The 240,115-nt window shown below is 46.7% G+C and overlaps 3 protein-coding genes and 3 long non-coding RNA genes across 12 annotated transcripts; 2 read left to right on the top strand and 4 right to left on the bottom strand.

The window, feature by feature from the left end:
- Positions 1–28,786: 28,786 nt before the first annotated feature.
- On the bottom strand, positions 28,787–75,585 carry LOC119869619. Its single transcript, XR_005371712.1, has 3 exons — positions 75,565–75,585; positions 74,819–74,888; positions 28,787–29,093 (listed from the first exon to the last, which is right to left on the bottom strand). It is a non-coding gene; the product is annotated as an uncharacterized LOC119869619 (long non-coding RNA).
- A 12,035-nt stretch (positions 75,586–87,620) lies between these two features.
- On the top strand, positions 87,621–145,474 carry AGPAT5 (1-acylglycerol-3-phosphate O-acyltransferase 5). 4 transcript variants are annotated; one of them, XM_038560542.1, is made up of 8 exons: positions 87,621–87,880; positions 103,345–103,414; positions 108,318–108,433; positions 110,580–110,669; positions 120,592–120,682; positions 134,220–134,381; positions 140,628–140,751; positions 142,903–145,474. In XM_038560542.1, the coding sequence occupies exons 1-8, from the start codon at positions 87,662–87,664 to the stop codon at positions 143,126–143,128; spliced, it is 1,098 nt and encodes a 365-aa protein (XP_038416470.1). In that variant the 5' UTR covers positions 87,621–87,661; the 3' UTR covers positions 143,129–145,474. The 4 variants fall into 4 exon arrangements, with proteins under 4 accessions (XP_038416470.1, XP_038416471.1, XP_038416473.1 ...); XM_038560543.1 differs by lacking the exon at positions 110,580–110,669; XM_038560545.1 differs by lacking the exon at positions 140,628–140,751 and having other exon boundaries at positions 142,903–143,041.
- Positions 99,305–107,683, bottom strand: LOC111090367. 4 transcript variants are annotated; one of them, XR_005371709.1, is made up of 4 exons: positions 106,959–107,683; positions 102,667–106,430; positions 101,845–101,967; positions 99,305–99,889 (listed from the first exon to the last, which is right to left on the bottom strand). It is a non-coding gene; the product is annotated as an uncharacterized LOC111090367 (long non-coding RNA). The 4 variants fall into 4 exon arrangements; XR_005371711.1 differs by having other exon boundaries at positions 99,305–99,859; XR_005371710.1 differs by lacking the exon at positions 99,305–99,889 and adding an exon at positions 101,062–101,627.
- Positions 145,475–188,288: 42,814 nt separating the features above from the next.
- On the bottom strand, positions 188,289–211,622 carry XKR5 (XK related 5). The gene is given in 9 exon segments (XM_038559210.1): positions 188,289–189,490; positions 189,492–189,928; positions 192,128–192,239; positions 197,046–197,215; positions 199,065–199,274; positions 200,150–200,334; positions 208,735–209,060; positions 210,884–211,157; positions 211,615–211,622. Coding segments are annotated over 9 exon segments (2,427 nt in total). The 3' UTR covers positions 188,289–188,785.
- Positions 211,623–212,082: 460 nt separating this feature from the next.
- LOC119869618 lies at positions 212,083–213,077 on the top strand. Its single transcript, XR_005371141.1, has 2 exons — positions 212,083–212,506; positions 212,820–213,077. It is a non-coding gene; the product is annotated as an uncharacterized LOC119869618 (long non-coding RNA).
- A 6,384-nt stretch (positions 213,078–219,461) lies between these two features.
- DEFB1 (defensin beta 1) lies at positions 219,462–230,064 on the bottom strand. The gene is given in 2 exon segments (NM_001113713.1): positions 219,462–219,763; positions 229,852–230,064. Coding segments are annotated over 2 exon segments (210 nt in total). The 5' UTR covers positions 229,913–230,064; the 3' UTR covers positions 219,462–219,614.
- Positions 230,065–240,115: the final 10,051 nt, after the last annotated feature.

The following is a 240,115-nucleotide window of genomic DNA, read 5'->3' as shown; positions in this document are numbered from 1 at the left end:
CATGTACAAAAAGACATCCTGGATAGCAAAATGAAACCAAGATATTCTGATGAGCTCCAAAATACAGACGTGCGGAGACAAATCACTGTCAACCATAAGATCCATGCAGTGTCAATGTCTATACAGGATGAAGATGCAGGAGGCTATGGGACAGTGGTGATGACCTAAGAACAGTAGAATCTCCAATTAGCTAGGTTGTTAGTAGAAAGCACAGTGGGGCCAATCTGAGAACAGTTTTGCCCAATCCAGTAGTGTGACACTCTATGACTTTCCAAAACTGGCCCACTTCTATACCTTGAGTGTTATTCTAGCCAAGGGTCCTACAGTGAAGAGAAATTGCTAGGAATAGAATCAAAATTTATCAAGATGAACATGACAGAGACAAAAGAAAGAGAAGGTTAAGCTTAGAGGGTTAAGGTCAGAGGTGGACGCAATTTCTTTTGTGAAGGATCAAATAGTATTTTAGTCTTTGAGGACCAGAGTCAGGTGCAACTATGTAGCTCTGCAACTATGAAAGCAGCCTTAGGCAGTATGAAAATGAATGGATGTGGCTTTACTTACAGAACTTCACATAATTTTCATGTGTCACAAAATAATATTCTTTTTGTTTCACTGCTGTTGTTTGAAAGTATGAACCATTCTTAACTTAAAAGACATACCAAAACTCATGTGAGCTGGATTTAGTTTTCCAAGCCCTGGGATCAAAGTAGGGAAGAAGACAAAACAAGAAAGTTCAGATGCTGAACATCACTAGTCATCAGGGAAACACAAATTGAACCACAAAGAGGTATCAACTCCCATCTTTAGGATGGCTTTTATCAAAGAGAGATAACAAATGTTAGCAAGGATGTGGAGAAAAGGGAACCATTGTCCATTATTGGTGGGAATGTAAAATGATACAGTCACTATGGAAAACAGTAGCTTATGAAATTAAAAATTGAACTATCATATGATCCAGCAATCCTACTTCTGGTTATATACCTGAAGGAATTGAATCAGTATCTGAAAGGGATAGCTACACTCATGTTTATTGCAGGAGTATTCACAATAGCCAAGATAAGGGGGAAAAAACAACCCTAAGTGTATATCAAAAGATGAATGGGTAAGGAAATTGTAGTGTAAAAGAATGTGAAGAGGAGAAAAGCTTCCAAATTCATTTGACGAGGCAGCATTACATTCATACCAAAACCAGATAAAGATGCTACAAAAGAAGAACTATTGGCCAAGATCTCTGATGATTACAGATAAAAATTATCCTCAACAAAACAGTAGTAAACTGTATCCAGTAATACATAAAAAAAAATCATTGACCATGATCAGGTGTGATTTATTCTTGCGGTGCAAGGGGTTTCAATATTTGCAAGTCAATCAGTTGGAGACACCACATCAATAAGAGAAAGAATAAAAACCATATGATCATTTCAGTAGAGAAAATGTTTGACAAAGTACAACACTCATTCATGACTTTTTAAAAAAAAAAGCCCTTAGAGTGCCTGGTTGGCTCACTCAGTTAAGCATCTGACTCTTGATTAGGCTCAGATCATGATCTCAGGGTTATGAGATCAAGACCCATGTTAGGCTCTACATCAGGCATAGAGCATGCTTAAGATTTTCTCTCTCCAAGCAAAAAAGATGTTTCTCTCTCCTTCTGTCCTTGCCTCCATATCCTTCTATGGAAAAAAAAAAGCCCTCAGCAAAGTGGTTTTAGAATATATCTCAACACAGTAAAGTCCACATATGAAAAACCCACAGTTAACCTAATAGTCAATGATGAAAAACAGAGGTTTTCCACTATGGCCAGGAATAATACAAGGATATCCACACTTACCACTTTGATTCTTAGAACTGGAAGTCCTAGCCATAACAATCAGGTAAGAGAAAGTAATAAAAGGCATCCAAATTGGTAGAGAAGAAGTAAAACTTTTGTATTTGCAGATGACCTACTATACATAGAAAACCCTAATGTCTCTACTAAGAAACTACTAGACCTGATAAATTTAATAAGGTGGCAGGATACAATGATTAGCACAAAAACCTGTTGCATTTCCATACAATAATGAAGCAGAATAGAAAAATTAAGAAAAACAATTCCATTTAAAATTGCATCAAAAATAATAATTTTAACCAAGGAGCTGAAAGACCTGTACTCTGTAAATTATAAAACATTGATGAAAGAACTTAAAGATGATGCAATGAAATGGAAAGATATTCCATGCTCATGAATTGGAAGAACGAATGCAATCCCTATCAAAATACAACAGCATTTTTCACAGAAATAATCCTAAAATTTATATGGAACCACAAAAGACCTTGAATAGCCAAAGCATCTTGAACAAAGCTAGAGGTATAACAATCCCAGATTTCATGCTATACTGCAAAACTGTAGGAATCAAAACAGTGTGGTACTGGCACAAAAGCAGACACAAATAAATGGAACAGAATTGAAAGCCCAGAAAAGCCTACAATTATATATGGTCAATTAATCTTTGACAAAGGAGTTCAGATTACATAGTGGGGAAAAGATGGGCTCTTCAATAAATAGTGCTGGCAAAACGGGACAGCTACATGCAAAAAATGAAACCGGATGACTTTTACCATACACAAAAATAAACTCAAAATGTATTAAAGACCTAAATGTGAGACCTGAAACCATAAAAATCTTAGAACATGGGCTGTAATTTCTCTGACATCAGCCATAAGAACTAGATAGATCTCCTGAAAGGAAACAAAGCAAAAATAAACTTTTGTGACTTTATCAAAATAAAAAGATTCTGCATAGAAAGGGAAATAATCAATAAAACTAAAAGGCAACCTACAGAATAGTAGAAAATATTTGCAAATGACACATGTGATAAAGGGTTGGTATCCAAAAGACAAAGAACTTATACAACTGAATACCAAAAGAAAATAATAATCCAGTTAAAAACTGGAGAGAAGACATGAATAGACATGTCTCCAAAGAAAACATCCAGATGCCCAACAGACACATGAAAAGATGCTCCATATCACTCATCATCAGGGAAATGGACATCAAAACTATGGTGATATATCACCTCACACCTGTTCAGAATGTCTAAAATAAAAAAAAAACTAAAGAAACGACAAATGTTGACAAGGATGTGAAAAAAGAGGAACCCATCTGTGCACTGTTGGTGAGAAGGTTCAGCCACTGTGGAAACTAATATGGAGGTTTCTCAAAAAATTAAAACTTGAATTACCATATGATCCAGTAATTTCACTACTGGCTATTTACTCAAAGAATATGGAAATGCTAATTCAATAAAATATATGCACCCCTATATTTATTGTAGCACTATGTACAATAGCCAAATTAGAGAAGCAGCCAAAGTGTTCATCAATAGATGAATGAATAAAGAAGAAATGGTATATGTATACAATGGAATATTATTCAGCCCTAAAAATAATGAAATCTTGTCATTTGCAACAACATAGATGGATCTAGAAAGTATAATGTAAGCAAAATAAGTCAGAGAAAGGAAAATGCCATAATATTTCACTGATATGTGGAATTTAAGAAAAACTAAGAAAAAAGAGACACCTCTCCTCCCCCCAAAAAACCCAAATTCTTAACCAGATCTTAACTGCAGAAAACGAATGTTTACCAGTACAGACTTGCAACTAGTAAATACGGTCTGGAAATTTAATGTACAACATAATGATTATAGGTAACAATGTTGTATTATAAACTGCAAAGTTCCTAACAGACTAGATTTTAATTCTTTCTACCACACACACACAAAATAAGTGATAAAACATGTGACATGATAGAGGTGTTAGCAAACACTAGACTGATAACTATATTGAAATATATAAATGTATCAAACACATGTACACATTAAACTTACACAATGTTACAGCAATTATATCTCAAATTTAAAAGAAAAAAAATCTCAGGAAGTAAGATACTTTATTTTTTAATATTATCAAAAAAGATCAGAAGAGGGAGTTTTGTGGCATTAGAATAGCCACCTTCAACCATGCTTTATCCTAAAAGTTCAGGCAAACAAATTTCACACACACACACACACACACACACACACACACACAGCAACAGAAAGGGGCACCTGGATGGCTCAGTCTGTTAAACACCCAACTGTTGGTCTTGGCTCAGGTGGTGATTTCATGGGTTGTAGGATGGAGCCCTGTATCAGGCTCCACGCTCAAATGAGGATCTGCTTAAAAGATTCTCTCCCTCTGCCCTCCCTCAATTAAAGAAATAAATCTTAAAACAACAGAAGACTATCAAGGTCAATCCCAAACAAATTTATTGTAAGAAAAGAGTGAGGAGTAGGCTAATATTGTACAAATACTGAAAGCATGACCGCAAAACAGATCACAACCTATTTCAAAAACAAGCTAGATGACTTTAAGAAAATTAGATAAGTTTTTCTAATTGGCATTCCTGTTATTTCATATCTTAACAATAGGCAACATAATTCAGGCAAAAATTAGAAGTGAAAGAAAAAAGAAAAGGCCAAAGTAGAAGAAATACAACAATAAACATGTAATCCTTAAACAATGCAGAAAGTAAAAATGAGCACGATTTTAAAAATAGAAATGAAAAAAGACTTGAAAAAATGTCAGAGAAAGTGGCAAATATTAAAGGTAGTAAAGGAGATTGGAATAGGAATTCCTGAAAAAGAAACCAAGTCAAAGAAGAAAAAGCCCTAAATACTAAAAACTACATTCAAGAACTTTTTCTGCATAACAGTAAAAAAGATTGACGTTATATACTGAAGAAATTCCTGAGAATATCAACCCAGAATGATAAAAATACTAAAAAAAAAAAAAAAAAAAAAGGAAAAAATCCTTTGGACATCCAAAAAGAAAGAAAAAAAGAGCATAGGACTGTAAAGGGAAAAGAATAATTAAGTTCTCGAAAGGAAAAAAACAGTTATCTGAGTTCTTGACAGCAATGTACTATGAAAAAATAATGAAGTAGCATATTTAAGATACTCAAGGAAGAAATTTATGAGATGAGAATTTTGTGTCCAGCAAAACTGAACTGACTTTTTTTTTTTTGAACTGACTTTTAAGTATAAAAGGCACACACTGTTATCAACATGCTAGAACTTAGAAAATATTATTCCCATGAGCCTATTCTGAGAACTCTACCAGAGATCGAGCTTCAGATAACCAAGATGACTAAAGAGCTGGGGACATCCGTCCTGCAGTTGAGGTCTCTCTAGAATACACACAACATGAAGACATGAGTACTTAATGGCTATACGCTCTGACAATTTAGATATAGTATAGCGTTTTTTTAAATGGTGGGGGGTAAAAAATTAAAGGGAGAAGGAGAGAAAAAAATATCCCCCCAAATGTAATGTTTTCAGGAATCCTAAGGGTAGTAGTATTGGTATTATTACTGTGAGACTGCTGTGTATGTAATATGGCATAAAACCAATGAGTTTTTTTTCCTTTTTTAATTTATTTTTATTTTTTTTAATTTATTTTTTATTGGTGTTCAATTTACCAACATACAGAATAACCCCCAGTGCCCGTCACCCAATCATTCCCACCCCCCGCCCTCCTCCCCTTAAAATTCTAATGTCTCCTTGTGTCTTTAAGAACTAGGTCCTTAAAAAAAAAAATAAAAATAAATAAAAATAAAAAAATAAAAGAACTAGGTCCTTGGGTATGGAAGGTACAAGATGCAGATGTAATTGTGACTAGGTTAAGCTCTACAGACTCTAATTTGAATTGAATTCATGGGGCATTTTTCTTTTAATATACATTTATATTTACATATATTCAGATATATTTGCATGCCCACTAAGCATCCCTTAATGATAAGCTTGTGATGCCTTTTCTTACTGAATGGAATCAAGGCTTTTTGGAGAAATGGCTGATTTTACATCTGCAAAAAAACAAAAGAATGAGAGGGTTATGGGGCCTCTTGCCATACCAAATAGCAAGTAAGCCATCAAAGACCATTAAGGTGGTCAAGAGGACCTAGAAGCCAACTAGAAGAGGCTCCTACTGGCCACAAGGAGAAACTTGAGCTTTAGCAGTAATATTTGCAATGGATTAAAACCCCTCTAAGAGGAGTTCTTAATGCCGTGGAGAATGGCAGGAGTAAAAAGAAACCAGTTCATTACCTTGAAAACATACTAATAAAGGGAACGATCAAGCATTCATCCTGCCTCTCCTTTATAAACTGTAAGGTTTATGAGCAAGTAGTAGATGAGGGCAAGTGTATCTTTATAAAAGTACTTCAACCAGTAAATGAAAAAATGACAGGGGGCTGTCCCTTGCAACCTTCCATGAATGGAAGTTGACATTAAGTATCAGTGACTCCTAAGGTAACAAAGACAACCTGGCATTACATCCTTCCAGTAGACTTGACAAGGCATTGACTAAGAGTGTCATCCAATCGGTGGTTTCAGCCATCAATTAGCAGAAAATACAGAGGACAGAAGAACATGCTGAACTGTACCATGAGCATGCAATCACCAAAATCTACATGTTAGGAAGCTGTATATATCCAATAAGTTAAGCTCTTCAGTAAAATTTCAGCAAAGATATCTCTACAGGATATGCTTCAAGAGATAAATAGAATAAATTGTAAGGAAGTGAAGGGGTAGAGGAGGAACACAGATTTTTTTTTTTTTTTTTTTTTTTTTTTTTTAGGAACACAGATTTTTAAGAGATTTAAAAGCACATCCCAAAACAATTAAATGCCCAAGGGTAAGAAAATATTTAATGAAAATATACAAATTAAACACAACTGAGGGAATCAGTAAACTGGAAAATATATCCAAAGAAATTGCTCAGAATATATTATAACTTTTAAATCCACTCAGCTATCAATGGACACTGAGGTTGTTTCCATACCCTGTCTAGTATAAATAGTGCTACAATGAAGTTAGGGGTTGCATATATCTCTTCAGATTAAGATTTTTGTTTTCTTTGAATAAATACCCAGAAGTGGAATTGCTGGATCGAGTGGTAGTTCTTTTTTTGATTTTTTGAGGAAACTCCATACCATTTTCCATAACAGCTGCGCCAATTTACATTTCCACCAACATCGTCATGAATACTTGTTATTTCCTGTCTTCCTGATACTACCCCCTTCTGACTGGTGTGGAGTGATATCTTATTGGGGTTTTAATTTGCACTTCCCTGATGATTAGTGATGTTGAACATCTTTTCATGTGTCTTTTGGTCATCAGAACGTATCACAAAAGGACAAGTAGAAAATAGGAAAGTGAAATAAATGAGGTAGTCCAATATATGTCCATTTCAAATTTCAGAATAAAGTTGTAGAATAACGGGGAGACAAAAATATTTAAAGAATATTTAAAAGATTACAGGCCTTCCTTGACTTACAGTGGGGTCATATCCCAATAAACTCTTAAGTTAATATCATTAGTTGAAAATGTATTTAATATACTTAACCTACCAAACATCACAGCTTAGCCTAGCCCAGCTTAAGCATTCTCAGGACACTTATATTAGCCTTCAATTGGGTGATGTCATCTAACACAAAGCCTGTTTTATAATAAAGTGTTAAATATCTCATGTAATTTATTGAATTCTACATTGAAAATGAAGAATAGAATGGTTGTACAGATACAGAATGGTTGTCAATGTCAGTTATTTATCATTGTGATTACATGGCTGGTTGGAAGCTGTGACTTGGGCACCCCAGGTGGCTCAGCAGTTTAGCACCACCTTGGGCCCACGGTGTGATCCTGGGGTCCCAGGATCGAGTCCCAGTCGGGCTCCCTGCATGGAGCCTGCTTCTCCCTCTGTCTCTGTCTCTGCCTCTCTCTCTCTGTGTGTGTCTCTCATGAATAAATAAAATCTTTAAAAACAAAAAAGGAAGCTGTGACTTGCTCCCATTGCCCAGCAGCAAGAAAGAATACTATACTGCATATTGTGAGTCTGTGAGAAGATCTATATTCAAAGCATGGTTTCTACTCATTGCGTATTACTTTCATACCATCGTAAAGTAAAAAAATTGTAAGTCAACCATTGTAAGTCAGGGATGGTCTGTACTTCAAAGACAATGACCAAGAATTTTCCAGAACTGAGAAAATACTATAATATACAAAGCAAATAAATATAAACTTATTTAGATCTGGAATTACAAATCCAGTGAAATCAACTTCCAAAAATGAGATGAAATAAAGACACTTTATGTAGATAGAAATCAAGACCATTTAACTACCAAAAATCTCAGTAAAGATGCCTCTACAGGTTATGCTTCAGGAAGAATGAGACAATTCCAAAAAGCTTGAAATATTGGGTAAGTAAACTAAATGGTAAACATATGGATAAACTTAAATACACATTAAGTTAATAATAACAGTAACAATTTGTGAGGTTAAAAATGGAAATATGAAAAAAATTCAAAATACATCATCTCAGTAGTTTGTAAGCTAGAAGTAGGGCTCAGTGGAGTCAAAAGCATCCTAACATCTTTGTATTATCCAGGAGAATGGTAAATGGTCCCTAACCTTAGATCATGACATGTATAAATGATCAAAGGTAACCACTAAAAGAAGAGAAATATACATATATCTACTAAATCTGCAAAAAGGAATAAATGGAAAGCAAAAATCAAATGGAAAGCTAAAGCTGAAAACCGCTTTAAACAGAGGTTAGAATTAGTAAATCAACAAGCCTCTTGAGTTCCCCCAGGGGAGCTTAGGATAGTATCAGACAATCCAGAGGGGGGGGAAAAAAAAAAAAGGTGGCCACCTTTTTGAGGAAGGCTAAGATGAAAATGAAGGAAGGATCCTTTATGCTTTTCTACTTGGCTAGATACATCCCCTACTTATTGCAAGGTTTTAAGTTGATTTGAAAATCTGCACCCAGTGTGAAAGCTCCAGGGGTAGCTGCAGCCGGGAAAATGGGCTCCATTCACAGGGCGACATCTTCCTCTACTGCAGTCTTCCCAGAAGAGCAGCTGGACGTCCCTCCTCCATACCCACCGCCCCCTTTGCTACCTGAGCAGAGCCACTGCGAGGACCTGGTGGCTACTGAGGACACTGCCCTATGCTGGGGAACAGGTTCTCCTCACGTGGCCCAGCTCGGGCATTCACTCCAGATTCTGCAGGGAGATTGCTTAGGCCTTGTAACACCGAGGGAAGATCTTTCGTGACTGGAATTCGATGAAGGTGATGCCAGAAAAATCCTTCCTTTCTTCAGTTCCTAGCCGCTGTGGTCACCATCAACCTGCTATTCCAATGGGAAACTTGCACTATTTTCTTCCAATCCGTTACGCTGATCCCTTTGTATTTTTTTACTTCAGCCAAATTAGCTATTGTTTTCTTCAGCATTACATTGTAATTTTGGCAGACAATTTGTTTTTAACTCCTGGACCAGTGGGTTTTACCAAGGGGGGGTTCTTATTTCTTGAGCTTCTAGAGAACCACCATAAAACATTACAAATTGTTGACTCTTTCTCACCAGTGGGATGCTACAGCCGATAGTACCCTAGGTGCCTTCTACGAGTAAAAGAAAGAAATCACTTGTGTCTGCATCTTATTGGTTAACATCAACCATCCCCAAATTATAGTGTACAGATCAGTTTGTTAGCAAGGTGTTTGGAACTCCACTGAAATACTGTCTTCGCTGGCACTTGTTTCCTGGGTCTGACCCTTATATAACCATTATCCATGTAACTATTACTGAGTTATTATACATTTGAAGTAAATAGAAAATAATGCTATAGATTAACTATTTTTCTCAAACATCTTTAATACAGACATAGTCCTCATTGCCCCAGACTACTAACCTAGTCTCAGTCTCCTCCATTTTTCTTGCCAGCCCATTTGGACTTTGTCCTAAGCTGACCACTGGCCCAAGAGAAGGGTGTGGGAATGGTAGGACCTGCTCCAAAGGAGGCGGACACTGCCTGCAGTGGGGAGGAGGCCTGTGGTCTCCACCCAAGGAAGGGGAGCTTATCTCTGGAGCTGTGCCCCACCATTTAAATGGGGTGGGTGGGAAAAGGAGGAGGACAAGGGCAAGGGGAGCCCCATTGGCCTGCTGGGCAGCCAGCCAGCGGGCAGACAAAGGGAGCTGCAGTGGGCCAGGGCCCTCACTTCCTGAATCAGGAAGGAGCAAAGTCAATTCCCACAGGACAACTTCTAGAACTCCAGGGATCTAAAGATTGGGAGTAACCAAACATTTCAACCAGTCCAATCACTCTTGCCTCCCTATCTAGGGTTCAAACTCTTTGTATTCAGTTTTAGCTTAAGCACTTCCTAGGTCGGGGGACTCCTTTTTGTGGCACCACCAAGGTGACAGGGCTTAAGGGGATTAAGACTTAAGGGGGGGGGGAATTAAGAAATTGAGTCAGATCATGATGGGTATGGGAAAAGGAGAGGACAGGGGAAAAACACACATGGAAGAATCAGAACTCCTACAGCCATATAAGTAGGAAAGCATTTCATACTTGGGGTGTCCCTGGTGCTTGGGTGACCATGGGCAGGCTGTGGACAAGGAGGTTGATGTTGGCTGGGGAGAGGTGTGGGACTCAGGATCCCAGGCTTACTTTATAGATTTCAGGACACTTTCACAGTATTTTCCAGGCTAGACTGTAGGTACCTCAGAGTCTCTCCATGGCCTCCACAGATCAAGTGAGGTGCACACACCAACTGACTTGTGATGGGGGATGACAAGGACACCTCCTTCCATTACTGGTCATCTGAGACTAACAGAAAGCTCACAGAGGGACCCTAGCACCTCAGGCATTGGGAAGAGAAATGTCAGGGCTATTGATCCACAGCCTCTAAGAACTCCCATTGTTGGGCCATCGTTGGTCTATGTCAAACCCCCCAGTTAACTTAGCTTTGACTCCCCCCCCCCCAACTCCCAGTTCTGTCGACTACAGACTTGCTTCCTCAGAAAAGAACTCCAGGACTCCTGGGGTAGCCCCAAGTGATTGGGGGCAGCAAAGAAGGAAAATGAGTCCTCTGCTTCCAGTGAGTCCTGAAAAGTAGTGATGGGTCTGTCAGATACGCCCCTAACTCTGCGATTCCAGGACTAAGGCCTGAACATCTAATTTGGGCCTCTACTCTTTTCTCTGCATGTGTTTGTTCATGCAGTCAAGACATTAAAGTATATTTGTTTAGTTATTTTCACCCAATTCGCCAATGCTTAGGAAATCCAAGATAGTGGGGACAGGCTCCATGTCAGCTCAGAAATTATATTCCTTACCCTTTTTCCTTTTGAAGCTTAAGCTAATGAAAGAAGGTCACAGTGTGAACATCCGTGTTTTTCATACAATGTTTTCAGTCTTGCATCCTAGCTTTACACCAGCATGTGTCAGAGAAGTAGGCAAATTGTCTGTGTCTGGTGCACTGAAATGCACTGTACAGATAAAATAGGGGAGTAGGGATGGTGGAGCCGCGAGAAAACACTTGGCTCTCCTCTCATCTTTTTCCTTCTATTAGAAGAAAAGTAAGACTTGGATCAAGAAGATCAGAATAATCTGGAGAGGGGGAAATTGGCTGCATAGAGCTTTTTGGTCCTCCCATCCTACTGGCAGCCTGAAGCATTTGCTTTACCCAGTGATGCTACCTGCAAGGACATGCTCAGTCAAAACCGCAAAGCCAACATTATTTTCCAGTCCCACTTTCATGTCCCTTTGTGATCCTTTTCTGGCCACCATTCTTGGGCAGCCCTGTAGAGCTCTCTGGGGTCTAAAGCTGCCACCTTACTTAGCTCAGCCCATAAAGAAACCCTCAGATTTCTATTCCCAACTCAGAACTTGCATTCCTGGACAATAGTCTGAGCACGGTTGAAAGGTCAACTGCCTTTAAGATATTGCTAACACAGATTAAAGGGCTAATGTTATAGAAGAAATGGCTACTGTTGAGGGTTAAGTCACTTGCCAAGGTCACCCACTTCTAAGTGGCAGGAGAGAGATTCAAATTCAAACCAACTAATTCCAAAACCTTTTTTCCAAATAAATTTCCAAAGGACTGAAAATGTGAGAGAACTCTTTCCTTAAAGATGGAAAGGCTCTCGATGTATCAGTTACTCTGTGTTCATAGTGCTTTGCCTCCTATTCCCCCACTCCTTTCCAGTGAAATAAATGCATGGGATTCTTATTGCAGCCACATAGGACTCCCTTATCCTTGGGGAAATCTCTAGAACAGAGGCATTACTGGAGGAGGGAACATGGGTTGGCACAAGACAAGCACAGTCACAAATCACAAATGTGCCAGCCCTGAGTGGTTGCTGCAAGGATGGTATTTTATTTCCTTTTTGGAATACTTACTTGCCAGCAGGTAACAATTAAGCCATAATAACTAACAACAGCTTCTAAAGGAGAGGGGGAAAGGGGGAGGCTTTAAATCAATTCAACACATTCAGTTGTTACACCATGTGAATGTTCTCAAACCAAAATGCTAATTTTGAGATTATTTAGAATTAACTAATAATATAATGTTACCTCCTCCCAACAAGATAAATTGTCCCTTGGGGACAAAAATAGCAAATGAGTTCAGTACAATGGCAGCATACTTCTCATGAAATGGATGAGATTCTCAACGTCAAGAGTACAGACAATAACAAAAAAGTCATAGATAAGTTAAAATGATGTAAAGAATCAAATATGCCATCTAATTAAATTATGTTAATACAGTAAAACTAAGCTGTGGGGATTTGGTGAGGAAAGGGGGGATTACAATTTTAGGTTCACAAATGGAACTCTACAGCCTGCTAAGAAATATGTCACATTATTTACTGCTTTCAAATCTAATAAGCTGTCCTCTAACCATGATATTCAGAGACAGGAATGTGGTGGTACTCTGAATTCCCTGGTTAATATGGTTAACCAGAAACCTTTTTGAGTTCAATCTTTCTTTCTGAAAATCTCTCAAAAATGTATGTTTTCTTGTCCTAGTAAGTACAATGTACTCAGCAGAGAATCTTTATTCCAATACCTCAGAATTACTGACCACGTTAGATTTGTGGAAAGTCTAAGAGACTGGGCTGGATTTGTAACAACCCTGGAAAATAGTCTTTTGCTCTTTAAAGTGTCTAAACAGGAATTCATGGAGTTGTAAATAAACTCTTCTAAGTGAAAGAGTGCAAAGTAAAGCCAAAGGATCTATTTGAAGTTTCAGGGAATTCTAGCTCAGTAAATAAAGTCGCTTCCAGCTTCCCAGTTTGATCAAACATACACTAAGCACCTGTTTGACATGGAGTTTTAAAAAAAATATAGAAATAATCCTTGCATCTGGGAAGCTCATCGATTAGCATGAAGAAAAAGCTGTCATAGAGGCAATAGACTTCTTTACCATGAAGATAAGAATTAAACTGGTGGAGGGATGCAGAGGGAAGGAGGAGGGCGGCGGGGTGGTAGGAAGATGGGACTAGAATTAGCCTTGAAAAATGTGTATGGGATTTCTGAATAGAGGGAAGGTGGTGAAGAGGCTATTTAGGAAGGAAACAGTACTGATAGAGACATAGATGTAACTCTATGGCACTGATATAAAGTGGTAATTATCCATCTATATAGACTAAAATATATGGTTTGAGATGCGGAGAGGGTAGCCATGATGTCAGAAATGGAGCCTTGAGAAAGTTAGTAAAAAGCAGGGAGTTTTGTGCTAACACAGTTTGCCATAATTTAGAAAGCTCTGGAAAGCCACCAGAAGTTTTTTAAGCAGGAGAGAGGTATGATGGAATTTTGTGTTTGGGGAAGGTCATCCTGATGGGAGTGTAGTGAATGGCTTGGTGGGGCAAGACTGGAGGCAAGGAGACCTAGGAGGTGATTGCAGGAGACAGTGAAAGGTAATGAGGATCTGGGCTGGGGCAGCGACAGCGAATATGGAAAGTAGAGCAGAGATTTGGGAGTCTTTCTCAAGAAGAATTAGTAGAACCTGTTGATTGCGTTGGCTTGTAGGGATTATAGGTGGATAGGGGGACAGTTACTTCCATAAGATAGAGATAATAGAAGGATAAAGAGCCTTAGAAGAATAAACAGATCGGAATACACACTAGGTAGATCTAGATCAGCTTGTAGGATGTCCAAATGAAAATCTTTAAGGGCCAGTTGGATGGATCCCTACATCACTGAATCCCAGCAAGAGCATCTTTACCGACACAGCTTCATGACTAACACTAAATAATATAAATATTTGACATTTTAAACAATAGTCTGTGAATAAACACTGAAAGGCCACATAAGCCACTTGTCACACTTGATGAGAAGTCTGAAGATATGTGCTGTGCTGGGTTTATAATTCAGGCCTTGGTTTTCCTACTGTCTCAGGACTCTATTGAACCTCTAAATTGGCCACAAGAGAACCCCATAAAACAACTACCATTGCAGGTTCCCACTGACCTCCCCAGTAGGTGTTCAAATCTGTTTATTCTTCAACAGGGTGTCCTTTCTGATTCAATGAAAAATATGGTGGATAAGTTATCTTATTCTTTTTAGTGGATGTCCCTCTCCTATCCTCCTCTATTCCCATATGCTCACCACACACAGTTCCTCGGGCAATTCTTCAAAGCCTCCAGCGGCACAGTCTTCAACTATATTCCTTTCTAGGATACATGCTGGGATACAGGAAGATTCCGTGTGCCGTGAAAATCACCCACTGTATAAGCTAAGAGTTCAATTCCAACCCTATGCCAGGCTTCCGCTGTCACTACCAATGACCACATAGCTGTCCTGTTTGGTTTTTAACTCAAGCAAAGTAGCCACTTCCTTAGAGCACACAAGAGTTTATCACAAACATTTAAGCACTGTATAGAGTTAATTTTCCCATATAAAATTGGGAGGTAGTTTCATGATTGCTTTGTACTGTTAAATCATTTTGATCTGAGCTATAATAAGCAATGTGATTCCTTCAAAGATTCTGCCAAAGTAGCCACCAGGGCAGAACACACTTAAAAAAAAAAAAAATCAATCCAGTATGAAAGGAGATTTGCTGGGAGATTGAATACAAATGAGGCCAAAGATGGAAGGTAGAGAGTTGAGTCATTTGTTTTCTTTCTCATGATTCTAATGCAATGGATCTCAACTCCAGCTGTGGATTGGAGCCACATGAGGGGATTATTTCCCCCCTACAAAAGCACTGTGCCTGGGCCCTCATTCCATAGATTCAGCATAGCCCTCCATGTGCACTTTTAAATGATTCATTCCTCTGGTGTGTCTTTTATTCATGATACATAAAAACTAATGACCTATCAGAAGAAACTGAAAATAACCATCAATGTGCATTCATTTAGCCAAAGTATGTATGTCCAGAGTATACCAGAGTTGGAGGGAGTGAAATAAGGCCTGTACAAGAAGGTATGTGCTCAGAATACCTACCAGCAGGTTTCTGAGAGACCACTCATACTCCCCAAGATTTCCCTGAGTGTTTCTGAATCTGCATTTGGGATCAGCCTTAGTTCATGTGACTTAAACACACATTAGCCCGTCCTCACTCTCTCCAACCAAAAAATACCAGATCTGCTCAAAGACCGTAGTCAGCCTGGAAAAAGGAAGGTGGGGGGCAGGTACAAATCCCCACCCCTGAGCTAAGGGATTAAAGAGTCATCATAGTAGGTTAGGGGAGGGTGCAACAATGCCAGGAAGGATTAACAGCAACAAAGAGGACTCTCTCTGGTTACCAAGTGTCCATCTCTTTCCTCAAAGCTCTGTCATGGACAGTGACGACCTTGGCTGGCAAGCCCTGTAACTGGGTGCTACAATTCCTGGACCATTGCCAGTAAGCACATCTGGGACCCAGGAGGAAAGGGAAGGTCTTGGATCTCAGCTCTGACATCCCAGATACTGCCATGATTGCCACTAGTCTGCCTCCAACCCAACTCCACTTCCAATTCCTGCCAGTTGACAATCTGGACTCAGCCCCACCGTTACTGAGAACATCCCACCAGCAGCCCTGCAGGAGGGCATTTTGCATCCTGACAGGACTAGGCAAAGTCAAGCAGACATGAGTATCCAAGATTCAAGGACCAGGCTCAGAAGTAGAGCTGTATTCCTCATTGTCACCATCACAGCTCCAGCTACAGAGGGCCTGCCCTGTGACATCCTCAAGCTAAGTACTCTATGTCCATTTACTCATGCAAGTATGGGAAGCAGTACTTAGTTCCAATATTCAGCAAGGCCACATCCACTGTGGGAGTGGCTATTTCTATAAAGTCTCCGGTACCCTCAGGCCCGCAAGGGAGCTTTGGAATGGGAGTAGCCATCTTTTCATTAATCTGTTTGGACTCTCTCACACTACTGTTAGATTTTGATGGTGGGGGTGGGCAGAGCTGCAGATATTACCCACAAGTCTGGTGACAGGTTGTAAGTGGGGTGACCTACAGGTCCTTGGAATATAGTACAGTCCAGTGAGGGGTTCAAAGGGGAGGGAATGAAGCCATGTAGAGCCATAAGGACCTTAGAAATGATCTGACCCAATCTTTCATTTCAGAGGTGGTTGTCCAGAATTACCCAAAATGTTGATGGCAGAGACAGGGTAAGAGCTCCAGAGCTCCAACCTATCAAACCAGGCTTTCTCTGGTGAATGCAGCACATGTGGTTTCCAAGGAAATTGGCCAGGTCCTCAACAAGAGCAAATCAGGGGGGTGGAGGAGAGGTTCCAGTGATGCAGGCAGACAAACCATAAAAGCCACAGGAAACAAGTGCTCAACTGGAGCCGTGACAGGAACAAATAGAAAGGACAGTGGCGTCAGAGGTGGCGTAAGGCTGCATGTAACTGTGATAAATGCACGCCCTCAGCAACGAGTGCTTTGGAAATTGAAAAGACGTCACTGGCATAGGTGGGTAGAAAGGAAGTTATTGGTTAAGTTTTATCCTACGGCTTGAAAGGCATGAACATGTCAGGTTCAGAAGGAAGATTAGGTTATGCGGTTGGGTGATATTAAGATATGCTACTCTGGTAATGGAATGAGACTTTAAAAATGGGAATGGTGGATGGTGTGCTTCAGTGCATTGTGTATACATAATTGCATATGGAGGCCTGATTTTTCTAAGCTGATACAAAAGCATGTTGAGTTTGCATTAGTGATGATTATTAACTTCCGGTTAGGTGGGATTTTGTGTGAGACGTATGCAAAGGAAGTTGAGGCAGTGACATGATATTTGATGAATATCATCACTATTCATTCATTCTTAAATATCTCTACATTTTTATATACAGCCAAAGATAACATTATGCATATAGAAAAATTTTCCCTTTGGTTGGAAGATTCATTCTTAACACTTTGCCACCTCAACAAAGGCCAACTGATTGTACTGCTAAGACTCAGCCATGTCCCTTCCCTCCGGATCCTGGCGCCTCTGCCCCAAGCCAAACCCTGTTAAGCTCTGAACTTCTATGGCAATAACCTCATAACTTGTCTTTTTTTCCTCCAGAAAAGCATAGTAAGAAGATAACACAAATTCCTAAGGGTCGATAGATTATATATTCCATATGTTGTAAGTGCAAGTCCTGTGTTACATGTTAAAAGCCATAGGAAAATTTCTGTTATAGTCTGGTGGAATTTTCAGAAATTGGTATTTCTCAGTGGGATGTTTCAAAGTCTGCTGTTAAGAAGCTTGGTAATTTTACCTGGCTTTCTTTTTATTCAGATTCATCAACCAGTTAGCCCAACCACAAATTTTTGTAAACTTACTCTTTCCCACTTTTCATTAGATAGCTTACATTCTACACACAGAATCCAATTTGCAGTTAACCTGAAAACCCAAGAAAACCAAGTAAGATTCACTTAATGAGGAAACACACTGCTCTTTCAGACTTAATTGTTTTTTTTTTTCCCCTGGCCAAGATATATTTATTGCCATTTCCAGAATTACTCTTATAAGTATCTGGTTATCATAACCACAAAAGACAGCTTATTAGTTTCAACTGCTGGGTAAAAGCATGCAGCATTTTCAAGATTTCTGGTTTCACCCTTTTAACCCAAAGAATAACTATAAATAGATGGTAAAGTCTGGGATTTCCACTGCTAAGTGCTACTATAAATAGTTTTAAACATTTTCCCACTTCATGCTTTCTAAAGGAACATTCTCCACTTCCTTTCTTGGATAACCTCTGGGAATAAAGCACAATCGAATTCAGAATTTTACTGAGGGAGTTTAACAAAACTCCTAATGAACCTATTAGCACTCAAAACAGTCTTCAGATACTGAAAAATCTGAAAAAGACTTCACAAATTAAATAGATATTTCTGAGAAATGTAATTTTTAATAACATTTTTAGTATTTATCTTCTCTTCATTACTTGAAGTTTTCTTCTAAAAATTAAAAGTAAGCCAAAACCTAAAAGTCACTTAACAGTTGTTATTTAACATAAATGAGATTTGTTCTAATTTTCTTGAGAACTTTGCTAGACTGGGAACTCTGGTGGCCACTAAGTGAAATAAATACATTTCTTTCAACTCTCCTCACACATTAACATCCAGAAAAAGAGATAAGAATTTGCTTCAGTGGTCAGTTGTCCAGACTACTTATCTTCTGTCTTCAAGAGAATTCACAGATTACCCTATAGAATACACACAAACATTCAAAATTCTCTGAAAAATCCCTACCATTAAATGCTTTCCCATGGCACACGCCTGTGACAGTCAGAGCAAAGACAGCAGTGCAGAATTCCCTCATCTCTCTAGAGATGCTTGCATTCTAGCAACCTCTGCTGGTGGTTATTTTTGACTGGAAAAAATAAAATAAAATAGCCAGTCTTCTAAATGGGAGGAAAATAAACCAAAATAAGAACAATGAAAATTGGTAACATTAGTAAAACTTAGGTTCCTCTTTTATATTTTATAAAAGGGGGGCAATGAGAGATAAAAAATTAATTAAAATTGTTTACGAGGAAGAAAGAAAAATACATTGAAATAAGTAAATATGGAAACACAATGTTCCAAAATTTTGGGGACACAGCAAAAATAGTTTTAAGATAGAAGTTTATAGTTATACAGGCCTACCTCAATAAACAAGAAAAACTTCAAACAATCTAACCTTATACCTAAATGAACTGGAAAAAGAACATAGCCAAAGTTAGAAGAAAATAAAGATCAGAGCAAAAACAGAGACCAAAAAGAAAAGACCAATAAAAATAAGAGTTGTTTCTTTAAAAAGATAAAATTTATAAGCCTTTCACCAAATTTTTTTTTCACCAAAAAAGGACTTGAAATCAGATATGAAAAACGGAACAACCGATACCACTGAATACAAATGATTTTAAAAGAATACTATAAAAAATTATACACCCACAAATTGGAAAACAGAAGAAATAAATTTCTCCAAACATACAATCTTCCAAAATTGAGTCAGGAAGAAATAGAGAATCTTGACTGGTTTCTAGTAATGAAATTGAATCGGTAATAAAAAATTTCCCCAAAGAACAAAACTCTAGGACCAAATGACTTGGTAGGTGAATTCTACCAAACATTTGAAGAAGAGTTAATACCTATTAACCTATTCTCAAACTATCTCAAAACATAGAAGAGAAAGAAAAGATAGAGGAAAACTTCCAGATTCATTTTACAAGACCAGCTTTTCTTGGATAATAAAACCAGATAAAAATATTACAAGAACAGGAAGATGATAGGCCACTATTCCTGATGAACATAAATGTAAAAAATCCTCTGCAAAAGATTAGCAAACCAAATTCAACAGTACATTAAGGGGATCATTCACTACAATTACTGCAATTTATCTAAGGTCACAAAGGTGGTTCAATATTCACAATCACCCCCATTAACAAGAAGGATAAAAATCTGATCATTGATAGATGCAGAAAAAGCATTTGACAAAATTCAGCACTTGTTTGTGATAACAACTCTCAACAAAGTGAGTTCAAAGGAACATACCTCAAAATAACAATGGCCATATGTGGAAAGACTCACAGTTAACATCCTGCTTAGGAGTGAAAAACTTAAAATCTTTTCCTCTAAGATCAGGAACAAGACAAGGATATCCACCCTCCCCAGTTTTATTTAACATAGTACTGGATGTCCTAGCTGCAGTAACCAAATAAAATGCTCCAAATTGTTAAGGAAATAGTAAAACTGTCACTATTTGCACAATACATGAAACTATATATAGAAAACTTTAAAGACAACTGATAAATGAATTCATTAATAGGATGAATTCATTAGTAGGATACAAAAATTAATATACAGAAATGTGCTGCATTTCTATACACTAATAATGAAGTGGCAAAAAGAAAAATTAAGAAATCACATTTACAATTGAATCAAAAAGAATAAAAGAAAAAAACCCAAAAAGAATAAAAAGACAGGAAGAAATTGAACCAAAGAAGTGAAAGATCTATACTCCAAAAGCCATAGAACATTAACAAAAGAACTTAAAGATGACACAAATGAAAAGATAAACCATTCTCATGGATTAGAAGATTATTGAAATGTCCATACTACCCAAAGCCATTTTCCCCAGAATAGAATAAATAAATCTAAATTTGTATGGCACCACAAAAGACCCTGAACAACCAAAGCAATCTTGAAAAGAAGAACAAAGCTGGATTATCACATTCTCAGATTTCATGATTTACTACAGAGCTACAGTAATCAAAACAGTATGGTACCAGCACAAAAATAGATAATTGAACAGGCTAGAGAGCTTAGAAACTCACACCTACATGGTAAATTAATCTACAACAAAGGAGACAAGAATATAAAATGAGAAAAAGGGTCCTTTCTGTACCTGGTGAAAGCAAAACTGGACAGCTATGTGCAAAAGAATGAAACTGGACCACTTCCTTGCAATGTACAAAATAAACTCAAAATGGATCAAAGACCTACATGTGAGATCTGAAGCAATAAACCTTCCATAAGAAAATATATGCAATAATTTTGGGGGGCATCATGCTTAGCAACTTATTTGTGAATCAGTTTCCTCAGGCAAGGAAAACAAAAGCAAAAATAAATGATTGGTACTACAGCAAAATAAACTTTTTCATGGCAAAGGTAACCATCAGCAAAACAAAAAGGCAAACCAGTGGATGAGAGAAGATACTTGCAAAGGATATATCTGATAAGAGGTTAATATTCACTTATATAATATGTAATATCCACTTAAAATATGTAACGAACATATACAACTCAACACCAAAAAAAAAAAAAAAAAGCCAAATAATCTATCGAAAAAAATATGCAGAGGACCTAAGTAGACATTGTTTCCAAAAAAGACCTACAGATGGCTAATGGACACATGAAAAGATGCTCAACACCACTATTCAATAGGGAAATGCAAATCGAAACCACAAGAGATCACCATACACCTCTCAGGATGACTATCATCAAAAAGACAAGAAATAGCATGTGTTTGAGATGGTGGGAAAAACAAGGAACCCTTGTGCCCTGTTGATAGAGATGCAAATTTGTGTGACTGTTGTGGAAAACAGTATGGAGGTTGCCCAGAAAATTAAAAATAGAAATACCATATGATCCAGTAATTCTACTACTGGGAATTTACCCCCACAAAATGAAAACACTAATTTGAAAAGTTATATGCCCTCCTATGTTTGCTGCAGCATTATTTACAATGACTATGATATGGAAGTAATTCAAGTAATTATTGATAGATCAATGGATAGATAAAAGTGTTTTATACCTATATATGTGTATTAGCCACAAAAAAAAAAAACTAAGATTTTGTCACTTGTGACAACCTGGAGGATTCTAGAATATATTATGAGAAGAGAAATAAGACAGAGAAAGAAATTATTTCACTGAGGGTCACTGGAGGGGAAGATGGTGCGGGGATGGAGAAACTCGGTGGTGAACATTAAGGAGGGCACGTGATGTAATGGGCACTGGGTGTAATAGAAGACTGATGTCTCACTGACCTCAACCTCTGAAACCAATAATACATTTATATTATTTAAATTCAATTAATATATAAAAGTAAAACTGTACCTGCCTAAAATTAAAATGAAAAAACAATACTACATGATTTCATTTACATGTGGAATCTAAACAAAATAAATGAACAAAATTTACATTTAGGTCTCTGACCTATTTTGAGTTTATATTTGTATAAAGGAAGGGTCCATTTTTTTTTTTTTTTTTTTTTTTTTGCATAAGGATATCCAGTTTTACTGGCACTTTTAATGGAAAGACTGTCTTTTCCCTGTTAGTCTTGCCCCCCTTGTCAAAAGAGTATCAAGAGTTCTCTATATATACACAACCTCTTATTTCTGGGATTTCTATTGTATTCCATTCATTTGAAGGTCTGTCCTTATGCCGGTACCACACTGTTTTGGTTACTAAGAGTTTTGAAATCAGGAGATGTAAGTATTCCAACTTTGTTCTTTTTCGAAATTGTTTTGGCTATTCAGGGTCTTTGAGATTTCCCCATGAATTTCAGGATGGGCTTTTCTGGTTTGTTTTGTTTCAGTTGGTTTGGTTTTTAGATGCCATTGGATTTTGAGAAAGGTCGCATTGGAATACATAAATCACTTTGGGAAGTATGGTCATCTTAGCATCATGTTCAGTCTTCCTATCCATGAACATGTGCTCTCTTTACATTTGTGTCTTTTTCTTTTCTTTTTTTTTAAGTTTCAGTGTCCAAGTCCTTTGCCTTACTGCTTAAATTTATTTTTTTAAGTTTATCATAAATGGAATTGTTTTCTTAATTTCCATTTTCTTTTCATTTTTAATGTATATAAATGCAACCAATTCTTTTTCTTTTTTTTTTTTTTTTTATACAGGTTGTTGACATATCCTGCTACTTTGGTTTATTAGTTCTAAGAATTTTTTGTCTACTCTTTAGTGTAACTATCAGATTTTGCTCCATATATTTTGATACTCTTTTAGGTCTTCTTGAATTGACCATTTATCAATATATAGCTGATTTTTAGTTGTAAATTTTCCCCCTTCTGAACTATTTTAATAGATTAATAAGCCCACTCAAGATTTTTTTTTGATCAGTGCCTGCATATTGCATTTCCCATACTTTTAACTTGACCACTGTCACTTATTTACTTAAAGTAGGTTGTTTGTAGACAGAAATAAAGCCTTGTTTTGCGGGATCCCTGGGTGGCTCAGTGGTTTAGCGCCACCTTCAGCCCAGGGTGTGATCCTGGAGTCCTGGGATCAAGTCCCGCATCAGGCTTCCTGCATGGAGCCTGCTTCTCCCTCTGCCTGTGTCTCTGCCTCTCGCTCTATGTGTCTCTCATGAATAAATAAATAAAATCTTAAAAAAAAATAAAGCCTTGTTTTTAAATCCAGTCTGAACTATACAATAGAATATTACTTAGACATCAAAAAGAATGAAATCGTGCCATTTGCAATGATGTGGATGGACCTAGAGGGTACTATGCTAAGCAAAATAAGTCAGAGAAAGACAAATACCATATGATTTCACTCATGTGGAATCTAAGACACAAAACAGATGAACACAGGGGAAGGGAAGGAAAAAGGAAAATGAGAATTGAGAGGGAGGCACATCATGAGACACAACTCTAGGAAACCAACAGAATTGCTGGAGGGGAGGGGTTTGGAGGAAAGAATAATTGGGTGGTGGAGATTAAGGAGGACACCCGATGTAATGAGCACTGGGTATTATATGCAACTGATTAATCACAAAGTTCTACCTCTGAAGCTAATAAAAACATGGGGAAAAATTAAAAATAAATCCAGTCTGAAAATTTATCTTTTGCTGGATATGCTTAGACATTCACATTTAATGCTATGGATATGGTTGATTTTAAGCTAAGCATTTTGTCTATTTGCCCTGTTTATTTTTATTGTCTTTCCTGCCTTTAAAAATGTTTTACTTGAATATTAATTACTATCCTATTAATTTTTTTTATTGTCTTTCATTGCATTTTTTTACTGGTAGCTTGAAGTATTACATTATATTTTCCTGTATAGTCCAGTTACAGTTAATTTCTCCTTTTAAGTAAAACATGAAGTTTTACAATCATTCAGTTTCCTGAATGGTTCCCTTTATTGCTATATTAGCGTATGTATTACAACTACATACATATTGATTACCTCACTATATAATGCTACATTTTTTGCTTTAAACTATCATGTGTATTTTAAGCAGCTAAAAGGAGAAATAAAGTTTATATTTATCCAGATAGTTCTAACTTCTCCTGCTTTTCATTCCTGAAGTTCTAAGTTTCTCTTAGGATATCTTTTAGTGCAGGTGTGCTGGTGTCAAACTCTTTTCTTTCATTTAAAAATATATTTTGTCTTTATTTTCGAAGGACATTTTTGATGCATATAGAATTCTGTATTAATAGCCTTGTTTTTCTTTCAGTACTTTAAAGATGTTCCACTGTCTTCTGCCCATTATGGTTTCAGATGCAAAATCTTCAATAATTGAAGTTTTTCTTCTATATGTAATTGTTGCTTTTATTTAGTACTCTCATAGATAGCCTTTTTCTCTTATTTTCTCTTTTTCTCAGTCCAACTGTTTCTATCCATCTTCCTTTCTTCCCCTTCCCTCTCCATCCACTTCTCCTCTCCCTGTCCCTCCCTGTTTATTCCTTTTGCAATTCATATGCCTTGGCAAGGTTTTCTTTGAGTTTACCCTGATTAAGCTTTATTGAGGTTCCTCCCCCCAACTGGTAAGTTTTAAGCATGCCATTTCCCCCCCCTCAAATAGTGCAGAAAAACTAATCTTTCTCTTCTTCTAGAACTCTGATGACATAAGTGTTAGAACTTGTAACCATCCCATAGGTCCCTGAGGTTCTGTTAATTCTGTTTTAAATCTTTGTTCTTTCTATAATTCATATTGGATAATTTCTATTGATCATTTTCTGTAGTCCTTGTTGTCTCCATACTGCTATGGAGCCCATCCAGTTAGTCCTTAAATATTTTTTGTATTACATTGTATTTTTCAGTCCCAAAATATTTTGTTCAGTTTTAAAATAGAAACTATTTCTTTGTTGAGACTTATTTCTTTTTTGTGTATTTCAAGCCTGGTTATAATAGCTCCTTAAAGATTTTGCCTGCTAATGCCAATATCTGAGTCATCTCATTGTTGTCATTTGTTGATTCTCCTTCCCTGGAGAAATGGTCATATTTTCCTGGTTCTTTTAGTCTCAAGTAATTATTATATTCCGAACATACTAAGAATTGTGTTATGAAGCTCTGGGTACTGTTGAAGTGTTTTAGGATTCTAATTCTTGTTGCTCCTTTCAGCAGGCAATCAGACTGGTTACGTTGAGACTCAAAGTTCCTTTCAGTCTTCTGTGTCATGTTTCCTACCACAGAATTCAGTTTTCTGAGGCTTTTCTATTCTCAGGTCTGTTTGTGTACTTTCACAGATCTCAATGAACTTGGGACTTGTGCAGATTCACACACATATTTAGGAGATACATTTTTCCAGTGTCTTTTTTCCTGGATTTCCCTGAAGTTGTTGGACTCCCCAGGGCCTTTTCTCCCTCACTTCTGACCATAAAGATAATTCCTCTTGGATGTCAGGTGCCTAGATCACCACCACAGGACTGTATTTCTGCAAGTGACTTGCCTACGTGCTTAATCTAAGAAAATAACAGATTTCTAATCCCCCCACACTCTAGCTCACAGGGGCAATTTACCTTGTTTCTCCAACCAGAAAACAGAGTTTCTCATAGAGATTTTGCTCTTTTGCATCTACTGTGTATTTCTGCAACCACAGGTTGCCAGGCCACCCTCAGGTGAAAGTCTGGAGATTAAGAAAAACATTCCTGAACACTCACTCACTTGTACTCGTCATGTTTGAAGTTTTAAATTCTCTCCCATTTGTCTACTGTTAACTTTTCAGTCTTTAGTTAGTTGCAACTTGTTTTCTCTTCAGAAATGTTAGCGGTGATCCATGAGACAGTTAAATGCTAACAAATGCTTATTGAATGAAAAGTCAAGTCTAGTCTGTCTCTTACTGGAATGTCAGCTTCATAAAAACATGGATTGTGTGTCTGTCTTCTCCAGTGTGATGCTAGTAGTGATTTGTCCAGTGTGGTACGATATTGGGCAAAGAATGAATAAGAAAATATTGATGTGATTAAGAAATGAGAATTTAACCTATAATATGTATAGGGCACTTAAATGTGAGATGATGTAAGAATGATGGATTTTCTGCCTAAAGAGATTAATGGTGAATCTTTGCAAAAATGGCAGGTTTTGGAAGATAAAAGTGGAAGGACTTTGCAATTGTAATATTGAATAATAAATACAGTAATAAGGCTCTTGGCAGACAGAACAAGTCTGAAAGTAATATACTATCCAGAAAACAATAGAAATTGGCATGGGTTTCCAAAAGAGGGGGGAAAACCACAATCATTTAACAAGCTAGGCCTTGAGTTTTGATAAGAAAAATAGTAATACTCTGTGGTATAGAAAATGAAGGAAGAGAGGAAGCTTATTGTTCTCTCTGAACAATACATAATGAAAGGCTTAAAAGCCAGAGACAATGGGAACTATCCTTTCTAACTGTTCCATAAGGGATCAGTATTTGTCCAAATGAAGCTATCAGAAAGACACTCAGAAGCAGGATAATAAAATGGTCACGGGTCAAGGCAAGTGACACTTATCTAGGGCCATCAGTACAGAAGGAATGGCATTATATAGAATGGCTGTTGACATCTCTTGGCAGATGATGAAGGGAACTATCATGGGGATTCTCTAGCAGAACAGAAGACTGATTGATGCTCAGTCACAAATAGCCATATCTCATTCAAATGCTGTGTCTCCAGTGACAGTGTGCTCATTACAGGAATAAAAGGAACACTACCAAAATGTGTATCATTTGACAGAAAAAGAACAATGTGTTTAAATGACAAATTATTGGAGTAGAGATTAGAGAAATGGCATGCTTGAATCTTAATAGTCTTATTTCAGAACTTTTAAAGTGATTTACAAGGAAAAACTTCTGAAAAATAATTTTCCAACATTAGTTTTAAAACATGAAAATCCACAAAAACTGAACAATATTGTCACCAATTCTGGCAAATTTGAGCATTACTGGGTTATAGGTATAAAGAAAAATAGGTCCCAAGTGGGCAAAGCAAAGAGGGAGACGCACCACGGTGACAACAATAATAAACTATGAAATATTACCAGTTACTCCCAAAGAAAGTTGGGGGGGAAAAAACACTTTTCCATCTCTAGTGACCTAGCTGACCAATTGGAGGAATCTTAAAGCCTGAACTTTTTTTTTGCAAATTAGTAACTTGTAATCAAGTATTCAAATGTAATTTTTCCCTATTGGGTATGCTATAATAAAAGTGAAGTTAAGGTGCAGAGAAAGAAATCAGAATGCTCACTTTAAAGTCAGTTTATCTGTCAAGATAAACAGAAGCTTGGGAAGTCAAATTTAAATATGCACTTAAAATAGTATTGATTTATCCTGTACATAAGAACACGAGGCCAAATGCAGACAGAGTTTAAGAGTGGAAGTAACTTAGAGTGGCCTGGACTCTTGTGTAGCTTGATCCCAGCATCGCCATTTCCTAGCCAAGTTATTCTGAGCAGACTCAGGATTTGTGGGGCCCAATTCCCTCATCTTTAAGATTCCAACAGTCCTTCTTGGCTCCTCTTATGGTAAATTTTGGCTAAGTGGGGTATTTTTCCTTCTACTATAAAAATAGAAGGATGCATTTTCACACACATGCAGATAACACAGCTTTTATCGTACACTAGGAGACTCTATAGTAGGTAACTGGCTCTGCAACCCAACTACCATTAGAAAGAAGAGCTAGAGACCCATTATTCTAAAAAGTTGTCATTCTTAATAGGTACCATTCAACTTCCAACTTATAACGGATTTTAGGTACTAATCACATAGAGCAAGTCAGCTTAGTATGTTATCCAAGTATATAAAGTATATTTTATATCAAGTATAAAGAACTAGCTTCCTCTAGAAATGTACGAAGCTACTTTATTCAAAGCTGGGCATTCAAAAGCAATTAGACCATATAACCAAAAGCTGGTAAGAGAATTGGTAAAAATTATTTAAATTAATGACAAAACCCCCAAAATGTCAAGCAAAATGTAATGTGGTGCTCTGTATTGGATCCTGAACCAGAACAAGGACATTAGTGGGGGTGAAATCCAAATGAAGTCTAGATTTTAGTTCATAACAATTCACTAGGGTTAATCTATTAATTTTGGCAAACATACCATTATGAAAGATTATGAAAGACAAAACTTGGTGAAGGGTATTCAAGGATCACTTGCATTATATATATATCACAATTTAAAAAATCCCGAATTATTCTAAAATGAAAGCACTTATTTTTAAAGTCTTGAGAAAAAAAAATTACAAAAGAAGTTTATCTTGGAGGCAGTCCAACATGCTGACATAAGAATATCCTGCACTTCCTCCTCCCATGATCACATAAAATCTATAGCTATATATTGAATAATTCTACCCAAAAAACACTTGAAAACTAGCTGAGCAGCTCCTTCACATTGGCAACCACAAGAAGGCCCATTTCATGGCAGTGGAAAAGCCAAGATCTCAAACCCCACCATGAACCCCATAAACTCCACCCCGGGCGTGGCGATCCACAATCAGGAGCAAACTCACAAACCCAGAGCTCCTCCTTAAGGAGAGAAAGTGTTTTACCCCACATCAGACACTTCAGTTTCTAAGACCAGCCCCTAAGAGGGAAGCCCCCTAACATCTGCCTTTAACAATCAATGAGTCTTGCATTTATGAAACTCAAAGTCTCTAATGAACCGAGAAACTGCATTTACAGGGCTTGTGCTCAGACTCACTTATTCCTGGACTCAGCACAAAAGCAGACATTTGAAAAGCCCCAGAATACATGTGCAAGAGATTATATTCCTAAATTTAATGCATCAGCCAGTGGAGCAGGGGCCTATTAGGATACTTGCCAGGGATGAAGGTGCTAGCAGGCACTATTCTTTGTCCTCTCTCCTGCTACAGCATCACTTTCTTTTTCTTGGCAGGTGCCATCTTTACCTTCCAACTGATTAGCACCACATTTATGTTCTCTCTCTGCCTCGACAATGCCGGCCAGCGTGATTTTATCAAGTGACAGCTCTTATTTTGAGTGCCATTGTTCTTGCAGCTGCAGCACAGAAGACACCCACTGATTACCTGGCTCTGGAGCCCAATGCAGGGGGCTGGGGTGTAGTTTGTGTTCCTGAGACACAAGGAACTGTAAAAAAAAAAGAAAAAGCATCAGAGACGGTTCTTGGCAGTCCCTAGCACACCAGGGACACTGCAGAGACAGCAGACTGAAACACACCTCTGTCTTTCTTAGAGTTGCTTGTCCAGGAGCTGTGGACTGAAGGGTAGGCTTCTGGTCTGCAACACATACAGGGGCCCAGAGAGTCCCTCTCAGGAAATAGAGGCTGGTATACACTACCTTTGTGATCTCCCTCTGCCTTCCTCCAGCTTGAAAATATCTCCCCAAAAAGAGTTTATACCTTTGTCTGGTACCTCAACTTTTGCAGCTGCTGCCAGAGCGTACCTCTAAATCACCAGGCTCCAGCAGCATTTATGCTCACAGGTCCCATAGGACTATAACCAATGTAGAAAGAGTTTTTAAACGTCTGCCACACTCAGCATGGCAAGAGGCAACAAACCCAGGAACTCAATCTTTCTGTGAAAGAAGCCTGTTAGCTTATCAAGCAGAAGGCTGAGGGGCAGGATTCTTAAACATGTGTTTAATCTAAGTGCTCACTGTAGATCTTTCCAGAGAACTCTGACAGTGGGTACTATTTTCTTATTCTTTTGCTGCCATACAAGTATCACTCTAAAGAGAACACTTTTATAGATCTGGTTCCCTAGTTTTTAATGCCTGGTGCTCTGCTTTTGTGGCTGCCAAACCAGGGGATGCCTCGTGATTCCCTGGGTCTGTTGGCCAAGGGAGCTTGTGGTGTTCCTAGGTCTCTAATGATTCTAACAGACAGACAATTTTGGGCCATCCATCGCCCCCAGAGAGTACCACACAGAGAGTAACAGAACCTGCCCCCTGCTCCCAGACTTTCTGTGAAGGAGACCTCTTTGCTTATTCTGGAGCTTCAGCTAAAGGGACAGGCTTCAGGTTTACCATATATCTAGAGTCTACAGTTCTTATAAGGAAGCACGAACCAAGGAATACCATCTTTGCACCTTCCCTCTCCCTCACTGCAGATTTCTGGTAACTCAACCAGTGCCCCAATTTTTGCAACTGTTGACCAGGGGATGCTTCTAGATCACCTGTTCCTGAGGTCACAAGGATTTAAAGTCGTACTGCCAAAGAACTGCATACATTTTCACAGTTTAAAAGCTGCTGCATAAATAAATAAATAAATAAATAAATAAATAAATAAATAAATAAATAAATAAAGCTGCTGCCTGTACTATGTTAAATAACAGTGGTGAGAGTAAACATTCTATCATTTTCCTGACCATGGAGAAAAAGCTCTGTTTTTCCCCCATTGAGAATGGTATTATCTGTAGGTTTTTCATATATGGTCTTATTAGGTTGAGTTGTGTTCCCTCTAAACCTACTATATTGAGGATTCTTTTTTTAAATCATCAGTGAATGTTGTACTTTGTCAAATCCTTTTTTTTTTTGCATCTATTGAAATGATCATATGATTCCTAACCTTTCTTCTATCAATGTAGGGTATCATGTTGATTGGTTTGCAAATATTGAAACACTGTTGCAACTCAGGAATAAAATCCCTTGATTGTAGCGAATGATTTTTTTTAAATGTATTCTTGGATTCCGTTTGCTAATATTTTATTGAGATTTTTTACACCCATGTGCATCAGGAAAATTGGCCTGTCGTTCCTTTATAGTGTAGTTTATCTGGTTTTGGTGGTGCTGGCCTCAGAGAATGAATTTGGAAGTTTTCCTCACATTTCTATTTTTTGAAATAGTTTGAAAAGAATAGGTATTAACTTTTCTTTAAATGTTTCATATAATTCACCTGTGATGCCATCTGGTCCTTGACTTTTGTTTGTTGGGAGTTTTTTGATTACTAATTCAATGTCTTTGCTGGATATCAGTCTGTTCAAGTTTTCTATCTCTTCCTGTTTTAGTAGTTCATATGTTTCTAGGAATTTATCCATTTCTTCCAGGTTGTCCAATTTGTTGGAATATGGTTTTTCATATCAATAAGTCAACAAAAAGAAATAAAAGGCAACCACATTGGTAAGGAAAAAATCAAATTTTCACTATTCAGAGATGACATGATACTCTAAGTAAAACCAGAAAGACTCCAACAAGAAACTGCTAGAACTGATAAACGATTTCATTTCATTTTGGATGCAAAAACCAATATACTTAAATCTGTTGCATTTCTAAAGACAAATAATAAGTGGCAGAAAGAGAAATTAAGGAATCAATTCCATTTAAAATTGCACCGAAACCAATAAGATGCCTTGGAATAAACCTAACCAAAGAGGTGAAAGACCTGTACTCTGAAAACAATACAACACTGAAGAAATTGAAGATGACACAATCAAAATGGAAAAACATCCTCTGCTCATGGATTGAAGAAACAAATATTGTTAACTTGTCTATGCTATTCAAAACAATCTACACATTTAATGCAACCCCCTATAAAAATAACAGCATTTTTCACAAAGCTAGAACAACCCTGAAAATTTGTATAGAACCACAAAAGACCCTGAATAGACAAAGCAACTTTAATAAAAGCTGAACTGGAGGCATCACAATTCCTGACGTCAAGTTACATTACAAAGCTGTAGTGTTCAAAACGGGTTGGTACTGGCACAAAAATGGACACATAGATCAATAGAACAAAATAGAAAACCCAGCAATGAATCCACAGCCAGTGCTGTCATCCTCTTCCTTCTCCTTTGGATCCTCTGCCAAACCTGATGCATGGACTCAGATGGGACCATCACCCCACAAAGTGGCTGCTGTCCTGCCACATCCAGTAGGAAGACTGCATTCCCTCCAAAGGGTCCCTTGCCATAGGCAGGGCAACCCTCACCTCTCTGCATGCCTGCAAACATTCACAACTTGCCTAATAGCCAGCCAAACTTGGGGCTATCCCTGCCCCCCTCATATGCCCTGGCAGATGCAGATCTTCCTCTCAGCTAGCCACTCCAGGGGCCAGCCCCACCTAGCAGTTTGCCTGAGTAGTCACAGGGGAGAAGGGTGCCCACAGGGGAGACCGGTGGAGTGCCTGGTTCTGGTAACTCGGGAAGATTGCGCTCCTGGGTGCCACCAGATTCACTTAACACAAGACCACACTTACAAGACCCAACAAAATAGGTGATCTACCTAACACAGAGAAACAAACACAGATAGACAAAATGAGGTGGCAGAGAAATCTATTCCAATGGAAAGACAGAAACTCAGAAAAAGAACTAAGTGAAATGGAGATAAACAATGAACCTGATAAAGAGTTCAAAGTAAAGGTCATAGAAGATGCTCACTGAATCCAAAAATGGATGAATGACAGTGAGAGTTTTGACCAAGAGATCAAAAATATAAAAAAGAAACAGTATTGAATAACTGAAATGAAAAACACAATCTCAAAGATATGGTAATAGAAATCATCCTAGCTGAACAGCAAAAAGAAAAAAATTAATAATTTAAAAGACCTCTGAGATAATGCTAATATTGCATTATAGGAATTTCAGAAGGCCAAAAGAGAGAAAGGGGCAGAAAACTTAATTTCTGAAACTTCTCTAACCTGTAAAAGAAAACAGATATTCAGGTCCAGGAAACAGAGATCCCCAAACAAAATAAACCCAAAGAAATCCACACTAAGACATATAGTAACTAAAATTTCAAAAATTAAAGATAGGGAGTCTTAAAAGCAGCAAAAGGAAAAAAACTAGTTATATATATGGTATCACCCATAAAGCTTCAGGCCAGAATGGAATGGCAAAATATATTCAAAGAATTAAAAAGGAAAACATCTAAAACTAAGAATACTCTAATTGGCAAGGTTATCATTCAGAATTGAAAGAGAAAGATTTTTCCAGACAAACAAAAGTTAAGTGAGTTCATCACCACTAAATTGGTCTTATAAGAAATGCTAGAGTCTTCTTTAGCAGAAAAGGCCATAACAAATATTATAATATCAAATATACAGGAAGGTAGCAAAAAAATGGTGCTTTTAGAATATATTTGACATTAAGCAGTTATCAACTTAAAATATACCACTATATACACCATGTATTATAAATAATCCTCATGGTAACCACAAGCCCAAACCCTATAATACTCAAAAATAAAGTGAAAGGAATATTAACACTAAATTTATCAAATAACAGAATAAGAGCAAGACAATAAAGGGAATAGATCACTGCAAAAACAACCAGAAAACAGGGTCAAAATAGCAAGGAGTACATACCTATCAGCCAGCTTTACTGACTGATTACTTTATTTTTTTATTTTTTTTTTTAATTTTTATTTATTTATGATAGTCACACAGAGAGAGACAGAGAGGCAGAGACATAGGCAGAGGGAGAAGCAGGCTCCATGCACCGGGAGCCCGATGTGGGATTCGATCCCGGGTCTCCAGGATCGCGCCCTGGGCCAAAGGCAGGCGCCAAACCGCTGCGCCACCCAGGGATCCCTGACTGATTACTTTAAAGGTAAATCAACTAAATGCCCCAATCAAAAGATAGAAGAGACTAAATGGCTAAAAAACAAGTCCCATCCATATCCTGCCTACAAGAATTCACATAATAACTAAAAACACATCTAGTTTGGAAGTGAAAAATAAGATTCCAAGTAGATGAAATTTTTAAAAGCTGGCGTAGCAATACTTAATGGGGGGGCAGATTTTAGAGCAAAGACTGTAGCAAGAGACAAACAAGGGCATTACATAACAAAGGTATCAATACCACAGGAATATATAGCAATTGTAAATATCTATATATCCAACATAGAAGCACCTAAATATGTAAAGCAAATATTAAATAAATTTATAGTAATTCAGTAATAGGAGGGAACTTTAACACTCCATTTACTTTAATGGGCAGTTGGTACAAAAAAAAAAAAATTCAGTAAGGAAGCATTGGCCTTAAACAACACATTAGACCATATGGAATTAACAGGTATACACAGAACATTCCATCCAAACAATGCAGAATATATATACATCACATAGAATGTTCTCCAGGATAGACCACATGTTAAGCCACCCAAAAGGTCTCAATAAATCAAAGAGATTTAAGTGATACCAAGCATCTTTTCTGACCATAATGATATGAAACTAGAAATTAATTCCTGGGGGGAAAAACTGGAAGAACAAAGAGATTACTTAATAACATGCTACTGAACAACCAATATGTCAATGAAAAGAAAAAATCAAAAGAAAAATAAAAAAATACCTTGAGACAAATAAAAATGGAAATATTATTCTAAAATCTTTGGAACACAGTAAAGCAGTTTTAAGAGTGAGCTACACAGCAATACAGGCCTAGCTAAAGAAGAAAAAATAAACAAAAATGGTTCAATACCCACAAATCAGCATGATACAGCAGATTAACGAGATGAAAGATAAAATTGTAATATTTCAATAGATGCAGAAAACGCATTTGACATCCATTCATGATAAAAATCAACAAAGCCTATATAAAGGGAATATACCCCAACATAATAAGGCCATGTATTATAACATGATACTTCATAGTAAAAAATTAAAAGCTTTTCCTTTAAGACATAGAGCAATACAAAAATGCCTACTCTTGCCTTTTTATTCAACACAGTACTAGGAGTCCTACCAATAGCAGTCAGGCAAGAGTAAGACATAAATGCACCCAAATTGGTAAGGAAGAAGTAAATTGGTCACTATTTGCAGATGACATGAAACTATATATGAAACTCTAAAGACTCCACAAAAAAAAATCTTAGAATAAGTAAATTTCAGGATTCAGAATTAATATACAGAAATCTGTTGTGTTCCTTTTTTTTAATAAATTTATTTTTTATTGGTGTTCAATTTACCAACACAGAATAACACCCAGTGCTCATCCCGTCAAGTGCCCCCCTCAGTGCCCGTCACCCATTCCCCCCCATCCCCCGCCCTCCTCCCCTTCCACCACCCCTAGTTCGTTTCCCAGAGTTAGGAGTCTTTATGTTCTGTCTCCCGTCCTGATATTTCCCACACATTTCTTCTCCCTTCCCTTATATTCCCTTTCACTATTATTTATATTCCCCAAATGAATGAGAACATACACTGTTTGTCCTTCTCCGATTGACTTACTTCACTCAGCATAATACCCTCCAGGTCCATCCACGTTGAAGCAAATGGTGGGTATTTGTCGTTTCTAATGGCTGAGGAATATTCCATTGTATACATAGACCACATCTTCTTTATCCATTCATCTTTCGATGGACACCGAGGCTCCTTCCACAGTTTGGCTATTGTGGACATTGCTACTATAAACATCGGGGTGCAGGTGTCCCGGCGTTTCATTGCATCTGAATCTTTGGGGTAAATCCCCAATAGTGCAATTGCTGGGTCGTAGGGCAGGTTTATTTTTAATCTGTTGTGTTTCTATACACCAACAATAAACCATCAAAAAGAGAAGTGAACAATCCCATTAACAAATGCATCAAAAAGAATATCTAAATATAAATTTAACAAAGAAATTTAAAGACCTGTATACCAAACACTACAAGATACTGATGAAAGATATTAGGAAAGTTAAAAAATAGAAACAGTGCATGGTCACAAACTGAAAGAGTTAATATTGTTAAAATGTCAATACCATGCAAATAACTGTGGGTACCCCTGCTTTCTGAAAATTTGTATTACCATATATTCATCTCAATAGATGCAGAAAAAGCATTTGACAAAATAAGCCCTTCATTAAGGATAAAAAAGCCCTCAACAAAGTGGGGTTAGAAGGAACATAACTCAATAGTAAAGGTCATATTTGAAATAACCACAATTAACATCATACCTAGTGGTGAGAAACTAGAGATTTTCCTCTAAGATCAGGAACAATGTAATATAGTTCACTCTCTCCATTTTTATTCAGCATAGTCCTAGAAATCCTAGCCGCAGCAATAAGACAAGAAAAAGAAGTAAAGACATCACAATTGGTAAGGAACAAGTAAAAATTATTTACAGTTGATATGATACTATATTTAGACACCCTAAAGACTCCACTGACAACTATTAGAATAAATTCAATAAAATTGCAGAATAAAAATTAATATACAAAAATCAGTTGTATTTTTATATGCTAATGACCAAGTATCTGAAAGAAGAACTATGAACACTATTCCATTTACAATTGCATAAGAATAAAATACCTAGAAATATATTTAATCAATGGAATAAAAGACCTGTACTCCAAAAACTACTATGCATTGATGAAAGAAACTAAAGATGATGCAAATAAATGGAAAATATACAATGCTCATGGGTTGGAAGAATTAATGTTAAAATGTCCATGTTACCCAAAGCCATCTACAGATTGAACACAATCTCTACAAAATACCAACAGCATTTTTTTTTTTACAAAAGTGGAACAATTCTAAAATTTGGATGGATCCACAAGAGACCCTGAATATAGCTAATGCAATCTTAAGAATAACAAAGCTAGAGATATTGTGGTCCAGATTTCAAACTATATTAACAAACGATAGTAATCAAAATAGTGTATACTGGCACAAAAACAGGAACCTTAATTAACTGAACAGAATAGAGAACTAAGCAATACCCCACACTTGTATAGTCAGTCTACGATGAAGAAGATAATAACATACAATGGGGAAAGACAGACTCCTCATTCTCCTCATTAAATGGTGCAGGGACAACTGGACAGCTACATGTGAAAGAATAAAGTTGGACCACTTTCTTAGATCAAATGCAAAAATGAAGTCATAATGAATTGAAGACCTAAACATAAGACTTGAAACCATAAAACTCCCAAAAGAAAACAAAGGCAGTAAATTCATGGACTTCTGTCTTAGCGATTTTTTTATATCTTTTGAGGCAAGGACAACAAAGACAAAAAACACACAATTTGTCCTATAACAAAGAAAAAGCTTTTGTGGATAGGAAACCATTAACCAAATGAAAAGGCAATCTACTGAATGGAAGAATGTATTTGCAAATTATATATGTGATAAAAGGTTAATATGAAAAATATTCAAAGAATTCATACAACTCAACACTAAAAAAGCAAACAATCCGATTTAAAAATGGGCAGAAAACATGAATAGATAATTCTCCAAAGAGACACAGGAAAAGATGCTTAACATCACTAATCATCAAGGAAATATAGATCAAAACCGCAGTAAGATATCACCTCACACCTGCCAGAATGGCTAGTATCAAAGTGAAAAGAATTAACAAGTGTTGGCCAGGATATGGAGAAAAGAAAACTGCCATGCACTGTTGGTGGGATTGCAAATTGGTGCAGTCACTATTGAGGAATCACTCTTTCTCAAAAAAATTAAAAATAGGAAATATTATACTATCTAAAAGTTCTACCTTTCAGGTATATATTTAAAGAAAATGAAAACACTAATTGAAGAAGATGTACAGGACCCTATGTTCATTGAATCTTTTTTTTTTTTTTTTACAATCACCACAATATGAAAGCAAACTAAGTATCCACCAATAGATGAATGGATAAAGATGTGGTCTATATACACACAATTGAATTTTTACTCAGCCATAAAAATATTGTAATCTTGTTATTTGCAGCAATAGGGATGAACCTAGAAGGTATAACATGTTACTATCTGAAGTAAGTCAGAGAAATACCTTGTGATTTCACATACGTGGAATCAAGACAACAAAACAAGTGAATCAAACAAAAACAGAAACAGACTCATAAATACAGAGAATAAACTTGTGGCTTCCAAAGTGGGTGGTGACAGGAGCTTGGTCAAAATCTTTCAAGGGGATTGAGGGGTACAAACTTTTAGTTATAAAATAAGCCCCAGGGATGTACAGTACAGCATGGGGAATATAGTCAAGAGGATTGTAATAGTGATGTGTGACAGATGGGAACCAGACATTGTGATCACTTCATAAAGTACATACATGTCAAACCAGCATGTTGTACACCTTAAATTAATGTTTCATGTCAGCCATACTTCAATAAAAATATCATAATCACCTTAATATCTGCAGAAAAAAACTTGAACAATTTAACACTCATTCACAATAAAAACTCTCAGCCAACTGAGTATAGAGGGAACATACTTCAACATAATAGAAAAGCCATATATGACAAGTGCATGGCTAACATTATACTGGATGGTGAAGAAAGCTTTCCCAAGAGCAGTTACAAATCAGGACCATCTCTTGTCATTTTTATTCAATATAGTACTAGAAGTCACAGCCAGAGCAATTAGGCAAAAAAATAAAATAAAATAAAATAAAATAAATAAAATAAATAACTAAAATATATATAGATAGATCACACTCAAATTAGAATGGAAAAAGTAGTTAACATTTTCAGATGACATATTATAAATAAAAAACTAAGTACTCCACCAAATAACTGTTTGAGGGACACCTGTGCAGCTCAGTGGTTGGGCGCCTGCCTTTGGCTCAGGCTGGGATCCTGGGATCTGGGATCAAGTCCCACATCAGGCTCCCTGCAGGAAGCCTGCTTCTCCCTCTGCCTGTTTTTCTGCCTCTGTGTGTGTCTCTCATGAAAAAAAAATAATAAATCTTAAAAAAATTAACTGCTTAAATTAATAAACGAATTCAGTTGAGTTGCAGGATACTAAATCAATAAACAACACCCCCTTGCATTTATATGCACTAATAACGAAGTATCAGAAAGAAACTGAGAAAACAATCCCACTTTTAATTGCATAAAGAATATCTAAGAATAAATTTAATCAAGGGACTGAAAGACCTGTACATTGATTACTATATTAATGAAAGAAATTGAAGACAAATAAATTTAAAGATATTTCTTACTTACAAATTGGAGGAATTAACAATCAACAGATATAGGTCTATATAATTGCTATCAGAATTCCAAAGGCAATTTCCACATAAATAGAAAAAAAAAAATCCTAAAATCTCTATGAAACAACAAACGACCCCAAACAGCCAAAACAATCTTGAGAAAGAACAAAGCTGGAGGCATTATATGCCCTGATTTCAGACACTATTACAAAGCTATAGTAATCAAAACAGTATGGTGTTGGCATAAGAAAACACACAAAGATCAATGAAACAGAATTGAGAGCCAAGAAATAAATTCACACATGTGCAGTCAATTAACTTACAACAAAGGAGCCAAAAATATAAATGCGGAAATAATCTCTTCAATAAGTGGTGCTGGGAAAACTGAATAGCCACATACAAAAGAATAAAACTAGACCATGATATTGGTTTATACACAAAAATTCAAAAAGGATTAATAGTTTGAATATAAGAATTGAAACTGTAAAACATGAGGGTAAGCTCCCTGACATCATTCTTGGCAATGATTTTTTTGGAGCAGACAACAAAAGCAAAAACAAGAGGGACTATATCAAACTAAAAAGCTTCTTCGTGGTAAAGGAAAGCAACAAAGTGAAAAAACGCTCTACAGAATGAGAGAAATATTCGCAAATTATATCACATAAAAGATTAATATTTAAGATACATAAGGAAGTTGTACAACTCAATAGCAAAAAAAAATAACAATATGATTATGAAAATGTACAGAGGAACTAAATAGATATTTTTCCTAAAGATATACAGATGAAAAAATAAATAAAGATATACAGATGGCCGACAAATGCATGAAAAGATGCACATCATTACTAACCATCAGGGAAATGCAAACCAAAACCATAATAGCTACCATCTCATTAACAGATATTATTGAAAAAAAAAACAGCTAATCACCTGTTAGAATGAATATTATTCAAAACAAACAAGATAACGTGTAGGCAAGGATGTGGAGTGAAGGTAATAGTTTGTACTATTGGTAGAAATCTAAATTGGTGTAGTCACGATGAAAAATAGCATTGAAATCTCCCAAAAAAATTATAAATTGAACTACAATGCGATCCAGCAATCCCAATCCTGGGTATTCACCCAGTGAAAATGAACACACTAACCTGAAAAGATCTATGCATTCTCATAGTCATTGCAGCATTAGTAGCAGCCACGATATGGGGGGACTGTATCCACTGACCGATGAACGGACAATGAAGATGTGAGTATATTATTCAGTCATAAAAAAATGAAATCTTGCCACGTGTGACAATCTTGAGGGCATGTGCTGAATGAAATAAGTGGAGACAAATTCTATACGAGCTCACTTATGTACTGTATCTAAAAACAAAGAATTCAACTCAGAACAGATTGGTGGTTGTCAGAAATGGAGCACAGATGGTGGGGGAAATGGGTGAACCGGTACAAACTGAGTTATAAAAGTTATGGAGGTGTAATGGCCAACATAGAGACTATAGTTAATAGTATTATATCGCATATTTGCTGTTACGCAAAGAGAGCTTTAAATTCTCAACACAAGAAAAAACTGAACTATGTAAGGTGATAGATGTTAAATGGACTTGTTGTGGTGATTTTACAATGTCTACAGATATGAAATCATTACATTATACACATAAAACACCTGGAAATAAATTTAACCAAGGAGGTGAAAGACCTGTATTCTGAAAACCACAACACATTGATGTAAACAGCTCAAGATGACAAAAATGGGGGTGGAAGAATTTGTGCTGGTAACTGTACACGCTACCCAAAGCCATCTACAGATTCAATGCAATCCTTATCAATTTTTTAGTGACATTGTCCACTTAAGTATGACAATCCTGAAATTTGCGCAAAACCGCAAAAGATCCCAAACAGCTGAAATAGTCTTATGAAAAAGGAGCAAAGCTGGAGGCATCATGTTCCCAGATTTGAAACTGCTAAGTTATAATAATCAAAATGGTGTGATATTGACATAAAAATGGATCTGTCAATGGAAGAGAATATACCGAGTCCAGAAATAAGCCTATGCGTACATTGTTAAGTTATGAGCTAGGAGTCAAAAATATACATTAGGGAAAGGACAGTGTCTTCAATAAATGGTATTGGAAAAAGTGGACAGCCATGTGCAAAAGAATAAATCTGGACCACTATATTGCTTAAATTCAAGTTAATTCAAATTAATTCAAAATGGGTTAATAGCTTGAATGTAAGACCCAAAACCATGAAAGTCCTAGAAGGAAACATATGGCTAAGCAATTTGACATAAACCTTGGCAGTGATTTTTCGGACCTGATATCAAAAGCAACAAAAGCAAAACTAAGTAAGTGGGATCACACCAAACAAAAAAGCTTCTGCACAGTGGAAAAGAAAATCAAATGAAAAGACAACCTACTGAATGTGAGAAAATATTTGCAAACCATATCTCATTGGAGGTTAACATCTGAAATTTGTAACTCCAACAACTCAACATCAAAAAAAAAATCTGATTAAAATGGATAGAATAAGGATCCCTGGGTGGCGCAGCGGTTGGCGCCTGCCTTTGGCCCAGGGCGTGATCCTGGAGACCCGAGATCGAATCCCATGTCGGGTTCCCGGTGCATGGAGCCTGCTTCTCCCTCTGCCTATGTCTCTGCCTCTCTTTCTCTCTGTGTGACTATCATAAATAAATAAAAAATAAATAAATAAAAAATAAAAAAATAAATCCTTTATAAAAAAAATGGATAGAATATATGAATGGACAATTTTTTTCCCACAGAAGATGTGCAGATGGCTAACAGGTAACATGGAAAGATGTTTGCTATCATAATCATCAGGGAAAATACAAATCAAAGCCACAATGAAATGTTATTTCTGTTATTGTTTCTGAAATATTATTTCTGTAACTGTAAGAATGGTTATCATCAAAAAGAAAAAATAAGTGTTGGTGAGGATATGGATTAAAGAATCCCTTGTGCATGGTGGGTGGGACTGTAAATTGGTGCAGCCACCTTGGTAAACAGTATGGAGATTCCTCAAAAAGAGAAAAATTAAAAATAGAATTATCAAAATGATCTAGCTATTCCAGTTGTGGGCATTTCTCCAAAGGAAAAGGAAACTAACTCAAAAGAGGTGTGTATACTCTATGTTCATTGTAGCGTTAATAAGTAGCCAAGATAGGAAAACAATCTGTGTCCATTGATGGATGAATGAATAAAGAAAATGTAGGATGTATACACAGTGTAATATTATTCGGCCATAAAAAAAAAAGGAATTTTTGCCATTTGCCATACATAGATGGATTTTGAGGGCATTATGCTAAGTGAAATGAGTCAGATTTAGACAAATATGGTATGATCTTACTGATACACGGAATCTAAAAAAAAAATAATAATACAAGTAAAAACAAAGCCAGATACAGCAAACAGGTTGGTGACTGCCAGGGACATTTGATGGGGTTTGAGTAAAATGGGTGAAGGAGGTTAAAAGGTACAATTTTGGTGACTATAGTTAACAATGTATCGCATATTTGAAAGCTGCAAACAGTTAAAAGTTCTCATATCAAAAAAATTTTCTAACTATGTAGGCTGACAGACGTTAACTAGACTTACTGGGGTGATAATTTTTCAATATACACAAATATTATATTGTACACCTGCCACTAATGTTACATGTTGATCATACTTCAGTAAAGAAAAATACAATATAATTCCAAATTTCCTGCATGGGGTCTCCAGGACGGCCCTAGGGTCAGTGAATCTAGTGCCTTTTAAATGTACCCCACCTTTTATTTCCTACAAGTAATAATTTCTTTCCTTCAAGCAATAATTTGTTAACTGGCCTGAATTATTGTTACAAACTTTTTTTCCCCTTAAAAAAATAAATTTCTCAGGATGGCTGGGTAGATTGGTCTGCTGAGCCTCTGATTCTTGATTTCAGCTCAGGTCATGATCTCAAGGTCAGGGGATCCAGCCCCTATATTGGGTCCTGGCCGGGCATGGAGCCTGCTTGGGGTTTTCTCTCTTGCTCCGCATCTGCCGCTACTCCCCCAACCCCCACTGTCTCTCATTCTCTCAAATAAATAAATCTATAGGGGAAAGAAATACATTCCTCATTGTAATAACATTAATAGCTTAATGATTGCCCCTCCAGCCCACACAGATCTGAAGATTTCTTGACTTCCTCTACTTGCATATAAGGTCCTACCTTAACCCTCTATAGCAAATTCAAGCAGTAGGTGGATCGAGAGTCTGATTTTAAACAGAAAAATTTGAACTCATGAACTTCGTTAATCTGTAACCTGTAATCTTGAACCATGGATGTCCATTATATAACGGAGTTGTATTCTTACCAGTGAAGTGGTAAGTATGTGCTTAATGTACTATTCCTGGAGTGACTTCATGACTTGTGGCAGAAAATTAATGTCCACCAGTGTATTTGGGGGCAAAGGTGCACATGGTGGGCAGGGGAGTGATCCCTCCATTGTACCTTATTTTGAGACAAGTCTAAATGCAACAGATGTTTAACTGTCAGATGACTATCCAGGGGCTAAGTAATGTATGAATAATAACAAATAGGAGGGGCACCCAGGTGGCTCAGTGGTTGAGCATCTGCCTTTGGCTCAGGTCATGATCCCCAGATCCTGGGATCGAGTCCCGTGTTGGGCTCCCCACAGGGAGTCTGCTTGTCCCTCTGCCTGTGTCTCTGCCTCGCTCTGTGTCCCTCATGGATAAATAAATAAAACCTTTAAAAAATAATAGGATATAGATGTTCCAGATACGTTGTCACTCAGATTGCCAATCACCCCCACCCAGGTGCACCCAGGTAGCCCCTTCATGAGTATCCTGATAGGACCTTAGCTCATGGCTGTTAGGGACACATATTTTAAAGCAATTATACCACATACCAATCAAAAATTAAATTGAAATTAAATTACAGATGTTCATCTAACTGTGATTTAGAGCTAGTTTTCTTTCTGTGTTGATTTTTGTCAGAATTATTTGAGCCTTTTATCTATGCTGTAAGGCCCCACATATTTCTAGAATGAAGGATTTCAAATAAGTAGGTAATGTGCCTTCTAAAAAAATTTGCAAAATGGAAAACTATTCCATTTCGAAGACAACGGTTAGAGGGAAAACTGTTAAGAATCTACTGTACTATTTACAAGAGACCTACTCTAAATATAAGGTTACACATTGAAAAGATATAAGATTAGCAAATGTGAAGCAAAACAACAAAAAAACTGCCATGGTTTTATTAGTATCAGACAAAGTAGACTATTTCTAGAGATACAGATATGTCATAATGAAGTAAATTCAATAGGAAAATAACAGTTTGAATGTAACTAATGCAATAATATGGCTTCTAAATATATGAAGCAAAAAGTAAAATCAAAAGGAGATATTTACATAAAAATCATAATTACAGATTTTTAAGTTTTTATCTATACCACCCTTTTTTACATTTTATTTTCAAATTTTTATTTAAATTCCAGTTAGCTAACATACAGTGTAATATTGGTTTAGGAGAATTTAGTGATTCATCACTTACACATAACACTGGGTGCTCAGCACAGGTTCCCTCCTTAATACCCATCACTCATTTAGCCTATCCCTCCCCCACCTCTCTCCGTCAACCCTCTGACCATTCTCTACATTGCCTTTTATTAGCTTTCTTGAATATAAGCTTTTTGGAAGTATATGCAGATTTAAAAATTAAACCAACAAACAACCTTGATCAAAAGAGTTCCTTTAACTCAAGGAAGTGTCTTTCTTTTCCTTCCTTTTTTAAAAGGTGTTTATATTCCAGTTAGTTGACATACAGTGTAATATTAGCTTGGGGCCTACAATACAGTGACCCAACACTTGCATACAACACCCAGTGCTCATCACAACAGGAGCACTCCTTCATCTCCATCACCTATTTCACCCATCCCTCCCACTCCTCCCCTCTGGTAACTATCAATTTATTCTCTAGAGCTAATAGTCTATTTTCCCCCATCCTTTGCTCCTTTATTTCTTAAATTCTACATGAGTGAAATCATACGATATTTTTCTCTGACTTATTTCACTTATTTCACTTAGCATAATACTCTCTAGCTCCATTCATGGCAAATGGGTAAGATTTCATTCTTTCTTGTCAATGGGTAATATTCCATTATATTATTATATTATATATTATATATTCCATTATATATATTATATACTTGTATATACACATACATACACACACCCCACATCTTCATTCATTCATCTATTGATGGACATGGGCTGCATCTGTAGTTTGGCAAATACGCTGCTGTAAACCTCAGGGTGCCTGTATCCCCTTGAATTAGTATTTTGTGTTCTTTGGGTAAATGTTTAGTAGTGTGGTTATGGGATTATAAGGTAGTTTTCTCCATACTCTTCTCCAGAGTGGCTGCACCAGTCTGCATTCCCACCAACACGCAAGCTGGTTCCCCTTTCTCCACATCCTCGCCAACATCAGTTGTTTCTTGTGTTGTTGATTTTAGTCATTCTGACAGGTATGAAGTGATCTTGTTGTACTTCTGATTTGCATTTCCTTGATGAAAAGATGATGAGCATCACTGATCATGTGTCCGTTGGCCTTCTGGATTTCTTCTTTGGAGAAATGTGCATTCACGTCTAGGGCCCATTTTAATTGGATTATTCATTTCTGAGGTGTTGAGTTTTATAGGTCCCTTACTTATTTTGGATACTCACCCATTATCAGATAGGTCATTCACAGTATCTTTTCCCATTCTTTAGGTTGCCCTTTAGCTTGATTGTTTCCTTTGCTGTGCAGAAGCTTTTCATCATGATGAAGTCCCAATATTTTTGCTTTCATTTTCTTCCCTCAGGAGACAAATCTAGAAAGGGATTGCTATGGCTGATATCAGAGATGCTACTGCTTGTGTTCTTCCCTAGCATCTTTATGGTTTCCTGTCTTACATTTAGGTCTTCTATTTTGAGTTTATTTTTGTGCATGAAATACAAACGTGGTCCAGTTTCATTCTTTTGCATGTAGTTCTCCAGTGTTCCAAACACTATTTGTTGAAGAGATAACAACTATACCCCAGTGGATATTCTGATTTGTCGAGGATTAATTGATCATATAGTTGGGAGTTCGTCTCTGAGTTTTCTATTCTGTTCCATTGATCTATGTGTCTATTTTTGTGCCTCTACCATACTGTTTTGATCACGACAGCTTTGTATTGTAACTTGACATCAGGAATCATGATGCCTCCCAGATTTGTCTTTTTTTCTAATATTTCTGTCTATTCGGGGTCTTTTGTTGTTCCATACAAATTTTATGATTGTTTTTCCTACCTCTGTGAAAAACAAATGCTGTTGATATTTTGATAGGAATTGAATTAAATGTCTATGTTACCCAAATATTCTACATATTTTAACAATATTTATTCCACCAGTCCATGAGCATGGAATAGCTTTCCATTTGGTTTGTCATTTTACACTCCCTTCATCAATGTTTTATAGTTTTCAGGGTGCAGGCCTTTCACCTCTTTGGTTAGGTTTATTCCAAAATAAACCTATTTATTGTTTTTGGTGCAATAGCAACTGAGATTGATTCCTTAATTTCTCTTTCTGCTGCTTCATTATTTGTGTATAGAAATGCAACAGATTTTGGTACATTGATTTTGTATCCTGTGACTTTACTGAATTCATTTAGCAGTTCTAGATGCTTTTTGGTGGAGTCTTTCAGGTTTTCTGTATAAGGTATCATGTCATCGGCAGTGTAAATTTTACTTCTTCCTTGCTAATTTGGTTGCTTTTTATTTCTTTCTGTTGCCTGATGGCTACAGTTAGGACTTCCAGTACTATGTTGAATAAAAGAAAAGCTCTCAGTTTTTCCCCCAGTGAGGTGGCTTTTTTTTTTTTTTAATATGGCCTTTATTATGTTGAGGTGTGTTCCCTCTAAACCTACTTTGTTGAGGGATTTTTTTTTTATCATGAATGGATGTTGTACTTTGTCAATCTTTTTCCTGCATCTGTTTAAATGATATGGTTCTTATCCTTTCTTTTATTAATGTGATATATCACACATTGATTTGCAAATGTTGAAACACTCTGCAACCCAGGGATAAATCCCACTTGATTATGGTGTTTAATTTTTTAATGTATTGCTGGATTTGGTCCACTAGTACTTTATGGAAAATTTTTCCATCCATGTTATCAGGTATATTGGCCTGCAGTTCTCTTTTTAATCTGATTTTGGTATTAGGGTAATGCTGGCCTTGTAGAAGGAATTTGGAAATTTTCATTTCTGCTTCTTGGAATAGTTGGCAAAGAATAGGTATTAATTTTTCCTTAAATGTTTGGTAGAATTTGCCTGTGAAGCCATCTGGCCCTGGACTTTGGTTTGTTGGGAGTTTTTTGATGACTGACTCAATGTGTTTGCTGGTTATCATTCAGTTCAAGTTTCTTATCTATCCCTCTTCCGGTTTTGGTAGTTATAGGTTTCTAGGAATTTATCCATTTCTTCCAGGTTGTCCAATTTGTTAGCATATAGTTTTTCATAATGTCTCAAAATTATTTGTATCTTGTGATGTTATTTCTCCTTTCATTTGTGATTTATTTGGGTCCTTTTCCCTTTTTGGTTGGTTTGGCTAGAGGTTTATCAATTAATTTTTTCAAAGAACCAACTCCTAGTTTTATTCATCTGTTCCATTATTCCTTTAGTTTCTATATCATTTATTTCTGTTCTAACATTTATTCTTTTCTTTCTTTCTGGTGGCTTTAGCTTAATTTGTTGTTCTTTTTCTAACTCCTTTAGGTGTAAGGTTTGGTTGAGATTTTTCTTACTTCTTGATGTAGGCCTGTATTGCTATGTATTTCCCTCTTAGGGAATGTTTTTGGACTGTTGTGTTTTCATTTTCATTTGTTTCTGTGTTTTTTGTTGTTGTTGTTGTTGTTCCTTCTTTGATTTTTTCTGGTTGACCCACTCATTGTTCTATGGAAGGTGGTTTAACCTCCATATATTTGTGGACTTTCCAGATTTCTTTTTGTGCTTGACTTCTGGTTTCATAGATATTGTGGTCAGAAAAGGTACATAGCATAATTTTAACTATTTTGTATTTGCTAAGGTCAGTTTTGTGACCCAACATGTGATTTATTCTGGAGAATGGTCAGTGCGGACGTGAAAGAATGTATATTCTTCTATTTTAAGATGGAATGTTCTGAATTATCTGATGAGCCCATCTAGTGAGTGTGTCATTCAAAGTCATCATTTCCTTATTTTTCTGTTTAGATGATCTGTCCCTTGACATAATAGGGGTTTTAAAGTTCCCTATTATCAATTAGCTCCTTTATATTTGTTATTCTTTTATATATTTGGGTGCTCCCATGCTGGGTGTGTAAATATTTACACAATTGTATCTTCTTGTTGAATTGTCCCGTTTATTATATGGTGCCCTTGTCTCTTATTACAATTTTTGCTCTAAAGTCTATTTTGTTCAATATAAGTATAGCTACTCTGGCTTTCTTTTGACACCTGTTTGCATGATGTTTCTCCATCTTCTCACTTTCAATCCACAGATGTCTTTAGGTCTAAAATTAATCTCTTATAGGCAGCATATAGACAGGTCTTTTTTTCTTTTATCCATCACCCTGTGTCTTTTTATTGAAGCATTTAGTCCATTTACATTCAATTTAATTATTGATAGGTATGTAGTTATTGCTTTTTCATTACTCGCGTTTTGACTGTTTATGGAGTTTTTCTCTGATTCATAGTGTTTCCCCTCTTGCGATTTGCTAATTTTCTTTAGTGATATATTTGGACTTCTTCTCTTTATTCTTTGCATGTTTATTAGTGGGTTTTGATGTAGGAGTACCATTTGGTTTGTATATAACCTCTTCTGCAAATAGTCTATATTAAGTTGATGGTCATTCAAGTTTGAACCCATTCTTTTCTATCTTCCACATGTTTTAAATATATGTTGTTATATTTTATATCCTTTTTGGTGTGAGTTCCTTGGCTGATGTTTACAGAAATATTCGTTTTTACTGCTTTTGTGTTTCCATTCTTTATACTATCACTTTTGATCTCCTTTCCACTCTAATGGTCCCCTTTAATATTTCTTGCAGGGTGGGTTTGGTGATAACAAACTCCTTTAGTTTTTGTTTGGGAAACTATCTGTCCTTGTATTCTGAATCTGATACACTTGCTAGAGTATTCTTGGCTGCAGTTTTTTTTTCCTCCATTCAGCACTTTGACTACATCCTGCCACTCTCTTTTATGGCTTGCCAAATTTCTTTTGAGCAATCTTGAGCTAGGCTTATGGGTTTTTCCCTCATAAGCTAAGAACTTTTGTCTTGCTGCTTTTTTTTTTAAAGATTTATTTATTTATTTATGATAGACATAGTGAGAGAGAGAGAGGCAGAGACACAGGAGGAGGGAGAAGCAGGCTCCATGCAGGGAGACCGACGTGGGACTTGATCCCGGGACTCCAGGATCGTGCCCTGGGCCAAAGGCAGGCGCCAAACTGCTGAGCCACCCAGGGATCCCCGCTGCTTTTAAGATTTCTTCTTTATCACTATATTTTGCAAATTCAATCACAAAAGCAGGTATTGGCCTACTTTTGTTGATTTTGATGGGAGTTCTCTGTGCCTCCTGAATCTGCATGTCTGTTTCCGTATGGAGGTTTTCAACTATTATTTGTTTTTTTAATGCATTTTTTATGAGTAAGTTCCATGCCTAGTGTGGAGCCCAATGTGGGGCTTGAACTCACAACCCTGAGATCAAGAGTCAGATGCTTAACTAAGCCACCCAGGATCCCCTCAGCTATTAGTTCTTCAACTAAATTTTCTGCCCCTTTTCTCCTTTTCCTGAAGGAACTCCTATAATATGAATATTATATTTAATGGAGTTACCGAGTTCCTTAAATCTAATGTCACTTAGCATAATTTTTATTCAGCTTCATTGGTTCCATTATTTTGTCTTCTAGGTCATTAATTCATTCCTCGGCTTCTTCTAGACACTATTCATTATATCAGTATGTTTCTAGTGTCATTTATTGCATTCATCTTTTTTTTTTTTTTTTAAATCATAGGGTTTCAGTGAGGTCTTTTCTTAAGTTCAGTGAGTATCTTTTTAAATGTTGCTTTACATTCTCTGTTGGGTATATTACTCCTATTTGTTTTGTTTAGATCTCTGGGTGTGGCCTTATCATGTTCTTTCATTTCGGGTAAATTTCTCCCTCTTGGCATTTTGTCCAAGTCTCTGCCTTCTTCTGTGTTAAAAAAGCCAGTTAGGTTTCCTGTCCTGAAAGTAATGGCCTTAGGGAGAAAAGGTCATATAGTGCCCAGGGCTTGGTACTTCAGGGGGTTTCTCTTGTGTGTGCTGTGTGCACTCTGCTGTTGTGTTCTGGTGGTCTATCCTTCAGACAATTTGTGTGCAGAGGCACTCCTTGCTTGCTGTGGCCAGTGTTTGGTCCCTGGCCTTAATGTGACAGGATTTTTTTTGGGGGGGGGGGCGGGGGGGAGTTTGGTTTCAGATTTTATTTACTTCATGAGACACACACACAGAGGCAGAGACCCAGGCAGAGGGAGAAGCAAGCTCCATGGAGGAAGCTGGATGTGGGACTCGATCACCAGATCATGGGATCACGCCCTGAGCCAAAGGCAGATGCTCAATCGCTGAGCCACCCAGGCATCCCGAATGTGGCAAGTTTTAAGTAGGTAGGCTCTGGTCTGCTTGTGAAATGAGCAGAACTCTGCAAGAACTAAGGTCCTGTAATCTGGTTGGGAGATGGGATAGGGGCAGGAGTTTGTGCTGATCTGGGCGGGGGTGGGGGGCATCACCCTGGGACTAACGGAAGGATGATTTAGAAGGCCAGTTCCATTGGATTGAAGGGGTATAGGGCTTGGGATGAGCAAGTTAGGCAGCCAGTGTATGAGCTGTGCTGCTTCTTGCAGGTGGCTCTACGTTTTTGTTGAGGGGCATGGGTGGCAGAAATGGAGTCAGCCAGATCCTCTTTTCCTAAAGAATTCTATCTCCATGAATGCTGCCCTCAGGTACAGGATCTGAAAAGAGCAAATACTCTCCCCACTGAGGGACCTAGGGATTCTTTGATTTGTCATTTCCATGCTATCTGCCCCCTGGTTGTTTGTCTGCCTTCTCTCCAGGAGCAGTGTGGTGCCCTCTGGGCTCTATGCCAGTCAAGCCCACCGACCTTTACATTTTTTTAGATTTTATTTATTTACTCATGAGAGACACAGAGAGACAAAGAGAGAGGGGCAGAGATACAGGCAGAGGGAGAAGCAGGCTCCATGCAAGGAGCCCGACATGGGACTTGACCCCGGGTCTCCAGGATCCCATCCTGGGCTGAAGGCAGACACTCAACCACTGAGCCACCGGGGCTGTCCCCACCTTTAAAACTCCAGACTTTAAGCACTGCTTATTGCAAGAACTCGTGAAATTCAGCCCCTCTCAATTTCCAAGCCAAAGGTTTTAGGGAAATGTTCTCCTGTGCATTCCCCTGTACACCCTCTCCCCTCCATCCCCTCCCTCCTCCAACAACCATGGCTCACTCCTTTCCACAGCAGCCATCATCCATTTCTCAACTAAACCACATCTCCACACTTCCTGCCTTCTTTAATGTGGCTTCTTCTCTCCCTTAGAGTTTGTTCTTTCAGTATTCAGGTCAATTTCTAGGCTATTTAGGATGACTTACTAGTTACCTAATTGTATTCATGGGACAAGGTGAGTCTTAGGGTCCTTCTACTCTGACAGGCAGGCACCTTCCTGTCTCCATAATTGGAGATTTTAACACATATCTTTTAGTAAAAACTAGATTAAGGATGCATTAAGAATCAGTATGGACATAAAATAACTGACCAGATAGCCTATTTAACTTAATCAACACATACAAACATTATACTCAACTACAAGAAATAGATTTATCATTACTTGGAATACTTATCTAGATAGATATGTTACTCCACAGAACAAACCACAACAAATTTAAAAGAGATCATAACAATGGAATATTACTCAACCATCAGAAAGGATAAATAACTACCATTTGTATCGACACAGAGCTGGAGGGTATTATGCTGAAATAAACCAATTAGAGAAAGACAATTGTCATATGGTGTCATTCATATGTGGAATATAAGATATAGTGGAAGGGACCATAATAAGAGAAGGACGGGAAACTGAGTGGGGAAAAATTAGAAAGGGAAACAAACCATGAGACACTTCTGACTCTGCAAAAAAAACAAACAAACAAAAAGAGGTTGTGGAATGATAGGTGGCTGGGAGGATGGGGTAACTGGGTGATGGGCATTAAGGAAGGCACGTGATGTGATGAGCACTGGGTGTTATACTATATGTTGGCAAATTGAATTTAAATGAAAAAAACATACTGAGTATTCTATGTGATACAGCATTTAAAATTTGAAGTTAACTAAAAATTTTCAAACATTTAGAATTTTCTAGCTATTAAGTACCAACTCTAAATTATCCTTGGTAAGGATTGACATCACGATGATGGCAAATTAGGAGGCTCCAACCTCTGTCCTCCTACAAAAAGCAATTAGACAATATCTACAAATAAAAATAGCTCTGGTAGGACCTGAGAATCTACTTATAAAGCTTCAATCAATAAAGTCTTGAGAATAACTGCACAAAAATGGTAGGAATATTAGTTTCATTTTTCCTGCATTATCCTATCCCTCAGGCTGTCACTTCTCAATGCCAAAAGGCAACCTCCCAGCAGAGGGAGGTTCCTCTTTGGGAAAAGGAAAGTTGGACTTGCATTAAGGGTCCAAGGAGCTGCTTCAGGGTCATCACCCACAGAGTGGTAGGTTTCAGATGTCTAGAGATGGTTACAAGCAAGGAAGAAGAAAGGGAGCTATCAGTCATCAGCCATATGCTATGACCCACTAGGTTGCAAGTGTATTGTTTTGCAGTAAACCCACTAGTTTTACCAATGAGGTAACCTACTCAACCATTGGTCGAGCCAACTCAACCATTAATGGTCAGCTCCTGAATATTTGACTGCTGTGGGCTTCACAGGTTGTCACTTCAGCTGAGTCCTTTCTGCCAGAGCTGACCTGGCTAGCCCCACTAAGGACATGTTGGTTCATGAATCCAAGCCAGCAGCAGCCTTGGCCTCTGGCTGAATGCATGCACACCAGGTTAGTCTCTTGTGGCTAACGCTTACTACCATATACACATGCACAGCTGATTGGGCACCCCAAGTCAACCTGTACTCCTATCACCAAATTGTACCACGTACACATACACATAGCAAGTCCATGTAGTCACTGATTTATGAGACCACAGCCCTGACTGTCACAGGCACCCACTCTGGTGCACACACCTGGAGCTAGCCCTGACACTGAGTACGGATAGCCCAGGCCCTGACAACTGCTTGTGCACCTGGATGCAACTCGGAATCCTGTCGCTGGCCTGCACTGTCATGTGTACCCACAGTTAGTTCTTATAGTTGTACACCCACCACACCAGCCATGACCTCCATCACCTGTTGGGTGCTGTTCACTTGCCTACACCTAGCTCCTCTGGCCACATGAGTACTGTCTGCCCAGGCCCTTGCTGCTGAACCCAGCCCTCACCACTGTGTATGTGCCTCACCACTGTGTGGCAGCCAGCCCCTGCCACCACACAGGCATCTACAGCCAGTCCCTGCAGCTGTGTGCAGTGGTTTTGGTCACCAATGTTTGTCCTGATCCCATACCACTAGACCTTGAGGAGCTGCTCTAAGGAATTTTATAGCTGTTGTGGATGCCCCACAGCTTTCAATGCCAAGGCCCACATAGCTGATCTAAGTCATGAGCCCAATAGCCTAAGCCAGTGAGACACTATGTCAACCCTAACACAGCTATCATATGCCCCCGTCCTTGGCATCCTGCACCACTGGACACAGAACCACAGTATGCTAAAGTATGCACCCAGTTTGCAGAAGGCAGTCTTTCTTTACTGAACTCAGTCATAAAGTCTCAAAGAGGTGGTTGCTTCTTCAAATGTGCAGATACCTATGCAAGGCTATAGGGCTCATGTTTAATCAAGGAAATACACAGCACCAAAGGAACACAATAAAGTACAAGTAGCTGATCCCAAACAAATGGAAATCTACAAATTGCCTAATGAAAGAATTCAAAATAATTGATCTAAAGAATGTTGGAGAGTGGGGAACCTGGGTGGTTCCATCAGTTCAGCATCGGACTCCTGATTTTGCCTCAAGTCATGAGATTAAGCCCCATGTTGTCCCTCTCTCTCTCTCTCTCTCTAATCCCCCCACCCCACTCTCTGTTAAAAAAAGGAAAGGGAAAAAAAGAATCTTGGACACACACACCAGAAAAATCTTTTAAAAAAATGCAAGAACAAAATAAGTTAAATAAGAGAAAACATTAACACAACACACATTTTTACCAGTGCAAAACAGAATGATTAAAAATAAATGAACTCAGGCAAGCTGGGTGGCTTAGCGGTTTAGCGCTGCCTTGGACCCAGGACATGATCCTGGAGACCCGGGATCGAGTCCTGTGTTGGGTCCCTGTGTGGGGCCTGCTTCTCCCTCTGCCTGTCTCTTCCTCATTCTCTCTCTCTCTCTCTGTCTGTCATGAATAAATCTTTAAAAAATAAAAAATAAAAATGAATGAACTAAAAATTTGGTGAAAAGCTTAAACAGCAGATTTAATCAAGCAGAAGGAATAGTTAATTCAAATATACTTAATTTGAGATTATCCACTCAGGAAAAAATAAAAGGAAAAAAATCAATGCCACGTATGGAATATCATGAAAGCAATAATATTTGCACTCTGAATTCCTAGAAGAATAAAGAGACAGAAAGCTTATTTAAAGAAATAAAGATTGAAAATTTCCACAGTGTGTGGAAAGATAAGCACATTCAGGTACATGAAGCTCAAAAGTCCCTGGTAAAGTTCAACCCAAAGATTTTTCTGAGACACATTATAATAAAACAGTCAAAAATCAAAAACAATCTGGAAAGCAGCAAGAGAAAGCAGCTCATCACATTCAATGAAACCCCAATAAAACCTCAATAAAACTATCATTGGATTTCTCAGCAGACACCTATAGTGAAAAAGGAAAAAGTGAGGGGATATATTCAAAGGGCTCAAAGAAAAAAAAAAAACTTTACCCAGAAAAGTTTTCCTTCAGAATTGAAGGGGACATAAACATTCCCAAACAAAAGCTGAAGAAGCTCATCATCACTAGTCCTAACTTAAAATTCTAAAGGGTGTTCTTCAAACTGAAGAAATAGAAACACACTAGAAAGATCAAAGCATAAATTCACTGGGGAAGGTAAACATATAGTCAAATTCATAATACACTATTATTATAAAGATGGATGTAAATTACATATAACACTAGCATAAAGTTTAAAAGAGTAAATAATTTAAAATTACTATAATTCCTTAATGGGTACAATATGAAAAGATAAAAATTGTGACATCAAAAACAAAAAATGTGGGGAAGGGAAGTAAAGTGTCGAGGTGTTTTATGGCAACAATGTTAAGTTGTTAAAGGCTTAAAATAGATTATTATAAGATGTTTTACGTAAATTCCCTAGCAATCATAAATCACAAAACTATAGTAGTTCTACAACAAAGAAATGGAAACAAAGCATAGCACTGCAGAAAATAAATCACAAAGGAAGACAGGAAGAGAGGGACAAAAGAACTACACAATGGCTAGGAAACAATCAAGAAGATAGCATGAAAAAGTCCTTTACCTATCAATAATCAAATATAAATGAACTAAATTTTTCAATTAAAAGACAGAGTGGTTAAAAAAAAAAAAAAAGAGTGGTAGTTGAACCGGTAACAAGACCCAACAGTTTGCTGCCTAAAAGACTCACTACAGCTATATGGACATAGTCTCAAAGTAGAGATGGAAAAAGATATTTCATGCAAATAAAAGTCAAAATACAACAGGAATTGATATACCTGCATCAGAAAAAAATAGTCTTTCAGTCAAAAACCGTAATAAGAGACAAAAAAGTCATTGTATAAGGGAGTCTATGCATCAAGAAGAAATAGCAATAGTAAAGGTATGTAGGCATCCATCATTGAAGCACCTAAAAATATAAAGCAAATATTAACATACCTGAAAGGAGGAATAGACAGCATTGCAAAAATAGCTGAATTCAGTGCCCCACTTTCAACAATGGACAGATCATCCACACAAAATAAGCTCCATTTAGTCCTGAACTACAGGACTAAATGGAGCTAAATGACAAACAGAATATTCTAACATAGCCAAATACACCACCTTTTCAAGTGTACAAGGACATTCTCCAGGATACGTCACATTTGATAGGCCATAAAACAATATTTAATAAATTGAGGATTGAAATAATATCCAGTATCTTTCCCAACTACAATAGTATGAAACTACAGATTAGTAAAAAGAGAAAAGCTGGAAAATCTCCCAATATATGCATACAGAACAATCTGGTCCTGAACAAACCGTGGGGCAAAAAAGAAATCAAAAGAGAAATAAAAATGTATATGAAACATGTGGAAATGAAATGGCAATATAACAAGTCTTGTGGGATGCTACAAAAACAGTTTCAGCTGGGAAGCTTATAGCAATTAGAGGCTATATTTAAAACAAAACAAATACCTCAAGTAAACTGGACTATATAGCTCAAGAGACTAGAAAAGAACAGGTGAAATCCAGAGTTAGCAGAAAGGAAATGAAGATTAGATCAGGAATAAGTAAAATATAAGCCCTCCCAAAGAAAACCCAATTTAAAAATATCAATGAAACTAAAATCTGGGTTTAAAAAAAAAATAAACCAAGAGCTAGACTAAGCAAAAAAGAGAAAAGTCTCAAATGAGAAAATAAAGAGAAGACATCACAATTGATAGCATAGAGATACAAAGAATTATAAGGGACTATTATGGGTAACTGTATAGCAATCAATACAAGAAATTAATTCCTAGACACATGTATTGTACTGAGACTGAATCAAAGCAATAAAATACTTGAACAGACCAAGAATGAGTAAGAAGAATCGGTCATCAAAAATTTCCCAAAAAAGACCACCACCAGACAGATTCGCTGGTGAAGTCTACTATGCACTTAAGGAAGAATTCATGCCAATTTTTCTCAGCCTCTTTCCCAAAAACTGACAAGGAAGGGAGGGAATACTTCCAAACTGATTTTCAAAGTCTAGCAGGACCCTGATACTAAAACCAGACAAGGGCATTACATGAAGAGAAAATTACAGGCCTGTATCTCTGATGAACATTACATGCAAAAATCCTCAACAAAATATTGGCAAATGCGATTCAACAGCACATTAAAAGGATTATACACCATAATCAAATGGGTTTATTCTACAGATGTAAGAATGTTTCAACATCTGCAAGTCAATAAATGGTATACACAGCATAACAAAGTGATAGAATGAGCACTGGGTGTTATACTACATGTTGGCAAATCGAACTCCAATAAAAAAGTATACAAAAAAAGTGTTAAACATTATCTCAAAAGACACAGAAAAAGCACATGACAAAAAAAGCAATATCATGAAAAAAAAAACAAAAAATTAGGTATAAAAGAAATGTAGCTCATTATAAAAGCTGTATATGACAAGCCCATATCATTTTTTAAAATTTTTAAGGTTTTTATTTACTTTTTCATGAGATACACACACACACACACACACACACACACAGAAGCAGAGACACAGACAGAGGGAGAAGCAGGCTCCATGCAGGGAGCCCACCGTGGGACTCCATCCCGGGTCTCCAGGATCAGGCCCTAGGCTGAAGGCAGTGAGAAACCACTGAGCTACCCAGGGCTGCCAATTTTAATGGTGAAAAGGTGAAAGCTTTTCCTCTAAGATCAGAAGACAGAGATGCACATGTTTACCATTTTTGTTCAGCTTAGTACTTAGTACTATTACTAGAAATAATTAGGCCAGAAATAAAAGGCAACCAGACCACAAAGGGAAAGTAAAATTATCTCTATTTACAGATGACACATAATCATATATAGAAAAATCTTAAAAGGTTTTACTGAAATATCACTAAAACTGAGGAGTTCAGTAAAGTTGCAGGAAACAAACATACAAAAAAGTGCTGCATTCCTATGCATTAATAAAACTATCCAAAAGACATTTAAAAATTTCTATTTATGATAGCAACAGAAAGATTAAAACTAAATTTAATCAAGGATATCAAAGATCTATATGAAACATTGATAAAAGAAATAAAAGATAACACAAATCAATCAAAGGATAAGCTGGGCAGCCCGGGTGGCTCAGAGGTTTAGCACCGCCTTCACCCCAGGGCCTGATCCTGGAGACCCCAGGACTGAGTCCCACGTTTGGCTCCCTGCATGGAGCCTGCTTCTCCCTCTGCCTGGGTCTCTGCCTCTCTCTCTCTCTCTGTCTCTCTCTCTGTCTCTCTCTCTCTCTCTCATGAATGGCTAAATAAAAATCCTAAAATAAAATAAGCTATTTTCATGAACTGGAAGAATTTTGTTAAAATATCCATTCCACTCAAAGTGATCTATGGATCCAATGAAATCCCTGTGATACCACTAGCACTGAAAAATAGAAAAATAAAAAGTCCTAAAATTCTTCTGGAAGGACAAAAGATCCTTACTAAAGCAATCTTGACAAAGAAAGGTAAAGCTGTGACTTTCCTGACTCCGAACTATACTAGAAAGCTGTAACAATATGGCACACAAGCATAAATACACACACATACACCAATGAAACAGAATAGAGAATCTAGAATTAAGGCAACACAACTTGAGAACTGTGTCTACAGTATACAATAAGGACACTCTTTAATAAATGATGTTGTTCAATAAATGGATACCACATGCAAAAGAAATTGGACCCTTATCTTATAGCATATACAAGTCAATTCAAGATGGAATACTTAAATATATTAAATGTGTATTAAATGTATTTAATACCAAGAAGATTAAATATTGAAACCACAATATTCCTAGAGGAAAACATTGGAGGAATCTCCTTCACATTACTTTTGGCAATGATCTTTTGTAGTTGATACCAAAAGCAAATATATATAAAAGCAAAACAAACTAGTGGTGTTACATCAACCTAAAATGTTCCTGTTCTGTAAAGGGAGCCATCAATAAAATGAAATATTGGAATGATATCAAGATGGTGATATAGGTTGTTCTAGACTTCAGTCCCCCTCACAAGATAAACTAGGAACTGTCCATATAAAAGACATCATTGCAAAAATTCAGGAACATGGGGGTAGGCTAATTTGGCCCTCCCTGAACCAAAGAGACTAAGAAGGATGAGATTAGAAGAGTAAGAGGAGTAGCTATAACCTGATCACATCACTCTACCCCCAGGCAACTGCAATACTACACAGAGAGCATCCTTTGGTCGAATGGGAAAAAGAGGGCCCAAGGTAGACATCCAGGTTCTTCAGCATTGTGGTCACTTCCCTGGAACCCCATTCATGTCTCACCTTTCAGGAATTTCAGGGGAGTCCATAGGGCTTGATTTTTGGAAATCTGATTGTGACAAAAGAGGGTGGAGCTCCTAGCAACTAGCCCTTCCTATCTTGGTAGAAGGACTACGGAGATGGAACATCCAAGTTGTATTCCCAACCAGAAGTTTGCTGTGCAGTGGAAAATTCACAAGTATATGAATATTTAGAATGTCAAACAGCTAGCCTTGCCAGCTTTGAAGCCTATTCTCTTGACTTGCCCAGGCAGGGAAACAGAATTCCTAGCCCCACGTATTGCTGAGCACAAACACAATGCTATGTGACTGGGAAGCCAATTTGGAGAACTAGAGAAGCTACATACCCTAGCAGCACTCAAGCAGAAACCCTGACCAGTGACTCTACATGATGGTCAAGTCAAGATGGGCTGGCAAGGGACCTTGTGCAGGAGACCCATGATTTGAAAACTTAAACAAGGAGTGTTGCTGGCCTTGGAATTTGTTCTGCTATCCTACTGAAGGGTGAGTGCAACCTTCAGCTCTGCCCATTCGTGAAACCTAGCCCAAGTACCCGGAAAGTCATGTGGCCCAGCACCAATTAACCTGAGAGCCTGGACAAAGACTCTGCCCAGCTGCAAAGACTGCAGCCCAATCTGCCCAGAGAGCTTGGTGTACTGTTCTGCCTAATTTGGGACCAAACCAGCCTTGACAACCTTACAGTCTGTTCTACAACACCACTCAGGCAGGGAAGCTAATTTATAGCCTAGGCTGTTGCATGATGCCACCCTAGACCTGCCTGACCAAGAAACCCATCCAAAGCATTGTATTCTAGCAGCTAGAAGCAGGAAGCTACGTATTTTAGCAGCATTTAAGCAGAGAGGCTTGTCCAGTGCCTCCTATCTGCAGGCCAAGATGAGGACCCCATCTATGTAGGGAGCTTGGTTTTGACTGATTTGTTTCCCAAAAAGTTAGCCTTGCCAGGATTAGAGCCGGTTCTAATGATAACCCTGGTAACCCTACCTACTGCTGAATTCAGCCTTCAGCCCCACCCAACCAGGAAACCTAACCAGAGCATCCAGGAAGTTGAGTTGCCCATCTTTCGGGGGTACCCAGGAAGTTGAGTTGCCTATCTTTCAACCCTACTTAAAATGGCACATGAACAGAGACCAGCTCAGGTCTGCCTGTCAACAAGGCAAAGTAAGTGAACCTGTCTGCTCAGGGAGCATGCAGTTCTTCCTGATTTGAGTCCCCACACTATGAGCCCTGTCAGCTTGAGACCCATTCTACTACCCTGCCCAGATAAACTAATTCATGCTCTGCCTATTGTTGCATTTACTCCCTAGCTGCTCCACAGAGTAAGCCTGTCCATAGAATCCAGGCAGCTGCAGAGCCCATCCTACAGCTGTGCATGGGCAGGGAACCAAGCCAGGAGTTCTCTCCACAGTTCCCAGTTAGCCGATGTCTCCCCTCTCCCCAGACCTCAGAGATAGGGAAGTGGCCTCACTGCAAAAATAGATTGCAATAGCAAGGCCCACGTGCTCAAAGATGCTACAGCTGACTCATCAGAACCACCAGCCAAGTGGACTGGAAAAGAACGGTCCCTGCCAAGGTAAACCTGTAAAGTCTGGAAGAGAAAACTGCATACTGGAATGTGCAAATATAAGGAATCCAGGTACACACACACACATATCAGGTAAAGATGACACCACCAAATGAAACTTAATAGAACTCAATAACTTGCCCTAAGAAATGTAAATTATTTTAAGATTTTATTTATTCATGAGAGACACAGAGAGAGACACAGAGGCAGAGACACAGGCAGAGGGAGAAGCAGGCTCCATGCAGGGAGCCTGACATGGGACTCGATCCCGGGACTCCAGGATCACGCCCTGGGCTGAAGGCAGTGCTAAACCACTGAGCTACCCGGGCGGCCCCAGAAATATAAATTTGTGATCTAATAAAGAACTTAGAATAGTTATCTTAACTGGGTGTTATGCTATATGTCGGCAAATTGAACTTCAATAAAAAAAATACAAAAAATGATTTTAGTAAAATACAAGAATAAGACAAAAAGTAAACAATTCATGAATAAAATAAGGTCTATGAAGAAAGAGAATCATTGGAAAAACATAATGGAAGTGCTAGAGCTGAAGAATCCAATGACTGAAGTTTCAACAGCTTCAAGAGCAGATTCAATTAAGCTGGGGGAGGGGTGGGAATAGTGAACTAGAACATAGGTCATTTGAAGTTATTCAGTCAGAGGAGCAAAAGGCAGAGTTAAGAAAGCCTACACACTATTAAATATGCACTATTAAAAGCCCATGAGGAGGAGAAAAAGATAAAGGGACAAAGTATATTTAAACCAATAATAGGTGAAAAGTTCCCTAACCTGGGTAGGACATGGATATCTAGATATGTGAAACCTAAAAAATGCCAAGTAGATTAAAGCCAAAAAGGGCTCCACAAAGACACAGTAAAATTACATATTTAAAGATGAATGAAGTGAGAGATTTGAAAGCAGCAAAGGAAAAGGAACATGTTACGACATACAAAGGAAATCACATAAGAGTATGGGCAGATTTCTCAACAGAAATTTTCCAAGACAGCGAAGAATACTATATATTCAAAATATTTAATGGGGGGAAAAAACGGAAAGAAAATCTGTCCACCAAAACTACCTACATTGAACAAAGCTACCTTTCAGAAATGAAGGATACAGTTTTCTGAAGAAAAGCTGTTGGAATTCATTGGCATTAGAACTACTTTATAAGAAGTTCTAAAGGGTAATTCTAAAGGGAGCTGATCAAGCAGAAATAAAAGCATTCTAATTAATATAAAAACATGAATATGGGTGTAAAGCTCACTGGTATTAGTAAATAAAGAGCTGGAATCAGATTCTCTAATATTGTAATGGTGGTGTATAATTATAACAGCAGTATAAACATGAAATTATTAATTATAGCTACAATAATTTGTTATTGAATACATAATGTAAAAAATACACAAACTATAACATTAGCAATCTAAAAATGTGACTCAGGGAGAAGTAAAATGTTAAGTTTAACAATGCTATAAAAATTATCAGCTTAAAATAAGGTGTTTCAGATATATTTTATGTAAGCACCATGGTAACTATAGAGAAAACTCTACAATAAGAAGACAGCAAGAAAACTCAAGTCATAATGGATTTAGAAAACACTCAGAAAACAAAATGGCAATATTAAGTCCTTACCATCAATAATTATTTTAAACATGAATGGATTAAACTCTCTAAAAGCATAAATTATTAAATAAACAAGACTCAATGATAGGCTGTCTACAAGAGACTTAGAGACGTATATAGACTGGAATGAAGGGATGGAAAAGATTATTTAGGTAAACAGTAATTAAAAGAAAGCAAGGGTAGTCAGAATGTGACTAAGCAAAGTCAATGAAGATGAAGATAGAAACACATTCCAAATGAAAGAATAAGTTATACTTTGTTTTAAAAAATGTAATGAAATAATTTACCTAATAAAGAATTCAAAGTAATGTTCAAAACTACTGATTCAGGAAAAGCATGAACAGAATAAGAACTTCAACAAACAGATGGGAAATAAAAGTACAAAAAAGATGTAACAGGGATCCCTGGGTGGCGCAGCGGTTTGGCGCCTGCCTTTGGCCCAGGGCGCGATCCTGGAGACCCAGGATCGAATCCCACATCAGGCTCCCGGTGCATGGAGCCTGCTTCTCCCTCTGCCTGTGTCTCTGCCTCTCTCTCTCTCTCTCTGTGACTATCATAAATAAATAAAAATTAAAAAAAATTTTTAAAAAAACAAAAAAGATGTAACAGCTGAAAAATACAGTAACTGTATTGAAAATAATACAAGAACTACACCAGAGGGATTCAACAGTAAATTAGATGAAGCAGAAAAGAGCACTGGAATTAAAGAGCAATGAAACTCAATTATAACAGTAAAAAGAAAAAAAAATGAACAAAGACAGCTTAAGGCACTTTTGGGACAGCATTGAGTGGGCCAACATTTACATTGTAGGGGCCTCCAAAAGAGAAAGAGGCAGAAAAATTATTTGAAGAAATGGTGGCTGAAAATTTTAACTGTGGAAGGAAGCATAGAAGTAGAACCAGGAAATACAGAGTTCCAAATACGATAAAGACAAAAATATTCCCACTAAGACACACTTGATGTGCCAAAGTTAAAGACAAGGAGAAAGCATAAGAGTGGAAGAAAAGCAACTGGTTACATTCAAGGGAACTCCCCCATAAGATTATCAGCATGTTTTACAGTAGAAATATTGCAGGCCAGGATTAAAAAAAAAAAAAAAGCATGCTATGTTCAACTTACTGAAAAGAAATAAAAACTAGCCAACCAAGAATACTCCCCATAAGAATGATAAGCAAAGTTATCATTCACAAATAAACGAGAGATAAAGAGTTTTTCAGGAAAGCAGAATTCTAACAGAATTAGAGCAGCCTTAGCAGAAATGTTAAAAGGATTTCTTTTAGCTGAATGGAAAGGGTGCTAATCAGTAACAAGAAAACATATGAAAATACAAATTTCATTGGTAAAAGTCACTACATAGAAAATCCAGAATGATCTAATGCAGTAAAGGTGATGGATTAATCACTTACAAAACTAGCATGAAGGTTAAAAGACAGTACAAATAACAAACTACAATAATTTGTGAATGGATACACAGGATAAAAAGATGTAAATTCTGACATCAAAAAATGTGGGCAGAAGGAAAAAAAATACTGAGCCTCAGTATACAATGCACTCAAACTGGTTATTATCAATTTAAAACAGGCTATTAAAAGTTATTCTAGGCTATCCTCATTGTAGCCACAAAGCAAAAACTTACAGATACATGAAGAAATCTAAAATTACAATAAAAGTCATCAAACCACAAAATAGAGGGCGAGTAACAAAAAACATAAAAGAGTAAAAACACAAATAACAGAATGTCAATCAATGCATGACCATCAAGAATGACTTTCAATGGTTTTTCCTTGGAAGATGGCAGAGTAGGGGATCTTAAGCTCACCTCATCCCACAGATACACCCACTAACACCCACATCAGAGTAAATAACTCAGAAAATTACCGAAAGACTACCAGAATAGTCTATCCACAACTCAAAGTAGAGAAGAGGCCATATGGTTGGGACATGATTGGGAACCAAAATGACCAAGGGACTGTCCAGAGGAGGAAGGGAAGACACCACAGGCACAGATTAAGGAATGGACCAGATCCCATCCCAGGCACCCTAGGCACCGGGGACCCACACAGGGAAGAAAAATCCCATATTATTTGCCTTTGAAAACAAGAGGAGTCTAACAACAGTGGAGCTTAACACCTGAACATTAAAAAAATAAAAAAGATTTAGCTCTAGGAGAGCTGAATGGTGATAGGAAACAGAGTCCCCGTCCTTAAATAGACAGCACAACAAACAGCCCCACAGAGACATAGCTCAGACGCAGCAGTTTGAAAATACCTAAGGGATACAGAAGGAGATTTATTTACTGATCTCAGAGCATGTGCTGAAGGACAAGGACTCTTGAGAAATTCCTCCAAGAACAAAAGAAGTGATGAGTACTATTTCACTCCCTCATCTCCCAGCCCAGATACACAGACACCAGTGGTTACAAGTGCAGCACCAACATTCTCCACCTAGCTTGCTAACAGCATGCTCTGCCCCTACACATGACTGCAGATCCCCCCCCCCCCCCCCCCGCCACACACACACACAACCCAACCCTCCTGGTCTCCTCATGAGCTTTCCCAGCTGGCTACAGGCCTCCTCCCCTTCACCAGACCAATGCAGACCTTGCACCCACCACATGCCCTACCCACACATTCTCCAATGGACACCCTCTCCAATATGTCGTTGGCCTAAACACATCCAAAGTGGTGCCATAAGCCTATGCAACCACCACCAACAGGGACCAACACCACTCCCAGTGACTCCTGCCCCAAGGAGAAGGCAAGATAACCATACACAACTGTCCAACTGTGGCCCAGCAGTGAGCTGGGAAAAGACATCTGGTCTGACTGCATACCTTGCCAACTAAAGAAAGCTCCTCAGGAGGCAACACAGAGAAAGCAACTTGCAGTTCACGCTACTGCATCTCTAACTAACAAACACCTGGTCTGACTAAACTCAAGCCCAAGGCAGACCAAAAGTGACCCACTAATAACACAGGGATCTAACCCTGCCCACAACAGGCAAAGAGCCATTGCAGAACACTAGACTGAAGGAAAAAGCAGCTCAGCCACAATAACAGGGCACATGCAACACATAGGAGATACTCCCGAAGCACCAGGTTCTGCTGAACAGGGAATGCATGGCATGCACTAACCCCTCTTACTTAATATAGTGTTGAAGTTCTAGCTGGAGAAATTAGGCAATACAAAGAAAAGTCCATGCAAATCAGAAAGGAAGAAGAAAAACTCACTTTTTGCAGAGGATATGATTTTGCGTATATAAAAACCTCAAAGAAAAACCAAAATAACTGTTGGAATTAATCAGCAATTTTGGTAAGTTGCAGAGTACAAAAAAATCAACAAATAAAAACCAGTTTCTTTTCTTTACACTAATGATGAAACATCTGAAAGAAAAACTATGCCATTCCAACAGCATTAAAAATGGAAGATCTGTACAATGAAAACAATGAACCTTTCCTGAAAGAAATCAAAGAAAACACAAACTAATGGCAAGACATCCAGTGCTCGTGAATTGGAATTAATATTGTTAAATATCCATACTAACCAAAGTCATCTATAGATTCAATATAATCCCCAGTGAAATACCAATGGCATTCTTCATAGACCTAGAAAAACAATCCTAAGAGGTGGCTGTCATTTGCATAAGTGTAAAGAAGAAATGAAAATCTCGTGGTGGTGATGATGGGAAATGTCAGCATCTCTACCTATGAAGAAAGCCATGCTATTTAAGCTGAAACTCTGTACCACCCATGCCACTGCTTCTTATTGCTTACCACCTCCCACTCTCTTATTTCTGGAATAAATCCTATTTGGGTCATTTGATTACTTCTCTCTAGAGATTGGGTCGGCTGTACTGCCTGAACTCTGAATACACTCAAAATGCAATAAAGGCCAGAAGCTAGTGATGATTAAACCTGCTCCATTTTATAGTGATTGTTATATTTACCTTTCAAAACCCCATGCAACTTCACTCTACAATTTCATCCAGGGAAAAAGTAGAAAGGATATTGGATACATTATCAGGAGAGAGTCAGCATATCGTTGTTACTAATCATGAATCATTTCTTCTCTTGTAAAATAATATTTGGAGTTAAATAAGAAGGAAAAACAATCCTAAGATTTGTAAGGAAACACAAATACCCCAAATAGCCAAAGCAATTCTGAGCAGGGAAAGAAGGTGTAACACTTCCAATATGCCATGGTGGTTATCTGGAGTTGGGGGATTAGGGGATAGGACAGATGTTTTTCAAGGGAACAAATTTATACTAAGTAGTAAAAATGCTCTAGTGATCGAAAGCACAGTATAACGAATACAGAAAATATCATATTATAATCAAACTTGCTAAAAAACTAGAACTTAATTATTCCAATCTGAATATTGGCATAAAAATAATGGATAATTATGTAATATGACAGGTGCTAATTATCAGAATGGCAATCATTTCAATATATAAATGTATTAAATTAATATGTTGCACACCTTAAATTTCCACATTTTTCTGGTCAAATATATTTCAATAAGAAAATTAAGGGCAAACTCCAATTCTAAATGAAAGAAAAGCCATTTGAACTGATACCACATGAATATAAAGGAACACAGAGACTACTACGAACTTTAACAAAACGGACAACCTACAGGACATAAATTCCTAGAAATATACAATACCAAGCATAAATCAGGAAAAAAAATAATCTGCACAAATGACAAGTCATCAAGACAGTAATCAAAAACCCCTTAATACAAAAAGTGCTGGACCAGATGGCTTCATTCATGAATTTTGTCAAACACCCAAAGAAGAATTGGTACCAACATTTCTCAAATTCTTTCAAAAAAGTAAAAGAGAGGGAACACTTTCAAATTCACCGTAGTAGGTCAACATTATTCTGATACCAAAGCCAGATAAGGGCACCATAAGAAAAGCCAACTACAATTCAATATCCCTGATGAATACAGATGCAAAAATTCTCAACTAAATACTAGCAAACCAAACTTGGCAGCACATTAAAAGGATCATATACCATCAGCAAGGAGTTTTCATCCCTGGGATGCAAGGATAGTTCCACATACACCAATCAGTAAGTGTGCTACATCATAGTAATAGAATAAAAGTTAAATTATATGATCACCTCAATAGATGCAAAAAGGGATTGAACAAACTTTGACATCCATTCATAAAAATTCAAGAAATTACGTAGAGGAGGAATGTACTTCAATATAATAGATCCCATATATGACAAGCCCAAAGCTAAAACCATACTTGATAGTGAAAGATTGGATGTTTTTCCTCTAAGATCTGGAACAAGGGTGCCCACTTTCACTACAGTACTAGAAGCCCTAACCAGAGTAATAGGGTAAGAAGTAAAAGGCATCGTGATTAGAAAGAACTAAAATTTTCTCTATGAGGATGTGATTTTATGTCTAGAAAACTTTACAGAGTCCATCAAAAAACTATTAGATCAACAAATTCAGTAATTTGCAGGATACAAAATTTCTTTCTTCCTTCCTCTTGGTAGACTCCTCACCCTTCATGGATCCCAACATCAGGCTTGAACTCATGACCCTGAGACCAAGACCTGAGCGGAGATCAAGAGTCAGATGCTTAACCAATTGAGCCGCTTAGGCACCCCAAGTAGTATTTCTAAACACAAGCAACAAACTATCTGAAAAAGAAAGAAAACAATTCTATTTACGAGAACTTAAAAAATAAAATACTTAGGAATAAATTTAGCCAAGGTTGGTGAAAAAGCTCTATGCTGAAAAGTATAAGATGCTAATGGAAAAAAAAAAGGGGACACAAATGGAAAGGCATCTGTGTTCATGGACTGGGAGGATATTACTGAAATGTCCATACTACCCAAAGCCATTTATAGATTTAATGCCATCTCTATCAAGATTCCAATAGGTTTATTTTTACAGAAATGGAACAATCCTAAGATTCATATAGAACCACCAAAGACCCCAAATAGCAGTTCAGTACAACACAGCTAGAGGCATCATACCTCCTGATATCAAACTATATTTAAAAATTGAGTTATCAAAACAGCATGGTGATTGCATAAAGACAGACACACCAAGGGAGCAGAATAAAAACCCAGAAATAAACCCTTCATGTATGGTTAAGTGAAGGTGCCAAGAATACTCTACCGTGAAAAGACCGTCTCTTCAATACCTGGTGCTGGAAAAACTGGATATTCAAATGTAACACAGCAAAACTAGAACTCTGTCTTACACTAAATCAAGTCCAGTTGGATTGAAAACAAATATAAGATCTGAAACCATAAAACTCCTAGAGGAATACATAGGTAAAAAGCTTAATGTAGATCTTGGCAAGGATTTTTTTGGACAGGACAACTAAAGCACAACAACCAGATTAAAAAAAAAAAAGTAAATACAGCAACCTAAAAAGCTTCTGCACAGGAGAAAAAAGTTAAAAAGAAAGTTAAAAAGGCTTTCTCCAGAATGAGACAAAATATTTGCACACCACACTATCACACTATGATATGAATTTAGTATCCAAAATAGATAAGGAACTCTTACAGCTTAATAGAAAAAAATTGCAATTAACAAATGGACAAAGAACCTGAATATTTTTCAAGGTAAATATTTAAGTGGTCAGTAGGTACATAAAAGATGTTCAATACCAGTAATTATTGGAATCTAAATCAAAACCAGAATAAGAAAGATCACCATAGACTTGAAGGGCGATCTTCAAAAATACAACAGAGGAAAGGTGATGAAGATATGGAAAAAAGCACATGCTTGTGCACCATTAACGGGAACTTAAGTTGGTACAGACACTATAGAAGGATTAAAAATAGGTGGGTTCTGGGACGCCTGGATTGCTCAGCGGTTAAGCTCTGCTTTCATGATCAAGGCATGGTCCTGGGGTTCAGGGATCAAGTCCCCAGGGAGCCTGCTTCTCCCTCTGCCTAGGTCTCTGCCTCTGTGTGTGTGTGTGTGTCTCTCATGAATAAAATAAAATCTTAAAAAAAAAATAGGTGGGTTCTGGTTCAGGATTGCGACATAGGAGGTTCCTGGACTCACTTCTTCCCACAGACATACAGTATATACAGCTACAAATGGAAAAATCCTTTCTGGGGGAAAAAAAAAAAAAACACCCCCAGCACAACCCAGAAACTAGCTGAGCATCTCCTATTCATTGGGAAATGAGGAAAAACCCACATCAAAATGGGTAGGAGAGTCTGAGACACAATCTGGACATAAACCTCACAGCCACGTATTTAGGAGGAAATTCATAACGCTAAGCTTCTCAAAGAGTGAAGGGTTTGAACTCAACATTTAGCCCCCCAACTTTTAAGACTTCTGCCTGAGGGATAGGCCCCCAAGGCTCTTAGCTTTGAAAGCCAGTAGGGCTTGCATCCATGAGACCCATGAGACTATAGGAAACGCAGGGGCCTCACGGGAATCCCAGTGATGATTCACCCAGAAGCCTCGCTACAGAGGCAGCACACTGAAACGCCCATCTCACAGCCTTTGCATGAAATAAGCCTATGTGAATAGGTTAAAAGGTGTAGTCTAATAATTAGGCTTCTAATTTAACATATATCTAGGCACTGAATGGAATCCTCCCTGGAGATCGGCAAGGCTAGCGGGTGCCATCCTCATGCTCTCTGTTTTGCCCTATGCCAGGTCACCAGGATCTTCCTGAAAGGAGCTTGTACAGATCTGCCAGCTTGAATTTTGCAGCTGCCACCCAGGGGACACATCCCTTAATGGCCTGGCTGTGGTGACCGACAGAGCTTCCATTTACAGGTCCTCCAGGACTACGACAAACAAAATAATTCTTAACTGTCTATTTCCCCAAGGCTCCCTACAAGGAGAGGAGACAGAAATGCCATCTCCCAGTCTTTCCCTGAAAAAGGTCTCATTGCATACTTTAAAAAGGTGCTGACTGGGTTTTATTTTATTTTATTTTGGGGGGGTGGGTTTTGTTTTAATTTGGTGCTGAGTTCCTGCCCTTTGGGACACTTATAGGTCTTGATACACCCTCAACTCCTGCAGGCCAATGAGAACAAATGGAGGACAGGAGGTCCATCACAAAGGTTGGAAAGACCGCCAAGAGCTAGGTCCAAGCTGAAAGTTAAGTTTCAGCTCCTACACAAGACCATTCTTTCAAGATGAGAAGAGGTGGCTATTTCATCTAATGCAGAGAAACCAAAGCAGATAGTCAAAGGAAAATGAAAACAAACATAGGAATAGGTTCCAAACAAAACAAGATAAATCTCCAGACATAAACATTAATGAAATAGAGATAATGGATTTCCCTGATAAAAAGTTCAAAATGATTGTCATAAAGATGCTCATTGAGGTCAGGAGAAAACAGCATGCACAAAATGAGAATTTCAACCAAGACCTTAATATATGTGATTTTGTCAAAAATAAGTTACCTTTGTTCAAAGAAGAGATCACAATGAATATAGGAAAAGCTTTGAACAATAAAAACAAGATTTATGAAATTTTGTGGGACTGAGTTAATGGCACGCATAGAAAGAAATGTATAGTTTTATTTTTTTTAATTTTTTTTGAAATGTATAGTTTTAAATTGATTTATCAGAGTTGATCAAGTGGGTGTATAGGTCCACCATAGAGCAAGCATAAGAATGCTATATTCATAAAAGCCCAAATCTGGATTCAATCTAAATGTACAGAGTAGGTAAATCGTAGTCCATTCACCTAACAGATTACCACACAATAGAACTGATTTGTAGCAAGAGAACATTTCCATGAGGAGAGCAAGGACATCCCTATGAGGGCTTTCTTCTCTGGCTACTTCCAAGCTATTAGTCCAGAAGAGTGCAGAGGAGGGTTCTCTCCTAAATCTTTAGAACCATCTCTCAAGAAACAAAGAACCTCTGACTTTGCCCAGAGTTTCATTCATTCTCTTATTAAAATGTTGTTTTGTGTGTGTGTGTGTGGGGGGGGGGGAGAGCAGTTAAGCTTATGAAGGCTCTAAGGACTCAACCTACTCCAAAATGCCAGATGGAAAATAGATGTTACACTGCTCCTCCATCATCCTTGATCTTCTCAGACTTACCATAGGAAAGCCACAGACTCTAATTTCCAAACAACATCCTTCTCTCTCAGGATTAACTTGAGCTATAATTTTCATACATATACATCCCCCAGGCAATAACCCTAGAAGTTCCAAGATCCCAGCTCCTTGCAGCTTACTCTTCTGTCACAAAATCCGAAAGAGCTCTTCAAGCTTTCGCTATCACTTCTGCATTCCACCAACCAGAAAACAGAAGTAGAAATGAAGGGAGCACTCCCTTTTAAGAGGTTTCCCAGAGGTTTCAGAGAACACCTCTGCTCACACCCCATTGACCATAGTCAATGCAGTCAGGAAGCCCGGCTTTGTTGCAAGGGAGGTTAGGGAAACCCTGTAGCTGCGTGGCAGTCTTCTCTGCTTAAATTCTAAGTTCTTACTACAAAGAAAGGTAACAAAAAAAACGGACACTAGGAATCTCTGCGACTCCCTCCATCCCCAAAAAATGTTTCCTCGTTTATCAGTAGATGCCAGCAACTGTTTTTTGCAGCTCTGTGTTTTCTTCTTCCACAGTTGTCTACATTACTGATGTAGATGCCCAGTTATATATATCTGGATCTGGCAAGACCATTACAGAGCCTCTACTCACCATCCCTAAAGTAAAAGAAATTGTTGATGATCTTATTTTCTGATATTAAATATAAACACTGCCTGTGTTTCTCTTGAGCAACTTTTATGGACACTTGGCTCCAAAAGTGGAAGCCTCCTTCAGGAACAAGCTGTGGCCTCACCTCACCAGAGAGGTCTGCTGGCACTGACCTCCTCTTGCCATATGAGCACCTACGATTCCCCAATTTCGTTTTCTCATTATTTGTTTTATTCTGAACGCATCATCGTAAGCCACCATATGGTTTATTTGTAACAAAGTGAAATACACACAAGTTATTACCATATGTCAAGTTTAAATATTTTGGGGAGACACAAAATTAGAAAGGAAGAGTTGCTTCTGAAGCATGAAGCCAAAAGCATGAGTCATATCTGAAGCAGGAGGCCAGGAGAAACAGGTGGCTGGATATTATTGTCCGCAGGAAGGATTGCCACTTGTGGGACAGGATGGAAGTGGATGTAGGTCAGGCCAGCGTCTCAGTACTGAGGCATCATTGCTTCACTTGAGTGGTGCCTGGCACAGCTGTAGAGCCAGCTGGGCCGGGTCATGAAAGGCACTGGAGGCCAAAAGGAGGTGTGACTTTATCTTTAGAAAAGTCATTGAAGAGTTTCAGAGGGAGAAGGGGAAGATCCGCTCTGTTTCAGAGAGGCGGCACTGGTGGCTGTGTGGGAGGCCAGGTGCTACAGGACCAGCACAGCAGTGGAGCAGAAATAACGTCGGGGGTTTGTGGAAAAGGCAGGGTAAGTCAAAAGGCATTTCTTAAAAGAGGAATGGGAATAAAGGAACCCTACTAGCCAATTGTGTAACACGCAGGGTGCGGTGTGCATGGATGAAGCCAAAGGAAAAGTGGGGCTATTTTGAGTCTTTTAGTATCAAATGGAGAGGATTCAGGGAAGAGCAGGGCAGGGACTGTGTAGACACTTTCGGCTGAGAACACTTAAAACTCTTGTAGCATCCTCAAGCTGTCAAGGAGGCAGATTTTAGAAAGTGCCTGTGGTTCAGAATCAATCTGCGGACTTGAGGGCCATCAGCAAAGAGTGGATTAGCCAAAAACAAAGAGGGAAATGGACGCACTCGAGACTATTTGGGGAACTGGAGCAGCTGTGTGGCCAAGGCACTTTGGGTGGATAAGGATGGACCACAGCCAGCCAGAAAAATGTTGGCTGTAGGACTGAGCATCTGACCTGTAGGGGACAATGGTCTGGGTGGAGGCTGCCAGGAGGTAGAAGACACGGCTTCCAAGCACGTGGCCTGATGAAACACCAACAGGCATTGCAATAGATCACAGTAACTTATGGGGAGTCCTGTAACAGAGGGGGGCTCGAGGGACCACTGAGGGGCAAGAGAGTGCACCACTGTCTGGGGAAGGAAGAGGGACGAGGTCTGGGGATACTTCTGTCAGGGAGAAAACTTGAGATAGGTCCCAAAGGAGGAGTTTGGGAGGAAGATCATTCTAGCAGGAGAACGCTTAGAAAGTAGCAGACGGCCCAGCTGTCTTAGAGAACTGAAAGGAGCTTGGGAACAGAGCTCAGGTTGGGAGGAGGCAAGCAATAAAACAGGAGGTCAGAAAGGCAGGTCGGGACCAGACTGGGAAGGGCCTCAGCCTTGCCCTGAGGGACACACGCCCCAGGAGACGTCAAAGGAGGTCTTAGCCTGGATTGTACCAATACAGGGAATACAAACTCAAAGCATATACAATACAGGGAATATAAATTCAAGGCATATTAGGTAAAAAGGAGTTGTTTATGAAGAATCGAGGATTCTTTCCTTCTTGCTCCCTTTCTTCTGGGGTATGTGGGCTGTGGGCATAGGCTGCATTTTGATCCCCCCTGGTTCACTTGCTCCAGGTCTGCCAAAGCATCGACATGTAGGTCATTTGGGGTTTCCATGATGCCAATTAAGACTGTAACTCTACCTGATGTCTATGCCCTACTGCTCAATTCTGTTTGGCTCATAATCGTGGTCTCCAATTGCCTGACACATAATTACTGTGGATCCAACACCAGGGGCTGAAGAGAGAGATTCCCTTGTACAAACCAGATTCTGCAGATCTCATGTAGCAGGGACTTTGGGGAGCAATGCTAAAGAAGAGGGCATGAATTAGGAAAGCACCCCATATGTATCTACACAGTGACAGTGTGTCAGGGTTATTCAACATGCCCTGGCGGGGAGGGGGGAACATGGCACATCCTCTTGGAGTGCAAATCTCCTCTTTAATTCAACAAGTTTCTATTGACTTCTTGTTTGGTAGGCATTGGTCAAGGCTGCAGAAATGCAGCAAAGACAAAATAGTCTCCCATCTCAAGAAGACTACATTCCAGTTAGGGAAAGTCAAAATACACGTCACACAGAAATAAATGTAATGTAAGGCAGGATAGGGGTGGGGGGATTATATTAGTTAGGATTAGGTTTGGTTTCAAATTGAAACAACAACAACAACAAATAAGCTTAAGCAAGTTAAAGTTTCTTTCTTGCTTTTGTAACATCTGGAGGTGGTAAATCCAATGCTAGTAGGATACTCCATGGGGTCAGGAATTCACTTTCCTTTTGGGATTGCCCTGCCATGGGTGCCTACCAGTTTGGCTGCTGAAACTCCAGCTATGGCACACATCTGCATCTAAAAAGAGAAGGCTACCTCACACATCCCATACCACACATACCTTTTCCATTTCACTGGCTAACCAATCATCTAGGTCCAAGAAAAGCTGGGAAGTGGGTTTTGTGATGTGCCTAGAATTAGGGATGTGATAATCATAAAAGGAGAGTATGAATATTGGTGGAAGTTAGCCTCTGGCACGCGGTCGGTAATCTCACAGAGGGGACACAGAGGTCATACAGGGAGGTTATGGGACAGTCTCTCTGGTAACATTTGACAAAGCCTGGGAAAGAGGCTAGCAAACATGCTCCCAGGTGTGGGAAGAACATGTCAAATCTGGGAAGACCCTCCTGCTCAATGCACAAGAAGGATGGCAAAAGTTCAGGATGGTTGGCTCTCCAAAAAGACCAGAGGAACTTATCGATCAAGCAACACCACTGCTTCTTACCACAGTAAGGGAGATTATCGACAGTCTTAGCATTCCAGAGGGGAGAAGGGAGCACATTTATGGGGTTTAGGGTTAGGGTCTGGGCTTGAATAGTTTTAGGAAGACCTTTCAACATGGGGACAAAATCAAGTTTGGACAATATTAGAACAGTTCACAACTGGCGGGCACAGCTAGGCCAGGGCTCCTGAGCAAGTCTGACACACCAATGTTTCTCTGCTAAGCACCCTGTGGAATAGTTTGTCCAGAGAAGGCCTTTTATGCAGGTGAGCTCTCAGCTGTCCTGAGAAGGGTTTGGCTGAGCGGCCTGTGGTCCGTGTCAAAGGAATGGTGGGATTCATGAAGCAAGCAACAGAGTTACTTACTGGTTTACAGCCTTATCTTCCTAGTAAGAACTTCCTGGAGCAAAGAATAAGGTCATGTCGAGGAGGGCTTTGTGAGGTCACTTCAGCACTGCTGAAGCTCAGAGCCTGAGGCACAGCCATTCTCTGTGTGGTCAGCACTGCTCCTGGGTGCTGGTGGGCTTTGGATTTTACTCCAAGACGGGAGGATCTTGGACAGAGAAGTAACAGAAGGATCACCTTGGTTGCTGCATTCATTTACTGGGGCCGTCATAACAAAGCATCGTGCACCAGGTAGCTTACCCAGAAATTCGTTGTTGGCATAGTTCTGGAGGCTGAAGCCTGCGGTCAAGGTCCTGGCAGAGAGCCATCAGGAAGGATCGGACGCAGGCCACGGTCATTGGCCGAGATGACACCTTGACCTTCACATCATATTCCTTCTGTGCAAGGACCTCAATTTCCCCTTCTTATATGGAGACCATTCAGAATGGATTAAGGCCCCCCAGAAGGGCCTCACTTAAATCTGACCACCTCTGTAAAGACCCTATCCCAAATAAAGGTCCTATTCTGAGATGGAGGGTTAGGACTTCACTGTAGGAGTTTTGAGGACACAATTCAAATATAGTGAACAGGATTATGAGGGGAAGTAGTAGTAGCAGGGAGACTAAGTAGGAGGCTATCATGGTTGTATAGCTAAGAGGGTGGTCAATGAGAGGTAGAGAGGGGAGATGGGTTCTGGATGTATTTTGATATGGTGAAGCCAATAGAGTTTGCTGATAGATTGCATGCAGGATGGGGAAGAAGAATGAAGAAGGACTGAAAGGATTTAGCCAGCAGGAAGTTAAAACTGCTACTTACTCAGTTCCTACCAAACTCAGGACCTTTGCTCTTTTCCCTCAGCCTGAAATGCTCTCATCTTAGATCTTATTCCAATTATAACTTAAAGGTCTCCTTAGGGAGACATTTCCTGACCTCATGATGTAAAGGTGTCACTTTACAACTATCATATCACCTTATCCTTGCTCACTGCTTACCCTTATAACTCCTTGACACGCTATTACCCATCTTAGTGCTGACGTGGAAGTAATGCCAAGACTGGGATCTTATCTGCCTTGGTCATGGCTATATCACCAGGTCCTGTACCAGGGCCTTGCACACAAGCATTCAGTAACTGATTGAGTGAATGAATAGTGACCTAGTGTCAACAGTGAGCAAGAGAGAAACGCAGAGTAACCTGCAGGTTTCTAATGTGGAGAACTGGGTAGATAATAGATAAGAGAAAAGCCCATATCAACCTGGCTTCCATAGATATTTGCTTGCTCCTGTAACTACAGGGTTGAGAGTGGGTTTCATAGGTGCTTTGATTCAGCAGCTGGAGGTTTTTTTTTAAAAAAAAATCAAACTACCTGGCTTGTGATGCTGTTTTAGGACAGCCCCAGACAGTGAATGCAGCAGCCAGGGTGATTCTTATTACTTTTCTGTCCAAGATACTCCCATCTCAGTAAAATCCACACTAAGTCTTTATCAATTTCTCTGTTGGCTGTCCACTCCATCCAAAAACTGACTTTCCATAAGAGAACAAAGCAGTGATGAAATTCCAGGTGTCACCTCAATTCACTCAGCGGAAGAGAAAGAGAGGAGCATCTCTTCTGGTAACTCCTTTAGCAGAGTGGACAGGATTGTTTTCTTAGAATATTCTAATCGCCTTTGGGTCTCAGAAGCCCTTAGAACTTCATCCCTAAACCAATTTTTGTGGAAATACAAGCAGGGCTACTTTGTAATAGATCAATGATTCAAGAAACCTTTAGACAAAGCTTAAAAAAAAAGTTATACTTATTGATATTTTTTGTTTTGGAAAGTAAAATGAATTTAAGAATATTTAGTTCCTTTGAAAACACTTTAAAACCCATTGCATTTTAACAAGTTTTTCACGGAAAAAGAAAAACAACTTCCAAAACTAAATTTATTTAGAAGAATGGCTACAGTCATACACGGTCTTGCAAGTCTCTTTACTATGTAGCTGAATTGAACACAGCTGGATTGCCTGCATTTGCTCTGTTGCCATGTTTTTTTTGGTGGAGACAAATGAAGAGAACCCAGACTCCATCAGATATGTGATTGGAAAAAGGAAGGAATGTTAAGCCTTTTCAGATAAGAAGTTCTTAAAGGTTATTAGCAATGTGGAGCTTAATATAGGAAATTTTTGTACCCTATCACATTAGAATCCATTGATCTCTCTTGCATTTTGAAAGAATCCCTTACCCATGCAATGATTTGCAATGATTTGCAAATTATTGGTTCACTTATTTTTGCAAATCTAAATATTGACATACAAAACTGAGAAGCCGTAATGGTTATTATCACGGAATTTCTAAAAGTCAAGTATTGGGAACATGTCAAACTCCTGAGAGCAAACTTAAGCTTTCCAAAATTCTGATTTTCAATGAAAGCTCAAGTTTTATTACTAGCAATACTATCCATTATTTTCCTTGAAGTGATATTTTGTTCATTTTTGAAAAAAATTCTGCCAGAATAACTTAGGTTATTCTTTCAAGTAAAAAGGATGTTCCATTAAAAAAAAAAAAAAAAAAAAGGGCAGCCCGTGTGGCTCAGCAGTTCAGCGCCACCTTCAGCCCAGGGCGTGATCCTGGAGACCTGGAATCAAGTCCCGAATTGGGCTCCCTGCATGGAGCCTGCTTCTCCCTCTGCCTAGGTCTCTGTCTCTCATAAATAAATAAATAAAATCTTAAAAAAATAAAAATAATAATAAAGAGGTAGCTAGCAGCTAGCTCAGTCAAAAAAAAAAAAAAGTTTTTCCTCTAGAGAACTATTGTACCTCGGTGAAATCACACATGCTTCATAAATACTCATTTACTCACACGCAATGTTAAAGGGTAAGGATTTTTTTTTAAAGGGTAAGGATTTAATAAACGTGGTGTTCTTATTGCTTCAAAAATATTAAGTGAAAGGAGTGTGTTTTTGCCACAAGTATGTGGTGATGAAGAACATGTGGTCACTAGCTCGCTTTGGTATTTTGGCTTTGACACGTGCTAGAGTGCTAGCAGGTTTACCCAACATCACTGAAAATTCAACCTGGGAAGGCAAATCACGATTTGCTGCCATTATGAAACCTTTCACCTGGGGACACTTAAACAACACCTGGATGTGTCTTGAGGGGGGGAGCCTCAGAGGCTCCAGGCCCACACTTCAGACACCACTGCCTGATGCTAATCATGGCCCATCTACAGGCCCGGGTTAAAGTCAGCTTCCCCCCAGACAGGACCTTGGTTGGGGAGGGATGGACGTCTGATCCGAACGAAAGTCTTCAGGTCAAGAGGGGAACAGACGCACAGACCTCGACTAACAGAAGCAAAGGTGAGGAACTAGAACGTTATTCCGACGCTAACCTCTAGGCGAGAAAGTTGGACTTGGGACAACACTGAAAGAGACTCAGATTTCATCCGATTTTTTTTTTTTTTAATAGTGTTTAGGTCTTTTGGAACAAGGCTGTTTTAGTTTTACAAGTAAAAATAAAGGTTTGGGTGGTAGCTGACCAATAGAGGCAGAGCACTGGGCTACAATGTTACGGTGTTGAGACCCTTCCCGCACTCAATGAGGCAAGTGTTTTCCTTTGTTTCTAAGGGCAACCCCCCCTCCCCCCCCAGATCCGCACCATGTTACCACCTGCACAGTCAGTTTGCACTTCGGTGGTCAGGTTACAGCTTTAAGGACACTCCACACCTGAGTTCACGTAGATACAACGTGGGCGTTCCTCAAGCCCCCAAGGACACCCTAAAACCTCATAGTATTCAGGGTGAACATTCTGTAGTTTGTAGCACAGACACTATTGTTTGCTCAACACCATCAGGTTACCTTGTGGAGATTCCAAGATCTCTCAAGAATCTACACTATAGGAGTATGGTCTCAGGATGATCCCAGATAAGTCCTCCTCTATCTGAATATCATAAAAGTATTCTATTTTTTTTCTAATATATCCGTGTTTTTAATTTTTTTTCATGAATATTTTTGTTTAAATCCCATCTGGCCTTTATTCTGGCGTTGGTTGGCATATTTTACGTTTTTCCAAAAGACGGACAGTTGTACTAATATTACCTTTTGACTAACTCATTCTTTTTTTCCTCTGGTTTTAAATGCCACTTTCAAAAAAAGCTCCATAAAACACACCGTACATGGGTTTGGGGGCTCTTCATTTTGCTCTGCTGAACTATTTATTTCTTCGTTAGTGAAAATGCTTTGCCTGTAGCTTTGGCACCTACTGGGGCAGGCACACCCCCGCCCCCCATCAGCATGTTGTTTCCATTGCTGCTGTAACAAGTTACCACATAGTAGCTTGAGTAATATAAATCTGTTATCTTATAGTTTTGGAGATCAGAAGTCCAAGATGAGCCTCCCTGGATTCAAGTCAAGGTGTCAGCAGGTTTGGTTTCTTGGGGGCTCTGGGAGGGGATCTGTTCTGCAGCCGGCCCCCCATCCTTAGCTCTCAGCTACCTTCCTCCGTCTTCAAAGCCTGCCAACAGGAGTTCGGTCCTCTCTGGTCGCATCTCTCTGAGCTCCCTCTCCGCCTCCCTCTTCTACTTTTAAGGACCCTGGTGAATCCACGGGCCTACCTGGACAGCCTAGGATTCTGTCAAGGTGAGCTGATTGGTAATCCTGAATTCCATGTGTCCCAAATGATCCTTTGCCACGTAAACTAATTAACAAGTTGCAGAAATTATGTTGGTATGTTCGGATGAGTATCATTCTGTCTGCCACTCAGTATTCCTCCATTTAAAAAAATTACTTGTTTTCCTTCATGAGTTTTAGAATGAAGTTGTCAAGGTCCCACTATACTATTATCCTGCCCCTTCACACCTGCCCCCACCAAAAAAAAAAAAAAAAAAGATTTGTATTGAATATGCATTAAAGTCATAGCATAAGGTTGAGTAGTTTATAACTACTAACAGTGATAAAAACTAAATTTCCATTTATCACACTAGAGGAAAGATGAGTACTTTTCTTGCTATATGTAGAAAATATAAGATGGTTTGCACAATCGAAAGAAAACTGTACAGATCCACGACAGAGAATAAAATGTTATTTTCCTGGCTATTTTATTTTTGTGACCTGACAGCTATTTTTTGTGTGTGTGTGTGTGTGATTTCTTTTCTCATTCTAAATGAATATCCATGTTCACATCTACTTTTGTATTTGGAAACTTGTGCTTTTTCTGAACAGGCCCCACAGAACCTGTTTCCACTCCATCGAATGAAATTCCACCCGGTTACTCAAGCGTAAACCTGGAAGGCATTCCTCTCCCCTCCTTCCTTCTCGTTTATCACCACCAGTTAATTAACTCCTGTGGATAATCACACCTTTCAGCTCTTGTCTTAGTTTTATTTGCCCGTGCAATAGGGAAGTCCCATCCCCCCTCCACACGCACCTCACGGGGGTCATGATCTCAGGGCCGTCATCTGTTCTCTCTGAACCCCAACAGAGTGGGTGGGCTATATAGTTAGCGCGTATACATTTGTTGAATCAGTATTTGTGAAAGCCTGAAACAATACCCGCCCCAGCCCAGCTGCACTTCATCTGAGCTTACGTCCCTGCCCCAGACATAATCCCTGTCATCAGTGGCTTCTAGACCTTTGTATGTAGAAATAGACTGTTTCAGTTTTTACTGAAATGGGACGGTAGTGCGTAGATCATTCAGCAACCTTTCTTTCACCTAATGTCCTGGACATCTAGGGCAATACATTTCCATCTGTTTCTTTCCACCTGCAGTAGAGCATTTCACTTGTCATCTTCGTGAATTCATGTGATCATTCTACTACGGACACTCACTTAATTCGATGTATTGATTCAAAGGCTATCCGTCTGTGTTTGGTGGATACTATCCAAATTTCCCTCCCAAAAGGCTGTACTTGAGGAATTAATGTCTTGTTCTCCATACAGGGTCACTAAGAAAGTCTGAGCCTACATTAGCTGGGAGTCTAGCAACATCTCCAACTTGTTCCCGATCTGTTTCTCCCACTGCCTGATCAACTTAAAAAAGGAAAAATCCCTTTTAAGCCTTTCAGTAGCTTTCCAGATCCTTTGGGATAAGGTCTAAAATCCTTTACATGTCTCATAAGCCCCACTGTTAGGTGGTTCTTGTTGATCTCTCCTGACACAACCACTATCATCTTTGTTTCCTTCCCTTGCGCCACGTTCTCCACCAGTTGTTTTCAAACTACTCCATGGGGGTATCCCTGAGAATATGTAAAGATGTGGTCATGAGTCGTTCTAAAGGACCCAACTTTCAGAAGTGTGACTTTCCTGAAACTGATCTGCCTGTGAAGACTCCTGCGAGTCCAGACCCACCTTGCATTTCACTATTTCACCGTTCCAACCACCTGGTCCACCTCAAATCTTACTACTTGGTACTGCATTGTGGACGTGGAAAGGTGTAACAAACTTGACACCAAAAGATAATTTTTTTTTAAAAGATTTTATTTATTCATGACAGAGAGAGAGGCAGAGACACAGGCAGAGGGAGAGAAGCAGGCTCCATGCAGGGAGCCCGACGCGGGACTTGATCTGGGTCTCCAGGGTCACACCCGGGCCCAAGGTGGTGCCAAACCACTGGGCCACCGGGGCTGCCCACCAAAAGTTAATTTAAAATTTCTTCTGAATAAGGCATCAAGACAGTTGTTGATAAAACTATTTACACTAATTATCAGATTTTGAGATACACACTGATTCACCGTATATTGCTAACAGTAATAGCTCAATCCAGGACAAATTTTTACTCTTAGATACTTGATGATCTAGTCTGACCAATAAAAGACTTCGAATCATAAAACGATATTCCATGAAGTTAAATTCTGTGGCACAAGTGGAATGAAATATGTTCTCAAGGAGAAAAAGGATCAATGAAAAATTCTAATTGGTAAAAATCCTAAGCATTTAAACAGATGCTGATGGGTGATAAATCACCATGGTATTCATAATCCATTCAGACCACTTAACAGATATCTGTAATCATTTTTAAATGTCATAAATTATTAGAACGTTTGTAACTAAGCTTAAAATAAAAACAATTTTAGCTATTACCTTAAAAATGTGAGAGGGAAATACAATTCTTTTAAGGGACTTTTTTTTTTTTTTAAGATTTTATTTATTCATGAGACACAGAGAGGTAGAGAAACAGGCAGAGGGAAAGCAGGCTCCATGCAGGGAACCCGACGCGGGACTTGATCCTGGGACTCCAGGATCACGCCCTGGGCTGAAGGCTGCGCTAAACCGCTGAGCCACCCAGGCTGCCCAAGGGACTTTCAATGTGGCCCATTCCATGGGGAACTTGGTGGCTCAGCCTGTTAAGCGTCTGCCTTTGGCTCAGGTCATGATCTCAGGGTCCTGGGATCAAGTCCTGCATCTGCTCCCTGCTCTGCAGGGAGTCTGCTTCTCCCTCTCCCTCCTGTCTCCCTGCTTTGTGCACTTGGTCTCTCACTCTCTCTCAAATAAATACAAATCTTAAAAAAAAAAAAAAAAAAAAAAAAAGTGTGGTCCATTCCAATCTCCACACAGGGCTTTTATCAGCATTTGGGCACAATGCACACTCTCAGCTTCTGTCCTCCGGATATGCGGTTCTCGCCTGGCAGCCTCTTCCTTCCCTCGCTGTCGCCTAGCTGATTCCACTGTGAAGTTTCATTTTAAGCGTCCCTCTGCTTGAGAAGCCTTCTTGGTCCCAGGCTAAATGAAATCTCCTTAATAGATGTCCCCACAGTTCTATGGAGCTCCTCCTTATGTTCTCATCCCACGTGTAAGCCCTCACCATCCCTGACACCTGAAAGGCCCCAGCAGAACCAGGTCTTTTCACTGCTAGGCCCCAGAGCCAGTGTACGCAGGCCAGGGGTAGCTGTGTGCGCTTCTCTAAAACAGCCCTTTTTTCTAGAATGGTAAAAAGGGAACTCAGATTGCAAAGGATTAAACAAATGCACAGGGCAAGGAAGTAGAAGCAGAGAATGGGGGTTGGTTCTAGGTTCCTAAGGGGGCTAGGTGGCCAGAGGGGAGAGTGAAATCAGCCACTGTTCCCAGGAAGAGAGGGGGGGTGCTCAGGAGTAACCGGGCGGGCAGGGCTGGGTGTGGATATAAACGCGGATGAGAGCAGCTTCAGCTCTGGGCGTCTGCACGCCGCCACACCGCACAGGGCTCTACCACTTGGTGGACAGTGACTGGGGGGTAATTCGCCAAAAGTGACGTTATTTGCACACATCACACGTCTTTACTAACTTCATACACAGAGGTCATAATGTGAGCCCTAAGCTTGCTTTATCTCTTTACACTTTTTTCTTTTCCTTATTGCAGTGGTCTCCGTTAAAGGAAGCAGGAGTGGCACAAGCATATGCACACTACCCACACCCTGGACTTTTTCCCTCCAAAAAGAAACCTACCTCTTCTCACTGTACAGGCCATTGCCTTCCATGGCAAGACAGGGGAAACCCCGTTCAAAGTTTCTTTTGTGTGACACTTCCCGTTGGCAATGCTCGTCCAAATACTTCTTCCTTGGGAACTCCATTCACCTGGGCTTGGTTGCCTTAAGATAACCATCTGCCACCAGTCCTGTTGCATCATGTCAATCACATATAGCCACGGAAAGCAAGCAGCCACTGTCCTGGCTCTGGCTAGAGTTCCCCATTAGAACGGCTCCCTGCATAAACCTACCCCATAGGCTTGCATTAAGAAAAAAAAAATAATTTCGGGCAGCCCGGGTGGCTCAGTGGTTTAGTGCCTGCCTTCAGCCCAGGGCGTGATCATGGAGACCTGGGATCGAGTCCTGAGTTGGGCTCCCTGCATGGAGCCTGCTTCTCCCTCTGCCTGTGTCTCTGCCCCTGTGTGTGTCTCTCATGGATAAATAAATAAAATCTTTAAAAAATAATAATTAAAAGAATTTTTTTTTCCTCAAGGCATTTGGCACGCTTTGGAAGTACAACTGTCCCCAGAACAGGTTACACATTAAACCTCTTCTGCAGCCAAAGGGCAGCAGAAGGATCCAGAAGGTTTCTGGATCTGTTTTTACATCAATAAAGCAACTGCTCTGCCTTCCTAGATTTTTGTGAAGCTCACAAGTATGTCAGTCCTTCACCTACTGTGCATGTATAGTCAGGATGCTTTTAAGTACCACATAAAAAGATGAGGCTCCTTATCCAAAAAAAAAAAAAAAAAAAAAAAGAGGAAGACAAGAGCCCCAGGCCCCGGGGAGGTGAAAGGTCTGACAGGTGTGCAAGGAGCCTCGTGAAGAGACCACTCAGCTGGCTTGGACTTCGGTGACCACCTTCCTAGCGATGCGGGAAGGGGGCGGAGCGGTGAAGGGAGGGATGGGGGTCTTGTGCACCTGCGGGGGGGGGGGGGGGGGGTGGGGCGGTGAAGGGAGGGACGGGGTCCTGTGCACCTGCGGGGGGGGCGGTGAAGGGAGGGACGGGGTCCTGTGCACCTGCGGGGGGGGCGGTGAAGGGAGGGACGAGGGTCCTGCGCACCTGCGGGGGGGGGGGCGGTGAAGGGAGGGATGGGGTCCTGTGCACCTGCGGGGGGGCGGTGAAGGGAGGGACGGGGTCCTGTGCACCTGCGGGGGGGGCGGTGAAGGGAGGGACGGGGTCCTGTGCACCTGCGGGGGGGCGGTGAAGGGAGGGACGGGGTCCTGTGCACCTGCGGGGGGGCGGTGAAGGGAGGGACGGGGTCCTGTGCACCTGCGGGGGGGGGCGGTGAAGGGAGGGACGGGGTCCTGTGCACCTGCGGGGGGGGGCGGTGAAGGGAGGGACGGGGTCCTGTGCACCTGCGGGGGGGGCGGTGAAGGGAGGGACGGGGTCCTGTGCACCTGCGGGGGGGGCGGTGAAGGGAGGGACGGGGTCCTGTGCACCTGCGGGGGGGGGCGGTGAAGGGAGGGACGGGGTCCTGTGCACCTGCGGGGGGGGCGGTGAAGGGAGGGACGGGGTCCTGTGCACCTGCGGGGGGGGGCGGTGAAGGGAGGGACGGGGTCCTGTGCACCTGCGGGGGGGGGGCGGTGAAGGGAGGGACGGGGTCCTGTGCACCTGCGGGGGGGCGGTGAAGGGAGGGGTGGGGTCCTGTGCACCTGCGGGGGGGCGGTGAAGGGAGGGACGGGGTCCTGTGCACCTGCGGGGGGGCGGTGAAGGGAGGAACGGGGTCCTGTGCACCTGCGGGGGGGCGGTGAAGGGAAGGACGGGGTCCTGTGCACCTGCGGGGGGGGGCGGTGAAGGGAGGGACGGGGTCCTGTGCACCTGCGGGGGGGGCGGTGAAGGGAGGGACGGGGTCCTGTGCACCTGCGGGGGGGGCGGTGAAGGGAGGGACGGGGTCCTGTGCACCTGCGGGGGGGGGGCGGTGAAGGGAGGGACGGGGTCCTGTGCACCTGCGGGGGGGCGGTGAAGGGAGGGACGGGGTCCTGTGCACCTGCGGGGGGGCGGTGAAGGGAGGGGTGGGGTCCTGTGCACCTGCGGGGGGGCGGTGAAGGGAGGGACGGGGTCCTGTGCACCTGCGGGGGGGCGGTGAAGGGAGGAACGGGGTCCTGTGCACCTGCGGGGGGGCGGTGAAGGGAAGGACGGGGTCCTGTGCACCTGCGGGGGGGGGGCGGTGAAGGGAGGGACGGGGTCCTGTGCACCTGCGGGGGGGCGGTGAAGGGAGGGACGGGGTCCTGTGCACCTGCGGGGGGGGCGGTGAAGGGAGGGACGGGGTCCTGTGCACCTGCGGGGGGGGGGCGGTGAAGGGAGGGACGGGGTCCTGTGCACCTGCGGGGGGGCGGTGAAGGGAGGGACGGGGTCCTGTGCACCTGCGGGGGGGCGGTGAAGGGAGGGGTGGGGTCCTGTGCACCTGCGGGGGGGCGGTGAAGGGAGGGACGGGGTCCTGTGCACCTGCGGGGGGGCGGTGAAGGGAGGAACGGGGTCCTGTGCACCTGCGGGGGGGCGGTGAAGGGAAGGACGGGGTCCTGTGCACCTGCGGGGGGGGGGCGGTGAAGGGAGGGACGGGGTCCTGTGCACCTGCGGGGGGGGCGGTGAAGGGAGGGACGGGGTCCTGTGCACCTGCGGGGGGGGGCGGTGAAGGGAGGGACGGGGTCCTGTGCACCTGCGGGGTGGGCGGTGAAGGGAGGGACGGGGTCCTGTGCACCTGCGGGGGGGCGGTGAAGGGAGGGACGGGGTCCTGTGCACCTGCGGGGGGGCGGTGAAGGGAGGGACGGGGTCCTGTGCACCTGCGGGGGGGGGGGGCGGTGAAGGGAGGGGCGGGGTCCTGTGCACCTGCGGGGGGGCGGTGAAGGGAGGGACGGGGTCCTGTGCACCTGCGGGGGGGACCGGCGGAGGCGCAGCCCTGGGGGTCTCCGCGAAAAGGCGCGGAGAGTGCGGGAGGTAAGGCGTCGGTGCCGCCCCGGGTTCGCCGTTCCCGCCTCCCGGACTAAGCTGCGTGAGTCCCGCCGCCTGGAGATGGGAGGGTGCAGCGCAGGTGAGACAGCGCCGTTTCTCTGCACCCCAAGTAACGGGGCGTCTCCGCCCCCGGGCGCATCCCGGGTCCAGGGCCCCGCAGCCACCCGGGCGCCCTCCTCCAGCCGCCCGCACCCACCTTCCCGCCGCCGCCGACCCCGCTTCCCGCGTCCGCAGCGAGGCCGAGCTTTGGAGCATGCGCAGTGGACGGAGCCGGGCCGCCCGCCCGTCGGGTCGGCAGGGGCGCCTCCGCTGTCACGCGCTCGACCAATCAGGGGGCGCGTTGGTGCCACGCAGCCCCGCCCGTGGGGGACCATGGCAACCGCAGGCCAATGGGGCGGCGCGTTGTTGCCGCGGAGCCCCGCCCCCCGGCCGGGGCGCTGGGTGACGGGCGAGGGTCATGGGGTGTGAGCGCTGCTGAGCTCGGGAGCGTCGGCGGCCGCGGCCTCCCCTGCGCCTGCGCCCGCGCCCGCGCCCGGCCCCGCACTCGCGGCCCGCGTGTCGTCCGGCGGCGGCGCGGCCCATGCGGCTGGGGGCGTCGCGGGGGCGGCGGGCGGCCCGGGGAGCAGCGGGGGCGGCGGCGGCGGCGGGGCCCGGGCCGGCCGGGTGATTGGCGGCGGCGGCGGGGAGCGGGCGGCGGGGTCCGCGCGGCCGGGAGGATGCTGCTGTCCCTGGTGCTCCACATGTACTCGATGCGCTGCGTGCTGCCGGCCGCCGTGCTCCTGGGCTCGGCCCCCACCTACGTGCTGGCCTGGGGCGCCTGGCGGCTGCTGTCCGCCTTCCTGCCCGCGCGCCTCTACCAGGCGGTGGACGACCGGCTCTACTGCGTCTATCAGAGCATGGTGCTCTTCTTCTTCGAGAACTACACCGGCGTGCAGGTGAGCCACGGCCGCCCCGCGCCGCCCTGCCGCCTGCCCCGCCCGCCAGCCCCACCTGCCCCTTCCAGCCCTACCTGCCCCCCAGCCCCACCTGCCTCCTTATCTCACCTGCTCCCTTCCAGCCCCACCTGCCTCCCCATCTCACCTGCCCCTTCCAGCCCTACCTGCCCCCCACCCCCAGCTGCCCCCCAGCCCCACCTGCCTCCCCATCTCACCTGCCCCTTCCAGCCCTACCTGCCCCCCCAGCCCCACCTGCCTCCTCATCTCACCTGCTCCCTTCCAGCCCCACCTGCCTCCCCATCTCACCTGCCCCTTCCAGCCCTACCTGCCCCCCACCCCCAGCTGCCCCCCAGCCCCACCTGCCTCCCCATCTCACCTGCCCCCTCCAGCCCTACCTGCCCCCCACCCCCAGCTGCCCCCCAGCCCCACCTGCCTCCCATCTCACCTGCTACCCCAGCCCTACCTGCCCCCCACCCCCAGCTGCCCCCCAGCCCCACCTGCCTCCCCATCCCACTTGCCCCCTCCAACCCCACCTGCCTCATCTCACCTGCCCCCTCCAGCCCCACCTGCCTCCTCATCTCACCTGCCCCCTCCAGCCCCACCTGCCCCCCATCTCCACCTGCCTCCATCTCCACCTGCCCCCTCCAGCCCCACCTGCACCCCAGCCCCACCTGCCTCCCCATCTCAACTGCCCCTTCCAGCCCCACCTGCCTCCCCATCTCACCTGCCCCCTCCAGCCCACCTGCACCCCCATCTCACCTGCCCCCTCCAGCCCCCTCCAGCACTCCCATCTCACCTGCCCCTCACCCCCAGCGCCACCTGCCCCCCATCTCCACCTGCCCCCCCAGCCCCACCCCCAGCAGGTCCCCGTTGGGCACGTTTCATCCTGCCCTCCCAGCCCCCCCCGCCCCCCATCCCCACCTGCCCCCCATCTCCACCTGCCCCCCACAGCCCCACCCCAGCAGGGTCCGCGCTGGGCACCTTTCATCCCGCCCCCCGCCCCATTCCCCCCAGGGTACTTTAGGATCGGTCCGCTCTGCCCCGCAGATGTGGCGGGAGGACACGTGCCATGGTCCCATCCTCCCACCGAGAGGGCAGGTTCGCGACCTTGGTAGGGTTTGGTCCGGGATGCTCGCTGGCAGGTACCCCCGGTCACCGAGAAGCTGCGGTTCCCGTGTGGAGGCCACACGTGGGGTCCGTCCCCCCCCCCCCCCCCCCCAATCTGGGAGCTCAGCTTAAGTAGGTGCAGATGAATGCCTAAGTAGGGCAAGCGGTTGACAAGCTTTTGGCGTCTGGTCTAAGCAGGGTTGGTAGTGTTTGAAGTCAGAAGTGCGCTTTCAAAAACCGGAGACCTCTTCAAACTATCGAATGTCGCTGTCTGGACAAGAAGTACAACTTTGCTTTGCGTTCTTCGGCAGTAGAAGTGAAAGCTGGGCGAGGAAATGAATACATTTGTTACTGTAGAAGCCTTACTGTAGATAAAGTTCTTGCCAACCTCCAGGCTTGAATGAGTGGCTCTTTTTTTTTTTTTTTTTTTGGTCTGGTTACTTTCTGTTACTGTATCTGTAGAGATTGGATCTGTAGATTAAATTTGTAAAAAAAAAAGAAAAAAGAAAAGAAAGAAAAAGAAAATGTAGAAGACCCCCTTCACTTTAGTTATTTGACAAAAATAGCCATTTTGAATTTTCCTTTTCCAAATTTGCAAAAAATAAAATAAAAAGATAGCTGGATTCCTGGTTATTCCTTATCTCCAGTTAGTCCTCTCCCCCTCCCCCCCCCCTCCCCTTTTCTTTTCCTAGTGGGGTTGAGTTGAAGGGAATGAAATGGCATTGGATTTGTCTTTTTGCCTTTTTTCCCCCCTGAGCAGCTGTTTTCACCCTGTTGTCAACCAGCTACTATTTTCAGTTTGCAGTTGCACTGCTGTGGATCCCTGATGACTGAGTTTGCCCCAGTTGGAAGTTGTTTGGGGGAAGGGAAGTAGGAGAAGCCAGGGCCTACATTTAAACCAGTATCTGTAAGTGCTTCCTAGAAAAGAAAGATCACTCTTCCAGATGGTTGTTTCCTTTTGATTGACTTTTAAGAGGGGCTTCGTTTAAGATTTTCAGGAATTCAGACCACTCCTTTTCTCCTGTGCTCTTACTTCACTGCGTTCGTTTAAATGTAGGGTTTTGTCATGATTAAATAATTTCACGTCCTGTGACAGCTGACCTGAGCTAGGATGCAGACAAAATATAGGACAAAGTGGGCGGGCTTCCTTTTAGAAAAATAATACTACCTCTGGTGGGTTATTTCATTTTTGTTCAAAGAATATAGCACGTCCCATGCAATATAATGTATAACATACACCAGCGAAGTACTATGTGTTGAGCAAGTTTTTTATTTTCGAAATGATTGTAAAATTCAGTGTTTCTAAATTGTATGTCTTATCTTGTACCCTGTTCAGGGTAGATCTCCAACTTAATTATTGAGGTCTCCGCACACGGGTTTTTAAAAAATTCAATCTGTTGATGGTCAGTGAGCAATCAGTTCTAGAATTCCTAATAAATTTTAAAGAACACACACCAAGTAAAACTTTGAATTGTCCTTGAGGGCCATCAGATGTCCCTTTACAAATGCATGAACGATGGTATCCTGTCACCTTATTCTTAGTTTTACTTACTAGTTTTCATCACTGACTTTGTCCGTGTAAAGTTCTGATTAACATTTTAGCCTTTAAAAAAAAAAAATTATTTTGCTAGGGGACTTCTTTTTTTTTTCTGTACTTGAATTGTTTATCACCTCTAATTTGCAAAGACCAGAGATGATCCTCAGCTTTGTTCTGTATAAAAGAATGTTGATTCATTTCTGAAGAAGTGTTAGCAATTTGAATGAAAGGAAGTTCACCATTAAATAATATACATTGTAGAAGTATATTTAAATTAGAATTTTTTCCATCCCCTCCCATCTGGCAACCACCAGTTTGATCTCTGTATTTATCGGCCTGTTCCTTTTTTTTTTTTCAGATAACACATATAAATTGAAACTGTATGGTATTTGTCTGTCTTCCTTCACTTAGCATAATACCCTTTAGGTCCATGCATGTTGTCCCCAATGCCAGGATCATTCCTTTTTATGGCTGAGTAATATCCCAGTGTGTGTGTGTGTGTGTGTGTGTGTAGCACATGTTCTTTATCCACCAGTGGACATTTAGGTTGCTTCTGTGTCTTGGCTATTGTGAACAATGCTGCAATAAACATACAGTACCGTGCATATCTTTTTGATTAGTGTTTTTGTTTTATTTGGGTAAATACCCAATAGTGGAATTACTGGATCAGGTGGTATTTCTGTTTTTGATTTTTGAGGAACCTCCACAGTGGCTGCACCAATTTCTGTTCCCACCAACAGTGCAGGAAGGTTCTCTTTTCTCCACATCCTCACCAAATGTCTTTTTGATACTAACCTGCTAACCGTTCTGACAGGTGTAAGGTAATAACTTATTGTGGTTTTGATTTGCATTTGCCTGTTGATTAGTTAGTAGAATTTTTTAAATGCAGTTTTAATGCTTTTTAAGTCTAGGTTTAAAAAAGAAATGGTTCATAGTAGGGTAACAAAATATTTTTTTATGTATAGAATTTTTAAGCTGAAGAGAAGTAGGAAGTTCGTGATCTGTGCTTGACAAGTAAACCTGTTCCAACAGGTACACTTGAATGTTCCATCAGATTCTAGGTAAATATCTGTTCTTTCCTATTTCTACAACTTTATTTTCACGTGCATTTCTGACACGGGAGCATTTCAATCACTGTTGCTAAAATGACTTTATAATTTATCCCTTTAGGTTCTAGAATCTTATAAGTACTGAAACTCAACAGGGTACCTTCACCATTTACTTTGGAATAAGCGATAAGGATTTTAAAAGTTTCACATATCTCTCTTACCTTGACCCCTGACAACCAACACACACCTCTTTATTATTTTGGGGGGCACTGATTCAAATAATTGTACTTCTTTTCTGTTGCTGCCAAACAAATCACCTCAGATTTAGTGGCTTAAAACAAGATAAATTGATTCTTCCAATTTTAGAGGCCAGTGTCTGAAATCAAGGTGTTTGTGGGGCTGTACTCCCTCTTGAGGCTCTAGGGCAGAGTCTTTCCTTTTTGGCTCTTTGAGCTTCCTGTGGCTGTGGGCATTCCTTGACTTGTAGCCATGTAATTCCACAATCTGCCTCCATGCTCTCTTTGCCTCCCCCTCTTCTGACTGTGTCAGATGTCCCTCTGCCTTTCTTTTCTAAGGACACTTGTCATTGGGTTTAGGGCTCACCCAGATAATCCAGGATGAGCTCCAAAACTCAGAATCCTTAACCCAAGACCCTTTTCCCAAGTGAGGTCACGTTTATAGGTTACACGCTTAAGACATAGACAGTCTTTTGTGGGGATCACTATTCAACCCCCACACATTAGTAACTTAACTCAGTCCTGCTTATTCTTGGAGCTGGAGTGCAAGGAAAACCTGTAGGAAGCTAAAAAGAAAGTGGGGCATACTGGTAGAGGCAGCAGTGAGGACTCCAGCAGAAGGTTGGGGGGAACCAGATTTACCATAGTTCTATCCCAGGATGCTATCCCTAAGTGTTGAGATTCTTGCATAAACAATAATTGTATGTAATAGGGTAGGTAATGAAAAATCTTAACATGTGGTTTTGGAAGCTATTAAAAGTTAATGAAATTTTTTTTTCTAAATGTCAGAGTTCTTTTCTCATTTTCAATAAAAAGTTCTGCTCTTTTCCTTCCTTCAAACAGAATGCACTAAAAGTTGATCATTGATATTTGTAGGACAAAAACATTAAGTATTAATAATACATACTTTCTCATTAACACTCATAAATATTTTAGTCAATTGTTTTTCCTGCCTAAATCATTTTGTGACACTTGGAATTTACTTTCAAATGTACTTCGCATTAATGGCCCTATCTTCTAATTTGCTCTTCCTCAAATGCAAATGCTAATGTGATAGAACAACAAAATGTGGACTTTGAGAAAAGATAAATTTAGTTTTTCAACTGACCTACTTCAGGTATGAAATAGTTCAAAAAACACTGGAAATAAGATACAGAATTAAAGCCTAAGATTTTGATGGTTTTTTAATGTGTTCAGTTAGAATACTCTTAACTTCTCTAATAATTCACACATTTAATTGAAACATTGTTTCAAATTCCTCAGGAACAACCAAGGCATTCATATCTGGAGACCATTTGTAACTGGTTCTTTCTGTAGCACTGTTTCATCAAACATAGTTCTAGACTCTTAGTTAAATTTGTATTCTGTATCTTGTAGCTAAAGGCAGCTAAACTTTTCCAATGAAACATGTTTATTTAAAAATGGGAGAAGAGACCTTCAAGCCCACCTCCTTTTTTTTTTTTTACCACATCTGGATTCTGTCTGCATTTCTTCTAAAATGTTGCCCAGAGTTGAATGTCAGTAGTCCTAAAAAGGATATAAATACTTTGTATCCTTAATTTCCTTTTCCTCTGGTTATTTATCAACCATGTGAAGACCTTAAAAGACCTTAAGTTACTTCCTTCAGTTTAGCTGGAGCACAGCAGAGCCGGGCAGATTTGGTTGTGCTTCTGTGTGTGCATGTTTAAGAATGACACCAGCTTTTCATAGAGGAAATTAAACATTTCCCAAATCAAATAGGATTGCAGTCTAACACATTTAAATCTGACTAGGGAATAGGCTTATAAGAAAATCTTAGAGAACTGTAATTAGAACCTTGTTTTCATACTTTCTATAAATAAAAATCCCTGATGGAGCAAGCAAGTTTTTTTTTTTTTTTTTTTTTGGTTGCCTTGGTGTAGGATTCTTTTTAATGTCTTATTTTTCTATTTTAAATCACAGATACAATAAAACATTCAAACACTGCCAAAATATTTTGAGAAAATTAAAGGTCCCTCTGCCTACACACACGTCTCCCAGGTATGCAACAATTTGGTGTGTAACTATAGATTTCTTTTAAGAGCTTTTAAATAAATGTAAATTGCAGGGAAGACTCCTCCAACAAATTAAATTCTCGGATGGGTTTTATAGTTACACCCACTATGTCTGTGACCTATGGGGACACCTCTGAGCTGTTATGATAGGGAAAGGAAAATTTAATCTATAGACATAATTTACTTTCCCTCTTTTGTGAATTTGTCCGAATTTGTGGAGCTGAATGAACTGAGAGTTGACTCTTCCTAAATGGAATTAGAAGTTAAGTTTTCCTTTAATATATTTTTTAAAGATTTTATTTATTCATGAGAGACAGAGAGAAAGAGAAAGGCAGAGGGAGAAGCAGGCTCCATGCAGGGAGCCCGATGTAGGACTCGATCCTGGGACTCCAGGATCAGGCCCTGGGCCAAAGGCAGGCGTTAAACCACTGAGCCACCCAGGGATCCCAATATTTTCTTATTTTATTGTGGTTTCTTAAACACGTTGATAATACAATCCACAACTAAGTAGTAACTTCTAAGGAAACCCTAGAAACTCCTGGTCATTCCTTCATTCATTCAGTATTGGCATATGCACCTTGTTCCAGATCCTTAGCTGGGCACTAGGGGATACAATGAGGTATACAGGATTCCCACCCTTCTGGAGTTCACCTTCTAGTGAGACACAAATGATAGCAGGAAAATTAAAATGTACTGTGCTCTGTGAGATTTTAGACTGGGGGTGGGGGGGTTGAGGACGTTTGTCCCGACAAGTGACATTTGCATGGAGCTCAGAAGAAGGGCCATGGAGGAGTTGTAGTAACTCAGGCAAGAGAATTTGGTCAGAGGAATGGGCAGAGTGGACACGGACAGAATGTAGATTCCCAGAGCTATTTTCGAAGTAGCTGAGAGGGCTTTGTGATTGGATGTGGAAGGAAAAGGAGCAGAAGGGGTTCATGACCAATTGGCATTTAGTGAGAGCGGACTGTGTGCCAGATGCTGTTCGGTCATGTCACCGATACAAGGTAGGCACCATTCTTTCCATTTTATGGATGACAGCTGAGGCAGTAGTTCACATTTGTAGGTGTTTCGGCAGGATTCAGTACAAGGCACCCTAGTCTAGCTTCAAGATTTGTTGTCTGGGGACGTCAGGGTGGCTCAGTCGGTAAAGCATCTGCCTTGGGCTCAGGCCATGATCCCGGGGTCCTGGGATGGAGCCCCGCGTCGTGCTCCCTAGTCAGTGGGGAGCCTGTTCTCCCTGTCCCTCTGCCTCTGCTGCTCCCCCTGCTTGTGCTCTCCCCGCCCTGCCCCCCTCATCAAATAAATAAAATCCTAAAAAAAAATTTCATTTTCGGAAGATGCTTTGCTAAGTGGTGTGGTTATGTTGGTTGAAATGAGATCCCTGCTGTCAATTTATTCATACTAGGAAAAATACCAACAAACAATTCCGGTAGAAGATGATACTGAAATTGGAGTGTTTGTGTTTGTTAGCTTTGCGACCGAAAGATAAAATAACTTTGCCTGGATTCTTCAAGAAGGCTGTATCAATTATTCTGAACTGCTTTGAATCTTTACTTCAAACAGAAGCGAGGGCGGTGGAATGTTTAGGAAGAGTCCGCCCTCAGTGGATAACTGAATGGAAATGAGAACTCTTAAGTGTGGTCTTCAAAGCTGTCCAGATTTTGCCCTGGCTAATTTTCCCATTTATTGGTTTCACTGTAGCCCAACTGCTGTTCCTCCCCAGCCCCCCAAGTCACCAGTGTATTTTCAGCCATGTGCCTTTGGACTGTTCTCTGTATACTTTGTTCCAGCCGAAGCCCCAGCCTTCCCTCACTCCCTCTGGGTGTTAGGGTCACCTAACACATGGAATTAACCTATGTAATATTAACATAACAGCATCTTTTAATGTCTGTGTTGTCCCCTTTACGATTGTAACCTTTCAGAGATGGCAGTAAAGGAGAGCATGATTTAATTTTTCTCTTTTAACAAAAGGGCCGAGGAGTCTACAGGGGAGATTGGTCCGAGTTTCTGTGGAAATATAGATGAATCTCATGTTTAGGGGGGTGGGTTCTTGAATGAGCTTACTGATTGACAGGTTTTGATTCATTAGAGACTGTAGGTCTAGTGAGTCTAATTGATTCTTACTGTATTCTTTACTTAAATAGATAAGGGGGAAGGAAACACGAACTGTACCCCTCAGAAGTAAGACTGAGAGAGAGACCTTATAAAAGAGGGAGTTCTGAGACAGCCAGCAATATAGAGAAACCTTTGTTTGCTTGTCAATAAAAACCTGTACTTATTGCTACTTTGGAATCTAGCAGTTCTCTAAGGCTTGTTTTGTTTCCTCTTTCTCTGTGGGAGCCAGCAATGGAAACCCCGAATGAGCAAGCGTTGCTTGGGTATTTTAGAGGCCTGTCTGTGTGTAGAAGTGGAAGTGGCATTTGGAAGACAGCTTTATTTTGCCTGGTTTCCGGGTGGGAATTTCAGGAGCAAAAAGAAACTAGGTGCTCCTTTCCAGGCATCACCTAAAGTGCCAACCACATGCTAGGCACGCATGTTTTAGCCTGAGAAAATAGTCTCTACCTCAAGTAACACACAGTTCAGCAGCGTAGAAGGACGTCTTTTAAAGCGTGTATGAGATAAGCTCTAAGAGAAAGAACTGAATGCCGAGCCAGGGGCTACAGGAGGGCTGCAGAGCTGCCTCCTAGTGCTGGCTTCCCTGGAGGGCCTTCACAGGAGGGAGCCTGTGCTCTCCTGGGCCTGCGTATTGCTTCGTTCCCCCAAGTCTTCATTTGTATTTCTGGAGGAAAATTTTTTATGTCTATTTAATGTTTTTCATGAGTTTCTTTTCTCTTTAGTATCAGACTGAAAAAAAATCACATAACCTTCTGATATATGGGAAATTTTCTCATCTGAAGTTTGTATCTGGAATTTTTGCAGAAAATAGTTGTGTAACATTCAAAAGAGTTTTGGACCTTGGTGTGAGAAACCTGAGTGTAACTCCTAGTTCTCCACCATAGTATGTATTCACTTGAATAAGTCAGCGTCTCAGCTCAAGGGTTCAGTGACTGGCACATTGTCGGTGCTCAGCAAAACACCGTATAGAGAAGGACAGTGCAAGGAGACAAGCATGAGGAATGTGTAAGAAAGCTTTGGGGGCGCCTGGGTGGCTCAGTCAGTGGGTATCTGCCTTCGGATCAGGTCATGATCCTGGGGTCCTGGGATCCAGTCCCATGTCTGGCTCCCTGCTCGGCAAGAAGCCTGCTTCTCCTTCTCCCTCTGCTACTCCCCCTGCTTACGTGTTCTCTCTCTCTCTCTCTCTCTCTCTCCCTCGGTCAAATAGATAAATTTTTAAAAAATATTTAAAAAAGGAGAAAGCTTTGTGATTTGTAAGATTCCTTTTAAATGTTGCGTGATTATTATTTTAGCATACTGCCTCTTAGACAAATGACTATGTCTGTACTTTGATCTTGGTTCAGAGGGCATTGTAATTTTCCTGTTCAGTGAAGTGTTGTTTGAGATTGGGCAGAAAAAGAGCATCGTGTTAGTATGCATTACAGTGGAAATCTTGTACTGTTTAACTTGTTATATATTTCATTGGCATCAAAATACATTTAAAAATCCATTTCAAATGATTATAAACATACAGTGTAAATTATATATGTAACCTTATTAAAAACAACTCTTTATAGCTGCATTTGTGTGTAATCAGAGACTTTTTTCTCTTACCGTTAATCACTTAACAGTTGTTTTTTTTTTTTTTTTCCCCACTTAACACAGTTGTGAATAAAATCTCACCTTATTGGACAGTAATAACAACTAGCTTTTGGGGGGATGGTTACTATGTTCAAGGCATTGTGTGAAGTAGTTTAACTGGTCTTATTAATTAGGCAGTAGTTGCTGTTAGGACATTGATTTTACATGTAGAGAAATAGATGTGGAGAGGTAAGAGACTTTTTTTTTTTTTTTTTTTTTTTTTTTGCTTTAACCTGTGCTCTTAGTGACTATTGTATTGAATGTAGGGGAAGAAAAACTACTCTCGTAGGTTCATAGCTGAGGTCTGCAAATTAAACTGACAAAAATCAGATAAACAACAGAAAAGACATAAACATTTTGCTCATGTTAATATTTTTCTATGCATTAGTGCCTCACAGAAAAGAAGTGAAAACCAAAAGAAGTGAATAGAATCAGCCTGGAGGGGGGCGGGAGCGGGTTATATATAATTCATTTTAACAAGGAGCAGTAACTTGTGGAAACATAACTAGACAGAGCAAGGACTTTGTGCTGTTAGGGCTGGTAAACTGTGGGCAGGTCACTAGGGAATGGGTGATAGATAGATAAGGATATTTTGTGCTACCTCTGGTCTTCCTTGCACTCCAGAAGGGAACACCTTTAGGAATGGGTATTAAGGTCACCCTTACAAAGGAAAGCTTATGCTTCAGACAGAAAGGGAGAGGCCAGAGAGGTCTTCCTGTGTCTGCTGTTTCTCACTTGCCTTCATCTCAAAATATCCTTATGCCAATGTGGCATATTTTCGGGTACAGCATACTCTGATCGCCCTCAACAAAGTCTCTATTTAACAGCAGTGAAAAAGTTTTTTAAAAAATATTTCATTTTGCATGCTGAAAGAAAATGGATATCATTGAGGTAAATGAAGAATCTATTTTTTTTTCAGGCACCTGGGTGGCTTAGTCAGTGAAGTGTCTGCCTTCGGTTCAGGTCCTGAGCCCAGGGTCCTGGGATCAAGCCCCAAGTCAGGGCTCCCTGCTCAGCCGGGAGCCCGTGTCTCCCTCCCTCTGCCTGCCGCTCCCCTCCTTGTGCTCTCCCTCTGTCAAATAAACAAATAAAATCTTTAACCATCTATTTTTTCCACAAAAAAAAAGAATATTGTACATTTTTGTCCTGGTAGTATTCTTTATACTGTGTTAAACATGTGATTACTATAGATTCCATTTTACTACCTGTTTTAGGGTACAAAAGAGTCTCTAGGTTGTTTGCATATCACGGGAGTAAAATTTCAAAAAATATAAAGATATGGTCAAAATGAGGTGAAAGAAGTCACATGTATGTCAGGCTGCCTTCTGAGGCAATTTTTGCATGTTAAACAAGTTTGCTTGACTAATGAGGAATAGTAACTAGAGGATCAGTTGCAATGAAGATAATTATTCAAAGACCATTTTTATTGTCTTCTTCTGAATTAACAAAAAGGAAACTTTTTTTTTTAATAGGGACTTTACATGAGCTTTTACAAAATGGATGAGGAATTATAATGAACCTAAAATTAAAGACTTAGGAAGAACAAAAAAGCCATGTTTTTCATGGGCCTTGTTTTGAAGGAACAAATAGATTACCTGCAGAAAACCTGATTAATGTGATTACAAACATACTAGAAGATTCACAGAATGCATTAAAAAGTCACTGGTACACTTAGAGTATTTTACTTAGGTTTATTCCAAAACCTTTTACTGCTGGAAATGACATAGCTTTATTTACTTGTGAAAAATAAGAGTGCAACTTAATGATTCAGTACACTTGTGCTGAAAACTGAGTGCTAGGCTCAGGGAGTAGAAAAATTATGAAGACCCTGCCACAGAAGAGCTTATGAACCCGAGGGGTAGGGAGATATGCACACAAACTCAACTTGTAGATGAGTGTACAGAACACATGGTTGATGCTCCCGTAGGAGTGTGAACAGGGTTTGTCCCAGAGCAAAGGCGGGGGTGTGTGATTAATTCTGGGCTCTGGGTTAGAAGGCAGGAAGGCTTCAAGAGAAGAGGTAAATACGTGCTGAGGATGAGCAGATGTAAGATGATTATAGTGAGACTGTGCCGTAGACTTATAGGTCATCCTATAATTGTCGGGGAGGAAGACCTTGCACTGCCCTGTGGTCCTTCTAGCTGGACTTAGAATAGAATTGCCATGAGACAGATTCACAGGGATAACCAAGTTTAATAGATGTATGTATGGGGACTCCACACACAGGAGATGTCCAGGACATTGAGTCAACAGGAAGCTCACGAGAGATAAGAAGAGGCGTCCTTAGGATACAACCAGGAGAAGGCTGTTAGCTGAAAGTGAAAGGAAGTGCCCTATTATGCAGATAAGTTTCTTAGGTAGAGGGGAGTCTGGTAAGAGATCTCTTCCTGGTATAGGCTCTCCTTTTCAATGCAAATTTAGGCCTTTGAGAGCCAGGCGGAGAACTTTTCCTGCTGGGTTCTGATTACTTCTAACTTCATCTTTATGCCAAAGTGGCCCATCCAGGGGCAGCCTGCCCTTGGCCCCTGCAGAATCATTTAAGAATTTATATGTATGGGTATTCTGGAAGTTCTTAGCTTTTTTTTAATTTAGAAACTACAGCTATCTAATTAACCACGTATCTGTTAATAAGGTAGTAATAATTAAATATTTTGAGAATCAGCATTCTTAAAAGAATACAAATATTTTTCTTCCCCTCCATGATAGTAAATTTAAAAACAAACTTTCCACTTGAATGAATGAAAGAAATTTGACAATTTAAAATTAGAATGAAATGCATTTTCTTTGCAACCTTGGGAATAAACCAAGTGAAGGACCTTAGAACTGCATATATTTGATACCTAAAATTGTAATTATGCATTCTTTGTGTTGGTTAATCAACATTTTTTCAAAATAATAATGATTTACAGCTATTACAGTAAGGTTTGTAGTTCATAGATTCATTTACTTTGCTTTTAGATCTTTTCAGGTTTTAATTATGAAGGTCTACTTTTTTCTAACTTCTTATTTCTGTTGAATTCCAACCAAGTTATAGTGGCAAATGAAAAAATCTAAATAGCCAATCAATCCAAATATTTACTTTAAGATACTAAATTAGGTTTTGTAAAAAAAAAAAATAAATAAATTATGTTTTGTGAAAGGCCTACCCTCTTTTTTCCCCCCATCTTTTTGTGTTTTATTAGGAAATACCTTTTATTTCAGTGAGATACTATGCATATTGAATAATCTTTAAAAGTATGAAAGATGTATGCGTGTCTTTCCCTTTCAGTGGCTATGCATTAGGTGTTCTGTTATTTTTATCTTCACAGTGATCTAGCCATAGAACAGTTTTCTCTATCTGCTTTGCGCAATTAAATTCATTACTTACTTTCTCTACATACTGCCCACATTTAGGCAGCAGGCTTGAGCAGTTGAAACGTGAGCAAGGCCAAGAGCCTACTGGGACCTTTGAGCTGAGTGCAAACAGGCTCATTAAACCACCCACCTGAAAATGGCCGTGGGCCCTCACCTACCAAAGGGCTGCTTCCAACCTGGCACTGTTACCAAAAGAGGGACAATTGCATGTGTCTGCATGCCTCCACCCTGTAGCTACAACCCTTCACCCCTGCCTCCAGGCGGACAGTCTCTCCTTGGCCGTCCTACCCATGCCTAGCCTATCTTGCGGTGTGTTCAATAAACTTCTATCTCCTACGCTCTGCCCTGGGCGATTTCTTTCAGAGCCAGTGCTGCCGACCACTATGCAGTTGGAATATGCATAACTGTAATCAAACTTTAAAAAATGCCTTTTAATAACCTGTTATCTGCCTTCAAAGGCTGCAGCCCGACAGTCTATTAACAAGCTCAGAGCAAGGAAGGAAAAGGAGAGTCTCTCCTTGGATGGTTCAAGTGCTGGCTTCAGCTTGGGGGCAGGCAGGTCTCCAAAGAGTGGTGGACAGGTTGAATCAATTAGACTGAGACTTTAAATGCGAATATCACATCCAGAGAACCTAAGCCAAAACACGACGGTTGTGTAGCTGCAGTACTGAAGCGCAGTGCGTTGTACCCAGTGCTCTGGAGAGAGAGTGGGGATCGTTCACAAGCAAGAACTCCCTTTTTAATCCTGCATAGATCAAGCGATTGGTTTAGGGTTTTGCCTTTTGGTTTTGTTTTTTGGTACTGATAGACTTTGTTAATAAAAAAATGAGCAAGGATCTAGAGACATACTACATCTTTAGCACTGAATAGTGTTCTAAGGAAGATAATAGAGACCTCAGTCTGAGTCCCTGACCTCCGGAATGTTGTGTCATCTAGTTCCAATTTTCTACAGAGATGCTGCATTAATGTCATTTTCTTTCTTCAGTTGTTAGGCTGTTAACGAAGAGTGTTGTGACCAGAAGATCTGATTGGACATCTAAAAACACAGATCCAAAAACCTTTGGTTAATTCGTAGTCTTGCATAATCCATGATGACAAGATACAGAAACTAAAATGCCCTGAATTAAAACAAAACAAAACACTGTTAACAGTCCTTTCTTTAAAATCCTTAAAATTATTCTTTCCTTGGGACGCCTGGATGGCTCAGTGGTTGAGCGTCTGCCTTTGGCTCAGGGCCTGATCCCTGATTCCCAGGATCGAGTCCCACATCGGGCTCCTTACATGGAGCCTGCTTCTCCTCCCTCTGCCTGTGTCTTGCCTCTCTTTCTCTATTCATCTATTCATTTATAAATAAATGAATAAATAAAATCTTTTTAAAAGTCTTTCCTTTAAATAATTTGTATGAAGTATATAAGACACACAGAACTGCAGACTCCTATAATGAATACCTGTGTACGCACCATCCAGTTTAAGAAATGAAACATGACCGCTAGCGTTGAAACCACCATGTGCCCCTCCCAAGACACATCCTCCCCCTATCCTACAGGTCACCTATATCCTGAACTTTCTCTGTGTTTTTTTTCTAATTGTGTTTATTTTTTTAAGTAAGCTCTATGCCCAACATGGGGCTTGAACTTAACAACCCTGAGCCAGCCAGATGCCTCAGGGAACTTTCTCTGTTCTTTACAGAGTTATAGAGAGTCCTGTTTGTGAGCCATGTTTCCCTATTACTTACAATATAAAGTTTTAATCTTCAATTTGGTATTCAAAAGTCTTTTCCCATTCTGGTCCAGATCTCCCTGGGGTCTCCTTGCTCCAGCTCACCAACTCTGCATGCAGCCGTGGTTTGACTGTGATCCTGCTGGGGGTACCTCCACGGGCCTCAGACACTTCCACTTCCATCTCTTTGTCCACCTCTTCATGAACATCCTTCCTTCATCTCATCTGCTGAAACCACACCTAATGAATACTGCTTCTGCTCTGCCCTTGACAGTTCTTTAATATAAAGTGTGCCTTATTTTCGTAATGTAAAATGTGTTATGTCTTATACGGTTACTGTTTACATGGCTGTCTCTTCCACTGCACTGTAGGGTTTTTGAAGGAAAATGCATCTTACAGAAAGAGCTTCAGATATTGTAAACAGTCAGTAAATAAATGCTTGTCGTATTTTTCTCATGAGGATGTTGATCATTCTGTTTCACTTTCTAACCATCAGCCTGCCCTGAACTTAACTACTTTATAAACATGCGCCATTGATGGTCTCTGATGCTTCTGAGAGAAATCTCATTTTTGTTAATCATGGATGGAAATATTCATGGTATTGTCAATTTTTTGACATCGTCCTATTTTGTTTGTTACAATAGTGCATGTTTTGAAATGTTAAAATAATGTTTCTTTTTGTTTTATCTTTTAGATATTGCTATATGGAGATTTGCCAAAAAATAAAGAAAATATAATATATTTAGCAAATCATCAAAGCACAGGTTTGTATTTCATTTGCATGAAACTTAGGTTTTCTACAGAAGGTAGATGGGCATTCAAAGTAATGTTTTTATTTAAATGAAATTTTGGGGGGTATTGTTAAAACATGAATTTTCAATGCAGGTATTAAATCATGACCTGGTATTTTTGTAATTTTACTTTTTTGGAAAGTCAGGAAAAGTAAACCTACAAATTTCCCAAATGTACCTTTTCCCCCTGATGGGTGAAAAAGAGCCATTGTCTTTATTTTGTTTCTTGTAGAGTTCTTTAAATGAATTATGCATTCTTTTTGTGAGTTCTGTTTCTGAAAGTAAAATTAGGTCAAAGTGTATACACATTTTACTTTTCTGATTGTTAAGCAGGCAAGTTGTCCTCATGACTACTCCTTGCCTACAGGCAGTGTCAGTCTCTAATGTCTGCAGTCCCTTTTGCCTCATCAAATGTTTTGGTTTAATTATAGCTTGCTGTTCTGTCAGAAGACTCACAGAAGACTCTGGTCTTCAATTATAGTGCAGTCTATACTTTAAGGCACTTTTTAAAAAACTTTTTATTTTGAAATAATTATAGATTCTCGAGAATTTGCAAAAATACTCTATGAAGTCCCATGACCTCTAAATTTTCCCCTAACGATGACATGTTATAAAGCTGTTGTACAGTATCAAAACCCAAGAAACTGACATTGGTTAAAGTACTTCTTTAGTTCTACAAATTATTCAATCCAAGGAAAATCCCACTTCATGTTTTTTTTCAAACCTTTAACTGCTTTTGATATACTCTTCTTAAATTCCGTTCTTATTTAAGAAATAGAATACCCAGAAATTTAAAGCTAAAAACAACCTGATGGATTATAGGATAATGGAAAAATCACTTAAGCCTGTGGCTTTTATCTTCCTCCTGTCAACTGTATCTCTTCATGATTTTATTGCTTTTATTACCACCTGCACCAAAGGAAAAGTAGAGAAAGTAAAAGAAGTTGACATATATTTTTCTCAATTTAGCTTATTAATGATTACATTCAGTTTTATGGGACAAGAGTTGATTCTACAAAGGATTGATAGGAATTTTGATGTATCTGTGTCTTTCCCTGCCTCTCTGAATGTGACCTCCTCAGACGATTTAGTTACATTTGACTTTAGCAAAGCAACCAGCCCGACAGGGTCAGTGTCTGCTTTCAGCGCAGGCCTGTGAAGCACCTTACTTCTTCCTGTATTTTGACTATTTCTGCAAACATACTGGATTTCAACTACTGACAAGAGTCCTGTTGCTGATGGCCTATTTCTATCAGGCTTCCAATATCCAAATGCAGAGGATTTACGGGTCCAGGGAAGGGAGTGGCTCATGACAACACAAAGTTTCTTTATAGAAGTCTTCTCTGTGTTGAAGAGAATTCTCTCTCAAAATTCCTTGTTCAGGCTCCCTGCCAACTTTCTTTCTGCCAGGTTTCAGTGTGGAAATACTTGTATGACCAGAGCTATGGATCCAGTCCACCCATGTGGATGAGTACTCTGACGTTGCTGGAGGTGGTGGTAGTAACATCAGCAATAGCATGAGGATGCTGCTGTCATTTGTGTGTCGGCTACATGTTGGCTTTTATATACAGTCTTTCAGAGGGAGGACTTTTGGGAAAACATTTGGAAGAAAACAGTTTCACTCTGTTTCCCACTTCTGTGTATGGAACTAGAAGGTACTGGGAAGTAGAGCTCCATCGTCAGTCCACTATAACCTGAACGTGTCTCACTTCTTAGGTTCCAGAGCCGTCTCCTCGGCCCTTTACCTCACCGCAAAGGCCAGGACTTTCTGATACCAGGACCTGTGCCAGTTGGCCTTTGGGATTTGAGCAAGTGCTTTTTTGAATGCCGTTTAAAAAGCCCATGACTTAGGAACATAACTAGATGTTGACTTAAAGTTACTTTAGAATTGCGGGTTGTAGCCAGACTATGAGAGATTATGGCCAGAAAAACGGGTGCACACAAATTTGTGTGTAGTTGTAGGCTCCAGAGGCCCGTGAAGCTTACGTGGTCACGGGGCCTTGGCCAGTGCTGTCTGGGTACCCTATCCTAAGACCCTCCTAAGATATTAAGAACCACAGATGAGTGTCTAAAAATGTGATTAGCAGAAAGAATATTTCTAGGACTCCGTTCAACTTAGACTTTGTGGTTCGCTCTCTACGAGGCCTGCCAGAGTACATGTCCCTTCTACGCCTCACATTCCAAATGGTTGATGTTCTAGTTTCTCTTCCCTGTTGTTTTCACTCAATGTGTCCTTGCTGTCTCTGTATTCTTAGTCTCCTCGAACTTCTTTCTCTGCTGTGGGGATGCAGTGGCTCTTGTTCCTTCCTCTCGCCCTTTTCAAACACCTACTTTTGATACTGTTTACCTTAATCTCATGAAATGCACCGTTTTCTTGGTTTCATTGATACTCATCTTGACTTACAGAATGTGTGGTGAGTAGATTATCATAAAACGGTGCGGGCTTTGTGGTTCATCTGCTGTCCTGCAGTAGGCAGTGAGACAGTGGGCAGATTACTCAGCTTATCTCTTAGCCTTATTCATAGGTATGAGTAATGTCTACTGCTCAGAATTTTTAGGCAATTTACAGAGAGGCTAGCCCTAGTCTCTCAGTGTGCCTGGTTTATGGGGGGCATTTAACAGCAGGGGGTGGTGGTGGTGGCTAACAAGGAGCAGGCAGTGTTAAAGTGCTTCCTGCCCAGGATCTCTGTTCCACTACACAGTACCCTGGTGACTTAGGGACTCGTGTTACATAATAACATAGATGAGGAAAGCCTTGCTTTTTCTGCTGTCTCTCCTCACAGCCCTCTCCTCTCTTCGGAGCTAATGGCATCAATGACACTGCTGTAGCTGGATTACCATTGAAGAAGTCTTACATAGCCACATTCCTTGATCTCTTAATTAAAGTATTCCTGCTGGAACACAGACTGTGAATAATTACTGTCGAGGTGCATATTCCCATCTCAGCTGTCAGCAACTCAGCTGTAGTCTGGTATCTCCCATCAGAAACCTAGTTGAGAACAAACAAGAAAAGTAACGGTAATTGAGTAGCAAAAATTGATGGCACAAAGTGTGTGTGTTTTGACTACTTAAGTTAGTTCTTAAGCTTTTTCCACTAAAACTTGCACACGTTTAAGGTTTAGGGTCATAACCCAGGAGAGTTAATACCAACATGACATATTTTGCACTTAATCTTAAAAGTTCTTGGAAGATGCATCCCAGGCTATGTGTAGCCGTGCTTCTTTCAATATAAAAATACGTTATTAAAAATTCCTCCAAACTTTAAAAAAATAATTCTTCCAGGAAACGATACTATAGCTTGTTTTTAGCCTTGTACCCCGCTATGTTCTAGGATGTGCGATAGCCTAGGACCCACACATTTAGTTCTCACAATTTATTTACGTTAGGTACAGCTATAACAGGCTGGATCATTTGGTTTCCAAGACAGTCAGAAAGAGCTGCCTTTCTCAGTATTGTTGAGGTGGTTTGAATTAGAAGGAAGGGGCTAAGGAGGTGGCTTCCAAAGGAAGTTACATACTTGAGAGTAAAGTGATAATTATTCTGTAGCGTAAGTGTCTCCAGCTGACAGGTGCAGTTTCTCGGGATCCCTGGTTGAAGAGTATCTGCATCACTCTACTTAAAAGGAGTTGTAATACAAATAATGTGTGTAAGTGTAACACATCCAGAAAGAACTTGTAAAATGATTTTTCACAATTTTTAGTCTTTAGCTGGCTAAGTCTTCTTTGGGATATTCTCTCTAGTATTGTCTAAAGGATGTCACAGAGCTGTAATCCTGCAGAAGATTTTGGTTTAAACTGCTATGTTAACTGCTTTAATTTCCAGGCTTTTATTTTCCTTAGATTTTATTTTAACATTTTCCCCTCTAATTCAGTCCTTTTGTTCTGGCTTCTATGCCCCTGGATACACATGTTATAATAGGACTATTTTTTTTTTCCAGAGATTCTTATCAGTAGGTTTTTTTTTTTTTTTTTTCCCCCTCTCCAAGGATCCCACCCCCCAGGTCAGTTTTCAGTGTTATCAAAGAGATGGAGTAGGTTATAGCCATTTGCTTTCAAACCCACGTCTCTGGTCTTTAAGACCTTTTACTATTTGCACGCTTCATTGTATTATCAATTCCTCTGACTCTTTAAACCATCTCCCCTGTCTGCGGCCTTCTGCACAGTTGCCTGGTGTCTGGTTCTTTGCTTCCGTGTGGGCTAGTTCTTCTAGCCCATTTAGATTTCCTTCTCTCTTGTAGAACTGTTGTTGCTATTAGCAACATGCTCATGTCTTCCTGTTTTTGCTTTTGTGACTCGTTAGTAGAATTATACCCATGTAATGACTATTACTAGCCACCTGGGTACACGTGGTCTGATTCCTGTAAGGGGCACATATCTGTCTAGCACAGTTGTGAGCTTCAGGAGATCTTTGTTCATACATGGTAACCTGGGTGGGGTCCTGTCCTGAAATTCAGTAAAGATGAAGTGTCTTTGCTTTATGTTGAACATATTAGCATATACACAGTACTTAGATGCATACGACAGTTTCATTTAATCACTTTTTGCTTATAATTTTGTTAGGTTTTTTTAGACTAAGAATTAGAGGTGCATTATTTTTTTGTTGGTGCTACTTTCATATCATTGGTGGTTTTGACTTTTTGCATTTTACCCTCTGGAAGGCCTTTTAAGAAATGCAAAAAAAAAATACACCAACAAAAGTTTTTTTTATAGAATTTGTAATTTTTAAATGTCTGCAGTTGATATAAAGAAATTTTAGAATTCTTACTCATATTTCCAAAAGTATATTCTTAGTGAAGAGGCTTTCTCTGTTTCTGTGAAGGGAATGCCAGAGTTCACATACAGATCATTTTCGCACTAATTGGGTTGTGTCTTTGCAGTTGACTGGATTATTGCTGATATTCTAGCCGTGAGGCAGAATGCTCTTGGACATGTACGCTACGTCCTGAAAGACGGGTTAAAGTGGCTCCCACTGTATGGGTGTTATTTTTCTCAGGTAACTTTTTCCATGCTTCATTATATATGTAGTTTATAAAAACTTTAGATTTGGAGATTTAACATGCACTTAATATGACTGTGTAGGTTGTTTTATTTTCACGGTTGACTGACTTGTTCCAAACGGAAGTAATTTTCCTTGGGCATTTTTAGTAGCGTGCATTCGTGTACCTGTGTGATCACTCGGGTAGTTAAATAGGAAGAGTACATGTGTACAAAAAGCAAAGGACTAGGAAAATTTACAGGCATAGAATCTGACAGACGATTACCTTAAGAAACTAATAGTAAAAGTTGATTTTAGGATATAAAAGTGTGGTTATCATGCAGAGTGTTGAGCATGAGTGTCAAGCCCATAATAAACATTTACTATATGATATTTTCCAAAATGCCCTTAATTTGTTTCTCAAGCAGACATTTGGTCCAGCCACTTATATGCTCAAAGTATGTGTTTCTCAGCTGCATCACGTGCCAGTTCCCGTGTGCGGCATTCATGGTCTGCTGTGACCTATCTCCTATCTCCCTAGAAAACCTGCCTTTCTCCTTCTAGCCTGAATTGGTTTCTCCCTCCTATCATCCTTGGAGCTGTTGCTTTAGTTCAAAGCAATATGCTTTCCTCTACCTCCAGGGCCCAGTTTAGATGCTGTTATGAAACCCTTCCTGGGCCTGGTGGTTCCCTCCACCTTGCTCTTGTCTTGGACTGTCTTTGTTATTACGCTTATCAAATTCTCTTGAAATTACACTTCTATACATATTTCACCTCCCCACTAATTTTTAAGTTCCTAAGGAAAGATACCTGGTCTTCACCTCTGTAGCTTCCATATACCTGGGAAAGTACCCAGATGTTTTTGAATTAAAATAGACCTTAATAAGCATGTTACATGACAAATGAGAACTAGTGTGTAAAGAGTAGGTATCACGTCTGCTACAGCTGGGCTGAAATTTTACATTGTGGTATATGTGTGCTGTGGCTTTTAATTCTAAAGAGTTAGCCAAGAATGGATTCATTCTCATCAGTCCCCTCTATTTGGGTAAACAGTGACATACATCCTGTAGAGCACTTTGAGTTTTTCCTCTGCACTCAGGCAAGCCAGGGTAGGAACCACAGTGGAAGGAACCACAACCAGGATGGAAGGCCACCTTCTTCCTCTCCTCTTTGTGTTCCTTATACTGTCTGCTCCTTCTGTCTGTGTATTTCCTTTTACTCAGAGTCTTAGTTAAGACAAAGTCAAATTCAGCCAGTCAGTTTATTGTACAGATGAGTTCAAATTAGCAGAAGCAAGTGCAAATAATATGGGGACTTGATGCAAAGTTTTGGTGAAGTACACTTCCAAAGTTTAGTTAAGGATACCTTAACTCTTATGACAATGCCTGTGTTTGTTGGCTGGGCCTGCCCTAACAAGCTGGATCTTAAATAACAGACATTTATTTCCCCACAGTTCTAGAGGCTGGAAGTTCCAGATTAGTGTGTTATCAGGATTGATTTTTGCTGTGGCCTATCTTCTTGGCTTGCAGTCAGCTGCCTTCTCCCAGTGTCTTTCCTTTGTGCACACGTGCCTGTGTGTGTCCTCATCTCCTCTTTGTATAAGGCACCAGTTCTCCTGGATTGGAGTCCACCCTAATGACTTCGTTTAACCTTATTACCTTCTTAAAGGCCCCATCCCCAGATACCATCACATTGGGGGTTAGGGCTTCAACATATAAATTTGGGGGGAACACAGCTGAGTTCACAACAATACCACATAAACATCTATAGCTGGGTCAGTTTTAAAAATCCCTAAAGATCATGAATATTGACCGGTCAAGGACACCATTAGTGATTCTATGCTGTTGGAAAAATTGAGAGCTAAAAACTGTTATCAACCGAGTTTTTTATTTTAGAAAATGAAAGCGTTTTTAAGTAAATGATCATGTATTTTCCGCTACAGTGTAGCATGCAGTTTTTATTTGTTACATTGAAACCTGGGAGAGTTTTCAGTTAAATGTTTATTAGATACTAATATTTGAATGTATTAAATATTGTTTAATTCCTAAAATGTAATTTTGTTCTTTACTTTTGGGGAGAAAAGTTACCTTTTTGATGACTGGCCATTGGATATTTTAATAGTAAATACTACCCCCCCCCCCATTTTCTTTTTTAAATGTGGCAGCACGGAGGGATCTATGTAAAGCGAAGTGCCAAATTTAATGAAAAGGAAATGAGAAGCAAGCTGCAGAGCTACATGAATGCAGGAACTCCAGTAAGAACATGCTCATTTTTATTATTTTCCTTATCAATCCCCAGTTTTTAATTTAAGAACTAAATTAGAACTTAAGAATTGTTTTGAAAATGTATTATTCCATGGGTAATAAATACTTGAGAGCTTTGTTGAGACCGTAAAAACTATCTCGATAAAGGTGAGCAGTTGTTGTTGCCATCAGGAAGAGGGTGCAGGTGATTCAGTCTTCCGGTGGAGGCCTCATTAAGGACCTCCAGGGAGCTGCAGGAACAGTGGGAGTCTGTGCTCTGGGAGTGGAAGTGCATCTCGACCTTGCACTTCAACTGCTAACTCCTCGTCGTCAGGATCATGTATGGTTTCAGAAGAAACAACTTTTCAGTGTGTCCATATAAATTTGGATTTCTTGTCTATATTGAGTTATTTGAAAAGTCAAAAAAAAAGTATGAATATTGGCAAATGAAAAGTCATTCAGCGTAAATATTGTTTGATAAAACTTTGCTCCCTGAAAAAGGAATCTTGGTATTCTCTTCGAAGAATGCTAATTGCTGCCCTGTTTCCCGGCAGCACACCCCATCGCAGTGACTGCTTGAGCTTTGGTCACCAGTGCTCAAGAACTTAGCTCATTGGCTACAAGGGGGTTTTTTCTCCCTCCTTCTCTCTCCTCCTCCTCCTCCTCCTCCTCCTCCTCCTCTTTCTCTGCCTTCCTTTCTCTTTTCCTCTCCTCACCAGGGCTCATAGGTGGCAGCCAGAGCTCATGTTTAAAGACGAGCTTTCCACAGTCAGCTGATGAAGTGTCCTACAAGATTTTTGCTTACAAGCTTTGCTGACATGACTCTAGTCATGTTGACGTTAGGAAATTGCGTTCTGTTTGGGGACCTGGAGTAGAATGTAGGGAGATAAACAGTGCTCCTTTATCCCGTTACTACTTTTTACCCTTGAGAACAAAGTGTACTCTTTGGAAGGGTCTGTTTACTGAACAATTTGGTATCTTTGGGCAGAAGGGGGGGCTCTGTTTGCAGATCTCCACAAGACAGAATAGTTTGGCAATATATATATTTACTGTCTTTTCAAAAAATTGTTTAAAATTTCAGCATTGACTTACATTAAAGAGTCCATCCCTCTTCTGCCCTCTAGCTCTCAGTCACCCAGGCAGGGTAGCTGCCATGAGGTTTCTTGGGGATTCTGGAGATATTGTATATGCCAAACAGATGCATACAGGGCCCTCTCTATGTGGATTTTAGTGTTCTCTATGCAGTTTCCCCTTGCTTCTCTATGTTATGTCTCTTTCTCCAGTGTCCTCTGGTGCTTGTTCCTGAAGTCCTGTTAGTTTGGTGGGGAGGAGGAGTCGGGAGGGTAAAGAGGGCAGAGAGGTTGGGTGGTTTGTTGTTCTAAATCTCAGGGAGGGTCTTGGGGTGGAGCCTTCTCTGATCCTTCCTTGCTCTCAGCTTCCAGTCTGTGCCTAGAGGTGTTCCTGCCCTATCCTCTGTAGGGAGTTTTAACCTTCTGTTCATTTCCCCCAGCTGCATTGGATTTTCATCAACCTGAGAGTTTAAGAATGTTGTTCCATAGGAGAGACAGAGGGGAAGGATCTGTGCTGGGCTTTGTGCCTTCCCAGCACTGGCTTCTGTACTCCCCCAAGCCTGCATCGTCGTCATCATCATCAGGATGAGTTTGCAGGACATTCCTCTGACTCGGGTTTTTCTTCTCTTTCTCTCTTTTTTTTTCTTTTTTCTTTTTGGTTTGCGTATGTGGGGTGTGTGTGCATGTGTGGTATGTGTACATGCACACACAAAGAGTGGTCCCTGGAGTAGAGCTTGTGAATTGTGGTAAATGATCCTGTTTCTATAGCCCCAGGGGTTCTTCTGTTGAATGAGCCCACACTCAGCCTTTTTCAATTTGTTAAAATTTTACGTAAATCTTTTTATTGCCATCTGTTGGCATGTGTCCCAAGTGAATGTAAATGAGTGCACGAATCTCCTCTCTCCTAAATTGCCTTTCTTCCCTTAGATGTTCAAGCAAGTTGGTTACCTTGCGGCCTCAACTCTGAAGGGTTCAGTTTGCAGATTCTCCACTTGTTTTTCTTGGGTTGGGAGCGATACTCTTGTAATATTCTTTGTCCTAAATGGAAGCCTCCTCCTGTTTGTATGTTAATGTGTTGTAAAATTTAGAATAATTTTATATTTACAAAAATGTTGCATGAATAGTATAGAGTTTCCCATTTATTCTTCACCTAGTTTTAATGTTAACGTTTAATGTTAATGTCTTTCCTAACCATGGTACATTGGTCAAAACTAAGAAAGAAACATTGGTGTCATACTAGTTAATTGAACTCTACAAACTATTCATATCTACTGATGTCCTTTTTTTGGTTTCAAGATGCAATCCACTGTACCACAAATTCATTTAATGCCTATGTTTATTGTATTTCTCATGGTATGCTGTACTGTGTGGTTATTGTCAGGTCTCTTATTTTTCTTTTAATCTTCAAGCTTTGTTTCTTCAAATATTGAATGCATCATTTAAAAGATGTATTGAGTAAATATGTGTTTAGTGATCTCAGTATGTGAAGGCCTGTTTGTTTGTTTTTTTTTTTTTTTCCAGTTCTTGCTCATGGTACTTTCTTTCCTTATATACTTGGTTATCTTTATTTGCTGCTGATTCTATTTGGAAAATTATCTGTAGAAATCAACTCAAAGCATAGAAAGTACCTTCCTCCACACAATATTTGCATTTGTTTTAGCTGGGCCCCTAAAGGCTTCTCCAGGGTGAGCCCACCCAAGCCGAATTCTAAGTGTGAGGTTCACTGGACCAAGGTTACAAGTCCTTGTGAGACCACTTGGCTTCTGGTTTACTTTTGCCCTAAGAGTATAGTCTCTGGGGTTCCCTTCACTTCTTTCCACTCTTAATAGAAGGTCTTGGGGCTCTTTTATGTTTTTATCTTTTCAGCTCTTTGATACTTATAAGGTTATGACGTTATATCCAGCTTTTAAAGTTTTTAGTGGGAAGGCTTGTTCAAATAACCTGGTCTCTTACTTGGGCTACCAGAGAACCTCTCTGTTTTTCAAGGACCGGAGTCTAGCTTTTTGGTGTTTACGCAAGAATGCTGAATTATAGATTGGCAGTGCCATAAGTGGTTGTCACTTTGAGGCCAGATCAGATCTGGGTTTAAATTTCACATCTGCCATTTAAACTTTATTACTTTGCCCAAGTCACTTGACTTTTCTAAGCTTGTTTTCTTTATATGTTAAATCTGTTAATAATTATTTCATTTGGTAGCTAGGATTAAATAGTATGTTTGAAAAGTCTGCTTATTATAGTTGTTTCTTATTGCTGCTGTAACAGATTACCACAAACTCACTGACCATAAAAGCACAGGCAGCAGAAGCAAAAATAAATAAGTAGGACTATACCAAATTAAAAAATTTCTGCACAGCAAAGGAAATAATCAACAAAATGAAAACCTGCAGAACAGGAGAAAATATTTGCAAACCACATATCCGATGCTAATTTTCAAAATTAACAGGCAGCCCACCAGCAAAAAACCAAATAACCCAATTTAAGCAATGGGCAAAGGAGTCAAATAGACATACTTCCAAAGAAGACCTACAAATAAATGGCTGATAAGTATATGAAAAGGCGCTCAACCTCATTCGTCATCAAAGAAATGCTGGGCAGAACTGTAATGAGGTTAACACTTCATACCTGTTAGAATGACTGTTCTCGAATAGTTTTCAAGTTAAGGATTGGTTAAGAATTTAGAGAAAAGAGCACCTTTAGTCGGTGTTGGCGGGAATATAAATTGGTATGGCCATTACCAAAAACAGAATGGAGTTTCCTCAAAAGATAAAAAAAAAATAGAAATATGTCCAGCAATACCACTTCTGGGTATATGTCCAAAGGAAATAGGATTATTTCCTGTACTCATGTTCACTCCAGAATTGCTCACAATAGCCAGGTATGGAAATAACCTTAAATGTCCATCAATGAATGAGTGAATTTAAAAAATGTAGTATGTATACACAATGAAATATTTTTCAGTGTCAAAAAAAGAAGGAAGTCCTGTTATTTATGTCAACATGGATGAACCTCGAGGGCATCACACTAACAAACAGACACAGAACGACAAACACCACGTGGTCTCACTTGCATGTGGAATTTTAAAAAGTTGAATTCCTAGAACTGGGGAGTAGAACAGTGGTTTACCAGGGCCTTAGTGGTGGAGGCAGTGGGAATATGTCGGCAAAGGGTACCAACGTTCGGTCCTAAGAGGAGTAAGTTCTGAGGACAGAAGGGACAGCACGGTGACTGTAGTTCATAATACTGTATTGCATACTGAAATTTGTTAAAAGAGTAGATTTTAAATGTTCTTACCACGCGCAAAAAGCAGGACAACTATGTGAGGTGATGGATAGGTTCATAATGATAATGGTGGCAATCATTTCACAATGTCTATGACTATTAAGACACCACATTGTATACCTCCAATGTGTACAATTTTTGTCAAAGATACCCTTAAAAAGCTAGGAGAAGTGGCAATGTACATTTATTACTTTAGCCATTCTGGAGATGAGCAGTGCAGGTGGGTCTCACTGGACTAACATCGTGGTGTCTCTGGGGCTGAAGTCCCTTCTAGAGACTTGAAGGGAGAATACATTTTCTAGCCTTTCTTAGATTGTAGAGGTTGCCTGCATTCCTTGGCTTGTGGCTGCTTTCTGTCCTCAAAGCCAGCAATGGCTGGTTTGGGCTTTATTTTATTTTATTTTATTTTATTTTATTTTATTTTATTTTATTTTATTTTATTTTATTTTTTTATTTTTTTTGCACCCATCGTCTGGTCCTGACTCTTCTGCCTCCTCTTTCCTCTTGAGGACCCTGGTGTTTACCTTGGCCCACCTGGACTTCTGGGCTGATCTCCTCAACCTGCAGTCCAGTGCTCGCGATCTTCAATCCCCCTTGCCGTGTTCAGTAATGTAGCCACAGACTCCGAGGAGTAGGTTGCAGACCTCTTGGGCAGGGGCATTACTCTCCCTGCCACATTCACGGATGTGTTTGTGTGACTTCGTAATTGTCTTCTGGTCATTCATGTAGCATTTCCATACTTAAATAATAAGCTCTTTGAGGAAAGAGATTCTTACTTTGTATCCCACCACTTTTTTGCATTTTTTCCCCTCTGTAAATGTATGATGGAATTTTTAATGAGTTGAATGTTTCTGATTGTAATTGTAGAAAAACGCTTTTGAGCAGTTGTGATTTGCTAGACTGGATTAATTTGAGGGGAAGAAAGCAGAAATGAACTATCTTGTTTATATTCTGTGCATCTAAATATGAAATGGCTTTTAAAAGAGAAAGTGGTAATTAAAAGATGTCTAGCTAATCAAAGTTTATTAAGTTCTGAGATATTATTTCCATATAAATGTGCCTGCTTTGAAACTCTTTAGTGAACTACACAGAATCGTTAAAAACCAGAGGGGAAGGAAACAATACAAAGTGCCTGCCGCACGGCGCTGGATGATTTCACATCCTTTAATGCTCACAGCTACCCCGAGTCTTCATTTGGGAATGAAACTGAGACTCAATTAAAAGTAAATCAACTTATCCAAAGCATGGAGAAAAGGCTGTTTCTAACGGAAAGTCATCCGTTCCATAACTGGTTGCAATATGAATATATTTTAAAGTCTTAAATAGCTCTTTTCTTTTTGAATAGAATCTTAATATGAAATCGCTTGCCGATTTCCACTCGAGGCTGAAGTATCTGTGCTTTAAATGGTACACCACATCTTGAGTATAGATCTTCTATGCAAAGTCAGCCCTCATCAAAGAATGCAGAAGCTGGTTTCTTCCAAATGAAAATTTAGCAGAATAAAAGATTTCTATGAATAGGAGCAATAATCTTGTACGTAATTTGGTTTGCTTGTGACTCTTTGCCAGTTATTTCCTGTCATCCTGTACTGGAGCAGGGATTTTCCTTAATTGAGAAGTGGGTCCAGAGATGACACACTGCCCTGGAGTAATTCTTGCCCTGACGCTCCATTTCTAGTCCTTTCCCTCCTCTGTCGCTGCCTTCTCCATTTCCATGGGAACTAAAGAAGATAGCTGCCTTTTTTCGGTCAGCAGTGTGAAAGCAATGGTGGGGAAGTTATCAGGTGCGAACAGCTGAAGGAGGAAAAAAGTTTTACTTTGAAATCTTGACTCTCCATCTGTGCTCTCTCTCGGCTCAGCTCACATTTGAGAGAGAACTAGGAGAACTGCTTTGGTCCCATAGCCTGCCGAGGCCGAGGCCGTTGTTCTTGAGAACGCAGCATGCAGAACCGATTCTGGGGAAGGCGAGTCACAGCTGCTCATGTCATGTTGTTGTTCTTTGCCCCGGATGCGTCATCTCACATTTCCAAAGCAGATCTGTTTTAATTTTAATAACAGCAAACTGCACTATAATTTTGTGCCATATTAATTAGACTACATAAATTATCACCTTTTATCGTTATAGTATCTCTGTGAGGTATAGGTACCACTGTCATTTCATTTTGTCAACAAGAAGCTTCAGGCACCGAGAGGGTAAGAAGTTTATCCTGGTTATCAGGGCCTGTAAGTGGAGTCTGGAAGTATTCATGCTGTTCTGTGCTCTTTCTCTAGTTACAGTCCTTGTATATATGATTTCCTGTAGAAAATAACCTGCTTTGAAGATGAATGGCCAGTTGGGGGCTATTAAAATACAACTCCTAAGAATATTCCTGTTTGAGTCTTTCTTTGCATCTGTGACTGGCCTTTTCATATCAGAACACAGTCTTAAAGAACACAAGTTCTAAGAATTTTGCCTAAGTCCAGTTAATTGATTTTTCTCTCATAAAACTTCTACTTTTTCTGTCCTATTTTAGCAGGCTTCAAAGTCAGATACTGAGATTTTCTTTTTTTGCTTTCCCGGAAGTTTTAAATTTTTGGTTTGCATTTAGGTCTGCGGCCCATTTCAATTTAACTTTTGTATATGGTGTGAGGTCAGGGTTTGTGTTTGTGTATCTAAATATGGACATTTATCACCACTTACTGAGAAAGTTATCTTTTCCCCATTGTTTCAGATAAATTGATTGCATATATATGGGTCTGTTTCTGAACCATTTATTCTGTTCCACTGATCTACATGGATATCTCCATGCCTGTACTCACACTATCTTGATTACTCTTGCTTTATTATGATAAGGTTTGAAATCTGGTGTAGTTAAATCTTCTGAATTTGTTGTCTTTCAAAGTCACTTGGCTGTTTTAGGTCCTTTGCATTTCCCATATAAATTCTAAAACCAGCTTGTCAATTTCTGCATAAAAGCTTACAGGTTTTCTTTATTTGGATTGCATTGAATCTATAGAAATCTATAGAATCTATAGAATATATGAATCTGGAAAGAACTGCTGTTACAACAGTATTGAATCTTTGGATTCCCAAACACAGTCTTTACTTAGGACTTCTTTAATGTCTCTCAGCAGCGTTTTATGGTTTTTATAAATGTGTTAGTTTACACATCTTTTGCAAAAGGTCTCCGCATTTGCTGAAATACATTCTTAATTTCATATTTTTTGATGCTATTGTAGATGGCAATATTTTTTTAGACTTTATATTATGATTGTTGTTAGCATCTAACATGCAGTATATTGACTTTTTTTTGTTCTGTAACCTTGCTAGACTTATTACCTAGTAACATTAAAAAATAGTAATATTTCTTAGATTTTTTACATGGACAGTCATGTCATTTGTGTATAAATACAGTTGTACTTCTTTCTTTTAATATGAATGCCTTTTGTTCCTTTGTCCTGCCTAAGTGCCCTGGCTAGAACCTCTAGTACAACCTTGAACTGGTGGGAGTGGTGTCCCTCCTTTGTTCCCCATATGTTGGTGAAAACACTCATTCTTTTACCAGTTTTTGAATCTTAGACCCATTATCTACTCCAGTTACTCTTTTGTTATTCTCCTTTGTAACGTTGTGGTCTTTTTCTTCACAATCATATAAGTATAATTGCATTTGTAAAATTTGCTTATTTTTATTTTATTTTTTTTGTAAAATTTATTTAATGTACTTTTTCTCACTTATCTCTAAAGACCATATCTAGTTCATTATCCTAGTTCCTGGCACATAAACGTATATAAGAAATACTTCTTAAATGAACCCTGAAGAGGGATCCCTGGGTGGCGCAGCGGTTTGGCGCCTGCCTTTGGCCCAGGGCACGATCCTGGAGACCCGGGATGGAATCCCACATCGGGCTCCTGGTGCATGGAGCCTGCTTCTCCCTCTGCCTATGTCTCTGCCCCTCTCTCTCTCTCTCTGTGTGTGACTATCATAAATAAAAAAAAAAAAAAAAAAAAAAAGAACCCTGAAGGAACATTCATTCTTGCTTTCTTATTGACCATCAGTGGTTTTTCTTTTTAATTAAGTATGTAAGAGATGGGAAAATAATACCACATGAATTATTAATAACCAATCAAATTATGTATCATTTTATTTTTGAATCCTTGTACTAAACAGAAGCCAAAAATCATCAGTAATTGCTATCATGGTTTCAAATAAAACTTCACTGATTTAAAGATTTTATTTTTTTTTTAATTTTTATTTTTTTAAGTAATCTCTATACCCATTGTTGGGCTGTAACCGCACAACAAGGAGTCCCATGCTCTATTGACTGGGCCAGCTAGGTGCCCCATAAGCTGATTTGCAATATATTTGCATGATAATGAATTTGTGGGTTTTGGAACTAATTCCATTTTTTTTCCAATTGTATCCATTTTTCCACATTTCCATGGCAGCTCTGATGAATCTTATCAAATATTAGGATACATAGAAATCTGTTAATTTCTGAGATAGGCAAAGACAATTTATTTGGATGAATAAAAAACATATATTTTCAGGGAAGTTGAAAATGCAGAATTGTAGAGCCACAATTAATACAAGTTTTTCAGATGAAAGTTTGGAAGAGGTTAATCACAATTTTGTCTAATGAAAAATATGAACTCTCATATAGGTTTATTACGTAGGAGTTTTTAAATCATAGATCATTTAGATAAGGGGATTTTTCTGTACCAGATGTATAGATAGCATTACCTGGGATCAGACAAGGTTGGATAAAATGAACATAATTTTCTTTCCTGCTATCTTCCTCTCCCTTTGTTTCCTGCATTCTGTTTGCATTTGATAAGATTTGATATGAATGCCTTAGTTGTGTATTTTGGCTATCAAGGAACCATGCTGGCGCAGTTTGGGTAACTCAGTTCTAAAGTTTCTCATTATTATAGTTTTGCTATTTCTGTCTTTATTTTCCCAAGAAGATTAAAGTAAAAACTTAGGCTAATTGATTACGTAGTAAACATCTAGCTTTCTCCTTTATTTATAAGTGCATTATTTCAGTTTATGAAGCTGCTTATAAATTGAATTATGTAAAATGCACTAAATGAGCTGTGTAAAATAAGAATATGGGAATCTTTGAAATATGTATACTTACTGTAATCTATATTGTGGAAATGTAGACATTGTTTTGAGTGAAGTATGCTTTTATTATTGAAACTTAACAGACTGATGTCTAAAATTTGCACCTTTTTAAAGGTGTCATTTTTCAGAATCTTAGGGGAAAAAAGCTCTTTAATTAATTGAGGCTTTATATAAGTTAGCATTTCATGGGTAAATTTTTAATTAATGAATATTAGTGTATAATTAGAAACATTAGAATTGTAACAATTGACCTAGTGAGTGCATGAGACTGCATTTTAAATATAATTGATGTAAAGATTTAATTGCATTTTTGCATTTTGGCTGCTCCACTTGAAATGAAGGTCCTACATAAAATGAATGTACATTTTTCCCACCTTAGGAAATAGTCTCTTCGCATTAATAGGGTTGGCACTGGTAAGTTCACAAGAACAACAAAAAAAGCTCACACAAAACAAACCAAGTTTCTCTATGTTTCACAGATGTATCTTGTGATTTTTCCAGAGGGAACAAGGTATAATCCAGAACTAACAAAAGTCATTTCAGCTAGTCAAACATTTGCTGCTCAAGAAGGTAAGTAAAAATTTGACTGTATTTGAAAAAATAGTTTTTAAAGATAAATACCTTTTTGGTTTTTGTTCTTGGAGAGGATATTTATGTTTGACAACAATGGAATGAATAAATGTATTCATTTCCTCAGTTTATGTATTCTCTCTTGGAAAGTTTCTTCATTAATTCATATGCATATTATATACATCTGAGAGATTAAGTTCAAATGCTTGCTAAAATCCATATTCCAGTCCCATGGATTTAGTTAAAATTGGCTGGGTACCTGACTTTGTAGATGGAGCCTTTTTCTACATTGTGGGTTTTGTGTGATGGAAAGAGTTTCCGTTCTGTGGGCTGACAGGCCTGGGTGGAATCCAAATTCTGACATCTCTTAGCTGTGTGGGTGCGAGTTGCCTCACGAACTGAGCTTGTTTCCTCATCTCTGAAGACATGTGTACCTCCTAGGCATACCTATACCTAGCTCTGTGTAAGAAATACATTAGAAGTGTGTGAAGTTGCTTTTGGAGAATGTGACACAAAGTTGGCTTACTTATACTTGGAAGTTAACAAAAGTCCCCAATGACAGGAATGTTCCTTTGTCCATATTTTAGGAAGTTGGATAACTAATACACCTATAAGCTATTCAGTTTCACCAATTTGGGATAGAAACAGAAAACAGTGGCTGTGCTGCGTTCTCAAAGTTGCCCTGAATATTAACTATGAATTAGTATACCATCTCCGTACATTGATCACCAGGCGCTTACTGAACAAATGCCTTGTTGATGACTTCACACCAGGGTCTGTGCAGTGCTGTCTAGGAGAACTTGCTGCAGCAATAGTAGTGTTCTGTACCTGCTCTGACCAGCGTCGTAGCTCCTGCGCACACGTGCTGGTACATCAGGGGAAATAAGTCTTTAATTTTGTTAACTTTAATTCACTGTGACAAAATTCTCGATACTTTCCTTAGTGAAATTCTTTCCCTAGACCTCCCCCACCCCTGGTGATTCCTGGTCAGGCTCCTTTCTAACCTCCTCTGCTGCTTCATTCTGTCCTGTTTCATATGTATGTTGTTTCTGTTGTCTGACTTCGCTCTTTCATTTCATGTTCATGTTTTTCCTTGTAGCCTCTATCCAGATCCATAGGTTTAGCTACCATTTGTTTGATTGCTGATGACTCACAAAAAGCTTTCTCCCACCCATATCTGTCTGACTCTAGACCTGTAGGTGTAGCTGCCCAGGAGAGACCTTCATTTGCCTGGCCCAAAGACCAGGGATGCTCAAGATCTCTCATCCTCAGGGAAACACAAATCAAAACCACAATGAGAGATCACCTCACATCTGTCAGAATAGCTAAAATCAACAACACGTGAAACAGCAGGTGTTGGTGAGGGTGTGGAGAAAGGGAACTGTTAGTGGGAATGCAACATACTGTTGGTGGGAATGCAACCTGGTACAGCCACTCTGGAAAACCTCGGTATGGAGGTTCTTCAAGAAGTTAAAAATAGAGCTACCCTATGATCCAGCAATTGCACTACTGGAAATTTACCCAAAGAATATAGAAATACTAATTAAAAAGGATGCATGCACCCCAATGTTCATAGCAGCATTATCAACAATAGTCAAGTTATGAAAAGAGCCCAGATGTCCATCGGATCTCACTCGTATGTGGAATTTAAGAAACAAGCAAAGGAAAAAAGAGAAAGGTAAACCAAGAAACAGACTATTAACTCTAGAGAATACACTGATGGTTATGAGAAAGGAGATGGTGGAGAAATCGGGAAAAGAGGCGATGGGGATTAAGGAGAGCACTTGTGATGAGCACCAGATGTACGGAAGTGTTGGATTACTATATCGATACACTTGAGACTGATGTAACACCGTATGTTAACCAACTGAAATTAAAATAAAAACTTGAAAAAAATGATATCAAGCGAAAACAAAAAATTTAAAAAATTCTACAACAGAACCCGTGATCTTTTTTTTTAAGGGTTTTATGTCCAAAAGTGTTTAGTGAATGTTGATTTCCTTCCCTTCGGGAGGTACAGTTCACATTTATGTATTAGTCTCAGGTCCAATTATTAAGAGGTCTGATTTTGTTCATTAAGCTGTTTTCTGATTTTATATATTTTAGAAAGAAAACAGTGATCAAAAATTATTAAATAAAATTTGGGATTTTTTGTGGGGTAAATCCTTAGGGTTCCAGATAATTATGTCTCTCTGAAATGATTCCTTCTCTAAAGATTCTATATAGCCGAGCTCTGACTTTACTCTGAAGCTTAAAATAGCTTATAATTAGTTACGGGATTTTTTTTTGTGTGTGGGATTCTCAATAAATGTGAGTGTAGACCTTAAAGTGTATGTATTTTCAGCTACTCTTTGGTGTCATCTCTTATAGCACTTTAATTCTGTTTAGGAATTACAGTTTTATTTATTTTTTTAAAAGATTCTATTTATTTACTCATGAGAGACACATAGAGAGAGAGGCAGAGACACAGGCAGAGAGAGAAGCAGGCTCCATGCAGGGAGCCTGACATGGGACTCGATCCTGGGTCTCCAGGATCACACCCTGGCCTGAAGGCAGGTGCTAAACTGCTGACCCACACGGGCTGCCCAGAAATTACAGTTTTAGATTAGATAAGGTGAAAGGGAAATAGTAAACATACGGGGATTTTTTTTTTTTTTTTTTTTTTTTGCTACTTTTCATGTGTACTGTAAAATCTGAGGTATTTTATTGTCATTAAATAATCAATTATATCTTGAAACACGTGTGTTTTTTTAATTGACCAGAGAGCTGACCTTGGGAAAGGTTTACTAAAATGCTTTAGATCCTCAGAGTCTGCTGATTTTATTTTTAAAATAATACAATATTCTGGGCAGCCCCGGTGGTGCAGCGGTTTAGCGCTGCCTGCAGCCCAGGGCGTGATCCTGGAGATCCTGGATCAAGTCCCATGTCGGGCTCTCTGCATGGAGCCTGCTTCTCCCTCTGCCTGTGTCTCTGCCTCTCATTCTCTCTTTGTGTCTCTATGAATAAATAAATAAAATCTTTAAAAAATAATAATAATACAATATTCTACCTTTAAATATTAACAAATGTTTGTCAGATATCTAATATGTAAAACGTTCCACTAAGATGGGAGAAGCAACTCTAATGTTTCATAGGAATTTGTAATTTAATAGGAGAAATGAAACAGGATTGTATTTATCGTCTATTGATGCCAAACCCTAGTGGCTTAAAAAAAAAGAGTTAACTACCTGACAGTTTCTGTGGGCCAGGAGTCCTGGTATGGGTTAGCCAGGAGCTTCTTGCTGGTGCCTGTCACAGGCTGCAGTCATTTCAGGGCTCCCCTGGGCAGGGTCTGTTAGAAGCTCGCTCACACTGCTCTTGGCTGGAATCTGTTTCTTGCCACGTGGGCCTCTGCATAGGGCTAGCTCCCCAGGACATGACAGCGGAGATCTGCTGAGCAGAGATGGGGTGGAGAGACAGCATGGGAGAGGTAGTGGAACAGTGAGCACCTGGAGTAGTGTGGAGCAAGGCAGAAGTCACAGTCTTCTTGTGACCTAACTGTAGAAGTGACCTCATCATGATTAATAGTAGGTTAATGATAGTAAGAGTAGAGGAGTCCAACTGATTGAGGTTCCGATTCTGCTTCACAGTAATGATCCAGTTTCCAAAAACTTTAGGATACTATTTTTCTTTTTCAAGATATTTATTTATTTATTTATTTATTTATTTATTTATTTATTTATTTATTTATTTTTAAGGATTCTATTTATTTATTCATGAGAGACACAGAGAAGCAGAGACATAGGCAGAGGGAGAAGCAGGTTCAATGCAGGAAGCCCAATGTGGGACTCCATCCCAGGACTCCAGGATCATGCCCTGAGCCAAAGGCAGATGCTCAACTGCTGAGCCACCCAGGCATCCCAAGATTTTTATTTATTTGGGAGAGAGAGATAGCGACCGAGATAGTGAGAGAGAGCACAAGTTGGGGGAGAGGGAGAAGCCGACTCCCCGCTGAGCCGGCAGCCCAATGTGGGACTTGATCCCGGGACCCTGAGATCAGGACCTGAGCTAAAGGCAGATGCTAAACCCACTGAGCCACCCAGGTGCCTCTTTAATTCTATTATAATGTCTGATGGGTTAATTCCTCAATTTTAAATATATTAAGCAAGACAGAATTAGCCGTGGACATTTTATTATATCTTGTTGCTGGACAAATCACTAGTTACTTGTTAATTTATAATAAATTCGCATTACAGAATGAGTATCGTCCCAGATTATTGTGTTTATGTGAAGAGTAATGTAGAATTACTGTGTGTTTTAGAATTTAAGGACTTCTGACTTCTTCTGTAAACTTTACCTTTGTGTGTGTTCCTATTTAAATATTGCCATACTTTTGGGGCTCAGCTGGTTGAGCGTCCGACTCTTGGTTTCGGCTCGGCTCAGGTCATGATCCCAGGGTTGTGGGATAGAGCCTGCTGTCAGGCTCTATGCTCAGCGCTAGTCTGCTGGAGATTCTCTCCCTCTTTCCCACTCTCCACTCAATCTCTGTCTCTCCCTCTCTCTCTCTCTCCCTCTCTCAAATAAATAAATCTTTAAAAAAAATACATACTTTTTTTCAATTGGGTAAAACAAACATTTATATGCAAATAAATGTTTTACTATGTGATGCTTACTCAGAGTTGTAATTTCAGTCCAAGTTCTAGGGCCTGGGTTAATCACCTTGGGCTGCCGTACCCAGACACCGCTCTGGGGCCTTAAACAAGAGACCTTTATTTTCTCACAGTTCTGAAGCCCGGATCAGGTGCCAGCAGTGTTGGTTTCTGGTGAAACCTCTCTTCCTGACTCTCAGAGGGCCACCTTCTTGCTGTGTCCTCACATGGCCTTTTCTCTGTATGCTCGCAGAGACAGGTCTCTAATATCTGTTTCTCTTTTTATAAGGATGCCGGTCCTATTGGATGAGGGCCCCATGCTCAGGACCTCATGTAACCTAATTACTTTCTCCAGATACAGTCACATAGGGGTTAGGGCGTCAACGTGAGTTGGGGGGGATGGGCAAGACTCACTTCAGTCCATAACAGGCTCTTCAATTATCTTTCTGTATGTAATTATATTTAATACCAGTATTTCTTAACTCATCGTTTTTAAAACCGTTTAAGATGAGTATTTACCTTGTATTATCCAGTCTCACTGAGATGACTGTTTAATATAGTTTCTAAAAGTTAGTTTTAAAAATCCACACTAATTTTGTAATGCTAGATCAAGTATTTTTAAGTAATTCTTAAAGTAGCTTAAAAAATGATATATTCTCTAGCTTTTTAATCTGTTGATACTCGACTCACCTATAATTGATCATTTATTGTTCTGTCATTTTTCCGTGAGTTGTAGATCTTAAAGTCACCAAAAGGGGAAAAAAATGAATAATTTGTCTTAACAGGTATATAAGTTTTAGTTGCCAACTGTTCTTTCTTTAAATTCTACAACTGGAAAAATTATTGTTTTCTACTAGAACTGTATTTTCTTGTGACTCTAAAGGTGATTATTTTCTACCATATACAAAAGAAATTGATTTGTGAGCTATGTATCTAGAAGAAGTATTTCCTGTTTTCTTTCCTCTTAGGTCACAACTAATTGAGATAACTTGAAAATAAAAATGAAAGAACTTGTTTCTCCATCTGTTAAGCTAATTTTTCATCAAGAAAATTGAAACTTAATAGCACTTGTTAGTTTGTGGTATTTAAAACATTAATATTGCTCCTAAACTACCTTCCTTTGCATCTGACCTAAAAAATAAGTACAAACACCAAAATCGAGCTTTTTAATTTAGATTTTTAAAATTTGGTATGTGCTCATGTATTTAAATAATTATACCTTATACTCTTCAGTTTTCTGCTGGCAGTGGTATTGGCTGGCTTAAAAAGTAACAGTGATGGGAATGGGTGTGTCTGCTGTCTTAACTCTAAACATTTTAACATTCTGGTTATTGCTATTTCCTAGAAGTGTTTTACTTCAAAAACATTAACACATTAACAAAAACATTAACCACAAACTGTCCATTCAGTATTAGGGTTGTTATTTAAGGTAATGTCTGTGTTATAGTATAATGAATTCTTAATATTGTTCACTTCAAAGGTTGTCATTGAAATGCTTTCTAAATTTCCTTCTCACTTCACACTGAATGTTAGTTATCTCTTTAAAGAAGACTTATTTATATTTCTAAATCAATTAGTCAAGATTTTGTTTTTAGTTACAATCTCTCCAAGACAAAAATTAACATTTTGAGAGGTCTTGAAATATGGGTAGAGTCTTCAAGAAACTATTACATGTTAAGTAAGCAAGGTATATATTGAAAGCTGCTCCATTTTGTAATAGCAAATTACGGAAAAGAGAATTTTATTTTTAGAAAGGCTAACATGGAACTTGTCATTTAAAAAAATAAATGGTGAGAGGCGTCTGGATGGCTCAGTGGGTTAAGCATCTGCCTTGGGCTCAGGTTATGATCTAAGGATCCTGGGATGGAGCCCCCCCCCCTCCCCACATCAGGGTCCCTGCTCAGCGGGGAGGCTGCTTCTCCCTCTCCCTCTGCCCACCCCACCCCTGCTCATGGGTGCATGTGCTCTCTCTCTCTCTCTCTCTCTCTCAAATAAAAATATAATCAGTAGTGATACAGTAAGAAAAGCTGCAACAGAATATGTAAATATAACAGTATTATATAATATATAAATATAAATAAAATGGTATCATTGGTAAAATTCTCTAATTGTGTTTCTAAAATGTTTGTTTTGTTAAGTGACCAATTAGATGATTTTAATTTAAATCCAACAAACTGAGGAATGACCTCTTCTCTTCTGACCTCCTTTGGCAGTTCCTTTCTTTGTCAGTTTTTTAGCTATTCGTGCAGTTTTGTTAGTCATCTGTTAATCTTTGCAGTGATTTGTGGGGTGTAGATGCTGCCTGTTGCTAGGAAGGTGCAAACTAAATCTCACGGGCCTTGATTACATTGGAGTGAAAGATCACAGATTGTTCAGGATATAAAAACAGAAAAGAGGGATCCCTGGGTGGCGCAGCGGTTTGGCGCCTGCCTTTGGCCCAGGGCTTGATCCTGGAGACCCGGGATCGAATCCCACGTCGGGCTCCCGGCATGGAGCCTGCTTCTCCCTCTGCCTGTGTCTCTGCCTCTCTCTCTCTCTCTCTCTCTCTCTGTGTGACTATCATAAATAAATAAAAATTTATAAAAAAAAAAAAAAAAAAACAGAAAAGAATCACATTGGAAGACCCCACTCAAAACCACAATGGGACTGGTATTCCCCAGTCCAGAATTCTTTTATTCGTGTATGCCAGGCATTTTCGAAACAGAGTTGGGATGAATAAAGGGAGTGAGGAAGAGGAAGCTTTCAAATTATATTTGTATTTGTAGTGATGCTCAAGAAACTGGTTGGTTGACTTTGCATACCGACCTCTCCATCGGTGTCTGGATTAGCACTGTACTGCATTCTCTTCCTTTGGCCAACTCTTCTCCCCTGTTTCAGTAGCATGGTTCCAGCTGGCGCCGAGGTCAGGTCACAGCCTTAGAGATGACAATGGGGAGCAGTGGGGGGTAGATGCTCTTGGGAGAATCTAGGCACCACCGTAATGCTCATGGAGGGCTTTGGACATAGCAAATGTCCAGAGACTTGGAGGGTTTGGTTTTACCTCTTGGAGGCCATTTCCATCCCATTTACTTACATTTTTTTACCAAAATAATAATACCCGTTATTCCTCCAGCCTTTTCACTCCTTCACCAGCCCATTTGTGAAATCTTGATCTGCTCAAGCTACGGTCTAAGTTCTAAGTTGGTGGTTCTTAAAGTGAGTGGTGCCTGAACCAGCAGTGTCAGCATTGTCCTGGAAATTGCTTGAAATACAGATTCTCAGGAGCCACCCAGACCTACTACATCAGACAGGGCTCTGCTGTCTTCCACGTGATTCTGATGCATCATAAAGTTTTAGAATCACTTTTAAATAAGATTAGTCATTTGCTCAGCAGGTTCGTTGGGTCAGTTTTTTGGGTTTTCTAAAACATGCGGATCTAATATTTATTGGTAAGCCTTCATTTTATATTTAGGTTTCACTAAAAGCTAGGGCAATTTGGTAGCAGTTATATGCCACTGTAGGAGACTTAGACGGTACCGGGAGGCTCTCCATGTGGGCCCTGTAAACAGCCAGGCACCGCTGCTGGAATAGCTGACGCCCCCTCACATATGCAAAGTGTTTTCTTTCTGATTAAGTTTCCTTAGAGTCGCTTTAGATATACTGCTTTTCAGTGATTACTAAGGAATTAGGAATCAAATATAAATCTTCTAGAACTTATCAAAGTGAGCCCCATGGTGTTTTTGTTTTTGTTTAACTATAGCAGCTACCAAGATGACATATTTAGACTTGGTAACCCTAAATTTAGGGATATATCCAAATACCTCAAATTTTCATATTAAGCAAGCAAAAAGATCCTTGTAGTTTTAAAACTGTTTAGGATTTGGGACACCTGGGTGGCTCAGTGGTTGAGTGTCTGCCTTCAGCCCAGGGCATGATCCTGGAGTCTCACATTGGGCTCCCTGCCTGGAGCCTGCTTCTTTCTCTGCCTCTGTCTCTGCCTCTCTCTGTCTCATGAATAATAAATAAAGTCTTTAAAAAAAAAAAAAACTCTCTAGGATTTATGGGTAAAATTTAGCTTTTATCCTATAAATAACACTGGCTATTGTGTAGGTTTTTAAAAAAAAAAAGTTATGAGAGACACACACACAGAGAGAGAGAGAGAGAGAGAGGCAGAGACACAGGCAGAGGAAGAAGCAGGCTCCAGGCAGGGAGCCCTGGGTGGAACTTGATCCTAGGACCCCAGGATCACACCCTGGGCAGAAGGCAGGAGCTAAACTGCTGAGCCACCCGGGCGTCCCTATTGTGTAGGTGTAATTGACCTTTTAAAACATAGTAATTTTTTTTTTCCTTTGTAGACTTAATAAAAATTATAATTATACCTGCAATGCCATATTAACAAACTTAAGTGGCAAATGCAAGCTAATAGAATTTGCAATATATGGTGGATTAATAACAGTATAAAAAGAGTGCTTGCTAGTTAAGAAAATATAGAAACTAGAAAAACGGGGAAAAGTGCACGAATAGGAAATTTAAGAGATAAGAATGGTCCATACACATGAACAAGCGTTCTTTCCTTCCTGCAGCTCAACCTGGCAGACATTAAAAAAGAAAGTTACTGGCCAGTGTTGACCCAGACTTGCTGGAACACTGTCCCTTCAGCTAGGAGCTGAGGTGGCTGCTGAGGCACATCCACTCCAGATGTGTTCTTTCACAGTTCAGGAGGCTGGAAGTCTGACCTGGGTCTCACCGGGCTAGAGTCAAAGTGAGCGGAGGCCTGCAGGCCTTTCTGGAGGCTTGCTTTGCATCTGTGCATTCACAGTCTCGAAATTGTCCTAGGTCCTGCAAATTATGTTGACGGTTCTGCTCCTGCCTCTTCCTCGCTCTTCCTTCCCGAAGCCTGTTTATTGGCTCAGCTTGAACTTCCCTTTCCTTGGCCCTTCCTTAGCTTTCCAGGTGTTGAGTAGCCCTCGTCTGCCCGGCCCTGCAGCCCCCGCTCCTGCATGTGTGTTAGCCTTGCTGGTTCTCAGCCCTGTGTCACCTGCTTTACCTCCTCCCTTCTTTGCCAGTTGGGGACGTTTAGCAGTTCTAGTTTCCCTTTTGGACTAGCTCTTCTTTTTTTCAGATTTTTTTCTCCTCACATCCCAGGGTGTCTTTGCTTGAAGTTTTGTTTTCCTGATAAGATTGCATCATACAATCATGTGTATCCTTGGTTTCAAGAGTTTCATGTTATCGCTCTAATAACTTATTTTGCGTACCTCACCCCCACGCTCTTGTCTGCTGGGTGTCCCCCGGCTTGCCGACACAGTCTGATTGTCACATAAACCAACCGTGTGTGTGCTTGCTTGTGTCCACAGGCAGCCCACCTGTGGCGATGCCGAAGGAGAAGTTTGGGCCCCTTTTATCTTCCCATTTGACTCCTTCCACTCCCCAGAAGTTTATTCCCCTTCCACCTTCCCACCTTCCTCGTTTACCTAGTCCTTTCCAACTTGCCAAACAATCATCGTTTTTGTCACACCTCGTATCTATTCATGGACATGCAGCGTTGACATTATTCAGGACGGCCTTGTCCCCCTCCGTCTTCTCATCTCAGCCACAGCCAGTACCTCCGCTGCCGTGTGTCTATTCAGATGATCCATTTGTCTCTGGATGGTTCTTGCCGTTTTACAGACCGTATTTCTCAGTGCTTCTAGAGTGTTCGTTCCAGCTCCAACCTCAGAGTGCCCAGTTTGAACTCCTCTGTTCTTCTGTCCCTGCCTCTGCTCTGTCGCTGCTGCTGCTGGACGCGGGTGCCTCGAGGCGAGCGAGCGCACACATCCCCGCAGCTCTTCCCCCGGCCCTTCCCGTGGCGCACGGCACGCCCTGCACGGGTCTTCTGGGGCAGAGGCTGCTTGTGTTTCACTCCTCCTTTTTTACCACATTCGGTCAGTTGCTGAATCGTTGTGCATTTGGCTTTTATAACCTCACCTGGCGACATTTTCTCTCTTCAGGTTGCACGACTTGACTGCCTCTGACCTGCTGCCCCAAGGCATTTCAGAACCCTAAATGTTCTTCTCAGCACCTAGATTCTGTCTCTGCTTTGGTCTAAAATCCGTGGAGGAGTCCCAGAGGCCAGGTGGGCCCAGCGCCTGTGGACGTGCAGCTCTTCTCCCGGGACGCCAGCCTGCCCTTCAGCGCTCTTCCTCGCGGGCTCCGAACCCCTGCTCCGCGCACCTCACGGGCCCCCGCTCCTCCCCGTCCCCGGGTCGTCTCGGCCCCACTTCCTACGCTGCGTCCCTCCCTCTTGGCCTCTCTCCAGGCTCTTCTTTTTCCTGAGGCTTTCACCAATCAGAGACAAGTGATTGAAAAAAATCTTGAGGAGACTTAATGAAGCCCCGCGTTCCTCTTGTGTGGGGCTCTGGGTCTTTGTGCAAATCCCCGGAGGCAGAGTCAGGTCTCAGGACAGTGGGCTCCAGCTCCAGCTCCAGCAGTTGATCGTGAGCACCCGTTTCCTGGCACGCGCTCTCGGTTGAAATTCTACTTGGTCTCCGTATGTTCATTAGAAGTTGGTTTTATGATAATGTCCCGGGGCTTGGGGATAGTGAGCACCCTCTCATGGTTTAGAGTTGAAGACCCCTCCGTCAGAGATGGTAGGTTATTCCCCACGTGGACTGGAGGAGTTCGTGGGCTCAGACTAGGAGCACGAAGTGATTTCCAACCCAAGAAGGGCCGGCCTCTGTCTGCCGCGACAGTGAGGGTGTCCTGTGTGCCTCTGAGCCTTAGGAGGTCAGTGGACCTCGTGTTAGTAACCACACAAGAAAGGATGGGCTGTTGCTGTTTTCTCACCTCACTCCACCCCGTCCCTGAGCTTCCGTTCCTACCATTCCTCGGAAAATACTGACCCAGGTAACACGTGACCTTTGTTTGGCCAGGTGGTCACTTCTCGGTTCTGGGTCTTTCCTTGTCTCTCATTCAGCATATTTGACCAGTTCCTTCTTGAGATGTTTTCTTCTCGGGGGTCCTCTGTGTCACCCGGTCTCCTTGTTTTTCTCCCTCCTCCTTGGCTGTTTTGTTTCAAGAGTTGGAAGATAAAAGCTGAAATACGCAGGATGTGGATTGGATCTAGAAAACATGTTTAGAGGAGTCAGGCTCCTGGTGCATTCCTCAGTGAGATTTTTTTTCTTAGCTTCTCTTATGTATTAGTGACGGGCATTTCTTATTCATCTGTCACAAAGCTGATTTATTCAGGCTTTCGTTATTTTTTTTAACTAGTATTTTTCTGTCTTCCTATCTTAACTTGGTGGATTCTGGTCATTTGTTCTCACTGAATACCGCAGGGTGAATCTGTGGAACTTTGGACTTCATAAAATTGGATGAACTCCAGTAGCAAAGAAGGAAGTATTAACTAATTTAATCGACAAGTGGATGTTTCCCAGCCTGGTATACTATTCAGCATTTTGTTATAAGTTTGTGAATAAATTAAGCTGCCTCTGCCCTAGGGACTTCAGTCAGATATGTGGTTGTGGGAATCTTTTCCTTTCCCACACCGCTTCACATTTTAAAAATTCTTCTGCAGGAAGATCTGAACATACTATAGCTGTTCTTCCTGATGCAGCTAACTTTCCCTGGAGAGAGGCAGGAGAAAATCCAAATCAAGTTTAGGCCAGTCTGTTCTCATGTCACTTCAGAAAGCTACTCTATTCTGTTAAATTGTCAGTAAATATTCTAATCAAGAGAAAGGGAGACAGTGGGAAATAGGAAGGGGGTGGGAAAGACAAATTCTTAACACTAGTGGAGCACTCGGATACGGTTGATTATCCTATATAAAGTGCAGTGTTTTCTCAGTTACAGAAACTTTGAAAAGTATATACAGTATATGTGTGTATGTATCTGTCTCAAATATACCGAAGAGAATTGAAGTCCTATGTTCATATGGAAACTTGTTTGGCATTCCCATACGGTTTATGTGCATGTTCGTAGCAGCATTATTTATAGTAGCCACCTGTTGGAAACAACCCAAATGATCAATAGATAAACAAATGTGGTATATCCATACAGTGGAGTATTACTCATCTCCAAAAAGTAACGAGGCACTGATAACATACCTCAGCATGGATGAGCCTCAAAAACACTATGCCGAGTGAAAGAAGCCAGACACAAAAGCCCCCAATGGTGTTTGATTCCCTTTATGTGAAATATCCGTAACACGCAAATCCAGGGAAGGAGAATGTCCTGTGTCTGCAGAAGGTCCAGGGTGTTTTTTGGAGAGATGAAAATGGCCTGGAATTTGATAGTGGTGATGGCCGCACAGCTTTATGAATATACTAAAAACCACTGAATTGCACAATTTGAAATGATGAATTTTATGGTGTGTAAATTATTTCTCGGTTTAATTTATTTTTTTTAAATAAGCAGTATTGTAGGTATCAAGCCCGGTGTTCCACATTATATAGACCACATCAGCTCTTACTTCAGGTTCTCTACACAGCGGGGGTCATTTAGGTGCTCCTGCAGCCCAACCTCCCTGTTTAAATAGAAATAAAATTAAATCGTGGATTAGGAGTCAAAACTTACACATCGTTCTCCTGAATCTGAAGTGGCGAAGGGCAGGATGCCATTTATTCTGTTGCCAGAGATGAGGATTGTAATACCCGCCCTTGTCAGGGTTTACCAAACTGAAGGGTTTCTCATAGGTCATAGCTTCCTGAGGGCCTGGGTTCTGAGTTTTCCCCAGCATCTCGTATCTATAGATGTTTAATAAATAAATGAATGTTGATTCAAATAGATCAAGTCATAAGAGTGTTTTCTAAACCTCAAGTCTTGTATGTAGGAGATTATGGCTTTTAATATATTCTTGTCTATTCCTGGGAATTTAAAAACAATTTGGGTATTATATTCTAATGAAGAGTTTTGTAACTAATTTATGGTCACACTGAATCCACTTCCTTTTTTAGGCTTTGCAGTATTAAAACATGTGCTGACACCAAGAATAAAGGCAACTCATGTTGCTTTTGATTCTATGAAGAATTATTTAGATGCAATTTATGATGTGACAGTGGCTTTTGAAGGGACTGTTGATGATAAGGGGCAGCGGAAAGAAGCGCCATCCATGGCTGGTGAGTGTAAATTTTGAATTATGTCATTTATTTGTGAATGTGTAATTATTCTCTTTAATGGGTGAGTGTACTTCATAACATTTACTTGATATACTTTCTAAGTATATATTTGATCTATTTTTCAGGTAGTTTTTACTGATCCATACCAGTTTGAATATCAGGAGTCCTGCTAAGTTTGGTATTTTCTGGTTGCTGTCTTTAGGCCTTTGGACTTGCCCATTGTCATTAATTTAGCTTCTTTCTACCCATAAGAATGGAAGGCTATGCAAATCAAAGGGAGGGAATGAGGAAGAGAGTGCTCACCTCTGCAGTGGTCAGCATTCATCTTTTATGTACTTTTACATGATACTTACAAAATTTAGTACCTTTGTCAAGAAGAAACAGGTAAATGTGACTCTTTTTTTCAAATCTGTGCTAGGGTTTTTGGTTTTTTGTTTGTTTTTTTTTAAGTAGGCTTCATGCCTAGTGTGGAGGGGCCTGAATCCACAACCCTGAAATCTGAGACCTGAGCTGAGATCCAGAGTCACAGGCTTAACTGACTGAACCACTCGGGCTCCCCCAACCTGTGCTGGGCTTTAAAGACCTTTTAGCTATTGTCTATGTGTATGTCAGATATAACAAGAAAAAATAGAATTTTAAGTGAGCAGAGTATTCTAGTTAAACATAAAGATACGCTCGGCTGGTAGAGGAATTTAAATTTAGGATTAGGGAGACAAGGAAGTGCCCAGTAGAGCTGTGATCGAGAGAGGGAACAGGGTTTTTCCGTGCCACATTGGTGGCTGTGGAAGGTCGAAACACCAGGTCTATCCGAGTGTTTCGGTCAGTAGGTCCTCCTGAAGGCCGATGATGTTCAGACTTGTCTAGAAGACACAGAGAGTAGCTGCCCGGAGCAGGAGGTCAGGGGAGAGGACAGGGATGAAGCACTGATGGGGGTGAGTGGGGGCCAGATGGGGTGAACAGTGGTCACAGTGGCTGGAAATACAAATCTGAAGTAGTGAGACTGATTGCTCTCACACTTGCCTTTAACACAGAGCAGTTGTCACGTAGGAAGCTGAAGATTTTTTTCACTTTAAATGGAATTTTTTGGAATATATTATACATCAAACAGTTTAAAAACCACACTATATAAAGCATACCGTGAAATGGCTTGCTTTCCACCAAGTCCCCATCCACCTGGGTCCACCTTCCCCAGCCCAGAGGTAACCACTTTTCTTAATTTTTTTGTGTATCATATGTTCAAAATTAAGTCTACATTCTCACCCTGTAGTCCCTCCCTTCTTATAAAAAAGGCAACGTGTTAATATTTTTCTTTTATTCAACCATCCAAGGAGTCAGTGACCTATTTTTACATTTGAAAACTGACATGCTTTTACTTGTTCAACAATATTATCACTAGTTTATCATTGTTTAAAAAATGAGATTTATTGAACATGTTTTTATTGTTCATGAGAAACATATAATTCCCATAATAACCTTTGCAAAATGCTTTCATTATGCCACCGTCCCGGTCGTAAGAGCTCCTGGCTTGGGCAGTGCTCACGGGCCAAGTCCCACCTCTTTAGCCTGCCCTCCGAGGACTTTGTATCCTAGCTGTCCGCTCTCTTTCACTCCCTCGCCTTCTGGAATGAAGGCTGTGTGCAGGCCAGGCCTCCTTTCCAAGTGAAACCCCTTCCCTTTGTTGCCCTCCGCCCAGCATTCCTCTCCCCTAGCTCAGTTGCTTTCTCTTGCTTTAGCTCTCCCATGGCATTACGTGCTTATGCCACAAGGCTAGCACGCAGCATATGGTGATTCTTTACCTCCCCCAACGGGGTGAGAAGCCTTGAGGAAGAAAACCAGTTTAGAGTTGCATTGTCTAGATTCCAACCCAGCACCCCCTCCCACTGCTCTGCTTCCTCTACTGCATACACATTAGCTGACAGTGGCTTTGTGTTTTCCTTACAAATTGTCTCTTTTTGAGGAGGTTAGCTTTTCTAATTATCACACCCAGAAGCCATGTGGAAAATAAATCTTGTCATTTCAGTCAATTAAGGGTGAATATTTCCACGAGGAAAAATACACCATAGTAAAATCAGAAGACTGAAGACAAAGTGGGAAAATACTTGCAACTTAGATCACAGGAAAGAAAGCCGGACTCCCTTGATGTATAAAATGCTTCTACAAATTGATAAGAAGATGATCAATAACTGCATAATAGTTCACATAAAAAAGTGCTCAATCTCATTCATAATAAGAAAAATGCAAATTAAAATTTTTAGCAAGATAACATGTTTTATTATCACGTTGGCAAAAATCCCAGTATCAGGTTTGAAGACAGACCCTGTGGGTGAACTTCAAGTAGAAGAGTCACGTCTGTACTTTGCTGTTAGAGATGTAGGACAGTGCAGCCTCTGTAGAAGTTGCCCTGGCGCGTGTGCCCGCTTTGCAAGTGCTCGTGCATTTCCACTGCTGAGAAATTACTCCACCAATGTACCTGTGCACATGAGAGGTGACATCTGGTTTTCCGTGTTCCGTGTTGATTTTAATTGTGAGTTTGAGACCCGTAGCTTGAAAGTCCTTGCTCCCGTTACCTTGTAAATCGATTGATAGTCTGCCCTACATTAATCTAGTGTAGATTAAGATCCACTTTAAATTTATGATGTAAGTTGCATTAGGTATAAAATTCCGTACCTTAGAACATGGTAAGTACTTGGTGGGTGAGTATAATTAGTATTGAATATTATCTCCATACATAGTGGACTGTCATTTAAGATTCGTATTTGACACCCCAATTAAAAACATTATTTCCATAGTTGGCTAAGTCCCGTGGTTGCTCGATTGTGCGTTTATATGCCCCAGGCCAGCCTTTCTCAGCGCAGGGTAGAAGTATTATAGTTCCATCGGAGTCACCTGGGATGACTGTTGAGCGTGCAGGGCCTCAGCTCCGCTCTAGACTGCTAAGGTGGACGGGCTGCAGGTGAGGGCAGAAGCTGCAGTGTCCGTGAACTCTTGTGCTCACGAGTCTTCCAGTTTGGGCCTTAACGAGGCGTCCTGTTAGAGAGGCGTCCTGTTAGAGAGGCAGTAGTGCCGCTTGTGCTTCTCACTTCGTGGTGCCTTTCCTTGTAAGAGGGAGTATTGACCAGAGCCCACTGGGCATGCACTTTGTGGTTCCTCTGGTCTTGTCATCAGGTCTTTGTCCTCCTTGGACCATGTCCATTGGGCAGAGGAGAGAGAGGCCAGTCTGATGATCATTGGCTTATTTAAAATCCATTTCTCTAGTGGGTGGTATGCGCAATACATTGTGAAGCTAAGGTTCTGTTAAATCAGTTAATAGGGTGCTGGGTAGCTTTTTTCTGTTACTATTTTCTTATATGAAACTCAGACTTATTAGAGGGGGAAATTACAGGTAATCCCAAAGAAGGAATGAAATGCTACAGGCTCACCCGTCCAGATGCAGTTAACAAATGAGATATTTTCCTCAAAATCTTCCTTTTTATAATGTCTCCATGTTGCAGTATGTTTGTGCCTTTGGATATTTTTTTTTGATGAGGTCATTTGTATAGTTTTCTTTATATCTTGCTTTTAATTGCTTAGTAGGGTGTTCATAAACATCCTTACACATCAGTATATACACTTTTATAATGTTCAAAAAATGCCACATCATGCCCCTTGATGTGACTTTACAACAGTTTACCCAGCTTTCTACTCTGGGATTTGGGTCATCTTTTTGCCCTAGAGGAAGAGAGGGCAGGGGTTGTCAGCCAGCCAGCCAGCAGGGTGGGGGCCAGGTGAGGTCCCGGCGTGTGCAGGTTGTCCCAGGTCAGCACATGGATGTCCTCTGCTCCACTCTCTGAGCCCGGCTTTTCTCTCCCGTCTCCCCAGGCACAGAGCAAATGCAGCTCATTTTCTCCAGAGACTAGTCCTTGTGACATATGGGAGTACCTGGAAGACTCCTATTACCCTAGCATGTCAGTATACTCTGGGGCTCTACTAGGAAAGTTCTGAGGAGGAAAACAGTATACCTTAATTAGAACACTTTTACCATATATTTCTAAATATTATGGGAAAATTTTTTGCTCACACAATATGAAATAACCTTCAACTAAAATAGTTTTTACAAGTATAGATACATGAGTTTTATTAAATATTGAAGAAAACACTTATGTCACTTCTTTTTTTTTTTTTTTAATTTTTTTATTTATGATAGTTACAGAGAGAGAGAGAGAGAGAGAGAGAGAGAGGCAGAGACACAGGCAGAGGGAGAAGCAGGCTCCATGCACCAGGAGCCTGATGTGGGATTCGATCCCGGGTCTCCAGGATCGTGCCCTGGGCCAAAGGCAGGCACTAAACCGCTGCACCACCCAGGGATCCCCACTTATGTCACTTCTTTCATGTCTCCTGAAAGTCATGTAGTGTTTATCTGATGATTGTCATGGTTTACATTTGGGTCCTCAACACAGGGGCCGGCTGATGGGCTCCAGCGCCGTGCGCCCTGGGTCCTCTCTGAGCCAAGCGTGGTAGCACTTGGCTCCATGGCTCCCAGACGTGGGATGGAATAACGCCCACGACATGGTTGTAAACACCAGAGTACCCCGTAAACGTTAGGGGGCACACCCTGAAAGCACCCCTCTGGAGCCGGGAGTCCTACTCACAGGGTCTGTGCCTCTGCCCTCCTCAGCTGACGTCCCACGAAGGACACTGCTGTCACTTCCCAGGCACCGTGGTTTACACGCGTGCCAGTTCTGACTTTTGAAGTCTGCTCACTTCTGTCTCCTCGCACCCGCGCTGTCAGGGTAGATGCATGTGTGGTTCCGTCGATGCGGAGGGGCACGTCGGGCCTCTGGTGTGCTGGCACCGCCGCCCCGCCCGGAGCAGGCCGGGCTCAGCAGCCCTGTCAGCCGGGAGCTGCCCCCCACCCACCCCCTTCTCTGAGTCTCCGGCTCACACACCGGGAGACGCACGCCGAGAGCTCACACGTCTGCCCAGGGCTGACCAGGGGCCACCCACACCTGTCCGGCTCTTGCCCTCTGCACGGTTCCGCTGCTAAAATATTCTTCGGCGGCAATTCGATGACATTCATGAAAACAGAAGTTGGGGAAAACTAAGACAAAAATACCGAATGGTGAAGTCTTCCCTCTGGCAGTGCCTTTTGCACATTTATCATCAAAGCCAGCTCGCTCTGGAAAGTATGTGACAGTAGGAGAGTTTTGACGACGGAAAGGCCGCGTGGTATTAAGGCTTGATGACCCCAGTGGTGGAGAAGAACCGTGGTAGAGAATACGTAGCAAAAAGGGGCTGTGTGCGGAGTCCGAAGAACGGGGACTTCTTTGAGCTCAAGGTCTTCCTCCAACTGCAGAGCCTGTGAGTCACCGCTTCTAGATGGCTGAACACACGTCCTCTTGAGGCAGCAGGCCTCCGCCGCCTCCTTGCACGCTCACCTAGGGAACCTAGTCTCCTCTCGTCCCTCGGGAACACCTCCTGGTTCTCCGAGGGATGAAGGATGTGAACGACCTCGCCTCTTCGCCGAGAGCCGCCTCCAAGGAAGGGAGTTTCCCAGCTCAGGGTTTCCTGTCCTGGAGTAAATCTTGGCCTCGTCGCTTGGGCATGCCAGGCTGCAAAGGGACCGCCGGCTGTGCGCAAGGTAGGGCGCCGGAGGACTGGCATCCGAGAGCTCGCGGCTTTCCACCAGGAACTTTGGTTCCTAAGCCGAGGGTGGTATGTGACTGTGCGGCCGAGGCCAGCAGTGAGGGGACACCAGTGGCTCGTCCTGGAGCGAGGGGCCGTCGTTCCCACGTCCGGGTCCGGGTGTGTGACGGTCGGTGCCGGGCTACGCGCCTCCGCGCTCCCAGCGCTCTGGCAGAGGGAGCCAGACAGGCTCCATCTCCGCCCTGCTGGGGCCCACGGTCCAGTGGGAACGCAGAGTGATGTGCTTGGAAACCGGTGGCCAGTGAGCCTCAGGGCGCCTGGCGTTCGGGGACCCCTCAGAGGCTGGGCTTGTACTTGGCGGGGCCCAGCCTCTCCTCCCGGCTGCTGACTCCACTTACCACGCGGGCAGTTGCAGTGGACTGGAAATTCTAACACACGGTTCTACTTCAGCTTGAATCAGTTTATAGTTCTTGTTTTCTTTTAGCTTTTTTTCTTTCTTTTTTTTTGCTGAAGAATGCTTTTTCATCATTTAAAAGTATTTTTTTACCTCATTTTGAATTGTTTTACATAACCCGTGAGTTCCAAAATAACAAAAAAAATGAATTTTTTTTTGTTTCTTGTTAGAATTTCTCTGCAAAGAATGTCCAAAAATTCATATCCACATTGACCGTATAGACAAAAAAGATGTTCCCGAAGAACAAGCATATATGAGAAGATGGCTTCATGAGCGTTTTGAAATCAAAGATAAGTGAGTAACAGCGGTTCTCCTACCTCAAAAACTTGAGTTCAGCTAAATTTCACTGTGGTAAATAAACAATTTGAAACTAATGTAAGCAGTCTTATTATCTTAAGAATGCTTTTTTTTTTTTTTTTTTAAATAAACTCAGGTCCAATCTGTTCATGTTTTAAACTTCACTGTTACAAAGTCTGTGAGAGAACTCACTACAGGAGGGCTCCCTGCTTTATTCGCAGTAGTTCCTAGACAGGACTCTGGTGAGATATGAAATTAGAGGAGAGACACACACACACACACACACACACACACACACACACTCCACTGTGAGGTGCCCCAGGTCCCGCCACGTGGTGCGTGCTTGAGACCTGGTTGGCATCCCCCCCCCCCCCCCCGCCCGATGCCCAGAAGGCGAGGCTGTGGTTGGAGGAGTGTCTGATGTACGTGTGGAAAGTGTCGGAAGAGGAAAGGGCAGGTGACGTGGTTCTGACCAAAGGGTCTTTTTGCTGTGAGTTCTTTGGGGCCTAACCAGTTTCTAGGACGGACCTTGAGTTCGTTCACGCTAATAACATCACTTCAGAGCGAACAACACTGTGAACAACAGGGTTGACCCTTGCTGAGCGTTGCCTGGAAGCAAATTACAGGTGTCTTGAGATACCTCTTGGGTGAGGCACAGCTTAAAGAGGTCAAACTGAGGGAGGGGTCGTGATGTCCCACTTACTGAAGAGCAAACCTGAAACCAGCAAAGCTGGTGCCCTCCGCAGAGGATATTAGAACCCCCTGGATTTAATACAATTTTCCAAAGGAAAACATTTTAGAATTTTCTTCTCTTTTTAGGAAGATAAAAAGTAGATGTCAGGTTTTGATATGATACTTAGAAATTGAATTCTCTTGGATGAAAACTTCAGGATTTATTATTTACTGTTTGCTATCAATGGGAGTTTTATCCTTTCTGATGCATATCCTGTTTTTTGAAAGAATATTTTAAACAACTCTACTATTTATCCTCTTTTTGAAAAAAAATAGATCCATTAATTATAGGATGCATCATTTACTAAAACCACATTGAAAAGTGTGGAGTTTTTACAGACTCAAAAGTAAGACTTCCAAAATTAGGTTTAGGTTCAGAAATCTTTCCTGTTTTATTCAAATGTGCTTCTCAGCAGACTGCTCTGTTCTCCCTTTCGTGGTTGTATTACAGTAAAATTACTTCCTCATTGACCCTTGCGAGTTCACTTTAAAGAGTTACAATTATTAAAAGTGTGCTGCATTGAAAATGAAGCTTTATGAAGTGTATAGACAAGGAGCTGCATTTCTGTATTTCGTCGCGTCAGATGTACGTGACCTAATTCCACCAGCCGCTCAGTGCTACCCACTGTGGTTATGGAAGAAAGTTCTAAAGTAAAACACATGTGTTTTGACATGGAAATCAGTTCTCAGAAAAAAAAAAGCTTGAGCAGTATGCTTGATATCCAATGTACGTCGTGTTATAGGCGCCAACACATACTTAGGACGAGTCTGGACCTTTTAAAACAGTGGTTCTCTCTAGGGAACCTGTTAAGGTAATAGAAGGACTTTCCACTTTTGTACTTGGGTTTGGGAGTTTTATGCCGAGTCTGTTCTGCTGTTATAACTTTACAGTTTTAAAATTAGATAGGAAAATGAAGTAACTATGCTGTTTTTCTCTTCTTGTACCTATTTTTATAATTCCATGCAAATAGGGGCTTTTGGGGAGAAACCCCATGTATGTTACAAGAGCTGCTGCTCTTTCTTTGACTTCTGATGGAATGAGAGCTATAGGAAGGAAGAGTAAAGATGGGGAAGGTGGAAACAAAGTGAGATGGGCTATTACCCTGTGCGAGTCTGGTTGTTTAAAATTATTAAAAATCTAAAGCTTAAAAAAATCATCTCCATAAAATTACTTAAAACCATGTTTTAAAAAGAATTACATACAATAGAATATTAAAGGTATTTTTAAATTCCAGAAACTAACTAAATCAAGTCTCTGGGTATTTCCTTATTCATCTCCCCCCCCCCCCCCCCCCCCCCCCGCCAAGGACCTCTAGCTTCTCCAGAATGTGATAGGCATCCAGTAGCTATTTGTTTAGTTGGAATATTAAATGACTAAGCCTGAACTTGAATTCTTTTTTTCCATTCTGGCCACAGGTTGCTTATTGAATTTTATGATTCACTGGATCCAGAAAGAAGAAACAAATTTCCTGGGGAAAGTGTTAATTCTAAATTAAGTCTCAAGAAGACTTTACCATCGTTGTTGATCTTAAGTGGCTTGACTGCTGGAATGCTCATGACCGAGGCTGGAAGGAAACTCTATGTGAGAACGTGGATTTATGGAACCTTAATTGGCTGCTTGTGGGTTAGTATAAAGGCGTGAACAGGTAGCAGCCGTCTGCAGGCAGTGGGATGCGCTGCATGGTTTAGTGTTGGCAGCCACACCTTACGTCAGATTGTTTCCCGAATTTAATAAGAAGTGTAAATAAAGCCTTGTTGATTGAACATTGGATAAAATAGAATTTCTGATTAAAGCCAATACGCAGTTGGTCTTGGGCAAACATAACGTGGTTTCACGACTTTAGAACAGAAGCTGCTGGAAAGGGAAAAGCTAAGCAGTGTATGCTATCACTTGGCATCTCCTGTGAACTAACGTCATCTACAGAAGATTAATAGGATTGTATGATTATTGTTTTGTAATTCAAATAGCTGCATTCATGAACATTAATTTGCAGTATATTTTACTGTATTTGTTATTTTTAATTTTTTACAACTTGACTAATCCAGCCTTTCTCGCTACGGTATTTAGTATCTTGGAGCTCTGTGATATTTTGCTGTTTGCTTAATTTCTCCACGTGAGTGAAAGAAATTGTATTTAAATATAAGAGGGATACAAGGTAAAGGGCGAGGAGTTGTCCGTGGGGAGGAAGCTCTGGGTAGCGCATGCTTTTAGTGGACTGCATCGTTAGCTGATTTTACTTTATATTTGCAGAGTAATTAACATTTCTAATATTTATTGAAACAGCTTAATTTGCACACCCTGTATTGTATACAAAAGAATAATGTATAAAATATGAGAATTAAGTTTAAGTTAGAATTGTGACCCTGATTCTTTGTGGCAGAACTTTCCATTGCCCGGCTTTCTGAAGAGTTCAGCGAAGCTCTTAGTGCTTCCCGACATCTGTGCCATAACTACTTGAAAACCTGCAGGTTTCCTATCATTTTTTATATCAAAATAATCAGTGTGAACCGTTGTTGGACCTGAGTCCGCAGATATTTGAGGTGATGGGAGCCTCCAGACGTCTGACTAGATTCACTAGCATGTGCCTTTTGCCTGTAACTCTTGAGTTTAGCAAAACCTGTAATTCAGAAGTCACTTTTTTAATGTCATCACGGTCGATTCCCACCGTGTTTGGATTCTTTTCCTTTGGATTCCCGGCAGCGTGCTGCTCGGTGCCTGGCACGGGACACACGCCGGGGAGAGGAGTGTCTGCTGCGGCAGAGGCCCTTCCTCCACGCTCTCGGGGCCGGCCTCGCTGGCTGCGGCAGACGGTTTGCGGTTGTCGCACGTCAAGAAGGTCACCTTCCACGAGCCGGGGAGACTGCATCCGTCAGGCCTGGACGGATGTGTTTAGTTGTCATGAGTCCCCGTGGGGCTACACCACCGTCCACGTCACCTCCACACAAGAGCTGTGTTTCAGGAACCAAATCACGCGATTGGGTTTTCAGTCTCAAAATAATAAAATCTGTCCTGTGCGGGAGGACGGCCTTTGTGGATCTGCTCTGTTTTTATGTCACAACTTAAACGTGATTGCCTACTAGTCCCTTAAGATAACATTTCTGCTTAATGGATTTTTGTTGTAAAATTATATCCGTGTCCCCAGATGAAACACACCAGCTGAATCATGATGAACAAAATGAAAATAATAAATAAGGGAGATTTCGTCTGACGGGTTCTCCAGACCCAGAGAGGAGGCCGTGTCGGCACCTTTGCGGAGCCGGGTGGCGGGAATTGTACATACGTTAGTTAGTGTGTGTGTGTGTGCACATCCCCACGGGATACGGCCGGCCTGGTTAAGTGTGGCGGGGTCGGTAAAACTGAAAAGTGTTCTCATGCCAATTGTCGTTTTCTCTTACTTGTAAGGTGAAATTTAAATCAATCCCGTGTCTCTGTTAATACTTTTTTTTTTTAAAAAAAAAAAACAACCCTAAAGTTAGAACCTATTTCTAATTAGACCAAAGTAAATGCAAGTTGCATAACTTACTTTGAATATCATGGATATGCTCTAAATTTAAATTTTAAGAAGAAATACCATTGGAATTATGTTGATTATAACTGATTTTAAGGAGTCACAGTGAAATGCATAAGATCACTTTGAACATCATGTTTCTTAAAAACATACTTATATTCTCACAAAAGTTCTATAAAATATATTTGTTAGTTTAAAAATTTTGTATCAAAATATTTGGAAAATTAGAAGCTTCTTTTTAACATGTGTTGATATGACTTGAATTATTATTTTCTAAAATTAAGAGCCCTGTATCTACCTGTACATCTTTTCACATATCATTTAAGCCTTTGTCTTACTATTATTGTTGATTTGCAGCTTAGTTATTACTTAGTTTTTCTTTATAAGAATGCCATCAATGTGCATGCTTTTACGTTTTCCAGAAAAGGGTGTGTTTGGATGAAAGCAAAAGAAAAAATAAAATCTTTCACTGTCTCTCATGTCTGTGCTATTTAACATTTTGCGACCCAGAAATTCCCCAGCGGTCTTCTGTTCCTTTGATAGGCTTTGTGGCTGGTCCTGCATTCTGAGCTTACAAAGTTATGATATTTTTTTGTAAATGTTGAGCAAGTTTTAAAAAATACACTACAGTACTCATAATCGCAAAGCAATATATTGGTTTCATTATATAAACTCATCTGTGTATCTTAGACGACGTATGCAGCGAGTATTAGCTGCTTGACGGTTCTGTAATCGAGGCTGTCCCACTGAGACTTGGCCAGTGCCTAAAATCAGCCAGGCCGCTAAGTACGTGCCAATCTGGGTAATGCCTGCTTCCTACATACTAATGATTTTTTTTCTTGTCTTCCATTTCCATGTGATTTTGTTTCATTTACAGTGGTACCAAGTTTCCTTTATATCCAGACGGCGACGACATAGGCTTTGTTTTTCCTTTGTAAAGTTTCATGGTTTATTATTACATTCACTGAAAAGATCTGCCTCAATAAAGTGATCTTTTAAGTAGATGGACCATTTAAAAAAAATGGACCATTATAAAAATACAGTACATAAAAAATTTGCCCACCAGGTTACAGACACAAAGTAACTGCCGATACACATTTGACTCACACTTAAGAAGACAGAGGAATGTCTATCGTAGGTTGTAACCATAATAGTATTTGTCCTTAACGTCTTGGATTGAAGAAAAGGCTGCCTTGGCAGATACGTCCAATGCCACCTTGCAGGAGGTCACCCGTCAGTAGGATTTTTTTTTGGGGGGGGGAGGGGGTTAGACCATTTCTTTATGATGAGTTATACCTACTTTTAGATGAAAGATCAGCTACCTTGGAATGTCGCGTTACCATTTAGTATTTTGTCATTATAAACAGACTAACCTAACACAAGCGTTGGAACGAGAGCCGGGCCTTACTCAAACCAGTAATTTGGAAACATGGAGATGTTTGACAACTGGGTGGGTAAAATACCCACGTAGTTGAATTTAAAGCTTCATTCAGATATTTTGAAGTCCCAGGTATATAAATTATTTCCGTTTACAGTAGCCCTGAATCAACATTATGCCCAGGATTTCATCTGATCCCTTTTCCAGTCTGTGGACAAGAAAATAAATCCATTACTTTTACTAACTGGGGAGTCGTTCTCCGTGTGGTGAGGTGAGGTCAGAGACTCATCCCTTCTCCCAAGCAGGGCGAGAGAAGAGCGGCATTTCTCAGCCCCTCCAAATAGAAAGCTCCGTTGATTCTGTCCTAAAGAAAATACCCTCTGTAGAACACGCTCAGTTAATGTTTATTGATGGCCAGTTACTCCATCCAGATTAATGTTGGTTCATGATTTTATATGTGAATATTTAAGACCTGCTCTGCAGTTTTATAAATCGTTGTGTCTTAAAAAAAAAAAAGAAGAAGATACTACTGATACATCCTTTGTGTTCAGGAGGAGAGAATATTGGACCAGCCTCTTGTCTCCTTATGGTATGTTCAGAATAAATTCTGATTTACGTCCTTGGCTTTACTGGTGCTTCATTAATCCAGCAAAAAAAAGGAAAATATAAATCTCAAGAGTGACTTCGTGATACATGATGGCAAAAGATCTACTGGGTGATAGTTACTTCACATCTATGTGAAAACGTGCGTATGCTTTGTGCATGTGCATGTTTTACCGCCAAATAGCTGCAAGATGCATTTTTTTTATTTTTTATTTTTTTATTGGAGATGAATTATTTTAGAATCGTGTTTTGTTTTGATAACTTGCCGCGATTTGTTGGGTGCTTGCCGTGTGCCGGGCCGTGTGCTGACCTCCCAGGTGTCTCCCGCCCTCCACACACGTTGACCCCGGGTCCTGTCGCTCAGCCCGGGCGCTAGTGCACTGCCGGGGTTTGAGCCCTGGTCCTCCCAGCTGGTTCTCCACCTTAGACTAGTTACTTAGAGTTTCTGTTCCCGCTTGCTGTTATCTGTTTAAGTTTTCTCATCGGTAAATCACTGACGATAATTGCATTTACCTCAAAAGGTCGTTGGTGACTCAGTAAGTTACGAAAGCACAGGTTGTAGTTCGTGAAATGTGGCAGGTGCTAGTAAGTAGACCTTGTTCTTCAACTTCTCCTGTTCCCAGCAGGTGAGGAAACGGGGACTCGGAGAGTTGGAATAAAATACCCAAAGTCACGCTGATTCTTCTAGCAGAAACACGTGCCCGTTCTCTTCCTCTTAACCAAGGTGTGGAGACGCGGTGTCTCAGACTCCCGGGTGCCTGTAGGGCCTCGGTCGTGACTGTAATCGTGGCCACGCAGAGATGTTTTGTTTAAAACCTACATCAGGGGATCCCTGGGTGGCTCAGCGGTTTAGTGCCTGCCTTCAACCCAGGGCGTGATCCTGGAGACCCAGGATCGAGTCCCACGTCGGCTCCCTGCATGGAGCCTGCTTCTCCCTCTGCCTGTGTCTCTGCCTTTCTCTCTCATGAATAAATCTTAAAAAAAAATAAAATAAAACCTAAATCAACACAGAGGTTGCAAAAGGACAGATTTTCGGTATTTGTTTCAAAAGCGTCACAGTCTTCAAAAAAAGTCACAGTCTCCAAACGGACCCCAGGTGGGCTTGAGGGCTGGGGGGTCGCGCGGTCCCGGCCTGCGAGGGCTGGCGTGCGACGGCAGGGCCCAAGGTCTCTCCACGCCGGGTGCGGGGTGCAGGGGTGCGGTAAGGTTGGAACCAGCCCATGGGACGGGGGCCTGTCGGGGGAGCCCAGCCGGGAGTGGGAGCACGCTCTACCTGTTCCGCTCCCTCCTTCATCAGGTGCCCTGGCGACCCGGGCCGATGAGGGCAGCGACCCCAGGGTCGGGGACACTGCTTGGAGGTGATGGTCCTAAAAATGTGTTTTGATGCCCCGTCAGCAGGAGTGTGAGCGGTTACGGGGGGCCTCCGTGGTCGGCTCTGCCCGTGGCCCTGCGCGCGCCTCGGGTCCCACGGCTCAGGCTTGTCTGTCCGGGTCCCGGCTCGGTCCCCAACCCCGGGCCCACTGGCCCGGAGCACCGTGCCGCGGGAGGTCAGTGAGCGCGCGGAGCCCGGCGGGGCCGCCTGCCGTCCACGGGGCAGCAGGAGCCCGGCCCGGACGAGGAGCTCGAGGAGCACGGCCCGGGACCCTCGGGGAGGAGAAATGAACGACAGGGCCTCGGGGTCGCAGCGGAGCGTCCGGAGGAGCTGGGAGCGTGTCCGCCTGGACAGCACCTGGGGGAGCCGCCCCCCGCTGGCCGTCCTGGGTGTCTGGGTGTCCCGGCCCCCACGTGGCTGCTCCAGCCGGGGGCACAGCCCCTCCCGAGGGGTCCCCTGGGGCGCCCAGCAGGCCCAGGTGGGAGGAGGTGAAAGGTGGGCCTGCCGGAGCCCCCGCATCGGGGGGACCCCCGTGCCCAGCACCCTCGTGGTCGGGAGGTGGCTGTCACCTGCAGCCACGAGGAGCCCACGCGGTCACTGCCGGATGATGCGGGCGCAGCGGAGCCACAGCACGGCCCCACCGCGGGCCACTGTGTGGCCCCGCTGCTGGAAGCCAGGCTCCCCCGAGGTCGTCCCACCCCTTACTGTCTGTCGCTGGTGAAGGAGACGTGGGGAGGCGAGAGTGTGCCCTGGGGTGCGGCCCCGGGTTCGAATCCCTCTCCGGCGCCCGCCAGCCCGGGCACCTGCTCTGGCCCGTCTCTCATTTGTCCATCACGAGCCACGGATGCTGGTGGCCTGTCCCGCCAGGAGGGTTAAATGGAGCGACGCACCTGGAGGACCCGAGTCGCACCTGCCACTTGGAGGGAAGCGCTCCCCTGGCGCCCTGAGCCCCGACGAAGGCCATGAGCCGGTGTCGGGGTCCCCTTGGGGCCGGTTCCTGCACCCCCGTGCCTTTGCCGTGAACCACCTCACTTGCGCCTTCTGCCCTAGGAACCAGGAACGTTCTTGTTTTAGCTTCTGGGTGCGTCGCGCTCTTCGCCATGTGACCCACGCAGCCTCGACGCCTGAAATGAACTAAAGTAGATTAAAAACCCTGAGGGCAACCCGCACATCCGTGTGTCTCCACCCCTGCACCCCGTGTCCCGGCCCGGGTGCTCCAGGCTGGGGGGCCGCACCCCCTGGTGGCGGCTCTGACCCCGGAGGCCCCACCGCTGACCCCGGGCCCCGCCGGGCTCAGCGGCAACAGGCCCAGGCCGGGCTTGGCTTGAAGGCAGCGCAGCGCACGGGCTGCTGGGCCGAGCGCACCTGGGAGGGGGCTGGCGGGTCCCGGAGCTGCGGCGGGGGTGCGGGGTCACTTCTACGGACGGGGCCGGCTGCCCGAGCCTCCCCCTTTCCCGCCTGTCACCCTCACACACGCGGCCCCAGCCCGCTGGGCCTGATGCGCCACCACCTGTGTCCTCAGGAGAGTCCCCCTGACGGTGGCTGCCTCGTGCTTCCAGCAGCTTCATCTCTCCTCACTGCACCGCCTCCCTGCACCGCCCCCCACCCCCGGGCCCCGTGGCCCCCAGATTCCAGGCCAGGACACAGCCCCCCACTTCCCCTCCACAAGCACTTGCCCACGCGGTGGCCCTTGGAATGTGGGCCGTGCTGAAGAGTAAAATGCACAGCGGACTTTGTTGAATTAGAAGAAAAGGTAGCTCATTAGTAACTTCTATTGCTTACACATTATTGTAATAACATTGGATATATTGTGTTCAATTAAATGTATTAAAATTTCGCCTTTAAAAAAAAATGTACCTGGGGCTCCCTGGGTGACCCAGCGGTTTAGCACCTGCCTTTGGCCCAGAGCACGATCCTGGGGTCCCGGGATCGAGTCCCACGTCTCTGCCTGCCTCTCTCTCTGTGCATCTGTCATGAACAAATAAATAAAATCTTTAAAGAAATAAAAAATAAAATTAAAAAAATGCACCTACTAGAAAATTAAAGGTTCCATAGACGTCTGGCATATATTTCTATTGGGCTTCCCTGCCCGGAGACTTAACCACAATTCCCAGCTCATGTCAGGCTCCCAACAGGAGAGCCTATTGTTGATTCAATAGCTCGAAATATGAAGCCCGACATCTTATGATTAGATTAACCGTCTTATCAGAATAAATGATTACAGATTTTTGAAGGAAGGATGCTTTGACTTTACACTCTGATGCCAACAAATCCCTTTTAAAAGTACACGGTGTACACAGTAAATGTTTAATAAGCGATGTGGAAGTCATGACTCAGAAGGATCAGCGAGGAATTACTGGTGTGCACGACGGTAAAGTGCAACCAAGAAACAGAATCTGAAGAAATGTGACAAACACTGAATTGTGTCACTTCGGATGGGCTGACAGCGGACCCTACCTCGTACGAGTCTCTGTTGTTTCTGCATCCTTGCGTTTTAAATTGAATTTTAAGTCAAAAAAAAAAAAAAAGTTAAATCTAGGCCCACAGGTGGTCCTGCTGGAGCAATGTCATCTATGAAGACGATTCCGTAGCGTGGCAGCACCGCTGGCTCAGTAAGTCACCCCCGCTCCTCCTTGACCCCTCGCCCACGCGTGAAGGGGATGAGCAGAGTCTTCCAATGTGCGGACGACGGAGAACGCTGCGGCATCTGAATGGCTGTTCCCTGGTTCTACGATCCCCAATGATTAATGCAAATACTTGTTGGCTGTTGTGTCTGCCTGCAATAAAGGGCTAAAGCCCTGTTCCTTCTGCCTCTTTCATTCCTTCCCAAAGGAAATTGCTTGGGATGAACTGCGTTGAAAGCCAAGACTGTTTATAGTGGCCTCGGAAGGCATATTAAAAACGGTGGCAGCAGGGGCAGCCCGGGTGGCCCAACGGGTGAGCTCCGCCTTGGGCCCAGGGCCTGATCCTGGAGTCCCGGGATCCAGTCCCACATCAGGCTCCCTGCATGGAGCCTGCTTCTCCCTCTGCCTGGGTCTCGGCCTCTCTCTCTCTTTCTCTGTGTCTGTTATGAATAAATAAATAAAATCTTTAAAAAAAAAATGGTGACAGCACAAGCACGAGAGTTTCCGCGAGGCAGCAGCTAATAACCCTGAGAAGTGCCTGGGAAGCTGGGGGACCCCCTGCGCTCCGTGGGTCAGCCCGGCAGGTGCCCAGGGGCCCACAACCTGAGGACGTGGGTGAGACGGCGGCCGGGCCGGGCCCACCTTCAGATGCAGACGCGCGGGCGCAGCAGACGGAAATGGGGCTTGGTTAGGATCTCACGGGCCGTGGAGACCCAAGGAGGCCCCGGCCCTGCCGCTGCTCAGCGGGTTGAAGGCGACCACCCAGTAGGGTCGGGACTCTGTGGTAAGGACAGACTATGGCTGGGAGAAGGCGCACGATTCGGAAATCGCCTTCACATACGGGGCACACGTGCGTGTGCGTGTGCGTGTGTGTGTGCGAACATGTTTCCCGCTGACCGCGAGGCTCCTGCAGGCTGTCGAGCGCCGCCTTCTCGTTTCCCAGGCGGAGGCCCGGCCGCGGTGGCCGCCGAGGCTGCTGCGCTGTGTTCCCGGCCACGGGCAGGCTTGGGCCAACCTCTGCCCTCGCGCTCGGTCCCTCTGCCCCACTCGCCCCGCGCCGTCCACTTTCTCCCGATGGCCTTGGCGAGTCGGGACGGGGCCCAGGCGGCCCTCGGGGAGTGGTTGGTTTTAAAACCCCCGCCCGAGCTGCAGGCGCCCTTGGGGGCTCCGGGGCGGCCTCTGGGACATCCGCTGCCCGGGCCGGGGCGGGGCCGCCGGGAGCTGCGCCCCAAGACTGCCTGCGGCTGCCCCTCCTGCGAGGACCGGGGCGGGGGCGCTGAGGACCACGGACGCCCCCAGAGCCATGACCACTAACTTCTGCAAAAGGGAGGGGACCCCCGAGGCGTGTCTGTGGAGGCTGCGCGGGGAGTGGCGCGGGCGCTCGGCGGGGCTGGGCTGGGCTTCAGGTGGAGTGTGGGCGCCCCAGAGGAGCCCCAGCCCAGACCCCGCGGATGTCCTTGGATCCAGGTCTTTGCCACGATTGTCTGCCACACCCTGGTGGCCGCTTCAGGGCAGCAAAGGGCTCGGAGTGAGACAAAGACCTCTGGGGGGAGCACCCTCGTGGGGAGAGCACCCTCAGGGAGGGAAGCACCCTCATGGGGAGAAGCACCCTCAGGGGGGGAAAGCACCCTTGTGGGGGGAGCACTCTCATGGGGGGGGCACCCTCGTAGGGGGAGCACCCTCGTGGGGGGGAAGCACCCTTGTAGGGGGGTAAGGGAAGCACCTTCGTGGGGGAAGGGAAGCACCCTCCTGGGGGGGAGCACCCTCGCAGGCCTCCTGCAGCGCCCTCGCGTAATGGGACACACAGCAGCTGCTCCCCGCGGCTTCTCGCCCTGCCCGCCCCCTGAAGGACCTCACGTGCGGTCCCACGGACCTCTAGCCTCTTTCGCTGCCGTGGTGGCCCTAAAGGTGTCCTCGCACCGGCCGGGCCGCCCTGCAGGCATATCGCAAACCCACAGCTTCTTGCCTGGACCACGTCCCTCTCTTGGGGCCGCATCCCCTTCGGGGGCATTTGGGGACCCGGCCCCCCCCAGCTGCAGACACCCTTGGAGGGCTGGGGGGCAGCATCTCCACCATCCTCACTGGCTGGGGCGGGGCAGCGACCCGCGGGGAGGGCTCTGCATCCGGGCAGGTGCGGGCAGGTGCGGCTGTGGTCTCCTGAGGCCCGGGTGACACGACGCTCTGCGCCTGGCTGCGGAGCCCCACGGCCTGTTCTCCACACACGCCCCCGGCCCCCCAGCACTCGGCCCCCACCCCCCAGGACCCAACCCCACCTGCCCCCCAGCACCTGCTCCCAGGTCCTGCACCCTCCAGGACCTGACCCCCTCCCCCGGCCACCCAGCCGCTCCACATCCTGGAGCTGGGCCACGACTTCCCGATGAGGAGGCTGAGGCCAGAGTGGAGAAGACGCTGGCCTGGGGCCCCCTCCTCGGGGGGGACTGGAGCCAGGGTCCCCTCTTAGGCCGTGTGACGAGGTGACTGCCATCTCGGAGCAGCAGGAAGAGGGGAGGCCTCCGCCCGGCCTGAGACAGTAGTGGAACAGCCACGACCATGGGGACCCTGAGCTTCGGTCCCCCGGACGGTGGCGGCTGAGGGACAGCAGGGTCTCGCAGATGCTCAGCACCCGCCCCACAGGCCCATCGCCCCCTGACCAAGGCAGCAGACGAGGGACAGGGGTGCAGCGGTGGGTGGCACCCTGAGCACACGGCTGCCCCGCAGGACCCCCCTCTGCCCCTCAAGGCTCCGTCCCTTCCCCGGGCCGGATGCGCTCTCAGGCCCTCACCCCCCGGCTCCGGGGGCCTCTGCAACCGTGTCCCCGCACCCTGGCCTCTGCCCCAGATCTCCAAGCGCCCCGAGAATGGAGCCGGTGCCTCCTAGGCCCGGGCCCCCTGCCAGCCCGAGCTCCTGGCCTGGGTCCGCACAGGAGGGGCTCCGGGGCCCTGGGCGGGGACACCGTGCTCCCCGGGGCCTTCCTGCCATGCTCGGGGCCCTCCTCGGCTCCCTCGCCAGCAGGAGCTACAGAGGGGCCTGGCGGGGCTGTCCCGGGAGGCGGTCCCCACAGGGCACTGCCCGGTCCAGGCGCTGGGCCCCCGGGGGCTGCGGCTCCAGCCCCCCGTCCCCCTGTAGGCTGTCCTCCAGGCTGTCCTCCAGGCCATCCTCCTCCAGGCCATCCTCCTCCAGGCTGTCCTCCAGGCTGTCCTCCAGGCCATCCTCCTCCAGGCTGTCCTCCAGGCTGTCCCTCGGCAGCTTTCCCCCAGCACTGACCTGGTCCTTGGGCTAACCCTGCGGGGAAGGCCCAGGGACGGGCGCAGGTGATGCCTAAGCCTTCACAGCCCGGGTGTGGCCTTACCTGTGTCCTCCCTGAGGGACAACCCCAGCCGAACTCTGGTCGACTCCATGGTTGGCGTCTGGCACCTTCCGGAATAACAGGAGGAGCGGCTCTGATGCCTCCTCACCAGATTTTAAGTCCGCTCAAAACCATAGCGAGGCCTCAGGTGGCCCCCTTGGGAGAAGGTACCACAGGTGAGGCTGCTGGGGGTGGCGGTGACAGGCCGGCTGCTGATGGCCACACTTCATCTGGCCTGCGGGGCCCCGAGTGGCGACGTCCTCACATCTCAAGTGCAGCCACCTGCGCCCGCCGCCACCGACCCTGCACCCCGCGTACAGCCCAGCGGGAGACGTGTGACCGGCCTGGGGTGTGCCCCCGACCTGTGAGTGTCGGACTGCATCTAGGGGCTTCTAATTTCCAGGCAGAAATCTGGCTTCGGGGCGGGTGGCCCAGCGGTTCAGCACCTGCCTTCGGCCCAGGGCATGACCCTGGTGTCCTGGGATCGAGTCCCACGTCGGGCTCCCTGCAGGGAGCCTGTTTCTCCCCCTGCCGGTGTCTCTGCCTCTCTGTGTGTGTGTCGCATGAATAAATGAATAAAATCTTAAAAAAAATAAATAAAAGAAATCTGGCTCGTAGGCCACATGGATCTTGAGCTGAACCTGACTGGCAAGGGCACCTGCTGACCAGGTCACCATGCCCCTAGCCCCCGCGCGGCAGGTGTTTCACACGTGTCACCGCATCTGCGCCCCTGTAGGAAGTAGGCGTGGTGGTTCCCACCTGGCAGCCAAGAGGACCAAGCCCCAGACCTGGCAGGGGACAGCCTCCCCCGCCCCCACCCCCACCTGCCTGACCAGCGCGTAGACCTAGAGGAAGGCCGAGGGCAGACAGGGAGGGCGGCTCCAGCTAGGGGTTCCGTGGGCAGAGTCTGGGGGTCCAGGGGTGCAGCGACATGTGACAGCGGGGATGGGGGGACGAGAGGACCGCGGCACAGGGGCGGAGAAGCAAGGGAGCCACGCCCCGGCATTCGTGGTGCGGCACCTGCGCGGCCCCGCGCCCCTGCTCTGCACCTGCGCTGCACCTGCGCTGCACCTGCGCGGCCCCGCGCCCTGCTCTGCACCTGCTCTGCACCTGCGCTGCACCTGCGCTGCACCTGCGCGGCCCCGCGCCCCTGCTCTGCACCTGCTCTGCACCTGCGCTGCACCTGCGCTGCACCTGCGCTGCACCTGCGCTGCACCTGCGCGGCCCCGCGCCCCTGCGCGCACGCTCCTGCCCATTGCTCCCACCCCAGGGGCCCACCCGGGCCTCGCTGCTGAGCACGCGGACGCACACCGGGCAAGGACCGGGCACCCGGCAAGGCCACCCGTTTGCGGCCCCGCAGCCCGGGCTCCCCACGCTCCCCAGGGCACCCATGCCGCCTCAAGCCCCACCACCCCCCACCTGCAGAGGCAGGTCTGCCCCCACCTTCCTGCCGCTCCTCGAGCGCCCCGACCGGGTCGGTTCCCACCTATGCGGTTAATCCGCAGGGGCTCGCGCGGCTCCGGACACGTGGGCGGGTCACCCGCGCACAACCAAGGGGGAGGCGGGGAGGCTCACCTGTCCGGCCCCAGGGCGCACCTGCCGGGCGGCCCAACCGCGCCCCAAAGCCCAGCTGATTCTTCCGGCGGTTCATCCTGTTTCCGACTTGTTCTTCCTGTTTACCAAGTGTCTTCCTTTGGGGGGGCGGGGGGAGCTGTGACTCAGAAAGCATGACCTCATTGTCCTGGCTCAGCCAGAAACCCAGAAAGGACGGGCCGCGCAGGGTCCCACTCCTCCAGGGCTCCTGTGCTGTGAGCGGCTCTGGTGTCGCCAGGCGGGCCCCTGGAGGGGGGACAGGGGGTGCGCGGATCTGGAAGAAAGCGAGTGTGGACGATGCCCAGACAGTGGGCTCCCTCTCTGTCCACCGCAGGTGACGCCAGAGGCCAAGACTGATTTGGGGTGGACGGTGAGCCCTCCATCCCCGCTCAGGTTGGGGCATCTGCCTGCTGGGTGGGCTCACTCTGAGGGCTCGGTCCAGGTGAACCCCGGGGGCTGAGCAGCAGGGGGGACACCAGGCAGGACTTTCTCCAGAAGGAGCTCCCCCACCCCCACCTCCGCCTGCCTCTTTCCTTGGCTCTCAGGCCTGCCCGTATGTCGGTCCAGCGCAGATCTCCCTGTTGGCAAAGTGTCCCCTCATGTTCAGGGTCTGTAAACCCACTGTTGACAAGGCAGCCCGTTGTTCTGGGGCCGAGGGGAGTCCAGTGGGAGCAGAAAGCTGTTTGGGTTCAGTGCATCATATGCCTCAACCTTCCCCCCACCAATGTGCCTGCTGCGTGCACGTGCTTCCGGCCTTGTGGGGGTTGTTATGACTCAAACTGTGTCCTCCCAAATTCATATGTTGATGTCTGAACCCCCAGAACCTCAGAATGTGACTCTATTTGGAAATAGGGTCTTCAAAGAGGTGACGGAAGTAAAATGAGGTCACCAGGGCTGGGCCTTAATCCCGTCTGACTGGTGTCCTTGTAAGAATTGGAAGAGAGCCCAGGGATGCGTGTGCACCCAGGGCGGGGGTGGGGGGCACACAGCAGGGACACAGCAAGAAGCAGCATCTACGCATCAAGGAGAGAGTCCTCCGGAGGCCCCACACCTTGACCCCGGACCTCCAGCCGCCTGTAGTTTAAGCCTCCGGGTGGGTGGTGCTTTGTGAGCGCAGCAGCCCGAGCAGCCTGACGGAGGTCAAGGAGAAATCAACCCCGGGCTCAGAGGAGGACCCGCAGTCTGGAGGTGGGACTCACGCCCCAGATGTTTGTGTTCCAGGGGAAAAGCAGCGTGCCACCCCGTCCTGCCCCGTCCTCCCTGGAGGCTGCTGGGGCCCCTGGGGGCTGGCCTGCCCCTCTCCGTGTCTGCCGGTGCCGTGCTCCCTCCGCACCCCTACCACGTTACCGGTTGAGGACACCACTGCAGGCACATCACCTGTTCACTGAGCTTGTGTCAGGCGCAGGTGAACTGAGACGGCCTTGAGGCTTTCAAATCTCCCCGCCGTCCTAAAATCACTGAGATCTATATTCCTCTTTAAAAAAAAAAAAAAAAAAAAAAAAGATTATTTATTTATTTGAGACAGAGAGAGAAAGAAAGCACAAGGGAGGAAGAGAATTGGAGGGAGAGGGAGAAACAGACTGTTCGATGAGCAGGGACCCCGACATGGGGCTCAATCCCAGGACCCCAGATCAAGACCCAGGTGCCCCACGGGATCTATACACCTCTTAGTACTGACATTCTGAATACTTGTCCGTCCATCTGGAGACCTCTTAAGGTCCGCTGTAGCAGAGCGCTTGCTCTGGAGAGTCTATAAGGACTCCCTTACCGGTGCTGTTCACTGAGGGATGCCCATTTGAGTGAATCAAATGCTTTGCAGAGCTGTGATTTATTGGAGGGGTTTGTTCATAATCTTAACTCTTTGAACAATTTTTTTGAAGATTTTATTTATTTATTCATGAGAGACACAGAGAGAGAGGCAGAGACACAGGCAGAGGGAGAAGTGGGACTCGATCCCAGGACCTGGGATCACGACCTGAGCCAAGGACAGATGCTCAACCACTGAGCCACCCAGGTGTCCCTACTCTGAACAATTAAGAATAATCGCTGTTACCTGAAGCCTTGGGAGGGGTCCCCATACATTACAGATGAGGTCTGTGACGACATCCTTGAAAACTCCTAAACGTCTCTCAAAACCCAACTCAGGGCTTCGTCTTCCCCCGCTGAGCCCAGTAGCCCCTCCTCAGCACGATCACTCTTTGTTAAACAACATGATGACATGGGCAGCCTGGGTCTAGCGCCGCCTTTGGCCCAGGGTGGGATCCTAGAGACCCAGGATCGAGTCCCACGTCGGGCTCCCTGCATGGAGCCTGCTTCTCCCTCTGCCTGTGTCTCTGCCTCTCTCTCTCTCTGTGTCTCTCATGAATAAATAAATAAAATCTTTAAAAAAAAGAACCAACCTGATGACCAGGTTGCTATGGACTGAATGCATCTCCCTGAGATTAATGTGAAAGCCCTACCGAACCCCCAGTGTGGTGATCTTCGGAGGCGGGGCCCTTGGAAGGCGCTTGGGTGAGAAGACGCCACGAGCACGGGGCTCAAGGGCTGGAACTGGCATCCTGATAAGAAGAGGAAGACACCAGGGCTGGCTTTGTCCACCCCATGAGGACACACAGCAGGAAGACAGGGTGCGGGCCTTCCCCAGACACCGGATCGGCTGGCCCCTTGACCTCAGACTTCCAGCCTCCAGAACTGCGGCGAACACACGCCTGCTGTTCAGGCCTCGGGTCGGTGGCATTTTGTGACAGCCGCTGGAGCCGACTGCCTGTGGACACAGGCTGCGTGCTTCCAGGTGAGCTGCGGTCTCCCGGAGGGGGCTCCGCATGCAGCACCCGGCACAGCTCGGCGCCCAGGAGGGTCCCCCCAGCAGGAGGGGAACGGCCGAGCTGCCGGGATGCCCGGGATCCGCCAGGCCCGCAGGCCTGAAGCAACCTAGGAGGTTATGGCATTGAAACTTGGGGCTACGGTTGCAGCCCCTTTTACTTCCAAACAAACTGGGGATACTTTAGGGGGCGAGGAAAGGCCCCTATCCTTTGAGAAGACCGTTATCAAAGGTGACCGGGATAAAGTGCAGGGTGGCTGACCGCTTCTGTAGACCGTTCCCCAGGCCTGCAGGGGCGGAGGGTGGGGGACGGCGTCCGAGCCCCCGCCTCCGGCCCAGCTCCCTGCAGGCGCTGCCACTCGGCTCTGCTTGGCCTGGGTGGACAGTTGTCACGGCAGCAAGCCCACAAGGACCGTGGGCAAGGGTGGCAAGGTTCTGCCCCACGAGGGCCCAGCCTACTGGCTCTGAAGGATTTACAACCAGCCTCGTAACTGCAGCGCCCACGCCTGGCTGGTGGGGAAAAGCCCCTCCCGGGGACCGAGGGGTTTCCTGCGGGGGGACAGAGCACCTGAGAGGCCAGGCCCAGAGACAAACAACCACCATTGATGTGGGCCCTTGGGCAGAAAGCGGCAGGTTCCCAGCACCCCGGTTCTCATGCACGTTGCAGGGTGGGGGGCGGGGGGCTTAAGTCTGTGCTGGTTTTCACGGGAAGCATCCCAGCGGCCGTCCGAGAGGGGCCCCCAGATTTAGTGCATTTGTATTTGGTGCCTTTCCCCTTGTTCCTGCCAACAATCTTGTCTGCTCTTGACGTCCCTCTCGCTTCTCACCCCCCGACCCTCCAGCCTGGGGATGGGGCCCCACCCGGTGGAGGTGGCGTGGTGCACGGAGAGGCGCCCCTTTTGCTTTTGGTCTCTCTTTTTATTTATTTATTTTTTCATAGAGTTCAATTTGCCAGCATATAGCATAACACCCAGTGCTCATCCCGCCAAGTGCCCCCCTCAGTGCCCATCACCCAGGCACCCCAACCCCCCACCTTTTGGTCTCTTGAGGCTGAAGCCCGGCTGGAAAATAATGAAGTAGGTGTTTATCCACGAGTTTTTTTTTTTTTTTGAAGACTTTATTTATTTATTCATGATAGTCACACAGAGAGAGAGAGAGAGAGAGAGAGAGAGGCAGAGACATAGGCAGAGGGAGAAGCAGGCTCCATGCAGGGAGCCCGACGTGGGATTCGATCCTGGGTCTCCAGGATCGCGCCCTGGGCCAAAGGCAGGCGCCAAACCGCTGCGCCACCCAGGGATCCCTATCCACGAGTTTAAATACAAAGGTGTGCAGCGCAAAACAAAAGCAGTTACAACCACAAGACCTGGTGGGCGGCTGGCACCAGGGCTCAGGCCACGGGGTCATGGGTCAGCCGGCACTGGGGTGGGGACAGCAGTGTAGACCCCGTGGGCCCTGCTTTAAAGAGAAGCCGTGGGTGGGAGACCCTGGCTTGACCCGCGGGGACCTGAGCCTTTCCGCATCCCTCCCCTTTCCATCCTGCCTCCCAGCTGCGGCCAGAACAGAGGCAGAGTTTTCCATCAGCTTTGCTCTCCGCAGAGGGCGACTCCCCGGCCTGCCAGCGGAAGGGACAGGACGGGGTTAGTGTCCCTGACGGTCTGGCCACGAAACTCCCCGGGCCCATCCTGCAGAGGCTGCGTCACTAGGTCTGGGAGGCTCCCAGAAACCACCTGTCTGTCGTAAGCACCTGCCAGGTGGTTCTGACCCAGGTGGCGTGGAGGAGGGAATGGCTCCCCACCGTAAGGACAGTGCTGAACAGGGGTGGCTAGTGTCTGTCCACCTCACACTTTGTACCCCAGGCAGCCACGTCCATCATCTCACAGCCCGGGAACCCGGCCTCCATGGAGGATGGGGGATGGGAGAGGCTGCCTTGTGGGGGGCCCGGGGCTCTCTGCTCTTAGCAGGAGACTGCTCGTTGCGGGGACAACTGGTTTGGGTCCCGCTGACATGTGGGGGACGGACAGATTTTCACTGCAAAATACCCAGAAATAGATATATGTGCTTTCTCTCTGGACCTCAGGGGAAAGCTATTCGCCAGAAATAGAAAGCAAAGGCCAGTTTCCGAGAGTCGCAAAGAGGGGATGACAGAGAGCCCGGCCTCTGAGTCCTGGGGTGGACGGGGACTTCAGAGGCCGGCGGCCCGGAGGAGAAACAAGCCTCAGCCTGTTCCCCGACCGGTCACCCCTTGTTTTCACGCGACGGTGGAGCATCTCGCCGCCGAAAGCTCGTGGCGAGGTCTGAAGCCGGTCGTGGCCAGAAGAGCGTTTCAGAATGTCATTAAAACAAGGGTAGGGGCCCAAGTATAACCTGCAACGTAATTCATAATTCTTAGGGTCACGATTAAAATGTGCCCGTTCCCAGCTTGATCGAAGCCGACATGGGCAGGGAGGTGACCAAGTGTGGACTTTGGCTCCCATGTCCTGCGGTCACGAGCGCGGGCTTCTGGCCCCTGCGGCTTGGTCCTGCTAAGAGTCTCCCTGAGTTCTGGTTTCTTCATTTGCAGCATCGAGAAAAGGTAAGTGTTCCTTCCCTGAGAGATCGCGGCCTTACATCTGACGCATAACAAGTGCTTGGCACAAATAATGGCAAAAATTTGCCATTATTACCTGAAGACGGTATAAGTCACTGAAAGAAGTCCAAGGAGATCAATACAAATTTTAAGCTGGTATGTTTTTCTATGAATGAGAAACTATCACCTTTAGGCTAAATAATAATAATAATAATGATAATAATAAAATAAAAATAAATAAAATAAAAAAATAAAAAATAAAATAAAATAAATAAAATAAAAAAATTCCTTTTGGCTTTTTTTTTTTTTAAAAGAACCCAAAAACACAAAACCCTCTTCCCAAACGTAAACAGGCAAATGAACTAGAGGAAATGTACAATTGCGGGTAGTCATTAAATTTCCAGGCCTCCCTCGGGACAGGGTGGAAGCCCATTGCTTCATCGCCCCAACCCGTGGAGTCATTCAAGATGCCCTTCCTGGGACTGGACGATTTTCCACGTGTGACGTCTGCGGTGCTGTGAGGATGGTTCCCACTGGCCACCGAGCAATCTGAGGCTGGTGACTAGGTGACTGCTTTCTTTCCACATGGAAAAACCGCATCGAATGGCAGAGATCACAGCCCTGGAGTCCTCCGCACGTCATGATGTCAGAAGCATTTCCTACTTCATTTCCCCGGAGTCTGACCACAGGACCGTTGACCCTGTTGGAAACATGAGAGTCCATCTGATAGAACTCGAATGTTTCCCCAACCACGGCCATGGGACTCGGTGGGCCAGCGCTGGCCGCGTGGATGTTCCTCGTGCAAACCGTGCCCGCTGCTCCCAGGATGAGTAGGCGTTCGCTTTTGCACGGGCAACAAGCTGCCGTAAGGGTTGCTCACAGACCGTGTCATCTTGAGACAGGCTTCCTTTTCAGAATTTGATCAGGAATTCTAACTCTTCAGAGAAGAAAATTAAGTGGAGAAGTTGAGGTTCTCTTAGGTCCGATGAACAATTCCGGAACATTTCTGGGTAGTCAAATTATTGGACCGAAGAACTTACTTTGAAACGCAGTTAACACAGTCTTCAGGGGAGGTTTCTAACAATAGATAAAGCCCTGCAAGTTGGCTGCTCAGACCAAAACCTGTAAAGTAGCAGGATTCACATATACGTAGTTTTCGGGGTGAGCGGAAACAGGTAAATTAGAAAAATCATCATTTCCTTCCAAAATACCAACATTTGCTTTAAAAATGTTTGGAATGCCTTAGGTTTTTTTTTTTTTTTTTTTAGATTTTATTTGAGAAAGAGAGAGAGCATGAGGAGAGGGAGGGGTGGAGGGAAACACAGATGCCCCCACTGGGCAGAAAGCCCGACAAGGGGCTGGATCCCAGGACCCTGAGATCATGCCCTGAGCCGAAGGCAGACGCCCTACTGACTGAGCCACCCGGGCGCCCCGAGTGGAAAGCCTTTAAATAGTAACCTTGCTAAAGAATTCTAGATTACTTTGTTACCAATAGTATTTTGTTTATACAAATATGTGAGTTGCATATCTATGACGTAAATATATATGAATTACAGGAACTATATTATATGCGTTACCTGAAAATCAGTAGTTCAGTCTAGCGTGGGTTTGTCGTAGACGGCAAATGTATCTGATGAGTGTTTTGCTCGCCCTCCTAGAAAAAAACCAGTTCATTCAACATGTCCCCTCTAACGTTTCCTGCATCCCTGAAGATCATCTCCCTGTTAATCTCAGGAAAAACTGAATTGTTTTGGTTCCTGTTATTATGATAACACTAATCATAAAACCTCACTTTTAAGCACATTTGATACAGACCGAGAAGAGATTTCGCAGGACGGGCACGCGGACGGCAGACACCTCCAGCTGGCAGGCTGCATCCTTTCCTACCAAGTGGAACACTCCATCGCTCCATGATGACTTTTCCTGGGAAATAGAGTCCTGGCCCTAGATGAGGATTCACCTGCAACACGCAGCAGGAAAATCCCCAGAGATGCTCCGCCACGGGTCACAGGTGCGCTCCGCACGGCTTCGGAAGAGCCCCACCCCTGGGACCCAGGGCCGTCAGCGGTGCCACCTTCTACGTCACCCTGCAAGTCTATGGCTCGTGCACTCATCCACCCCGCTCTGTGTTCACGCAGCTGGTGTTTCCTAAGCAACTTCTCTGCCAAGCCTGGTACCGTGTTAGCACCGGATCATTCCTTTCTCTTCCTTGTGATGCCACCAAGCCTGAGGAGATCCTTGCTGGGCACCTGCAGGCCAGAGTGGGCTGTTCTGTGGCCACTTAGTGACCTACTGTGGGCCAGCCGGGTCAGCAAACATGGCTTTCCCCCAATGTCTCCATCCTGTCTGGACAGACATTCTTTGGGTCCTTGGGTCCCCCAGAGGTGGCCGACAAGGTCCTCTACGTGTCGGATGGGCCTTGTCATGCAGCCTCCAGACTATTTGTCCCCCCGGTGAGGACAGCTCGGGAGGAGACATAGCTGTTACGGAAATGATGGTGCAGACCTGCAGGAGATGTGGTGCTATTGAGTGGACAACGGGAACCTGCCCCTCCTGGTGATTTGGGTGCCAGGGGACACAGCCACGCGGCTGCCAGGAGCCTTTAGACACGCGTCTTGATGTGGCCGTTTTGACACAATGGAGGCAGGGATTCATGATGCTAGGACCCCGTGTGCATGGGGTAGACTAGACTTCAGAGACACTCTTAAGTGGCTAATTTATCTCGTATTTCCAAAACAAGGGGCAGACTTTATCTCACCCACTTATCTTAACAATTGCTACTGCTGCCCCCCCCATTGCCTTATTTTACTATCTTATTTTAAGCCACTTTATTGGCATATCTTCGACATAGGAAAAGTGTACGTATTTAAGGTGTACCGTGTGATGCTTTGACATCAGTTCGCACCCTGACATGAGCATCACGGTCACACGACCCATCACCTCTGCCCAGCTGGCATGGGTGCACGTGTGTGGACATTCAGGATCTTAATTCTTAAATCTTAGAGAACTTTCAGGTACACAATCTGGTATCGCTAACCATCGTCATCACTCTGTAGCATCTCTAGGACTCTTTCCTCCGGCATTACTGGAACTTTGTGCCCTTCGGCCAACATCTCCCCATTTCCCCCCTACCCTATTTTTTAGATAAATGACCAGAAAAGCTACAAGATATTCAAGACCTTGCACAAAGTCTCAATGTTAATTAAGCCTTGGAGCTGCCAAAGTCCTTCTTCTTTTATTATTTTTTTAAAAGATTTTATTTATTCATTCATGGGAGACACACAGAGAGAGGCAGAGACACAGGCAGAGGGAGAAGCAGGCTCCCTGTGGGGAGCCTGTTGCGGGACTCGATCCCGGGACCCCAGGGATCCTGACCGGAGCAGAAGGCAGACGCTCCACAGCTGAGCCCCCCATGCGTCCCAAAGTCCTTCTTGTTTTAACACGGTGTAAGGGGAGGTAATGGGAAAATAGTCTCCAGGTTTTTATCCCAATCTCTACCCTATCCAGCCCATACATATAAAAGCATTTTTGTGAAAGAAAAAACAGAAAACAAAAACCAAAAGCACTTGCAGAGGACGGCCTGGGCAAACCAGCGGGATCCCCGGCAGCGAGGCGCCAGCAGCACCACAGCACCCACGACGCATCGCTGGGAGCACCCGTCCCCTTTCTCCCCAGCGCCCTGGTCAGTGTGGTGTCGTTGGAAGCAGGTGGCGGTCTTGAGGCCACGCCGACCGGCCGAAGCCGCGGGGCAGGGCTCCCCACACCCCGCCCGGGAGCCCGTAGTTTAGTGTTGCCAGCGCACAGCGGGCCGCCTGCCGCTTGCTCGCCCCACGATCCTCAGCTAATCACGGGACGGGCCCCGCCGTGACCCCGTCCCCCGCCCCAGCTTGCTGGGCTGCCACCACCAGGGACCGCAGACTGGGGTTTAAATTCCAGTTCTGAAGGCCGGGGGCGTGCGCTCGAGGGGCCAGCGAGCTCGGTCCCCTCTGAGGGCTGCGAGGAAGGATCTGTCGCGGGCCCCTGTCGCTGGCTCGTAGCTCATCACAAAGTCTCCCCTCTGAGTGTTGGGCTCTCTGCCCAAACTTCCCCTTTTAATCAGGACACCGGTGTTACAGACTAACGGCTGTGTCCCTCCAAAATTCACGTGTTGAAGCCCCAACCCTCTGGGTGACTGTATTTGGAGATGGGTCCGCTCAGAAAGTAACCACAGGTAAATGGGGTCGTAGGGGTGGGGCCCTGATCCCATAGGATGAGTGTCCCGCTAAGAAGGGACACCAGAGCTCGCTCCCTGTCTCTGCACCCACACACATGCGTGCACACAGAGGAAAAGCCGTGTGAGCACAGGGCAGGAAGGCCACCCCCTGCAAGCTGAAAAGACAGCCTTCGGGGAAACCAAGTCAGCCAGCACCTTGATCTTACGCTCGCACTTCGCAGAAGCGTGACAAATGCACTCCGGCCGTGTAAGCCCCCGGCCTTCGTCATGGCAGGGCGTCACGTGGCCCCGGGAAACGACGGGGCTGGTCATGTTGGATTGGGGTCTACTCCAACGGCCTCATTTGAACTTGACCCCCTCTGCAGAGACTCGTTCTCCAAATCAGGTCACGTTCTGAGGGCCTGGAGGTCGGGCCTCCAAGCTACGAGTGTAGGGGGGACAGTTCAGCCTGGAGCCTAGTGTGGGAGCTAAGAACACTACCTGCAGGCTTGTGTTGAATATTCACATGCACATCAAGCCCCCGACACGGGACGGGCCCCCTTGGCACCGGCTTCCATTACACCAGCAGCCCATCAGCACCCAGCCCCTGCTCTTAATGAAGCCTCCGGCGTCCTCGTCTCTGCTCCCTCACCTGGTGGGAGGTTGGCAGCGGAGATCAGCGGGTCTGCACACCCCTATGGAGGCCTGCTACCCAGACCACCCCGGGAGGGGTGCGTGCGGAACCCGCGTGGGCACCGTGTGGGGCCTGGCACAGGCCCGCTGCCTGTGGTCAATGCCCAGGGAGTGTGGGCCGCCCCTGCGTACTTGTTTCTTCTCTTATTTACTTTTTAAGATTATGGTAAAAAAAAAATCTGTAATATAAATTTACCATTTTAACCATCTTTATTTTTTTTAAAGATTTTATTTATTTATTTATGATAGACCTAGAGAGAGAGGCAGAGACACAGGCAGAGGGAGAAGCAGGCTCCATGTACCGGGAGCCCGACGCGGGACTCGATCCTGGGTCTCCAGGATCACGCCCTGGGCCAAAGGCAGGCGCTAAACTGCTGCGCCACCCAGGGATCCCTTAACCATCTTTAAAAGTGTACGGTTCAGCGGCATTCAGTGCATTTGCGCTGTTGGTCGGCCATCACCTCCATCCACCGCCAGAACGTGTCCTTTCCCCAAACTGACCCTCCATCCCCCTGGACACTGGCCCTGCACCCCCCTCCACCAGCAGCTGGAAACAGCTCTATCAGCGTGGCCACTCTGGGGACGTCGCGGAAGGGCCCCACGCGGCCCTGGCCCTTCCAGGCCCTGTCGCCTGCCCTAACGTTGCGCGGCCGCAGCAGCAGGAGGGGGGACCATTCCTTTCCGAGGCTCGTCCCTACCCCGTTGGTCGGCTCCAGCACATTCCGTTCGTCCTTCCCTCCTGGATGCACACTGGGGATTGTTTCTACGCCTGGGCCGTTGTTACCTTTTTGAGGACCTCACTCACCCCCAGCCCGGCCCGCGTGCCGTAGGGCATTTCCTCCTTCTCACAAGTCCTCGTGTGTCCTCACGAGAGCTGTCCTTTGCAATCAGTGTCTTTTCCTGAAGACTTACTTCTGCTCATGCAACTGGAAAAAGAGTAAAAACCAAAGGCAGGATAAGCATGCCATGGGCACGCGGGGTCGTCTGCGGCAGGAGGGCGCAGGCCGCGGGTGACGACCGGCCCTCGGGGGAAGCGCGGCTCCCTGGGGTCCCTGCGTCCTATTTTAGACATCGGGTAGGAACGCTGCGGCAGGGCAACGTGGGCTCCAGCCCGGGAGATTGCCACATGGCTCCGAGGCGGGCTGCGGGCGGGGGAGTGACTGGCGTGGCCGAGGATCGCCTAGTTTTGTTTCAGGACACGACCCTGGCTTTTTCTCGAGAGGCAAAGAGCCACCCCCCATGCTGGCAGGCGGGAGGGGAGCAGGGCCGCGGTGAGCCCCTCGGGGCTGCCCTTCCCCTCTCCCTCCAGCACGGCCTCCGTGTCTCCGTCTGGGGCCTGTCCCTGACTCGACGCGGGCGCCCCAACGCCAGGGAGACTGATGGGGCCCACCAGCTAGAACTCATCTTGTCAAACAGATTTTTTTTATATTTTATTTATTTATTATTATTTATTTACTTATTATTATTTATTTGAGAGAGAGAGAGATTGAGAGAGAGAGACCACAAGTGGGCAGAGGGGCGGGCAGGGGGAGAGGGAGACGCAGACTCCCCGCTGAGCAGGGAGCCCGATGCTGCGCTTGATCCCAGGACCCAGGGTCATGACCTGAGCCGAAGGCAGACGCTTGACCCTCTGGGCCACCCAGGGCCCCCCCCAAAGAGAGTTTTCACACCAGCTCCATCTGGATGTCCTCCCTCCTGTGCCAATAGACACTTGTCACCACAATCAAATGACTGCTCTCGGGACCCGACTCAACTCGTAATTGGGGGCGCACCAGCCAAGGGGACCCTGATGACCGGGGGAGGCCGATGTCTCCACCCGACCTGGCTTTTGTTTAACCGAACTTCATTCATTCAATCGACAAGCACGCGTCCGACTCCTTTCGTGTCTCGGGAGGTGTGCCAGCCTCCCGCGGGTGTGACAGCCGGGTCCCTGCCCTCGGGGGCTACGTCTCGTGCACGGCAAGCGGGGGGCGTGTGGATGAGAGCCTACGTGGGTGCCCACTGTTCGAGTGCTCCTGAGGCCGGGCCCCTCACCTCGTTCCTCTCCGCGGGTCCGCCTTCCTCCTCGGCCACTCACGCCCGGCACGCCCTGGCCTTGTCGGGGTAACAGGAGCCACCCCTCCAGAATCCCAGGGTCCGAACATGCGCGTCACCCTCGGCTTGCCCCCTCCAGCGCCCCCGGCTATCCCCATCCTCAGGCACTGGGGCCCTGTCCCCACTGCAGCCCCATCGCCCCGATTCCCTGCCCACCCCCCAGCGGCAGCCCCCCCGCCACGCCCCGCTTTCCCCCCTCGGCAAAGGCCAGGCCCCGGGGCAGCCCACCTTGCTGTGGGTGGCACACGGCACTGCCCGGTGGCCGTCGTCCTCAGGCCTGCAGTGCTGCTCGGCGAGCCCCGAGGGCCCTTTGCGCTGCGTCCCCCGAGGGGCGCACTGGGACCCCACCCTCCGGGCCGCGCAGACGGCGATAAACACGCGACCGTGGAAGCGAAGGGGAGACTCGGTGCAGACACCAGGGCTGTCCGGGGACGCTGGGGGCTCCCCTTCCATGAGCCGTGGCCGTGGACTGTCCTGACCCCATTCTTGGGGTGCTCTGCGGAAGCACCGCCGCTGCCCCCATACATGCCTCGCTCTTCCTCGGTTGCTCGGCATCACATCCTTGTTGTCCTGAAGGCATGACTTCCCCCTTCACTGGGGGGCGCTGAGCGACACGGGGACAAATACATGGGGGGGGGCATTGCCGGGATATACAGGAGCTCTATCTTTAGTTTTTTGGGGGAACCTCCATGCAAAAAACACTATTTTCTTTTCCAGAGTGGCCGCACCAATTCGCATTCCCATCAACGGGGCACAGGGGTTCCTTCTCCGCGTCCCGTCAGCACCTGTAACTTCTCGTGTTTTCCACACGAGCCCCGCGGAGCTTGACTTGCCTTCCCCTGGTGAGGAGGGGCGCTGGGCGTCTTTTCACGGACCTGTTGGCCGTCCGCAGGCCTTCTTTGGAAAAAATGCCTATTTACATCCGCCCATTTTTAATTTTTTTTAATTATTATTTTTTTTTAGGGTAGAAGGTGAAGTGCCTTATCGTTTCTGCGGTACGCGGACAGCCACGGCTCTCATTCTAGCGGCCCGTACTCGTCCTCGCCGCTCTGTCTCCGGGGCTACTGGTCTAGCTTCTGCCCGTTTTTATTTTTTATTATTTTTAAATTCTTTTTTCTGCCTGTTTTTATTTTTTTTTATTTTATTTTTTTTTTCTGTTTTTTTTTCTGCCTGTTTTTAAATGAGATTTTTTTTTTTCCCTTGCCGTTGAGCTGTGTGGGTTCCCCTTTAACCACGTTTCAGGGCACAGTTCGGTGGCACCAAGCACCGTCCCGCTGTTCTGCATCACTGCCCATCGCCAGAAACTGTTTTCCCCCCTTTTAAAAAGATGTTACGAAAAAAATAAAAATAAAAAAATAAAAAAAGTCGTTACATTTTCCAGGAGTTTTAGGTTCACAGCGTGGTTGAGCAGAGGCCACCGAGATTCCCAGGGGTCCCCTGCCCTCCCACACGCAGAGCCTCCCCCCGGATCAACACCCCCCCCAGCAGAGCGGGACAGGTGTTAACAACCGAGGAGCCAACGGTGACGCGTCATCATCACCCGAGTCCGCATTCACGTCAGGGCTCCGTGTGGCTGTGACACGTGAACATGTGCCCGGTGACACGGATCCGTCATCGTGGTGCCACACAGAGCGTTGTCCCCGGTCGGAGCCCCCCGCACGGCGCCGTTCATCCCTCCTCCTGCCCCTGGCAACTTGTGGCCTTGCCAGGTCTCCACGGCTTTGCTTGCTCCCGGCCGGCGCGTGGCTGGAGCCGTGGCGTGGAAAGCCCTGCAGGCTGGCGTCGTCCCCTTGGTGACATGCATCCAAGATGCCCCGCGAGCCCCTCCAGACGTTTTCCGTCGTCTAAGATGGAAGATCCCTAAGGCTTACATTTCTTTTTTTGTTTTTTTTAAGATTTTATTTATTTATTCATGACAGAGAGAGAGGCCGAGACCCAGGCAGAGGGAGAAGCAGGCTCCATGCAGGGAGCCCGACGCGGGACTCGATCCTGGGACTCCAGGATCACACCCTGGGCCAAAGGCAGATGCTCAACCATGGAGACCCGCCAGGTGTCCCTTACATTTCTTAAATGATATAACTTCAATCAAGAAAGAGCTTCTGAAACGTTTCACCATCTGGGGATCCCCGGGTGGCTCAGCAGTGTAGCGCCGCCTTCAGCCCAGGCCGTGACCCCAGGGCCCCGGGATCGAGTCCCGCATCGGGCTCCCGGTGCATGGAGCCTGCTTCTCCCTCTGCCTGTGTCTCTGCCTCTCTCTCTCTCTCTGTGTGTGTCTCTCATGAATAAATAAATAAAATCTTAAAAAAAAAAAAAAACACTTGGTGCATAAACCTTTTTTGGGGAGGGATGCAGATAATTGAATCTTTGTCTAAAATCTCAATTCTCGAATTTCTCAAATATTTCAGCATCTAACATTTTTTGAGACGTAGCCCAGTAACAGGCTGGGTCAAATTTACACCCTTCTGGGTGTGGAGGGAGCGTCCTCGGCAGCCGAGGGTCTGGCTGAGCTGGTCCCTTGGTGGCCATCAGGTGGCTTCAGCTCCGGCTGGGAGGATCCCTCAGTGGGTTTTTGTTTTTTTTCATATTTTGTTTAAATCCAATTTGCCAACATATAGTCTAACAACCGGTGCTCATCCAGTCAAGTGCCCCCTTCAGTGCCCATCACCCAGTCCCCCCCAACCCCTGCCTGCCTCCCCTTCCCCTCCTTGTCTCCCAGAGTCAGGAGTCTCCCAGGGTCTATTTGTTCTTTTCCTTCCTTCCTTCCTTCCTTCCTTCCTTCCTTCCTTCCTTCCTTCCTTCTTCTCTTTCTTTCTTCTTCTTTCTTTCTTTCTTTCTTCTTTCTTTTCTTTCTTTCTCTTCTTTTCTTCTTTCTTCTTTCTTTCTTTCTTTCTTTCTTTCTCTTTCTTTCTTCTCTATCTTTTCTCTTTCTTCTTCTTCTTCTTTCTTTCTTCTTCTTCTTCTTCTTCTTGTCTTTTCTATTTCTTTCTTTCTGTCTTTGTCTTTCTTCCTTCCTTTCCTTTCTTCCTTCCTTCCTTTTTCTTTCTCTTTCTCCATCTTCTTTCTTTCTTTCTTTCTTTCTTTCTTTCTTTCTTTCTTTCTTCCTTCCACTTCCTTCCTTTCTTCTTTCTTTCTTTCTTTCTTTCTTTCTTTCTTTCTTTCTTTCTTCTTTCTTTCTTTCTTTTCTTTCTTTCTCTTCTCTTTTTTTTCTTTTCCAGTCATTACTATTTATTATGAATCTAATACACCAAGCCCCATGGTAGGCGTCCTACTTCTGTGATCTCAAAATTGCTGACAGCCTCGCGGCAGGGCAGGTGTTGATGACGCCCACCTTGTGGAAGAGGAGGTTCAGGCCCAAGGAAGGTGACCTGGCCATGGCCCTCACCGGAGAGCTGAGAACTTGGTCTGCTCCCCACCACCCCCACCGCCTCCCCACCCCCACCCCTGCCCAAGGAGGTCTCTGCTGCTCACTGACTTGTGTTATTTTCCACCCTGCATTTATACATATTATGTAAATGTTTAAAAAATTAGCATCCTTCTGTGAGATGCAAAAGTAGAAGAAAGCATCTTGGAAAAAGCGAAGTGTTTGCAAAGATGATATTGCAAAAGGCTTCATTACAGCTGATCCCACAAAGGCTGATGGTTTCCTGTTACTAGGATGCAGTAAACAGGTTCTAGAATTGGGTTTTTTCTTCCTTTTTCTGCATAAGGACTGACTTGTGGACAGGATGGAAAGGAAAGGAAGAAGGGACTTCTCTGAGCAGCTGCCCAGGCAGGGGCTGTCCACGGTGTGTACAGCACGTACCTGTGCTCCACCCAGACAGAAACCAACCCCCTGAAACACAACTTGCTAAAGAAATAAATGGAAAACGAATGACTAACATGGTGCAACTGACCAGAGTCATTGCTACCTTTTTTTTTGAGGCGTTGCTTCTGTAGGGGTCTTGACCCTAATTGTCAATCAGATGCTACTGCCTCAGTTCCCTCTTCCACGGGACTAACCCAGAGGGCTCCTGTAACTCAAGACTCTGGAAGGCTGCTGCCAGCACTTGGTGAGGACTGCCGAGCCTGCCCTCCCGGAGAAGACCCGTATGCCGCTTAAAGGAAATCATGAAAATACTCATGCGCAACAAACCCATAACTGGATATTGGATTATTTTGCCTCAACCCTCTCCCCACTGAGTGGGTAACACGGGGGCCATCTGTATACACGGCCTTCGTAACTCCTACAGGAATGGAACAAGAAGGGGGGTCGGAAGGCCCGACCCAGGGCACCTTTGGGGGAGTGAAGGATTGTCTGTGCACAGAGGGCAGCGCCTCAGGCCGTGCGAACTCAGCCCAAGTCGGAGCAGGAAGAGGAGCAGCTGGGCTGGGCTGCGGGCGACGGAGGGAGCGAGCGTGTGGCCTTTGGGGGCCCCCGGGATGGGCAGCCCTGTGGGAGCCAGCGAGGGGCTCTGAATGGGAAAAGGGGCCAGGGCTCTGATCCCGGGCTCACCCTGACTCCTGTGACCTCGGGTTGGGCAGGACCGTCCCCTCCTTCCGCCCTTCAGCCTGGAAAGGAGAGGGTTGGGCTCCGTGGCCTCTCGTTTCTTCTGGGTGTCAGCCCGAGGCCCCCCTGCTTGGGTGAGTCCCCGGGATGGAGACAGAGGCAGGGGCTGAGCCGGAGGTGGTGAGGCCGGGGAAGGGGGCAGGGGCCCGGGGAAAGGCCTAGGGCAAGATTTCTTCCTGGTGGACACTCGGACAAGCCGGGGGATCGTAGGGGAAGCATCTGGAGGGAGAGAAGCGGGGTCACTGGGGGAGGGAGGGAGGGAGGGAGGGAGGAAGCAGGAAGGGGTGAAGTAAGTGCCAGGGTGGGAGCCGGGTTTGGGGTCTTCCTAAGGAGGAGGGACAGGAGAGAGAGGAGAGGATGAGCGAAAATTCAAACCCTTTGTAGCGGGAAGACGCGGGGAGCTGAGGGGTTCCACACAGACCCGTTCTATCTTCAGGGCAGAGGAAGGTGTTGGGGTGAACGTCCTGGGCCACGTCCTAGGGTCTGATGGGAGGTGGATCAAGCATTTTCGAAAAAGCACCAAGATCCTCACTTGGAATCAAGAGGGTGAACTTCTAGTGAGCTTGGTCTCCGCTCTGCTGGTTTCCCCAGGAGCCTAGGCGACGGTGCCGATGGCCGAGCGGAAGGCCCGTGTTGCCGTCGCCTGTCCTGCATGTTGAGTCAGCTGGGCCCCCGGTGGCCCGGAAGAGGCAGGGGGTGGGGGGGGAGGGATGGGGACGGGGGAGGACGGGCCCCTGGGTAGCATGTGCTGCCCCCCCCCCCGAGCCCCGAGCCCCCGGGCCGGGCCACCAGCCCACAGGGACCTTCAGCTGGCGGCAGGGTCAGGGTTTCCTCACTCCGAGCGCCTCATGAAGGAGGAACAGCTTAGGCTCCTTCCCATTTCACTGCAGAGACAAAGGCATTAAAAAACTAGGGGATCCCTGGGTGGCTCAGCGGTTTAGCACCTGCCTTGGGCCCAGGGTGTGATCCTGGAGCCCCGGGATCGACTCCCACGTCGGGCTCCCCGCATGAAGCCTGCTCCTCCCTCTGCCTGTGACTCTGCCTCTCTCTCTCTCTCTCCCTCTCTCTGTGTATGTGTCTCTCATGAATAAATAAATAAAATATCTTTTTAAAATTGTCTCATTCAGTGAACATGTACTGAGGACGCAGGGTACCCGGGCACGGCATAAGCCCTGGGGGTGCAGGGGTGCAGGGCCCTCGGGGTCCCTGGTGCCAGAAGCTTCTGGGGAGAGGGGACCCCACGACGGTCATCTGCGCAGCAAAGCAGCTCACGGACGGCAGGACCTTCTTAAACCCGCTGCCCTGAGTGCCCGGCCCTGGCTCCTGGCGGAGCAGGAGCGTATTTAAGGAGTCAGCGTGATTTTCAGCGGCAGCGCGTCGCCCCCAGCTGGGCTGGGGCCTGTGCCTGTGCCACGTTCTGTTTGGTCAGAATGTGTCAGGTGCAGTGGCTTTGACCCGTGTCCCGCTTTCAGCTCGACCCTCTGGACCCTCTGGACCAAAGGGCAGAGGGTGTTGGAGGGAAACGGGCCATCGAGGGTGAGTCAGCACCTTAGAAGACGCTGCTCAGCCCCCATGTCCTTTGGCCTCTTGCTGACTCAGAGCCTTTTCAAAGGTTCCAGAACTGGCTGTAGATGGAAGGAACGCACCTGCGGGCCTCGCCTTGCCAGCAAGCAGGGGCCAGCGGGCGGTGCCCGGGCTGGCAGGTGCGCGCCCCGGAGCTCTTCCTGGGGTGGGGGGGGAGTTCCTCCCAGGGCCGAGGACTTCTCTCAGGGTGTGATGCTGGAACCGTCCCAGGTCCCGACCGAGGGGGACGGAGGCGCTGCCTAGACCTGAGTCCTTCCTGTGTGTCCTGTGTGTCCTGTGTGTCCCCTGGGGTCCTCGGGCCCCGAGGAAGGGCAGGGAGGTGCTGCCGTGGCCCTCGCCAAACACGGGCCGCCGCACCTTCCCGGGCCTGTTCTGGGGGTGCTTCGTATTCGCGGGGGTTTCCTTGGCCGTCACCCAACACCGCTCGCCTGGGTTAACCAACTGGTCAACACGTGTCACAAAAAGAGGCCAGAGGAGGGAAGGGCAAGAATCTAGAGGCAAAACCCCAAGGCAAAGCCCACGGCCCTGCGAGAGGCCCTGGCTGCGCCGGCTTGTCTGGCCACGAGTCCGACACTACCCTCCGGCCCTCCCAGGCCTCCGCCCCCAGGAAGCCTTCCTGCTGTTCTCCACCTTGTCACCAGCACTCTTTCCCCTCCGGGACACGTCCTCCATGCCAATGAGCCAGATCTGTCCTTCTGATCTGTTTTTACGTTTCTCGAGACGGTAAACCCTGTTTCCAAGGGCCCCGCTCCCGAGCCAGTGGAGGGAACGTTTCCTAAAGTCAAGGACATCCTTGTTTCCTTGTTTTGTTTCCTTAACAGAGTTGATTTTTTAGAGCCCTTAGAGGTCCGTAGCCAAATCGAGAGGACGGTGCAGAGATTCCCCACATATCCGCTTTCACAGCCTCCCCCACCACCCGCGTCCTGAACCATAGGGGTTCGTTTGTTACGATCGATGAACCTGCGTGGACACGTCACCATCACCCGGAGTCCCTGGTGTGCATTCGCGTCCACTGTCAGTGTTGCACGCTCCTTGGGTTTGCACAAAGGCATGAAGACACGTACCCCCCATCATGGTATCATGCAGAGCAGTCTCGCTGCCCCAAAACCCCTCTGCGCTGGGTCTACTTACTCCTCGTTTCCCCCGACCCCGGCAGCCTCTGCTCTCTTTGCCGTCTCCATCGTTTTACCTTTCCCGGACTGTCACAGAGGTGGGATCACGCGGTGCGTGGCTTCTCAGACGGGCTTCTTCCCCGCAGTGACCTGCGGTTAGGGCTCCTCTGTGTCTTCTCATGACCCGACCGCTCACCTCCCTGCAGCGGGAACACTCCTCCCCTGTCTGGATGGACCGCTGTTTCTGTGTCCGTCACCTCCCGAAGGACATCTTGGCTGCATCCAAGTTTGGGCAACTGTGGGCGAAGCTCCTATAAATACCCACGCGCAGAGTTTCGTGTGGACGTAAGCTGAAAACCCCTTTGGGTACGTTCCAAGGAGGGCAACTGCTGGGTGGCGCCGTGAGAGCGTGTGTAATCTGTGAGAAGTTGCCCACCGCTCCTCCGGGGTGGCGGCCCGTTCCCCAGCACCCCCCGCCCCAGGGCTGAGCCCTCCTGTGGCTCCGACGGCCTCCCCAGCGCCGGGTGTGGCCACGGCTTCCAGATTTCGGCCACGCTTGCGGGTGGGGAGGGCTGTCTCCTGGATTTCAGCGGCATTTCCCTGACGACATGCGACGTGGAGCGTCTTTTCACGTGGCTTATTTGCCATCAGGACAGCTTCTTCCCCACACAAAGGCAGATGCAACGACAGAGTCGCCCTGGGCTGTCACCGGGACCTGGATATTGGCCGTGTTCTCAAATTCTCCATTCCTGAAATTAGTACAAGAGCTTCCTGAAGACAGAGGCTGTACCTCCTGCCTAGGTAGCAGCTTGGGCCCGAATATTCTGGGCCGTGTCTGCTTGTGTGGTCACAGACTACTTCACCAACCTGAGCCTCCAGCCCCTCATCTGGGAAACGGGAGCATAACAGGACCTACTTTAGAGAGCTTGCTAAGAATATACACACCGTAGCTCGGAGCCCGGCACGTGGGCCACACTCAGGAAGGACAAGCTGATGGCTCGTTATTTGGAAGAACACCTAAATTCTGTGAGTTCAAAGAAGAGCTGAGCCGAGCCAGGGCAGCCGATACCATTCTCCAATACCAAGAAACGTGAAGCCGGCAAGTGGGGTGATTTCTTGCATTGTTTTCTTACAAATATTTTTTTCCTAAAAGAGGCGGCCTAGGAGCGTTTGGGTAATGGGTGGCTAGAAAAGGTTAAAACAAACAAACAAACAAAAAAAAACACGCCATGGTGGCAGCTCACCGCAGTCTAACTCCCAAAGCGAGCGTTTGCTGGAAAAACACAAGTTATAATTTCAGAATTAAATTCAGAGAGCAAGAGAAATTAAGCTAATTTTGGGACTTCACCCCGGGAGTCTGGCTGAAATGTCAGCAGAGGGGTCAGCTGGTTAATGGAAGTCGGGTTCCTGTGGCTCTTACTCACTTTCTCGACTCCGCTCAAGGCCAGCCCTGGCCTGGCCTCCTTCCTCACACCATTAACACGACAATTAATGAAGTGCTGGACCAGGCCCAGACGAAACACTTGTTTAGAGCACTTCCTCTCCACTTCACCGGCACAAACATCTATTCTGGGTTTGGGCTGTTTTCCAAGCTGGGTTACATGATGATAAACAAGTTTTTTTTTTGTTGTTGTTATTTTTTGGGTTTTTTTGGTAAGTGAAATTTTAACTGGGCACTTCACAAAACACAATTAAAAGAAAGTTATTTGGAGAAACCATTGAGCGGAAAAGTTAGAGACGTTAAGAGTTGCAAGTGGTTATAAAAATGTTTTCCACTAAGCTCTGTTTATTCCTTGGCATTTGAAAAGACCTGCTGGGACACGTTTCTGACCAGCAATATGCATTTCCCACAGATTTGGGGGCTTTCTTATATAGACCATCAATAATTATCTATCTTCTTTTAAGGATAAAAATGGAAAGTGAAAAGTTCAAGAAATCAATTAGCTGGCTTGAATCTGCTGAGAAATTCAGAACAACGTTCATGGCCGAATTTTACGAAGTAAATCAACATAATATGAAGAAGTAAATTAACCCAGAATGACACAATGAAAGGATAGTTCCCATGTAACCTCATAAATTTCCTGCTTGATGGATTTCAAGTCTCTGATTTCTAATAAAATTCTCATGAGAACATAGTATTGCTCCATAAAAACTCCTGAACTCTCCCCATGAGAAACGGCTGGTTTATAAGGGCACACGGGTTCATGGCTGTAGTTTATTTATTAAAAATTTCTCAGTAAATATATCACAGTCCAGCGGATAGCGCCCCACAATTACGGGGAGGCTGTGTATCATTTCTCCTGTCCCCAAGTATGAAGAAAAACAAGAAGAAGCACGTCAGGAACTCTCTAAACCAGGAAAAAAACAAACAAAAAAACCCCCCAAGAAACCCTGTAACCTTTTTTTTCTTTCTAGGAGAAAGTTCTATGAGAGCTGCTCCTTGATGTTACCTTTGGCCCAAAAAGGTCCCATAGGATTTTCACGTTTGCCTTAGCAAAGTCTGACCGTGCCCGCCAGATGGTTGACAGTGAGCCCCGAAAGATGCGGGACGGAGGCTTGGTGTCATCGTTGTCCCTACCGTGGGGCATGCCCTCCCGCAGAGGACAGCGCAGGCAAAGGCTGCCGACGGGGTATGGTAAGTTTTGAGGGACTCGCACGTCTCGGAGGAAAGTTGTGTCATTACATGTAGTCACAAAGACCAGGAGGTCATGGCTTACATCTCTTCACATATCTGCCACCTGGAAAAATAATCTTCACTACACGCTGTGCTTGTAATCTGTGTCAAATACTTGGCCAAAAGCATGTTGGGTCTTAGCCTACTTGATTTGACACACAATCCTAATATGTCGGCTGTCACTGTCACCCCTGCTGTGGAGACGGAGACTTTACCCAGGAAGGTGAAGTCATGGACCTCACCAGGAAGGGAGCAGGGATTCCAACTCAGGGAGGCTGCTGAATGTCAGTGCGCTACCCACCAGCCTGGGCCTCCAGCTACCAGCCTGGGCCTCCAGCTACCCACCAGCCTGGGCCTCCATGGTGCACTACCCACTGGCCTGGGCCTCCAGCTACCCTCCAGCCTGGGCCTCCAGTTACCCACCAGCCTGGGCTTCCACTGTGCACTACCCACCAGCCTGGGTCTCCAGCTACCCACCAGCCTGGGCCTCCATGGTGCACTACCCACCGGCCTGGGCCTCCAGCTACCCGCCAGCCTGGGCCTCCAGCTACCCACCAGCCTGGGCCTCCAGCTACCCACCAGCCTGGGCCTCCACGGTGCACTACCCACTGGCCTGGGCCTCCAGCTACCCTCCAGCCTGGGCCTCCAGCTACCCACTAGCCTGGGCCTCCACGTTGCACTACCCACTGGCCTGGGCCTCCAGCTACCCTCCAGCCTGGGCCTCCAGCTACCCACTAGCCTGGGCCTCCACGGTGCACTACCCACTGATCTGGGCCTCCACAGTGCACTACCCACCAGCCTGGGCCTCCAGCTACTCACTGGCCTGGGCCTCCATGGTGCACTACCCACCAGCCTGGGCCTCCAGCTACTCACCGGCCTGAGCTTCCATGGTGCACTACCCACCGGCCTGGGCCTCCAGCTATCCACCAGTCTGGGCCTCCATGGTGTACTACCCACCAGCCTGGGCCTCCACGGTGTGCTGCCCACCAGCCTGGGCCTCCACAGTGTACTACTCACCAGCCTGGGCCTCCACGGTGTGCTACCCACCAGCCTGGGCCTCCACAGTGCACTACCCACCAGCCTGGGCCTCCATGGTGCACTACCCACCGACCTGGGCCTCCACAGTGCACTACCCACCAGCCTGGGCCTCCAGCTACTCACTGGCCTGAGCTTCCATGGTGCACTACCCACCGGCCTGGGCCTCCAGCTATCCACCAGTCTGGGCCTCCATGGTGCACTACCCACCAGCCTGGGCCTCCACGGTGTGCTGCCCACCAGCCTGGGCCTCCACAGTATACTACCCACCAGCCTGGGTCTCCAGCTACCCACCAGCCTGGGCCTCCATGGTGCACTACCCACCGACCTGGGCCTCCACAGTGCACTACCCACCAGCCTGGGCCTCCAGCTACTCACTGGCCTGAGCTTCCATGGTGCACTACCCACCGGCCTGGGCCTCCAGCTATCCACCAGTCTGGGCCTCCATGGTGCACTACCCACCAGCCTGGGCCTCCAGCTACCCACCAGCCTGGGGTTCCATGGTGCACTACCCATCAACCTGGGCCTCCAGCTACCCATCAGCCTGGGCCTCCATGGTGCACTACCCACCAGCCTGGGCCTCCAGCTACCCACCGGCCCGGGCCTCCACGGAGATGCCTCCTTACCCCCAAAGAGGATGGTGTGACTCCTGAGGGCTTTTCAGGATTGTATCCTATTCACCCAGGATTCTCTTCCAACGATCCTCGGGTTCCCAGCCAACATTTGCGAAGCACCTGTGATGAGTTAATGGAACCTGTTCGTGATGTGCCACATCCGATCTTCCGGGCGAGCCTACAGAGGAGGTGAAGCCTCTGCCTCTCGTGTAACCCTCTTCTGCTGGGCTCCATACCCAAGAGCTGGACTTCATGTTTCCAGCACCTGGCACTTACAGGTGCTTGATCTATTGTTTCGATAGGAATTAAGTTTTGGGGATCCCTGGGTGGCGCAGCGGTTTGGCGCCTGCCTTTGGCCCAGGGCGCGATCCTGGAGATCCGGGATCGAATCCCACGTCGGGCTCCCGGTGCATGGAGCCTGCTTCTCTCTCTGCCTCTCTCTCTCTCTCTCTCTCTCTCTCTCTCTGTGTGACTATCATAAATAAATAAAAAATTAAAAAAAAAAAAAAAAGGAATTAAGTTTTGGTCCATTGCTGAGAAGAGAGCATAATTAAGATGGTTGTTGTTGTTGTTGTTTGATAGACTATTTTTTAGGGCAGTTTTAGATTCACAGCAAGATTGGGGAACAGTCCAGAGACTTCCCACGTCCCCTGTCCCCACCATGCACAACCTCACTCGCTCTCCACATCCCTGCCAGATAGTACCGTGTCACCACTGATGAACCTACGCCGACTCATCACCATCACCATCACCAGGCCAGAGTTTCCATCAGGGCAGGACAACGCTTGATGTCGTCATTCTACGGGTCTAGACAAAGGTCTAATGATGTGGATCCACCATATAGTATCATACGGAAGAGTTTCGCTGCCCTAAACGTCCTCTGTGCTCGGCCTGTTAACCCCTCCCCACCAGACCCCTGGCAGCCCTTGATCTTTTTACTGTCTCCATAGTTTTGCCTTTTCTAGAACGTCCTGTGGTTGGAATCACGCAGTGTGTGGCTTCTTCCTTCCACTTAGTGATTTGCTCTTCGGGTTTCCCTGTGTCTCCTCAGGGCTTGACGGCTCATTTGTCTTCAGCACCGTCGGCTAAGAAGAGCATAAGTCTCCCCTTGCAGAAATGGGAAGCACCCTCTAGCTCCGTGGACTTCAGACTAAACGTGGGAGCCAGAAACGCCCTAGAGCTGCGGGCACATTCCGGACTCCTCTGTCCCTAACGAGACATGGAAAATGACTTTTTGTCCTTAGTGGCAGCAGCAATGGGCGCCTGATCCACAGGTCCCCGTGATAATAACGCACCCCGTGGGGCAGGTCACCCACCTGCAGGCCGCTGTCCCGCACGTCTGGAATCAAGACTGAGCACGCTGAGCTCCACGAGTTGAGGGGCCTGCAGGGTATTTCACAGATGCTGACTTCAAATTCAAGGGCACTGGCTATTGAAATTGGAAGTTCCTCGGACTCCTTTCCTGGGAAATGGATAACCGCGGTTTGGAGCACCTCATTATCTCAATCAACCTTTAAGCACAGGATTTCGACAAGGACAGGTCCCCCGCGGAAGGCCCCCAGCGCCCTGAGCGCCCCCAAGGTCGGGGTGCAGCCCCGGGGTGCTTGGGTGGGTGACTGGAGGTGAGGCGCTGACACCTGGAGGATGCTGCAGGGGGAGCACCGGTGGCGAGCCTGGAGCGGCTGGAGGGGCCACAGCGCCACCTGCTGAGCGCGCGGCCCTGCGTGCGGGGGTGGAGTGGGGGGTGTGGGCAGTGCACCTGCAGGGGCCGCGGCTGGGCCGCCCAGGGCTGGGCTCCGGGTCGGGGTCAGACCCCCCTCCCCCCCCTCGGGGACCCCAAGTGCCTCGGGACTGTGAGGTGCACAGAACGCCTCCGCCCGCAGGGTCAGCCAGGCCCGCGGCCTCCCAGGGCGCTCACCTGTGCGCGCTGCAGGTTCCCACCCAGCATCCCTGGTTGTGGCCCAACAGGGTCACCTTGGGGGGAAGTGAGAGAAGAAGGCCCTTGGCCACTTACTTCAAACCCGAGTCGAAACCGAGCCAGACGGAGCTTTCGGCTGGCAGGCAGTTAAGACAGATCGCCCCAAGATCCTGGAAGTTTCTAGCACCTTACAAGATGCACCCTGGACCTGTGTCTGCCTGACTCAGAGGAGCCCCGTTCCTCCCTGGCCACTGGGTGGAAATAGATATCGGCCCCCGGACTCTGAGACCTTTGAGGATGGGAGGTGGAGCCCGAGGGTCTCCGAAGCTTTGCTGCCCCCTCCGGGGTGGCTGGCATCCCGAGCAGCCGCCTCCGTGGTCCACAGCTACAGCTGATCCCCTCCGTGTTCCCAGAGCTTCCGGCGACGCGGGGGGCACAGGCGCCTGACACCATGTGGATTCCCTTGTCGCGTGCCGCTCATCTAATCAGGGCCACTTTCTCTCCCTGTGAGGCCTGCAGGGCCTGGGAAGGGTCTCTGGCCCACCCTCTAGCCACCGATGAGGTTTCTGCCTCTTGGGCCAAGCAAGGTCACGAGACCAAAGCAAGAGGCCCCCAAACGATGTTACGGCTTTGGAGCAACTACAGGGAAGCTTTTAGTGAAAACCAGTGTGCCTCTTCATCAGGATCCAGGATGCATCTGCTTGGGGACCAGTCAACACCCAGGATGGGGGTGGAGGGGGCTCTCGTGGTCCGTGATCCCAGGAGGCCTGTCAGACTGGGTGCAACTCTCCGGAGGTCGTCTGCGTGAGGGATGGAAAGGAACAGAAGGCTCCTGTCCGTGGGCAGGATGGCTCACCCTGCGCCTCGGTGGGCCTGAGTGAGAATCCTATAACCTAGCCAGGCCAACCTATGGTACCCCCTACAGGAGAGGAGCCTGAGGGTCAGGGAATTAGGGAAGGAGTCCAGACGGAGGCCCCGTCGAGTATCTCCCACCCGGTCCCCCCACCACGCTGCGTCGCTCCAGGTGCAGAGAGCCCAAAGCTCACGTCTGTGCTGGACGAAACTTCAGGTGTAAGGACAAAAAGCAAAAAAAAAAAAAAAAAAAAAAAAAAGGCAAATCTCTGTTCTTTTATCAAACATTCTGTCTTTTAAAGTGAATTTAAGTGTTGCCTCTAAATGCACAATTATCAGGTCTACACGACATCCTTAGTTGACCTCGGTGGGTTGCTGTTTGTGTTTTCTTAGTTTCAGTTTAAAGAACACAGTAAGAACAAAAGTCCATAGTGTTTATTCCGTTCCTGGCCTCAGCTTCCCCCTCGCCCCCTCCGCCCCCACCCCAGCCTTGCCAATTTGTAAACAAATCAGAAAAATCCCCAATGGGCTGAAAACCTGTCCACGGTTTACTCCAGCTGGAAAGAATTGTGCTCCACCAGGACTCAGACCCCGTTTATAATGGAAACCCTGACGGGCAATGTTGTGATTATAGCCTTGCCATAATGAATGGATCTGTGTGGTCAAAGTCACGGATTTTTCCATGGTATTTTTCCATGGGAGATTTCCTCCCTGAGAGATGTGAGCTTGAAATCTGGATTATAGCTTTGACTTTAGAGCAGGATCTCCCCTGGCATCCAGATACCTTGAAGTTGGTGATTATATGGACTCTGGTGATCATGATGGGCAAGAGGGGATCTTAGTCAAAATGATTTTTTGGCAAGATTGATGAGGACAGGGGGTAGGGATTTGGTGTCAGGAAGCTTGTACCATCTCCCAGATTTTTAGCCAGGGAGGGTGGACTCTGCTCTCTGGGCCGGTGGCTACGTTCAAGGACAAAAAGTGAATAGGGCTGAAGGGTATTAGGGTGACCAGCCATCCCAACTGGCCTGGGGGCGGTTTGGTGTCAGCCCTGAAATCCTGCATCGCAGAAAACCCTCTAGCCCTAGGGAAACCAGGATGGTTGGTCATCCTAAATAGTATGGAAAATTGAATTAAATTCAGGAGGGCAGAAAAGTACTAGCCTGTTTTACAGAGGTTTGAAGTACAATCCTTTCTTGATGCCTAAAATATCTAAGTATAATCAGCATTTAGCTGTTTATTCAGGAAACAGCCAAAAAGAGCATTTGAATGTCCTGACTGTGCGGCACGATGTAATGTGAAAAACCACTATGATGCTGGCTAACAACTTCAGAGCTTAACCTCTCCTCCGGTTTTATTTTATTTATTTTATTTTATTTTATTTATTTTATTTTATTTTATTTTATTTTTATTTTATTTTATTTTATTTTTATTTTATTTTATTTTTATTTTTATTTTATTTATTTTTATTTTATTTTTATTTTATTTTTATTTTATATTTTATTTTATTTTATTTTATTTTATTTTATTTATTTTAATTTTTCCTCTGGTCTTTTGGAGGCACAAGCAGAAGGAGGCACAGCACGGGGATGTCGGCCCCCCCAGGAGGCTGCCGCCAAGGGTTCCGGCACCCCGGGCCTCTGCACGGTATCTTGGCTGCTCTGCAAACACCTCTGGTCTCTGCAAGAGGGATGCGGGAGAGAAGGCAGTCGGAGGCGCACCGGGGGAGCTGGGAGCTGGGGTTCGCTACCTGAGCCCCCACCTACTGCCCTCCCCGAGGCCCCGTCTGGATCCTCCCGCAGTTGCTCTGGCTGCCTCCTCAAGGGCTCTGAAAACCGCCCTTCGGGACTGGTATGCTGCCTGGGATCAAGGGGAGGGAAGGAACACAGCGTCAAAACTGAGGCCAACGCGGCTGCGGTGGGGCCAGGACGTGGGGCCAGGACCTGGGTCTGGAACCCCTGGGCGGGCCTGGGGCGAGGTGAGGGGAAGCTGTGCGGGACCTCGTTTTCTGGCTTCTCAAGAGATTCTCCAGGACACGACTATCGAACCTCTCTCCGGAGTCGCTAACACCGAGGTTTGGGATATGCAGAGCATCTGCCTCTGGATTTATAAATTCTGAGCCTTGGGGCACCCGCGGGGCTCAGGGGTTGAGCATCTGCCTTCGGCTCGGGTCGTGACCCCGGGGTCCTGGGATCGAGTGTGGCACCGAGATCCCTGCCGGGAGCCTGCTTCTCCCTCTGCCTGGGTCTCTGCCCCTCTCATGAACAAATAAATAAAATATTTTAAAAAGATAAATAAATCCAGAGCCTCATCAGGCGTGCATTAACCCCTTCTGCTGTCGTCAGTGCTGCAGCCACAGGGCTCAGGACCCTGGGACACGAGGCAGCAGTGGGGGACCGCCGCGCTACCCCCCGCCCCACGGACGTTGGGCCTGGCCACACGGCTCGTTGAGGCCATGGAGCGTGGGCAGGACTGGCAGGGCGCACGACTGCCCCCGGTCCTTGGGGAGTTTCTGGCCAGCGCATCCACTGTTCCCCTCCCCCGGGCACGTGGGGCACACGGCCTCTGACCGGCAGCCTGAAGCAGAGCGCTGGGGACCCCCGGGCCCCGGAGGGAAGCCCAAGTGCTTGCTGCTTTAGGCCGCCCCTGTGTTTCTTCGGCACCCGTGGCTCGTGCGAACTTGCCCGCACCTCCTCAAATCGGGTCCCTCTGCAGGTGTAGCGCTCCACGCGTGTTACAGAGCAGCTGTGACAAGGTGCTCCACACTTGCCCTTGTCCGAGGCTCCCTCCTGAGGTCATGGGAAGACACAAAGCTGTTGTGCTTTCGTAAACATCGAGCTATAACCGGACACACGTTTTATCAGTTTCAGGTGCACATCACGGTGATTTGACGTTCGCCTCCGTTATGATCTCATCTGTCCCCTCGCAGTCAGACTTTGTAGATAGAAGGTGCAAGACAATGAGAAGCAGACGCATATTTAAGTGGCCACAGCCGTGGGGTGGGGGCACTCCTACAGAGACAAGGGCCGAGGGGAGCTCATGGTGGCGTCACTCTGCTCCCCTCGGACGGGGGTCTGCACCTGTTGGGCCGCGGGAGCCTCTTCTGCACAGGACTCGGTCGCATCCTCCCGTCCTCGGGCATAGGCAGCAGTAGGAGGAGAGCAGGGGCCAGGTGCTCGCTTCCTTGGGGCTGCCGGCCAGGTCACCCCGGTCACCCCGCGGCTGGCTGCGTCCTCGCCAGCAGCACAGAGGGGCTCTCCGGGGCCCAACAGCCGCCCTCCCGGGGGGGCAGATGCAGCCAGCTGGGGTGCCTCTCCTCGGTTTCCAGAACTCCACCCCACAACTTTGCAGCAGGACTCACGATTCCCCCACGTGAGCAGGGGACAGGCTGTCCTGCCAGAAAGGCAGGGGGCACGTAGCAGTCCCACGGACACCTGCTTCCAGGACGGCTTGTTCGGAGGGAGCCTGGCCGGCTCAGTCGGTGGAGCGTGCCACTTTGGATCTCGGGGGTTGTGAATTCAAGCCCCACGTCGGGGTGCAGGTGATTACTTTTAAAAAGCAAAATAAGAAGAAATGAAAGCAAAATGGGACTTCGGAAAGCTTTGCTTATGGAAGTACAATCCTTGGCCATCCAGGAAAAAACTAGAAATTCGATTGCCCTCACTGGGTGTTTACCTGCCACGCGCCGCCCACCGGCTTACTCAGTCCCCAAGACACATGCTGCCACAAGCAGCGTGCAATCGCTGCACAAACACGGGCATCAGCCCTAACTCCCTGCAGGTTCTGGAGAGCCTGGGTTTCCCAGCTCTTTAAGGACGCCGGGAGTCCCTTTCCTGCACCCCGTGTGGCTTCCTGGGGCACAAAGGAAGGGAAGCAGCCTTAAGTGAAGGAAACCATGCGGGCAGGTGCAACAGCAGACGGAAGAGAGAGACCCTTGGGGCTGAAACCACGGAGTGACACTGAGCGCCCGAAGTTCTGGGGAGGGCGACTCGCGGAGGCAGTACTGCCAACAGGACTGGATGCACAATGTGGTGCTGAGCTGAGCCAGCGGCTTTTAAGCTACTACTGAGGGGCGCCTGGGCGGCTCGGTCGGTGAAGCGTCGGCCTTCAGCTCAGGTCAGACTCAGGGCCCTGCGATCGAGCCTGCTCAGAGGGGCGCCTGCTTCTCCCTCTCCCTCTGGCCCTCTCCCAGCTCATTCTTTCTCTCAAATAAATAAATAAAATATTTTTTTAAGCGATTACTAATATTCTAGGGAGAGACGCGTAGCCTCTGACGTCTGGGAGCTGGGCCGGTGCCCACAGTCAGGTCACGTCTTCTGTCGGAAGCACACGAGGTCGGAATACCTGCCGCAGACGAGGCCGATGCGGAGACGGAGGTAGGAAGCCCACACCCTCCGAGCCCTTTCTCTGACCGGGTCCCAGGGCCGCCTGCAGGGGTTCGCACACCCTGGCTGCAAGGGGTCCACGTGCGGGCCACCCCCCCCCCGCCCAGGGCTCTCGACCTCCAGGGCCTTGGCCCTTCCCTCTGTGTGTCTCGCTGGTGCCCCAAAGACCCCGACCGCAAAGACTGAGACAAGGGGTGTAGTGAGGTGGAACCGTCTGTCCGGTCGCTGATTCACGGTAGCCAGGGCATTCGGTCCCCGCTGGGCCCCTGCACGGGGGGCGACAGGCCAGACGTCCTGGCTCAGAGAAGCGCCTTCTCCCATCCTGGGCAGAGTCCCCAAGGCCGCAACCCATGCCTTCCTGACAAAGAGCCTCCCCTTGAGCAAACCCTACTCAGCCACCCCCCCCCCAAACTTCTCACCGAGGTCTCCTTCCAAGTTTCTCTCTGCTTTGTCCAGGGTTAGCAAGAATCCTAAGTCGACGTGAGCAGAAGCCTCGCACTGGAGGTCCGACCACCATGCGCACCTGGTCCAGCTCCCCGGGCCGTCCCCAGGTGATGTGGGGCCCCTGGCCTGCCGTCACCCGAATCCTCTCTGGCTGCTTTAGTCAGAGCCTGGCCCTTACCCCTCAGGAGACTTCCACCCCCAGGTCCCCTCCCTGCTCCTTGGCCGTCAGGCCCCGACCGTCCATGCTGTACCCGGGACAGAGGCCCATGTGGGCTTTCCTCTTAACCCCTTACTGCAATAGTCCTTGGTAGCTTCTAGTTTTGAGGCTGTCCAGCTCTGGTTTCTCTCTGACACCCCTTCCTGGGCAGTGGCCTGGGGCTCCTAGGGCTACCTGCTGTCCCCGAAGTCCTGAGCCACCATCTGCCATCCCCCATTGGCGTCTGTGGCCAGCAGCAGGGACGACGACAGCCTGGCCGCTCACTGTGAAGTCCCCCTACGTGGCCTCTTGGGGACTGAATAGTGTCCCTGGACCCAGAGGTGTTCGGTCAAGGCAGGAAAGGACCACCCGCCGGCAGCGCCCCGCCGTCCGTGTCTGCACGGCCTCCTGCATCTGCGGGTCGGGACTGTGCTTTTCGAACCAGCTCAGAAGGAGGCCCACGGAGAGGACGGAAACGCCCGTCCTCAGGAACCCATTTCAGGGGAGAGCTGAGCTCACAGGGAGCCTCGCACATGGACCAGAGTGGGGGGACCGTGTGGGGGTCAGGGGAGGAGAGGAGCCCCCTGACTTAGCTGCCGGCCGGCTGGCCTGGGGGAAGGAGGCCTGCGTATTCAGCAAAAAAAAAAAAAAAAAAAAAAAAAAAAAAATTTTAATTTTTTTTTTCCTGCTAGAGGAGTCTCAGGATATTTGCATTTTCACGTAGGCCGATGATTGTAAGCACCGCTTTCTCCTCTGCATCATCCTCCTACGAGGTTTCATGGAAGAATGCAGGAAGAAGACGTTTTCAAGAGGTTAATGACCACTCAGTGTCGGGAGAAGGGAGCTGGAGTAAGAAGCCGGATGGAAACAGAACCAGAGTTCTGCTCTGGCTTTGCCTTTGAGTTTCCTAGAAGCCACAGCAGCAAAAGTAAAGTGAAACAAAACACAATGGGATCATACGGTTCCTAAGAGAAAGCAGGCAACTTTGACGGGACGCCGCTGTGTGTCCTCCCCCGACTCTGACGGGCGCGTGTGCCTGTGCACACGTGTGTGTGTTTGCAGGGGAGCTCACAAATGGCCTGGTCCAGTCCCTCGGGCTCCAGTTGTGCAAACTGAGGTCCAGAGGGGATGCGCTGGGGGTTCGGGTGTCAGAAATGGGATTCTCGGGTCTCAAGGCCCAGCGGGTGGCCGGCCTGCTGTCCCACCCGCCGGGCCGGGCTCAGATGAAGACACCCGGCCAGGTGGTGAGCCGGGCCTCCGGCTGCAGCCCCGCGGGCAGGCTCACACTTGGGAGTGGACGTGAGGCAAGGCTGGTCTGCGGGCCACAGGCTCCACTTTGGCAGGGACAGCAGTTCTGGAAGGTTCCGGTCCGTCGTGGGCTCCCGCTGCTCCCCACGCTCCGAGCTGCCCGGGGCTGTGCCCACGAAGCTTCTAGAGAGGCCCGGGCGGAGGATCGGGCTGATGTCGGCCATGGCAGCAGGAAACGGCCGAGGGGCCGGCCGAGGTGGGGACCGTGGCCTCCTGCCCGGGGCGCAGGTGTGCGGAGTGGCCTGGCCGCCTTCCTGCTGCGGGGACGGGCCCCCCTCGGCCGTGGCGCTGAAGTCCCGCGTGGAGCCCTCCAGGCCCTGCGCTCCTGTCCGCGCCCCCGCAGCCCTGCCCTGCAGCGGAGAAGCCGCGCCGGCTCCCTCCCCCGGGCGGCCCTGCGTCGGGGCAGGTGGCCGCTTCTGGCCGGGCGCTTGGTCGTGCTTGTCGCCGGCCAGAGACGCGAAACTGGACGCTTCCAGCAGGTCGGCTTCTGCGCTCAGGACACCTGGAATGCCAGAGCCTTTCTCCGAGGCCTGGGGGCCAGGGGGGTGACGGGGGGAGCTCTTGCTGGGGAAACAGGGGCGTCCCCTGCTGCGCGGAGTGCTGGCCCACCCCCCGCGCAGGGGGACCAAAGCGGCCAGGACTGTCTTCCCCAAAGGCTGCGTTGATCTTAGACATGTTCCCCGTTTTCAGGGCAAGTTTCAGCAACAGCCAGTGATGGTGACTGAAGAAAGGGTCCTCCCGAGCGGTCAGGCTCTCCAGCCCGGCCTCTGGGGGTGAACTCCCCCGCGCTGGGGGGGCCCTCCCCAGCGCGGTGAACTCGCCGCCGTCCTCCTGGCCTGCGCCCGGGCTTCCCCGTGCTGGAGCCGGACCCCGGGGACAGGACTCCGCGTCCGCTCCATCCCCCGCGGCGACGCCTCGGCCCCGCCGGCCGCCTGCAGACGGAGGACGGAGCAGCCCGTAGGAAGTTACCAGCGACACGCTGCCTGGAGAAGGAGACAGAGAAGCGCACGTGGTGACGCTGTGTTGCACCCCGCATCCTCCCCGCGGCTGGAGAATTCCAGAGTCTGGAATCCTGGACAGAGGAATATAAATGGGATCCGCAACAGCACCGTTGGGGGCACCTGGGTGGCTCAGTGGCTGAGCATCTGCCTTTGGCTCAGGTGTGACCCAGGGTCCTGGGATCCAGTCCCGTAAGGGCTTCCCTGCAGGGGGCCTGCTTCTCCCTCTGCCTGTGTCTCTGCCTCTCTCATGAATAAGCAAATAAAATCTTTAAAAACAGAAAAACAAAACAAAAAAACCCCAGGACTGTTGTTGGAGCATCAGAAATGGATATCTGGGGGGAAGTTAAGGAGGCTCCAGCTTCTACAAGCTGCAAATGTTTCTAAACTGAACCAAGTAATAACAAAGTTTAATCCTATTGATACCATGACTTCTTTCTTAGGGCAGCTGTAGCTGAGCCTTCTGGGTGCCTGTGGGCACACGTGCACATGTGTGCGTGTATGCGTGTGTTTGCGTGTGTGTGATGTCCAGTAGAAATGCTGATTTTGCTTTCAAATAACTGGATCAAATACTCAGAATGCAGCCATCCACACGCCAGCTGATGGAGTCCAAAACTGGGGGGGGGGGGGAGGTAAGGAATAACCTCAAAAACAAGACCCAAGGAAAGGTCAAACATATCCATCAAAAACCCCATATCAAGGAATTTCCATGAGCAGCAACAACACTTCCTTTGTGCATAAACATCTTAATCACATTGTTGTCAGTTTAATTTATTTTGATCAGAAGTGTTGACTACGGCAATAATTTCTTTAACAGAGCATTCCAGTAACCTCCCACGTTATTTCCAGTTTCCTGTTGTACTAGATCAAGTGCCTGGTTTCAGGGCGCTCGTTATAAACAGCATTTCTTGCTGAATTACCTGAAGTAGAGGCGGGCAGGAGCCGCAGGGGGGCTGGCAGACTGCTGTGTGTGGAGCTGGGGGGCCCCGAACAATGATCCCTCCGATCCTGCCCGAGGACTTTTGGGGGGATGAGGCATGGGGGGGGTGACAAAGCAGGCCTCCAGCGGGGCATGGAGACAGCCTTCCCGCGGAGGAGTGTTGGCTCCGCGGTGACCCCTCCAACCGCTTCCACACATGATTCTGAATTCTCACCGTGCCGGTGGGGAGACGGCCCCTTCTTTTATAATGAGCCACCCAAGGTCAAAAATTTGGGCAACTCACCCCCCTCCTCAGGCAAGTCCAAGTACATGCATTTAATGAGTAGCCTTTCTGCGAGGCCGTGTCATTCACAGGGCTCTGGGCTGCAAACCCAGCCTGGCATGCAGTAGGTGCTCAATAAATGTTGGTCAAGGGGGGGTCAGGATGTGAGCCAGGGCTGTCTGCTTTAGAGCTTGAGCACCTTGACAGTAGCTCACCCACCATCTCAGGCCGTCTGGGCCCCCAGCTGACCTTGCCCCCGGCTCCCTGCTCCCTCTGCCTTGGGTTACTGAGAATGAAAACATCTCTCCTCCCTCTTTAATTTTTGTTCCCCAAGTGCAGAGGGCGGCTCCCTTTCAAGCTTACGCTCGTCTGTCAGCTGGGGGGGCCCAGGGGGCTCGGCACCCGGAGTCCTTCATTCATAAAACTGAGCTAAGTATCCAAGCCCGCCAGGCACCGTCCTGGATGCCGCACGGGAGCAGCGTGTGAATCCCTCGTCCACCGCCCACAGAACGTCTGATTAGGGGACACTACCTAACCTCCTCTGTGCCACCCTCCTCAGGTCTGACCTGGGCGTAATGCAGCAGCCATGTCCTAGGGCTCCTGTTGGTAGGTAGCACGTGGTGTCACTTCTGGGGACCCCTGCTCTGTCCCTCCCCCAGGGCTAGGATGCTGGGGTGGAAGGGACAGGAAGTCGCATGCTTGACCCCAGCCAGAACCCCGGGGACAGGAGGCCCCACCCACGAGTCCTTTAGGATAGAAGTGGACAGTCTGGGTCCAGCGGGTCCGAGCACAGTCCAGCACGGCACAGGAAGGCCGGGCTCAGCTCTGAGGCCCTGGTGTGGGCATCCTGCAGCTCCCTTCGGTGCTCCGCACCTGACCCGTCCCTCCCCCTGACCCCCCTGAGCACATTCCCGCTCTTAGAGTTAGTGCACTGTAGAGTTGGCCGGAGGAGGGGGAGCAGGAAGGCGACACCGGGCCTTACCAATCAGAAATCCAGACGAGACTCCAGCGATGGTCCACAGGCTGGTCTGGGAGGCGCCCTGGAGAAAGTCGGTGGCCAACAGCAGAAGGACGATGTTCTCCAGCAGCATAATCTACGGGACCAAAGGGAGAGTCAGCACCCTGGTCGGGTGCGCGTGGCCTCGGAGACAGTGTCCTTCAGCCTTGGAGGCTCTGTCCGCGATGTCCCCTGGGGTGATGCCCACGGCCCACCGGGCCCCCCAGAAGCAGGGCCAAGGTCTGAAGAAGCATCTCTGGCCCCAGTTCTCAGAGCAGGTCACTAAAGCATCCGCAGAGTCATGATGCACGGGGGATGCACGGGCGCAGCCCCCGAGGCCACGGCGGTCCCCTCCCCGCGTCAGGCAGGGCGGAGGGAGGAGACGGCCACTTCCAACCGCACACATGTCACGTCCGCACCTTCACTGTCCCCGTGTACCAGTTTTATAATGCGATCATCGCACGTATCTGCAGGGCTCACCCTGCCACTGCGCTCCAGTAAACTAGCGTCACAAACTTCCCGAACGACGTTGGTATTGCTTTTTCGATTATTTGCCGCTTTAAAGGTAAATTTGGCCTCAGTAAGGGGAGGCTCTCCCGCTGGCCGAGCCCGGAGCCTTCGCCCGCCGTCCACCACGGTACGGTGGCAGCTTTTACAGAAGGCTCTTGGCCCCCCTCGGCTAGGCTGGCTTCTTAATTTGGGTTTCTAGTTCGGCTGTTTTTTTTCTTTTTCTTTTCTTTTTTTTTTTTTTTTTTATATTTTATTTATTTGACTTTCCTGGAGTTAAAATGGTGCCCATAAACAACCACGCAAGGCTTTCGAAGACTATTGGCCCAAGGGCGTGACAATTCAGTTTTTCTTAATGCCTCATACATGGTGTATATCATCTTCTTCTTTTTTTTTTTTTTTTGATTTTATTTATTTATTCATGAGAGACACAGAGAGAGAGAGGCAGAGACACAGGCAGAGGGAAAAAGCAGGCTCCAAGCAGGGAGCCCGATGTGGGACTCGATCCCGGGTCTCCAGGATCACGCCCTGGGCTGAAGGTGGCGCTAAACTGCTGAGCCCCCCGGGCTGCCCTAAACATACCATCTTCTAATTATGCCCATTTTATTTCCTTATTCTGAAAAATATTCTTATATGTATAAAAACTGGAAACCAGGGGCAGCTGGGTGGCTTGGTGGGTTGTGTCTGTCTCTTGGTTTCAGCTCAGGTCATGACCTTGCAGTCAAACCAGGAGAGAATTAAAAGCGTTATGAAAGCGACTTAACCATCCTAAGAATGCCCACTCTCCCCAGGCCTTTGGGGCGTGGGCGGCACCGTCTCGAAGGACCGGCAGGCATTATTTCAGTACTGAATGCCCCTCTCCATCGGCCCCATCCCTCTCTACTCTTTAAATCAACTGCGCAGCTCATCAGCTATCTGGTCCCGCTGAGTCACATTCTTAAGTTCGTCTCCAACCTCTTGCCATTTTCATAGTCGTGATCCTATCGCTTGCTGCCTGGGTCCTACGGTTTCCTCTGTCTTCCATTCCCTGCCCACAATCCCTCCTCCACGCCACTGCCAGATGACCTGCTTCCCCTCAGGTCAGACCTTGTCATCCCTAACACACCTGAACGTAGCCCCATCTCACCTTGGGGTGCTCAAGACCCCGCTCCCTGACGGTGCGGGCCATCTTGTTTACAATGAGTCCCCAATTTTCCTTTCCAGAGTCCGTCCTCTTCCAACATGCTGCCCCCACGATGACTGTGCGGGCTAACGTCACGGGCCAACCCGCCTGGGCTGAGGGACGCCCGGATGCTGGTAAAACGTTATTTTGGGGTGTGTCTGTGTGGATGTTTCCATTCGAATCTGCAGACTGAGTAAAGAACATGACCCTTACCCCCTCACCAGTACAGGGGGGCCCCGTCCAATCTGTTGAGGGTCCGAATAGAAAAAAAAGTGGAGGAATGACAAGTTCTCTCTCTTCCTGAGCTGAGACATCCATCTTCCCCTGACCTTGGTCATCGGAGCTCCCGCTTCTTGGTCTTTTGGACTCGGACTGAATCACACCACGTTTTCCTCGTTCTCTGGCTTGCAGGAGGCAGGTACCATGGCCTGTCTCAGCCTCCAAAATTGCATGAGCCAATTCCCCTAATAAATCTCCCCCTACCTCTGTCTATAAATCCTGTTTGTTCTGTTTCCCTGGAGAACCCTGACCAACACAGGGACGTTCCACCGATGAAGACTCCCTGACCAAGCCTGACGCAGATAGGCATCGCTAAGCCCTCTTCCTGACCCGGCCTCAAGCCTGGCCTCTAAAAACTGCAGTCACGGAGCATGAATGCCTTTGTCGGCCTCCCTTCCCCCACCCCGCACACATTAAGAGACTTGAACAGTCACACAGCTCCCAACAACTCAAGGCTGCATCCCTAGGGTGATGAGCTGGCCCCAGTTAAGCCTCTGCCTAAGAAAGCTAGCACTGCCAGGAAGATTCACTCTGTTCCAGCCGAAATCCGGTGAGAGACAGACAGGCCGTGAACCCCCCTTAGACCCCTTAGGTTAGAAAGCTTGTGCTTACAAATCCTTCCTCTGCCGTCCAGCCCTGCCTCCTCAAGGACCTGCGGGCTGTCTCTCTGAAGCACAAACATTCCAGATCACCCTCCCCGCTTGGGATGGGGGTGGCCGTGGGGAGCACCTTGCTCTAACTTGCAAGAACACTGCCCCCCATCATCAAGATATGCATGTGCACTACTTCCCCTCGGGCTCCCTGAGTCTTTATTTTGCTTCTGCAGCTTTGCCTGACATGCCCCTACCCCCTTCTCCACCCTTCCTTCAGGCCAACCAGGCTCATCTCCCAAGACCAGCTCGAATGTCCCCTTTTGTAAAGCCTTCTCTGATGCTCCTCTCTCACCCTCTTATGTTCCTGGGGTTTTGGGACCATCACTTCTCCGGTCACAGAGGCTGCATTCATGGGTCTATGTCTTTGGGGCCACGGAGGCTCGATCTGCCCACACTCCAGTCCCTGAATCCGTTTCAGGAGGCTGTACATGCACGAGGGAGCTGGTAACAAGGGCAAGAGGTCAAACCTGGCTTTCCAGGGTGTTCCCAACTCATCCCGAGGCCGGTCTCCCCCGCTGCAAGGGAGAAGGTAAGGGGAGGCCTTCTCAGTGAGGCTGCCCGTGGGCACCACCTGGCACTGCTTCTGAAGGACTGATGCCAGGGCCCCACTCAGACCCGCTGGGCCAGAATCACTGGCAAGGCACCTGCGATCTACGTCCAAAGCTCCCTGAGTGCCTCAGACCCCCGGCCAGGCTGAGAAGTGGGGCCCCGGGGCCCTCCCGGCTGGAACATGCTTGGCTGCGCTTGCCCGGCCACGTGGCCTGTTGGTTACGGCTGGACTCGCAGCATCAGACCAGCTGCCTCTGTCTCACTAGATGCCTGACTTTGGTGGTGGTTGTGGTGACAAGAATCAAAGAAGACTTTATTGATAGAAGAGTCAATCCACCAAGAAGATGTAACAGTTATAAACCGATGTGCTCCAAACATCAGAGGTCCTAGATTTATTTTTTTAATTTTTTAGTATTACTTTTGGGTAGAGGTCACTGGTTCATCAGTTTATATAACACCCGGTGCTCATCCCGTCACATGCCCTCCTACAGTGCCCGTCACCCAGCGACCCCAGCCCCCCAAGCCCCTCGCCTCCAACAATCTTCTGTTTGTTCCCTACAGAGTCTCTCTTGGTTTGTCTTCCTCTCTGATTTCATCTTGTTTCGTTTTTTTCCTCTCTTCCCCTATGATCTTCTGTGTTGTTTCTTAAATGCCACACATGAGTGGGATCATATGATAACCGTCTTTCTCTGACTGACTTATTTTCGCTCAGCATAATACCCTCAAGTTCCATCCACGTCATTGCAAATAGCAAGATTTCATTTTTCGGATGGCGGAGTCATATTCCGTTGTATATATAGACCACATCTTCTTTATCCTTTCATCTTTTGATGGACTTCTGGGCTCTTTCCACAGTCTGGCTATTGTGGACACTGCTGCTATGAACATTGGGGTGCAGGTGCCCCTTCAGATCATTACATTTGTAATAAATACCCTGTAGTGCAATGGCTGGGTCATAGAGTAGCTCTATTTTCAACCTTTTGAGGACCCTCCACACTGCCTTCCAGAGTGGCTGCACCAGCTTGCATCCGCACCAAGAGTTCAAGAGGGTTCCCCTTTCTCCGTGGATGCCTGGCTTTTTACACCTCAGTTTCTGCATCTGTAAAATGGGTTTCATCTCACTGAGTATTGTGAGAAATAAGACAGTTGATGAGCTTAGGACGGCGTCTGGTGCATGATGATCCTGCCCAGAACGTTAGAATCTACTACTGATTCCATCATTACTCCCAGGCCCTGAAGACGAGAACAAGAAGCCGCCGGAGGGTAGGGATAAGTCCTAGCACAGAACCTACAGAAATTCACATGCTTCATACTTTTGTTGAGTGAATCAGTGAAAGAAGCAGCCCAGACCTTCCCGCTTTGACCTTGGGGACACGGTTTCCATTATTTAAGCAAAGCCACTAACCATTAAAAGCAGAGCTGCTCCAAGCTTCCAGCCCCATCCTCCTTAGAACGTGGATTTCCAAATACTCTGCAGTCTTTTGGCTTTTAGAACAACAACAACTACTACTACTACTTTCTCTTTGCCAGCACAGCACAATTTACCCCAAAGGGCGTACTCATGGATTCAGAGCTTGTCATCTCTGTTCAAGACAGTAATTCCTTTTAGAATTTTTCCTAAGACCAAGCTGTTGCTGGTCACAGAGATATGCGTGCACGACTACACACACTCACACACACATGCACTCGGAACGCACAAAACCAGTAAAATCAGGCATCAAGAAAGCACTTTCTCGCTTTCGCCAACACTTGCCGTATAGAACATGGCCATCCGGTGTCTGGACGGGCTGTCCCAGAAGTTGAGGTAGCAGAGGATGTACACGGCCCCCACGAGCAGATTGAACAGCCTCCAGTGGCAGGTGCTGTCGACGACGTCACTCTGCTGGGCCACAAGCCAGAAGGTCATCACCAGCCAGTGGGCACCTGGAGGAGGCGGGCCGAGGGCGTCAGGGTGCGGGAGGGGAGGCGGGGAGGGGGCGAGGCAAGGACACGGTCCTCTCTGCTCTGACCACACCTGACTCGGCCTCCAGGAAGGCCGCTCAAAGCCCAGAGGAGATTCCAGGAGCACGGCAAACCAATACCTTTTATCTTTGCCCCGATTATCCCATTTGAGCCTCATAAAGGGCAGGGAACCGATTTGGGGACGAGAAAACAGAGACTAGCTTCAGTGACCCCTCTGCATCGTCGCTCCCGGGCGCCCAGCACTTCTAGTTCCCGGAGGAGACCGAACCTCGAGGCTCCCCAGGTGTTTAGTCACCGCTTCGAGAGCCAACGGCCTCTGCGTCCCAAGGAACAGGCTGCACGTGGGCCAGCTGTCATGTTCATTCCTGTATTTTAAGATGAATAATATCTCCCTGAAGTCTGAGCTGAATTTTTTTAAAAATGGGTAAAACAGCTAATCTTTCTTTGGGAGCACAGTTTCAGGAGTTTCTCCTTTCTGCCGACAGGTGTATTCATGCTCATTCGGGGCTCACGTCGGAACAGTTCTCAACGCCTCCTGTCCTCTCGCAGCACGAGCACACCGTTCCTTCCTGCACAGCGTACTCCCTGACGGCCAGAGGAGACAGCTGTCCGTGGCAGGGGACACCCGGACCCCTGCGGGGCTGCTGTCTGTACCCCGTGCGTCTAGACTGAGCTGGGGACGGGGGGCTGGCTGGGTGGAGATGCCCTCCTGGAAACAGAGAGGAGGCCCCAAATCTGGCATTCAGAAGGACTCCTGGAGGGATCTCAGAAGCTACAGTGCGTGCCATCTGCCGTTGGATGGGGTCAGGACAGGCAGGACCCTGTGCCTGTTTCTCTACAGGAAAGATTCCAGCCCGTGATCCAGAGCAGGGTCTCCGAGCAGGCCCCACGGCAGCTGCAGGGGGGCCCCGGGGCGGGCAGGGCGCCGAGGGCTGGGCTATCTAGGTATGGGAGCAGGGGCGCCTGGGGGCTCAGCGGTGGAGCGTCTGCCCTCGGCTCAGGGCGGGACCCTGGGGTCTTGGGATCGAGTCCCGCGTCGGGCTCCCTGCAGGGAGCCTGCTTCTCCCTCTGCCTGTGTCTCTGCTTCTCTCTGTGTCTCTCATGAGTAAATAAATAAAATCTTTAAAAAGAATAAAAAGTGGGCAGCCCAGGTGGCTCAGCGGTTTAGCACCGCCTTCAGCCCAGGGTGTGATCCTGGAGACCCGGGATCGAGTCCTGCATCGGGCTCCCTGCAGGGAGCCTGCTTCTCCCTCTGCTTGGGTCTCTGCCTCTCTCTGTGTCTCTCATGAATAAATAAATAAAATCTTAAAAAAAAGTAAAAAGCTATGGGAGCAGATCCCCAAAGACAGGTACTCACAGTCGCCTCCCTGGACACCCGTGGGGCTGCAGTCGACCCCACGCTCCTGAGTCTGGACTGGGCCCGACAGCTCTGACAGGCAGAGGGTGGCGGCAGCCGTGCTGACCCACAGCCGGGCCAGTGTGAAGGGACTGGGAGCCTCCCGTCGCGTCCCCCTCGAATTCCCAGCAGCCACGTCGCAGCCCCGCGGACTCTGCTGCAGAGAAGGGGCCCAGGAGGCGCCCCGGGACACCGGGCCCGGGAGCCGAGACACCGTGTGCACGGCAGCCCTGGGCAGCCTCCCAGGAGTCCAGACAGCCAGCATCCTACTGCACCCACCCGCGATGCCCCCAGGTGCCCGGTGAGCCCCCCAGACCTGAGGTTCCTGGTTGCAAACGGTGCCTTTAAGGCATGAAGTTCTGGGAGGCGGTTTGTGACTCCGCAAGTGACAGCTCGACCGGAAGCGCCGCTTACCTCCAACCACCAGGACCCAGGCGTGGTAAGCCCTGGAGAAGAGGGCCAGGCTGAGGACACGGGCCCCCAGCATGCCCATCCTCCAGAGCTGCTGGCAGAAGAGGGTGGCCCACGGGGCGGGCAGGCGGCCCGGCTTCAGGAGGCCCGCGAGGCGAGCGTAGCACACCAGAGCCCAGGACAGCGCGGCCCAGGAGCACAGGGCGCTCACCCCTGCAAGGGAAGCGGACGGCTAAGCTCGCCGGGATCGCAGGGGGCGTCCCTCACCAAGCACCCGGGTGGCCGGGTAGCAGGACAACTCTGTGCACAGACGCGGGGACACGGGGGAGGTCCCTCCTCTGCAATGCGGTGGGCGCTGCGCCCCAGCAAGCGAGGGGAGCGCTTCCTTCCTGGCCCCCGATGTCTCGGCCCAAGCAGCCGGACGGCCCTGAACACCGTATTCCCTCCCCCAGGTGCCTACACAGGAGCTTTAGTCCCAGAAATAAAACCAGGACATAAATGGTGCCAGGCCCCACAGTAAGGACGACAGGAGGACCGCGCAGTCGTGACTTTTACGTATGTCGTGTAAGCGCACGCAAGAGCGGACGCTCGGCACAGAGGAGGAGGAGGAGGAGGAGGAGGAAGAGGAGGAGGAGGATGGGGGAGAATCGGGAAGTGCCCAAGAGAAAAGAAAACAGAGAGAGAGAGGCAGAGCGAGCCTTCGCCGTCGCACATGCAGGCTGGACCCACGTCTGCGGGCCAGAGCCGCTCTATGTCCACGAGGCTCTCGGGGCCCAGCGCCTGGCTGCGCCCAGACGGCAGGGGAGAAAGGGACGTACTGGCCCGGTAAGGAGCAGCGTGGGCCCCTCCCCAGGCTGTTTTCAAGGCAACGCGGCCACCTACACTTTCTGCTGTGTGGACGGGCCCCACGCAAGGGCTGATCCCAACCACCGTCTCGTGCTGCTGAGCGCGGGCTGCCCTCTTTGTCCCAAGCAGGGGCCGTCTTGGAAGCCCAGGCCTCACTAGTCAGGCGCCCACTTCTAGTCCCCTCCAGAGGTCAGAGGGTCTGGCCTCGGGGTGGGGGGGAGCGGGGGGTGAACTCTTCTCACCTGGCACCAGCTCTGTGAAGTCTGAGGCGAGGAAAACATGCGTCTGAAGCAGCAGGTGGGGCCCGGTCTGCATCAGGGCTTCCAGAAGGCGGAGGGCAGACAGGTCGGCCTCCTGCAGCAGCAGCTGGTCGCGGCGGGAGGCTTCCCCCTCCTTCGACAGAGCGGAGGACGCAGCGTCCCAATGCCTGAGGAAGAACGGGGCCGGGTGCAGCCTAAACGGGAGGCCCCACACCCCTGCCTGCCTCCTGGCTGCGAGACGTCGGGCGTCGCACCGCAGGAGCTGCCCTGTCTCCACAGCAGGGCCCCCACCTCGGGCTGCACCCTCAAGTCATCAGGCCTAGCCCAGCTGTGCCAGGGCCATCCTGCTGCGGGGGGCTGGCCGGAGGCCCACTGTGCCCCACGTCGGGGGGAGGGCAGGGGACGGAGCGGCCCGACAGGCCTGCCGGGGCTGCCCCCTCCTAAACTCCTCTGGGAAGCTCTGCTCCGGGGACGTGGGGACGGCCTCAGGAGGCGGGGCTCTGGGGGGTCAGCGGGGCTGGGTGAGGGCAGCAGGTGTCCCCTGATGGGAGCAGCGCCCGTCCGAGGGGGAAGAGCGGCCGCCGCCCTTGGCGCTCCGAGCCCCCGCTCACACGCCCGGGGAAGGCCGCGGGAGCACCGGCAGGGTCACCGTCTGCAGCCCAGGACCCGGGCGCTTCCGTCCTCCGGGGCGCGAGCCCCCTGCCTGTTGTACCGTCCGCCGTGTGTGCGTGTGCACACGCCACATCCCTACGCGTGTGTCACCACGTGCGTGTGCTGGAGGAAGGAAGAAGTGATGCAGCTCGGGCGACGAGGGAGCGGCGGGGACGGCAGGAAGGGGCAGGTGAAGGCAGACGGGGACCGGGCGGCCGACAAGCAGACCTGGGCTTCCAGCCTCCGCGGCACACTCGTGTGTGGGAGCCGGTCCGGCGGGGAGGACACGCGTCCTCGGAAGCAAGGCAGAGAGGGGCCCGGGTGACGGTGACGTGTGAGACTCGGGGACGGGCAGGCAGTGGCTGTGGCTGTGCGTAGGCCCGGGTGGCCCGGGGACACCGCGGCGGGACAGTGGGGGCGCATGCACAGAGCCCGGGGACCGTCCCCACTCAGGGGCCCGCAGGAGAGGGAGAGGCAGGAGATGTGCTGGGGGGACAGACGCAGGACGCAGGGAGCGGGCGTGGGGCCCTCATCAAGGGCCACGGGAACCGGGTGACGTGCACGACGCCAACAGGAGGCTGGGGCGTGCAGGGCCTCGTCTCCGGAGGCAGGCGGCCCAGAGGCCAGTCCGCAGCGGTGCAGCTCGGCGGTCACGCGCCACGGGGACGCAGCAGCCCCCCCAGGCCGGGCCACCTCCCTAGGGCCGAGGGAAGGACTCAACACCAGGGAAGCTTGGGAAGGTTCCCGTTTCACTCTGCTTCCCATGCACCCACCCCGGGACCTGTGGCCGGGCTCCCGAGGCTGCTGGAAGGGGCGTGGGTCCCCACCCCCTGCCGCCCCAGGAGCCGTGTAGCGTCCGCCAAGATGAAACCACCGCCAGGCCCACTCGGCGCCGTGGACCTGGGGCTGTGGCGCAGGCTCCTCCCCGGTGCGCCCCCGGCCGGCAGCGCGCTCGGGGCAGGGCCAGGGCTGCTGACCACACCTGGCCCTGCTTCTCCCAGGGAAGAAGAACCGGAGGGAGGTCACTGTAGTCACCTGCTCCTGAGTCAGAGCAGGCTGCACCTTAAGGTCACCTGGAAAGCTCCCCCCAAGGGTCCCCCTTGGACCCTGGCTCTGCCCGCGACAGGCCCCACTCTGATCCCGGGCCAACGGGTCAGGGGCCAGCGCGGACGGGGGTCCCCTTTGAAAGGGGTTTAACCCTGGTTCCCAGGGCTCGGGAAAGATGCCCCAGGAGGAGTGTTCCTTTTTCATGACCTGGAATCCCAGAGGGAGCAGATTTTCTTGCTGAGTCTTTGAAGCCGTGATCTCTGACACGAACATCATGTCAAGAGAAAACCCCAACAATGAGGACAACAAAGAGGGTCCCGACTAAGCATCAGGGGCCGCAGCTTTCCCTCCAGGCCCGAGCCATGTGTTCTCCCAAGGTTGCTGAGGCCTTGGCCCACTCAGGGGGCTTTGCCACCTGCTGGAGACCACAGAGGTAGGCCCAGAGGAAAGGGGAGCCTGGCCTGGGAGCCCCACGCCCGCGGGGGGAAGAAACCGTACGCCCTTGAAGTTTAAGCAGGAAGAAAATCGGATCTAACGGAGCCGCAGATCCCGGGGGATCGAGTCTGGGGCCCGAGGAGGTGGTCAGCAAGGGCTCCCGGCAAAGGAGAGGATGGGCGGACGGGAGCAAGGTGTTGGGGAGCACGTGTGGGGCGGGCGGGGCTGAACTGTGGGTCCCCGCTGGGGACAGTGAGGTCGGGGCAGGAGCCTCAGGAATGAGCCTCAGGAACGGGGGCTTGGGCCTCGTTTCTAGGAAACAAAGAGCCGGGGATGGGGTGGGGTGGGGTGGGGTGGGGGGATGCAGTCCACCTGGTTTTGTGACTGGGCCATCTGGACCCCACGGCAGCAAGAGGAAGTCAGGCTGACATCACTGGGTCAGGCTCATAGGGGGGCCCGGGGGGGGGGGTGTGGGAAGGGGGAGGGCTGGTCCCTGGCTCCTGGGGGTGCTGTCTCATTCCGCGTCCCCACCGACTCCGGCCTGCATTGCTGGCTGCCTGCCCGGCCCCTGCGCTCTCCGCACTGTGCCCACTGCCTCTACTGTCCTCACGGCCATCTCCCGAGGGGCCTCATTTGACTGTTATCCTTTGCTTGAACCTTCCCATTGGGTCTCCCACGCCCAAACTCCTCCCGGCAGCATGTAGGCCCCCCTGCAGGACCCAGCCGAATCTGTCTCCAGCTGCCCTCCTCCCATCTAGAGAATTCTTACCCTGCGCTCCCCCTGCAGCAAAGTCCCAGTGAACCAAGCACGCTGGCTCTGTGAGCCTGGCTGCCTCCGCACCAGTGGGGGGGAGGGGGGCTGCTTGCTGGGTGGGCCGTGCCCCCCCACCCCACCCCCCCACCCCCGTGCTAGGGCTCCCTCCCAGACTTGAGCTTTAGTCACCCGGAGGCCTGTGCTAAGTACAGGGGCTGGGCCCCAGGCCCAGAACTTCTGGTTCCACCGATGCACTTGGAGGATCACGGGAAGTCTGCTGTGGCCCGACACGGGTCCAGAATGATGGGTGGCTGGTCCCCGACCACCCCAGGCTGTGCCCTCAGCACTGCGAACACCTCTTCTCTGCTCTGCGGAGTTCCCTTTCAGCTGTGTCCCTCCCCACTTAGGCCTCACTCAGGACCACATCTCCATCACGTGTTTCCAGGCCCTTCTGCCACACACATCTCCACGCGTGAATAGGGGCATACCGAGGGCAGCCCAGGTGGCTCAACAGTTTAGCGCCGCCTTCGGCCCAGGGCGTGGCCCTGGAGTCCCGGGTTCGCGTCCCACGTTGGGGTCCCTGCATGGAGCCTGCTTGTCCTCTGCCTGTGTCTCTGCCTCTCTCTCTCTCTGTGTCTCTCATAAATAAAAAAGGGGGGGCATGCTGAGCACATCGCACCAGGGGATGAGGGTGTAAGACTTCCAGTTGCATTAGGAACACACGCTCTAAACGGACCTTTGGAAACACAGTAATTAACCTAAGTCTGGACGGAAGCTCCTCAGCAAGCTCTGATTCGTCCTCACCGATGGCTTAAGCAAAAAGCCACACGTACCCGCTTCATCCAGAACAGTCTACCCCAGGCCACAGCTTGAAGAACACGCATATACTCCCCTCCATCCTCACACTTTTCCGCGATGCTAAACCTGAGATAGTGAACAGCTCGAGGTCTTGGCTATGGCTGTTCCTTCTTTAAATTTTTTTTTTTTGTTGTTGTTGTTATGGTAAAATGCCCATAACATTTGCCATCTTCATCATTTTAAGTGTACGGTTCAGCGGTATTTATGATTTATTAAATTAACGTAATTTAAATCGACACTACAACTGAATAGGTCCTTAATAATTTGTAGTCATTCACCGCGGTGTGCAACCCAGGCCCACCAACCATCTCCAGAACTCTTCTCCTCTTATAACCCTGACCCTCTGCACCCATCAAACATCAACTCTCCACCCCCTTCTCCCCATCCACACTCCAGGACCTAGTGTCCTCCTGCCCTGACTCACACACTCGTATTTAACATCACGATGAGATCGAAATACCCCCCCTCCCCGCAAACACCGTTCTAGTTTCTTAGTGACACTGAGTACCCCGAGGACCTCATGTAAGTGGATGATACGATAGTTGCCCTTCGGGGACTGGCTGATTTTGCTTGGCATAAAGTCCTCAAGATTCACCCATGTTGTAGCACGTTTGTAGAATTTCCTTCTTTTTAAAGACTAAGTAATACTCCCCTGTGTGCACAGACCACATCTTGCTCATCCATTCGTCTGCTGATTTGCTTCGCTCGCTTTGCTTCACGTTCTAACTACTGTGAGTCATGCTGCCGTGGGTATGGGTATACAGATACCTCTTCCAGACCTTGCTTTCAAGTCCTTAGGGAATTCCACCCAGAAGTGGAATGGCTGCATCACGTGGTAATTCTGTTTCATGTTTTGAGGAGCGGCCCTACTTCCTCCCCCAGTGGCTGCCCCGGTCTGCGTTCCCACCCCACATCCTCACCGACACCTGCTGTGTCTTGCCTTGTTGATTTTAGGTGATAGCTCACTGTGGTTTTGATTTGTATTTCCCTGAGAACGAGTGACGTTGAGCACGGTAAAAGTATTTTACGTACTCTTAAATATTAAATTTTTCCTCATCTATGCCAGCTTGCCTTCCTTACAGATCCTTAACGTTCACCTCATCTTTCTTTTTAAGAACTTTCAGCTTCCGCTAAAGAAAAATTTCTAAACCAAGGCAGGTCCTAAGGTTGGGATGAATTGGGTATTCCTTGATCACTTCATGCTGAGGTTCCAAATGAATTTATAGGCTTAAATATTTTTTTTAAAAGATGCTGGGACCATGTAGCATTATAGTGGAAATATAAACACCACATGGAGAAAAGTAGCTGACTTTGCTTTAAACAAGTAGTCACTAATGGCACGGTCAGTTGAATAGAGTCACACTTAATATATATATTATTTGGAATAAATATTATTATTGGAATAAATATAATAATATAGCAAAATATATATTATTATCTACATATTATTTGGAATAAAAATACATGTTTTCAGTGCTTATATTTTTCATAAGCCACTGTGCCTCAAGAGGTTCATGTTTTGTTGGTTTTTCTATTATTAGTAGCTGCTTCTGCATTAAAGTCACTTAAAGTGATCCATTCTTAAATGTTAGTCAGGATTGTGCAAAAAGCAATTGTTTTGGCTCCTCCTACAGGTGCTTTTGCAAAACTGCACTTTCCTGAAACCTCTTTGCAGGCCCTGAAGAAAAGTCTTGCAAAATTCAGGGTGGATTTGCTTAAAGACAGCATGTCACCCAGTTTTCTTGGTGGGAACACAAACAGGCCAGATCCTGGATGAGGAATAGATCAGCTGTTTTCTATTTCAGATTTCAAAGCTTTCTTCTAAGGCAGTGGATTTCTGTTTGTGTGTTTGGTTCACTTTTAAAATTTCAGAAACACTGCAAGCCATGTAGCTTCTTGTGCCTGCTGGGCTGTTTATAAAACTTGGAGCCATATTTTATTTTTCTCTCCCTTCGCCTATGCTCTTTGGTTTTCTTTCTTAAATTCCACATATGAGTTAGATCATATGATAATTGTCTTTCTCTGATTGACTTATTTTGCTTAGCATAATGCCCTCTAGTTCCATCCATGTCCTTGCAAATGTTAAGATTTCTCTTTTTTTGAAGATTGAGTAATCTTTTTTCTTTTTCCCTTTTCTTTTCTTTTCTTTCTTTCTTTGTAAGATTTTATTTATTTATTCATGAGACACACACACACAGAGGCAAAGACATAGGCAGATGCAGACTCAATCCCAGGACCCCGGGATCATGACCTGAGCCAAAGGCAGATGCTCAACCACTGAGCCACCCAAGGGCCCCGATGCCTGAGTAATATTTCATTGTATATATATCACATCTTCTTTATCTATTCATCCATCAGTGGACATCTTGGATCTTTCCACAGTTTGGCTATTGTGGTGGACACTGCTGCTATGCACACTGGGGTGCAGGTGCCCCTTTGAATCACTGTATCCTTTGGGTAAATCCCCAACAGTGCAATTGCTGGGTCGGAGGGTAGCTCTATTTTCAACCTTTTGAGGAACCTCCACACTGTTTTCCAGAGTGGCTCCATCAGTTTGCATTCCCACCAACAGTGCAAGAAGGTTCCCCTTTCTCCACACCCTCGCCAACATCGGTCATTTTCTGACTTATTCATTTTAGCCATTCTGACTGGTGTGAGCTGGTATCTCATTGCAGTTTTGATTTGCGCTTCCCTGGTGCTGAGTCATGAGGAGCATTTCTTCATGCGTCTGTTGGCCATGTGTATGTCTTCTCCGGAGCAATGTCTGTTCATGTCTTCTGCCCATTTCTTGACTGGATTCTTTGTGTTTTGGGTGTTGAGTTCGAGAAGTTCCTTATAGATCTTGGATACTAGACCTTTATCTCATCTATCATTTGCAAATATCTTCTCCCATTCTGTCCGTTGTCTTTTGGTTTTGTCGACTCTTTCCTTTGCTGTGCTTTGGGGATGGGGTGATTGCGTGCTGGGCATTAAGGAGGGCACGTGATAGAACGAGCATTGGGCATTACATTCAACTGATGATGAGTCTTTAAACTGTACCTCTGAAACTAATAATACACTGTATGCTAACTCACTGAATTAAGAAAAAAACTTAGAACCAAATTTGTGGCTGTGAACAACTGTGTATTTTCACTTTATCCTGTTTTTTGACATATCATTACTGTTTCTGACTTTTCTCATCTTTTTTTCCCTTTCAAATTATGTGGTTTTTCTTAAATTCCCCTAATTTTCTAAAATAAAAAGAGATACAGATGACTAGTTGTTTTTCCTGAGGCCTAATTTTCATGACTCTCTTCCTTTATCCAACTTTAGTGTTAATACATATCAGCAACACACAGCACCACTTACTAAATTTGAGGGAGCATGGAGAAGAAAAGACTGTGGAGTCACAGGTGGACACCACAGAGTGAATTGTGGGCCTGAGACAGCCCCATCCCAGCGGAAGGCACTGGATCAGAAGGGCCCTTATATAGTACCAGAAGGCAGACTTCTTGGGCAATTAGTCTGGAAGCTTCTCTCAAGTGACTAGCATCCACTCAACTCTCCTTTTGAGTTATCAAATGTTTGGTTATTTGTCCTCAAGGGCACCCCAGCCCTTAGTGGGTTTCCTACTAGGCCGGGCTGAGGGAAGGGGCTGACAATCTCTCCTGTGGTAGAAGGTGCCCAGTAGGGCCTCAAATCTTTGATGAGTCTGAGGCAAAAACCATCCTTGCTCTCCTCCCACAAGTAAGAGTTCCATCTTTTCAGAGGAGCCACACTGCTTGGACACAAAGGCCCAGCTTTGGGCAAAACTGTTGTGGTTACAGATGTGCTTTTGGTGCCTTCAAGAGATGGAGGGCTCCAGCTCTGAGGGGCCCAGTCAAATCTGGGGTGGTTGCCCGATGTCTTTATTAGAAGCGTCCTCTACCTCCTATTTGAGATTCTACGCTGTATGGAAAGGAGTCATTCCTTCTTCAGATTCAGCTAAGAAACCAGAAAACTTATTTCAGTTCCTCCAGAGAAAGCCTTGGGACAGGCTGAAGGCATAAGCCACCAAGACAGCTGATAGCACAGCCTGAGAGCTAATGTGCGCCGACTTCCTGAACACCCTTCCCATCCTGGGCATCTATGACTTCACAAACACGTGAGCGGCATGGCCTCAATAATCCCCAAACTCTTCTCCCCTTTTTTATTCCTGACAACTATGGGATTATGAGGTGGCTTAGAGCTGAAATTTGCCATTTAATAAGCTCACTGACAGACCTCTCCAGACACTCCAGGTACCAGGGATCCAGGTTCTCCCAGTGAAAACAGGATCGTACCTACAGAGGTGAGCCACAGGTAAGGCGACTGGGCACTAGGCCCATTGAGGCTGCTCTGTTTATGAAAAAAAAAAAAAAAAAAATGGGCCTGGCTCCTAGATGGCTTCATCCTGAAAAAAGGCCTTGATGCAAATGTCACCAGGCCAGCTCCATGGCCTAGTCTGTGCTAAATCCATGTCACCTTCTTCAACCGGTAGCAGGACTTTAAATACAACTGCCCTAAGCGAGGCACTTTCTATGGCTCCAGAGCCTTGACCAATAAAATGAAACAAGAGGAAGACAGAATTTGGCCAAAGACAAAAAAAAGTTTTGAAGGGTCACAGCTGCTTCTGGGAGGCGCTTCCTGATGACAGAAATGCTCAAGGAAGAGGGGATGCCTGTATGCGAGCGGGGGTTCAACGTGGGGGCTTTGGGCTTTCTTCCCACCCTGAACATTGATGACCCTCGGGGCAGGATGCATGTGCTCCTACTGCACTTAGGAAATCACGCCCCGCAGGTGAGAGGAGGCTGCGCGCTCTTACCGCTTCCACACGCCAAGCTGAAGGAGGTGGAGCACGACCAACAAGCCATGACCTTGCTGTCCATCTGCCCGGAACCACAGGTAGCTCAGAACCTGGACCAGGCAGCCCGGCAGCAGCAGAGCAAGGGCCAGCCAGCCCCAGAGGAGCTGTCCCGTGGTGAAGTAGTGAACCACGCAGCAGAGGCCTGCGGGCCGAGACGGGAAAGACAAGCGGGTGAGCGGGAGGCGGGAGGGGACAGTCAGTGAGGGACCTGCCAACGCTGCCCCCCCAGCACCAGCTGGGCTCCCACTGACCCAGCCCAGAAGCAGGCAGTGCCAGCTGGCGTTCTAGACGGGTGTGAGGTGGAATGAAGGCGCCAGGGCTTTCCAGGGGTCCCAAAACACCAGACACCACGGTCGCAGACAGGGGCTGTTGGATTGCGTAGGATAGCACGCACAAAAAGTACCTGGCACCTGGTACGTGCATTTAAAAACGCTAATCCTCCTCTCTGGGGATTTATTTTTTTAATTTGTGAGGCTGCTAGGGCAGGGCAACATAGTGGACAGAGACAAATGTAGGTTAGGATCTGCACTCCCAATCCGTGACAGTGGGGGGGGGGGGCTTGTGGGCGCGCAGCACTGCTAGATGCACGAATCACTGTACTCCTTTCATAGGATCATCGCTTGGGGTTTCCAATATTAAAGTTTAAAATGGATTTATGGGCATATAAAGCTGGGAAAGTAGTGGAAACAGCACTGCCCAGTAGGAACCCTGCAGGTCTGGACGGAGGGCCGGGAATGGCCAGGCTCTGTGCTGGGAGTGCTGGCCAGCCGGCCTTCCTGCTCCCCTCCCCTCAACACCCCCTCCCCGAGGTAAAGCAGGGTCTTGGGCACAAGAAGCCTGTGGGGTCACCGCCCGCCTAGGCCAAGCAGCGAGGAGGAGGCCCTAGTCGGTGCTAGACGGGGAGGGATGGAGAGGACAAGGTCTGCGCGGCCTCTGGGCCTCTGGGCGGGTGCTACGGGGAGGGTCCTGTGTGGTCCGGGCCTCTGAACCCCCTGCGGGGCGCCCCGGGCACCCACGGGGACAGCGGTGCCAACTGGAGACCCCAGCGCCCAGGCACCAGGTCACTCCGGGGGGAACGTTGAGGGCAGGGCCCGGGTCCCAACACGGGCTGCAGGGGCGCGGGGGGAGGGGGTGAGGCTCAGCAAACCCCTGCCCGCCCGGGACCCGCGGAGGCCGACCCTGCAGCAGGGAGCCCGGCGGGCGGGCGGGCGGGGCCTCCTCCGCGGCACCGAAAGGGTTACCGAGTTCAAACCAGAAAGGGCGCTAAAGCGTGTTGCCAACGTGCGGCCGGACGGCGGGGCCCCGGCGGGCGACCCGGGCCGCGAACCCCCACCGACCCGGGCCCACGGGGACTCCGGCGCGGGGCGCAGGCACGGCCCGGCCTTGGGGGGGCGCGGGCGGGAGGGCAGGTGCCCGGGTCCTGGGAGGCCGAGGGGACCGCGGGTGCGGGGGAGGGGGTAGGGGGGGGGGGGGGGATGGTGGGTGGGGGCGGGGTGGGGGCGGGCGGGGGGCGGGGGCGTGGCGGGCGCGGCCAAGGCTGCCTGGCACTCACTCCGCTCGCTCCGCCGCTTCACAGGTGCCACAGCCCCAGCCCACCCGGCATCCTCCGCCTCCCGCCGCCGCCCCCCCCCCCCCGCCGGCCCCCTCCCCCGCCTCCCCTCCCCCCCTCCCTCCCCCCCCCCCTCCCTCCCCGCCCCCCCCCTCCCCCCCTCCCTCCCTCCCCTCCCGCCTCCCCCCTCCCCTCCCCCCCCCGTCTCCCCGACCCCCCTCCCCCCGCCTCCTTCCGCCCCGCCTCCCCATACCCCCGTCCCCCGCCCCCTACACCTCCCCATACCCCTTGCCCTCAGCCTCCCCGACCCCCCTCCCCACTCCCCCTTCCTCCTCCCCGCCCCCCGCCTCCTGTCTCCGCCTTCCGACCCTCTTCCCCCCTCGCCCCCCCCCGCCCCCCACCTCCCCGACCCCCCTCCCCCTCCCCCTTGCCCCTCCTGGTTTACCCCGCGGGGCCCGGGAGGCTAGCGGGAGCGGGGCCGGGCAGCCCGGGGGTCTGGGGGGACCTGGGGGGGGCCTGGGGGGACCTGGGGGGGCCTCAGGGGGTGGGAGGGAGTACCCGGCAGGCGGCCCCCGGGTGCGCAGGGCCGAGCTCTGGGACCTCCCGTCGGTGCCCCGGACCAGCTGCGTCGAGGCCTGCGCCCATCGCCTCCTCGAGCTTCCTCAGAGGGCGTTGGCCCTGCTGCCCGCCCGCAAATCCATCCCGGTCCCCGTCCCCACGAGGGTGGCCCGAGGGCCCGAGGATGAACGGGGGTCGCAAAGCGCAGGAGGTGAGCGGGAAGGTTCCCGATGCCTCCCTACACCTGCGCCGCCGGCCTCGGGCCCAGGCGGTGCTGCCGGGCGACGGGGAGGGGAGGGGGAGGCGGGGGTGTGGACTCCCGAGCGGGCGGGCGATTCCCCGGAGCACTCGTGCGTTTCCTTTGGGGGCAGTTTGCAGCCACCGTCCCTGAGGCCAGGGCACTCGCGCTTCCCGTGGGGTCTGCTGTAGGGCTCGCACTGCTTTAATCAGAGGCGGTGAGGACTGCCCCCGGCCCTGCAAAAACCCTGTCGTAGAAGCAGCCACCGCTGAAGAATCTACCGTCTTGAAGGGGGAAGAGAGTTGGACCGCGCCGGGGACCTGTAGAGCGAGGGGGGGGGGGCTGCAGAACCCGGTGGTTAGTTTCCCTTCACCGAAATCAAGCCCCAGGCCAGACAGCCTCAGGCCTTCCTGCAGCCTCGCTGTGGTGCTTCTACAATGCTCTGCTTCCTGGAAGGTAGGGCTGCTTCGGCCTAAGAGGCTCCCTGCCCTACGGTCCCATCGGAGCCTCCCGGAAATCTCTAGACCCTCGCCCTCTAAGCCCACACAAGGGTACAGTTCCAAGGTCTGCGTTTTCATTTCTTTAGCTGCCGTTTATAGCAGCGTGTGGGGGCCCCCGAAATGTAGGTCCTGACCCCTAGTGCACAGGTCATGCTTGCCTCTACTCTGCATGTGCTCACATGGCTGTTCCTGCCCCACTGTGTCCTCACACCTGCCCCCCCCCTTCCTGGTGCCTGACCCACCAACCCAACACCCCACCCCTGTCCTGGTGCCTGACACCTCACCCCGACACCCCACCCCTGTCTTGGTGCCTGACCCATCACCCCGACACCCCTCCCCAGTCCTGGTGCCTGACCCGTCACCCTGACACCCCCTCCCCTGTCACCCCAATACCCCTCCCAGTCCTGGCACCTGACCCAACACCCCGACACCCCTCTCCCGTCACCCCGACACCTCCTCCCCCGTCACCCCAACACCCCTCCCAGTCCTGGCGCCTGACCAGTCATTGCAACCCCCCAGTCCCATTCCTCCCCTTTCCCGTCCAATGGCAGGGCCCAGGTGGAGCTGGAGGCGCTGGGAAGCTGTCCCTCGGGCCACCACAAGAAGAGTGTCTTCAGCGAGTTGGTTTGGGAAACTCGGCTCCTGGAGAGGCGGTTGTGGGGGCTGCGGGTGGGGCGCTGGGCCCAGCCCGGAGCAGGACCGGGCGCCGTGTTACCCCGTCGGCCACCTGAGGGTGAAGTCCCCATCCAGGCTCCTCCGTCCGTCGCAGGAGGCCCCGAGCCGCTGTTCTCCGCCTTCACCGGGGAGATGCCGGTGCCCCTCGGAACTGAACTGCGGGGTGAACTGAGGGGCGGAATTCAAGACCTAGCGCTCCCTCCTTTAAAAGTACGTGCAAAAACGAATTGCCAATGCAGTTTACTATGGAGAGTCACGGGGGAAGTTTGGGGGGGTGCATTGGGGGAGCCACTGGAGGAGCAGCCCCCCAGCAGCTCAGAACAGGCTGTGCCCGGGCCTCGCGGAGCCGGGCGGTTAGCTGACGGCTGGCAGGAGGCCTGGGCGCTGGCACCTGGAGAGAAAGGGAGACGATTCTAAGAGATTCACATCAAAGCCACACAGGAACAGTCTAACTTTGCAGGCAGGTTAATTCAAATATTTCAAGAGCCTAACTTCATAAGCTTGTCATTTGGAATGGAAGCAGGGAAGGCTGATGCTGCTGTGCGTAGACGCGCCTCCTGCCCGTGCGGACCCTCCCCGACCTGAGGAAAAGCCCGGCCCGGGCGCACCGGAGGTCTCCTTGCTCAGAACTGCGGCAGGAGCTCGAGGATGTTGATGAAGGGACTTCGTAGGTCCTCTCGATTGTTTTCTTTGCTGTGGCAAATGCCCAGCTGTGTTGTTGTTTACAAAAGAAGGAAAGAATAATCGCGGTAGAAATGATAAGACTTTGGTCTAAAATTCACGCCTGTTCTCTCTTTTTTCCCTTAGAATGACCTCATTGTTTTTTCCTGATGTGTTGCAACATCTTTTCTTCTTTTTGAAAGTTTTTATTTACATTCCAGGTAGCTAACATACAGTGCGATACTAGTTTCAGGTGTGCAATATAGTCACTCGACACTGCCTTACATCAGCCAGGTGCTCACGGCGACAGGTGCACCTCTTCCCCACCCCCACCCACCTCCCCTCTGGGGACCAACTGTTTGTTCTCTGTAGCTAACAGGCTGTGTCTTGGTTTCTCTCTCTCTCTCTCTCTTCCCTTTGCTCATTTGTTTTGTTCTTAAATTCCAAATACGAGTGCGATCTGATGGTATTTGTCTTTCTCTGACGGACTTACCTTGCTTAGTGTTATACTCTCTAGCTCCATCCCTGTCATTGCAAAAGGCAAGATTTCATTTTTTTTAAATTTTTATTTATTTATTTATGATAGTCACACACAGAGAGAGAGAGAGAGAGGCAGAGAGAGAAGCAGGCCCCATGCACCGGGAGCCCGACGTGGGATTCGATCCCGGGTCTCCAGGATCGCGCCCTGGGCCAAAGGCAGGCGCCAAACCGCTGTGCCACCCAGGGATCCCAAGATTTCATTCTTTTATGTCTGAGTCATATCCTATTGTGTATGTATCCCACATCTTCTTTATCCATTCATCAGTCAAAAAAATAAATAATCCGATTAAAAAATGAGCAGAAGACACAAACAGACATTCCTCCAAATGCAGACGCTCAGCTGGGCAACAGACACATGAAAAGATGCTCGACATCTCTCATCCCCAGGGAAATGCAAATCAAAACCACAGTGAGACGCCACCTCACACCTGTCAGAATGACTAAAATGAACAACACAAGAAACCACAGCTGTTGGCAAGGGTATGGAGAAAGGGGAACCCCCTTGCGCTGTTGGCGGGAATGCCGACTGGTGCAGCCACTGTGCAAAACAGTATGGAGGTTCCTTAAAAACCTAAAATAGAGCTACCCCACAACCCAGCAATTGCACTACTGGGTATTTACCCAAAGGATACAAAACACTCATTCAAAGGGACGCACGCACCCCGTGTTTATGGTCTACAATAGCCAAGCATGGACACGGTCCGCGCGTTACGACACCTCAGTGAAGCATGTCTGGTTTTCAATGTCATAACAGTCCAAATTGCTTCATGCACAATCACTCTGTCCCTTCAGATTCTCCTTTTTCTATGTTGCGGCTGACAACTGTGTTTTTAGGAAATTAGCCATCTTGCCATCTTTGTGACGTCCCCAGGGTCAACCCTCTGCAGAGCTGCACCATCTCACCCTCTCCTCTCCTCCCCAAGCCCCCAAGGTGTCCTCCCTACTTCTGCAGGTGTGGTGGCAGGTGACAATCGCAGGTGCGGCTACCACTGAGTTACAACTGCAGAGGCTGTGCACTCCCCTGGGGCCCGCAGCAAGACCAGGAGACCTTGGTGCTGTGCTGGTGGGAGACTCCAGAGACCCACTGTTTACATTCAAGGGTCTGGACGTTTCTGGAAATGGCTGGACTCAGGTCGCCTCATTGCCTGTCACCAGAGGGCCATCTACTGGGTGATATCAAAAGACAGGGGCAAGGGCTGCGCCAGATGGAGGCTGGTGGGGACAGTCTGAGCCTGGACCCAATGTCCTGGGCCTGGGATGGAGGGGGAAAGCTCCACAGAGCCCTCAGAGGACCAGCAAATGCAGCCCACAGAGAGCTGGGGTCAGGTACGTGGGACGCAGAGGAAGCAGCCAGTGTAGGGAGGCATCGATAAGCAGCCCATGGAGCAGAAATCCTGCTAATCTGGTAAAGTGTGTTCTTCTGGAAGAGCAGATGTGACGCAGCCCCCCATCCAAAGGCCTAAGTCAAGGGAAGCAAGGGGCGGAGGTAGGACCCCCTTCCCAACCCTCACTGCCCCCCCAGGTGTAGCCTATACATGGGGCAGGAATGTCCAATAGGATGTGAGATTCGAGTTTAAAAATAGCCCAGCCTACATCTTCATGAGCAGAGGAGATGCTTTAATAATTGAAGGTTTCCAAAAAGTCATGCACTGGGACTGAGACACCATTAGTGGCATTTGGTTTGTGACCTGATGAGCTGAGATGTTTCCTCCAAACCGGGGATAGTTTGTTGAGTGAATTCCCCAAAATGTTCCATGGCTGAACGAGTACGTGTGGTATGATTTGAAGGGAGGCAAAGTCAGGGTCCCAGAGGTGGTGGGGACGAGCGGAGCCCGGGGATGGCTTGCCAGGTCTTGTTCACTGTCAGCTGTGATGCTTCCAGCGACTGCAGGGATCTCCTCTGTCCTTGCACGTATTTGCTCATTCGCCGCTGAGTCAGACTCCGTGTCACCGATGGAGGCTCTTCAACCCACAGGAGCAGAAAAACCAGCTCATTCGGGAGCCAGGCAGACAAGGAGCTGGTGGGGGGCCCTGTGCGGGCGGCCAGCCAGGCCCCTGGGCACCTGCCGTGGGACGAGGTGGCGTGTGCGCACCTCCCAGAGCGAGGACAGAGAGGACAGGGAATGCCCGTCCTGCTGTTGCCCAGCATCAGGCATCTCCTGAGTCCTCCTACTGACCCTGGGGGGGGGGGGGATTTATTCAGCCAGGAAAACTCAAGTATTTGGGGGGGGCATGCAATAAATTAGTCCTTCTTCCCCCCCTTTTTTTAAAGTGTTGAACCAGTCTCCAGGGAGCCATGACGCCCCATGGGCCCAAGTGGCCAAAGCAACGGCAACTAGATGTGCAGAAGAGGAGGGGTCGGCCCACCTGGGGTGCCGTGCGGGCTTCCCTTGCAGGAATCCCCCTCCCTGGTTAGGGGCCACGTGAGGAAGATGAGCATGGGTGGAGCTGCTGTGCTTTAGGCTGGAGGGGTGCCTGCAGCCCACGGGTCCCTGGCCCTGGGATGACTGAGTCAGGACAACACTGTCTGCCGGGGTGCACGGGTCACACCGAGGAGCGTGGCTCCAGGTGGGGTAGTCTACACATTGGAGGCGCGCTCCTGGCTGGGGCTGTGCTCTAAGGGTCGGCTAGCCCTGCTCGGGGCCGTCTCTCCCCAGACAGGAAAGACCTCTTTGTTTTTTCATATTTTTTAAAAGGCATCAAAACATAATAAGCAGCAAATAACATGCATACAGCCCAACATTGGAATCCGTGGACCTTGAGGGTAGCGATGGGCTTCCAGAATGTGGGTGGGCCTCGCCCAATCAGTCGAAGGCCTCCCCAGCTCACACTGACACCCCCCCCCCCCCCCCCCCGAGAGAGAAGAAGGACCTGTCCTAGCAGCCAGCCAGCCTCTGGACGTGCACAGCAGCTCTCGTGTCCATCTCCAGCCTGTTGGCGCACCTCCGTTGGAGTCTGGACTCGCCGAGGCCCCAACTGAGCCAGTTCCTTAAGCTCTTGCTCGCCGTATATACACGCACACACGCACACATGCACTTCCTGCTGGTTCTGTTTCTCTGGAGACCACAGACTGATCCGGGAGCCTTACCTCTGAGGGTGGCCATGTGCACGAGGGGCTTGGGTTCTCTCCTGTTCGTGCTCCTATGTTGGAGGAGCATTTGGAGTAGCCTCCTCTTCCCTCCAGTAGCAGGGAGGTCCCGCTCCGGGAAAGCTGACACAGCCGGGAACACCACCGGCTCTTAGTGAGATCAGAACAAGAGCGCTCCCTGCAGCTGCAGCCCAGCTCCCTCACTGGACAGGGTGGCACGCCCTGAGTGCTCCCCAGCGACGCAAGTCAGGAGTCAGGAGGCCGTTGGTCTGCATGTGTTTTTGCTGTCAAAAGCTGAAGTATGGAAAAAAACCAAAAAAACAAAAAAACAAAACAAAAAAAACACAAAAACAAAACAAAAACAAAACAAAAGCTGAAGCATGGGTGCCCGGGTGGCTCAGCGGTTTAGCGCCGCCTTGGGCCCAGGGCGTGATCCTGGAGTCCCGGGATCGAGTCCCGTGTCGGGCTCCCTGCATGGACCCTGCTTCTCCTTCTGCCTGTCTCTCTGCCTGTCTCTCTCTCTTTTTCTCTCTCTCTCTCTGTGTCTCTCATGAATAAATAAATAAAATCCTAAAAAAAAAATTGCTGAAGCAAAGCCAGGCCGAATCGTGTGTGGCGCACGGTGTTCCCCGTGGCTCTGTCGCGCCCGAGGGGTGATACACGGTCCCCTTTCCCAGGGATTCGGCTCGCAGGGTCTGGCTCTGCGGACGCGCTGCAGAGATGCTACAGGTCCTCGCTGGTTGTTTCACGTTCGCGTGCAAGCCCTGTCTGACCACAGCGCCCACGCACTGTCCCTACAGCCCACCGACCTGCTCTGGTGGACACGCCTCACCCGGGGGTCGGCGTGTTGACCGACCCTGAGGGCATGTGCCTCATCCTTCCTCAGGGACGCGGGGACGCAGCGGGGCCAGGAACTGTGTCCGGAGCTGCCTCAAAGCAGTACTTGCTCTTCGTTAAGCAGATGCTATGGTCGGAGCCAGAACTGGCCTTGTCACTGGTCCGAAGTCAGGCGGATCGCGGGCACCGGCCAGCCCTGCCCCGGGCCCCGGGCCATCTCCCCTCCGCCGTGGCTGGGGCACCGTCGTCGGCGTCCCGGTGATCGCAGGTGGAGGCTGAGACGCGGGGAGTGGCGGTGACCCGGGAGCCCAGGGTGCATCCCTGGGGGAGACAGAGAAGCGGGCTGGCCTCGCTGGTCCTGCTGGGGGGGGGGGAGTGGCCAGCGGCAAGGGCCTCGTCACCAGAGGACAGGGTTTGGGGGGTGCCGGCGCTCTGCAAGCTGCAAGCCTGCAAATGCCTCGGGCAGGTGGGGGCGGTGAGTGCAAATGCCCGGGAGAGTCCGGCCGGAGGGCGCAGGCATGGCTTTGCAAGGGGCTGGGGGCAAGCAGCCTTTAAACTGGGCACTCAAGGCTGGCGACCCCAGTAACGGAAGCCCTGGGACCAGACGTCCCTGGTCCCTGAGGGGGATGGGCTGCCACCGTCGTGCTCGGCTCTTGGTTCCGGGCCTGCTGTTTCTGGGCGCGGCGCTGTCGATGGTGACGATGGTGACGTCTTCCTGGGTCTAGGAGCGTTTGCTTGTGATCACCTGAAGTCCTCCCGGCAGGGCCGGTGGAGTCGCCACAACCTCGTAAACACCAACGGATGTGAGATAAACACAGAATGTGTTTTTTTTTTTTTTTTTTCTGCCCGAGGAACTGGGGTCTTGGGAAACCCTAAACATTGGCAGCCCTAAGTGGCAAGGGCTTATCTGGGAATCTGTTTTTTGATTTAACATCCGGAGGAACGCTCCCAGGGAGGACTTCCATATCTTGAAGAGGCAAGTGGATGGCGTGCCTGAGATTTCCTTTTTCTTTTCTTTTCTTTTCTTTTTTAATGATTTTATTTATTTGAGAGAGCGAGAGACACGAGCAGGGAGGAGGGAGGAGGGGGGAAGGAGGAAGGGCAGAGGGAGAGGGAGAAGCAGGGAGCCCGACGCGGGGCTTGATCCCAGGACCTTGAGCTCAAGACCTGAACTGACTGAGCCACCCAGGCCCCCCCGAGGTTTCTTTTCAAAATAGAACTCTCCTGGATTATTTCTTAGCTTTTTGGGGTGAGGGAAAGGCCTAGATGCGCTGGAATTAACCACCTGTTGTGTGAGTGTCACAGAGAAGGCCCGGTGGGGGCTCACGTCCACACCACAAACCAGCCTCCTCTCACAAGAGAGGGCTGTTAATGATGGAAACTGTGTCTAGGGGAGGGGGGCAAAGGTTTCAGAATGTGTGATTTTCATTTGTGCTGATAATTTATCAACGTGGAGCATGAAGTCGTCGCTGCCAGAGTAAGGACACAGCAGAACCACGTGTGTCATGGGAGTCGTAAAACATTTATTGGGCGAAGGGGGAAAGCGAGCCATCCTGGCTCACCAACAGGGGTCTAGAGGCTGGAGGAGTGGGAGGAGGAGCAGCGGCCGTGAGCGGTGCTTCGGTCGCTGACTCCTGGCCGGGTTGTGGGATTGTGGAGCGTCAGCCCCTGCACGAGGCCTGGCGAATGGGAGCTACGAGTGCTATGGCCATAGCGGAGGCTCTGCAGGGCTGCGGTGGACCAACCCACGGCTGTGGGCCCCGGAAGCAGGAAAGGCAGCAGCTCCGGGCCCTGCAGATGGGTTGTTTCACAGAAGAGGCTGTGGAGGCTGCGGCATTTGGGGTGAGCTGCTGCTGGGACCAGGGAGGGCCTCGTGTGCATCGTCCCCTCCTCGGGTGTCCTGGATCTCATGTGCACACCCTGCATCGCCCACACGTTGGTTTGGTGATGACATGTATGTAGGTGACATCGCTCAAGCTTGGTCAGCACCCCCAGCCCTATGGGCCTGCCCTGGCTCTGCCCCTCTGACCTCCATAATTTCTCAACTTCTTCCAACAGGAGATAAGATTCATTTTGGTCTGAAAGAGGTATGCTTAAAAAAAAAAAGTCTTCTTTTATTAAAACAACGATTACAAATACTTCACTGGGCTCAATGGACTTCCACACACTCTCTCCAACGGGCCCAGCTCAGAGTCAAGGCATGCAGCACTTGGCCTTCCCGCGGTAACAGGTGCCATCGATCCTGGTAAAGAGCGGGCAAGGGGAGAAGTTGCAGGTGCCTCCTTTCCTGGCACAGATGTACTGGTCAGACCTCTGGCCGATACCCGTAAGGAAGCCAGCACCTGTGAGAAGAGAAAGAAAACACTTCAGACTCATGGCTTGCGGCCACGGTGACTCTAGAACACTTGATAAAGTGACCCTTTGGGAAGCACGTCGAAGAGCCTTCTCTTCCAAGAACTTTGCACTCAGTGTATCTCGGGGGCTGCTCCAGAGACAAGGCATCGCACGGGGCCCTCATTCTGAGGTCCCTGCCAGCTGTGGCCAAACGGAAGCCAATGATGAGCAGTGGGCTTCTGGGTGGGTGCAGTTCCCTTCTGCCCAGGGAGCTTTAAGGTGTGCGGGGAATTCACGTTAGTCCCCAAAGAAGTATCCTACTACATCGTACTAAAGCCCAGACACACATCTTGCTTCAGTAATGCTGAAGTGTGTTCCCGACTCTGGGAGCATTCCTAAACTACCCACCCCACTCCCATGCTGCCTCGCTGTACCATCCCCTCCACATCTTTGCTGAAATCTGGGATCCTTTCAGGTCACCTTGAGAGTATGGCCACGCCGTAACGCTTTCATTGGAACCGGTTTCACTGTTTCTGCTTTCTTCCCAATATCTCAGAATCTCATCGTCAGAAGGTGTCTAGATGAGTCTTCTACTCGATCCAATAGAGAACGAACTGCCCACGCTCTTCCCAGTAAGTGACTATCAAGCCACCGTTTTGCTTGCCTCCATGGATAGGTCTTATGGACTGAACTTGTGTCGCCTCCACCAAAATGTGCATGCTGATGTCTTTCTTCACTGGCCAGCGCCCCAGCATGTGACTGCATTTGGAGGCAGGGCCTTTCAAGAGCTGATGAAGGTTAGATGTGGTCATAAAAGTTGTCTCGAATCCAATGGGCCTGGTATCCTCATAACAAGAGGACATTTGGACAAAAAGAAGGACGTGTACACGTAGAGGAAAGGCCACGTGAGGGCATGACAATAGGTGGCTGCTCGTGAGCCAAGGTGAGAGGCCTCAGGAGAAATGTTAACCTGCTGACACATTGACCTTGAACTTCAAGCCTTCAGAACTGGGAGAGAATTGATTTCTGTTGCTGAGGGAGACACCCTGTGCTATTTTCTTATGTCCGCTCCAGCTGAGTAACACAACAGGCCATCACCATCCTGGGGAACAGTCCATTCAAATGTCATGTGTCTCTACTTATCAGAAAGATGGTTTTCATACCGATTGAGATTGTCCTCTTACTTAATCCATATCCCTGTTGCAGCTATCTCATCTGACCTAGAACTGTGAGTGTCTCGTGACTAGATATTTGGCAATGTTTGGGGACATTGTTGGTTGTACAACTGTGGGATATGTGGGGTGGATATTACAGGTATCTGGTGGGTGGAGGCCAGGGGTGCTGCCAGAGAATGGGATGCACAGAACAGCCCTCGTAATAGAGAATTATCTGGTGCTAAATGTCAGTAGCACCAAGGTTGAGAGATTGTGGTGTAGACCAGTGGTTCTCCATGCTGCATACACATTCAGTCAGCTGAGATACTCTTAAAAATAGGGACTTAACTGTTGTAGGGTACTGTTGTAGAGTTTATGTGCTAAGATTAAAAAAAAAAAAAAATCGTAGATGCATCTAATGCCCAGTAAAGAATCAAGGGTCTCTGGGCCACTGGTTTTCAAATTTTAGTCAGAACTGACAGTAGAAAGAAAAAAAAAAAAAAAAGAACTGACAGTAGAGAATTCCCTTGTCAAGACTAAGGGCAAGGATCCTGGGGTCCTAGGATCGAGTCCTGCCTGCATCAGGCTCCCCACAGGCAGCCTGCTTCTCCCTCTTCCTGTGTCTCTGCCTCTCTCTCTCTGTGTCTCTCATGCATAAATAATTTAAAAAATCTTTTTTTTAATAAAATCTTAAAAAAAAAAAGACTGAAGGCAGACAGGAAGGAAGCAAGGACAGTGCCCTTCTAGTAATATAAAAAATTAAAATTATTAGGCATTTAGAAATTTGAATAGTTCATGGAAATAGAAAAATTGGAAATATTCTATCCATATAGAACAAAATAGAACAGACTTGAACAAACTTGAAAATTTAGTTGAGATAAAAAAAATCTTAGAAAAACACAACTCACTAAAATAAACAAGAAGTAGAAAATATAAATAGTCCCATAATTATCAAAGAAATCGAATCCGTAAATGAGACTCTTGGCTCGGATGGCTTGGTAGCAAATCCTACCAAGCAACAAATAAGAAATAGTGTCTACACAGCACACTGTTTTTCAGAATGGCAAGAGAAAGAACATTCACCAGCTCATGGTATGATACCAACATACATGGTCTTAATATCACCATCTAAAGAGATGAGCAAGGAAAGAAAAGGCAAACTACGGCTCAACCTCCCTGACCTGCAGAGAGGCAATGATCCTATATAAAATGTCAGCACACAGAATAAGTAAATAAATAAAACCAGGTTCAGTTTATTTCATAAATCCAAGCTTTCATTGAACATTTGAAGATCAACCTGTGCCTGTTAATGGTTAAAATAGAAAAATCCTATGATCATCCCAACAGATGCAGAAAAACATTGGGAAAAGTCAACACTAATGTATGATAAGAACTTAGACGGAATTTCCTTGATTTCATGAAGAAAATCTGCAGAAGCCTATAACCAGCAGTACACGTAATGGTCAAACATTGAAAACTTTTCATTTGAGATACCCAGCAAGACCAGCCTAATTTCGATCATCAATTGCATTGAACGTTGTACTTGAGATACTAACCATGGAAATAACAGAAGGAAAGAAAAATGATATAAAATTGAAAGGAAAAATAAAATTGTCACGATTTGCAGGCATTATGATTATATGTGGACAGTCTAAAAGGAATTAAAAGCAAATTTAATTTAAATTTAGTTTTCTGTATATGAGATCAATATAAAAAAATCAATTTTACTTCTGTGTATTGGCAACCAATGGATAAATCACCATATTGAAATGAAAATAAATGAAATTAAAATGAATCACCATATTGAAATATCAAATACCTAGTATTAAATCTAAGAAAATACAATACTTCTATATGCAAGAAATATAATATTCTTTGATAAATTAAAGAAAAACAGAATAAGTGGAAGTGGTATGGTTAAGCCCTGGAAGATTAATTTTTTTTCTCAAATGTTAATTTCCTCCAGATTAATCTGTAGATTTAACTCAATACCACAAAAATATCAAGATTTTTGCAGTAAAACTTGACAAGTTTATTCTAAAATTTATGTGAAAATTCAAAGGACCAAGAATAGTCAAGACACTCTTGGAGAAGAAGGTAGGAGGACTTGCTTTACTGGATTTGAGACTAATTATAGATCCACTGCAATTAGAGTGTGGTAAAGACACAAGGACAAAACATACAAATGGAACAGAGTAAAGAGTAGAGAAAGGGACCCAGGTGCATGTGTGCAGAATCAGTGTAGACCATCCACTTAGGAGAATAGTAGTGGGGAGTGGCCTCCTCAGAGCTGGTTCTGGGACACCTGGATATTCATATTGAAAAAAAAAATAACTTTACGCTTAACGATGTGGCATTATCTATCAAAATTATAAATTTCTTGTGATTTTTTTTAGATTTTTAAAATTTATTTATTTGAGAGAGAGAGAGTGAGAGCATGAGCAGGGCAGAGGGGTAGAGGGAGAGGGAGAAGCAGACTCCCCAGCTGAGCCGAGCATGGGGCTCGATCCCAGGACCCCAAGACCATGACCTGAGCCGAAGGCAGATGCTTAATTGACTGAGCCCCCAGGTGCCCCAACTTCTTGTGCTATCATCTATCTATCTATCTATCTATCTATCTATCTATCTATCTATCTAATATGTGAATAACCTAGGATACACTAGCCCCTCCCGCATGTACCTAGCCAACTGAGAAGCACACACAAGCCGAGCTGTACTATTCAGCACGAGTGCCGAGGTGGCAAAAGTACCAGAAATATAGGAAGTCGTTACCAGAAAGGTCAAGCGAGGATTCCCCCCGGGACGGAGCAAGGGGCGGGTGCCCGAGAAGCCTGCAGGGGTATTTCTTAGGTGCCAGCCAGGTCCTACGTCTTGACTTAAACCCTGGTCCCCGGCTGCTTGTTTCATAATAACTCATTAAGTCGTACATTCCTGGTTTATGCTCTTTTCTGGATGCATGTGATGTTTTGCAGTTAAAAAAGGAAAACAAGTAAGAGTTGCTTCTGAAAGGTCTGCATATTTCCGGAGCTGTGCACGCCCCACGGTGCGTGTAGTCGCTGGTGCCCTGCCCCGTCCTCACGTGGGTGCAGTGCACCCTGCCCGTGGGCTCGGGGGTGACTCGCACCCGCTCTTCTCCCCTTCCCCGAGGGCGACAGCACTCCCCGGGACTTGGGGCTTATTCCTGTCTAGGTCCTCACCAAGCTGGCCTGGGAAATGCCATCCAGCTCATCCTGTGACGGTCACTGGAGCACCATAAACCAGAGGAATGTGGAAAAAGAGAAAACTCGCTTCTGGGTAAGAATGAGGGGTGAGGCGGAGCCGAGGGGGCGGGCCCGTTGGGAAAGCAGGCGTGTGCCGGTTTCTATGCTTGCCCCAAAGCAGGGCCTCTTTCAAGCGTACATTTATTGACCCACTACGGCTGGATTGTCCGTCGTCCCGCGTCCATGCAGCTGCAACACCAACGACTGCTCTAGTTGGCGGCAGTAACAGGTGTTGGTTGAAGGAAGGAGGCTGGATTCGGTGGCGGGGAGCTCAGTGGGTCCGTCGCGGGAGAGGGCAGGGAGGGGAAGGAGTGGGTCTGGGCACGAGCACGGAGAGGCTGGATTTTGGGGGTCATCGGAAGAGGTATCTGCATAAAGCAGGGACCACGCCTTTCCACGCTACTCAGGGAACGTACCCTGCGCAGGCCAGACGCTGGTGGCTCACGGAGCAGTAGGTGAAACCATAAAGATCAGCAGGGGCGCCTGGGTGGCTCCGTCGGTGAAGCGTCTGCCTTCAGTGCAGGTCACGAGCTCAGGGCCCTGGGATCGAGTCCTGCATCGGGCTCCCTGCTCAGCTGGGGGGTCTGCTTCTCCCTCTGCCCCTCCCCCTGCTTGTGCTCTCTCTCTCTCTCTCAAATAAATAAATACAATTTTTTTCTTTTTGAAGAAGATCAACACAGAGGGAGGCCTTCAGACTTTGCATAGAAGAGCCACAGAAAGAAAACTTCTTCGAGAGCCTTTGAGGAACGGGAGACAGGGAGGGGAGAGAAGGGGGACGGAGTGAGGGGATGGGGCGGATGCATGGCATGAGCTCAGGCTGTCATTCTGCTCGGACGTGTGGGCGCCGGTCAGCGGCGCGAGTGGGCCCCCCCCCCCCCCAGCAGAGCTGGAAGGCAAAACTGGAGAGCTGTGGACTCAAGCTGTCAGTTGCTTGGGCTAAAACGCCACCAGGCTGGGGTGAGAGGACAGCGAGTGGCCAGAATGATAAGGGGCTTTGCGAAGGAGGAGGCCCCCCCGCCCCGGGCGCTCCTGCCCAGGACGCTGCTGCCGGAGGGGGCTTGCGGGCAGGTCTGCAGCGGGACCCCCAGCTGCCTGGGCGCCCCGGCTGCGGCGGGTGAGGAGCAGACACGCAGGCCAGGGAAGGCCTCTCCGGCTCGGCCACGGTGGCTGCAGACACCCCTGCCCACGGCGGGGCATACGGGCACCTGGTGGCGGGCAGCGGCGCGACACAGTCCCAGGGGCAGGACGACCTACCGGAGTCACCGGGGGGTCACGGCGGGTGAGCGGAGGCTCTTCCCCTGCTCTGTCCTGCCGGGGAGGCCCTGCCCTCGAGCAGATGGGCCCTCCACGGAGGCCTGCGCTGGAGGCTACAGGACTGACTTCAGCTCTGGGAATCTTCCTTGGTTCGTCTTTTTAAGGATTTTATTTATTTGAGAGAGAGGAGAGCGGGGGTGCAGGGGGTGCAGAGGGAGAGGGAGAAGCAGACTCCCGGCTGAGCCTGCCCCCCCCCCGGCCCCCACCAGGCTCCATCCCAGCCCGGGACCCCGAGACCAGGACCCAAGTGCACAGCAGGCGTCGGGTCCCTAGCCCCCGAGCCGGCAGGCGCCCTCTCCGGGGCTGCTTCGGCTGTCTGGGGACGGAAGCAGCGCACGGGGACTCCTGCGGGACAGGCCACCAAACTCCAGACGGGGCTGGAACGGGACCAAAGGCCCGAGGCCCAGTTCCGCAGACACGCGGCCCACGAGGTCTCGGCTGGCCACGGCCCGCTCGGCCCTGTCGGCAAAGCCTGGTGTGAGTTCACGGGGGTTTCTAATCCAGGTCCTGCCTCCGTGGTTCTTGCGGTCCACACCCAGGAGGATACGGGGTCTGGGGCCACATCGGGGATCCAGTTCTTGTTCCAGGCTGCCCGGGGACTTGAAAGGTGACTTTTCTGAGACTCGCCGCCAAAAAGAAAAGCTCCGAACAGATGTGCAAAGTGGGGACAGCCGCCCCCGTGTGCGTGCGAGACATGCTGGCGCCTTTGGACAGATGACATTTGCACAACTGCTTTGTGGGGACAGGTGCCTTAGCAGGTGCCCTCTGCGGGGCCTGGTTTGGGGGCCGCGGGGCCTCGTGTCTGAGGTGAGGGGGAAGGCGTTTTCCTCCACGGGACCCACAGGCCGCAGCAGGTGCATTCCTGGTGGCTGGTGCCAGAGGTCAGACAAGTGGAAGGAATTTGGGCAAGCAGGTTGGGGTGGGGACCGCGGAGTGAGACACTCAGGTGTGAGCAAGGGTGCACGAGCGGGGCGTCCTACTGCCTAAATCTTCATTTTAAAGGTGAGGAAACTGAGGTCCCACACACCCGGGAGGGTGCTCAGTGCCCCGGAAGGGAAGGAGGGAGGATCCTGAGGAGTGGCCTGTGCCTCCGTCCCCCGGGTTTGGTCAGCTGTGCTCGAGCGAGGCGCGAAGCCCTGGGAGAGGGCGCAGCGGCTGCGGGACATCCTCCCCGTGACCCCGGGGCCACTTTGCTGTCGGCTGGCCCGCCTCCAGCCCACGAACCACCTGACTGTCAGTCTCCCAGTCTACAAAGCCTGGGGCCCACCCACACCTGCGGTTTCCTGCCGCACAAGACCTCACTCGGGGCGGCCCCAGAGCCTCCCGGCCCCGCGACCCCCTCTGTCCCCACACTTGGTGCCTGGAGGGCGTGCAAGGCCCGGGTTCGAGTCCTCCCTCTGCCTGTTAGCCGTCCTGTGGGTCTGGCCGAGGTATTTATGCGCAGAAGGAAGATAATGATTTATCCTTCCCCACAGTTTGGGGAGAGGGTGGGTGGGGTGAAGTTAAAATGAGAGCTTTCGGGGTTTGCTGCTCTTCCCCTCCGGGCTCTCACCCCTGATATCCCTTCCGTGTGGTTTGTCTCTTTCCCACGCGCCCTACCTCCTGGCACTAGTTCGGGTAACTCGGGGCAGCACGTGCAGGTGCCACCGCGGCCAGGCCGCCCGGAAAGTCGGTGAAGTAGGCTGAGGCAGGGCGACAGGGAGCGGTGCGGCCTGCGGGGACCTGGGGGCAAGCGCCCGTCCGGGGAGCCGCCGCGGGAGCTCGCTGCTGCTGCTTGGGGGAGTGTGGCTTCCTTTGCTTGTGCTCTTAACAGAAGATACAAATCCGAATGTTACGTGACGCATCCTGAGTTTTGAATGGCAAGAAGGAAGTAAAAAAAAAAAAAAATTTTTTTTCTCAAATGCCATGAACACCAGAATGATTTCCATCTTTCCTTTCCTTCTCAGCTTCCTCCAGGAAGCCTTCCGGCCCCTCGAGAGCAGCTCCGTGCCGCCCCCCCCCCCCCCCCCCCGCCGCCACGTGCTCCCTCGGCACCCTGTACTTAGTGGCATGTCACAACACAGTGGTAATTACACAATTAATTATAAAACTGGGTTTCTTGTCATGCTCTGCTTCTAGAACGTCAGGTCATGCGATCCAGGACTGTGTTTTCCTGGCTCTTCCCCTGTTCCCAGGGCAATGCCTGCACACGGTAAGTGGCTTTAACTAAATGTCTGTTGCGTCAGGGGCGCCCTGGGCGGCTCAGTGGGTGACGCGTCTGTCCTCCGGCTCAGGTCATGATCTCAGGGCCCTGGGATCGAGCCCCTGCGTCGGGCTCCCTGCTGAGCCCCGGGAGTCGGCTTCTCCCTCCGCCCCACCCCCACTTGTGCTCTCTCTCTGTCTCTCTCTAACAAATAAATAAAATCTTTAAAAATAAACAAATAAATATTTGTTGAGTCAGTGAGGGCACAGCCTCAACCCATCCTGATTTCTAAACCTGGGTTCTCATCCAGCTGATGCAGGGGACCCACGTGGCCTTGTCATGAGACATCAGTCTGTGTTCACAGAAAGAAGATCTCTATAGGATAAAAGGGGGCAACTCTTTTTTGTTTTTTTTTTGTTTTTTTTTTTTTTTTTCCTGATAGAGACAAAAACTGCTAAAAGAGAATGTCAAGCCTTGGTCTCCTGCTGTGACCCCGCTGTCATTCACTGGGGTGTGTGAGCCTTGGCTTCCCCGTGTTGTGAGGGGATGAGCCTTCCGGGGTCCCCCAGGAGGGGGTGAAGTGATCCCTTGAGAGGGCTCGGGGTGCGTCCCAGGGCAGCACCTGCGGGCAGCAGCACTCAGCCCCCCGAGGGCGGCCAGGGAGGCTGCTCCTGGGGCGGCTGAGTGGGCCCTGCGTGCTCTCCGCCTCCCTCTGCCTAGGACATTTGGCTGCCCCTGAGTAGCCTTGGCAACCCTTTCACGTTCTCTGCGTCCAGGGAGATGCTTATCGTCCGAGGAGGCGGCGGCAGGCTGCAAGGAACCCTTCAAGCTACCAGGGGGGCCCTGGCTTTTCCGAGCTTGCGCTGACCCGCGGTCAGAAGTGGGGCCGGGCCGCTCCGGACTAACGCACACGTGCCCACGCGCAGCTGAAACCAGCGTGTACGCTCCCTGTGCGGCAGGCACCCGTATTTTCCATTGTCTTGGAAAAAAAAAAAAAAAGTGGTGGCGACTCGCTACACCGATTCCTCCACCCCTCGAGTGGGGCCAGGCTGCAGACGTGCAAACGCTGCGTTGCAACACTTTCGTGCCCACTTTCCAGGAGGGGGGACTGAGTCACGCTCGGAGCAGCTGTGGCACGTCTGCGGGATCCAGCGCGGGCGGCAGAGAAGCACAGTGGCATCTTTCAGAGGATTTTGGAGCTTTCGTGCTCTACGTGTCCCCCCACCCAGCGTGACCCGAGAAAGAGCTCGGGCACGAGATGCATGATTTGCTCAAGGCCACGATGAAACGTGTCGCCCGGTTGGTTCAACTGTGCAGCGTCCCGCATCCTCCTCCACCAGGCACGCTGCTTTTCTGACCCAGGGGAGCTGGCATTTCTGGCCTCACAGGAAGCTCCCTCCTGGGCACGGGGGAGGTTTCCCACTCTGCAGAGGCCGGGAGGGCCTCCCAAGGAAGGCTGAAGACCACCTGTGCACCCTGACTGCGTGAGGTGAGTCAAAGGTGCAGGGTGAGCTGGCTTCGTGGGAGGGGCAGGTGGCACCTGCTTGCAGCAGGCCACCTGGGAGGCCCCACCCGGCGACCGGGGTGAGCCGGAGCCGACAGCCTACACGTCTCTCAACCGGATGGATGGGAGGCTGGCCTCTGGACGCGAGGAGCCGTGTTGTGGATGGAGTAACTGGTCCCCTTCCACAGAGGATACTTCCTAGACGTCCCAGACACAGACGGAGGGGACAGGAGATGCCCGGGCTGCCTGACACTGGCTGCGCGTCCCGGCCAAGCCCTGAGGGCAAGGGGCCCCAAACACAGTCAGGGATGGAGCCCTGAGTCTGTCCCCCGGCCGCTGGGCTGCCCGGTGGGCCCGGGAGCATCAGCCAGGAGTGCTCCCTACAGGACTGGGACGTCAACCCCAGGTGCTCCCTGCAGGCCCAGGGAGCCTACGCCCGGGGTGCTCCCTGCAGGACTGGGGGCATCAACCCAGGGTGCTCCCTGCAGGCTTGGGCCCTTGGGCTCTGGGGGGTCGCTCTTCAGGTCCCAGGCTCAGCAGCTTGCCCACCGCCGGCTGCCTAAACCGGCTGCTCAACCTTGGGGATGGTTTCCTGCAACGTCCCCACCCCGGGACAGCAGAGGCGGCTGTCATCAGAGCTCAGACCCTGGACCCCCGGCGCAGGGCGAAGCTCAAAGCTCACCTGGGGGCAGGTAGGAGAAGAGAAGGCACAGAAGCAGCAGCAGCAAGTAGAGAGGCCTCATGACGGCCGCAGGCTGGGCCGGGATGCCCAGAGAAGGGAGAGAGGCTCCTCGCAGGCCGGGCTTCCTGAGGCTTCTGGAGGCTTCCAGGGGCTGCCAGAGGCGGGAGTGCCTCGGTATTTATAGGGCAGGGATTGCACAACCGCAGAGGTGATCTGAAGGGCGGTGTCGCAATGCAGAGTGAAATTCTAATAAATACCCTCTCGTGCCACTTGCCCCGAGTCGTCGGCGAGTCACGTGGACACGTTTCTCTGTCTGGCTGCGACTGGATTCGGCTCTCAGCCCGCTGATCGCTTTCCTGCCTCCATCGCTTTGCCTCTTCCAGGTCGTCACGTAGGTGGAACCAGACGGCATGTGGCCTTTTCAGATTGGCTTCTTCCACCTGGGGATTTGCCCTCAAGGTTGCTCCCCGTCTCCTCATGGCTTGATGGCTCATCCCTTCTGAGCGCTGGGTAGTGAGTGTTCCACTGTCTGGGTGAACCAGGGTTCACTGGCTGAAGGACCTCCTGGTTGCCTCCAAGCTGCGGCGAATCTGAACACAGCTGCCGTGCACGTCTGGGTCAGGCTTTGTGTGGATGCGAAACCCTTTGTGTGGGTATCAAGGAGGGCGATTGCTGGGTCATATGGTAAGAGGTTCAGTTTGATTAAAAACTGCCCACTAGGGATCCCTGGGTGGCGCAGCAGTTTGGCGCCTGCCTTTGGCCCAGGGCGCGATCCTGGAGACCCGGGATCGAGTCCCATGTTGGGCTCCCGGTGCATGGAGCCTGATTCTCCCTCTGCCTGTGTCTCTGCCTCTCTCTCTCTCTCTGTGACTATCATAAATAAATAAAAATTAAAAAAATTAAAAAAAAAAAAAACTGCCCACTGCTCCTCTGGGGTGGCGGCCCGTTCCGCAGCCCCCCCCTCCCAGGGCTGAGCGCTCCTGTGGCTCCGACGGCCTCCCCAGCACCCGGTGTGGCCACGGCTCCAGATTTCGGCCACGCTCGCGGGTGGGGAGGGCTGTCTCCTCGATTTCAGCTGCATTTCCCTGACGACATGCGATGTGGAGCCCCTTTTCTTGTCCAGCCTTCCTTTTTTTCCACCTCGATGCATGTTCCTAGGAAGCTCTCAGCTACGGCTTCCCGGGAAGTGAGCCCCTGGTGGGGCCTCTGGGAGTCCGAAGGCCTGGTTTCCAGACGGGGCTGAGTCTTCCCAGCCTACAAGGAGGGGAGTCTCAGTCCTTCAGTTGTCAGGCTGAGGCGTGGTGTTAGCTAATATCTGAGGATAGCTCGAGTTCCCATCAATCCTAAAGATTTAAACATGTTTTGTCTGTCGTTAATTTTCATAATTCTGCAAGCAGCTTTCGTAGTGACTCAGTTTTCATGAGCAACAGCAGCAGCTCTGGCTGGTTAGGCAACAGAGGAGTTTCCCAGGGGGACGGTGGGTAGCTCACAGGGGCCTGGGCCGGGAGCTCAGCTCCCAGGGACACTGTGCAAACTGTGCCTGAGGTCTGGTGTGATGTGGACCCCTGTGCCGTGGCCATGTGTGTGAGACACCAGGCTTGCTGGCCTTCACCACCACCGGCAAAGCGCCATCTGTGCCAATGCAGCACCTTCCAGATGATTCCGTGGCAGCCCTGCCAGAGAGAGGGACATAGAGATGCACAGAGACAGACAGGCAGGCTAGGGTTGGGCAGCAGGGGCCTCCCTCCCCTGCCCTTCTCACCCTGGGCCCCACCATCGGTCCCGCTGTCCCACCAGCCCTGGGTCAGGTTGGCAGAGCTTCAGTCGCAGACCTAGCTGCAAGGGAGCCTGGGCGAGCAAGGCCGCCACGTATTCAGCACCTGCCGCAGGGTGTCCTTGCCTCTCATGAAGCTCTGGAGTTAGCGCAGTCCCCAGACACCCAGGAGGGTTAAGATGCCGGGTGAATAGAAACATATGCAAGGGCTTATTACATTCAAATGCATTGATTCTTTCACAGGCCGGGTCAAGTGCACTCATTCAATTCCCGTTATGTGCCCAGAGGTCTTCTGGTGGCTTGGGGTGCAGCGAGGAATGGGCTCTCTGGAGGCCGCCTGCACACATCTGGCTGGGGAGGCAGATGGGCACACAGGTGGTTACCATGACACTCGGCAGGTGCTCTGATGGGGACGTGGTTGGGGCGGGGGCTGGGCCAGGCCGGTGCCAGTGCTGGGGCTGGAAGGGTATGTACGCGTACATCACGCCGGTCGGTGTTGGGGCACGTCCTTAGCAGTAGGGAGGCTTTGGAGGACTGGAATCGGGGGAAGTAAGTGGAACAGCCGGAGGGAAGTGTGGAAGGTGGATGGAGAAGGGACTGGCCGCGGGAAGACCAGGCGAGGCAGGTGGAGCTATTGGGATCCCAGCTGAGGTCCTGAGAAGGAGGGAAGGGACACGGACTCGAGGGATAATTAGAAGCCAAAGCCAGCCCGCCTGGTAGTAGACCGAAGGCGCTAGATTTCCGGTTCGGACTAGGTCCAAGTTGCATTGTACGTGGAGATGGGCTAAAGGGGAGGTGCATCTGATTCAGGAAACGGCGGTTGCGGGAATGTTTGAGCGTAAGGAGCGGCTGGCTTCGGGTTTCCCTGGGGGCGTGAGGCCACAGGGGACACCCCGCGCTGAACTGCGTGGGGAGCCCCGGGAGACAAGCCCCAGGACTCCCCAGGAGGGGGGATGTGGGAGCTGGGGTTATTCCTCCCCACACCCTCACTCACTGGTTAAAGCTGCTCCGAGCAGGAAGCTAATCCCTAGGCATTCACGGGTGGCAGAGGCAGGTGTCGGCTCTCGGGGGGCAGGTGATTGCACAGAAATGGTTGCGGGGGCCCTGGCGGGGAATGGGATCTGGAGGGAAAGAAGGCTTCTAACAAATCCCAGAGAAGATGGGCGGTGAAGGGAGCATGAAAGAAAACCATGGTTGGGGGGAGGTGGGGATTCCACAGTGCGTGGAAGTCTGGGGAGGGGGCATTTTCAGAGGGAGAAATGCAGAAAATGCAGAAAACGTTGCGTGAGAACAAGCATTACAGAGTGTTTGCCCGTCTGGTGAGGTTGTGAGAGCAAGCCCCAGACTCCTAGGTGTGCTGGCTTCCAGGTGGCTGTAGCAGGTATGAGGGGCCCCGGCCCTGCCCGAGTCGCCGACACTCCAGCCTCCGGCCCCCGGGGTCCAGTCTGCCTCCCGCTGACTCGATTTCCCTTCCCCACTAGCAGTTTTCTCCTTAATCTCCGGCACCTGACGGTGCCAGCTCCGTTCTTTCGCCCTCGGTTCTGTATCCACACCGGGGATGTCAGGGTGCAGGCTGCCTCGCTGTGTGGCCCAAGGCCCCCGGCGGCGGCGGAGTCCCAAGTAGCCAGGGCGAGAAGGCACCGCCACCAGAGAGCCTCCGGGCGGGCGGGCGGGCGGCGTTGGAAACGGGACAGCAGCCGCACGGCTCCCAGCCCCCGGCTCGTGCTGCTAAGAAGCATCAAGAAAATCGAGCTGTCCGTCTCGTTGACCGGGAGGCGAAGGTCACAGATGGCCAAGTGAGGAGAGACCCCGGCTCCTTGGCTCCGTTTTGGGGGGAATATGCTGCAGTGCCTGCCGGTTAAGGGAGGGTGGGCGGCAGGCTGGGATGCACCCATCGTGTCTAGGCTTGCGCGGAGCCTCCAGCTTCTGTTTCGCGTAGCCATCCGCCCTCCGGAAGCTGCAGGCCAAGTTCAGGGCCACCTCTCCCGTTGAGGCCCAGCCCTTCCGATCTCTCCCGCCCATTCCCTTTGTTCACAGCCGGTTAGATTTGGCACCTGCTGCCTGGGACACTCTTGGCTTCTGTTCCCCCATGTGTGAAATGGGGGGACAGCATTCCCAGGGGTCAACGGTGCTGGTGTTTGTGGTGTTCACACAGACTGGCAGAGGGACCGGGGCTGGACTCACGTTGCCCCCCATACGGGGTGCACGGAGGGGAATGCGAACAGCCACATCTACTGACCGCTCACAGGCACTGGGCTGGATGTGTAACTTGGCTGGCTTCCTCAGTACAGATCCACTTGATGGCATTTCAATACTTAACGACGTAACAATGGTGTGCTGAGCACCGCAGGGGTGAAGAACATTCCCTGCCTCTGGGGGCTTGAAGTTCCTGGCGGTGAGCTGTGCTCATGTTCCCCATCACCTCCTCTGAGAAGCCCTCCCTGACTTCCACACATCACCCTGAAAGTGGCTGGGGACCTCTGAGCTGCTCCGTCTCACCCTCCTTCCCCATCACAGTGACCGTCACGTGCTCTCCCTGCTTGTCCCTACCCCCCACCCCCCGGCCTAGTCAGTGAGGTCTGAGCGAGGGGCTGTGTGGGAGCCCCCTTCCTTTCCCACCAGGAGGGTCCGGTGTGCGGCAGAGAGAACCAGACACCGTCCGGAAGAAATGCACGAACAGAAGTGATTGACCCGAAAGGCCTCGGGTTTACAGTCTCCGGCCCTCCCTCCGTCGGGAGGGCAGCCCCTACGCCCTTACCGCCTTCTGGGGAATGGTAGTCATGGGATACTTTGTGATAGAAAAGCATGAGTCAGGGTCTCTTCAAGGAGGAACCTAAGATTTAAGGACATTCCTGTGGGGAGAAAGGAAAAGAAAATCTCTGTGTGTGCGTGTGCGTGTGTGCGTGTGTGCTCATAGTCATAGAGGCAAAGAGCCCAGAGCCTACACGGAAAAGCCCAGTGTTTAGGTCTGGGAAGGGGAAGGGGGCTCAAAGGGGCGGGCCGTGAGCCAACCCTGCCTGTATTCATTCTGCACATTTTTATTCGGGGTGATCATTCGGTTAATGGGCGCCGCGTGCTGTTCTGTGGCTGTGCGTGTCCCGGGAGCAGTGGGCACAGTCCCCAACCCTTCCCCTGGCTGCGCTCATGTGCACCAGACCTTGACTGTGGTCTGCTCAGGTCACCTCCTTGGCCGGCTGGTCTCCAGGACACCGTCTCCCAGGCCTCGGTGCTGGCCGCTGCCCGGAGGCAGGAGCCGTTTGGGTCAGGTGCTTGTCACACCTTGGGAGCATGAGACCTGTGCGCAGAGGCGAGGGCGGGCAGGTGGGGAGGGGCGGGCAGGTGGGTCGCAGCTGCCTCGCGGCCCCACAGCCGGGATCAGGTGAGATGCTGCCTTCCACTGTGGGGTTGAACGGTTCAGGCCGAACCCGGGCTCCCCCGAGGCCTGGTCTCCACGGGTCTGTGGGAGCCGCTCCTTGGGACGGGGGTGCAGGGGAAAGAAGGGCAGAGGCTGACAGCAGCTCCCCAGGGCAGGGCCGGGGGCAGACCCCACACCTGTGCATGCACCCACGTGCGGAGCCTCGGAGGCCACGGGGGGCAATGAAGTGGCCCCTGCGGCAGCAGACTGGGCTGTGATCCTGCGCCTCCAGCCAGGGGCAAGGTCCCTGTGCACATGGCATTGAGTTGCTGCCCCGCTGCCGGGGAGACCCCACAGTCCCCACCAGAGGCTCGTGTGCATCTCCGAAGTATAAGATGAAGAAGTGACAGATGGTGAGAGGCGTCCGACCAGCACCGCTGCTCGCAGCTCTTGCTTCGGGCCGGCTCCGCGTTGTCCCCGCCGCCCCGGGTGCCACACCTGCACTGGCAGCGCCACCGGTACCGAGCGAGGGCCCAGAATTGAACCCAGGTGGACGGACCGTGGGGAGGGGGCCGGTCTCAGCCGTCTTCCCTGCTGCCCGCGTTCTTCACACAAACCACACACGTTTCTGTGAAAAGCTAAGACAATTCTGCTTGCAGATCCTGAACGGGACCGCGGCCTTGCGTTCTGCTTCCTGCAGATTAGGGATTGCTGGTGACTTGGTTTCTCTCCGCCCGCGGTGTTTCCCTCTGGCACTGCAGAGCTGCCTACGTGCACGTCTTCACACATGCAAGGGCTTTTATTTATTTATTTTTATTTTTTAAAGATTTTATTTATTCATTCATGAGAGACACAGAGAGAGAGGCAGAGACACAGGTAGAGGGAGAAGCAGGCTCCATGCACGGAGCCCGATGTGGGACTCGATCCCGGGTCTCCAGGATCACATCCTGGGCCAAAGGCAGGCACCAAACCGCTGAGCCACCGAGGATCCCCTGCAAGTGCTTTTTTAAAAAGCAAAATGCCATTACTGTGGTGGAGCGTGCTTCGTTTCTGATGTTCATTTGGACATTTTTTTTAATATCATTGGATCATTTTTATAATGCACCTACACTGCATCCTGTGTTCCATCTACGATGGAATACTTTAAAAAAAAGATTTATTTTAGAAAGAGAAAGTGAGAGAGTGAGCCCACATAGGTGGGGGCGAGGGGAAGAGAAAGAGAAAGAACCCAAGCCGACTCCCAGCTCATCACAGAGCCCGACACGGGGCTCCATCTCCCGACCCTGAGATCATGACCTGCACCCAAACCAAGAACCAGACGCTCCACGGACTGAGCCATCCAGGTGCCCCTTTGGCAGGATATTCTTGAGAAAATAACTTTCTGTTTGGAACTTATGGTAAGATACATAAAACATAATATTTACCAAGCTAACCATTTGAATGTACAGTTCGGAGGGGTTAAGTGTAGTCACACTGTTGTGCAACTGTCACCGCCATCCAGCCCCAGAAGCATCCTTCTCCCGAGAGGGGAACTCTGTGCCCGTTAAACACCAACGGCCCCTTCTCCCCGGCCCCAGCCCCTGGGAGCCTCCACTCAGCTTCCCCTCTCTGAATCCGACCGCTCTGAACCTCACGTAAGTGCGATCACGCGGTATTCACAAGTCGTCCAGTTTCATTCATGCTGCGGCAGGTGTCAAAATTTCCCTTCTTCTTAAGGCTGGGCAAAGTTTCAGGGTGCTTTGAAGAAATACAAGATCAGTAGTAATTCTACAGCTGAGGAAAGTCCCTAACTCAGGACCCTCTTCTCTGCTCACCCTCCGTCTCCCTGTACTTAGTAGGGCAAAGCCTCCCTAGAGGTAATCAGCCCGCACCCCAGCTGCCAGTGATCCTCCCGGGAGGTGTTAATACCTCTGATTTCTGTACCAGAACTGATGCTTGGACAGTGTCCCCCCCTAAAATGTAAACACACTCCATGAAGGTCACATGGTCGTGACCAATTGATCCCCCTCAGGCAGCTGCAAGCCTGCCTGTCCCAGCTCAGGCACGGGACCGGAGCAGAGCCCTGCGTGGGTGCCAACTTCCACAGTGATGCTCGAGTTGCCATGTACGGCCCCGTAGAATCGTAGCCTCATGGCATCCGAGCAGGAAAGGGACGTGAGCATTTCCTCTGCAGAGTCCCTGGTTTCCATGGAGACATGATGGTTCTACCAAGTACCAACAAGTCCCACGCTCTGGGCCTTGCCCTGCTTCCCCCAGAACAGCCCAGATACATCCACTCTCTGTGTCAGGGCTGAGGATGAGCTTCTGTCTGACAAAGGGTTTCTGGGAGTTAGGAAGGAAGGGACCAAACAAGTCCAGCTCAACACAACCAGATGTTTTGCAGATACAGAGACCAAATGAAGAGTGAAGGCATGTCTGCAACGTCCTAACACTTTCGTGAAATGGGGACCATTGGAGGTGTCTGTGGCGAGTCTGTGTCTGTCCCGGCCCCTGGACCTGGCCCCTCTGGCCTGGCTAGGGTGGCAATGCTGCCCAGAAGGTCCGGCCGGTCTCTCTTCACCCTTGCGTGAGAATTGCGTGAGAATTCTTGCGTGAGAATTCTTGCGTTTCCAGAATCTCTGATTCTGAGCATACGTGGGACTCTGAGATCCTTGATTTGTAGGGACTTGCTTTTTGTCTCACACTAAAGCCAACCACAACCACACCTGCCTGCTGCTGAATGCCTGCTGGGTTGATTTTTAATGTTGACATTGTTGAAAACAGAGGCGATTGAAAGAATACCAGAAACCCAGGGGGGAATTTATTTTGGTATGTGAAGCAAAAGAGTTGCTAGACCCCAAAGGAAGTAAAACCAGTTTTGAGTGTGCAACTTCATTCCCCAACAGAAATCCCCTAGACCAGTTCCCGCTGTAACCAGCTCTTCCCATTGGTGATTTGAACACCGACTTTCCTTCTTGTAAGTAGGTAATGATGTCAGAAGTCTGGAACTGTCGGGGTCATGAGGATCTGGGAAAGCCTGGGCTGGAGCCAGGAGGTACGATGGTCAGGTGGGAAGCCTCCGGGAAAAAGTGCCGGAAGGCCAGTCCTGAGTCAGAGCTTAGGTACAGCCGGCTGTGTGAGATCTTTGACAAATTACAGGCTGTTTACCATTCTTAGTTTCCTCTCTAGAAGAAAAACAACAACAACAGCAGCAAAAACAAACCACGGGAATTTTATGGGATTTTTAGAGACCAGTTTCCAAACTGGACAGCCCATTGCAATCACCTGGAGCATCTTTAGAAACAGCCTCCGAATTAGAATTGCCAACAGCAATAGTCTAGAATTTGTCTTTTAAATATGCTCCCCCAATAAACACAGATCATGCAATGCCATTTGCTCTATGTTCTCACGTATCTTCATGCATTTCTTTGATTTGTCAATGCACACTGTTTCATTGTGGCTTTTTTAAAGTTGGGGTGAATCTTATAGTTAATCATAATAATTTTAATATAAAAAGTCTGTAAGATTATAAAGTATACTAAATAATAATGATGATAATTAATGTGGTCTCCCCTCCATTGAAAAGTAGGTAAAGAAATATGAATCTAGGGCGCCTGGGTGGCTCAGTCGGTTGAGTGTCTACCTTTGGCTCAGGTCATGATCTCAGGGTCCTGGGGTTGAGCCTCACGTCAGGCTCCCTGCTCAGCAGGTAGTCTGGTTCTCCTCTCCCTCTCGCCCTCCCCCTGCTTGTGCTCTCTCTCTCTCAAATAAATAAATAAATAAAATCTTAAAAAAAAAAAAAAGAAATGTGAATCTTACATCTACTGGCATTTTTATATTAAGGAAACACCTAATCTCATTTCCATTTTTATGGTAGTCTTAGAAAGTAGGCCTCGAGGAATAAATTATTCCCTTTTCATAGAAAAAGCAGGCTCGAGTAGGTTAGACAGGTTATTCTTTGATTTATTTATTTATTCAATCAATATTAATAATAAACATCTTCCCTAGGAGAGGTGCCAGGCTAGGTTAAAGGGTTGCAAAGATGAATAAAGACCTGGTTTCTGTCCTCAGGGAGCTCGCAGGCTCATGGGGACATAGTTATACCCATGGCTGGATTGAATTATATTGAATTATGGCCCTAAAAGCCCCTTCGGGAGCTGCGGGGACAGAAGGATTGGCTCTGACTGGGGGTTGGGATCCTCCCCTCCTTCCCACTGTTGCTCTGTATCCCAGCCCCACACAGTCTGAGGGATTTGTCAGGGGCAACACCAGGCAGAGGAAAGGGTTTGACTCCGGGCACATCACTACTTGATTTATCCCACAAACGTGCACGGAACGCTTTTTCATCAATGCTGTGCTGGGCACACACGAAGATGGACGAGACAGGTATGCGTTCTCGATCTGAGCATGGCACACAAATATTAAAACTTTTGCGAGTGTTAAATTCTCTGAAGGAGGAGTATGTGCAGTAGCACTCGTACAAGACAAGGTCCCTGGTCTCATCTGGCTGTGAGGTTAGTCCCTTCAGAGCTTGGGATTTGAGGCTGAGATTTAAGAGATGAGCAGAAGTCCAGGCAAAAGGAGTGATGCAGGGAGAGATGGATTAAGAGCCTTCTAGGCCAAGGAGAGAGGGTCCCTACGGGCCTTCCACGGAAGGAACCCCAGCAGTGCGCCACAGCTGGAGCTGAAAGACCGAGGGCGGCGGGAAGGAGGAGTGCAGGGGGCAGGAGAGGCCCTGTCTCATGCCTCGGAGCACTGCTAAGAGTTGTGGATCTTGGGCACCTGCGGGGCTCAGTCGGTGAAGCGTCTGCCTTCGGCTCAGCTCACGATCCCGGGGTCCTGGGATGGAGCCCCGCGTTGGGCTCCCTGCTCGGCCGAGTCTGCTTCTCCCTCTCCGTCTGCCACGTCGCCCACTGTGCTCGCTTGCTCTCTCTCTTTCTCAAATATATAAATAAAATCTGTATTTTTTTAAAAAAAAGTATTATGGATCTTCCTCTGGGGACAATAGGAAACTGTAGAAAAATAATTTTTAAAAAAGATTTTTTATTTTATTTTTTAAAAAGAATTATTTATTTATTCATGAGAGACAGAGAGAGAGGCAGAGACACAGGCAGAGGGAGAAGTAGGCTCCATGCAGGGAGCCCGATCTGGGACTC

The sequence above is a fragment of the Canis lupus genome, chromosome 16, assembly GCF_011100685.1.
Source record: "Canis lupus familiaris isolate Mischka breed German Shepherd chromosome 16, alternate assembly UU_Cfam_GSD_1.0, whole genome shotgun sequence".
NCBI lineage: Eukaryota > Metazoa > Chordata > Mammalia > Carnivora > Canidae > Canis > Canis lupus.
This window is presented reverse-complemented; position numbering and strand designations above follow the sequence as displayed.

Coding starts and splice junctions, on each gene's coding strand:
- AGPAT5 (XM_038560542.1), top strand. CDS start 87,662: ATGCTGCTGTCCCTGGTGCTCCACATGTACTCGATGCGCTGCGTGCTG. Junction 110,670..120,591: donor ACATGAATGCAGGAACTCCA/GTAAGAACATGC, acceptor TATGTTTCACAG/ATGTATCTTGTGATTTTTCC. Junction 140,752..142,902: donor CGTTTTGAAATCAAAGATAA/GTGAGTAACAGC, acceptor TTCTGGCCACAG/GTTGCTTATTGAATTTTATG.